The sequence below is a fragment of the Etheostoma spectabile genome, chromosome 8, assembly GCF_008692095.1.
Source record: "Etheostoma spectabile isolate EspeVRDwgs_2016 chromosome 8, UIUC_Espe_1.0, whole genome shotgun sequence".
Lineage (NCBI taxonomy): Eukaryota > Metazoa > Chordata > Actinopteri > Perciformes > Percidae > Etheostoma > Etheostoma spectabile.
The window spans coordinates 34,697,718-34,940,913 of record NC_045740.1 but is presented as its reverse complement, the minus strand read 5'-3'; the positions used below and the strand labels follow the sequence as shown (position 1 = coordinate 34,940,913).

At 42.4% G+C, this 243,196-nt stretch overlaps 3 protein-coding genes, 1 long non-coding RNA gene and 11 other non-coding genes across 16 annotated transcripts; 2 read left to right on the top strand and 13 right to left on the bottom strand.

The window, feature by feature from the left end:
• Window positions 1–21,535: 21,535 nt before the first annotated feature.
• Window positions 21,536–94,716, bottom strand: LOC116694542 (uncharacterized). The gene is made up of 29 exons (XM_032524290.1): window positions 94,493–94,716; window positions 71,011–71,054; window positions 67,606–67,780; window positions 67,401–67,498; window positions 66,926–67,003; window positions 66,464–66,683; window positions 63,632–63,824; window positions 61,145–61,355; window positions 58,855–59,521; window positions 54,331–56,752; window positions 54,242–54,274; window positions 53,484–53,962; window positions 48,707–48,780; window positions 36,835–36,892; window positions 35,424–35,512; window positions 34,080–34,230; window positions 33,172–33,334; window positions 32,031–32,090; window positions 30,436–30,495; window positions 30,205–30,343; window positions 29,800–29,908; window positions 28,338–28,380; window positions 27,490–27,601; window positions 24,525–24,690; window positions 23,479–23,546; window positions 22,576–22,633; window positions 22,150–22,325; window positions 21,843–21,949; window positions 21,536–21,651 (listed from the first exon to the last, which is right to left on the bottom strand). Exons 2-28 carry the CDS (start codon window positions 71,041–71,043, stop codon window positions 21,941–21,943), a joined length of 6,144 nt encoding a protein of 2,047 aa, XP_032380181.1. The 5' UTR covers window positions 71,044–71,054; window positions 94,493–94,716; the 3' UTR covers window positions 21,536–21,651; window positions 21,843–21,940.
• On the top strand, window positions 70,172–76,321 carry LOC116694616 (uncharacterized). Its single transcript, XR_004333226.1, has 3 exons — window positions 70,172–70,248; window positions 73,144–73,146; window positions 76,310–76,321. It is a non-coding gene; the product is annotated as an uncharacterized LOC116694616 (long non-coding RNA).
• A 1,500-nt stretch (window positions 94,717–96,216) lies between the features above and the next one.
• Window positions 96,217–96,288, bottom strand: trnaq-uug (transfer RNA glutamine (anticodon UUG)). The gene has a single exon. It is a non-coding gene; the product is annotated as a tRNA-Gln (tRNA).
• Window positions 96,289–97,149: 861 nt separating this feature from the next.
• trnaq-uug (transfer RNA glutamine (anticodon UUG)) lies at window positions 97,150–97,221 on the bottom strand. The gene has a single exon. It is a non-coding gene; the product is annotated as a tRNA-Gln (tRNA).
• Window positions 97,222–97,624: 403 nt separating this feature from the next.
• Window positions 97,625–97,696, bottom strand: trnaq-uug (transfer RNA glutamine (anticodon UUG)). Its single transcript has one exon. It is a non-coding gene; the product is annotated as a tRNA-Gln (tRNA).
• A 342-nt stretch (window positions 97,697–98,038) lies between these two features.
• Window positions 98,039–98,110, bottom strand: trnaq-uug (transfer RNA glutamine (anticodon UUG)). The gene has a single exon. It is a non-coding gene; the product is annotated as a tRNA-Gln (tRNA).
• A 403-nt stretch (window positions 98,111–98,513) lies between these two features.
• trnaq-uug (transfer RNA glutamine (anticodon UUG)) lies at window positions 98,514–98,585 on the bottom strand. The gene has a single exon. It is a non-coding gene; the product is annotated as a tRNA-Gln (tRNA).
• A 739-nt stretch (window positions 98,586–99,324) lies between these two features.
• trnaq-uug (transfer RNA glutamine (anticodon UUG)) lies at window positions 99,325–99,396 on the bottom strand. The gene has a single exon. It is a non-coding gene; the product is annotated as a tRNA-Gln (tRNA).
• Window positions 99,397–100,086: 690 nt separating this feature from the next.
• trnaq-uug (transfer RNA glutamine (anticodon UUG)) lies at window positions 100,087–100,158 on the bottom strand. The gene has a single exon. It is a non-coding gene; the product is annotated as a tRNA-Gln (tRNA).
• A 1,330-nt stretch (window positions 100,159–101,488) lies between these two features.
• trnaq-uug (transfer RNA glutamine (anticodon UUG)) lies at window positions 101,489–101,560 on the bottom strand. Its single transcript has one exon. It is a non-coding gene; the product is annotated as a tRNA-Gln (tRNA).
• Window positions 101,561–102,253: 693 nt separating this feature from the next.
• trnaq-uug (transfer RNA glutamine (anticodon UUG)) lies at window positions 102,254–102,325 on the bottom strand. Its single transcript has one exon. It is a non-coding gene; the product is annotated as a tRNA-Gln (tRNA).
• Window positions 102,326–102,728: 403 nt separating this feature from the next.
• Window positions 102,729–102,799, bottom strand: trnaq-uug (transfer RNA glutamine (anticodon UUG)). Its single transcript has one exon. It is a non-coding gene; the product is annotated as a tRNA-Gln (tRNA).
• A 196-nt stretch (window positions 102,800–102,995) lies between these two features.
• Window positions 102,996–103,067, bottom strand: trnaq-uug (transfer RNA glutamine (anticodon UUG)). The gene has a single exon. It is a non-coding gene; the product is annotated as a tRNA-Gln (tRNA).
• Window positions 103,068–103,245: 178 nt separating this feature from the next.
• Window positions 103,246–115,655, bottom strand: ska1 (spindle and kinetochore associated complex subunit 1). 2 transcript variants are annotated; one of them, XM_032524377.1, is made up of 7 exons: window positions 115,651–115,655; window positions 107,739–107,824; window positions 107,513–107,628; window positions 106,959–107,053; window positions 105,865–106,002; window positions 105,380–105,549; window positions 103,246–103,729 (listed from the first exon to the last, which is right to left on the bottom strand). In XM_032524377.1, the coding sequence occupies exons 2-7, from the start codon at window positions 107,818–107,820 to the stop codon at window positions 103,581–103,583; spliced, it is 750 nt and encodes a 249-aa protein (XP_032380268.1). In that variant the 5' UTR covers window positions 107,821–107,824; window positions 115,651–115,655; the 3' UTR covers window positions 103,246–103,580. The 2 variants fall into 2 exon arrangements, with proteins under 2 accessions (XP_032380268.1, XP_032380269.1); XM_032524378.1 differs by lacking the exon at window positions 115,651–115,655 and adding an exon at window positions 109,043–109,215.
• Window positions 115,656–116,930: 1,275 nt separating this feature from the next.
• On the top strand, window positions 116,931–236,134 carry agbl1 (AGBL carboxypeptidase 1). Its single transcript, XM_032523385.1, has 28 exons — window positions 116,931–117,159; window positions 138,924–138,997; window positions 145,641–145,704; window positions 147,278–147,424; window positions 150,599–150,730; window positions 152,371–152,464; window positions 160,621–160,658; window positions 163,949–164,151; window positions 165,405–165,570; window positions 166,965–167,017; window positions 172,912–173,028; window positions 179,784–179,958; window positions 180,906–180,996; window positions 182,063–182,329; window positions 188,262–188,345; window positions 188,468–188,548; window positions 188,706–188,854; window positions 192,087–192,174; window positions 192,581–192,713; window positions 194,671–194,824; window positions 200,823–201,005; window positions 211,659–212,603; window positions 219,960–220,081; window positions 224,703–224,834; window positions 224,985–225,047; window positions 225,156–225,269; window positions 228,563–228,702; window positions 235,345–236,134. Exons 1-28 carry the CDS (start codon window positions 117,090–117,092, stop codon window positions 235,598–235,600), a joined length of 4,335 nt encoding a protein of 1,444 aa, XP_032379276.1. The 5' UTR covers window positions 116,931–117,089; the 3' UTR covers window positions 235,601–236,134.
• The last annotated feature ends 7,062 nt before the right edge of the window (window positions 236,135–243,196 follow it).

Below are 243,196 nucleotides of genomic sequence, written 5' to 3'. Positions count from 1 at the left end.
AGATTCACTGAAAGGCGGTCTTTCTTTTGCAGGGACACCCTGATCACATTCACACAGTTACACACATTCACACCTGGAAGCTGCCCAGTACAACCACAGCGGTTGGAGGTTAAGGGCCTTGCTCAAGGGCACCTCAGTGGTGGTTCACCTTCTCCATCCAGATTTTATCCTGTTGGTCTGGGGATTGATCTGAAGACCTTCCGGCCATGAGCTCTTTTCTATAACCCTGCCACCACTGCCTAAAGGGGCATATGCGATAGCTTGAATAAGTTTTCATACCCATGCTAAAGTTGATTCAAAAGAGGAATAAACAAACGTCTTTTGGAAATTGATCTTAATGCCTTAATTTAAAAAGAATTAGGAAAACCCAACTTTTTAAGGACCCCAATTTTCTTTGTGAATGAATAATGTATTGTACATAAATAAATGTTCTTCCGTAAAACACAGGGGCATAAGTATACACCCGCCTATGTTAAATTCCCATAGAGATATGGATATGGATCATGGATCAGGATACTATGCATCCTGATAAGGTTCCCTTGGCCTTTGCAAGTAAAATGCCCCCCATCATCACATACCGTTCACCATACATAGAGATAGGCACGGGGAACTTTCCATGAGCTTCTGCAACCCTGGCCTCGAGAGGAGACAAGGAAACATCAGTGACTGTACTCTGTTTCAGTAGAAGTCTGCTCCTCTCTGCAGCAAGGCTGGAAATGACCCTGTGGGGTGAAATATTATTTTTCAGAAGGCTGCTTCTGTGCAGAGAATACGAGGAGAAAATCAATGCGGTGCAGATCTAATGTGAGGATGTGTAAGAGGGGATGAATCAGAGCTTCAGGTCATCCATTGTGTGTTGGTGTGTTACAGCAGCGGGGCCGGAGAGGGGACGAGAACACGGAAAGGGAATCGGTTGGGTTTTAACAGATGCTGAGTTTTTTTTTTTTTTTTAAAGATTATTTTTTGGGCATTTTTGGCCTTTACCCTGATGGGACAGCCGAAGACATGAAAGGGGAGAGAGAGGTGGGAGGACACGCAGCAAAGGGCCGCAGGTCGGAGCCGAACCTGGGCCCATTGCGGCCATGTGTGCAGTCTATCAGGACCAAAACATCCGCCATAAACCGCCATCCTCCCCCCCCCCCCCAGTCACTATACTAACCTCCATCATGGACTATACATCTACCCACTGCACACATATTCATCCTCCTTTTTTTCGACATAATATACCGTGACTTTTTATGACTTTCTGTGTGTGAAATGGAAACATCCTAGTGATGTTCAAGAAAAAAAAAAATACTACTTCCTTTTTACTTGTTGCCATTAAAACTGACTTACTTAAAACTGCTATGATGGACCAGGCGTCCATGCTCGCTCGAGGTAACGGAACCGGATTTGTTCAGGTCCCCCTAACCCAGTGACTGTCTAACTACTCAAGGTCAATGCCATCCTGACGGGTTTCATTTTTCAACATAATACTCTGGTTTTTTTTTTATACTACTATGACTTCTTTAAACATACTGTGACTTTTTCTTTTTTATTATTATTTTTTCATCACTACACTACAACATTTTTCCATATGCTATACTATACTTGTCTGCAGCCCTTGTCCAAATGGGAAACCCAATAACCCCATTTAAGGGGAAACTAAATGGACAAATGCTCTTCTCTCTCATTTCACACATCTCTCTAATTTTCAATTTTCATTTGCAGTTGATTCTTCCTGCCCCCCCCCCCCTCCATTAAAGGAACCACAGACATGAGTTGCATGACAAACAGCATGGTTATTTATTGAAGTAAGGAAATGACTTTACATTTAGAGGACAGATAAATAAAACTTTGTTATTTATTTAAAAAACAAAACAATCATCTGACTAAACAAAATCCACAATTATCAGTACTTTGGAAGTTCAGATTTGTACATAAAACATATTTACAAAATGTATTGTGTTGCCCTTTTTTCTTTGTACACAAAATGAAAAACTTTGTACCTTTTGGTTACAGTACAAATACATTTAAAAAAAAAAAAGCTCTAATGGTCTAATGTGAGTTGGTAAAAGTCCTTATGAATGGTTTTAGTAGCAGTCTGGTTCACGCTGAGCGGGAACACTGTGGAGCCCCAAACCAGCGCCATGTTCTACGATCAAATGCCGACGTTGTGCTTATTTATGATTCAGACATCCAAACGCTGCAGGTTGTCTGAGGGTATGGGTGAAGAGAGAACAGCCCGACACACACGCCTCCTCTAACCCCGTGTCGTCTTCCTGTCAACCATTACATTATTGTCCTTCCGGCTCAAAATGGAAAATTAACTTTCGTTTTGGCGTTTTTACCGGCGTGTTTGGACATTTTTACAAGGTTTTTGTCACAAAAGCCTTCAAAGCTTTCTTCATTCATGGTCAATAAACCAAATGTATACAACATTATACCTCATTTTAGAGGTAAACAGCAGAAATTATGAATGTATGGATGTTGAGTGGATCACAGACATCAAAGTTTAGTCAGGATACTGTCCTTAAACCTTTTTCTCTTTTTTTTCTCCTCTCAAATGCTAAAAATTGAATGAAAAAACCCACAATTTGATGTAAACTAATCTCCCTCTTCACAGCTGGACTCTCCCATGTGGCAGTGCTGCTGGGACTACTCTGAAAACAGACCTCAACCCTAGTGCCTTTAGCTTGAAATGCAGAACAGCGTTCACAAATATACATTATTATACATGTATATGATATATATTATATCTATTTCACAACATGTTATCTACTGCTCACACATGCCGGGCTCAATCTTCACTCCAACTGGACTCGCAATCGGCACATCAGAGTGATTTTTACATGTATTCTTAATATTTGCATCACTAAAAGGAAGACGTCGCCATATACAGCTTCTAACTGCTGCTAAATGGAGCTTAATGCTAAGGACAGACAGTGTTTTGTTAGCAGTGGTGTTTAAGAATAAGGACTACATGATGTTGCATGTGGACTGAGTAAAACTGATCAGCTCTCTAGTCTCTCCAGCCCTGTTTTCAATGGTGGCTGCTTGTGAGACATAAGACATGTCCGTAGAGGAGAGACGTTAGCTAGGAAGCTAAAGTCAGTCTGAGGCTCGCGCTGCGTTGTACCAGCTAGTGACAGACCAATGATAGTTATTGCAAATACAGTAATAAATGAAGTTTTTTTTAGACTGATGTCACTTTGACTGGTTAACACAGGGGGCGCTATCTTCAAACCAAAACTATAAAATACATTTCTGACCCTTTTGTATGTTGTGTACAAAAAAAACAACAACGTTAAGGCATACCACGTTTCTCCAATACATTAGATCAACGTTGTGTGATACTGTAGAAACATATTGCACTTATTTTGAAATATATTGCCTTTTAACATGTGAATCTGCCGGAAAATTCAGGATTTTCTTCTGGAGTATGAACAACTCTCCAGAGGAACCTGGAAGACCACTTTGGAATCAGAACTGAGGAAGACTAACCACTGCTAATGATCACACACAGCAGTGGGCGAGAGAGAGAGAGAGAGAGAGAGAGAGGAGAGAAGGAAACATCAGTGACTGTACTCTGTTTCAGTAGAAGTCTGCTCCTCTCTGCAGCAAGGCGGGAAATGACCCTGTGGGGTGAAATATTATTTTTCAGAAGGCTGCTTCTCTGCAGAGAATACGAGGAGAAAATCAATGCGGTGCAGATCTAATGTGAGGATGTGTAAGAGGGGATGAATCAGAGCTTCAGGTCATCCATTGTGTGTTGGTGTGTTACAGCAGCGGGGCCGGAGAGGGGACGAGAACACGGAAAGAAACAATATTTGGATGAAGGGGTACGGTTGGGTTTTAACAGATACTGAGTTTTGGAAGGATTTCTTCTCGTTAGATGTATTCAGTGGACAGTACATGGCAGAGGAGGTATGAAGGGATTTAAAGTATCTGACAAGTTCTCGGAAGAGTTTAATGTAGATGTCATCCTGTGTCCACTCACGATCCAAAGCACTTATTGTCTATCCAATCAAAATGTACATGTCAATGTATTGTCAAAATCAAAATGACACTTCCTTGATTCAGGATTCTTCTTCTATCATCTATAAGTCTGACTCGAGATCAAACTGGGCTGGGTTACGCTGTACATTCTCAAGTAATAAAAATCACAGCAAACACTGAATAAATAACCAGTAAACATACTACTGACGTACAGGGTAACTTCAATCTAATGTGTGCTTGCAAACAATTATTCCATGGGTACTCTTCTATCAGAATCATTTACTTTGATTGATTCTATATTTCAAAATAAAAGACCTTCAGGGAAGGGAATGAATGAGGGAATATGAATGTAAAACAGACGGAGGAAGTTTTGAACAACAGCACGGTGGCTCAGTGGTGAGAACTTCTGTTGGCACTGCAGAGTAGGATCACTGGTCTGGGCAGAGTGGGATCACTGGTCTGGGCAGAGTGGGATCACTGGTCTGGGCAGAGTCGGAGCACTGGTCTGGGCAGAGTGGGATCACTGGTCGGGGCAGAGTCGGTCTGGGCAGAGTCGGAGCACTGGTCTGGGCAGAGTCGGAGCACTGGTCTGGGCAGAGTCGGAGCACTGGTCTGGGCAGAGTGGGATTACTGGTCTGAGCAGAGTGGGATCACTGGTCTGGGCAGAGTCGGAGCACTGGTCTGGGCAGAGTCGGAGCACTGGTCTGGGCAGAGTCGGAGCACTGGTCTGGGCAGAGTGGGATCACTGGTCTGGGCAGAGTGGGATCACTGGTCTGGGCAGAGTCGGAGCACTGGTCTGGGCAGAGTTGGATCACTGGTCTGGGCAGAGTCGGAGCACTGGTCTGGGCAGAGTCGGAGCACTGGTCTGGGCAGAGACGGAGCACTGGTCTGGGCAGAGTGGGATCACTGGTCTGGGCAGAGACGGAGCACTGGTCTGGGCAGAGTGGGATCACTGGTCTGGGCAGAGTGGGATCACTGGTTTGGGCAGAGTCGGAGCACTGGTCTGGGCAGAGTCGGAGCACTGGTCTGGGCAGAGTGGGATCACTGGTCTGGGCAGAGTGGGATCACTGGTCTGGGCAGAGTGGGATCACTGGTCTGGGCAGAGTGGGATCACTGGTCTGGGCAGAGTCAGAGTCGGTCTGTGTGGGGTTTGCATATTCTTCCCACCATAAATAAATGCATGCTGGGTAACTAGAACTACAGTTAACAATTAGCCGACTGGCTAACACTGGCGCATTTACAGAAATGTTGATTAATGTGCATTGGCAACGGGGGAGGGAGGGGGGGGGGGGGAATAAAGGCCTGTCCCTCTTCCACTGAGCTGAATTTGTACTATCTGAATAACTTCAGTGTTTTTATTATTAATATTATTATTATTATCACTATTATTATCAACTGTTCATGACTCGGTTTCTGTCTGCTATGATTGGTATTGATTGATGTGACTAGCAGCACTTTGCAAACCCAACAAGTTAACAGGGGTTTTTCTTCCAAGACATGATTGTCTCATTTAAAAGACCGTGGGTAAAATATGTTTTTGCTCAAGCAGTATCAACATTTGTCACAACGAGGCAAATATATGTTAAATAATCCAAATTGATTGACATCGCGCCATCCTGTTTTTTTTATTTGTATGTTTTGCTAGCCGGCTTGTTTTTACTCCACTTCATCTGTAGTCCTGGTCAATTTTTATTTTTTTTATAATTGTCATCCCTACCCAAGAACTACAGGTGGAAACTTGCTTTAACCTGGCTCAAGACACATTCTGTTGTACTACAAGTTTAATGTTGATCTGTGCATTGTCACTGCTTCAAATAAATTCGTTTCTATTTCTATTTCTATCAACATGGATGTTAAGCCAAGAAGTGCTCAGAATGATGGCGAGTCGGAACCTGTGAGGTTCCACGGTATTCCACGGAATTTCAGTCTGCTGATGATGCAATGTGGTCAAAAGGTGAACTACTAAAGGGATCCTGGGGGGGGGGGGGGGGGGGGGGTATTGCAGAAGCAACACCATGACATGATTATATCATCTCTATATAATTCCGGTAACAGTAATAATACTGAATTGTGACCCAGCCCCCACTGCAACATAACTATGGTGTACTGCTGCTCTCATTGGGTAAGGTTTTCTGTCATTTCCAAATCCTTTACGAATTTCCTAAAACTTAACTACAAAGAAAGTGACATGCTAATTTAGTTCAATTGGTACACTTCGATTTGTAAAAATGGGAAAATATGTGAAATGTTGAAGCAAGCATACATAGGGAGCCCCCCCAATGTCCTGACACACTCATTTTGAGCATTTGATATTTAAAAAAAATGACATATTTCAGGACCTTGGGGGCTCGGTATGTAACAGTTCAACATATATTAAGTAATAATAGTTTGCACTAATAAATGGAGATATACTTGGGTTTCAATGGAGCGTATCTTCAAGAATTTACCTATTTACCTGTAATCAGTACCAAATTATAGGGGTGGGGGAAATATCGATACAGCATAGTATCGCGATATTTTCAGTGGCAATACTGTATCGATACACAGATGCCAAGTATGGATCTTTTATTATATTTGTGTTGGTCAGTTTGTCCCATTTTGCAGCAATAAAATGGAAGTGATATGAACAAACAGAGAAATTTATCATTTTAGATAAAACAGATGTTGACAAAGTTTCCTTTTGGGGACATCTTTTCAAATTGGGAAAAATTAGAAGTTGGAAAAAAGGTTATAAATTGCAATATATATTGCAATATGTTTAAAATCACAATAAAATCGTATTGTGGTTTAAGTATCGTGATGCTATCGTATCGGGAGGCGTCTGGTGATTCCCCCCCCCCCCCCCCCCCCCCCCCCCCCCCCCCCCCCCCCCCCCCTACCAAATTACTAAACGAAGTATGATTAGGAAATGACAGAGCCTTTATAAGAAGCATCAGTCTCTCGGGAACATAAAGTGCAGGTTGATTGTTCCACTGAACGACGATTAAAGATGACCATAGATTCTTCTCCAGAGCTCGATACTGACTGAGATGAACCCTCAACCAAAAACTAATGACTTTCTCAAGAGAAAGACATCATCTATGACCACCTTCGTTCCATTCAGCAGAGGCTGTCTCAGAGACTTGACCACTCTACAGATTCAGACATGTCTCTGGGGACTGATTGGTTGAGTCTGGAGCTCTGTGGCCGACCTCAGCACACAGTGTGGACACTGAGACGTGGTGGTTACTAACTGTTACACACACCATGTGGTGTGCCGTCTGTTACGCCCTCGTGTCTTGTTTGACAGCTTGACTGATTTAAATAAAAAAAAAAGTTAAAGCAAACATCACACGTCAAATTAAAAATCTCCTCGAGTTGTAACTGAAAGTGAGGAGTCACCAGCACCACAAGCATTCAACGTTAGCGTCAGCACAACTAGAAGGAAAAGGCACTCGTTATTGGTTGGTGTTAAAGCTACAGTGTAAAGTCTTGAGGAGGTTTGACTTGACACGTGATCTGACACACAGCTCATCTGAGTCTGCTTCATGTCTACCAGATGGAAGCTTGTAGGGAAAGTCTTCTCCTGAGCCTTCACCCGGTGCCTCTGGGACGAGGACCCCGGTCCATTCTGTCTGGCAGGAAGGCAAAGACAGTGTCCAGAGGCCGGACAGTCAGCAGAGACACGTGGGCATTTCATATCCGAATAGAGAGTTAGGGGGTCCTGTTTGCTGCTCGGCCAGTCGTCTGCTTCCTCGGGAAAGTTACAAGTGCACATGCGCATCGTCCAGGTCCTCAGCAGAAGAAGATGTCTCCATCGTTGTGGGGATCCGACATCACTACAGAGACATGAAGACACAAGGAACAATCAGGCCAGGAAATAGTCAGGCACATTATCTGCTGTAAACTAATGAATGGTTGTTTTTTTTTAAGATTTCTTCGTGGCATTTATGGCATTTATTTTTATAGGAGAACTTTACCACAGAATAGTAGGGATGACACGCAACGAAGGTTGAAATTGGAACCCGGGCCGCTGGCAAGGACTCCACCTACATGGGGTGCACACTCTATTGGCTGAGCTAGAGGCCACCCCACCTACTTACTGGTTGGTTTTTACACTACCACGTGTCACAAATGAGATAAAGCATGGGAGTTGAAGAGGAGCGGTGGGTGGCGCCGGAGACAGGCTAGTTGTCGTCACAAAAACATGGCCTCAGCCTGACTAACTCACCGCAGGAAGACACGTCACAAAAGACTTAGACTTCTCTTTATTAATTGTTTCGGGATGACTCTCGCGAGGAAATTGAAATTTCCAACAGCAGTTTTCAACAAGAAAAATTACAACATAGAGAGAAAAAAAGACAAAGATAACAATACTACTACTACTACTACTACTAATAATAATAATAAAAACCTTTGGCTATAACAAAATGATAAAAGTAACCCTTATGTAACACTGAGGGCAAAGTAAGCATAGATGATTTCCAAGGGAAGCTGTCACATATCAAATTCTATACTCCGAAAAATGATTTAGATTCTTGATATTATCAGTAAATCTGGCATTGTGCATATTTATTATAAAAATATATAAATATATTTACTTCCATGCTAAAAAAAGGACTCACGAAAGCTCAACAAGCAAAGGGAGTCTTTCTCTAATGTACAGATACAGTATATTCCAGGGAAACATGACAAAGAGCCCATTTCAGGATAGTTTGGCTCATCCTACCTGTCTGTGTCTGCTCTCCTTTGCCCTTCTTCTTCCTCTTGTCTTTCTTCTCCTTGGTTTTAGCCAGCTGGAGCAGTTTGCTGGGGAGCTGGGACTCCTTCTCTGCTCCCTGGGGCTTGGAGGACGAGGTAGAGGAGAAGGGGTTAAAGCTTTTGCCCATCCTCTTGGATCCGATGCGGAGGAAGGGTTCTCTGCTCGGGGCCGAGGACGAGACCTCCACCTGCATTACATCCAGAAAAAAAAAAAAGAGACTTCTTTTAGGTGTTTTAGGACTCATGTAGCGGCCATCTAAACTAAAACTAACACTCTGCTCTGTTCTCTTTTCTGGGAATAATTTTGGAACGAGGACTTTGTTTTACCACTTTCGGCTGTTCTGCTGCTTCTTTTGAATCTAGATCCAGAGAGCCGGAGCTGTGGAACCTTAAGGACTCTTCAGAGGTAGTGGAGGGGGTGCGCTGGTACCGCTGAAGCTGCTCTGACTGTAAATGATGCATAGAGACACCAGAGACATGAGCTCAATCAGTCTGCAGATGAGGAGTCACTCCCATGGAGCCCACAACCCAAACTATTTTACTTTATTAACGCTCATGGAAAAAACAGAGGCTGTTTGGATTGGGTAAGCACGTCACATAAATTATATTTCAATTTTGAAACATAACATCACATAACATCTTGTATGTGGACAGTTGCTTGCCCTCAGGTGGACAAAGGTTCAGTTTGGGTGGTGTAACGTTAGAGGATAGTTCAGGCCAGGAGCTAACATTATGTCTGTCTATCATACAGTATGTCTATCTATCGTTGTCTGCACACACACACACACACACACACACACACACACACACACACACACCACACACACACACACACCACACACACACACACACACGCACACACACGCCCCGTCTATATACACACACACACCCCGCTCTCACTCACACACACACACAGACACACACACACACACACACACACACACACCGTCTATATACACACACACACCCCGCTCTCTCACACACACACACACACACACCCCGCTCTCTCTCCACACACACACACACACACACACACACACACACACACACACGTGCACACACATAGTTCATACATACACTCACACACACATCCTGCCTTTTTTACTGATTTTGAATTGGAGATATTTTAATTGCTATTTCTGATTTAAAAGCTTATTCTGTACAAACCACATGTGTGTCTGATAGTGACGTTAAGAAGTCAGAGAGACTAAATCTGTTCAGGTCACGAATCAAATACAGTCTGTTGTTAATTAAAATCAGCAGCACATCGCATGTAGATAATTTTAACAGCTACTCCGTCATAATAAAAACAACTGGAGACTGTGTGCCAGCTGATATATGGATTTTTATTAAATTGGAATTGAACCGAACAGGATGTGAGTGTTTCTTTGACTTTCTGTTGAGCCTGAAGGCTGCAGGAAACGGCGGTGATCTGTCCGCCTGCTCTCGTCCACTTTACAGCGGAGGGGGGGCAGCATATCTGGAACGAGCCAAGCGTCTCTAACTTCAGGTCTGCTCACCTTGTTCCCACATCTCAAACCAACCATCGCATGAGTTATTATTATGGAGTACCTCACCATATCATTGTATCCATCCCTCAACACCTATACTTTTTTATGACATGGCATGTGACCATTCTACTAATGGATTCTCACAATCATCAGTTCTATGAAACCTCCAACTGGGGACAAAGAACTGGAAGTAACACTTTATGTTTTATATGAGTTGGCACTACGGTTAACCCATATACTGTATGATTAGACTCAATATCATCTATATTATGGTTACTTACTTTTGCTATAATATTTAATTACATATTATTCTATTTATTTTTACGTAACTTATTCACTTACATTGCAATGTTTTTTGTACTATGGCTATGCATAAAGTATTATCTAATCTAATCTACACTGGTCAGAGCTCCTGTCTGCTCTTTAAGCTACGTGGCGTGTGACTGCAGCACAGGGCTAACCTGCCTGCAGAGTCTTTTATTAACTCCTACATTAGGCATTACAATAGGTGAGATCATGGGAGAACTTGCTCGGACGCGTGTTCTGCGTGCCAATAATTAATGTCCACAATTCTTTTTCCCTTTCGTCGCTGTGACCCATTTACGGCCTGCTCGCCGTCGCGCAATCTTATTCCACTTTATTTCCTTTCTGCTTTAGTTCCATTCATTTTCCTTGTCAGACGGTTGAAACCATGACTTACTGACACAATGCTTCCCCGTTCCTCCACACACCTGTGTACCTGTGCCTTATCAACCTTATGCTCTCACAGGCAACACTCCACCCAGTGTTCAAACATAAAAACTGCAGATTAATTAACAACTCCAACGTGGCATATGAAGATAAACAAAATGTTGTAATGGCTCCAACACTGCCTGCATTATCAGCGGCCTCTGACCTGGTCTGTGCTCATGGCCTCCAGTCTCTGGGTGTCTCTTCTCAGAGTCTCCTGCTCCCTCTCAAGCCTCATCTGGGCCTCCTTCAGCCTCTCCAGCTCTGCCTGGTACTCCTCTTTCTTCCTGTGCAGCAGCTCTCCCTCCTCGGCCAGGTGGCGACGCCTCTCCTTGGTCTGCTCCTCCTCCAGCCTCAGCCTCTCCTCCCGCTCGGCCAGACTCCTCTCCTTCAACTCCCACACCTTCTCCCTCCTCCTCTTCTCCTCCTGATGAGCAGCCTGCTGTTTCTGAAACAAACCACATGTACTGAGTGTGGGTTCAAACAAAGAAATGTAATAAAAAGGGCTCAGAGCATTATGGGAAGTGAACCTGCAGAGTGGCCGCCTCCTGGCGCTGTCTCTCTAGACTTCGGTGCTTCTCCTGCTCGATGAGCGAGGAGGGGCGGGACGAGGACGAGGACGACAGCGAGGAAGAGGACGAGTGTCTGGACGTGGCGGCGAGCCGGTCGCTGAGGGTCTGCCTCTGGTCCTCGATGAACGAGTCCTGCTGGAGCACCACGGCCTAGAGGCAGAGAGGGGGGTGTGTGATTACAGTGGAAAGACGCTCTGCGTGGATGGACTCCCTCTTCTGAGGGGGGGGGGGGGGTCACTGTACCTGCAGTGCAATCAGCAGCTCGTGAAGATGTGTCACACTGTGCAGCACCTGCTGGAGTTTCACAGGATCACATTACAGTCAGGTGTCAGCAACCAATCACATTACAGTATGGTAGCAGTAACCAATCACATTACAATTAGGTGTCAGTAACCAATCACATTACAGTCAAGTGTCAGTAACCAATAACATTAAAGTATGGTGTCAGTAACCAATCACACTACAGTCAGGTGTCAGTAACCAATCACATTACAGTATGGTGTCAGTAACCAATAACATTACAGTCAGGTGTCAGTAACCAATCACATTACAGTATGGTAGCAGTAACCAATCACATTACAGTATGGTATCAGTAACAAATAACATGACAGTTGGGTGTCAGTAACCAATCACATTACAATTAGGTGTCAGTGACCAATCACATTACAGTCAGGTGTCAGTAACCAATCATATTCCAGACAGTTAAGACATTCAAACATCAGTTAAACATCTGATGTGGACAGGTTGGTCAAACTGCTGTGGATCAACACATTTTCCCACTATGATATCATGTCTCAGACAAGATATGCTTGGTAACACACACATGCTCACAGGGCATTTAGTCAGAGTCCTGATGCTGTAGCAGAGGCGGTGTTTGGTGTTTAAGCCCCCAACGTCGGCTTCCAGGCAACGCTGCCTCGAAGGCACTCTGATTAGGCAATGGTTAGGGTCGGGTGCCTGGAAGTCGACGTTGGGGGCTTAAAACACCGTTGAGCGTCAGAGATACTCACCTCCGTATTTCTCTTCAGCAACATCTGTAGGCTGGCAGTGGCTCCCTGACACACACACACACACACACCACACACACACACACACACACACACACACACACACACACACACACACACACACACACACACACACACACACACACACACATTGCCATTTATTTCTACAGGAAGCATTTACAATACTACAACAGTTCCTAACAGCAGGCGTAATGGCACAGCACAGTACATTCTGTAGTGTCCATCTTTACTCTCTAACTCTCTGCACTGAGTCTCAACAATGCATTTCTGCTTTACAACAGTGCCACCTAGTGGTAGAATACAGAAGACATTTTAGAGGTAGAACACAGCCCTTTGTCTCTGTTTCTCTGTGTCAGTTTGCTTCATTGGCATGAATGTCAGAAATAACAAAATTGCCAAAGCATCAATGATAATTATGAGAGAAGAAATACATACATAGAATTCCTTGAGTAACTTAAACATATACATTTAAAAAAAATAACATGAAAGCAACAGTACATCAATGTACAGTAAAACCACTAGTGTCAAACACAGAGGCAACTGAGCCTCTGTAAGAGTAAACTGAGGAGATATTATGTGTTGTTGTGTCTCTCAGGCTGTGACATGAACTCACATATATCTCTGCTTCTATAGCGCTCACACTATTTTCTCCAAGTAGATGTTTTTCAGGTCAGAGAGTATCAAAATCTGGGAGTGTATATTTAACTTTGGTTGATTTTGTCTGATGTCAGCATATGTGCTACATTGAAGCAGGAAGTGTTGTCCGTCTCCACCTGTCTCTGTGGACAGAGCTCTGTGGCCGGTTTCCACACCCAGGCTGTGTCCACTCTGCCTGTAACTGATAAGTCTTTCTGAGTCTGTTTGCATGTATGGTGCTCAAGTATTCAGCTACCGTGTACTCTCCATTTAGGGCTAAGTAACAATCATTTTGCTTTGATGTTTAGTAGTGTCTTTCCAATAGGTCATGTACAGTACGTCTAATTTGTCTGCAGATGTGAAGTGAAGGAGCTGTCTCTATCTGTCTCTGTTTCTCTGTAGTATATACAAGTATAAAGAAGCAGAACATGGAAATACTCAAGAAAAATACAAGTACCTCAAAAGTGTTCTTAGGTACAGTACTAAAGTGTACCTGAATGAATTATTTATCTCATATTACTTTAACTAGTCTTTAGTGCTAAATATCTGCACTGTGTCACCACTGCAAGTGTATACATATGTCACACACACACACACACACCTTTTTTAAAACGCTGTCTGACTCCGTCCTGCGGAGGTCCAGCGATTCATCCCCCTCTTCCTTCTCTCCGTCTGAGGACAGGGAATAAAAGATATGGGTCATTACTACAGAAGGGAAGAGAGAATTTTGAGTGAAGAGGACATGTTGATCATGTTGGGACAGGGGGAAGAGGACATGTTGATCATTTTGGGCTAGAGGGAAGAGGACATGTTGATCATGTTGGGACAGAAGGAAGAGAACATGTGAAGCATGTCGGGACAGAGGGAAGAAGACATGTTGATTATGTCGGGACAGAGGGAAGAGGACATGTTGATCATGTCGGGACAGAGGGAAGAGGACATGTTGATCATGGTGGGACAGAAGGAGGAGAACGTGTCGATCATGTCGGGACAAAGGGAAGAATACATGTGAAGCATGTCGGGACAGAGGGAAGAAGACATGTTGATTATGTCGGGACAGAGGGAAGAGGACATGTTGATCATGTCGGGACAGAGGGAAGAAGACATGTCGATCATGTCAGGACAGAGGTAGGAGAACATGTCAATCATGTCGGCACAGATAGAAGAGGACATGTTGATCATGTTGGGACAGAAGGAAGAGAACATGTGAAGCATGTCGGGACAGAGGGAAGAAGACATGTTGATTATGTCGGGACAGAGGGAAGAGGACATGTTGATCATGGTGGGACAGAAGGAGGAGAACGTGTCGATCATGTCGGGACAAAGGGAAGAGAACATGTGAAGCATGTCGGGACAGAGGGAAGAAGACATGTCGATTATGTAGGGACAGAGGGAAGAGGACATGTTGATCATGTCGGGACAGAGGGAAGAAGACATGTCGATTATGTCAGGACAGAGGTAGGAGAACATGTCAATCATGTCGGCACAGATAGAAGAGGACATGTTGATCATGTTGGGACAGAAGGAAGAGAACATGTGAAGCATGTCGGGACAGAGGGAAGAAGACATGTTGATTATGTCGGGACAGAGGGAAGAGGACATGTTGATCATGGTGGGACAGAAGGAGGAGAACGTGTCGATCATGTCGGGACAAAGGGAAGAGAACATGTGAAGCATGTCGGGACAGAGGGAAGAAGACATGTCGATTATGTAGGGACAGAGGGAAGAGGACATGTTGATCATGTCGGGACAGAGGGAAGAAGACATGTCGATTATGTCAGGACAGAGGTAGGAGAACATGTCAATCATGTCGGCACAGATAGAAGAGGACATGTTGATCATGTTGGGACAGAAGGAAGAGAACATGTCGATCACGTCGGGACAGAGGGAAGAAGACATGTTGATTATGTCGGGACAGAGGGAAGAAGACATGTCGATTATGTCAGGACAGAGGGAGGACACCATGTCAATCATGTCGGGACAGAGGGAAGAGAACGTGTCAATCATGTCGGGACAGAGGTAGGGGAACATGTTGATCATGTCGGGAAAGAGGGAAGAGGACATGTTGATCATGTTGGGACAAAGGGAAGAGGACATGTCCATCAGTGAGGACTGTGAGCTGACTGTGGCGCCGCTGCTGTCAGATCTGAGGAGACAATGACACCTTGATCGAGTGTTTCTCTGTGTCTTACTCTTGCTGCTGTTCATCTGATGGCTGTCGAAGCCTCCGAATGTCTCGGCTCTCCTGGGCAGACAGACGGGCCCCACACTGCCCCCCCCTTCCAGGCCGGCTGGAACACCAACACTGCTGCTGACGTAGCCCTGCAGGTTCTCCACTGGAGGGGACAGAAACACTGTTAACCTATCATCTGGGGGACACAGAAAGCAGGAATCACCTCCGAACCCTACTCACCTTCTCTCAGTGCATCCTTTATGATTGGCTCCCCCTTCGTGACATCATCAGGTGTGGCCATGAACAACATGCGCTCCCTGACTGGTGGATTGGGATCATCAGGGGCGGGGCTCCAGTCGCTGAGCTCTCGGAAGATGTGGACCTTCTCCTCCAGTAAAGACAGGATCTGCTCGTCTTTCCTCCGCAGCAGCTCTGGAACCAAACACCACCACTGCATTAAAGACATTACTGAGAGGACAGAAGACAGAAGACCAGCATGGCCGGCTACTCACCACGGATCTCCTTGGCTCTGTTCTCCTGCTGCCTCCTGTCTTCTTCCGTCTCACTGGGAACGCCCTCGTCCTCGTCCTTCTCCCTGTCAGCACAGAGACACAGAGTCAGATATCATCCGACACCTTTCATTCTCCATCCAGACACACCCAAGACCTGGTCCAGAAACTTAACTCTAGACCTGTGACATGGTGAAAGAACGTTTGTCCACCATGTCTGAGCTGCCTGGGGGACTCGGGAGCTTTCTGTCCACTTCGGTTTGTCCTTCAGTCCATGTTTCAGGTAAACGCTAAAACTAATAACTATTGTCTGGATGTGTTGGGCTTTATAAATGAGATGGACGTGACATGGGAGATGGTGACGAATGATGTCACCACCCCTCTGACAACCTGTTGGAATGAAGAGGTTAAAATCACTAAGCCGCCCCCCCCCCCTTCTCTTCTGTCACAGACAAGTTTGGCTGCTGTCCCACAGTCCCTGGAAAAGATATGCACTCATTATGGACATGAGGACATGTCTTCATCCTCGGAGCAGTGTGGGGAGCATGAAACACAACACTGCTGACACTGTGTGTGTGTGTGTGTGTGTGTGTGTGTGTGTGCGCGCTCACATGCAGTGCATGGCGTCCTGTATGATGGCCCTCCACGTGTTGCGTTCCTCCTTGCTGCTGGCCAACACCTGCACCATCTCGGGACTGTCTGTCCCAGCCGTGATGAGGAAGAGCCCTGCAGCACACACACAACCTGATCATTGTTTCATATTCTCCGCTTCTTCATTTAGACACGTTTGGCTCATACTAAGTTAAAACCCAGCCTTAAGAAATGAATGGACTGCAGTTAATAGAAGGAAAAGAAGAAGGCTGACCTCGCTCCTCATTAGCCACTTCTCTGACTATCAGATTCTGTAAAGAGATGACAGTCGAGCGCTGGTCCTGAGGACAAACACATCCAGATGAGGCTCAATCTTCTATGATACTGCATTTCTACATGAAATGTGAAAACGTGCTTCTTACCAATGAGGCAAAGACATATTTCTGGTCTTTTTCTTGAAGAAAGACCAACACGTCAGACAGAAGCATGGCCTGGACATCTGCAGCACAAAGAGGGAGATGAGTGAGTCTCTGCAGAGCTAAGCAATCAACGTGTGTGTGTGTGTGTGTGTGTGTGTGTGTGTGTGTGTGTGCGTGTGCGCGCACCTTTGAGCCGTCCGGCAGAGTTTTTTAACTGCAGCGCTCCGTCATGCAGCATCTTCCTCCCTCTGATCAGGTCCTCCTTAGCAAACATCTGCCCACTCTTCATCCTCATGATGGACTTACTGTCAGTGCGACTGGAGACAGAGACAAGCACTCGTCATACAGTTACAAAGAAGACATGTCCCAGCTGATTGTCTTCCCTCTGTCCAGTAACTCTTGCTCTTAGAACACATTGATGTCCACATGGAGAGGAGAACCTGTCCCTACAATATGGAACTGATACAAGGCAGCTCACTGCTATAAGAAGCCGCCTAGACCAAAATAATATAATAACACATATTGAAAACCTAATTTGCACATACATATTTACAGTACGTCACTTGCAAAACACTTACACATACAAGCAAACTTCATTTGCACATACATGGGTACTTCACATGGAGATTAGAGCTTGACCGATATATCTGATATAGCTGACATTATCGGCCGATATTAGGCATTTATAATGTCCGATTAAAAAAAAACAATGATTTAAATATTCATTCATCAGAATCATTTATAATGACAAATAAATGACACAGATAAATGAATATTTAAAAAATAAAAACGGACGGTCAACTATGTTATGAGCGTTGCCGTTGTATAGTCTGTCCACCAGAGGACGCTCTACAGCGTCTCTGTTGGCTCTGTTATGGATATGCGTGCTGTAAGAGATGTGGCTTATTCTCAGTTTGTGTTACTGAGCAATATGTTACATTTATGTTAATTATTACAGAGAAATCAATGTAATTCTTAGTATTGTTTCTTGTTATATGCTGGTGGCTATAACATTTAGTTTTTGGTAAATAATGTTCATAGTAAGTCAAATTCTTCTCTGCTTATATGTCAGAACCACATCCAACTTCACATGTAACGTCAAATACATCTTCATAGTTAACTTTAATGTTGGAGTTGTAAATAAATCTTCCTGGATCTCAAAGTCCGACATCAGACCGGACCCCCTACAGCGGGCCGGTGTTTCAGCAGCCAGTTTTCAATCGTTTTTACAAGCCTAATGTCTGAGCAAACTTTTTCAAACAATTTCAGCTTATTAAGGCCTATCAGTGCTTTTTGAACATATTGAACTTTTAAAAATACTGTGATAATACCAAAAAACGGGACCGTTTTGGTCACTATATTTAAATACATTTTCATCCCTTGTGTGTTGTGAACTTGTGAGTGCCATAAACCTTTCTGTCTCGGACAGCGTCGGTGTGTGTCTTACCTGTAGACCTCTCTCAGCCTCTGCTTCTTCTCCTGCTCGTTGACTTTGCTGTCCACGGCCGTGATCAGCTGCTTCACGCAGCGCAGAGCGTCGCACACGCAGCCGTGGTCTGGATCCGACTCTGTTTGGAGCACAGAGACACGTTCAGACAGGAGAACGCGCCTCACCGCAGTCTATAATTTCCATGTTCCCCCCTGGCTGAATAAAGCTCTTATGACCGTCTTCAATCACTGCGCAGACAAACAACACAACGTGCACACGCTGCACTGGCGCAGGCTGTCTCCTGACCTTTAGTGTGCTGGAGGATCCTCTGGATGAGAACGGGATATTTGGTGATCCTCTGAGTGACCAACAGAATACACTCGGGAATACTGAGCCTGCGCACAATGCTGCTGCTCATCGTTCTCTGCACACACACAAGCAGCACTTCACAATCACATATGTGCCATATGAAATATAGAAAATATACAGCACATACATATTTTAGGGTTGGGGGGAGCGATACAGCGTAGTATCGTGATATTTTCTGTGGCAATACTGTATCGATGCATAGGCGCCAAGTATGGCTCTTTTATTGTGTATGTGTTGGTCAGTTTGTCCCATTTTGCAGCAATAAAATTGAAGTGATATGAACAAACAAAAATGAGACATGACAAACAAAAATGTAGAAATGTAGAAATGTATATTTTTTGACAAAGTTTCCTTTTGGGGACGTAATTTGAAATTGGAAAAAATTAGACGTTGGAAAAATAAATTGCAATATATCGCAGGATATTGCAATATGTTTAAAATCACAATAATATCGTATCGTGGCATAAGTATCGTGATGATATCGTATCGGGAGGTATATATATATATATATATATTATATTAGATACTCGATAATATATATATATATATATATATATATATATATATAGATCCACAGACGCCAAGTATTGATCTATTATTATATATGTGGTGGTCAGTTTGTCCCATTTTGCAATAAAATTAAAGTGAGATGAACAAACAGAGAAATCTATCTTTTTAGTTCATCATTTGAAATTGGGAAAAATTTGAAGTTAAAAAAATTGCAATATATTGTAGGATAGTGCAATATGTCGCAATAATATTGTACTGTGGCATAAGTCATCGTGATGATATTGTATCGTGAGGCCTCTGGTGATTCCCACCCCTAATATATATATATATATATATATATCCATCTGCTGTAAAGGAGCTGGTGAGAGAGGAGTGCTGACCTTGATGAAAGCCTGAAAGCGTTTATCTTTGGCGTGCAGGTCTTTGTACAGGTTGACCGCTTCGTTGTGGCGACTGCAGAACTTCCCGTAAACCTTCTTCATCCGATCAGCACTGCAGCCTGAAAACTGAATTCAAACACACAATATATATATATATATTACTACTTCTATTCTATTTGAACTCTTTGATGTGCACATTCACATTAACTGATTACATGTGACAAATTAAATTGATTGTCAGGTCAATTTATTCATTTGCTTTATGTGCTTAAGTTGGCTAGACGGACATTCAAAGAGTTCTTTTTTTTTTTTTTTAAACCCTTGTGTTGTCCTCGGGTCAAATTGACCCGTTTCAAAGTGTTTTATATCAGAAATATGGATTTTTTTCAACCAAATTGTCCAATAATAACATGGCTGATTTCATACAACATTCTTAAAATTAATGATTACTTTCATTGAATTTTTTGGGTGTTTTATTTAATCCTATAGAATTTGAATTTTTTTTTTTTATGGTTTCAAAACAGTATCCGGACTAAACTTTGACATAACATCAACATCCTCTGATCTTAACTATAAGTTAAAATAATTCCTAATTTCTGCCTTTTTAACTAAAAACGTATGTCTAATTTAATACAAATGAGGTTTGTTGACCATGAAGTTCAAGAATAAGTGTAAAACCTTTTATTGAATCAGCTCAGGTTTTTAAAAACAGCGCCAAAAGTTTGAAAAAGTGACAAGTAAGTCAGAAAAAGCGGCGAAAACATCGGAAAAGCACAACAACAAAAAAATTGACCTGGAAGGTCAAGTTTATGGTTAACGGGAAGACAACACGAGGGTTAAACAGATACACCGGTCTCTTTGGATCCGTCTCCGAACCCTAGGACCTTAACCCTCGTGTTGTCCTCTGGTCAAATTGACCCGTTTCTAAGTGTTTTACATCAGAAATATGGATTTCTTTCATTAAAATTGCCCAAAAATAACATGTATGATTCCATGCAACGTTCTTTGGGTAATTTTAATGATTACTTTCATTTAATTTTTTAGGTGTTTTATTTAATCTTATACTATTTGAATTCTTTTTTTTTTTTTTTAATAGTTTCAAAACAGTATCCGGACTAAACTTTGACATCTTCCCATCTGAGATCCACTCAACATCCTCTGATCTGAACCATTAGTCAAAATGATTCATAATTTCTGCCTTTTACCTAAAAAACGTATGTCTAATTTGATATAAATGAGGTTTGTTGACCATGAATTCCAAAAATGAGTGTAAAACCTTTTATTGAATCAGCTCAGGTTTTTAAAAACAGCGCCAAAAGTTTGAAAAAGTGACAAATTAATCAGAAAAGGCGACAAAAATATCGGATAAGCACAATTTTTTTTCTTCAATTTTTACCAGGGAGGACAAATTCATGGTTAATGGGAAGACAACACAAGGGTTAAACTCATCAAACGCTGCGCCCAGAGGACACCCTTCTCTTCTTCTGGCTCACCTGGCTGAGCAGGACGTCCCCGATGCTGCAGATCAGGAAGCTGCTGTCCTTCGGCCCCTCAGTGGAAGACGCTCTCTTCCTCTCCAGGAGCAGCGTGAGGAAATGTGTGTGCGTGTCCAACAGGTCGTCCATAACTGGGAAAATCTACAGAGAATGATCAACAGACGGGCCCTCAATGTGCGTATTTCAAAGCTGAATATTGTTATTGTGTGTACGTCCAGAGGTTAGCTCACCTTGTCCAGAGTGCAAGAGTCCAGCTGCAGCTCCTTCTGAAGGCCTTTATAGTACACGTCAGACATGATCTTCAGAGTCCTGACATGGTGGAACTCTGTCTGGTACAGCTCTGTGGAGACACACACCTCTTATGTCCACCTGTACGCACACCGCAGTGGCAATGACACATCAAGTATCATATTATTCATAGATTTATATCCTACCATAGATGACGTCTTGTTTCTTGATCTCATCTTTTTTCAACGTTTTCAAGAACTTCTTATCTACCGTGCCGCTCCAGGAATCAGCTTCCAGATCTTTAACGTCCCACTCAAACTCTCCCATCAGCTGACTGTCCATCATCTCAGTACCTACACACACAGACACACACCGACACACACACACACACACACACACACAACACAGACACACACAAAATTAGGAGGTCAAATGCAGTAATCTGTACAATCAGAGACAACTTTCTGCTGATCAGCTTTGTCAGATACTCGTTTTCTTCTCAGCGTGTGTGTGTGTGTGTGTGTGTGTGTGTGTGTGTGTGTACCTTCATCAGTGAGTGACTCGGTGGAGGCGTTGACTTTGCTCCCCTGATGGAGAGAGTCGGTGGACTGGGACAGAAACTTCAGGCCTTTGAGTGGAACATCATCTAACCTGGAAGGAACAAACCATGAATACGGATAAGTTTTAAAAAGTTCAACAAATAATCACAACCTAAGTTATGTAGCACATATTCAGGAAACAAAGAAAGATGTACTGAGACAATAGAATCAGACTGGCTGTGATGGCAAATGTGCATGCGTGTCTGTGTCTGTGTGTGTGTGTGTGTGTGTGTGTGTGTGTGTGTCCCTCACCCTGCTATGTTGCTGGTGGAGATGCTCTTGGCCAAGGTTGCTGTGTGTGTTGAATATGCTGGGGTGTCTCCGTGGAAACAGGACAGGGAACTGGTCGTCGGGGCTGGTTATTGAGGTCCAGCGTTCCCGGGAGGACGAGGACGATGTGGAGGACACAGAAGATGCTGAAGATGTAGCTGCGTGCACACATCACAATAACACTTCATTGTTAGATAAATACAGTACCCTTCCCTCAGCAACAATCCGTTGTGTGTAGAGTGTGTGTGTGTAGTGTGTGCCAAAGTCTAATCAATGGTTGTGACCCAGGTCTGTCCAGACAGTGTTTACTGTCCTGCTGGGTGGACAGTGTCCTCTGGCTTTTGGACTCTTTGTCTCGTTACATCGCATATTCAGCAAGAGTGTGCTGGTTTGGATTTGGGTTCTTACATTTACTCCTCATGTTCACAGCTGACCCAGGAACAGCTTCTGGCACCGGCGTCACCTGCTGGAAACAAACACAGCACATCATGAGCTAGAAGCTAAAACTCAAAGTCTCAGAGTCCGATTGATCACAAGTCATAGAAACATGTATGTATGCTTTCCTGCTGCTTATATCTATATACCTATACACACATATACATATATATATATATACATATATACACATATATACATATACACACATATTTATATATATATATACATATATACATACATATACATATATATATACATACATATACATATATATATACACACACATATATATATACACACACACAATATATATACACACACATATATATATATATATACACACACATATATATATATATATATATATACACACACATATATATATATATATACACACACATATATATATATATACACACACACACACACACACATAATATACATACATGTATATACACACACACACACACACAACACACCACATATATATATATACATACATACATAAATAAATACAGTATACACACACATATATATTTATACATGCATATCCATATATACACCTATATATATATATATAAAAAAGTGCTATGCTCTGCAGTGCCCTGCTATTTCCTATGACCCCCCCCCCCCCCCCCCTAACCAACATCATCAGACACCTCCTACCAAGAGCCTGGGTCTGTCCAAGGTTTCCTCGCCACTGTCACACTGGTTGCTTGCACTTTGGGGGAATTACTAGAATTGTTGGGTCTTTGTGAATTATAGAGTGGTCTAGGCCGACTCTATCTGTAAAGTGCTTGATTTGATACTATAAATAAAACTGAATTAAAAGATCTTTTAGAGAAATAAAGTGTGTGTCATAATGGGACCTACCTTTGTCTTGCTCTTCGTGCAGACAGCCAGACTCTCTCTGCAGCTCTTATGGACATTGGCTCCACAGTCTGCAAGCAACACACAATGATGATCAGAGACCAGCATATCCTACACCCCCGCTGTGACGATGGAGAGGACCGTCAGGTCAAAGAGGCCGAGCGATTTACTTCTCACTTTAGCAGCAGATGACAGTCAAAGTTCCATTTCTGCTGGTGTTAGCCTTCCTGACCCAAAATCTGAGAGAACTGACACACACGCACGCACACAGGGGACTACAGGAAGTGCAAAGTGACTGAAATCATTCATAAGCCTACATAAGCCTATGGAGGCCGACTTCTACACTTGTACAGCAATAATTGTATTCAGATGGACTCACTTTATTCATTGTTTAAAATAATAATTTTCCTACAGGTAGACTAAGACAGGGGTTCCCGAATCTTTCAGCCCACGACCCCCAAAGTAACGGTGCAAGTGACTTGCGACCCCCCCACTATAAACGTATATAAACATTGCGCACAACAGCGCACGCACTATAGGCGTGAAAATCAAAAGAGCTGTTCTCTGTTTATTTATTTGCTTGGTTTTATTTTAAATTTAGCCACTAGTTTTATCTTGTGTTAAAATCATGGCTAACATATGCTATTTCTAATCGTTTTTAAATTTTTGTTTTACTTCTGGAAATCAACTTGCGACCCCCCCTCTCTGGCTCGCGACCCCCCTGTGGGTCCCGACCCCCACTTTGGGAATCACTGGACTAAGAGAGCAAATCAGAGGGATTCACGAAGGTTTGGCTTCTTTCGTGCCAGGTTTGGAAATGAATGTGGTCTTTTTTTTTAAACGGATATGACTGGAGTGTTGAAACTCTGTGTGAGAAACAGAGTTAAGCGTTAAAGGGAAATAAGACAAGTTACGTCACAGTGAAACTACTAAAGACTACAAGAGGAAGAGGTGGCCACAGACGAGGAGGAATACAAAGAGGAAGGAAGGAGGTGGTGGGAACAGTGAGATGAGACAGAGAAGAAGAGAAAGAAAGGAGAGAGTCTTACTGCTGCAGAGGAAGCTTTCCTTGCAGGGCAGAGCTTTGCTGCAGTGCTGACAGCCCGCTGTGGAAGGAGGTGAACTGACCAAGATGAAGAGATGACCGTTGGCACTCTTCTTTTCTCTCTCTTTACTCTCTCGTGCCTTCTCTCCTTTCCTCTCCTTCTCCTTCTCCTGGAAGCAATAAAGTAGATAAATGGAGAGAAAATAATCAGGGACATTGGATGTTGTTTATGGATGACATATTTGGATTGTTGATGCTGTAATTCCATTGGCTGGTCAAAGTCTGCAACGCTGCCCACACGGTCCTAATGTAGCGCTAGCGTTAGCGTTAACTATTAACTTGGTATAACATGCAAGTACTTTCAAGGCGTGGATGGAGTAAGAGCAAGGAGACAGCTTTCACTGTAGAACTTGGTCCACTTTTTATTCACACTTCTTCTGGCGCAGAACAACTCAAAACTCATAACAAAACATGCATCATCTCATCATCATATCCCTCCGCCAACCTAACTGTTACTGAATTACGGGCAAGGTGCAACATGTTAGATAGTTCCCTTGTTAACTCCATGAACAGAATACACTATGAAGCTACAATTAATGGAAAAATGTGACTTATTTCATTTCTGTTAACTAAATATTCACAAAATAAATCATCTTACACTAATATACCCGGAGAGATATGATTTCTGGGATGGCATAACTCATATGTTCTTTTAAATCTATCTGTATTCATCTGAATATGTCTGCTTATAAAGATTATCTGACATGTTGTCTTATAAACTACTTCTCATAGAAGAATGTGTGGTGTGACTTCAGGCACAGCTACAGCTACTGGAGCTGTGGGTAAATGATCACATGAGGCTGAATATAATAATGTTGCTTTAGATATTATTTTTGCCATCGAGACAACGTGCAGTGATGAAATTAATTTAATATATTTATGAGTGAAGTTTTGAATTGGCACTCTGGATGGATATTGAGCTGCTCACAGTGTCACATGAAGCCCCTCCTGAACAGCTGGGAAAGTTTTACACCTCCAGACAGAGAAACCGTGGTGACCAGACAGAACTTTACACCTCCACACTGACAAAACATGGTGACCAGACAGAACTTTACACCTCCACACTGACAAAACATGGTGACCAGACAGAACTTTACACCTCCAGACAAAGAAAACATGGTGACCAGACAGAATATTACACCCCCAGACAAAGAAAACATGGTAACCAGGCAGAATATTACACCTCCACACAGATAAAACATGGTGACCAGACAGAACTTTACACCTCCACACAGAGAAAACATGGGGACTAGACAGAACTTTACACCTCCACAAAGAGAAAACATGGGGACTAGACAGAACTTTACACCTCCACACAGAGAAAACATGGGACTAGACAGAACTTTACACCTCCACAAAGAGGAAACATGGTAACCAGACAGAACTTTACACCTCCAGACAGAGAAAACATGGTGACCAGACAGAACTTTACACCTCCACACAAAGAAAATATGGTAACCAGACAGAACTTTACACCTCCACACAAAGAAAATATGGTAACCAGATAGAATATTACACCTCCACACAGAGAAAATGTGGTGACCAGACAGAACTTTACACCTCCACACACAGAAAACGTGCCGAGCAGCTCCTCTTATGCCTACCGTGAGCTGCACACACAAAGAAGTGATTGGTGGTTTTCTACATTCCTTCCATTCAAATTGTACCTTTGACTTTTTTTAATCAAAGAAGCCAATCTTTTCTAACACAGCTGTTGATCATTGTACTGACGATTGGACCAGGAGAGTTCTTGGAGAGACTCACACCTCACACGTCTGAAAGTTTGTGTAACTTTTTGCAAGAGACAATCACAGACTTTACTGTTTGACTAAAGTGATCTCTCCCATCAGCTGTGCTGTTTGTTTTGATGAGGAGGAAGGCAAGAGGAACGTGATCTCATGAAACCATCACATTACATGTACTCTTTCTTTATTCACCGTGTTACTAAGTGAGCAACAAACCTCTGGTCACCCTCTGATACTCAAAAACGCACACGCACACACACACACACTCTTCTTACCTCATCCGATCTCCACCTCACAGAGAGACTGAACCCACTCAGCATGGCTGTAATGGTTCTTGTTTGTCTGTCTGTCTGTCTGTCTGTCTGTCTGTCTGTCTGTCTGCCTGGCTGGCTGTCTGCCGTCTTCTAATCCTCAGTGTAAATCCTGTCTGTCTGCATTGCGTGTTGTCGTCTTTTAGATTCTGTCATTGTGGACAAGCTGCTGCTGCTGCTTGTCCTCTCTGTGTTCAAATCAGGAAGTGAGCTAGCATCTAACATCTAGACACACACACACACACACACACAAACACACACACACACACACACACACACACACCACCACACACAAACACACACACACACACACACTCACTGAGTTCCCCTTCTACTTTTGTATGCAGACTTTTGCAGAACTCCCATCATCTTCACAGAGCCACCACCTCAGCACACACCCTCAGTAAGTTAGAACCTAATGACTTCCAAGATGCCATTTTAAATGTCGGATTGATATTTCTATTATGCTTCCATGTTTTGTTCTTGATGTGGTTCATGGACCTTTTATCTTGGTAAATATGTTTGTCTCATTCACTTATTTGAATATTTAGTTTCACTTCAATGTGGACCTAGTTTCAGTTCTAATTTGCTGGGTTACGGTCATATTCTTCTAAAGATAATGATGAAAATATAAATAGATGTAAAACTTGAGTTTAAAGTGAATTAGTTCCTCCAGTAGATGACAGCACTAACATATCACTGGCCTGGCTGGACCAGGGCTCTTCATGCATGAGACTGACACAGCCTGGGACTCTCTGGCTGCAAGTTTACAGTCAGGAGAAAATAAATAACGACCGTCATAGCCCGTGTGTGAATTTTGGACGTAACAGTAACTTGATGCTGGCGTTCTCACCTTGCCTTTCTTGCTCATCTTGTTGCGGAGGTAGCTGAACGTCCGACTGATTTTAGGCCCTCCTTTCCCCTCAGTGTCGCTCCGCAGAGGGCCCGGCTCCTCCTCCGAAATACTGACACACACACACACACACACACACACACACACACACACACACACACACACACACACACACACACACACACACACACACACACACACACACACACACACACACACACACCACACACCACACACACACACACACACACACACAAGCGCTTCAGAGACTTCAGATACAGTATTAGGGACCACTAAGGTCTATAGAAAAGAGACTTTGGCTACAGTATTAGGGGACCACTAAGAGCTACATAAAAGAGACTTCAGATACAGTATTAGGGGACCACTATGGTCTATATAAAAGAGACTTCAGATACAGTATTAGGGGACCACTAAGGTCTATAAAAAAGAGACTTCAGATACAGTATTAGGGACCACTAAGGTCTATATAAAAGAGACTTCAGATACAGTATTAGGGACCACTAAGGTCTACATAAAAGAGACTTCAGATACAGTATTAGGGGACCACTGAGGTCTATATAAAAGAGACTTCAGATACAGTATTAGGGGACCACTAAGTTCTAGTTAAAAGCATCCATAGAGCACCATGTCATGGGATCTTTAAGTGTCAAATCTTTTTCGGCCTGCTGGATATTGCATCACTGCACTCAAAGTAACATTCATAGAACTACAGCCTCGGTCAATTCCTGGAAAGGGATGGTGCTCAGCTGTGAGCGTGCCGTTTAAGAAGTAAAAGCATGACTACATCTAACACCAGAGTGAAATCCGTGATCAGTTCCCCTTCTTACCTGTATTCCAGGGAGCCCGAGTTACTGGAGAATGAGCTGGCCACTACAGGAAGCAAAGAGGACAGACATCATGTGACAGCTACGCTGCATTGCAACACTGTTTATACCATGACTGCAATAAAGGGCTCAAAGACATGTACTGATTACCTCTGGGCCACAGACAGTAAATGACAGTTCAGGTTTTGGAGATTTGAATTTACTGAAAGGACACCACACTCATCACCTCTCCACCAAGCACTCCTATGACCTGAACATCCTTCTACCTGATGGATGTTTATGTTGCTATGGTTAGGGGTTTTGACAAATTTTCTCGGGAGCACTGAACATCACTTTTTGGCCGGTGCTCGCTGCATTGCACAGACATGAAACAGATCGTCTCATCTGCAGGAGCTCTTGCTAACACAGCAATATACCCATTGTAAGTTAATGAGAACTCTAGGTGTGTTTAATTTACTGTAGGGCCAAAGACGGACTTTTATTTTAGTAAACCTAGCGTTTTGATAGCAGCCATCTGTTTCAAAGGAGACCCATCGTGTTTTTCCTTATTATTAAAAGGATAACAGTTAGATAACATAGTAGTCTTCTAATGTAAATATTACATTTTCAATGAAAATAGATAGATAGATAGATAGATAGATAGATGTTTATTGATCCCAAGAAAAATGGGAAATTCTGGTGTTACAGCAGCAAAATTAGTCACAAAGCACAGAATATAAATATAAACGAAATACTAGGGAAAAAAATGCAATATACATGAAATAATAATATGAATAAAATAAAAGAACAAATATTTGAATATGTAGAGGATGGGAAAACAAAAATGTGCAACTGCTTAAATAATATGCTAAAATGTATGTCAAATGTAAATAAACCAATTGCAGTACACACTACTATTGGACACCCCACTACTGCACTATTGCAGTAGTGGGGTGTCCAAAAGTCTCATCTAGCACCCAGTGACGACATGTTAAAAAGTGTTATTGCCTGTGGTAGGAATGATTTCCTGTAGCGGTCCGTGCGACATCAAAGCTGTCAGAGCCTCTTAGAGAAGCTGGTCCTCTGTTGGACCAGTGGGGGGTGGAGTGGGTGGTCGGGGTCTATCTAGTTGTTTATCGTTAATATACACTATGCTGTATAGGGGTGTCCAACCTGCACAACGCTATATAAAGTTGGCAGGCGTTCAGGACAGGGACCGGGCTGAATACTGGACAAAGTCAAAAGGACAGAGGAGACGCTCCTGTACAGTCCTCTTAATGTCCCAAGCATCGGCCGCTTTTCAGCACGGGACCATAAGCTAACAGAGGAGAAGGGTTTATGTTTGGGAAGGAGCAGGGAGGTACTGAGAGAACAGCTGACTCAGCGCTTTAATTGAGGAAATCCATTGGCTAAAGGGCATCACCGTTCTGAGTGTGTGTGTGGGGGTGTGGGGGAGGAAACAAAAGAAATAAACACAGAAACTCACCATCTATATCTCGGTGACTGATGGCAACCATGGAGATGGATTTGGTGAGGGTTTGGTGATGGAACATGGCAGGATAGCGGTTTGTCACCGACAGTACCTGATGGGACGTCTGAACACACACACGAGAGGATATAATGATGATATTATTATAGCATTATAGACTTTCTATTTCTCTATCTATGTGACTAGATATGTTAATAAATTAAATGAGGGTGAGGTATTTCCATTATCATTTACTTTTTTTTTTTATTCCATTCGGAAAACAATCTGTGAACATCTAGTGAAAACAGAAGCCCGTCACACAACTGTTGTCCACTTATTGTAGATATGGGTGACTTTGGTATTGGTATATTGGTATTGGTATTTCAGTGAATGTGACACACACACACACACACTCACACACACCTGGCCGTCTCCATCCTGCTCCTCCTCGGTGAGGGACACCAAGGAGCCACTGTGCTGGCCGTCCAGCCCTGCAGTCCTGTCCTGGTGGTCAGCAGGGTGGGCTCCCCCCCTCTCCCCCCGCAGCGCCTCCAGGCTGTAGCTGCGTGCACACACACACACAAACACAACACTAGCTAATAACCATCCTTTTACCATTCACAGTCCAGTTAATGCATGGACCTGTACTGATACCTTCTGTTGTCTGCCTGCTCCTGGTCTGGATGACACAGGGTGGATGGGCACCAGCTCATACTGGAGAGAATGGAAGGATGAAGGGTGGATGTTGGAGATTGTGAGATGATGTAAAAGAAACAGGAGAGATGATTAGACGTCTGATGAAAGGATGTTTAAAATGTGGAGTGAGACGGAGAGGATGGATTCATGATGACAGAGATGTGTCTAACAATCCGGAACAGACTCACACACTCAGCACGGTGGAACGAGCTTGGGCCCAACTTTATTTCAGTCTGTTAACCCAAACGCAGAAATTGAAAATCCTCAGCTACAAGCAGATGCCAGACACCACTGGTATCTGGTTGTAGCTGATGAGGGCCGGGTGTTTCAGAACCAACCTGGTCTCAGTCAGAAAACGAGCAACAGTGCAAAGCTACAGGCCTCTGTTGTTATTTGTGCCAAAATCAGGATGGGATTATGTAATGTTTTTGTTCAAAGGACTTTAAGCTTCATATCTTAAGTTTGTATTTTTATACATTTTATTTATCAGACCTTATTATATTTTGATGTTCTGTTGTGACAATAAAACAAATTATTATCATATTGTTTTAGTGAGAACTCATAAATAACTACAAATAGCTAATGTTAGGGAAATCTATTTTTGTTTTAACGCGTTATCGGCATATCACATTTATAAATAACCAAATATTCGTATCGTATCGGCCTTAAAAATCCTTTATCGTTCGGGCTCTAGTCAGGATCAATGCTCCTGCTCTCACCCTGGATTTCCACCAACTGCAGACCAGCTTCACCGTGGGTCGGCTCCGTGCTCCGCTGTCCTTCAGTACCCCCAAGGTCCGGATTTCTCACAAGGACCCACGAGATCTCACAAATTCACGTATGATCGCGATATGACAGGATGTAGTTTCTATAAACAGAACCACAAACCTCTGACCTGTTGACTTCAGGCTTGTCTCATGACATATTCAAGGTGTAGTGCAGGGAGATATGATCCACCGTGAGCACGGCGTATTTTATTTTGAAAATGAATCCGATTTTTTATTTTGTGTCTGCACTCAACTTCCTGTCCCGCATCTGCCGTGTGCTGAATTGCCACGGATGGGACGGAGCTGGGACGGAGCTGGGACGGAGATGGGACGGAGCTGGGACGGAGCTGGGACGGAGCTGGGACGGAGATTGGACGGAGATTGGACGGAGATGGGACGGAGATGGGACGGAGATGGGACGGAGCTGGGACGCAGCCGTTCCACAGCCCACTTTGACTTTAATGGAAACCTAATGACTCGTTCCGCAGTTGGTAGAACTCAGGGGTCACGGAACGCTCAAGTCTGTTACTGAGCTATACGGAGGACAGTAAAGATATAAATAGATGATCATCATCACCGACTGATACTGTTGTCTCACTTTACTAGCCGGTGTGGTACAAATAAAACACAGGCAGAAAGTCTGCGGAAGTCTCGTCTCAGACAGTGTGTCTAGCGTGAGCCAGTGACATTTCAGAGTCCTCTGCCCAGCACATTATATAGAGCAGTACAAGAAGAATGTGGAGACACATGGAGAAACAGAGGGATGAAGGTGTGATGTGGGTGTACCTTCTTCTGTGGAGGGGGGGCTTGGCTCTCCGCATTTCTCCTGGCAGACTCTTCATCGAGCTGAAAGAAGAGAAAGATGGACTGTTACCGACGGAGGTAAAGGACAGGGAGGCACAGACTGAAAGAGTATAGAGTCACACTGATCTGCTGGATTCATTCCCGTTTCTGCTCTTATTCAGAAAAAGACAATAGCTGTGTTTCCATCCACACGTTTTTATCCGGATTAAGTGATGTTGAATGAAAAATGCCTTATGGAAACAGTAAAAATTGATGGAATTTCATGAATACTGACTCAAAGGAAATACGTTCAGATTTTCTCTTGATTGATATACGTCTTATGCGATAAACGCTGATGGAAATGTTATTTGTAGAATAAATAATAAACTGCAATTAAGTTTTAGGTCATTTTATGGTTGCAACCAGCCACAAAACGAAGAAGAAGTTTTAGTTAATTTCGAACAAAGACGGATGGAAGTGGACAGACGAGGAGACGAGAGACTTTGTGAATTTAATTTATCAGGAACTCGTGAAGGAAATGGCCGACAAAGGTTGGGACAAGCCGAAGGGACGTCCTCCGGAGTCAATGGAAGGCGCTCAAACAGCGAGACATGTCTCAAAATAAGAGTCGCGCAGCGGTGCCGGAGGGACAATAAGAGACAAGTTGCATCTGCATCGTCATAGCATCGTTGTTTTCTTCTTATAGCTTGATATGTTGCTATTAGCTGGAACATGAGCTCTATTACAACAAAACCTTTTTGCAGGAATGTTGCGTAATTCCGTGCAAAAATAAATAGAAACACCTTAAATGTCTAAAATGAATCAGATATACCAATTTGATTGCAAAACAGCATGTGACGTCATCACCACAGGTCTTTTTACGCTTTAAAGCCTTTTCACCAGCTTTGTTTGCATGAGTTTTTTCACCGAACTTCACAAAATTTGATTGACAAGTGGATGGAAATTTAGCTAATTTCTTCTTAACTGTTTCCATACTTAATGAAAGAGAATATTCTACTAATATTGACGTCGACACGCAGCCGTGTCAAACAGGTGCTCCAGCGGTGGTGGACATGTACAGTCCTTCCTTTGGACTTGAAGTGCTAAATCCTAGATAGCCTTTCATGACGCGTGCAGGCGGTACCTGCGCTGGGTGATGTCACCATCTGCCGCGCTGCTGTTCCTGCGCGGCTCCCAGCTGTGGCGACGGAACGGGGACAGGGAGCGGATGGAGGCTCGCGAGACTGAAGAGGAGCCGGGACTTTCTGAAAGCTGGTCTTTGTTCTCGTCCACGTCTTCTCCTCCTCCTGGCATTCGTCACAGAGAAACAAAACTGTTATCCACTTTAAAAAACTTTAAATGTGCTCCGAGCAATGTTGGGTGATGTCACTTCTTGTTGACGTTCGAAGTATTGTCAAACAAAATGGAGGCTAGCAGACCCTCCCTCAACCTAAACTCCCAACCCCCACCCCCAAAATCCTTCTTGTTGGTATTTTATCCTATTATTATTTTATGTATATTGTATGTATGTACAGTGTATTGCATCCTAGTATTTCATGACGGATATGTTGCTGCTGTGACACCATAATTTCCCATTTTGTTGGGATCAATATCTATCTATCTATCTATCTATCTATCTATCTATCTATCTATCTATCAGGAGAATTAAACGTGCAGGTTCCCAGACCAAGCTGTAGGGTGAAATCAAATCGCCGGCGGAGTGGGCGGGGCTTACCCAGTCTATATTTTAATCTCATTTCGTAGAAACTATGGAGGGTGTTCAGCTTTTACACATTTGAACTGAAACATCAAGGTGTGTTAAAAATACAAATACATCACTTTACGAAATGCTCAAATGGAATCAATGTTTTCACTCGTTCACATGTTTCTGCTTTGGTTTATTTTACAGTAACCTGGTGAGGAAAGCTCAGAATATTAGATATCATTTCACAAGCAAAACAAGAACATGCTAAATAACTGGGGATTTAGCGTTGTTTGTGAAGCAATCTGTATTTCAATATGTTTCCATGTTGAAGAAAGTGTGTGCTTCACCTCTGTCCTCTGTTTGGGACTTCCAGGCCAGCCTGGAGCTCCGAGGGGCCACAGCATCAAGTGATCCCACTGACAGAGCGCCCTCGCTGGGACTGGGGGAGACACCCACCCCTCGGTCCCTGTGTCCAGCACAGGGGGGGGGAGCTTTAGGCTACAGAGGAAGACAGAAGAGATTAAGGCTCTATTATCATCAAAATGGATTGTTTCAAACAATCAGCAGGAAATATCACGACGTTACTGGGAAATAGGGGTGTGCAAAAAATCGTTTTGTGTTCGAATTACGAGTCAATTTCTACCAATTCCTAATCAATCAGAGAATTCCAAATATTGATTCATAATTATTATTTTTTATAATTTAAAAACAATTAACAAATACATATACTTTTTTATTGTATGTCTACTGCAATCTCATGAAAGATAGATATTTACTTTATTGATCCCCAAGGGGAAATTTAAGGTCCCAGTAGCTTACAGACATCACACACAACATACAAATAACAAATATATACAAAATATGGATATGATTATATTTACAGTATATATATATATATACACACACACACACACACACACACACACACACACACACACACACACACACACACACACACAGTATATACATGGGAGAAGTAATAACATTTACATACTTAGAATAATTGTTTTGAATCAAGAATTATTTTTGAATCAAAAATCAATATTGAATCAAATCGTGAGCCTAATAATCGGAATCAAGTCGTGACATTTTCTGATTCGTACATCGCTACTGGGAAACCCTCTCATGCTCTGCGTTTCACCAAACACAGACGCCCTCATCCTAAACCCTGGGACGAAGTCGCAATCAGAGTCCTTCACCGTTTGATCCGTCTGTCCCTGTGAGGACATATGGCTGTCACAGGACACAGGTCCCACCCCTACAGTCCCTCCTTCTGTTGTCCAAACCCTGTCAATCCTTTTAAAAGGCGAGTGTTGGGGGTCAGATTAGAGTCAGTTAAAGGTTATACAATTATGAGTTTACTAAGTGGGAAAGATCTCTTCCAGAACAAGTGAGTCACGCTCTAAACAAACACAGCAAATACACCCATGTTTCACAGCTTCCATGTGTCAGAATGTTCTAAATAGTACTACTTACAACGGGTCTGTCCTGTACATAGATGTATAAAAAAATTGCTCACGACAGGACAGGACTTGGGGGACCAAACAGATCTGAATCCGTTCATACGGGGCCAACTCTAGCCCAACTCAACTCAACTTCTGCAATGCTGACACCAGCATTGGTGTCCAGGAGTGTGTCCAGGACTGTGTGTGTGTGTGTGTGTGTGTGTGTGTGTGGGGGGGGGGGATTACCTTTTTAAAGACACTGTCATCCAGTTGCACACTGTCTTCTTTGTGCAACAAACACACCGAAACACACTCCTCTGAGTCTGGATGGACGCCTGAAAAGAAAAAGAAAGAGGAGATGGGACAGAGACGGACAGAGACAAAGACACCGGGCTGGGTTAGTGATCCGGGCTTTGTGTGCTTGCTGAGAAATTTACAACATCCTGTTCTTCAGTAGAAAGTGTCTGAGCACGGAGCTTATTGCAGTGGTGGGTGCAATCCAGCGAGACAGGAAGTTGAGGTCAGAGAAGCAGCCTGTGTGTGTGTGTGTCATCAGTCCCTGGGTTATGTTAAAATATTAATAATAGCTTTTATTTATAAACCACCTTTCACATAACCCAGGGACTCTTTATAGAACTGCTGGGGCTAAGCTAAGGGAGGATATCTGCAGGGACGGTGTTCCAGAGGGACAAGGCTGCAAGTTACAGAGTCTGGTGTGGGGAATGGAGGTTTCGGGGTGGGGGGTGTGGATGGAGGAGGTCGGAGAGGTACTGTGGGGCCAGGGCATGGAGGGAAGTCTAGGTGAGAAGGAGGATTTAATATGTGATGCAGGACTTGATTGGGAGCCAGTGAAGGTGGATGAGGGTGGGGGTGATGCAGAGGGGACCCTGGATGCAGAGGTTTGGACATTCTGGAGCCTGTCTATGAGATTGTAACATCAGTTTATTTCCATGCAGGGTCAACCTTTCATTAACCCTTCCCATGTCTTCCCATTGACCACGCAACTTTTGTTTTTATGGGTAGGAATTTAAAATTAAAACGATTTGGTTGTCTTTTCTTGACACTTTTTTGTTGTTTTTTAATTTATTAGAATCAGTTATTTGTCATATATACTGTATATATATCTATATATATATAGATATATATAAATGCCTATACAGAAAGGTAGGGAAATGCCTAATATTAACCGATAATATCGGGCTGCTGACATATCGGTCGGGTTCTAATAAAGTACAGATTTATGAGACTAACATATTGCACAGCATGGCACTGATTAGGTGTGAGACTGTTGATAATCTAAATTAAGCACTTACTGAACACAGGGACATACAGAACGTTGGTCTATTGCGTTATCTTCCACATCCAATCATGTTACAAAGTCACCAGCATGTTTGATGATGCATATATTTTTCTCATGGCCTCTTGTCGGTTCACATTTATTCAAAAACTAATTTGGTGAAAAGTTTAGTTTTAATGAAAATGTTGAGTGAAGCACCGAGGGTGAAGTCTAATATTGTTCCCAGACTAATCACATCTATCTGTTTCTAACACACTCCTCACATACTGAGACTAACAGCATTAACAAACTGCTCCAGAGTTGGAGTGTGTGTGTGTGTGTATGTGTGTGTGTTTCCCAGACAGTGTAGTAAGCGTTTACCTGAACATGTTGGTCCTGTGTTGCCTTTAGGACAGAAATCATCCCTCTCCCTCTGGATCTAAGAGAGAAAAGGAAATAGAGGAAGCATCATTTCTCTGATCAACAGTTCTGGTACATGGACATTGAGCTCATTTCTCTGCTGTAACCCAAACAACCATCTGCTGCTTCGCTCCAGAGCATCCCAATAATATGAAAATACAATGTCGTCACACCCACTGGCTTCACCCCCCCCCAAACCCCTCCACCACCACCACCACCACCACCCCCCCAACGCGTGCAGCGTTCCATGTGTGTGTCTAACTTGACTGAGCTATAGCATATCAACATGACAGAGAGACAGAGACACACACACACACACACACAGACGGACACACGCATGCACAGACACACAGACAGACGGACACACGCACAAGTTTGATCTCATCTTGTATTTTTATATAATTTTCACTGATTTTTACATTTCATTATGTACTCATATACGGTTACATATGTGTTGCGCTTTATGAATGTCGGAAGTCTCTTTTGTCAGAGAGTGACGTGGCAACAAAGTAACATGCGTGTACACAGCTATCTACTATGGTGCAACGACACTGCTACAAGAGGCGCTTAGAGCAACCCAGGACAGCTGTGATTGGTTTGAAGAAATCCAAACAAGTCAGAACACAGCGCTGTGGGAGTCTGGCAATGAGAGACTTATGACATACAGGATGATTTCATCAAGAAATAGACATTGCAATGTGCAGTTGTAAAATAAATAATGATGTAAAACGTAAATAAGCTGACAATGCCACCCACGACACGACAGCTGTATTGGGAGCAGCTCTAAACCCTGAAAGGATTTTCGTAGAAGAGTTGATCAGGGAAATTAGCTCAAAAATCACCTCGCAAATCCAGAGCACAAGAATTCAGAGAGTGAACGTTTTCATTGCTACGTTTTGGTTTAAAAAAATATATCTTTGGCTACGTTTCCCCCTCTCATTCCCCCTGCTCTGGCATTCCCCCTGATCAAGCGTTTCCCCTCTCATTCCCCCTGCTCAAGCGTTTCTCCCTCTCATTCCCCTTGCTCTAGCGTTTCCCCCTCTCATTCTCCCTTGCTCTGGCGTATCCCCTCTCATTCCCCCTGTTCTAGCGTTTCTCCCTCTCATTCCCCCTGCTCTGGCATTTCCCCCTCTCATTCCCCTTTGCTCTGGCGAAGTCCCCTCTCATTCCCCCTGTTCTAGCGTTTTCTCCTGCTCATTCCCCCTGCTTAGCGTTTCTCTCTCTCATTCCCCTGCTCTGGCGTTTCCCCCTCTCATTCCCCCTGCTCTGGCGTTTCCCCCTCTCATTCCCCCTTGCTCTGGCATATCCCCCTCTCATTCCCCTGCTCTAGCGTTTCTCCTCTCATTCCCCCTTGCTCTGGCGTTTCCCCCTCTCATTCCCCTTGCTCTGCGTTTCCCCCTCTCATTCCCCCTGCTATGGCATTTCCCCTCTCATTCCCCCTGCTCTGGCATTTCTCCCTCTCATTCCCCCTGCTCTGGCGTTTCTCCCTCTCATTGCCCCTTGCTCTGGCATGTCCCCGTCTCATTCCCCCTGCTCTGGCGTTTCCCCCTCTATTCCCCCTTGCTCTGGCATTTCCCCCTCTCATTCCCCTGCTCTGGCATGTCCCCGTGTCATTCCCCCTGCTCTGGCGTTTCCCCCTCTCATTCCCCCTTGCTCTGGCATGTCCCCTCTCATTCCCCCTGCTCTAGCGTTTCTCCCTCTCATTCCCCCTTGCTCTGGCATGTCCCCCTCTCATTCCCCCTGCTCTAGCGTTTCTCCCCTCTCATTCCCCCTTGCTCTGGCGTTTCCCCCTCTCATTCCCCCTTGCTCTGGCGTATCCCCTCTCATTCCCCCTGCTATGGCATTTCCCCCTCTCATTCCCCTGCTCTGGCATTTCTCCCTCTCATTCCCCCTGCTCTGGCGTTTCCCCCTCTCATTCCCCCTTGCTCTGGCATGTCCCCCTCTCATTCCCCCTGCTCTAGCGTTTCTCCCTCTCATTCCCCCTTGCTCTGGCATGTCCCCGTCTCATTCCCCCTTGCTCTGGCATGTCCCCGTCTCATTCCCCCTGCTCTGGCGTTTCCCCCTCTCATTCCCCCTTGCTCTGGCGTTTCCCCCTCTCATTCCCCCTTGCTCTGGCATGTCCCCCTCTCATTCCCCCTTGCTCTGGCATGTACCCCTCTCATTCCCCCTGCTCTAGCGTTTCTCCCTCTCATTCCCCTTGCTCTGGCATGTCCCCTCTCATTCCCCCTGCTCTAGCGTTTCTCCCTCTCATTCCCCCTTGCTCTGGCGTTTCCCCCTCTCATTCCCCCTTGCTCTGGCGTATCCCCCTCTCATTCCCCCTGCTATGGCATTTCCCCCTCTCATTCCCCCTGCTCTGGCATTTCTCCCTCTCATTCCCCCTGCTCTGGCGTTTCCCCCTCTCATTCCCCCTTGCTCTGGCATGTCCCCCTCTCATTCCCCCTGCTCTAGCGTTTCTCCCTCTCATTCCCCCTTGCTCTGGCATGTCCCCGTCTCATCCCCTGTCTCTGGCGTTTCCCCCTCTCATTCCCCCTTGCTCTGGCGTTTCCCCCTCTCATTACCCCTTGCTTTGGCGTATCCCCCTCTCATTCCTCCTGCTCTGGCATTTCCGAGCCTCTAAACCGGAGACATTAGGAAACACTTCTGACCTGTTTTGAAATTTGTGGGGTTGTGTTGCAGTCTCAACGGCTGCAAACGGAGACCTTTGGCAATTCCGCCGCCAACATTTCTCCTCCTGTCTGGGTCTTATCAGTCAACGTTACCATGACCACTACCAGCAGCAGGCGGAGTCTCCACACTGCCGCCTGTTTATACCCAGTAAACCAGAATATTGGTTTGGGCGTGTTAGTTTAAACAGAGATTAGTTCTTCTACTGGAGATAAAAACACTCGCTAAAAACACTGAGATCACTTTTGGCACAAAAATCCAACTCTTAAAAACGAAAACGTAACGCTATAGATGTAGCCTGAGATAAGACACGTCTGTTAACATGAAGACTGTGGAACACCTACAAGAACACACACAAGCTCTGTCCTTGTGTTTGTATTAATGTGAGTGGTTTACAGATTAGATGGAAAGAGACTGATTATAATGTGCATGTGTAGGATATTAACAACCTGACATTGTTTGGAAGCAGTGGATTTTAAAGCGGTCTGTTGTGTAGGCCGAGGCATCAGAATGAGCTCATATTTAGTGCGATTGTTAATCAGCGAAGCCAATGAGTCCTTTGTCCCCTCGTCCACTTGTCTCAATGGGTCTGTTGTCCTAGCTCCATGCTGCCTGCTCTGTCTATTATCAACATCCTGCACCATAGAGCCCCCCCCCCCCCTCCAACACGTAGGAGACAACAGACAGCATTTGTCAATTACACCCAGCTGCACATGTTAAATGTCTGTGTAAAGCTCTGCTGAACTCTTATGAATTATTATTTTATTCCTCAATGTGCACATCTTTCCCAAATATCCTGCAAAATGTAGTATATATTTTCTCCAGTGAATTTAAGGGGTTTGCTTTGAAAGATTTATTTCTGACATGTATTATCAAATCCAAGATGGCCTTGAAAACCCAAAGGAAGAAATCAACATGACATTGATATTTGGATAATATTTTGGTACATATACATACATATATCTCATGTCATATCATATTTAAACCATTTAACCTAAATAAATAAAATATGATTTGCAACTGATTCTAATTAAAAGCTGTGTAACTGTAAATGGTTGAGGTGGAAGTCAATAGTGAAAATAGAACGGGACTTCAGAATCGTTCAAAATCGTTTAATACACAAAGTTGTGCGTTCAGATCATGGGCCCTATTTTAACAATCTAAGTGCACGGCGTGGAGCGCATGGCACAGGTGCATTAAGGCCGTGTCCAAATCCACTTTTGCTAGTTTGACGGCAGAAAAAAGGGTCCGTGCACCATGCGCATGGTTCAAAAGGGTTATACTTTGAGTCTTCATTAATTCATAGGTGTGTTTTGGGAACCAATGCAATAAACCAATCAGAGTGTCCTCTCCCATTCCCTTTAACAGCCAGGCGCATTTGGACCTTGGCGCATTTGGACCTTGGTGCCTTGTTATTATGATGGCATATTTGCACCGTAATATTTTTACACTGTATGTAGAGTCATCTTTTGCATGTGTGTGTGCTGCTGTGCGTCCCTGTGTGTGCAACAAGCGCAGTGTGCGTGTGCTGTGCATGAGCCTAGGCACATTTTACTAATGTGCTGTTAAAATAACAACAAAAGGCTGTGTTATTGACTTTAGACAGGTTGTTGTTGGTCAATGGTGAGATCACTTCCCGCTACCTCAAGATAGCCAGGTGCATTTCTTATTATACGACATGTGCGTTGGAAGGGAAATTAAAAACGGTCTTAAAATAGCAAAGACACTTGTGTCGGGCTTTGCGCTGTTCTGGGTGCCAGATAGGGTCCTACATGTTAATGAAAAAAGTAATTGAGTAGAATTTTAAAAGTTCCATCACACTTCAGAGACAAGCCCTGAGTTCTGCGTCAGGTCATACGCTGACAACGACCCCTATGGAACATCACTCAGCTTTATTCTGAGCTAAACATGCTGCATATGTATTCAGTTATTACATATCCGAGCCTTGCTGAACGGACACACAGCAGATCTTTGACATGGCACACACAGCACACCGAGTTCAGCCACCAGCTTTAAATCCAAGGAGAACCTGAGGGAAGTCCACATGTAGAGGAGGACAGAGACACAGGTGGGCCGGGACATTTCTTAATGACTCGCTCATAACAGTCTGTGTGTAGTAAAATGTCCATATTGAGGGAACAGAAGTAAAAATCAATAAAATAACAGCTGGAATCACAAGACTCCATATGGACACCTGATTCACAAGCGCAGCCCGAATATTTCCTTTGATCCTATCACTATCCCAGTAGCAGCTAAAGCAGCAAACTACCCCCCCCCCCCCCCCCCCCAAAACAAAATCTATTACTAATATTTTAACATAACCGCATCAAGTAACCATAGACAGACATCATGTTTAGTAAGCCTGATGACACACACACTCAGGCTGCTTCTCTGACCTCAACTTCCTGTCTCGCTGGATTGCACCCAGCACTGCAATAAGCTCCGTGCTCAGACACTTTCTACTGAAGAACAGGCTGTTACGTCTTCCACTTAGTCAGCAAGCAAACAAAGCCTGCACTTGCCCAGATCACTAACCCAGCCCGGTGTCCTTGTCTCTGTCTGTCTTTGTCTCATCTCCTCTTTCTTTTTCTTTTCAGACGTCCATCTAGACTCAGAGTGTGTTTGTTGCACAAAGAAGACAGTGTGCAACTGGATGACAGTGTCTTTAAAAAGGTACCCCCCCCCCCCCCCCCCCCCCCCCCATGTCCACAACTAACACACAGTCACCCTGCTTACACTGATCTGCAGTGGGTTTCAGGATCTCTTATGCTATAATTTACTTTTCATTGGACTGCAGCCACACAGGCTTATTCCAGGATGCTCTTCCACACTCTTAACTAAACGTGCCTAGACTGGTATTCAGGAGTGAGTTACACTTATGAACAGAGGAGACTGGATGTGCAGAAAGAAGAAGAGTGTCAGAGTCTGACGATATTCAGGAAGATAAAACTTTACATATATGTGATGTGTTTTTAAAGATTCTTTTATCTTTAGTAGGAGCCAATGGGCTTGGAGCTGAGAGACACAGATAGTAGTCAGGAGATATTAGACGATGCACTAACTAGTGCGCGTTTTTTTATTGCAAGATTAACGTTCTTCTTGGCCTAGCAAACTTTTTGGCTTTTCTCACATGCTGTTGCAACAACTAGTGACGTTAGAAAAATTAAAACACCACACCGGATCTAGTTAGACCTGAAATACACCAACAGGCACGCCGCGCACACGCCGTTTGGGCTCGCGAGCCGGCCAAAGAGTAGTAACGTTACGTTTTAAGTGAATGGCGAGCGCGAGATAAAACGTTTATATTAATATTATGTTTATATTTTATAGTCATAGTTAATATTTAATCATGATCTGCTGCCCTACTGCAGGCTAAAGCTAATATAGTTAGCCTAAAGAAACAAGCAGAAAGCTGCGACCAGCCAGGCTAAAGCTAATGTAGTTAGCCTAAAGAACCAAACAGAATGCTGCTACCCGCCAGGTTAAGCTAATATGTAGCCTAAAAAAACAAGCAAAAAGCTGTTTCCAGCTAGGCTAAAGCTAATATATTAGCCTAAGAACCAAGCAGAATGCGCTAACGCCAGGCTAAAGCTAATGTAGTAGCCTAAAGAACCAAGCAGAATGCGGGTTACCACCAGGTTAAAGCTAATAGAGTAGCCTAAAAAACAAGCAAAAAGCTGCTACCACTAGGGTAAAGCTAATATAGTTAGCCTAAAGAACCAAGCAGATCTGCTAACACCAGCTAAAGCTAATTTAGTTAGCCAAAAAAACAAGCAGAATTTCTGCTACCAGTCAGGCTAAAGCTAATATAGTTAGCCTAAAGAACCATGCAGAATGCTGCTACCAGCTAGGCTAAAGCTAATGTAGTTAGCCTAAAGAACCAAGCAGAAAGCTGCTACCAGCCAGGCTAAAGCTAATATAGTTAGCCTAAAGAAACAAGGGGCCCGTCTGTCCCAACTAACGTTACAGTTCGGAGCCATGACGCATGGAAACGTAACACTAATCTACTACAGAGTAGAGTCCTGTGTCAGATCTACATCATTTCCACTAATTTAATTGTTCTCGGATACACAGAGTGTGTAGCTAGTGTGCGTGACATGCAGGTTGATCAATTTATCAAACGAACGAGCTGGCCCCGCTAGTTGACCACAACCTAAAATTTAGAGGAAGCAACATGCAGTCATTGGCATACACTTCTGCCTGGATTTATTATTATATGAATACAATGGTGTCATGCTTGTCAACCAGCGTATTTCTACTTAATTTCCCTCTCCAAAACCACTTCAGAAGAGTAACGTTAGTCACAAGGCTTAGCTTACTTGCTTTGGTGTTTGTAAAGCATTAAAGTTGAACAAAGAATGGTTAACATTAGAAATGACCTTTTTTAATTTTTATCTTTTATGTAGATGCACTCCCCTACAAAATCCCCGCAGTAGTTGAGAATGATTTATTATTTCCAAATAGAGCTATTTATGTGATCTTTTAAAAATGACTTTCTTTTTTCATATTGCAATATATATCTAAATATATAGGGGGAAAAATATTGCAATGTCAGATTTTTTTCCAATATTGTGCAGGTCTACTAAATATCAAATCTGTGTGAAAACAATTTTAGGAAATTGACCAATTTTCTTTGTGAATGATATACATAGAGATAGGCATGGGGAACTCTCCATAAAATCATCTCTTAACGCAAATCCAACCAGCTATTAAGCTAACTGAAATAACACCATGTCAATCTCTAGGTATGGTGAAGGGTATGTGATGATGGGGGGTTATTTTAATTCCAAAGGCCAAGGGAACTTTATCAGGATGCATAGTATTGTGGATTTATGAAATAACTGGCCTTTAAAAATAAAAATGTGGCAGTCTCTATGGAAATGTCATACTTATCTTACCCCCTGTATTTTAACATAGGGGGTGTATACTTATGCCCCCTGTATTTTAACATAGGGGGTGTATACTTATGCCCCTGTATTTTACATAGGGGGGTGTATACTTATGCCCCCTGTATTTTAACATAGGGGTGGTATACTTATGCCCCTGTATTTAACATAGGGGGTGTATACTATGCCCCCTGTATTTAACATAGGGGGGTGTATACTTATGCCCCCTGTATTTAACATAGGGATACATTATCTGTATTTTACATTCATTATTCACTTACCCGAGAACTGGTGTCTTAAAAGGTTGGTATTTAACTAGTATTTGTGTTTTGAAATAGGCTTAAGATCATTTCCAAAAGTGGTGTTTTATCCCCTGCTTTTAAGAAACTTTAGCATGGTGTGTTAAACTTATTACTACGAACTCATTCTAATGTTACAATCCCTCGTTGGAGCATACAGTCAATTAAATCCTCCAAGATGTATTCCATGTGAATCATGAGTGAACACCAACTATGAAACCGTTCTGCTGAGACACAACACAAGATGTCCTAATATCGATCACTGACCTTCGCTAGGCAAAACATCGTCACAATGATCCCATGCAGAACATGACAGAGACGTCCTCCCAATGACTCCCCAGTGCGATAAATGACACGCCATCTTAAACCTTTAAGCCTTCTTCTCTGTTCTGTGTGAACACAGACTTAATTACCGCATTTGCATAATATTCATATCCTCACATTTTTGACAGGGCTGTCGACAGCTAGACACTACCTGTACAAACAGGAATACAAGTATGAATTCATCATATTCTATAGAACGTGTGTTGCTGGTGTCTTGGCTCCCTTTTGTCCGGGCTGTTCTTCCAGTAAGAAACATGTATGAGTTGTCTATGTGTTACATTGTGCGACAGTCTTCAGCTTTTGTGTGTTCATCATGACACATGTGACAGTTAGACCAAACACTAACCCTGCTAGTTCTCATCTCCTTAAATGAAGGGTGTAATACATCTCCTCCATCCCTCTCTAGGATGGGAGGAGCCACACTAGCCAAAGGGAAAGCAGTCTCCATGGCAACATTCTACTTCCTGTTCGCATCACCCGGAGCGTTATGGAAAGTGTAGTTCCAAAACTCAGAAAAGGTTTATGCAAAAATTGAGAATGAAAATATCAGGAGACCTCTATCCATCCAGATATCTGAACGTATCCGCAACATAAACCTTGTTTTAAACTGAGCTTTTCTCAGTAGCTAAACCTGTTCTGAAAATAACGGCATGGAGAGATAAAAGCTTGAATATTCCATAGAGGGAAGCAGAACTGGGTTAATGAATGCAAACTTTTAAAATATGTGTAATAACATGCCAAACTCTAGCAAGACATCACCATCATACGTGACCTGAGGGACTGCAGATACAATGACTTCTTAGAAATATCACAGGCTAAAACTACTGCAAAAACAACTTATAATTGATTAATTGTCTAAAACGGCATTGCATTAGGCAAATATTCAGACGCAAAACACACACACACGTACCTTGATCAGCAGCACATCAACAGCCCTCTCTCCTTTGGTACAGAAGCTGTACTTGCGCCTGTGTCTCTCATACATGCTGGCAGATCCATGTGTTAACACGCAAGCTGCTGTGGGGGAAATTCGCGGCTTGAATCCTAAAAACGACCACACCTCTCTTTACTGTCTCTCCTTTCGGTCTAAACTCAACTAAAATCTTACGTATGAGAGCGGCTGAGGGTGTTCCCAGGGTAAAAAAAAGATCCAACTGGCAGTTTCCAGAGCTGCAGGCTGTTGATTTTCTTCACACCATAAGAGAGGAAAAAAAAAAACCCCGGCACAAATCAACTGGAACGAAACACCTAACCACTAATTAGCTTCAGAAAAGAGAAATGCGCCGACAAACAAAGCTTATGTGTAACTTAACTCCGGTGTAATAGATTCCAAAACCAAACCAAGATGAAGACCGAAACGTTCAAACCAAAAGAAGTCCACGGGCTGATGTGTAATCCAGTAGAGTCCACGTATCGGCTGTCCCCTCTCGTTGCACTCTGGGGCGGAAAATGAGCCTCTCTGCCCACATCTGTTCAAACCAGCGGCCCCTCCCTCCATCCCTCCTTCCCACTCTCTTCCTTTTTTCCTTCAGGCCCTCCATTCCTCTCTCTCTCTCTCACATCTGTCCTTTGCTGTGAAACTAACGGCCTCTCATCTGTTTGCTGGCTCTGTGCATTGGAACAATGGAGCTCTATCTGATAAGTGCCTCTGCAGTGTGAGAGAACAGTAAGTGAAGGAGTGACTCTGTTGCTGATGTTCTTTAGTCTGTTACACCCAGACGCCCCCCCAAAGCAAAGTCAACCCTCTCATTTATCTGAGCTGCCGTCTGTTTCCTCCTCTGTTCAGTGAGTGAGTGAGTAATTCTGTGTGTGTGTGTGTGTGTGTGTGTTGGTATACGTGGTTTACATGGACAACACGCCTGACGTTTCACCTGGGCTCCGCGGACCTAAGGGGAATACGGGGACTATGCTGTGTGTGTGTGTGTGTGTGGGTGTGTGTGTGTGTGTGTGTGTGTGTGTGTGTGTGTTAGTAAACCCTAAGCGTACGGTCCGTTACCAACTGGAACAGAACTTATGGCTGACAAGTGGAAAACATTCAGCTTCATCTGTAACCAATCAGCTCACACAAACACAGCAATAACCATGGTAACCATCCAGTTGTGACGCAGACAGAGAGAGAGAGAGAGCGAGAGAGATACAAGTTTATATCGATTTTAAACATATTGCAATATTCTGCGATATATTGCAATTTATAAACTTTTTTCCAAATTCTAATTTTTCTCAAATTCAAATGACAACTTTGTCAACATCTGTTTTATCTAAAAAGATACATTTCTCTGTTTGTTCATATCACTTCAATTTTATTGCTGCAAAATGGGATTGTCAAGCAGACAAACTGACCAACACATATATAATAAAAGATCCATACTTGGCGCCTGTGTATCGATACAGTATTGCCACAGAAAATATCACGATACTATGCTGTATCGATATTTTCCCCCCACCCCTAGTATTACCTAGGCCTAAAAAGAGATTTTTCTAGATCTTTCCACTGTCACAGAGAAAATGCCGAGATCTCAACCAGGTACAAGCTCAGCGATCCCAAACTGGCAACCCAAACAGGAAGACAACTAAGCGAAGTAATAACGTGTGGTCTGTGATGGATAGGTGAGACAGAGATGCACTTTCTCTGAATAACCTCTCAAAATTAAATATTATCCTGGGAGAAGGAGACAGGGTTAATCTTACGGCGCACACGCACACACACACACACACACACACACACACACACACACACACACACACACACTAAGGTTCCCATTTTTCCATCTTGAATCTTGCATCTTGAATTTCTCCCTATGACCCGCTGCTCAGAACTACTGCGTCATTAGGAGACATTGGAAAATGATTTATATGGTTTCAGAGGTGACCCTGGCCTTCCCTGGCCTGGCCTGGCCCGGCCCGGCCCGGCCCGGCCCGGCCCGGCTCTGACCTCACAGGCTTGTAGAGCAGTGAGGATGTGAGTACAGCTAACTGAATGCTGGGAGCTGGGGGTTTGGAGTCCAGTTCCCACAGCGTGCACTACCTGCCTCTCCTGCTCTCTGAACGCTATCTTTATCCAAAAAACAAAGGGGGGGGGGGCTCTCTGAAATTAGTCCAGGCCTCCGTAAACAGCATTATATAATGTTTCAAACTTCTCAGGACTTCATACAAACTTCTTCTACTTCTGCTAGTGCTGGTGTAGTCGGGCTACACCACATTTCTAATCTGGCTTGTTTGTGTTTGTTTAAACCAATCACAGCGGTCCTGGGCGGCGCTACGCCCCGGATGCACCGATGGTGCCCTCGCAGAATCGAGAGCCGAAAGCGATGGAGATTTTTGTCCCAGCACGATACATACGTAGAGACACACTACTTGAAGTGAAACACCAGGAAAGAGACTTCAGACGCGCTCCATTGACAACTTTGGTGTAAAAAGCAGATAGCTTGAAGGAGACGGATGCCTTCACTTACAGATAATATCATGCAACTTGTTGTATTTATTTTATTGTACCTTATATTTTTATTGTGCTTTTAATGTGTCGGCTCAGAACAGCAGTGGTCAGACTGAAGGCAGTCCGGCTCTGGATGATCCAGTGTGCGTCTAGGATTGGACCCCCTGTGTCTATGTGTCTCTGTTGGAACTGTGCAGCTGTATGCAGTATGCATTGTTTAAACTCACATGCAGAGGGTGTGTTCCGTCTGGGAGTCTCCTGGTCAGCTGATGCTCTGCTGCTTCTTCTTCTTCTTCTTCTGCTGAGGAAAAGGACAGACAAGATTAGTTCATCGTTACAAGACGTCATTCATGTCATGACTCAAAGATGTGCTAGGAAGGCTGGTCCTTTCCTCAGCTGCAGCCCAGCTGGAGCTGACTTGGTATTATATGTGTGTGTGTGTGTGTGTGTGTGTGTGTGTGTGTGGTGTGTGTGTGTGTGTGTGTGTGGTGTGTGTGTGTGTGTGTGTGTGTGTGTGGTTAGGGAGATGAACTCAGGCCACAAAGCTCATTAAAGATGGTTGATGAGTTCTGAGTTTTGCTTAAAGGTCCTATGACACGCTGCTTTTTGAATGCTTTTATATAGACCTTAGTGGTCCCCTAATACTGTATCTGAAGTCTCTTTTATATAACCTTAGTGGTCCCCTAATACTGTATCTGAAGTCTCTTTTATATAGACCTTAGTGGTCCCCTAATACTGTATCTGAAGTCTCTTTTATATAGACCTTAGTGGTCCCTAATACTGTATCTGAAGTCTCTTTTAAAATAGACCTTAGTGGTCCTAATACTGTATCTGAAGTCTCTTTTATATAGACCTTAGTGGTCCCCTAATACTGTATCTGAAGTCTCTTTATATAGACCTTAGTGGTCCCCTAATACTGTATCTGAAGTCTCTTTATATAGACCTTAGTGGTCCCTAATACTGTATCTGAAGTCTCTTTTCTATAGACCTTAGTGGTCCCCTAATACTGTATCTGAAGTCTCTTTTATATAGACCTTAGTGGTCCCCTAATACTGTATCTGAAGTATCTTTTATATAGACCTTAGTGGTCCCCTAATACTGTATCTGAAGTCTTTTTTTATATAGACCTTAGTGGTCCCCTAACACTGTATCTGAAGTCTCTTTTATATAGACCTTAGTGGTCCCCTAATACTGTATCTGAAGTCTCTTTTATATAGACCTTAGTGGTCCCCTAATACTGTATCTGAAGTCTATTTTATATAGACCTTAGTGGTCCCTAATACTGTATCTGAAGTCTCTTTTATATAGACCTTAGTGGTCCCTAATACTGTATCTGAAGTCTCTTTATATAGACCTTAGTGGTCCCCTAAGACTGTATCTGAAGTCTCTTTTATATAGACCTTAGTGGTCCCCTAATACTGTATCTGAAGTCTCTTTTATATAGACCTTAGTGGTCCCCTAATACTGTATCTGAAGTCTCTTTTATATAGACCTTAGTGGTCCCCTAATACTGTATCTGAAGTATCTTTTATATAGACCTTAGTGGTCCCCTAATACTGTATCTGAAGTCTTTTTTATATAGACCTTAGTGGTCCCCTAACACTGTATCTGAAGTCTCTTTTATATAGACCTTAGTGGTCCCCTAATACTGTATCTGAAGTCTCTTTTATATAGACCTTAGTGGTCCCCTAATACTGTATCTGAAGTCTCTTTTATATAGACCTTAGTGGTCCCCTAACACTGTATCCGAAGTCTCTTTTATATAGACCTTAGTGGTCCCTAATACTGTATCTGAAGTCTCTTTTATATAGACCTTAGTGGTCCCTAATACTGTATCTGAAGTCTCTTTATATAGACCTTAGTGGTCCCCTAAGACTGTATCTGAAGTCTCTTTTATATAGACCTTAGTGGTCCCCTAATACTGTATCTGAAGTCTCTTTTATATAGACCTTAGTGGTCCCCTAATACTGTATCTGAAGTCTCTTTTATATAGACCTTAGTGGTCCCTAATACTGTATCTGAAGTCTCTTTTATTAGACTGGGCATTAGACTCGCTCGTCCCAGAGTGACAACCCTAAAGTTTTTTGTTTTTTTTAACACAACCAGGTAAAGCATCAGCCTCACCTGTCTCATTTCCTGTCGTTTCTGTAACGTCTGCTGCAGTGTCATGCAAACCGGCAGTATAGCTTAAGGGCAGATTTACCAAAAAACTGAACTGAGTGTACTTTAAATTTGCATGCATTTCATGTATCTACTCTAGTGATTGACATTTGTGAATTTCAAGTTTGCGCAGAGAATGACCGCAAAGCAACTGTGTTGCTGTTCCTAGGCAACTCTCAACACAGACGGGGTGAATTTGTCAGAGACAAACGTGCGTTACTTTGTAACACCTTATAATGCTCACCTAGCTGCTAGCGTAGCACGCCCTCATACTCTGCTTCTGACTGGCTAGTAGTCCTTACCTAGGTACTGTCAGGGCCTCATACTCTGCTTCTGACTGGCTAGTAGTCCTTACCTAGGTACTGTCAGGGCACGCCCTCATACTCTGCTTCTGACTGGCTAGTAGTCCTTACCTAGGTACTGTCAGGGCCCTCATACTCTGCTTCTGACTGGCTGGTAGTCCTTACCTAGGTACTGTCAGGGCCCTCATACTCTGCTTCTGACTGGCTAGTAGTCCTTACCTAGGTACTGTCAGGGCCCTCATACTCTGCTTCTGACTGGCTAGTAGTCCTTACCTAGGTACTGTCAGGGCACGCCCTCATACTCTGCTTCTGACTGGCTAGTAGTCCTTACCTAGGTACTGTCAGGGCACGCCCTCATACTCTGCTTCTGACTGGCTAGTAGTCCTTACCTAGGTACTGTCAGGACACACCCTCATACTCTGCTTCTGACTGGCTAGTAGTCCTTACCTAGGTACTGTCAGGGCCTCATACTCTGCTTCTGACTGGCTAGTAGTCCTTACCTAGGTACTGTCAGGACACGCCCTCAAACTCGGCTTCTGACTGGCTAGTAGTCCTTACCTAGTTACTATTAGGGCACGCCCTGATACTCTGCTTCTGACTGGCTAGTAGTTTTTAGGCTAGGTACTGTGCATGTGTGACTCCCAACAAAGATGAAACAGAAGTGCGATGTCTCACTCTGTAGCTAAAAACTGACAACACCTCAACACACAGGGTGAAAAGAGGATCTGCAGCAGTGTGCAGTATTACAAAAATATGGTGTTTTTGTTTTTTAGTTAAACCATGTAAATCTATTCTGATATAACAATTATGAACCTGAGAATGAGCATAATATGAGCCCTTTAACAGCAGCAGGACCCTGAAGCAGCCGGCATTCATTTCTTTATTTACACCTGTGCTATCCTTTGTCACGTGCCCAAATGTCTGATTCCCATGGTGTTGTTCATCCCATCTGTCAGTCAGGGTAACCCAGTCCTCACCAGGTCACTGCTCAGCCCTAGGAACACGCCCGCATTATCTTAACCACACAAGTTGCTAAGAGTCATCGTCTATGGGAGTGTTCACGTTTAATAAGTCATAAGGAACTTCCTCTGAAAACCTTTACACGCCTTTATATTCAGCCTCTCTCTTTCAACTCACACACACACACACACACACACACACACACACACACACACACACACACACATATATACACACACACGCACAAACTATTCTCAGCCTAGCTCTAGTTTCACTGTGCACTGTTAAGTCTTGATGACATCATCAGGTTGCTGGGATACCGTGGCCCATACAAACAGTGGCACCAGATCAACAGCCGTCTCTCACTCACACACACACACACACACACACACACACACACACGTACACACAGTCCCTCCCTGTCATTGACATCACTCCGCTGCGTCTCTCAGCTTCCCCCTAGTCTAAAAATCCCTGACTGTGAATTAACAGTCCCGCAGAGCCCCGAGACAAGGAAACCCCTGACCTCGGACCCCTGACCCCCCCTGCGGTGGGAAAGAAGAGCACTTGTGAAGTGTGACTTCAATGAGCCGTTTCATCACAAGAGCAGCAATCTGAATGTAAACTTCCATCATGAGCGTTGGGACAGGCCGTACTGAAAGTGTCCGTCAGTGACTGCTCTGAAGCCCTCCTTCCTGCTACAATGTGCAGACATAGCAGCTGTTCCTACCACCAGCCTGCTCATCACCTTCATGTTCTACTTAGGAAGGTTACAATGCACCACTAGTGTAAAACACTACAGCTGCTGAAGACGTTAGCGCCTGACTTAGTTACTGAGCACTTTAAATGGAGCACCCAGACAGGACCTTCATAGAGCCCAACCGATAAGGGATTTATAAGGCCGAAACCAATACGAATATTTGGTCATTTTAAAAATATATCAAAAAATTAAAAAAATCAATGTTAAGGAAAAGAATTGTCCCTAAAATTAGTTATTGGTAGTTATTTATGAGTTCTCACTATAATAATATGATAATAATTTGTTTTATTGTCACAACAGAACATCAAAATATATTATAGTTCTGATAAGTAAAATGTATAAAAATACAAACTTATGATAAGACAATTAGTGTGTTGTCAACAGGGACGCTGTAGAGCGTCCTCTGGTGGACAGACTACGCAACGCCAACACTCATGACATGGTTGACAGTCCGTTTTTATTTTTTAAATTTTTTAAATGATTTATCAGAATATTATTTTTATCAATACAAATGATTCTGATAAATGAATATTTAAAAAATTAAAATAAAATCAGCCATTATAAATGCAGATACCGATATATCAGGAAATGCCTAAAATCGAGCGATAATATCGGCCTGCCAATATATATCGGTCGGGCTCTAGACTTTAACAAGCAAACTGCTGATTTATTCCATGTATGTTTGGCACAAACATATCTTGTACAGACCATAAAGCTGCAAATTGTTTAGCCCAGGTAAAGAGGTGACGAGACAGAAGATGGATGGAGAATAGAAATGAAAGAGTGTTCAGACTCAGACATATGGACATGTAGAGTATTTACCTGTCTGGGATGTGACGTCCACTGTGACCTCCTCTTCACTTTTCATCTTATTCCGTTCTCTGTCCTTCCATCCATCCACTGTATCCAGAGCGTCTTCAGTATCCATAGCAACAGACTCTGGACCTTTGCAACAGCCAGCAGGGACAAGATTCCTGTCTGCTAATGCCTGGGATGACTGGTATTCTCCTGTTTCCACATTCACAGGGGCAGGCCGTTCCTCTGGACTGGGATGGGCCGCAAGAGTTGAGTCACACAGGGGAACAGGAAGTGTTGGGCAGCTAGGAAGGGACAAAGTGGGAAAGTCCCCTTCAACGGATGTTTTAAGGTGAGTCTCCAGCTGTGGGTCTCTGTCCTGCTCTTTTTCCTGACAGTCTGGCACACGCTGCTGAATCTCAGAGCTGTGTGGACTGTCCTGCTGACTCTCGGAGCTGTGCGGACTGTCCTGCTGACTCTCGGAGCTGTGTGGACTGTCCTGCTGACTCTCAAAGCTGTGTGGACTGTCCTGCTGACACTCTGAGCTGTGTGGACTGACCTGTTGACACTGTGAGCTGGGTGGACTGTCCTCCTGCTGACACGTGGAGCTGTGTGGACACTCAGAGCTGTGTGGACTGTCCTGCTGACTCTCAGAGGTGTGTGGACTGTCCTGCTGACTCTCGGAGCGGTGTAGACTGTCCTGCTGACTCTCGGAGCGGTGTAGACTGTCCTGCTGCTGACACGTGGAGCTGTGTGGACACTCTGAGCTGTGTGGACTGTCCTGCTGACTCTCAGAGCTGTGTGGACTGTCCTGCTGACTCTCAGAGCTGGTGGACTGTCCTGTTGACAATTTGAGCTGTGTGGACTGTCCTGCTGACTCTTGGAGCTGTGTGGACTGTCCTGCTGAGTCTCAGAGGTGTGTGGACTGTCCTGCTGACTCTCAGAGCTGGGTGGACTGTCCTGCTGAGACTCTGAGCTGGGTGGCCTGTCCTGCTCATGCGGCTGTCCTCCTACGTCCCCCTCATCATGTCTGTGCTGTTTCCCCGTTTCTTCCTGACAGACAGACTGATCCTGCGGGCCTCTATTCTCTCCCAGTGTGGGATTGTCCTCAGAAGCCTCTGGATGTTGCAGCTGGATGTCCACCTGCATGTGGCCCTGACTGTCTACCTCGGTTGAATTTCTTTGGTTTGCTTTTGGCAAAGGTGTCCTATTAACTCGGAGAAGGCTGTCTTCTTCTTCTGTAAAGAATTTGTTTTGTGTACTTTCTGTTTGGATGTCCCCTTTCTGGAGTTGTGGTGAGCTAGGAGCGTCTGCAGGTGCAACCAGGTCCAGGTTAGCTGATTGGATCTCAACATTAGCTTCTTGTTGAGAGGGGGACTGATCAGTAGGTTGTGAATGCTCTACAGGTTGCTTTTCTGTCTCACATTGTACCAGAGGACAATTGTCCATCAGCTCTAGGCTAGCCGCGGCTGATGCTACTGCTACAGCGACAACTGCTACCGCTGTGGCAACTAGGTTTCCATTGTAGTCCTGCTCCTGTTCTCTGTCTATGGACGACAACTCCCTGCAATGCATCCCACTGCCATTTTCTTCACTCTTCCGTCTTTTTTTAGCCGCTTCCTCTTCAACCACCCACAACTCATTTCTCTTTTCGTCTGTGTGCTCCTGATCTCTCAGCATCTCAGAGACCAAACAATGCTCCGAATATCCCCTCACGCTTGTCTCAGTGCTTCCTTCCCGTATTTGAAGTGGTAAAACATCCGCTGTACCGTCTAATGGCAGAGCCCCAGCTTCTGTAGGACGCGCAGGTCCCATAAACCCTACATGTCTTCCCTTGGGAGCAACAGGTTGCTCTGTCTCGTTTGACTCCACACACTGTACATGTGCATCCTGTTCAGGAAGATCCACAAGAAACGAGTTCTTTGTGAACTTTGTAGGATCTGAAAGTTTGACAGGAAGTTCTTTTGGACAGTTATTAGAGTCCACCAAACCTGTCTGATCCACAGACGTTTTACCATCAACCGTCAAATCCTCATTTTCTGACAATGGATTTGACGCCACATTATCCACTGTTTGTTGGACCGGACTGACAAGCCCCTTTAATTCCAGCTTTGTAGGGTAAAGTACTTCCTTTTTTACTGGCTGCACAGTTATGTCCTCTGTAATGTCCTCTACGTCTGCCTTTCTGATGTCCATCTGACAAAGTTCTGAAGCAGTGGCGCTAGAATCCGGGTTAAAGTGATCAGGTCCATGAAAGTGCATGCTGTCCTCTGATAATTCCTTTGTTTCTGGTGTCTGCAAAGCTGTACTTTCAGTCAGGTCTGCCGGACTCAAGTCTGGAGTGGTATTACTAGGACAGTCCGGTCCATGAGTGTCCCTTGTCCGGCCCTCTGTCCGGCTGGGTAGAAGCATGGCGTCCTTGTCAGTTTCCTCTCTCTGGGTTGGAGACTTGCCGTCTGCCCTTCCTGTTGTGTCCCTGGCTTCTGACTCGGTCTCTGACTGAGTCTTTAGGTCTGTCTTTAACACTATGTGACTCTGAGACTCAATGCTGGAGCTGGAGCTAAGCTTGCCCTCCGCGCCTCCTCTCTTCCCCCTCTTATTCCGCCTTTTTTTTCTGCCCTTTGCTCCTTTCTCTTGGCTCCCTTGCTTCTCTTCTCCACCCTCTTCGATGTCAGCTCTTTCAGAACTCTGTCTGCTGTAACTGGTCTCTCTGTTAGTGACCTCCTCTCGGTCTCCCTCCACTCCTCCCTCCTTCCAATCTAGCCATACTTCCTCCTCTGGCTGTGATCCGTGCACTTCCCGTCTTTGTGCACCCGGCCCTTGTGACAGTGCTGGCTGTGTTCCAGCAGCATGAGGCTGACTAAGAGCTGCAGACACTTGAGAGCTAAGACCAGAAGCTTGGGCTGAGCTCCAGTCACATTCTTTCTGCTTTGTCACTCCCTGCTCCAGCTGTCCATGTGTTCTCTGATCTGTTGTGTCACCATCATACCAAACTGACTGGGAGTTCACCGCCTCTCTCTTCCAGGCTTCATTGGCACCCTGGTCCAGGTTTTCACCCTGATACCACACTGTTTTTGCTACGGTTTCTGGCCCCTGCGGGATCGATCCCATTCGGCTTCCAATCCAGCCTCCATCCCGCCACAGGCCTCTGCAGGGTTTTCTGTCCCTTTCTGTGGACTTGGGGCTGGCCCTCCTGCCAGACTGAGGACTGTTGTCCATGGTGTCAGGTTGGCTCAGCTCCTCTGAGTCCGACTGACCTTCCCGGGGATCCTGGGATTGTTCCTGACCCATGGTTACTGAAAGGACACAGAGTTAGATTAAAGACTGAGAAAAATCTTAGAGGATCAAACTTTGCTTAGTTTCATAGTTTTGGTCACAATTTCTATCAATAAGTATACTAGAGATGTGGTAATACCGTTATATTGCTTTAAAAAAAGTCAAGATGGGTCACGAGCAGTCAGAAGATCAAACCAACAGTTAATAATCACCCATTGCACAGGTGAGCTGCGTGGAGAAAAGTCAAAGCTGAACCAGGGAGTGTGCACAGACTGTGACGGAAAATAACTTTACCTCATCAACCTTCATTTTTCTCTCGACTGGTGTTTCTTTTTTCCCTAATTGCTGATTTCTTTTGGCAGTTTAAATTTTTTTTGGGGGGGGGGCATTTGCTGCCTTTATTTTGACAGGACAGCTGAAGAAATGAAAGGGGAGAGAGAGAAGGCAATGACATGCAGCAAAGGGCCGCAAGTTGGAATGGAACCCGGGACCACTGTGTCGGGGAGCAAACCTCTAGACAGTGGCTAGAATAAGTTTACACACCCATGCCAAAGTTGATTAAAAAGAAGAATAAAAAAACATCTTTCGGAAATTGATCTTAATGCCTTACTTCAAAAACTTTAGGAAAATCCAACCTTTTAAGGACACCAATTTTCTTTGTGAATGAATAATGTATTGTAAATAAATAAATGTTCTTTCTTAAAATACAGGGGGCATAAGTATACACACCCCTATGTTAAAATACAGGGGGCATAAGTATACACCCCCTATGTTAAAATACAGGGGGTAAAAGTATACACACCCCTATGTTAAAATACAGGGGGTAAAAGTATACACACCCCTATGTTAAAATACAGGGGGTAAAAGTATACACCCTCCTATGTTAAAATACAGGGGCATAAGTATACACCCCCCTATGTTAAAATACAGGGGCATAAGTATACACCCCCCTATGTTAAAATACAGGGGCATAAGTATACACCCCCTATGTTAAAATACAGGGGCATAAGTATACACACCCCTATGTTAAAATACAGGGGCATAAGTATACACCCTCCTATGTTAAAATACAGGGGTAAAGTATACACACCCCTATGTTAAAATACAGGGGTAAAAGTATACACCCCCCTATGTTAAAATACAGGGGGCATAAGTATACACCCCCCTATGTTAAAATACAGGGGCATAAGTATACACCCCCCTATGTTAAAATACAGGGGCATAAGTATACACCCCCCTATGTTAAAATACAGGGGCATAAGTATACACCCCCCTATGTTAAAATACAGGGGCATAAGTATACACCCCCCTATGTTAAAATACAGGGGGCATAAGTATACACCCCTCTATATTAACTTCCCAAAGAAATAGGCACATTTGTATTTTTAAAAGCCAGTTATTTCATGGATTAGGATAATATGCATCCTGATGAAGTTCCCTTGGCCTTTGGAATTAAACTACCCCCCCCCATTATCACATACCCTTCCTATACAAAGAGATTTGGAACTTTTCCATAAAAATCTCTCAATGCAAATCTAACCAGCTATTAAGCTAACTGAAATAAACCATGCCAATCTCTAGGTATGGTGAAGGGTATGTGATGATGTGGGGGGGGGGGGGGGGATTATTATTTTAATTCCAAGGCCAAGGGAACTTCATCAGGATGCACAGTATCCTGATCCATGAAATAACTGGCCTTTAAAAATAAAAAAATATAAACCATAATAAAAAAAAAATATTGTATATATATATACACAGTATATCAGATTTTTAATTAACCAAATATTCGTATCAGTATCAGCCTTAAAAATCCTTTATCGGTCAGGCTCTAGAACACAGATTACAGATGTGAGAACAGTGAGAACGGAGGCTCTGACTTTTGTTTCTTTTGTTTCCGTAGTGCACACCAGCTTCCCCTTTGGGTGTAAAATCTCCTCGATAACCAACCGTGACACAGTGTGACTCGGCGGTCCTGTCTGTCTCTCAAGCTGTTCCCAAATCCTATGTTTATTAGTTAAATAATCTGTGTGGTAGAATCTCAAATCAGCAAAGCAACTTTTTTTTCTTTCACATACTTCCCGATCCCCATGCACGAGTGAGTCGGACCCACTTGGGGACGTACCTGTCCTCTCCGCGGCTGATTCCACAGCGAACTCGACGTCAGCGTGTCCCGCTGGGAGACGTCCAGAGTCTCCCTGCTCTGTCCGTGTCGCTGCGTCTGTCTCGGCGACTCGCTCACATATCAGCAGCTCAGCGTCCTGTTTTTCTACGATGATGGCGACAGACCCAGCTGCTGCCTTCCTGCCAGCGCACTTCCCATCAGCGCCTGGTGCAGACCCTGGCTTTCTGGGTAGTGGAGTCTCTGCTGTTGCAGGACCACGCTGAGCTGTCACTGAAGCTTTAGGTGAAGTCTCTGTCTCTCGTCTACTTCTTGTTGCCTTTGCGGGCGTGAGTGCTATCCCTCCACCTGCCTCTCGGGTGCCTTTGTTACTTCCTGAAGATTCTGCTGCGTGTCTCGTCGCATTTCTACTTCTTCTTTTGTTTTTGCGGTTGCGGCCAGCAGGAGAGTTGGCAGCTTCCTGGCTCTGAAAAAGACTTGCACTGCTACAGGATGTCTGAGTGACAGCAGAGTCCTCCCCTTGGCCTCTCTCCTCCAATGACAGAGGACTTCCCTGTTCCTCTTTTGTTGTGCTACAGGTCTCTATGGTTACCAGAGACGGCCCTGCATTCTGCTTGCAGGGCTGCAGCCTACAGGCAGGGCTGAGAGCCGCAGCACCACAGGAGTTTACCTGCAACAAGGAAGACAATCCAAATGAAGTCTTCAACAGACATTTCAATGAAAAACTTAACATATAACTGGTGCATGGACAGGCTGGGAGGAGGTAAGCTATGGGACCTGTCAAAAAGCGTAAGTATTAGGGTACAGCCCATATTTATGAAGGATTGGATAACCATGGTAACATGATGCCGGGTGATGTTTCCTGTGAACGTGTGACAGAAGAGACCACAACCGGCAGGTTCCCATGAATCAACAACTTAAAGAACACAAACTCTATCTTAGTAATGTCCGTACACTGTCTGCATGTCAGTGAACCCCTGCAGGGACCCTGCTAAACCCAGCGTTACAATGAGACTTGCATGTGTGTACGGCGGACGTTACAGCCAGTACAAAGTCTCCACGGCCAGGCTGGCAGAGAGATGCCACATGGAGACAACAGGAGCTGTGATTGGCCTGCTCCTGTTTCCTCCTCCAAGCTTCTGATAGCGCTGGAGATTGTTTGGAGCGATGACAACATGAAGCAATAATGAACAAGGGGAGCTTCTGGGTTACTGCGGGGAGTCCTGTCTGCTGTGGTGATGATCTGAACTATGAATGTCACCCCGGAGCCATCTACAGCAACATCTAGTGTTGCGAAACAAAGCACATATTTGAAAAAATACCCCAAATAAGTATTTTTTTTTTGTTGATTCATTACTAAATATTAATCTTAAAAACTGTGGTGACATGCATGTGAGACTCTAGCTATGTTTCCCTGCGAGTTAAGTGATATCAAATGTAAAATGTCTTATGGAAACAGTAAAATTTGATCGAATTTCATGAATATGGACTCAAAGGAAATACGTACGTCAGATTTTCTCTTGATGGATATTAGGCTTATGCGATAAGCGCTGATGGAAATGTTATTTGCAGAATAAATGATAAACTGCAATTAAGTTTTGGGCCATTTTATGGTGGACGAAGACGAAGTTTTAGTTAATTTCTGCCCAGTATTTTCTCTCTGTCTGCACACATGGAGGGGGAGGGGGGCAACAAAGACAGATGGAAGTGGAAGGACAAGGAGACGAGAGACTTTCTGAATTTAATTTTTCAGGAACTCGTGAAGGAAATGGCCGACAAAGGTTAGGACAAGCCGTGTGACGTCCTGTGTAGTCAATGGAAGACGCTCAGACATTGAGACATGTTTTAAAAAATAATCTCGCAGCGGTCTCGGCGGGACAATAAGAGACAAGTTGCATCTGCATCATCATAGCGATGTGTTGATAGTGTCGTTGATTTCTTATTATAGCTTGATATGTCGCTATCAGCTGGAACATAAGCACTATTACAACTTGTGCAATATTGAAAATGAGTTGGTAGACGGCACGATCCATTTTGTCTAGAAAAAGGTTTGTTGAATGTTTCAGTGTGAATATGAATGGAAACACCTTAAAATGTCTAAAATCAATTTGATATACCAATTTGATCGCAAAACAGCATGTGACGTCATCACCACAGGTCTTTATGCGCTTTAAAGCCGTTGGATGGAAACGCACTTTCGCCAGCTTTATTCACATGAGTTTTTTACTGAACTTCAGATGATTCTATTGACAAGTGAATGGAAACTTAGCTTCTGTCTCTGCTGTCAGCTCACCTGTGTGTCCCTGTGAAGACCAATGCGTGTCCTCAGCTCCTTCAGCTCCTCTTGGATGCAGCGGTCTTCACCGCCCCCACCTCTCTGCCCCAGAACCGGGAACGTCAGGGTGTAGGTGCCAAGAGCGGCGTGGTGCTGAAACACTCGGCCTTCTGGGTAGACAGGGAGCTGCTCCTTTGGTTCCACTTGGACGTTTGAGGACGTCTCATACCTACAGGGACACAAAGTCGTATGTGTGTGTGTGAGACAGCTGCTCCAATTTAAATTGAGTCTGCTGTCCCGCACGACTGAGACACCAAGGACCAGGAGTCTCTGAGGCGTACCTGTGTGGTTAATATATTAAATAAAAGATCCAGGAAAAAAAACTAACTAACACACAACTTAAGGACAACTCCCGACAGGCAGCCTATGTGACTCACACTTTAGAACCACACCCCCCAAGCTCCACCCCCAACCCCCCCCCACCCAGAGCCCAAATCAGCTGAGCTCTGACAATCCCAGTTCAGCCTGGGCCACGGGAGAGGTGCAGTTATACACGCACACGCGCACAACGCCACCACACACACACACACACACACACACACACACACACACACACACACACACACACACTGAAAGCAGCATTAATACAGCAGGCTTGTTTTTCCTGTCAGCCAACTCAATCCTTACCGCCTGAACATTATAATTACTTTAAACACTTTACACTGTATTCTCTCTCTTTAAGCCGTTTTGGTGTCTGCCAACAGCCGCTCGTCATCTAACAGGAAAAAGAAAGCGTGATCTCATCCCTTGTAAGTTTCAGGGTTGACTGAACATTGTGTTTCTTGTTTTCAAGGTTACATGTGGGCTGGTGCCACTTTATCTAGCAGAACTCCAGATTGGACCAATCAGACGCTCCCGATGCTCCCAGAGCCAGACACAGGAACACCCACGGTGTGGAACAGCTGATTGTTATAAACCTGCTCACACTCACAAGCCTCACCGCCCTCTTCGGTTGAGTTGAGCTCGGCTTCATCTTTTCTTTTGCTGAAAGTCGTTTAACCTTATTATCTTTATTGCTTAACTTCTACTAGCTTTGCTTTTGTATTCATTTCTTCTGGTACTTTGTGCCTGTCAAGCACTCTGTGCTCTATGAATAAAGAATACATGCCAGAGTCTGACATAAGCGTGTACCACTTATGCCTTCCAATGAGTCAGCTGCATGTGGAATATCTGAGAGCAGAGACACACAGCAGCTGTGTAATCAAGTGACGAGGAGGAATCCCTGCAGTCAATTTAAGATTTTATTAGGACACTGCACATTAAATAACATTTCTGTAAATGTGCCAGTGTTAGCCAGCCAGCTTATTTTCAACTGTAGTCCTAGTTACCTAGCATGGATGTCTATAGCGTGAGAGGAAACCCACACAAACACGAGAAGAACATGCAGGCTTCACACAGAAAGGCCCTCCCCAGCCTAGGGATCAAACTGTGCAGTGAGGGAAACAGCAGTTTCTACAGTATGTTCCACAGAGACGTTAGCAGGAACACTGTCTGTCTCTGTCTGTCTGTCTGTCTGTCTGTCTGTCTGTCTGTCTGTCTGTCTCTGTCCGTCTGACTGTCTGTCTGTCTGTCTGTCTGAGCGTGTTGTGACATAGATGCTCTGACATACAGGACAAATGCCTCCTGTACATGCATGCTGTATACAATGTGCTACTCTTTCACATGCAGTTCTATTTCTGTTCGTTTTGCACTTCTCATGTTTTTTCTGTATTGACTTTTTGTCTTTTAAAAATTGAGCTTATAGAAAAACACTGATGTGGAATAAGTCACAGCTCCTGCTGATGATGATTTAAAGTGGTGTTCATCCATTTATGAACACATACTAAAAAAGAGGAATAAAAAAAAACTTTTGGAAATTGATCATAATGCCTTAATTAAAAAAATCCAACCTTTAAAGGACACCAATTTTCTTTGTGAATAATGTATCATAAATAAGTAAATAATAATAATAATAATACATTTTATTTATAATGCCCTTTACATTTCACAAGGAAATCTCAAAGGGCTAAATGTTCTTCCTTAAAACACAGGGGGCACTCTCTCAATGCAAATCAAACAATTTGATGACCTTATGGATCAGTGAAGGGTATGGATGATGGGGGGGGGGGGGGGGGGGGCAAGGGAACTTCATCAGGATGCGTAGTATCCTGATCCATGAAGTAACTGGCCTTTAATAATAAATATCTGCCTGCCTCTATGGAAATTTAACATAAGGGGGTGTATACTTATGCCCCCTGTATTTTAAGTAAGAACATTTATTTATTTATAATACATTGTTCATTCACAAAGAAAAATTAGTGTCCTTAAAGGTTAGATTTTTTTTTTTTTTAATTAAGGCATTCATTTCCAATGATTTTTTAATTCCTCTTTGTAGTCAACTTTAGCATGGGTTCATAAACGTATGAGCATCACTGTCTCTCTATCTCTCTCTCTACGTGTACTCACTGTGTGAAGAGCTGCTGCAGCTGCTGGTGCCCTCTGCTCTGTGCCACGGCGTCCGCAGTCTGTCCCTGGGCGTTGGGCGTCCTCAGCGCCTCCCGGGCCCCCGGCTGCTGCAGGACCAACGCCGCCACTCTCCTCAGACCGTGACTGGCTGCCACGTGCAGCAGGCTGGACAGCTGCTGGCACTGAGACCGGCCTGAGGACAGAGATGGGACACGGTGAGGGGGAGGTGGACAAGTGGGGACACGGGAGAGAATACAGTGGGTCGCGCTGTATTCAACCGTGGCTATCAGCCGGTCCTGGGTCAGGGTTTCAGAGAAAATCATACACTGATGATGAACTACATGGGACACACTTCAGCCAACTGGAAAAAAGTTGATGAGTCCAGTCTGCCCGGCACGTCTTATTGGCTGATAGGATGTGATGATGATGATGATGATAATGATGATGATGATGATGTGGACTGGTACTGCTAAAGGTCAACACGCTGCACACAGATCCAGCTGATCCCACACCATCACTGACTGCATGAGCCTCACAATAAATGCATTTATTATGAAGCCTGTTACTGTGAAAGCATCAGTGTTGGCATTGACAGTCAGAGTTATCCCAAAAAGTGATTCCATCACATATGTAACAACTGGATAAAGGACTGAATGAATTCTCCTTTAAGTGTAACGATTGCGCGAGAGCTTAATGGCTGTATTTTCAGATTTTGACATTTGATCATACGTGCACAGACATTTAGTTATTCCCACTGTGTTCTGCCTTTATCTAATGGTAGGGTATTTGATGCTGTTGTACATGGAGTCGGGCCATGTCGTCCTCCTGCGCTCTGTAGCGGACAATGTGATGGTGAGACAGCGCTTATAATAGATTCAATATTAAAGCGCCCATATTCTGCTCATTTTCAGGGTCATAATTGTATTTTGAGGTTGTACCAGAATAGGTTTCCATGATTTCATTTTCAAAAAACACCATATTTTTGTTGTACTGCACATTGCTGCAGATCCTGTTTTCACCCTGTGTGTTTAGGTCTCTGTTTCAGCTCCAGAGTGAGACATCTCACTTCTTTACTATCTTTGTTGGGAGTCGCACATGCTCAGTAGCTCGGTAAGATCTCATCATCTAGATGACTCTTTCTCCAGCTCTGGTCAGTCCAAGGCAGGATTAGCTGGGAGACTTCTTCTAGACAAGGGACACTTGTGGAATACAGGCAGAACAGGGACAGGAAGTAGTTCTTTTGGAGATTATGGTGGAGATTATAACTAGTGGCTGTAGAAGTGTTTTGCCATTGAGAACGAGTTAGCATGCTACGGTTAGCCACATCATCTCGGCTAGTGAACCGGATCTTACTCAAAACAGCATGGATATTATGCATGCATGTGGAAGCACTAGAGATACAAATTAACACCCCAAAACCCAGAAAAAAAGTGTTTTTTTTTCATAATTTGGGCCCTCAACATTTGAGTTGGATTTTAAAAGGTGTTTATAGAACAATTATCACTCAGTACAAGCACAAAAAACGCCGCTGGATTATCTTCATGATAGCGTGGATGACATGGAGAGAAAAAATGTGCAAGGTATCTTGAAAATATTAAGAGTAATCATTATTCCCACATTATTTACTTTCTCCAGTCTGACATCAGTTCACCATCTCGCCATCTGCGTCGCCAAATCCCTTTTGTCTCCAAAATGTGTGTACGCACGGGTCACAGTTTGTGGAGGACCACACATTCTCCTGTCAAGTTTGTTTTTGATAAATCACAACTTTTGGGAACGTGGGGAGTGGCGTCCGCACGTTTTCAGCCCCGTTTTGTGAGTACGCCACGTTTATAAATGAGACCCCGGGGCATGTCTAATGTCAACCAGAGGACTGCATCATGCAGAACCATGGAATCCCATCCCCAGAAGAAGAAGAAGAAGAAGAAGAAGAAAGTGATTTAAGAGGATGGCAGAGACAGAGGTGGGTAGTAACGAGTTACATTTACTCCGTTACATTTACTTGAGTAAGTTTTTGAAAAAAATGGTACTTCTAGGAGTAGTTTTAATTCACTATACTTTTACTTTTACTTGAGTAGATTAATGAAGAAGAAACTGTACTCTTACTCCGCTACATTAGGCTACAAGGAGCTTGTTACTCGTTACTACGCGTCATTGTTTTCACCTCAGCCTACGTCTCATTTTAATGTTTTATTTTGACAGAGAGAGAGTCTTCCGCTGAAGGCTCTACCGCGTGACTGTGCTTAACCGATCACACGTCGTTGTGCAGTCACGTGACCATACTCGCTTCAGCAGCGCGACAGGTTAGCTTTACAGTCGTAGCAAAGCAAAGACGTCAGAATCAAACGTCGCCAAGGCAACGCAGACCAGAAACCCCCCCCCCGACCTCATAGTGAAAGCATGGTTATCTTTTAGGAGAAGTGAGAAACAGCAGCTACATTGTGCGGCGTCTTCAGTGTCGACCAAAACAAACGGACATGTGAGCGTTCAACAACTCAACATTTAACCATCTAATCTTGTGTTGAGAAATAAATCAGACGTTACTCAACAGTTACTCACTACTTGAGTAGTTTTTTCATCAAGTAGTTTTTTACTCTTACTCAAGTAATTATTTGGATGACTACTTTTACTTTTACTTGAGTCATATTATTCTGAAGTAACAATACTTTTACTTGAGTACAATTTTTGGCTACTCTACCCACATCTGGGCAGAGATAATGTCTAACTGAAGAGACAAGATTCAGGAACTTCTGTTGGTAAGAGTCAACGCCAAAATCTGTGTGTGTGTGTGTGTGTGTGTGTGTGTGTGTGTGTGTGTGTGTGGTTGCTCACCGGTGCAGCTGTGCAGGGTTGTGGAGACATCCGTAGACGTAGTTTCCTGCTGTGTCTCTGTGTCGTCCCTGTCTGTGCCACTGTGTGCAGGTGTGTGTGTAGTCTGTGTGTGTGTCTTCTGTGTGTCCAAAGCGGGTCCAGTCTTCTGGGGGGGCATGATGAGGTGTTTCAGGGCCAGGGCCAGGCTCTGGTCCAACCGCTCACACTCTTTCAACCCAATCTGAGACACAGATCAAATGAATGTTAAAGCTGTTCCAGCGACGCCATAGGTTAGTATAGGGCCATGTACGTCCATTAATGTGGCTAAAATCCTAGCTGTAGGCACACACACACACACACACACACACACACACACACACACACAGCTCGTTGAGTTATGTGAAATGTCTTGCTAGTATAGTATCGACAATATCCAAAATAGAATCTTAAGATAACGAATGAAAAAAAAGACGTGAACCTTACCCGCTCATCATCCAATAGGAATGCTTCCTGTGGAGGTATGTTGTCGAGCAGAAAGTGGGCCATGTCCAGAGCCATGTCCTACACACACAGACACGCACACGTAAAAATACACACACACACACACACACACACACACAGACGCACAAGCACACACACACAGATGTCTTATGCCATCCAACCTTTCTACTTTTCAAATTGTTTCATTTTTTACAACTCACGCGCCATTTTTTTACTTGCAATAACAACAGAGTAAATTGTGATTTCCTCTTGCGGGATCTTATAGAGGGGAGAACAACTACGCCTCCAACCTGCTTTTCTTCTTCTTTGTTTTATCACTGCGAAATCAGCGTCGGGTAGGCTGTGCAGCTTCTGCCTTTGTTACAAATCGTTTGTTTCTCTGGCCGGCGCCATGTCACAGCAACATGCAGCATGCTGGGACATGTTGCAGCCAATAGAAAGCTGACAGAGCGGTTACCTGTACGAAGCAGAAGGTCTCCTGCGAGTGTGTGTCCACTGGTGCACCAGGCCGAGCCAAACACAGCGTCACCAAGACCTGCTCACACACATTATGGGCTACACAACACACACATACACACAGACACACATACTTATGAGTGCACTTGTGTTTATCATTCATCTGTGGAAGAATGTGTGTATTTGTGTGTGTGTGTGTGTGTTACCTGGACACACAGCCTGCAGTGTGACGTGGCTGACTCGCAGTGTGCTGCTCAGGTGTCTCTGTGTGGATCCTGAGAATAAAAGATAAAACTCCGCCTCCTCCTCTTCCTCGCGCTCTCCCTCAGTCCGACACACATCATCATCATCATCGAGCTGAATGGTCAACACACACTCTCCCTGAGAGGACACACACACACACGCACACACACACACACACACAGGGAAGTCAACTTTAATTACAAAACCTCACTTAACGGACAGATCCTTGTCCAAAAGCACTGGTCCAACAATTACTTCTTTGAAAACATCTTAAATTGACATCCACACAATTTCCAAAAAAGCATTATTAAAAATGTTGTCTTCAGAAGACGTCTTCTGGATGTCCTTGAATTACGTCTTTTAGACTTGTTCCAGACGACTTTCTGCTCACTGGGAGTAAAAACCCCGATTGAGACGCAGATTCTGAATGTGCAGTATACATGTCCAAAGAAGGCTTCTAAAAGCTGAATAATACCGACATATCATATCACACATGTCTTCATGTAAAAATACCATCTTCAAAAAAAGGCCTTAATGGGAGTATTCAAACAGAACATGCTATGAACATGACGCAAATCAAATTCTATGACTATTGTCATAAACGAATTAGGGGTGCATGATACTGTATATCGACTCAACATCGCTATCGGGATATCATGTCAAGCAATATTATATCAAAAGTATCGCGATAAGTATGCAATATTTTCATTATAATGAGTCAATATAATATTTTCAATATTATATTGACTCAATATTGCTATTGGGATAACACGTTGAGCAATATTATATTGAAAGTGTCGCTATAAGCATGCAATATTTTGTGATGGTCTTTATTTATATATTTTGTACCAGTCCAATATGACCATCAGTTGAAATAAACCTTGTGTTTTTGTGAAAACTTGTTTCATTTGTTATGAATCTATATATAATATATAATCTAATAAATATTATATATATATGTGTTTTCCCATAACTTTTGTAATTATACATAGATTCTCATTTGTTTCACTTGTGTTTTATATAGACATTTATAAAAGAGCCACACGCTGAGTAACATGCTATGTTATTGATTACATTTGAACTATTTCCGTAATCATCAGGGTTCATACGCATTTTAATCAATACTTTTCTATGATGTTTTGGCAAATTTCATGACTATGTATTCAGTCGACATCATACAATAAGAATAAAAATCTGTTAACGTTTACCCTCAGAGGTTTAACAATAAAAATGGATGCCAATGTATGTGGTTCATGGTGGAATTGGTAATATCGCGCCCGTATAGAACGTTACGGTTAAGACAACGTGAAATACATTCATTCATTTTATTTATCAATCACATATTATTAAGCTTTGTTAAAAAAGAAAACAATCCATGACTTTTCCTAAACTTATTGAGTCTTTTTTACCTTTTCCAGGTTTTTCAAAATGTGTGAACCCCGAATCTCCTTGAGCAGAAATAGAGAAGGAAAAGGTTCTTGGAATGGCGAGTTGAGTTCTGCATGTACTGCAGATGTGAAGAACCAGTCTCAAACGCCGCTGGAGCATTACAACTTGAAAAACGTTGCTTTAAAGTACATTTAGAACAGATACAAAAATGTGAGATTAATTTACGATCACTCACGAGTTAACCATAATCGTGACGCAATATTGGACTGGATCGACAGCCCTAGTTTGAAGATATGGAATAGAGACTTCAGACTTGGATTTTGCTCCTTTATCAATGCTGTGAAACATGACACAGCACACACACACACACACACACGGCTGCTGAACATGCAATTAAAAGTCTGTTAGCAGCCACACCCACACAGGCACAGGCTAACAATAGACACACAGGAATGTTTTCTCAACCACACACACACACACACCCCACACACACACACACACACACACACACACACACACCACACACACACACACACACACACACACACACACACACACACACACACACCACACACACACACACACACACCACACACCACACACACACACACACACACACACACAGATTCCTGCTGTTGATCTGACTGCAGTGATCCAGAGACAGGCAGGGGGCTACACTCAGGCTACGCTGACATACTTGTATTGTTGTTGATCTAAAGGTCTCTGCAGGGAAGATGAAGACACTTCAGCAGTGCACATTACTGAGAGAAAAGTGGGTTTGCTTGGCCTGAGGTGCTGCTGCTCTCAGAACGTGACAATCAGGGTAAACACTCTGGTTCACTTGAAAATACACCAGGAGCAACATTTTTTCTCAGGAGAGGTAGGCAGCCGCCTGGGCCGAGGTGAAAGGCCTCAAACACCTTTAAAATGATTGGGCCATATTTTAACGATCTAAGCGCGCGGCCCGAAGCGCATGGCGCAGGGGCGTTTAGGGTGTGTACAAATCCACTTTTGCTAGTTTGACAGCGCATGGTTCAAAAGGGTTGTACTTAGTGTCTTCTTTTATTCATAGGTGTGTTTTGGGCATAACATGCAATCAACCAATCAGTGTCCTCTCCCATTCCCTTCAAAAGCCAGGCACATTGCTATTATGATGGCGGATTGCACCGTCATAGTTTTATTTGTAACCTTTTGCTTGTGTGTGCGCTGATGCACTTGTGTAACAAGCATAGAGTGCGCGCTGGGCATAAGCCTAGGCACATTTTACTAATGTGCTGTTAAAATAACAACGAAATGCTGCGTTATGGACTTTAGATCAGGTTTTTGTTGGTCAACCGAGCAATCACTTTCAGCTGCCTCAAGATAGCAATACGCCCAGAATGCACCTGAACACACCTCCCTGTAAGACCAGCACCTGCATGGGTGCAGGTGCATTTGTTATTTCAACAACGTGAGCGCAGGATGGTCTCGAAATAGCAAAGACACTTGCATTGGACACTTGCCACGGCAGGTGAAAAATAGGGCCCATTATGTTTCTATATCATGTTATGAAAAATATTGAATATGTTACTATTCTAACTCATTGTACCCTGAAAATACACACAGAAGGCCCCCAAAGCACTTACAAAACTGTGTACTACTGACTTACTGTGTACTTCAGAGGTAAACATTGTAAAAAAATATCACAATCGCAATTTAATGCTTTTTTTATACAATAAAGTGTTGATAATTAGAGATGAAATCCAAGTAGACTGTGCTGATATGATGCCTCTCTTTTCACTTCGACTAAAACAGGCTGAGGGGATAGTTGCATCTTTTGGTCATTAACCAAAGTATTGGTCAGCGTAAAACGTTAACCTGATGCTGGCGCTAGTTAATAGCATTCATCCTGAGGGAAACGTGAATGTCTTAACCAACGCCAATCCATCTGATAGTTGTTGGGACAAAGACAAACGGAGAGACGTCAAAATGACACTTACATAGAGTGGAGCTTGTTGGGGATTCAGTTTCATGGCGCTGGACTCTAGAAGAGAAGAAGAGAAGACAGAGACGTGTTAGCTGGGATCCAATCAATGCTCTCCAATGCTTGTGCGGGAAGACAAACCACAAGATCATAAAAAGACCTCCCAATCCACTCTATCACACACCTTTGTTGAATTCAAGATTCTGATTAAAAAAAAAGAAGAAACTTAACATATTCATCACATAGAAGCGTACTGTACAATGTAGTGAAAGTCAATCTCTCCATTTGACCCATCCTAAGCATTGGGACCAGTGGACAGCCACACACACAGCGTCCAGGGAGCAGCTGGGGGTTTACTGTCCAGATCATGGACACTTTGACATGCAGCCTAACGCTAACCCTAGCAATGATTGGTCAATTCTGTCTTTGGTTTCTGAATAACAGACAAAGAAGAAGATGAAGATATGCCTTTATTAATCCCACAAGGGGAAAAATCCCATTTACACTGCTGGTACAATTTTTAAACAACCCCCCCCCACCCATGCACTAAGTGGACTTAATACATGTCTGAGTGAGGGGGCTGCCCATTAACAACACCCTGAGCAGTTGGGGGTTTGGTGTCTTGAGGTGAACTGGCACCTCTCCAGCTACATTGGTCCGTATGGGGACTTGGACCGGCGACCCTCCAGTTCCCAACCGAACTCCCCAACCATGACCGTTGCTATGGAAGCAGTTCTTTTCATAGACTGCAGGACTCATTTTTATTTACCATCATTTTTAAATCAATATATTGTGTCAAACTATGGTTTTCCTGAGTGAGTAGCCATGTAATAAGCAGGGGATTATCACACAGGCTTGGCATCCTACTTTGGGGGGGGTCAGCCCCCCCCCCCCCCAATTAACCCTCCCCCACCTCCATCAACCCCCCCATCCCCTGCTCTACATTATCCCTGAGTTATAGAGCCAAAAAGACTCATTTGAAAATAATCGTCAGCCATTTTGATTATCCAATAATTGTTTGGAGTCATTTTAAATTTTCATTATTAAAACAGGTAAACTGGTGTGATGTCAGCTTGTTCACTGTGAATATGTTCTAGTTTCTTCTCTCCTCTGTGACAGTAAACGGAATATCTTTGAGTTGTGGACAAAACGAGACATTGGAGGACGTCATTTGTGGCTTTGGGAAACACGGATCCACATTTTTCACAATTTCATAGACCAAATAACTAGTCCATTCATTCAGAAAACAATCCACACATTAAAATAACTAGCGCAAATAATCGCTTATTGCAGCTCAGTATTCACTTTTGAAGACAGAAAATGGTACAGTGGACTTGAAGCTGGCCTGCACGACTCAGGGGGAAAAAAATAAATCACGACTTTTTAGCTTAGAATTGATATCACGATTCTTTGCCACGATTTTTTTCTCATGAGGTGTAATGCTTATTGCACACATGAACCATGACAAAACAACGCAAATGGGCAGTACCAAACAGATTTCTTTTGGCACTTACAGCACACTGCCACAAGCCCGTACACACAGAGGCTTCAATGAAAAGAAAGGAGAGCATTAAAACCTATTTTATACAGTCTACAGTTTGTGATGCAGTTGGCTCTTAAAATTAAATGAGAATCAGTCATTAAAAAATGTAATTAAATTAAAAACTCAAACGATATGATGAACAGGGTGAATCAAGATCGTGATTTTATAATGATTAATCATGGAGGCCTACTCCGAAGGGTTAACACACACATGCTCGTAGACAAAACAAGAGATGATGCAGACAAGGTGTTCATCAAGGCGACAACACGGTCTCAGCGTTTAGACGTTAACAGAGAAAACCCAACTGAACACAGAGGAGGTCCATTATTCAAACGATGCTTCATAACATCTGAATGAGTCAATCACGTCATTTGTAGCTGTTTTCTCTCTTTGCGGCCTTCTTTTTCAAACGGCACATGGATGCAGATGTTTTCTTCAGTCGCATGTTTCATGTGTGTGCGTGTGTTTTGTGCAGGGCAGCGTGGGGGCCTTCAGGGCCACTGGACTGACAAGACCTCTTTTGCGTCACATTTAACAGGTTCACGCAAGCACACGCGCACGCACACGCACCCCTCTCCATAGAAACACTGGAACCATCCCAGGGAGCCTGTAATACAGGTTAGCTATTCAGCCACATGTCTTACTGCAGTCTGTGGTGCCACACCTGTTCAGGTGTGGTCTGTTATGTTCACACAAAACACGGATTTAAAGTTCATCACATGGGGTTCACTTAGTCTGGCTAACTAGACCCGAGTACAGGTCCACCTGCAGGTATACACAGCATTTCATCAAAAGAGAACCAGGTGAACACAGGAACCATGGAGATAATAGGGGTGGGGGGGAAAAATCGATACAGCATAGTATGGCAATATTTTTAGTGCTAATACTGTATCGATACACAGGCGCCAAGTACGGATCTTTTATTATATATGTGTTGGTCAATTTGTCCCATTTTGCAACACTACAATTAAAGTGGTATGAACAAACAGAGAAATGTATCTTTTTAGATGAAACAGATGGGGACATCATTTGAAATTTGGAAAAAGTTGAAAAAACTGTTATAAATATAAATTGCAATATATCGAAGAATATTGCAATATGTTTCAAATTGCAATAATATTGTATCGTGGCATAAGTATCGTGATGATATCGTATCGGGGGACGTCTGTTGATTCCCCCACTAGAGATAACCGGAACTACCTTCCATGACCTTCCAGGTAGTGGGGGGGGGGGTGACGAGGGGGCTGATAACAGGGGCCAAGGAAGGAGAGGTGACACAGCGGACCTGAGTCCCACTTTGTGTCTTTATCTGCAAGATGCATCTCCCTCCTCGTGCTGTATGTATTTAAGAGAGGACCACACATGTTAGCCGAGGCTGTCAGTGTATGGGGGGGGGGGGGGGATTTCCTGAGGTCACACTAACTGTTAGTGGACAGCAGGAGGAAACACAGCGCGCCTGCTGAGATGAAAGGCTGCAGACACACGGCCAGCTGGACCGCTGAGTCATATTAGTAGGGCTGTCCTCGACTAAAGAAATTCTTAGTTGACTACAAAACAAGACTGTCGTAAATTTTAAATCGATTACTTAAGCCGACTTACATTTATGGGCCTCTCTGGTCGATCTGGCAGCCATTGCTGCTTGTTGCGCAATGTGTATAAATCCTCGGTTACAAGTGAGGTTGCGTCCTCCCTAGTTTTTTTTCCATTCACTGTCTATGGTTTTCAAGGGCCATACACCACTACCCCTCGATCAAAAAGAGTATTGGGACAGCACTTAGTCTCACCTGCACGTGCAAAACCTAGGGAAAGGGGGTAAGGGGAAGGGGTGAGATAGAGAAATGAGCACTAACACTTTGATTAGTTGATTTATTCGACAGAGCAGTGCACTTTGAGAGGTGGTTGAGACTAGAAAGGCACAATATAAATGTAGTTAATTAACCATCTGTAAAACTGAGTTTCTGCACAATTAATCCTGCAAATGCACCACTTTAAATCTTGTGCTCAACAGAAAAGTGCTCTTAAAAAGTTCTTGGAAATGAGTAAATAAGCATGAATAAGCATATGAAAGGCCTTATCAACTAAAGAGGGGATAGTCCTAAATATTAGCTGCCTTCTGTTGTTGCACTTTCTGCATATCTGGTTGTGTTGGCAAAGTTGTCGACCAGTCTTCTATCATGAATAATGGAATCATCGTGCACACACACAGACACACACACACAGACACACACACTCCCTGCTCTGCGGTCACACTGATACAACCATCCTGCTCTTGCGGCTCATGGTCAACAAATATTAGAAATTAATAATTGATAATAAAATGCAAAGGGTTGATGCTGGTCCCATCACACCAGGACAGGTAGAGTGGTGAGATGTCACAGAAGCAAACCCAGCGATGAAGCGCTCCCCAGCGATGAAGCGCTCCCCAGCGATGAAGCGCTCCCCAGCGCTGCCAGAGAACACCGTAATAAACGGCAATTACAAATAACATCATTTTTAAATTGCCTTGTCGTATTTCATTGGTTATTTTGGTGGAAGCAATGCACAAGTAGAGTAACGCATGACTCTACAGACAGCAATATTGTAGATTGACTCATTACGGGGTGTGTGCCCCCCCCCCCCCCCCCACACACACACACACCCCTCCCATTTCTTCAGCTGGCCTTTCAATAAATGCCCCAAAACATTATCTTTAAGAAAAAAAGTGGCCAGGTTGGGTCAGTGGTAGAACGGGCGCACATGTACTGAGAGGTTTATGCCTTGACTCAGAGGTCCAGGGTTTGAATCCGGCCTGTGACTATTTCCTGCATGTCTCTCCCCTTTCTCACCTAACTGTCCTGTCAAAAATGAAAGGCGGAAAAGCCCCCCAAAAAACAAAAAAAAACGTGACTCATGAGTTTCAAATGAGTAAGTCATAAGTTAGATTTAAAACAGAGACGTTGGGTCAGTGCAGTACGTGAAGACGTTGACTGATGTCAGCGAAGACACTGGCTCTCTGTTCAAACCTCAGACACCCCCGGGGTCAGCACGTAGGAAACAGAAAGTCACACACACACACACCCACACACTTTGCATTATGTCACAATGTGAACTTTGTAGCCGTGACGGGCTCAGAAACAGACTTCCGTTCAGTTTTTTTATCAACTGTACTGTGGGTTCTGATGCATGGCACACACGTGCACACACTGAAGGAGTCAACAGAGGTTTAATATTCCCCCGGTGTGTTCGAGTGTGCCGCCTACGTCAGGAAACAGCCGACCACTGTGGCTCAGTGGCTGTTTCTGAGGCTCCACACAGGTAGGAAGGCTGCTTCGGTTGGCCTGCTCTTCCTGTTGGTGCAGGAGTTAACTCTTTATCCATGTTTTTGTCTTCATATTTGATGCCTGTATTCACCTTTCCACTGTCATCCTTATCATTCCTTACTTTGCGGTGAACTGTCCTCATTGGACCACCGTGTATAAACAAACGGTGATCACGGGTCAGGGTCCAATAGGAACACAGTGTTACTGAGGACGCTTAGCATCAGATCCTCTGTTCTTCTGTCCGTCTGGCTGCTACAGATAATCCCCCCCCCCCCCGAGGAATGCATCTGTGTGTGTGTGTGTGTGTGTGTGTGTGTGTGTGTGTGTGTGTGTGTGTGTGTGTTGTGTGTGTGTGTGTGTGTGTGTGCGCCCCCCGTCCCCAATCCCACAGCAGGGTTCATTTGGATCAATCTCTTTTCAAAGCACACTTTTAGAGAACACAGAGTCACGCACAGAGCAGTCACAGCTGACAGTGTGTGTGTGTGGTGTGTGTGTGTGTGTGTGTGTGTGTGTGCGCGTGTGTGTGCGTGTGCATGTGCATGTGCAGCATGTTTGGCCCCGTCATGTTGATCCTGATGCATTAAGGTCTGTTAATACATAATTAAAGTGCCCATGTGAGGGAAAAAAAAAAATCACTTTTTTCTGGAATTTGGGGTGTTATTTTGTGTCTCTGGTGCTTGCACGTGCATACAAACTTGGGAAATAAAAACTATCCATGCTGTTTTGAGTGAGATCCGGTTTCTGAATGTCCTCTGCCTTAAGTCTCCGGCTGAGCTGGTCGTTAGGGTGAACGTGCGTGTGTTGTAGCAGTGTTTTGCCATTGAGAACAAGGTGGCTAACCGCTAGCAACGCTAGCTTCTGGCTAGTAGCTACTACATGTGCGACTCCCAACAAAGATAGTATAGAAGTGAGATGCCTCACTCTGTAGCTAAAACAGAGAGCTCAACACACAGGGTGAAAAGAGGAGCTGCAGCAATGTGTGGTAAAATACGGTGTTTTTTAAAAATGAAACCATGTAAACCTGTTCTGAAATAACCTCAAAATACAATTATGAATGGAGCCCGAGCCACTAAAGGATTTCTAAGGCTGATACTGATACGAATATTAGGTTATTTAAAAATACGATATGCCGATATATCAGATGATATATGTTTTGTTTTTTTTTATATCCCAAAACACGTTACAAAACATAAAAAGATTTCCATTAGTTAGTTATTAGTTATTTGTAGTTACTTAGGAGTCCTCACTAAAATAATACGATAGCAATTTGTTTTATCGTCACAACAGAACAGCAAAACATCAATATATTAAAGTTCTGATAAAAAAAAAAGTATAAAAATACAAACTTAAGAAAAGAAACTTAAAGTCCTTTGAAGAAAAAAACACTGACAAAAAAAAATCTGTGTTGCCAACAGGGACGTTGTAGAGCGTCCTCTGGTGGACAGACTATGCAACGCCATCACTAACAGGGACGTTGTAGAGCGTCCTCTGGTGGACAGACTATGCAACACCATCACTAACAGGGACGTTGTAGAGCGTCCTCTGGTGGACAGACTATGCAACGCCACCACTAACAGGGACGTTGTAGAGCGTCCTCTGGTGGACAGACTATGCAACGCCACCACTAACAGGGACGTTGTAGAGCGTCCTCTGGTGGACAGACTATGCAACGCCATCACTAACAGGGACGTTGTAGAGCGTCCTCTGGTGGACAGACTATGCAACGCCATCACTAACAGGGACGTTGTAGAGCGTCCTCTGGTGGACAGACTATGCAACGCCAACACTCATAACGTGTTGACCGTCCGTTTTTTTTTTTGTGTGTTAAAAATGTTAAAATTAGACATTATGAATGAGAATACCAATAGTTCAGGAAATGCCTAATATCGGCCGATAATAATTCATGAGAGAAAAAAAACATCTTTGAGAGAAAAGAATGTCATACGCAAAAAAATAATATTTGAGACTAATGAAAGTATAAATACTAAGATTTGAGACTAAAAAAAAGTATATATATATAAATTTGAAATTTTTAAAATTATTTCTGAGAAAATAATGTCTCAAAATATACTTTTTTAACCTCAAAAATACATGTTGGGAAAAGAAATTCTCTCTCTATGCGATTTCTTGCTCTCGTGGTATGAAAACTTTTTCTCTCAAATATTTTTTTCTCTCGTAAAATGCTCAGACCATTCCTTTTCTTGCATGTATTAAAGAAACAAATCTATCTTAATAATCTAAGAGATTCAAACGACAACCATCAGAGGCCGCAGTCCAGACGTGTACGAACGCAGCTCATTCGAAACGTTTTCCAGAGAAAAGCCAAACGCCTTCACCAGAACTCTCCCGACCTTTCAGTCTCTTGGGATCCGGACACTTAGGAAGTTGAGAAGAGCGAGAGAAGGACAGGAAGCGATACAAGAGAAAGAGGAGAGGTGTCAGATTGTATCTTCACAAACATGAGCTCACGCTGGGCCAGAGGAGCCACAGCATTCAGATGCTGTTCCTGGGGGGGGGGGGTCATATATGGAAACATAACACAGTCTTTTTATTTAACCCTCATGTTGTCCTCGGGTCAAATTCACCCGTTTTCCTATATCAATGTTCTTTTTAATTCCCCCAAATACCATGATTGGTTCCACCCAACGCTCTTTGGCAGGAACAAATCTCTACTTTCGTTCATTTTGGGGCGTCTTATTCAATTCTATAGCATTTGAAAAACAATTGAAGTGTTTTTGAAATAGTATTGAGTAAAAGTTGACATATTCCAGTCTGTGATTATCCATCAACATCCATCCTTTAATTTTAGTCTGAATAATTCCTCATTTTGCCTTTTTCTAACTCAAACATTAGGTTTAATTTCTGAAATGAGGTTCATTGACCATAAATTCCAAAAAAAAACTGTGAAACTAAAGTTAAGGTTATTTCAGTAGAGAAAAAAGGTCAAAAAAAGTGACAAACATTAAAAAAAATGTAAAAAAAGTGTTGAAAAAGGGACAAAAAATTTAAAAAAAGTTAAAAACATCATAAATCACAAAAAAAAGTGTTACATTTAAAATTTTGACGAAAGACAAGGGAAAAGGGGTTAAGGGGGGGAAAATTTTTTAGGCAGTGGGGCTTTTGGAAACAGAGATCCCCCGGTTCAGGCCACAGAAAAGAGCGGAAAATCCCCCCCCCCCCCCTTGACAAACATTGAAAACAAGTGTCAAAAGTGTTGAAAAAAAAAGGGACAAAAATGTCGATGAAATCGATTAAAAAAGCATCACAAATTGTTGACACAAGGGTTATAGTCATTTCCATGACATGTATTCTGGAGTATGTGTATCAGCCCAGCAGTGATCTGGCTCTGCGTGACATTACAGCGAGGGGAGAGTGGCAGAGAGCACCCAGAGGTGACGGCCCCCAGCATTCAGCCTTCCTACCGTCTGCTAGGGCTGTTTGAACAGAGACACTCCAGATGCATTCTGAGCCGGAATGCTATAAATAGACCGGAGCTCTGTCTCAACTGTTCCGTCATGACGGAGTGACCCCAGAACTGAACTCTGCCCCCCCCGACAGGAAGCTGCTGGGAGCTTTACCACACATGGGCACAGACCAACTCTCTGTCTGTGTGTGTGTGTGTGTATGCGTGTGTATGTGTGTGTGTGTGTGTTGGCATCTGGAAGCTAAGCAGACTCCAGGGCAGCCAGCGTGTCATGATAAGAGGCCGACCACTTAAGATGGCCGAGTCCATCGCCGTCAACATGTTGCAGCTGAGAGGCAGAGCCCAACGCAGGTCTACTTCTGGCCGCCGGCATTCCGAAGCTCAGCGGCCACGGGGTCAAAGTTGAAATCATTTGAACTTGGACACAGAGGAGGGGGTGCACCACGCCGAGGGTAGCACTCTGATTTGTCACCACGGAGGAAAACTACAGCACAGCCCGCACTGACCATGTGTTAACCCTCATGTTGTCCTCGGGTCAAATTAGCCTGTTTTCCTATGTTAATGTTCTTTTTCACTACCCAAAATAACATGATTGATTCCACACAACGCTCTTTGGCAAATACAAATCTCTACTTTCATTAATTTTGGGGTGTCTTATTCAATTTTATAGCATTTGAAAAACAAATTGAAGTGATTTTGAAATAGTATTGAGTAAAAGTTGACATATTCCAGTCTGTGATTATCCATCAACATCCATTCCTTTCATTTTAGTCTCAATAATTCCTAATTTCTGCTTTTCTAACTCAAACATTAGGTTTAATTTCCAATAAATGAGGTTCATTGACCATGAATTCCAAAATTAACTGTGAAACTAAAGTTAATTGGTTAGTGTTACGTAGTGTTGAAAAACAAAAGTGACAAATATTGAAAAAAAGCGTCAAAAGTGTTGAAAACAAAAAAAGGGACAAAAACATAAGACGAGGGTTAATGGAGGGGCAAAGTTTTAGGCAGTGGCAGGCATTTGGAGAACAGAGATGCCAGGTGTCAGATCCACAGAAAAGAGACCCCCCCCCCCCCCCCCCCCCCCCAACCTGGCTCCACCAAAAACATAAATGTACAATTAGCCGAGAATATTTTACGTCTTGGTTCTGATTTTGCAACAAGCTCCCTTCAAATCATGTCTATATCTTACATTATACATTGGTTGTTTGTTGGTTTGCTGTTGTTTTTTTACTGTAAAACATGCTCCTGTAACAAGGGAATTTCCCCATTGTGGGACGAATAAAGTATTATCTAATCTAATCTATACACATATGTGATCCACTCGCTAATCGCCACAAGCCTAACACATTTCTATGCTCGGACTGGCCTGCCCGGAGGATAGGCTCCGGCCCACTCCGGTACAGGTACACCATGGCACGTACCAATCACATCACTGACGGTTCTGTTGGATTTTACGGGATCTACTATCTTAAAGTGCTCATATTTTGAAAAAAAAAACACACTTTTTATTTTGTGTCTCTGATGATTCTACACACATACACAAAAAAAAACTATCCATGCTGTTTTGAGTGCAATCCGGTTTCTGAATGTCCTCTGCCTTCAGACTCCGGGTGAGCTGGTCAACATCTGCACGGCTTTCTACGTCACTAGCCGAGACGAGGTGGCTCAACGTAGCATGCTAGCTCGTTCTCAATGGCAAAACACTGCTCCGACACACACTAGTTGACCATAATCTGTCCCTGTTTTACAGGTATTTCACAAGTGTCCCTTGTCTAGAAGAGGTCTCCCAGCTAATCCTGCCTTGGACTGACCAAAGCTGGAGAAAGAGTTATCTAGCTACTTACCTAGCTACTGAGCATGTGCAGCGGATGGCTCAATCTGGAGCTAAAACAGAGACCCAAACACACAGGGTGAAAACAGGATCTGCAGCAATGTGCATTACAACAAATATATATATATATATATATATATATATATATATATATATAATATATATATTTTTTTTTTTGTAATGAAACCATGTAAACCTATTCTGGTACAACCTCAAAATGTAATCATGAACCTGAACATGAGCATAACATGGGCACTTTAAGTTCTCAAATAGTGTCCGGAGCTTTATTTAGCTCAACTGCAGAGGGAGCAAGCTTTATCTGAAGACAGGCCTTCATTTCTACCCCTGTTGATGAGTGCGTGTGCTCATATCGTGCGTATGAAGATGGATTCTAAAGCCGAGCCATGTGTCACTGGACTAGTTTGTACTGTAGTGAATGTTTGTAGCAGGAGAGCAAGATAGCGCGCGCGCGCGCAAGCACACACACACACACACACACCACACACCACACACACACAACACACACACACACACACACACACCACACACACACACACACACACACACACACACACACACAACACACACACACACACACACACCACACACACCACACACACACACACACACACAACACACACACACACACACACACACGGTTGTGGTGAGAGGAGCAGAAAGGGGCTGTGTTTCCACAACTGTGTTGTAATTATGTGTTATACAACTGAATGCTGACTCTGGCTGTTCTTTTCAGAGAGTACAGCAAGAGGCTGCAGACTAACTCAGCTGGCCAGAAGTTATGTCTGGTATGGAAGGAATGAGCCGGGGAAGGAGACAGAGAGAGAGAGGGAGAGAGAGAGAGAGAGAGAGAGATGCAGAGGGAGGCCGTAGCTGCTAATCCAAACCAACCGCCACAGAGCTGCAGGCTCGCTCACATCCCCAGACTGCTCGCATCCCAAGGCAGCCGGCTGCACCTTATCACAACACGCCATGCTGCTGCGCCATGCGGCCTCTGCTACTGCTGGGGGAGAGCCGGGACAGTTGTATAATAAATACGTAATTTACAAAGCGATCGTATCGCACTGAAAGCGAATATTTTGTCACTAGCAACCTAAACGTGTCATCTGTCAAATACAGCTGCATTTTCAGCTTGGAACAAAACCGTTCAGGAGTTATTACAGCAAAAGTGGGACGTGTGTAATGTTTCCCACAACTTTAATATTTTACTATATATACTGTAATGAATGGTACTTCCAAAAGGTGTTATTTGAGATTACAGGGCTATACGTCTTTGTGAATGTCTGTTAACAACTAATGGCCGTCATTGTAAAGCGTGTATGAAGCGGTTATTGAAATGTCATGTATGGTGGATATGGTGGAACAGTAGGTTTTTCCATTTACATCATGTTTCTGTTGTGGAATATGTCGTTTCACTAGGTTTTTATGTGGGTTAGACTACTGGGCCTCCAAATAACCCCCCCCCCAGCCCGTCAGTATCTATAGGATAACATGTGAAAACTCAACCCCCCCACCCCCCACCCCCCTCCTTCCCTGGCGGGCCCAAATATATTTTCATCTATCTAAAACGGCTTTTCCATGTCTCACCTCCAGAAATTATTGTAGTAACACAGATATTTGTGCATTTACTTAAAATCCATGGAGTTACAGCCAGGTCGGGGACAGTTGAAACAGCCACTACTACTACTACTACTACTACTACTACTACGCCATGCGGCCTCTACTACTTCTACTACTACTACTACTACTACTACTACTGCGCCATGCGGCCTCTACTACTTCTACTACTACTACTACTACTACTACTACTACTACTACTACTACTACTACTACTACTGCTGCTGTTGCTGCCTCTACTACTACTACTACTACTACTGCTGTGCCATGCGGTCTCTACTACTACTACTACTACTACTACTACTACTGCAACTGCTGCCTCTACTACTACTACTACTACTACTACTACTGCTGCCTCTACTACTATTACTACTGCTGCACCATGCGGACTCTACTACTACTACTACTACTACTACTACTACTACTACTACTACTACTACTACTACCTCTATTGCTGCGCCATGCTGTCTCTGCTGCTCTGGCTGCAGCTGTAGCTGACAAAGGAGACATCATCTCTCTCCGTCTCTCGGGTTTTGTCTGCAGGGGGTACATGAAAGTTTTGCAAAAATACTAATTTAAAAATATGTCATGCATAATTACTAAAATAATTATACTTTAATATTGAATAAACTAGGTGATAGATTCTAAACACTTGAAATGTATCATTTAAAGGTCCCATGGTGCTTTTGGATGCTTTTATATAGACCTTAGTGGTCCCCTAATACTGTATCTGAAGTCTCTTGGTCCCCTAATACTGTATCTGAAGTCTCTTTTATATAGACCTTAGTGGTCCCTAATACTGTATCTGAAGTCTCTTTTATATAGACCTTAGTGGTCCCCTAATACTGTATCTGAAGTCTCTTTTATATAGACCTTAGTGGTCCCTAATACTGTATCTGAAGTCTCTTTTATATAGACCTTAGTGGTCCCTAATACTGTATCTGAAGTCTCTTTTATATAGACCTTAGTGGTCCCTAATACTGTATCTGAAGTCTCTTTTATATAGACCTTAGTGGTCCCTAATACTGTATCTGAAGTCTCTTGTATATAGACCTTAGTGGTTCCCTAATACTGCATCTGAAGTATATTTTATATAGGCCTTAGTGGTCCCCTAAGAGAGGAGACTGGGGGTGTGGCCTTGACCAACTAGCATTTGCTCGTTTGAAAGCCATGATGTCTCTCTTTCATGGGTGGGCCAAATTCTCTGGGCGGGCAAAGCAAAGAAAGGGGAGGTAACCTTGCCCCTTGTGACCTCATAAGGGGCAATATTCCAGCTCGGCCCATCTGAGCTTTAATTTTCTCAAAGGCAGAGCAGGATACCCAGGGCTCGGTTTACACCTATCGCCATTTCTAGCCACTGGGGGACCATAGGCAGGCTGGGGGGACTCATATTAATGTTAAAAAACCTCATAAAAGTGAAGTTTTTATCCCATTAGACATTTAAATGTTTTTGTTTAAAAAAGTTTTTTTTCCGCTGGTTAGGGGGTACTTGGCTTTAAAAAGCAATTCAAAGGGGATACAATACTGAAAAAGAATTTTGAAACCCTGACCTATACTAAATTCTTAAAACTTAGTGTTTGAAAAGTGCAAGTACGCGGTTTGAGACACAGCCCTGGCCTTTTTTTCTGCAGAAATGAATACATTAAGATGAAATCAGTTGTTATGTGTGTATGTTGTAGGCTGCATTGGTATGTTGCCATAGTGCAGGATCCAGTTTTCAATCAAACCTTAAATACACTACAGTTGTAGCAGAGTGTGATTAGAGTGCACCGTTGCTTTCAACTCAGGAGGTGTTGATCATGCTCAGTGTTTACCTTGGATACGTCTGGTTACCATGGCGCGGGCGGAGTATCTTCACAGATTATTGAATAAAAAGCGTGGGAGCCGCCGCTCCGGTCGGCTGAAAGCTGCCAATCAAGCGCAACAGCCTTCACACCGACAGAAAGAGTGTTTACAGTAGGTGCCAGGCAATTACTGTTGCACACATGCATGCACGCACACGCACACACCAAATTCCACAGGGGTGTGATTAGTGGTAGTGCTGTAGGATACGACTCATCAGATCTCCCAGCAGCCCTGCGAGGCCACGCAGTTATCCCTGTGATTAAAGATAGCTGCTGACGGTGCTAACTCTTCTCCTTCACAAAGAAGGCTTCGATGGAAAACTTTCAACAGCACTAAAATGGTGAGACACCATGAAAAAGTCCAGTTCTTTTGCACTGTGGAATTCGACAAGAGGTTTTCATCTTAAGTGGATTTTTGATACCTCTCTCTCTCTCTCTCTCTCTCTCTCTCTCTCTCTCTCTCTCTGCCCTTTTTAAACCAACATTAGCGTGTATGTGCAGATTTGATGTGCATGGAAATGGGACACAGCTTCACAAAAGCTGCATTGGATTAAAACTAGTGTTGTCAGTTAAATGCGTTAACAGCGTTAACGCAAACCCATTTTAACGCCGTCAATTGTTTTATCGTGAGCTTAACGTTCGTTTCGGCCTAGCATACTTTGTAGTTTTTTTCACATGCTGTTGCAACAACTAGTCCCGTTAGAAAAACTACAACACCACACCGGACCCAGCTAGACCGGATACAAAACAACAGGCACGCCGCTTTTTTTTTTTAGTCACTGTTCCATTATCTTTTACTGGGACTGTTATTGCCACTCTTCATCTCAACCCCAACCGGCCCCGTCAGACTAGGGTGACCAGACGTCCCCGGTTTCCGGGGACAGTCCCCGGTTTTGGTGACCTGTCCCCGGCCGGATCTGTCCCCGGAAATGTCCCCGGATTTCACTGTGACTGACAGACCCGATATTGGAATGAAAGAGAGAAAGTACCGACCAAATGGAGCCGATGGTCTCCAGACAGCCGGAGCCAGCGCTGCTCAGAGCTCAGAGAGGTTTTAGAAGCCGTATTTTACGATGCTAAAATGACTGATTATTTACATGGAGTCTGGTGGGTTTCGCGAACGCAAATTTGCGGACATTTATGTTTTAAAAAAGGATCTTAATCTTTAACAGAAAGGTCGACCTCCTTAGAAATCATTTCCATAATGTTTTCAGAGACTTCGAATATTAATCTGAGTCTGTCAGTAGCAAAACAAGCACTTTTATGAACATAAATACAAGCTGGACTATTATCCTATTAATTTCCATTGTAGCTTGTTTCCCTCAGCCCCTAATGAGAACAGCTCTAGGTCTAGTGTCCCCGTTTTAAGTTTTACAGAAATAAAAACATGACGTATTTTGGAGGTATATACGCTTCTGAGCTGAAAATGTCCCCAGATTTTGTCTGAGAAATCTGGTCCCCTTACATCAGACACCGCCTACCAAGAGTCTGTCCCAGGTTTCTTCCTAAAAGGAGTTTTTCCTCGCCACTGTTGCTCGCTCCGGAGGGAACTACTAAAACTGTTGGGTCCTTGTTAATTATAGAGTGGTCTATGTGTCTTGAGATAACTCTTGTTATGAACTGATACTATAAATAAAACTGAATTGAAAATTGAATGAAAGCCTAACATACACTTATAGACTTAGAAAAGACTTTGGAAAGACTAAAGTCTGACACCATCTGACATCTAAAGACAAGTTATATATTATTGAAAGACTTGAGATCTTGCAGGGTCACAATTTGCAAGACTACAACTAGATCTGTTTTGAAAAATGTAACCGAGTTAGCCGGCTGGCGCTAGCGTTTCAGGGCAAACAGATTACACAACGGTTACGTTACCGCCCCCACTGTCTTTTTGCTTCTTTTTTATAGAAATAAACCCTGTTTTGTTCATTTTGGCGTGGCAGAATAAGGAGGCTACACTTCTAATTCACACACACACACATGCACACAATTGAGGAATATCTCTTCTCATAAATGTGTAATCTGTAACAAATCATTTATTTATTAACCAGTGCGAAGATGTCCTCACCAAGGCATCCCCACCATGAACTACCTGTCCCCTAAAGTAGCGTTAAGTTTCCATTTAAACACGGCAAGACTGAAAGTTGTGGTTTTGGTCCACAGATGTTATTCATTCAAACTCAAATTATACGGCCCAGTCCGACCTGCCGATACGAGACCCTGCAAAAGTTGTCTTTGATTTGGATTTGAGGGTCAAGGAGCAGGTTGACTAACAGTTCCAATCGTGTTTCTCTCAACTGAAAAGCCCCGAACCTCAGTGAGTGACCCACCACTGATAATCTGATTATCTCCTCATGACTACTGTAAATCTCTCTATTCCTCTAACACTGACGGGCACATTACTCCTACTTTATCTTCTTTGTCTGCCACTGAGTCTTAGTATTAATGTACTATTGCTCATTAACTGCAGTGCTGCCCGGCTCCTAATATTATACGGCCCTCAAAGCTGGAGCCCAGACTGAGACCGTGGGGGGACAACCTCCTGACTGGAGAAAAAAAAGCTAATAATAAGCTAATGCCCCAGACTTTGGAATGCCCCGTACATAAAGTCATTTCTTCCAATTACCCAGTCTTCAATCAGCAAACTGCTTTGACATGGCTTCTCTGGATTTATGTAAAATAATGTGCATTGATTTCCAACATTAACACCATATACACTAGGGGTGGGGGAAAAAAATCGATTCTTAGATGCATCGTGATTCTCTCTAGAACGAGTCGATGCTCAGTTCTGATGAACTTTTATTTAAAAGTTCCTGTCTCCGGACATTTTCAAATCAGAAAACAGAGTGACTGAAAGAGGACGGGATAATGGACGACGACCTCGAGTTTAGGCAAGAGTGCAGAAAGAAATGCACAAAAATGGCCAAAAGTAAAAAATATTAAGTTTTGTATATATATATATACACACACATGATCTAATAAGACATACATAAAATAATGACATACATAAACACATATAGGCTGTTCATCTACTTTATCACATTACATCTGACCACCTCATGTTCTCCACCTTTATATCACAGAATATTGCAATGTACTTAAAATCACAATAATATTGTATTGTGGCATAAGAATCGTGATGATATATTGGGAGGTGTCTGGTGATTCCCACCCCTACTGTATACTCGGACAGTTTTCTTAAAACTATTTTTTTTTTTTAAATCCATATATATTGCTGTGCTCATCATGATACGTACAGTCTAGTCAGATTGTTGCCGACACACAGCTCTAATATGAGTGAAGTCATGTAGACTCCTGTTGTGAGTGCATAACAACTTCAAGAAGATCAACAAGTTCCAAAGAGAGAAGCAGGGCTCAGAGGACAGGGTTGCAGAGCGAGAGACAGAGTATGACTCAACAGTAAAACATCCAGCTCTGGTTAGCCCCCGCATACCACTGCGTGTCACGCAGACAACTCCAGGCCAGAGAAACACAGGAGAAACCAGGGTGTGTACTTTCACTGGGTTGTGTATATTTCGGCTTTTTCAAGAGCCTGGGAGATGATAGGAGAGCTAAAAATAGTGTTAGACAGCCAACATGTTCTCACTAACGGTCTTCTACACAATTGTCTCTCTGTTGGAGCTGACCGGGGACCCACAGACGGCTCCTCCGGCTCCGCCGTTTTCATCTGCGTTGCCAATCTGCGTGTTGTGCTAACCTCAGCACATGTTGCTAACAAAGCTAAAAGTTTACGGGCGCACTTGTTAAATGTGCTTCCATGTTACGTGCATCAATCTACATACCGTGGACTCTGCGTGCGGCAGCGTGCATCGGACCGTGACCCCCGTACCGTGACCCCCGTACCGTGACGGATACACAAACCTGCTACAGCCATAATTCATAATGTTTATCCCTTGGTATTCGGGTCAAATTGATCCATTTCAAATTTGTACAAGACGAAAAATGGTACAAAATATACATTTGTACTACCTGAAAATCACCGGCATTACCTTTAATAGTATTCATCTCTATGTTTATTCAGTACATATCCATGTCTTGCACTTATGAAACCAGTGTATATCCTGCACTTACTGCTATTTCACTTCTGGTTAGACCTAAACTGCATTTCGTTGCCTTGTACCTGTACCTGTTTAATGACAATAAAGTTGAATCTAATCTGAATCTAATCTTATATTTTCTGTGATAAACACATATTCCTGACTCAATTCAGAAAATTATTCTAGATACGACCACTTTTGTTTCTTCCATAGCGGATTTTTAACATGAATTATAACCATATGACAAAAAATGAACCCCACTTCCACTTTTAATTATGTTCTAGTAGAGACTGATTGCATTCCCTAAACATATATGTTATCTTAATTGTTTGAAATTGAGATAAAGACAAGATTTGTTAATAGATTATGAAGTAAAATTTTATTTCAGAATTATTTAAAAAAACAAACAAATAAGTCACGGGTCACTTTGACCTGAGGGACACGAGAGGGTCCCTTGTCCGCACAACGGAAACCCATGTTCTCGGTTTAAATGTCCCGGTGGTCATGAGGATTCTTTACAGGAAATGTCTTCTGTCCTCACCACAGCACTCGTTCCTCTCTCTCTCTCTCTCTCTCAACATACCTACCCATTTTTCGCATTCCCAGATTTCCACACTTGATGTGAAACAGTCCGAAAACCCAGCCAGCCTCTGAGAAACTGCTTTTAGTCAGCAGAGGGGAGACCGTGCAACATGGACGCCAAGAAAACACTCGCAGTCCCTTCTGTTGACTTGCAATGGGAAACTGAAGAGCTGAGGATATCAAGGTTTCTACTGCAAACTGCTCAGATGGTTTTCCCGGGTCGCCCTTCCTCTCCTCGTGTTAACCAGTGGGAGCTCTGTAAAGACAGCTAAACGTTGGGGGGGAATTTGGCAGGGAGGACATTTTCTGCCTGAACACCGGTAGCGCTAACGGAGACGTAGCTAACGCTATGGATAGACGCTGTTCTGATTTGGGTGCCTGGGTCGGATGTGGTCCGTCTCCCGACACTTCATTGAACTGCCGTTAGCGTCGTTAGCACCCAGCGCCGGAGTTAAGTTCTGTCCGGGGTTCGGGTTGCTGTAATGATAGCGCTGGCTGCTAGCTGGCTGGGGGCTAACGGTAACTGCATGTCTCGGGCTGTTGTCAGCTACGTGCAAATATCTTGTGAAAGCACCAATAGTCAACTCGACAATATTGTTGCCGTGTTGATATTCAGGTATTTGGTCAAATATGTTGTGATATTTGATTTTCTCCATATCGCCCAGCTCTACTTTAACATAATGAGATTTTATACCAGGAAAAGACAACACTTCCAATGTCATTCATTAGGCAATATCATTAAACATTCAATATCTAAGACGATATCTACTCTCATATATTGATATAACAGCGATATATTGCCAAGCCTTAATGAAAACACTATATTTTATAATGACATTGGCCCAAAAATGTCTTTAATATCTTACTTAAATATTAATGTTTTTTACAGGCCTTTTTTTTTTAAGTAGGAAAGGGAGCCAAACTACTATAAAAAATATTAAACAAGACTAATAAGCAGACATTCAATGCCTTGTTTTGGTTCTTAACATTCACTACAGACATTTAGGTTGTTACCAAATATTGATTTGATGTGTAGTCATAATCTCAACAGTTACAGGTTTATTACACCTCAAAGATAAACACAATGTGGATGTAAAATCCACAGAGCACTTATCAATACGGTAATAATAATTAATAATAGACCGTTTCTGTCTGTCTGGAGGAGATGCTGGTTGGCTGGATTGCTGGCTGTCTTGATATTAATAACCAATCCCTTCTCTTTGCCTCTGGATCAGGAAAAGCTGGTATGAATGGAATTGGGACCATGCTGACCAAGCAGCCAAACTGTACAGAGAGACAGAAAAGGAAACAGCTGGAGTGAGAAGGAACAGATGTGCAACTCCTCTCTGTCACCAGGCTGAGAGAACTGTCTGTGATTTGCCGATATATCACGCCTTGCCCGTTTCCTTTTCTGGATTTACGGCTTTGTTTTCAGCCCTGGCGAACATCTCTAGATCAGATCTTTAAAATATAGATGTGTAGGCTTGTTAAAAAACTTGTTTTGCCAATCAAATTCATTTTAATGTGTTGCTCTTTAATCCCAGCCATTGTTAAGCTGGGACTTCTTGCCCCAAACCTTTCCATCTGGGTTTTTACATTGCTATTCCCCACTAGGAGGCCTTTGAAAATGACATGGACGTTTCTTTGTTATGATCCCCTTCTTTGCATAAACATATTATTCCCATGTTAATCATACATATATCATATGATTAACACATTTGTATTCCCTGGCTTTTAATCCAGCATGAGAACTGTATGTTGTATTTGTCTGGTGTTGTATTCTGTCTATTTAATGTTCCATGTCTATGTAAAGCACTTTGGTCAACCTGGTTGTTTTTAAATGTGCTTTAGAAATAAAGTTTGATTGATTGATATCACACCTCTAAATCTGAGGCCATGATTCTCAGTAGGAAACCGATGGAGTGCCTTCTTCAGGTAGGGAATGACCCCAAATGAAGGACTTAAAATCCCTTGGGGTCTGGTTTGCAAGTGAAGGGACAGCGGAGCGGGAGATTGGTCGGAGAATCGGCGCAGCGGGGGGGGGGGGGGGGGTAATACATTCAATTTACGCTCCGATGTGATGAAAAGAGAGCTGAGGAAGAAGGCAAAGCTCTGGATCTACCGGTCAGGGTTTGTTCCTACCCTCACCTACGGTCATGAAGGGTCATGACCCAAAGAACCAGATCCAGGGTACAAGCGGCCAAATTCATTTCCTTGTTTCTGATATTAAGACGAGACGCGCGTGACTTGAATATCTCACATTCACCAACAAAAAGTACAGCAAAACATGTCAAACCGTCCTGCCAACCTGTGTTCATTTTAACATCAAGGTACACTGTAACGATTTTTCACTGTAACAATTTTTTCACTCTGATCTTGCTTAAATCTTGTCAGCTCTCTGCAGCGGCACCCCCCCCCCCCCCCCCCCCAGAGAAAAACCAGAGATGAGACGTACAGGATGAGTTAACTTGAGGACAGCTACCCTCGTTATTGTAAGTGCAATGATAAGATAAAGTCCAATAAGAACGTTATCAAACTGTATGTGTCCCAGGCCAGGATAGGAAACTAACTAACAAGGTAAAGAAGCTACTGACACTTATGTTCAAATTTGATTCATTCAATAAATTATTATTTTTTTGGCTTAAATCCACCAGCCATTTGGAGCATCCTCAGCCTTATTGGTAAGGTGCTAGGAAAACTCAGCCTAGAGTCATTTTTATTCTCCTCCATTTTTAAGAACTAGACAAAAAAAAAACGCAGTTTTTTGCAACTTTCTCTGTCTCCCGCAACTTCATTGCAACAAACATACAAAAAACATTGCAACTTTTATTGCAATTTTTGACAAAAGCTCCTGCAACATCAGGCATTTTGGGGACGTCTCAAAAAAAGGCCCCAAAAATCTGTTGTACAAATTAAATATGAACTTTCAAAAAGAAGAATTGTAATCATCTTTTCTCTCTCTTTCCCTCATTTTATTGGATTTTACAAATCTCGCCATAGAAAAAAAAAAAATATATATATATATATAAAAGGACTTCCATTAGAGAACATATTTTCAGCCATATTTGATGTTCCCATGCACCCAAAGGTTACATTATCTTAAGAGAACTGTTTTAGCTCGTCATAACTCAAAGTCAGCATTGACTTTAATAGTAAGCTGCGATTTTGGCCGGTGACCTGTAGAGCAGAGGACCATAGACGAAATCTGTTTCTGCCATACTGAACCACATGGTAGTGGGTGTTGGAAGGCACACATTGTTCTGTTGTCTCCAGCTGGACTCCTATGGGACAGGGTGTCCTCAGCCTGATATCAGAATTAAGAAGAGGTGCAACATGCCTAGTGGGTAGAGTGGGCTCTGCAGTTCGATCCCCTATGTTCTTAAGCAACAATGTGCCCTGTGTATCTAAAATAATCTCACTACTGTGGACTTCCTGATCCACGCACTCTGTATGTTTTATTTTGTAGGTACAGTACGTAATCAGTCTGTGTGTGTGTGTGTGTGTGTGTGTGTGTTGAATGGTGGCCAACGCCGACACTAAATTGACCCGTTTTCCTATATCAATGTTCTTTTTAACTACCCAAAATAACATGACTGATTCCACCCAACGCTTTTTGGCAAGTACAAATCTCTACTTTCATTAATTTCGGGGCGTCCTATTCAATTTTATAGCATTTGGAAAAAAATTGAGGTGGTTTTGAAATAGTATTGAGTAAAAGTTGACATATTCCAGTCTGTGATTATCATCAACATCCATTTCTTTAAGTTTAGCCTAAATAATTCCTAATTTCTGCTTTTCTAACTCAAACATTAGGTATAATTTCCTAAAAATGAGGTTCATTGAACATAAATTCAAAAAATAACTGTAAAACTAAAGTAATACGTTGTTGAAGATGTCAAAAAAAAGGGACAAACATTGGAAAAAAAAGCAACAAAAGGTGTTGAAAAAAGGGACAAAAACATAAGAAAAAGTTAAAAACATTGATAAAAGTATCAACAAAAGTGTTGATTTTCGATTGTGACGGGCAGACAACACAGGGGTTAAACACGATTTCCTACAGTACGTCTCTGCTCACATTCAGCCAGACTCCTTCAAACTCTCCCATTCAGAGGACTGTCCCCACAGTCTGGGACAGAGCAGAGAGCTGAGACACCACTGATGAAGACATATGTCCTCGAGTCAGACGAGGAGACCCATGTAAGCAGCTGAGAGCAGCCTGGCTCACACTGCTGGAATATAGCTGCATCTGCTTTATCATTATCATTATGGGGGGGGGGGCAGTAGCTCTGTTAGTAGGGAGTTGGGTTATGGGAACCGGGGGGTTAAAGTCCCCATACGGACCAAAGTATGGAGGTGGACTGGTAGCTGGAGAGTTCACCTCCTGGGCACTGCCACGGTGCTCTTGAGCAAGGCACTGAACTCTCAACTGCTCGGGGCGCCTTTCCATGGCCCCCGACCCCCCCCCCCTCACTCTGACATCTCTCCATTTAGTGCATGTACAGGTACTGAGCATGTGTGTGTAGTTCAACAACAGAGAGTAAAATTGTAATTTCCCCTTGCTGGATTAATAAAGTCTACATTATTATTATCCTCCTCCACAACATCTTATCCACCACTAAAAAAAAAATCACAAAGAAAGGCAACTTTCCATGGGCAGCCCCCCCATTATGACATCTCTCCATTAGTGCATGTATAAGTACTGAGCGTGTGTGTGTAATTCAGCAACAACAGAGTGTAAAATTGTAATTTCCCCTTGCGGGATAAATAAAATATGCATTATTATTATCATCCCCCTCCTCCTCCTCCTCCTCTCCTCCTCCTCCACATCAGCTTATCCACCACTAAAAAAATCACAAAGAAAAGAGACTTTCTTGCAACTGTTCACTTGAAAATCATTCTCAAGTAATAAAATAATAAAAAGATCAAATGAATGTTAAAGCTGTTCCAGTGACGCCATAGGTTAGTATAGGGCCATGTACGTCCATTAATGTGGCTAAAATCCTAGCTGTAGGCACAACACACACACACACACACCACACACACACACACCACACACACACACACACCAACACACACACACACACACACACACATACACACACACACACACACACACACAAAACACACATTAACACACATTAACACACACTTGGAGCTGCAGCGGTGCAGAATGAAGAACTGTGCCCGGAGAAGGAACGCTCCACCGGGCTGCCTCGTTGGAGAAACTTCCCAACAACACGAAGCCGAGAGCAGGCAGCAAACGCTGCTTTTCTTACCTTGTTGCCCCGAGGTCAGACCCCAGATCTTTTGTCTTCTAACTCCGCTCGGATAAGTCCCGGGACTCTCTGACGCATCTCGGTCCTCTCTCTACATGACCGGCGCCCGCAGCAGCGGTCCCATCCCGTCCGGATCCGTGTTCGTGGTCAGGCTGCTGGGCGCTGGTTGGGAACACACTGCGCTGGGTCCATGCTGAGAACGAGACTGTCCCCGTCAAGCTCAACAACAGTACACTGCTCACATCCGGTGATGTTTTTCAAAATAAAACCAGCTTGAGTGACTGACCTGTTGTACACATAAACTGTTCATATTAATCAATATATATATATACATATATATATATATAAAACATGAAACCCCCATTTAATTTTTGATACTTTACGTTTTAAGAGACAGGTTTATGACTGAAGGGTTAGGGTTAATTAAAATGAATACATAATTAAAGTTAGATAACCCTTGTGTTGTCTCCCCTTTGTGTTTTTCTGGGTCGACATTTTGACATTTTAGTGTTTTTTTTTCAACACTTTTGTGTCACTTTTGTTATGTTTTTGTCGATTTTTAACAAGTTTTTTGTCACTTTTTCCAATTATTTTTTTCTCACATTTTTCCAAATATTTTTGTCACTTTTTTTTAACAAGTTTTTGTCACCTTTGGCGATTTTTTGGACACTTTTTTCAGTGTTTAAAAAAAAAAAAGTTTTGTTGATTTCTTTCTTTTCCTGCGTTTTTGAAGCTTTTTCCAACATTTGTCACTTTTTACACGTTCTTTGCTCCTGGTTCTAACAGGAAGGTTAAGTTTCAGGTTTTTATTGTGTTACTTCCCCTCGCTTTATTTCCGTCAGTTGGTTACATTGGGTAGGTGAAATATCGTTTTACAACAAATGTAGTTTATCAAAAGGTTTTACAATAAAGGTTCCCCAGACCACATGGTACCACCGGAGCCAGCGCATGCGTACTGCAGACGTTCTGTGAGTCCACTGTAGAACTGTGTCGGGACTACTTTAACTGTCTATGGTTGGGACCATAGACGAAATCTGTTTCTGCCATACTGAACCACATGGTAGTGGGTGTTGGAAGGCACACATTGTTCTGTCGTCTCCAGCTGGACTCCTGTGGGACAGGGTGTCCTCTGCTGGTACAAGAGGAAAATACACCTTGAAGCAGAGAAGCGCTCATTGGAGCCCTTGTGTTGTCTTCCTTCCCTTTGACCATGCCACTTTTGGTTTTTCTGGGTCAAAATTTGAACTTAAAACTTTAACCCCCAACATTTTGGTCATCTTTTTTGACATTCTTGTCACTTTCCCGATGTTTTGGAAACTTTCCAGACGTTTTTGTCACTTTTTTTCCCCATATGATTTTGTCACTTATTTGAAGTTTTCGTTGTTTTTTTCCCCACATTTTTAAAGCGTTTCCATTATTTTCGTCAGTTTTTTTCAATGTTCTTGTATCAGATCTTTTTTAGATGTTACATAACAAAAATAATCATTTGTTTTACCTTTGGAGAGCGTGATATGGAACCATCCATTTTATTTATTTTTTTGACAATTTGTGCTGTGTGAGAACACAGGTAAAGTTGTCGATATTTAACAAATTATTGGCCTAAGTCTCCTCTTATGTGCCATGCAGTATTTACAGGTAGAATGGCAAATCACACAATTGCATAGCTGATCTGAAATATCCTAAGCATTGTTCCAGGGAAGTCTTCTGTCTTTGATACAGAAGAAAAGTTCCACCGAGACTTGAACTCAGATCACTGGATTCAAAGTCCAGAGTGCTGACCATTACACCATGGAACCTGGAGGAAGCTGGTGTACTGGGTGAAAACACAGGTAAAGTTGTCAATATTTAACAAATTATTGGGCTAAGTCTCCTCTTAGGTGCCGTGCAGTATTTACAGGTAGCATGGCAAATCACACAATCCACAATACCATTGTATTGTGCTGACCATTACACCATGGAACCTGGAGGGGTCAGGGGAACTGGGTGAGAACACAGGTAAAGTTGTTAGATATACGTAGGTATCTGAAATTGATAATGTGCTCGTAGGGCAAGTTCTTGCTTTTCCTTTTTGCAAATCTTTTCCCGTGGCAAAAATGATTGGCTTAAGTCTCCTCTAATGCACCAGGCAGGTAAAGTCAATATTCGACGTCTCCTAGAAGCAGTGAGCTAAAATAAATATCAATTGCAAAGTCACACAATGTTTCAACCTTATGTGAAATTTAAACTAATATGCTTAGTTTACAGGTTAGAAGAATCCCACTTTTTGTGCATTCTGTTAAAAACTAATGATTCAAGTGGCCGGTTTAATCACATCTTTTAGAGGATTTGCTTGAAACAGCCTTCATTTCCAAAAAATGGAAAATGACTCGTAGTGTGATTTTTGCGAGGATCAGTACTAAACAAAGATGTTTTCTTTAGTCTGTAGGATACAATTTGTAGGCCGGGACGCCTCTGCAGCACCACAATACTTTATTCAGAAAGATTTGACATATATTTTGCCTGTAACAGAAGTAAGTCCCACCAGCAATATTGCCCCCCCCCCCCCACATGATTTGAATATCATATTGCAATCACAATATTGCAATCAATTGTGCAACCCTATTCTAAACTACCAAGTATTTTTTCCCAAAAAGTCTTCTGTCTTTGATGCAGAAATAAGGTTCCACCAAGACTTGAACTCAGATCACTGGATTCAAAGTCCAGAGTGCTGACCATTACACCATGGAACCTGGAGGGGTCAGGGGAACTGGGTGAGAACACAGGTAAAGTCAATATTTGAAGTCTCCTAGAAGCAGTGAGCTAAAATAAATCTCAATTGCAAAGTCACACAATGCTTCAACCTTATGTTAAATTTAAACTAATATGCTTAGTTTACAGGTTAGAAGAATCCCACTTTTTGTGCATTCTGTTAAAAACTAATGATTCAAGTGGCCGGTTTAATCACATCTTTTAGAAGATTTGCTTGAAACAGCCTTCATTTTATCAACAAAAGCAAAGCTGCAGAAGGTGTCCCTCAATTAAATCAATGTAAATATGTGCAAGAATTTTATAATCCAATCACACAATGCTCAGCCAAATCGGAATTTTGTAGGTATTGTGCTAGGAAAGTCTTCTGTCTACGATGCAGAAACAAGGTTCCACCGAGACTCGAACTCGGATCACTGGATTCAAAGTCCAGAGTGCTGACCATTACACCATGGAACCTGGAGGGGTCAGGGGAACTGGTTGGAAACACAGGTAAAGTTGTCAATATGTGAAGTCTCCCAGACGCAGGTAGCTCAATTCTATCATGTTCTATCATGCCAAGTTCTTGCTTGTGGTTGTCACAAATTATTGGCTTAAGTCTCCTCTTATGTGCCAGGCAGTATTCACATGGAAAATATATTCACAGAAAAAAACTGCAGACGGTAGCCCTCAGACAAATCGATGCAAAAGAGGGTGTGGACTTTTCTAATTCAATCACACAAAGAAACTGCATTTCAATTTCTGATATGGAAAGTTCCAAGTATTGTGCCAGGGAAGTCTTCCGTCTTTGATGCAGAACTAAGGTTCCACCGAGACTTGAACTCGGATCACTGGATTCAAAGTCCAGAGTGCTGACCATTACACCATGGAACCTGGAGGGGTCAGGGGAACTGGGTGAGAACACAGGTAAAGTCAATATTTGAAGTCTCCTAGAAGCAGTGAGCTAAAATAAATCTCAATTGCAAAGTCACACAATGCTTCAACCTTATGTTAAATTTAAACTAATATGCTTAGTTTATAATTTAGAAGAATCACACTTTTTACTTATTCTGTTAAGAACTAATGATTCAAGTGGCCGGTTTAATCACATCTTTTAGAGGATTTGCTTGAAACAGCCTTCATTTTATCAACAAAAGACAAGCTGCAGAAGGTATCCCTCACTTAAATAAATGTAAATATGTGTAAGAAGTTTATGATCCAATCACAAAACGCTCATCCGAACTGGGATATCCTAGGTATTGCACCAGGGAAGTCTTCCATCTTCGATGCATAATTAAGGTTCCACCGAGACTTGAACTCGGATCACTGGATTCAAAGTCCAGAGTGCTGACCATTACACCATGGAACCTGGAGGAAGCTGGTGTACTGGGTGAAAACACAGGTAAAGTTGTCAATATTTAACAAATTATTGGCCTAAGTCTCCTCTTATGTGCCATGCAGTATTTACAGGTAGCACGGCAAATCACACAATCCACATTTACTTTGCTGATCTGGAATATACTAGGAATTGTACCAGGGAAGTCTTCTGTCTTTGGTGCAGAATTAAAGTTCCACCGAGACTTGAACTCAGATCACTGGATTCAAAGTCCAAAGTCCTGACCATTACACCATGGAACCTGAACAATGGGCAAGGATGTTTACAAGCAGAAAATGTATCCCAGCTGCAGCACATCTTGCTATGCTACAGGTAAATATAGGATTAAGTTCTGGTTGACAAAAACCCAAATTTCTGATATAGAAACTTTTTGAAAATGGGTCCAATTTGACCCGCAGACAACAGGAGGGTTAAAGGCTGCATCCATTGTGATGATGATCAGCGTGTGATTGGTGCTTTCATCCACTTTACACAGACTGAAAGCAGCTGAAGTGACTTTTCTTAGCTATGTCAGCCCTACATACCTGCTTAGTGCTGCTGGCTTGGATTTTGCTAACAGAAAAACTGCAGAAGGCAGCCCTCAGTCAAATAGATGAAAAAAAGTGAGGGGATTTTTCTAATTCAATCATACAAAGAAATTGTATTTCCATTTCTGATATGGAAGATTGCAAGTATTGTGCCAGGGAAGTCTTCCTTATTTGATGCAGAATTAAGGTTCCACCGAGACTTGAACTCGGATCACTGGATTCAAAGTCCAGAGTGCTGACCATTACACCATGGAACCTGGAGGAAGCTGGTGTACTGGGTGAAAACACAGGTAAAGTTGTCAATATTTAACAAATGATTGGTCTTAGTCTCCTCTTATGTGCCATGCAGTATTTACAGCTAGCATGGCAAATCACATAATCCGCATTTCCTTTGCTGATCTGGAATAGCCTAGGTAATGTACCAGGGAAGAGTTCTGTGTTTGTCGCAGAATTAAGGTTCCACCAAGACTTGAACTCAAATCACTGGATTCAAAGTCCAGAGTGCGGACCATTACACCATGGAACCTGGATTTGACAGGGGAATTAGTTGTAAACACAGGTAAAGTTCTTAATATGTGAAGTCTCCAAGACACAGGCAGCTCAATTCTACCATGTTCTCACAAATTATTTGTTTAAGTCTCCTCTTATGGGCCAGGCAGTACTCACATGGATTCAGCACTCCCATTGAGTAAGATGTTTACAGGTAGCATGGCAAATGAAGCAGAAAATGGATCCTAGCTGCAGCACATCTTGCTATTCTACAGGTCAATGTAGGATTCACTTCTCTGGTTTTGTATTAGACTAGACTTGTTGACAGTGCATGTGTCATGACATACATGTTCCATCTCATGAACATGTTATAAGTCAGGTGTCTCTGAAGGATGAAGCTTCAATAGATCCATTACCACTGGAATGCTTACTCCAGTTTAGACTTAGATGAGGAACTAAGGTTCCACCGAGACTTGAACTCGGATCACTGGATTCAAAGTCCAGAGTGCTGACCATTACACCATGGAACCTGCAGTGACCAGGTGAACTGGTTGTAAACACACGTAAACTTCTTAATATGTGAAGTTTCCTAGACACAGGTAACTCAGTTCTATCATGTTCTCTCATGTCAAGTTCTCGCTTTTGGTTGGTACAAATTATTTGCTTAAGTCTCCTCTTATTTGCCAGGCAATATTCACATGGATTCATTACTCCCGTTGAGAAAGATGTTTACAGGTAGCATGGCAAATGAAGCAGAAGATGTATCCTAGCTGCAGCACATCTTGCTGTTCTACAGGTCAATGTAGCATTCAGTTTTCTGATTTTGTATTAGACTAGATTTGTTGACAGTGCATGTGTCATTGCATACATGTTCCATCTCATAAATGTGTTAGTAGTCAGGTGTCTTTGAAGCATAAAGCCTCAATAGATCCATTACCACAGGAATGCTTACACAAGTTTAGACTTAGATGAGGAACTAAGGTTCCACCGAGACTTGAACTCGGAGCACTGGATTTAAAGTCCAGAGTGCTAACCATTACACCATGGAACTTGAACAATGGACAAGGATATTTATAAGCTGAAAATGTATCCCAGCTGCAGCACATCTTGCTATGCTACAGGTAAATATAGGATTCAGTTCTGGTTACCAAAAACCCAAATGTCTGATATAGAACATTTTTTAAAAAGGATCCAATTTGACCCGAAGACAGCAGGAGGGTTAAAGGCTGCATCCATTGTGATGAGGAACAGCGTGCGATTGGTGCTTTCATCCACTTTACACAGACTGAAAGCAGCTGAAGTGACTTTGCTTAGCTGTGTCAGCCCTACATACCTGCTTAATGCTGCTGGCTTGGATTTTGCTAACAGAAAAAAACTGCAGAAGGTAGCCCTCAGTCAAATTGATGCAAAAGAGTGGGTGGATTTTTCTAATTCAATTAAACAAAGAAACTGTTTTTTAATTTCTAATATGGAAGATCCCAAGTATTGTTCCTGAGGGGTCAGTGGAACTGGGTGAGAACACAGGTAAAGTCAATATTTGAAGTCTCCTAGAAGCAGTGAGCTAAAATAATTCTCAATTGCCAAGTCACACAATGTTTCAAGCTTACGTTAAAGTTAAACTAATATGCTTAGTTTATAATTTAGAAGAATTACGCTTTTTGTGTATTCTGTTAAGAACTAATGATTCAAGTGGCCGGTTAAATCCCATCTTTTAGAGGATTTGCTTGACACAGCCTTCATATTGTCAACAAAAGCAAAGCTGCAGAAGGTATCCCTCACTTTAATCAATGTAAATATGTGCAAGAATTTATAATCCTAGGTATTATGCCAGGGAATTCTTCTGTCTTTGATGTAGAACTAAGGTTCCACCGAGACTTGAACTCGGATCACTGGATTCAAAGGCCAGAGTGCTGACCATTACACCATGGAACCTGGAGGAAGCTGGTGTACTGGGTGAAAACACAGGTAAAGTTGTCAATATTTAACAAATTATGGGCCTAAGTCTCCTCTTAAGTGCCATGCAGTACTTACAAAAAGATGTGTACAGGTAGCATGGCAAATGAAGCAGAAGATGTATCCTAGCTGCAGCACATCTTGCTGTTCTACAGGTCAATGTAGGATTCAGTTCTCTGGTTTTGTGTTAGACTGGACTTGTTGACAGTGCATGTGTCATTGCATACATGGGGTGCACAATACGAGGAACTGATCTAATTGCGATTATTTTGACTAATATTGTGACTGGGTAAGGATTCGCAATATTTGAGAAAATTATCATTTTTGTATCATTATTCTCATTTTTATTGAAAAATATTAAAATCTAAAAAATGGAAAATGACTCGTAGTGTGATTTTTGCGAGGATCAGTACTAAACAAAGATGTTTTCTTTAGTCTGTAGGATACAATTTGTAGGCCGGGACGCCTCTGCAGCACCACAATACTTTATTCAGAAAGATTTGACATATATTTTGCCTGTAACAGAAGTAAGTCCCACCAGCAATATTGCCCGCCCCCCCACATGATTTGAATATCATATTGCAATCACAATATTGCAATCAATTGTGCAACCCTATTCTAAACTACCAAGTATTTTTTCCCAGAAAGTCTTCTGTCTTTGATGCAGAAATAAGGTTCCACCGAGACTTGAACTCAGATCACTGGATTCAAAGTCCAGAGTGCTGACCATTACACCATGGAACCTGGAGGGGTCAGGGGAACTGGGTGAGAACACAGGTAAAGTCAATATTTGAAGTCTCCTAGAAGCAGTGAGCTAAAATAAATCTCAATTGCAAAGTCACACAATGCTTCAACCTTATGTTAAATTTAAACTAATATGCTTAGTTTATAATTTAGAAGAATCACACTTTTTACTTATTCTGTTAAGAACTAATGATTCAAGTGGCCGGTTTAATCACATCTTTTAGAGGATTTGCTTGAAACAGCCTTCATTTTATCAACAAAAGACAAGCTGCAGAAGGTATCCCTCACTTAAATAAATGTAAATATGTGTAAGAAGTTTATGATCCAATCACAAAACGCTCATCCGAACTGGGATATCCTAGGTATTGCACCAGGGAAGTCTTCCATCTTCGATGCATAATTAAGGTTCCACCGAGACTTGAACTCGGATCACTGGATTCAAAGTCCAGAGTGCTGACCATTACACCATGAACCTGGAGGAAGCTGGTGTACTGGGTGAAAGCACAGGTAAAGTTGTCAATATTTAACAAAAGATTGGCCTTAGTCTCCTCTTATGTGCCATGCAGTATTTACAGGTAGCACGGCAAATCACACAACCCAAATTCCTTTGCTGATCTGGATTATACTAGGTATCGTACCATGGAAGTCTTCTGTCTTTGATGCTGAACTAAGGTTCCACCGAGACTTGAACTCGGATCACTGGATTCAAAGTCCAGAGTGCTGACCATTACACCATGGAACCTGAATAATGGCGAAAGATGTTTATAAGCTGAAAATGTATCCCAGCTGAAGCACATCTTGCTATGCTACAGGTAAATATAGGATTCAGTTCAGTCACCCTCATTCACACCATGGAACCTGGAGTCCCATTGAGAAAAATGTTTACAGGTAGCATGGAAAATGAAGCAGAAAATACATATCCAGGTGGCACATTAAAACATATCCATGGGTAAATCTTTAAATGTGTACATTAAGATGACAATTTGAGTGGGCTCACATTCTGTGACGGACACAATGCCCCTTATTGATCAGAGAGATGTGCTGAATATAGAATATAATTTAAGCAATGAGGCCAAATATCTGTCAAATCAAAAACAGCATGTGGTGTTTGACAGGGTGCAGAAATAGGCAACAACCACTGGGACAACAATTAACCAGGACATATTTTATTCTCACAAACTCTGTTGGCCTACACCGTAATAAAAACAAGAAGAAAAAAAACGATCACAAATTCATGGGATGAAGTCGTGTTGGTTCATAACAACATGTATCGGACGACGCCCCCCCCTCGAAGCTCCCGAAGCCGCTGGCAGTGCCGCAGCATGTTCAGAATCCCTTGAAATCGTTTGTCCACCTTCATCTGAGTAAATTCACGAATGTCATCCTCCACCACAAAATAGTGACCTGAAAGACATTTCAACACAACAGAGAGACCAGTGAGCCACGTCGATGCACTCATGAGTTGTTTTTTCAACACCACTTTATATAATTGTATGTTTCAGATATGAAAAGGTTTTATTCAGCTAAGGTAAACAGACCCTCAGAGTCCTACTGATCCATGGTTTTAAAAGGCCATGTTTCTGTATTTGCAGGCGTTTTCTTTATTAACAGCAAGTTTCTTTCTCTATATGTTGTCAAAAGTAGTGTTTTATCCATTTGTTTGTGATATATGTGTTGTCAAAGTGAACATCAGTATATCAGCTTGGGTTTTCTCAAGTTGCAGTATATTGAGTTTTATTAGAAGCACTTTTATTTCCTTCTCCTTTTTGCTGCGCCACGCTCCACCCTGTAACACCCTGCAGTGCCCTGCTATGACATGAACTACTATGACTACCATTTGTAGCCACAGTTCCAGTTTCCATCTTTGTGTATTTTTGTTAACCCTAACCCTTCACCCATTTTTTTTTTTTTTATCTCTGAGTTGTGCTCAAAACTACTTTAAGTATAAAAGTAATTTTATACCAAGAGACTGGATCACATCACTCCAGTTCTGAAGTCTTTACACTGGCTTCCTGTGTCTCAAAGAATTGATTTCAAAGTACTCTTGCTTAGTACTTAGTTTATAAATCACTTAACGGTTTAGGTCCAAAATACATTTCTGATCTGCTACTACACTATGACCCCCCCAGACCTCTCAGGTCATCTGGGACAGGTCTACTTTCTGTCCCCAGAGTCAGAACTAAACAGGGTGAAGCAGCGTTCAGTTTCTGTGCTCCTCATATCTGGAATAAACTCCCAGAAACCTGCAGATCCGCTGCTACTCTCAGTTCTTTGAAATCAAGGCTGAAGACCTTTCTTTTTGATGCTGCCTTTCTTTAAATGACTGCTCATTTCTTTAACGAACAGACACGGGTGAGTGACGCACTGTTGGAAAAGTGCACGAAAAATCTGCTGCCAGGGGCCAGATAAAAGCTAAAAGTAAAAATATCATTGATATTTTCCTTCCGTCAGGGACAGAACTGAGTGACATAATTTCCCCAAGCGGGGAACAGTAGATGTATTTTGAAACAATTACATTTCTTATGCTGCACTGTAACTTTTATTCTTGTGTTTTATGTGTCCTAATGTTTCTATTTTGTTTTGAACTGTCTATTCATGTGTTTTATTGGTTTTTAATGCTTATAATTTTTAACTGTTTTTACTTGTGTTTTATCTGTTTAACTGATTTTGTGTAAAGCACTTTGAATTGCCCTGTTGCTGAAATGTGCTCTACAGATAAAGCTGCCTTGCCTTGCCTTGCCTGGAAGTAAAAAGTCTGCTGTAAAATAATTACTCCAGTAAAGTATATATATCCAAAATTTCTAATTAAGTAAGGTAACAAAGTATTTTTACGCTGTTACTTGATACCTCTGCTGGGGACACATTTGGCAGAAGGCCATGCTGGATTGACTACTTCACTCTGTGGTTTCAACAAAAAGGACAGGACCTAACTTGTGTGGTCGCTACATCTGGTTAGATCCACTCTGGTCATTTCAGTAACGGCTGGTTTCCAGGGAAACGCTTCTTCAGTGACGTCCCTATCTGTGATCAGGGTGGGTGTCCCTGGCGGTGTACCTTTTGTCTCTTTTGTCTCCTGGTCCTTGAAGCGCTGGTGCAGCTTGCGTGTGTGATTGTTGAGAGTTTTCAGCGGCTGACGGAGGATCTTGTACTTGGCTGCTGTCGCTGTGTTGATGCTCTGCACCGCGGCATTAAGTTGGTCATATGATGCGCGTCCTTTCATGTACCTGAGAGGGACACAGCGCTCAGCTTTAGACAACACCAGGCTTTAAAATTAAAAAAAAAAAAAAGACAGACAGACATTAACATGCAATATCAACATGTAGAGCCGGGGAATATAGTAAAAATACATCACAATAAAAAAGAAGAGTCTAAACTAATCAAACCACAGAAATACCAGTACACACACACACACACACACACACACCAAGATACACTACCAAGATTCAATGTTCCCCAGTGTATCATCTCCCACAAACGTTATGAACAATATCAACATCACGTTGATATCATGCTGGATATTAGTGAGGGGCAGAACTTACTGAGGGATGCTCTGAAACTCTGGCATAGTGATGAGCTCCAGCTCTCTGATGACGCTCCTGTTGGTCTTCTTGACATTTTCCGACTGGGCTGGCTGAACATCTGCACCTTCTCTCTGGTTCTTTACAGGCTGACTTCCACTGAGCCGTGAGAGGAACAGTAAACACCAGACATCAGTCAAGTCAGCAGAGCTAAAGCTTTGGCTGTCTTTTAAGATTAGTTTTTGGGGGGTTGTTATGTCCTTTAATTGAGAGGACATCTGAAGACAGAAGGGGGGGGGAGAGCGGGGGAATGCGCAACGGACTGAGCCTTGGTACATGGGGAGCAACCCCAACCCGCTGAGCCACCAGGGTGCACCAGCTGAAGGTTCTCTATTAGTACGGTATTGTATGTTTGGATAACTGGACAGCCAAAAAAACTAAGAAAATAAAACTGGATTACACTTAAAATAATTTTTCAGTTTCATTAACATGCGGGTTAGGTCATTTGTGCTGCCTTCATGTGCCGTTGGAATAATCAGGAAAAAGTAGTTTCCAGCGGGAAAAACTACATTAACAGTGTGAAAGGTGATATGGCTTGGCAGAGGTCTGTGTTCTCATTTGTTGTTGTGTTAACCTGTACAATTATATTTGTAATTTAATTACAGTTCTTTATTACAATAATGAATTAAATAAATACAAGCATGCAGTTTGTGCACATTGACTGATCTACTTAATTTTATAATTTTTGTTATTGATTGAAATTACAATTTACACTGTTAGAAATCGTTACACAGAAGCCACAAGCTGGGAGGTTGGGGGGACTTGGGAGTGCCCAGGTATCTTTTCAGCTACCAAACCACATGCTGTACTACTTCATACTAAGTTAGGCTGGATCCCTACATACTTAGCTGTTGTCACCCAAGATGTGCCGATGCATCCACTGAGCTTTGAACTCACAATCTTCGGGTCCAAGAGTCACTGATCTCAGTGAGCTGTTGCCCAGGTAGCCTTACAGACTGTTAGTACATGCTTGGGCAGCTTTGTGTTTTGTTCATAATAAACATCGTCCAGTGTTATACTGAAAAGCAAAGAAATCATCATATAACAGAACTCACTTTGCTGGCTCTTTCTTCCGGGGCATGTGTGCAGGTACGTTGTCCTTTATGTGTTGGACGTCCTCCAAATCCTTCTGGAGAGACTTCTCAAGTTCCTGAAACACAACCAAAACGGGATGGTCACGGACAAACCCCAATTCCAATGAAGTTTGGACATTGTGTGAAAACGTAAATAAAAACAGAATACAATGATTTGCAAATCCTTTTCAACCTATATTCAATTGAATACACTTTAAAGATATTTTATGTTAAAACTGATCAACTTTACAGTGTGTTTTTGTTGTTGCAAATATTCACTCCTTTTGAATTTGATGCCTGCAACATGTTACTAAAAAGCTGGGACAGGAGCAACAAAAGAGAGAAAGAGAAAAGTTGAGGAATGCTCAAAAAACACCTGTTTGTCACATTGCACAGGTGAACAGGTTAACTGGTCATGATTGGGTATAAAAAGGAGCACCCCCCAAAATGCTCAGTCGTTCACAAGCAAGGAGGTTCACCACGGTACACAGCTGCATGAAAGCTGATTCCACCTCTACTGCAGGCCTCCACTCTACCTTCAGATGCTTCAGCTGCTCTCTCTGTTGACCAACACACTTCTCAAACTCCTCCAGAAGTCCCTCCAGTACAAAGAGTTCTTGTCCAAGCTTCTTCATCTTATTTTGAGGCAATTCTAAATGTGGAGAAAAAAAAAGAAACACAATGACATGTTTTATTACACAGTACTTAACCTCTGAATTGTAATAAATGGAATGATAGTGTGATTAAATCACTGTGTCCTACCAACAGAAGACAGATCCAGCATGCGATGTAAGGTGGAGATCCTGTCCTGGATGTGATGGCTGACATCTTCCAGCTCATTCATTGTTCTGTGAAATGGACACGCTCAGATCACTACAGGCAGAGGCTAGACTATATTAAGGGCCACCAGAAATTCGGGATTTTAGTAGGATGTCCAGCTAGCTAGCTCTGTCCAATCTGAGTTTTCTCTCGCACGACTAAAACAACTTTTTAACGTACACAAGTTCCACCAAAACAAGTTCCTTCCCGAGGCTATTTTGCAGCGGCACCGTTGATCCGTCCGGCACATAGCGCCGCCCAAGACGATTGTGATTGGTTTAAAGAAATGACAATAATCCACACGACGTTTTTCTCCCATCCAGGAATACTGTGTGGACTAGCCAGACCTTCTTGTGCAGCACTGTGGAGTAAGGTCTGGATATGTGAGACTAGTACAGGCACAGGTCACTACGGGTCATTGCACGGAACACATGACAACTTTAACATTAGTTAATATAACAGGGGCCAAAGGTACATATGGTGTGTAATATAAAGTGCGAGTGTAACGTAAAACACAAGCATTAGTTTTAATTTCACACAGATAGCTTTAGCTTTAATGTTAATAACAGACAGATAGCTTTAGCTTTAATTTTAACAATAGACAGCATTAGCTTTAATAATAGGCAGGCAGCAGGCAGCATTAGCTTTATTAATGACAGACAGCTTTAGCTTTAATAACAGACAGAATTATCTTTAGCTTTAATAACAGACAGACAGCATTAGCTTTAATAACAGACAAACAGCATTGGCTTTAGCTTTAATAACAGACAGCATTAGCTTTAACAACTGACAGATAGCTTTAGCTTTAATAACTGACAGATAGCATTAGCTTTAATAACAGACAGACAGCATTAGCTTTAATAACAGACAGATAGCTTTAGCTTTAATAACTGACAGACAGCTTTAGCTTTAATAACTGACAGATAGCATTAGCTTTAATAACAGACAGACAGCATTAGCTTTAATAGCACATGTTTGAGCATTGGCTTTAATAAACACAGACAGCCTTAGCTTTAATAACAGACAGACAGCATTAGCTTTAATAACAGACAGACAGCATTAGCTTTAATAACAGACAGATAGCATTAGCTTTAATAACAGACTAGCTTTAATAGCACACAGACAGCATTAGCCAGCGCTAATAACAGACGGAGAGAATTAGCTTTACACCAAGCTGAACTGTCTCTGCGAGGAACGTTGCGTGTAACCGATGACCTTTCAACACATTTATTAAATAAAATACTCACACCAAGCTGTGTTCCTCTCTGTTGATACCTTCTTCTTCCCGGTTTAATTTTAAACTACTGGAGACGTCACGGCGGCCAGCGCCATAGGCCAGCGCGGTCTCTTCTTCTCTTCTTCTCCTTCTGTTTCTTTTCTTTCTTCTTCTCCTCCGTTGGCAAAAAGTTGTTATGTGCATTACCGCCCCCGCTGGCTGCAAAGTGCTACAAGCAGGAAAAGTAATTAATCAGATGAGGATTTATTGCCAATTAAGTAACACTTAAAATGAATTTGTAAGGAATGCATGTTAAAGAAAGGATAACATGAATGACTTAAAACTATGTACAAAATAAGTAAAAATAATGTATGTATGCATGTATGTATGTACAGTATGTATGCATGCATGTATGTTTCCCATACATCAAGGGTTAAGCCCACTGTCCACCTAGTGATGATAGGCTGTCAGTGGAAAGTCATCAGTGGTTCACCGGGTTACGAAGGTCCTGTCTCTCCTCCTTTAGCTGACATCCACCTTGCATCATTTTCTTTTTCACCTTTCACACCTTTACAGTACACATACCACACACCCATGCATTGCTTTCATTGCTAACATTGCTGGTTTCCACACCATGTCCTGTGTTAGTTAATACATTACAATCGGTGTGAGTGCATCCCTTGTGTGTGTCTCTGTTACATTCCCCGAGCCATTTTGGGACAGATGGCTAAACCAAATCTGCCTGCAAGCCTTCACAGCTCCCTGGCCGAAATTACAAAGCAAAAGCCTTCTTTCTGACATTAGCAAATGTGTTGCATAGATGTTAGCCCAGTCATCATGCATAAACCCCACTACTTTACCCTGCACTGCAGCTCTGCTGACCAGACCTACAAATGTCAAAAAGCACCGCAGGGGGCTTCTAATGTTACACATGTGCTTTTCCTGCTTTGAAAAGCCTGTTTGTTTTTGAAATGTGTCTGCTGTGAAAAAGGTCTATTGCTGAATGAATGAATGAAATGTACATGAAAAGGTGTGCATACAGTGGCTTGAGAAAGTTTACCCCCCCCAGGCTAAAGTTGATTGAAAAGAAGAATAAAAAAACTTCTTTTGGAAATTGATCTTAAGGCCTTAATTCAAACGAATAAAGAAAATGCGACCTTTAAGGACACAAATTTTCTTTGTGAATGAATTATGTATTATTCTTATTATGTAAATAAATAAACGTTCTGCCTCAAAACACAGGTGGCATAAGTATACACCCCCCTATGTTTCTGGGAACTTTCCATGAGATGCTAATCAAACAAGCTATTAAGCTAACTCAAAAATAACACTATGCAAATCTCTATGTATGGTGAATAATATGTGAAGATGTGTTTTTTTTAATCTATTCTATTTATTTATTTTTATTTATTTTATTTTGCCAAGGGAACTTCATCAGGATGCATAGTATCCTGATCCATGAAGTAACTGGCCTTTACAATTATAAATGCGCCTGCCTCTATGGGAATTTAACATGGAGGTGTGTGTACTTTCTCAAGCCACTGTTTGTGAGACTAAAATTACAAGTCCCATTTGGGGCAATTTTTATTCACACAAATGTCACCCAGGAGTAAAAAGAAGAATCTGACACCACAGCGCCTAAAGAGCTGCTGTCAGAAAGCAGCAGACAAAAACAGAACAAGAAGAGCAGTGTCATGTGACTACAGCTGAGACCATGTCAGCATGGCCAGGTTGGTTCAGTGGTAGAGCAGGCGCACATGTCTGGGGTCTGGGGTACAAATCTGAGCTGTGACGATTTCCTGCATGTCTTCCCCCCTTTCTAGCAAATGAAGGCAGAAAAGCCCAAAGCTGTGACCAAGTCAGAAGCTGAGAGTGAAAGCTTTGAGGTGCAGTTGGCTACAAAGAAACATCTTGCAAAAGTGAAGCGGTCATGACAAAAACTTTGAGATTGTGAAGGTGACATGGGCAGCAGCTGATTTTCCAAATTCATTGAGCTTTGGAGAAAGGATGACAATGTGTATGTAACTCTTTCAACAGGCCGAATGATAGAAAATCCTTAAGTGAATGTGACAAATTCTATTGCATTAATTGTACATGCCACTTTAAAGAAAAAACCTGGTCCTTTGTCTTGCTGTGCATGTGCAGACAGCCACGCTGTGGACCAGAGTACGGCTGATAGTTAGCGACTGTGTGGATTAGAGATGGGCAGCGTGCCCGGAGACCAGCTTGGGTTTCAGACCTTTTGGAAAGTGCTATTTCAGCCACGTACGGCATGCCAAGTACAGAGGCTTTCAATGCGAGCTCATGTTCCACACTCAGCGTTGATGGATAGCTGCACACGTCAGAAGAGCTGCTCTCCAGCCAGCACCGGGGTCAAAGGCTAGGGTCCGTCTTTTTCAAACCTGGACGTTATTTCCCATGCATTGGTGTCCAAGTGACTGAGGGGAGCAAGAATCTTTCAAAATTGGTCCAACAAATGTTACCGTCAGCGTCAGTTAGTGTCCTTTTTTGCCACTGACTGGCTCAGATTATTATTTCAAGTGTCTGACATTACGGATATATGCATTTGATGCAGTCTCAAAATAAATACTCACTATTTCTTCCATTTTTAGACAACAGCAGAAATATTTGTGTGAGCATAGAAAATATGTTTGTGACCTTATTTTCTATAATGGGGATTTATTTCACATTATAGAATGATAAGGACTATTATTTTTGCATAGTGAAACAATTTAGGTGGAGAGATCCATACATCCTGAAATGCATTTGTGAATCATTAAACAGGTATGTTTGTATCGTCCTTCCACACTGCTCTAATTGGTGCCATACAACAAGATGATCTTGAATACACATCCCGAACCTGGTTTTAGGGTGTGGGAATGAGTAATCCCCCTGATAATTATATTGCTTAAACATGAACAATGTTTTAAAATTGCATAACCTGGTGTTTGTATTCCATTTGTATTGGATTCTGTTAATGATGTGTTGTTGTGTCCACCTGCCCAGGGACTGCTGGTGGAAAACACCTTGTTTTCATACAAGGCTATTGGGTAGTTATTAGGGGTGTGACGAGACGCTTACTCCACGAGACGAGACACATCACGAGATTGGGTTCACGAGAACGAGACAAGACGAGAGTTTTAAAAAAAATGTAAAGAAATCCTCGATGAAATGTATGAATGGAAAATAGTTTTTTAATTCAACTGAAAAATCACAAAATGCAAAACAATTTAGGTGCATTTTGAAATCAACTATTAATGATGAATGTTATGTAACTTTTTTTTTTTTACTATTTTAATGAATTATATGCGGTAAAGGACGTGCAAACACTGCAAAATGTTTTGTATAAACTCTACCAACCGGCTTCAATGCCCTGTAACAATTTCACACGAGAAATCTAACTCCTTTCCACAAACCGAACATAAAAAAATAAACAGTATAAATAAAATAAATGTGTGAACAACAGAAAAATAACACTTTAAATGCAAACAGTAAGTGTATCAATAACCAAAGTGCAAACAGAAACAATTTTTTTCTTCAAGCATGAAAAAGAGAGAAACTAGACAGAACAGCCTGAGATATGGTCATGTTCTTTTTCAAGAATATAAGAGTGTCGGCTGTTTCTGGCAGTTTTAAAAGTGGCAGGGGGATCTTCAATAGTAATTTCACGCTCCATCACGCTGACATCACATCGCCTCACGAGACAACTTTTCACCTCGACGAGAAATCTCGTCACACCCTTAGTAATTGTGTACTGTCCCTCTTTAAATACAATTCCTGTTACTTGGGTCTAAAACATAGAAAGTTAGAAAGTGGGAACTCAGCCGAACTTAGCCCCGCCCACAGCACTTGAAGTCTGGAAGTTGGGTCTGGACTTGATCCGTTGTGGAGAACTAGTCTGCTGTGGAGACTGTGCTCGACCAACAGCTGTTCGCACCACTGAAATTGTCAATTTAAATAACGCACGGTACTGCACTACATATGTGAATCTTAGCAGTCCTGATTATACAGCTACTATGCATGTTCCGGCTACAGATACACACTCTTGTTTAAGCCTGGGTTGTTGTCCCTGACTCTGTCTTCAGAGTTGGCACACGCACAATTTGATCTGATCCACTTCAAAAGGATCCAATTCAAGTGATGAAGCAGGGGTATTTTCACTCAGGACTGAGTTACACCAAAGACTATTTCAGGCAGTATCAACCGTGTCCTCTTGGCAGTGACGGGTGCAAATGGAAGAGGGCAAGTAAACACTAAAGTTTTATGAAGGGCCATGAATTACTTTTGCTTTTTTTAATCTGCTTTATCTATCAGCCTTCCCAATCCTTAGATAACTTAACATGTCCATTAATATGTCATGATTAAGAATGCTTAGAATGAAAAATAAGGAAATCCGAGTGAATCAATAAACAATCAACTGACATGTTAAATTCTTATTATTCAGTGACCCATTTTACTCTCACTATGCTTCCAATGTGAAACGAAATGGTAGCACTAGAAAATGTCTCCATCTTTTTAAAAACCATGATTGATGCACGGTACCCGTTTAGTAAGGTACATTGTTGCTAAGCAACCTTGTAAACCACACCTTGGTTCACTGGAAAGAATTAGTTTTTGCTGCTGAGTAACTTTAAACTACTGAGATGTATCAAGCCCGATTGGAAACCACCGGGACAAGAATCTTTCAGATGTTGTAGTTTCGGGACGATATTGTGCCAAAAAAATCCTTTGAACCCTGCACTAATCATCTCTGGATTCATCTCCAGATTTACCCCTCATTATTCTTAATTTAAGACTGAAATTTAGAACCCGGCCTGTACCTGTTACCTGTTCCACTGTGAGCTGCTGGCAATGTGAGCCAGAACCAGAGCATGGCTCACATACCAAGATGATGTTCTGTTAAGCTTCAGAGATGACAAGTATGTCTCAGTATGACTCTGTTCCCCCCCCCACCCCCCCACCCACCCACTGGGTTGGGCTTCTGTGTTCAGGTCTGTCACTGCCAGTGTTGGGCAAGTTACATTTAAAAAGTAATAAGTTACAGTTACTTCTTCCAAAAAGTAACTAAATCAGATTCTCAGTTACAAATTATAAAAGTACTTCAAAAGTAACCGTTGCGTTGTTTTCAAGTACATTTTTAATTTTTCAAATGTGACCCCACTTCCACCCCTCTTTAATGGAACTTAAAATACATGTGCATGTCCAATTGTTTATGATAAATCCGAATATTATAATAAAATGGACACTTAATACAATACATCATTAAAAGAAACTATGTACCACATCTATTTTAATGTTGCTGTGGGACAAAGTGAGACTAGCCTCCAATCAGATGCCTTGTATGTAGATATAATGTCTAGTAGAACAATGCAAATAACAACATAGATGTTTTGGAACTTTTGATATTTATTGCCCCTCAACAGGCCACAACTGGGGAAAATTAAATTATACTTGTTAAGCACTATAGCAAAAATTAATAACAAATATGTACAGTCTTTGTAGTGGAAATAACGTAAGTGGCCTGATGTTTATACAGTACATGTGCGCTGGTGTGTGAGTTGAGCTGGGTAGTGTGTATGTGTGTGTGTGTGTATGTGTCTGTGTGTGGGTGGGTGGGTGGGGGGAGACGGCGATTATCTTCAGAGCAAGTCGTCCCTCTAGAGTCATAGTGAGAGAAAGAAAGTGTCCCCCCCGCCCCCCCCCCCCATGTTTTCTGACCACGGTGGTAAATCTTCAGCAGTAAAAGTTATCCCCCCCCCCCATTTCATAATGCCATACCTGTCTCTTGTTGACTGACTCCTTGTGTTGTTTGTTGTGTGTCCAAGCATGCGTGCCTGATGACACCCGCCCAACTCTACCTCTGATTGGCTTACCATGAAATTTGACTCAACCTCAGCCAATCGTCAGCCTTCATGCGCTTGGCTCGTGCACGGCCCGTTAACCGAGGAAGAAAAAAAGTCTTTGCTTTTCGAATCAGAGATCGAGTTGGTCTGATTGAAAAAATAGCTTCAATTATATTGAAGCTGTTTTTTGGCATTATTAAGATGGGAAGAGTAATCAATTAGATTACTCGTTACTAAATAAAGTAATGCCGATATTCACAACGCTATTATTCCCATCACTGGTCACTGCTTCTAGTTATTTGGCTGAAGTTGAGTGTCATCAGCATAGCAATGAAACATATTTTTCAGTGATAAGGCCTGCAGGGAGCAATGGAATGGATGGCATTTTTGGACATTAAAGGGAACTTTGGAGGACCCCACATAACAAGATAAGATTTCATAAGATTTAATTTCTGATGCAGATTAAGTAACTATACCATATCTGAGCCAGAAGTTTGGCCTCTAGATGAGAATGCTTTGGTCTACATTCTGTACTGAGTTCTAAAAGAAAGAGGATAAGAAATTCCTTCATCAGCTGCCAGTGGCCCACTCGCTATCTTTGTGATGTTGATATGTGTGTGTGCAACGCTTCCAAAGCTCCCGGGTGTCAGGGAGGAGAAAACATCTCAGGTAACCTTCCAACCCCCCCCGGGGTTCTGCAGTGACATATGCCAGTGGAGGGCAGGAAATACATCTGTGTGCTACACTGATACAAAGAACATGGTATTATGATCTTTTACTCAGACTTGCACTGTACACACAGCTGAGGATCTTTGTTGTGTCTCGTCCCCTTCTCTCTCTGGATTGGCTGTCTGTGTCTTTGTCTGTTTAAATAAAGGCAAAAGGCCAATAAAATACATGTTAATGATTCATTGCTTCATATTTTCCAATGTGGTGTTGCTCTTGTATAACATCTGCCAGATGATAGCAAGTCCTCAGCCCGAGGAAGAATTCAACTACCCCACTGGTGCTCTTGCTCTCTCTCTCTCTCTCTAGCGCTCTATATATACATATATATATATATATATATATATATATATATATATATATATATATATATATATATGTATCTGCTTCTGATCTATACTGTAGCCTAAACTATGCTAAAAAGATCACAAGCTGCAAATTAGCGGAATATTGTTATGTCACTGCAGCTTTCTCTGCTGAGAGTGTGTGTGTGTGTGTGTGTGTGTGTGTGTGTGTGCGTGTGTGTGTGTGTGTGTGTGTGTGTTTGCATGTGTGTGTGTGTGTGTGTGTGTGTATGCAAAGCCCTGCCCTTGGTGAAACACTGAGATCAAAGAGAGTTGCAGCTCAGTAAGCTGCAACCCGTGTCCTTCAGTTATATTAAAGCCGTTCATTTGGAAGAATTCTGTCATTCTACAGTGTTGAGAGAAAACGTTCATAGTGATATTAAATATTTTGGCATTTTGGCTTTATGAAAGACCTAATCGCCAGGCTCTGTTCTTCCCCTCTTTAGCACCAACACACACTGTGCAGAATCTGTCCTAATGTCAGCAAGAAGACGTGAGTCAGCTGCTTGGTAAGTCTGTCCGACATGTTGGTCCCCGAGTTAAGACAAAAGGAAATATTATGTTGGTGGAACTTATTTACTATTTATGTAGCGCTGCAGGGGCGCAACATTAGACCCCTGGAATCCCTTCAAGAGACAAATGAACACACTCACACACTCTCACACACACACACACACACACACACACACACACACACACACACACACACACACACACACACACAGTTTGTTTCACACCAGGATGGAAACTGTGGAGCCTCAGTCCCTCACTGTTGACAGGGGTGATTTACATGCACACAGTGCTCGCTCTGTTAATCTTATACCACACACACACACACACACACACACACACCACACACACACACACACACACACACACACACACACACACACACACACACACACACACACACACACACACACACTGTTGTCTGACATTTGGGCTGGCAACCAATGGCACAGGGTCATGTTTAGCGCTCGGCCAGGTGCTATAAGTGCTGCCTGCACACTGGCTCTCCCTGCAGTCACTCACAGCAGCCGGGGTTCCCTCACATTGGCTCCCGGTGAAAGGGGAAGACAACGAATTAGTGCCTCCCCCATGCTTTTTAGAATCCTCTGCATCTGACACAGACACACCTGCAGAGAAACAAGAGGAAAGAGTCAGAATGTTTGCTTACGGAAGAAGTAATTTCACCTGGAATGGAACTCTGAGAGAGCTGCAGGGCAGCTGGACAGGTAGGCTGAGTCTGAGGGTTTGGGTGTTTGGGTCTATGTGTCTATATATAGATATTATAAAATGAAAAAACTTACATGGTATTAATCTGAGGTTCTGTTCCAAATGTTTTCACCTGACATAATCCAAAAGGGATTTTCATCATTACAATGCTCTTTATCATTGAAATGCACAGCCAAAGTGACACAATGTTGCCGAGTGACAAAGAAAGAATGCAAAGAATCACAAACAGAAATGCGGCGCAGCTTCTGGCTGTTTCTGTCACAGAGAAGCAGAGAGGTGGCTAACTGCACTGCCATCCCTGCTATGTGACTGCGTTATGTCCTGAATGTGAGGGGGCATTCTGTGTCCCCTCACAGTGATGGGATGTCACATCAGATCAGAGGCATAGCAGAGAGCAGCATCCAACCGTCTAATGACACATACATGCATGCATGAATACTAAAACATTTAAATGAGTGTGACATTTAGGATGTATGCAGTGTGTATATGTATAGAATAATAACATCCATGACATGTAGACTACTTTGTACTAGCATTCCCACAATGCAATGTGTTGCCATAGTTGTGCAGCACTACAGCTGTCTTTGATGATGTTTAGTGTCCGAAATCTCAACGTTCGGCTCACTATCGAGTACCAACACAGAGCGAAGTGAAGTTCCAAAATTTTAAAACAATATGTCCGCATATCGCATATAACGCATTCCTGTCACGGTGAGCCGATGCTTTGAAATGTTTTAAAAAGGAAAATAAGACACGGTCCAGCCATGAGAAGCCACCCAGGCTGCGTTGGAAAACTTGAATTGCACATACACATACGCATATACTGTAAACCATTACTAAGCATTGCAGATACAGTGCGTTCATGTGCGTATGCATGAGAGCGTCACACATACATACATGCATGTACATACAGTTCATGCACATGCACATGCACGTACTGTACATGCATAGACATGCATACACATGCACTTGCATGTGGGATTCAGTGGCTGCATATTTAATTATTAAGGCATTAGTTTGGATCCATACACAGCCCCACATCTCAAGAGTACAACGTGTGTGTGTGTGTGTGTGTGTGTGTGTGTGTGTGTGTGTGTGTGTGTGAGTGTGGGGGGGCTGTATCATGTTAAGTTGCTATAAGCAGAGCTCCGGGAAGTCGTAGCTCAGATCCTCCTCTAGTTCTTTTCCACTTCAGCCCTGCGAGACAGACAGACAGACACATGTTAACAGCTGTTTTCTAATGGCCAGCTGTGCTGTTACTCAACATTTCTAAATACCCTTTTCAAAAGTATGTATTCTATGCTATATACTGTGCTAATACTATGACATTGCACTGTACAGCAGCGAATGTGTGTCATGGTATTAATTGCACAAAAGTCTGCTAAATGTAAATAAAACTAACTGATGTGAATAAGAATGAAACTACTGCCAGTTTTTACATTTCACAGATAGCATTCACAGAGAACATATTTTCTTATGACTTTCTATATTCTGGAGTTGTCTCTGAAGTTTTTTTCCCCCATACACACATGCAGGAATGACATGTAACAGGTCACCTCCGCTCTGTGTGGAGCAGGACAGTCAAGGGACAAAACATGGTGACACAGAGGAAAGAAACAGAGAAAGAATCCTGTCCCCAGCAGGGCCCTGGGTTCTGTCTGGGAAAGATACAAACAACCCTTTATATGTAGAAACATGATGAGAAACCATTAGTTTTCGTTACTTTGATTGACTGTAACAGCTGGCAGACATAAAACAGAACACCCATGCAGAGCTAGACACACTGGACGCGTTGCATGAGCGTGTCAGCTGCGGGGTGTGTCCAATTTAATTCCAAATCCCATGTTAACAGGTTAGAGCTTACACACTGCTAATGCACCGAAAACGGATGCATGCTGGAAATAGAACAGAACCTATTTTTCATGCAACACACAAACGTTTTAAAAGCGTTTCCAGGCGAAATAGAATAAGAACAGATGTTTACATGTCATTTTGAAACAAATACATATTAAGAAATGATATGTTGATGTTTGAAAGTCTCTAGGTTTCAACGTCAATGCAGATATGAATGTGATGGTCCAACATCAGCTAGGCTTACAATATATAGGCTCTTTGCAGCTACACAAAGTTGTTAATGTTATTGAAATAAATAACCCATTTTTCAGAGTCTGAATCAGTCAGCCCTATGGTCCGAGATAATAATGTACCACAGGACAATGTGACAATAAATGACAAATGATCATGATAGGGTAATCTAATGGAAATATAGAATATAATGCAGTTAAACAGTATAATATATATTAGACTATAGTTTCAGTACAGTATAATGTAGCATGGGATATAAGATATATTTAAAGGTGAAATGTAGTAGTAAAATATGTAGTTGAATACACTGAGTACATTCAGGCTACTCAAGTAGGCTACTGCACTTAGGTACAAACAGGAAAATTCTATCTTCATGGGTGTCATTACATGAGACAAGTACCCTTGTGCATGCTGGCTTACTGTCAAGTGCTAACTTAATTAAATCAAACCATTATCTTTACGTTTGTTATTGGAATTCATTAGTTCCACATTTACACTGCATTTGTTGGTGGTGGTATAGTAACAATCGGGTAATTTAACGATATTCAATTCAATTCAATTCAATTCAATTCAATTCAATTTTATTTATAGTATCAATTCATAACAAGAGTTATCTCAAGACACTTTACAGATAGACCACACTCCAGAATTTACAAGGACCCAACAGTTCTAATAGTTTCCTCCAGAGCAAGCAACAGTGCGACAGTGGCGAGGAAAAACTTCCTTTTAGGCAGAAACCTCGGTCAGACCCAGGCTCTTGGTAGGCGGTGTCTGACGGGCCGGTTGGGGTTAGAATGAAGAGTGGCAATAAAAATAGAAAAAATTAGTAGTTTGTAGAAGTTCTTTGTAGTAGTTCATGGCATAGCAGGACGCTGTGCGGCATTACAAGGCACAGCAGGACGTAGCAGGACGTAGCAGGACGTAGCAGGACGTAGCAGGACGTTGCAGGACGTAGCAGGGCACCGCAGTGTAGCAGTTGAACATGGCATCACAGAACGTGTAGCGGGACCATGGCAATAGCTGCTACCCTGATTTCGGAGCCTCTCTGATCCAAGGGAACATGCTGGTGAAAAAAGAACATAAGGACTCCGGGGAATGACTCCCCAGAAATAGGTTAGTAACACGCATTTCTGGGACATGGATGCACATAAATGAAAAGATGGAAAGATAGAGGAGAGAGGAGCTCAGTGTATCAAAATAAGTCCCCAGCTGTCTAAAACTATTACAGCAAAACCAAGAGAGACGAGGTAAAGAGAGCTCCAGCCCGGCCGGGCTAGAACTCTCCCCAACCGGATCGGGCTGTATGCCAAGTCTCCCTTTAGTTCTATTATATTCTTGATTATATGATAGATAAATCTGAAAACTATGTGACTAACTACTACTCCCTAACAATATTCGATTCTATGCCCTAACTAGTGTATCAAAATAAGTCCCCAGCTGTCTAAAACTATTACAACAAAACCAAGAGAGACAAGGTAAAGAGAGCTCCAGCCCGGTCGGCCAGAACTCCCCCCAACCGGATCGGGCTGTATGCCAAGTCTCCCTTTAGTTATATTATATGAAACTATGTGACTAACTACTACTCCCTAACAATATTCGATTCTATGCCCTAACTATAAGCTTTATCAAAAAGGAAAGTCTTAAGCCTACTCTTAAATGTGGAGACGGTGTCTGCCTCCCGGACCCAAACTGGAACCTGGTTCCACAGGAGAGGAGCCTGATAGCTGAACGCTCTGGCTCCCGTTCTACTTTTAGAGACTCTAGGAACCACCAGTAACCCTGCATTCTGGGAGCGTAGTTCTCTCCCAGGGTTGTAAGGTACTATAAGCTCCTTAAGATAAGATGGAGCCTGACCATGAAGAGCTTTGTAGGTGAGAAGAAGGATTTTAAATTCTATTCTAAATTTTACAGGAAGCCAATGCAGAGAAGCTAAAACAGGAGAAACGTGATCTCTTTTCCTGGTTCCCGTCAGAACACGTGCCACAGCATTCTGGATCAGCTGTAGAGTCTTTATGGATTTTTTCGAGCAGCCTGATAGTAAAGAATTGCAGTAATCCAACCTAGAAGTAACAAATGCATGGACTAATTTTTCTGCATCATTTTTAGACAGGATATTCCTAATTTTTGCAATATTACGTAGGTGAAAAAAGGCGATCCTTGAAATTTGCTTTAAGTGGGAATTAAAGGACATGTCCTGATCAAAGATGACTCCAAGATTCTTCACAGTGGTGCTGGAGGCCAGGGTGATGCCATCCAGAGTAACTATATCTTTGGATAGTGCGTCACGGAGGTGCTTGGGTCCGAGAGCAATAACTTCAGTTTTATCTGAGTTTAACATTAGAAAATTACAGGTCATCCAGGTTTTAATATCCTGAAGGCACGTTTGAAGTTTAGCTAACTGATTAGTTTCATCCGGCTTGATTGATAGATATAACTGAGTATCATCTGCATAACAATGAAAGTTTATGGAGTGTTTCCTAATAATACTGCCTAAAGGAAGCATATATAAAGTGAACAGGATTGGACCGAGCACAGATCCTTGTGGGACTCCATGACTAACCTTGGCGTGCACAGAGGATTCATCGTTAACATTAACAAACTGAGATCGATCTGATAAATAAGACTTAAACCAGCTTAGAGCAGTCCCTTTAATGCCAATTAAATGTTCTAATCTCTGTAATAAGATATAATGGTCAATGGTATCAAATGCAGCGCTAAGATCTAATAACACAAGTACAGAGATAAGTCCTTTGTCTGAAGCAATTAGGAGGTCATTAGTAATTTTCACAAGTGCTGTCTCTGTGCTATGATGAACTCTAAATCCTGACTGAAAATCCTCAAATAAGCTGTTGCTATGCAAAAAGTCGCACAGCTGTTTGGCGACTGCTTTCTCAAGAATCTTAGAGAGAAATGGAAGGTTGGATATAGGTCTATAGTAGGCTAAAACATCTGGATCAAGGTTTGGCTTTTTCAGAAGAGGTTTAATTACAGCTACTTTAAAGTACTGTGGTACATAGCCTGTTAATAAAGACAAATTGGTTATATTCAGTAGTGAAGTGTTGACTAATGGTAAAACTTCTTTAAGTAGCCTAGTCGGGATGGGATCTAAGAGGCAGGTTGATGGCTTAGATGAAGAAATAATTGAATTAAATTGATAAAGATCAAGTGAAGCAAAGCAGTCAAAACATGTATCTGGTTTTACAGCTGTTTCTAACGTTCCTGAGTTTAGAGATAAGCCAGTTAAAGGCAGGTCTTGGTGAATTTTGCTTCTAATAGTTATAATTTTATCATTGAAGAACCTCATAAAGTCGTTACTACTAAGAGCTATGGGAATACTTGGCTCAGTAGAGCTGTGACCTTCTGTTAGCCTGGCTACAGTACTGAAAAGAAACCTGGGGTTGTTCCTATTTTCCTCTATCAATGACGAGTAGTACGCTGCTCTGGCATTACGGAGGGCCTTCCTATACGTTTTAAGACTATCTTGCCAGGTTAAACGAGAATTTTCCAGTTTGGTGGAGCGCCAGATCTTCTCAAGTTTCCGCGATATTTGCTTTAATTTGCGAGTTTCAGTGTTATACCATGGAGCTAACCTTCTTTGTTTTATTATCTTCTTTTTTAGAGGGGCAACAGAGTCTAGAGTCATTCGTAGCGAGCCTGCTGCACTATCAACAAAATGATCGATTTGGGAGGGACTAATAGCATAGGAGTCCTCCGTTACTTTGGGACTTGGTAATGAATTAAATGCTAACGGAATCGTATCCTTAAATTTAGCTACAGCACTATCAGATAGACATCTTGTATAGGATGTTTTGCCTAACGGCGTGTAGTTCAGCAGTATAAACTCAAAAGTTATCAAACAGTGGTCAGATAGGAAGGGATTCTGTGGGAACACTATTAAATGTTCAATTTCAACACCATATACCAGAACAAGATCGAGGGTGTGGTTAAAACGGTGAGTCGGTTTATGTACACTTTGAGAGAAGCCAATGGAATCTAATAGAGAGATAAACGCAGTGCTAAGGCTATCATTCTCATCGTCCACATGAATATTAAAATCCCCTACAATAATAACTTTGTCCGTTTTTAGCACTAAGTTCGATAGAAACTCTGCAAATTCGGATAAAAATTCAGAGTATGGACCAGGTGCTCGGTACACTATAACAAATAGAACTGGTTGCATTGATTTCCAACTTGGGTGTGAAAGACTAAGAACAAGACTTTCAAATGAGTTATAATTTAGTTTAGGTTTAGAGCTAATTAGTAGACTGGAATCAAAGATAGCTGCAACTCCACCTCCTCGGCCTGCGCCTCGAGGAATGTGAGTATTAATATGACTGGGGGGGGTGGACTCATTTAGACTAACATATTCTCCATTACTCAGCCAGGTTTCAGTAAGACAAAATAAATCAATATTACAATCTGATATCAATTCATTTACTAGTACACCTTTAGAAGAGAGAGATCTGATGTTTAAGAGTCCACATTTAATTCTCCTATTCTTTTGAACTATTGCACTTGTGGTTTTAATTTTTATGAGGTTTTCATGCACGGCTCCTCTTCTGTTTACCTTTGATTTAAATAATTTTAATGGTCGGGGGGCGGACACCGTCACTATGGGATTTTTACTAGGTAACACCTGAGGAGCAGAGAAGTGTGTTAGACTGGGACTCTGCCTCCTGGTCCCAACTATGGATGGATATGGATATGAGGGGCCGGTAAGCATACAGCCTACAGGTTAACCCATACGGCCGTGGGACATAAGAAACTAATTTGTAATTTTGACAATGGTTATCATTGGAGCATTTAATCCGCAAAACTCTCTTGGATAACCACTAATATATTTAACTGTTGTCCAAGCACTATTTAATCCCCATGTTTACTTTTTATACCTCAGTCATGGTTATCCTTCACATTCATCTCTCCTGACAAGTTACTGATGTTGGTGTAGCCTCTCCCATCAATCTGGCTATCTTAGTTCAATTATTCTTATTCAGGTGTTACAGAAATTTCATGGTCACAAATAAAGATAAAACAATTCAATTTGTTAGTTTTTCTTACATTGACGTAGAATGGAGCAAAGCCTCATGGGAATTAAGAATGTGTTTATCCAATGAACCGATTGCAGGTCAAGTTTATTCACAAAAATGGGGGATAAATCAGCCCCCCTTCGTCTAATGGGATGACCCAAAGACCTACGTGAGACAGAGAGAAAGCAGCAAAGTTCGAGGAAAAGTAGCGGTTAGCTTGGTTTCTTGCTGTTTTAATGTTACCCATGGAAGGCAAGAAAAGAACGGAGAAAGGAGGGGCCGAAAAGGCCAGAAGGAAGAAGGAGCGGAGGCTGGAGGAGGATGTATCAAAGTGCTCAAGATGACGGATTTATTCCGAGACCAGGCTTCAACGAGGGCTGCAGGTGAATTGACTGGAAAACGGGTTAGACTCTCCTCATAGCAAGTAGCTTAACAGCATCTCGAATGAGCTCCATTTTAAGTAACCAGTCTTTGGTTTGAAATACCTTGTCCATAAACAAAACATTTATGACCAGTTTTATTAGATTAGATCAGATTAGATTCAACTTTATTGTCATTACACAGGTACAGGTACAAGGCAACGAAATGCAGTTTAGGTCTAACCAGAAGTGAATAGCAGTAAGTGCAGGATATACACTGGTTCCGTAAGTGTAGGACATGGATATGTACTGAATAAACATAGAAATGAATACTATTATAAACAGAATTTTACAGATGGGTTTGTCCTATGAATATAAAATATAGATAACAAGTATTGTGAGCAAGATTTACAGCTAGAAATGTACTGAATATACCGGTGGATATCTGATATCTAAATGAGTACGCAGTAGTGCTATGTGTAATGTCCTCCATTTGTCATTTTGCTATTTGCAATGCTAAAACTGAACTGAACGCAGATAAAACCTCATTCTGAAGTAGCGAAATGTTGGAATGGTAATGACTAATTGCTGGGTATATTTTGTTGGGAGGTGGGGTGCATTGTATACCCCCTTCCACGCACCCCACTAACACAGAACGTTTAGGTAACGTTAGGGGAACGTTATCTAAAGGTTGCAACGTAAAGATAACGTTAGGGGAACGTTGAATAAAGGTTGCAACGTTAGGCTAACGTTAGGGGAACGTTCGCTGGAGGTTGTAACGTTAGGATAACCCATTATACAGTTATAAACCTACACTTTATTGTCAATAATGTCCATTTGTCTAGTGCCATCTAGTGGTCAGGTTTTATATTTCCGTTAAGTCCTTCCCAAATGCGTAGACTTGGCTGGCACAGAAACATAGCATAATTTGGGTTTTAAAAAAATCGATTTTGTTTGTGTTATTGATAAATGGGAGGTTATTGGGCCGGTGCCGTAAGAATCTTCCCAGTTGGTTTTAGTGCCCCACTTCGCCCCTGCATGTTGGCGTGTTACGCCACTGGTTGATCAGTGAAACCATTGGGAGGACTGTGTATTTCAAATTTTATAACACCAATGTACCACAGGACAGTGTGACAATTAATGACAAATGATCAGAGTGATGATCCCTCAGAGAATCATCACCTGACGTAGGGGTTTAAGATAAGAAAAGCCTTTATTGGAGAGATCACAGGTCCATCCATCAAACCTCATCCTCTTATCCGGTATCGAGTTGCCGGGGAAGCAGCTCCAGCAGGGAACCCCAAACTTCCCTTTCCCGAGCCACATCAACCAGCTCCGACTGGGGGATCCCGAGGCGTTCCCAGGCCAGGTTGGAGATATAATCTCTCCACCTAGTCCTGGGTCTTCCCTGAGGCCTCCTCCCAGCTGGACGTGCCTGGACCACCTCCCTAGGGAGGCGCCCAGGAGGCATCCTTACCAGATGCCCAAACCACCTCAGCTGGCTCCTTTCGACGTGAAGGAGCAGCGGCTCTACTCCGAGCTCCTAAACGGATGACTGAGCTTCTCACCCTATCTCTAAGAGAGACCAGCCCCCCTCCTGAGGAAACCCATTTCGGCCGCTTGTACCCTGATCACAGGTGACCGCACAAATCCACATTTACTGAGCTTTGTTGTTTCAGCTCATTGTTCGTCCATCTGTCACTTTACTGTTCTGCTTCACTCTCACATATCCTTATAGTGTAGCAGCAGCTGGTTCCAGTTAGAAAGCTCCGATCAACTCAGCGGACAGACAGTCAGAGACTAGCTGGTGAACATAGAGGAGTAGTTAGCAGCTACAGAGACAACTGTTTCCCTCAGGAGACTAAAAACCGCCGAACGTGAGAGAATATCGGACAGACATTCATCAGGTGGACACAGACGGACTCCTGATGAATGATCATGTTGCTCTGGAACTGCATCCTGTGGAAACAGGCAGCTGTTTGTGTTCAACATGTCACCTGAAAAGGTGGTGATGTGTTAGTGTTTGTGCTGAAAAGCAGAAAACAAAAAGATCAGTAATTGAAGTGGTCCAAGGGAAAAGTAACACAATTTTAAGATCTGTCCAGCGACAATGGATGAAAAATAACCTTTTGACTAATTCTGGTGCATTTACAGCAATGTTAATTAAATACACTGCCCCTTTCAAAAAAATTTTTAAAATAAAAAAAAATAGCGAAAACATGTCGCCAAATGTCGAAAGGAAAGGAAAGGGAAAGGCATTTATTTGTATAGCCATTTCGCACAGGCATTAAAAGTGCTTTACCAAATCATTAAAAAACAGTAAACAAAATAAAAACCTTTAAAAGTCAAAAGCTTAAAAATCATAGACCATAAATAGACATTAAAAACAAAATAAAAACTTGGCACTAAACACAAAAAAATTACGTGCAGAAAGAAAGAAAGGTTTAATTTAAAAAAAGGCACCAAAAGGAAAGGTCTTCCCCCCTTGTTTAAAAGAGGAAGTACGCGATTACGGTTTCTGGGAGTTTATTCCAGTATGGGGAGCTAAAACGAAACTCTTCACCCTGTTTTTTCTATTCGGGGACAAAAAAGTAGACCTTTCCCGATGACCTGAAGGCCCTGGGGGGTCAAGGGTGTACAATCAAAATTTTATTTTGGCCCAAAACCTTTAAAGGGATTTTAAACAGCAAGAGTCTTTAAAATCAATTTTGAGACACGGGCCCCATGAAAGGATTTTCAAACTGGAGTGATGTGACCCAGTTCTTGGTCTTAGTGAGGACTCGACAGCGCTTCTAAACAGCTCAGCTCTGTTTGATTTTTTAGGGAGACCTGTAAACCCCCTTTAAGAGCAGTCTACTAAAAGATAAAAGCAGGACCTTTTTTTCCAATCCTTTGAACAAAACCCTTTAAAAACCCTTATAGTTCTTTGGTGATGACGACTTGTAATTTCTTATGGGCTTTTAAGTTGGTCTGAGTCCGACACACCAAGATTTCTGGTTTTGTCTGTTTTTTTAACATTTTTGTTTAAAGCTGACGCAGTTTTTTTAATCTTCCTTTTTTTTTCCCCAAAACACTACCTATTTTTCCTTCTTTTAAATTTCAGAAGCTGGCACATCCATTGTTAATTTTTTGATGCAGTTATCATTTTTTTTTTTTGACTATAGCCCCGGGCGAAAATTTTTTAAAAATTTTTGTGGCATCCGTAACATGGAACTTTTTTGTTTTTCCCATAATCAGCCAGGGGAAGCATGAATTTTAACCAAAAGGGGCCCCAAATGGGCCTTGGGGACTCCGCACGCAATTTTAGCTCAGATCTATTACCTTTTGACCCAATACCCCATTTTTTGGGAGGTTTCAAACCTTTAGACGAGCCAGAAGCCCCTCCCCTTTTTTTCCCAAATGGGTTGTATAGTTGGTCGACCGTGAAATGCAGCCTGAGATCAAGAAATACTAATTGAAATTTTGCCATTCTTGTTAAGGGGATTCTTTAAAAACTTTGACAAGACCCTTTCAGTTGGGGTGTGGTGGGAAACCCCCCTAAGGGTATCAAACTTTGCTTATGACAAAAATGGTTGATTTTTGAAGACAAATTTTTTAAATGATTTATTTAAAAAAGGGAAGGTTTGTTTTGGGCCCATTTTGCCATTGTGCTTGTCTGGTTTTTTTTTTTAAAAGGGGTTTGTTTACTGCAGTTTCAGGCCTGGAAGATACCTGAAAAAAAGGAGGGTTCACAATCTGTAGAGATCGAAGTCAAAAAATTTGGGAAAACATTTTAAAAAAGCCCTTGGAAATTCAAGGGAACAGGTCGATTTTTCAGATGTTGAATATTTCCCCCGGGGTTTTTAGGTTTCGTTAAAATTTTGTCATATGGTTTTGCTTTAAACGGCAACACTATCCTACTTGTTGACACTGCTGTTGTCTAATCTTCTAATTTTTCTTTGAGAAGGGGTGCAAAATCTTGCAGGCCTTTGGGAATAAAAGTTCAGATGCACGGACTGGGTTTTTTAACCTATCAACATAGCAAACAAGCACGGGAATTATTTGTTTTCTAGAGTAAAATTAAGAAAAGGACCTTCTTGCTTTCCCCATTCCAATTATAAAAACGAAATCCTCTTTATAGGGGTTTTTAATGGGCCAGAGTTTGTTTTTTTGCCACCCCTTTGTTTGCTTTCCCACACCTCTTTTTTTTGTTCCAAACCCTAGGGGCATTTCCCATGGAGACTTTTCTTACCCAAAACAACTTTGACCTTTTGGGAGCAAGGGATCAAAAACATTTTTAATTTTTCCCGTGAAATTATCTACAAGCTCACTGCTGGGGCCCAGAGGGCGGGTTGGAGGGGAAAAAACTAATAAAAGTTTCACGGGGTTTTCATGATAAACCTTTTCCCATTATTTGTTTGGACCTTTTTTGGGACAAAATGTGCCCTTAAGAAAACACAGAAGATCGAGAGGCACGTCATCCCCACAACCCTTTGGAAATGTTCAGACCCTTTTTGGGCAAACAGTCCGAGGTGTCCCTTATTTGGGTGGGCTCTGCACATGCTGAGTCAGTCCTAGTTTTTCAAAACACACCAGTTTTGGTCCCCCTTCCTGGGGGCTGTCAAAATGAAAGTTAAAATCACCCCAATGATTACCTCAAAGTTTACCGACTATAGACCAGTTTAGTGAAGCCCAAAGAAGGTTCACAATATTTTTGTGGCCTGTAAATTTTTGAAACATCGCTTTAGGAAATCTTTTTGAAAAGGGCCCTATTCAAAAAAATAAAATTTCCCTACAATTTGCTACAGTGGGAAAGGTCTTTAACAAAATGGCGACTCCCCCCCTTTCTTATTCACTCTATTCCGCTCATAAACTGAATTAGGGGACTGCTCGTGAAACGCACGTTTGTTTGGTCTAAACCCGTTTCGTTAAAAAAAAAATCTAGATTTTGTTTGATAAAAAATCATTGATTAAAAAAGGGTTTTCCTGCCAAAAACCTACTTTAGTAAGGGTATGTTAGGTTTTTCATTTTTTGGGAAGGCTGAGCGAAGGAAAGGGGCTAAATTTGCTAATTTGCAGTTAAGGCTTTTTCCCATTCTTTTCCCATTACCTTCACAAAAAAATTGGGAAAGTTTAATCCCAGGGCCCGGGGTTTCCCTTTAAAAATCAGAGTTCTTACACCCAAAGGGCCCGGGCCCTTCGGTCAGCTTCTGGATTTTGCACCAAAGCCCTTATCATCTGAGTGGGGAAAATTTGGTTTTCTTCCGGCAGAGGACCCGGGGTTTTACTATTAACCGGGTTTAACCCGGCGTTTTATTTTTGCCAGGGTTAAGTGGGGGAAAGGAAAGGGGTGTAAAATTTTGGTTTCCCCATCACCGGTTCTGTGGTCAGTGAATCCAACCTGGGGTAGGGGAAAAAGGGGGAAGGGTGAGTGGAGACAGCGATGGCTCCTCAGAGGATTCGGGTTGGTAAGATGTTAGAGGGTGCTGGATGGGTGAAAGAGGAGTTGAGGTTTTGTATCTGTGCTCTGTGGTGTCCCAGGGTCAAATCTTTGCTCAGGTGGGGGCTGTGGTGGATCACTGCCACACTTTGTTGTGTCTTCCTTTTGTTTTGATTCGTCTTGTCTCTTGTCCTTGGCAGATGTGTAGCGCAGAAAGTAAAGCAGATTTGAGGTGAACAGCTTTACTCCTGGCTTGTTAAGGGAAAGTCTATCTGCTTTAAAAAGATGTCTGCGCTCCCAGAAAATGTTTAAATTGTCAATGAACTGCAGAGAGTGGACGGTACATTCAGTTGAAAGCCATTTGTTTAGTGCCAACAGTCGGCTGAATCTCTCATCTCCTCTTCTGACTGACGGTATAGGGCCACTGATAAACACATTTGCGTTTAGAGAGCTGACGGTGTCCAGCAGTTCCTTAAAGTCCAGTTTCAGCAATTCAGACTGTTGCTTTACAACATCATTTGACCCTATATGCAGAATAATGTTCTTCACAGTTGGGTGTTCTGCTATGATAGCTGGGATTTTTTGGGTAAAGTCAGACACCATGTCTTTGGGAAAACATAGTATTTTGGTGTTTTTACTGTTTTTTAAATCTTTTACAGCAGAGTCACCCACAATCAGGGTTTGAGGCCCAGTTGTTAGCTTTGTACTTTTTGAATTGCTCTCAGTCCTTACCCTGCTGTGTGGCGATGAAACGCAGTCCCGGTCATCAGATGACTGTCCAGCGTCTTGCAGCAGAGGAGCAAATCTGTTATCCAGTTGCACACCAGGTTGTTGGGGGGGCATTTTGTTGCTTATTTTCCCTTTTGCAGCTGTCCACGGCTGTGTCCTACTAGTACAGGGTTTGAAGAGGCGCTCTGCCCGGAAGATAATGCAGGCCAGCCGTCATATCACAAATCTCAGGCGCTGTGCCCTGCTCGTTAGTCTCCTCCCATTTCCCAGGAAATGATTTAGTCTTAGGTTTCGCACCACAAGAGTTCCAGGGAGGACTGCCACTTGTTGATTTGTTACCCGTTCTACAGCCCTCCTGTTTCTTTGTACTTTGTTGGTGCTAATTAGCCGTGTGTTAGCATGCTTTTGTCCATTGTTATGGGTCCATGGTAAGTGGTGTCATTTCCACAAGATCCGTTAACTTCCACGTTCACTTCTAGTAGGTGAACCTTGGTTTCCAGAAGTGCAATCTTCTGAAGGAGTTTTGTAGTAGTCATCCACGGAGAAAGGAGGCATCTTGCTGCTAATTAGCTTTAGCTACAGTCACTGTAGGACAGGCTTGAGCTATTGGTAGCCACGCTCACGCAGGAAAATGTTAAAATATGGCAATAGCCTACTGTGTCTACAAAAAATGTAAAGTCCAGTGATTTATAAGTATCCAAGAGCCGCTGCTCATAGTTTCTCTCAGAGGAAAAGCAAGATTATCAGCAAAAATATGCAAGCAGAGGCAGGAGCAAGCAGCAAAAGCGTCTGCACTGTAAGAAGCAGGAAGCACATTTACTAATTCCTCAATGCATGGCCCATTGCTTTCAACAAAATATCTATAATTGAATATGAATACTGAATTGCCTGGGGCATATCTGGTTCTTTTCTGGCCACAAAATGCTTTCCTGCAGTCTGAAAATGTTCGAGACTATATGAGCAGGATGAGATGGATCTATGTTTGGGATGGAACTGTTAATGCTCTCAGACTGAGTCAGCGCTTTAGGATCACAGGGAAAATGTGTGCGACACTGACTTTTGCTCGTCGAGCATTCCTTTGCTGCACTGGCATGTAAAGTGGTTTGACCCTCAGGTCACCAGTCACTACCATGACACTGCTCAAACATCACACACCATGTTACTATGGCAACGTCACGGAGAAGTCTAACACCAAAAATAGGTTTGATTGTGCAAGTATTGCTGCATCCCAGGCAACCCGTACTCTGTGCTTTCACAATCTTCTACCCGTGAAAGGGCCCTGGAACGACAGTCAAACCCTTAACTTACTACCCTGGATTGTTGTAGTCCTAGTTACAGTGTTTGATATCACACACACACACACACACACACACACACACACACACACACACACACACACACACACACACACACACACACACACACACATAAACAACAATGGCGACCCCTGTTGATGCTGTACAGACGACAGAGAAATAGAAATAAATATGAATCGGCAACGTAAAGTAATTCTGCATATTGTAATTCAAACAATACACATATGATTGTGTACTACTACAGGTTATGTTAATAAAGTGAAGCCAAAAAAATGTTACGACTAGATATTGGTAGTATCAGCTTACGTCTAACGCTTGTCGTGACTTTGCTTGGTATGCTACCTTGGTCGGTACTTGAAGTCGTAACTTACAGGCTAAACACTATATGGAACACAACATATGGTGTGTGTGTGTGTGTGTATGTGTGAGACATAGGTGGACATGATAACTCTGACCTTGTGCACACACACGCTCCTTGCTGTCCTCATGGAGCACTCACACACTCTGTATTATTAGCACACAGACGGCAGGTTCAAAGGCAGCTCTGAGAGGAACCTGCTGTTGGCCGATAGTTAACAACCAGGAACACGTTGAGACACCAATCACCCTTTTATAATAATGAGAATATTGCAGTAGTTATTAGTTGTAGGGGCGGCTGTGGCTCTGTGGTAGATCGGTTGCCTGCCAGTCGGTGGTTCCATCCCTGGCCCTGCAGTCCCCAAGTGTCCTTGGGCAAGACAGTGAACCCCAAGTAGGGTAAATGTAATTGAGGCCGCGAGCCTATGGTACCATTAATGACCAGAAGGTGGAATGATTGTGCTGCAACAATGAAACTAAGCATCAAAGAAGCAGATGTGAAGCCTGAAGTGTTACAGCTGCAGGTGTGGGAACGGTGACAGTAAAAAAAAAAAAATCAGCTGTGCAAGAAAAGTGTAGCAGTTTGAAGAAAAGTCTTTATAGTTGTGGCCCGTGATGGTTCAGATTGTGGTTTGAGGTGGGTTTGAAGTTGTGGATGAGTAGACTGGTTTACATCTCTGTATGCATGTAGAAAATTACAGAGTTCATCATGAGTAGCCCTTGTGTGTGTGTGTGTGTGTGTGTGTGTGTGTGTGTGTGTGTGTGGGTGTGTGTGTGTGTGTGTGTGTGTTTTTTCTTCTGGCATGATAATACGGTAAATAGTTCTTTATTTAGTTGTTTTGCATATGTAAAAGAGAGAGAGAGAGAGAGAGAGCATTTTTCCCTCAGCAGTGCCTGCAGGCTGCATTTAGACATCTAGGTGGCAATATTCACTTGGTGATACGGATATGTTATGTTATTAGTTGGTGACCACGTCTGGCTGAGAGGTGTTTCCAGCATCACAATCCCTGATGGAAATCGAAAAGACAACACTTTAGAAAAAATGCCCTGAAATTGAATCACAATAAGCAATATGAACATGAAGTGAGTAGTAGTTATATCCACCTGGCAACTGAGTGTATGTTTTAGGCTTACCAGTTGGCATCATAGAAGACGTCTGGAGGGCGGGGGGGGAGAGATATGGCAGGCTCTGTATTATTACTCAACCAACCAGAAAAAGGTGTCTTTCTCTCCAACTCGTTTTCTCTGTTTGTCTGATTTACAGCTACATGTCATCACAGAGGGCTTCATGTTTTTAATGGCAGTGTGAGATCCCTCCCATAATGCTCCAGGATCAGTGCACCAGAAATAGCCTCTAGAGGCTGCAGCGTGCATCGCAACACTATCAAAGAGTTGGACAGAAACAACATACTGATCACTTTTCTATTCTTAGAGCCCTGATGAGCATGGAACAGAAAGGTCATGGAACCCCTGCCCCCCCCACAGCCCTGTGGGGTCAATCAACCTACAGTATGTTACAAATGTACAACGCTATTCATTAGATAAAAGGGGAAATTGTATCTAATAAATTTATACAACTAAAGAGGCAACATTAATGTTGGTTTGGTCAGCCTTCTGGGCAACTGGGTGAATGTTTCAGAAGTTTGTCCATTAACCCTCATGTTTTCCTTTATCAATGTCTTAATAAAGGACAGTTATCTAAATAATTCCTCATTTCTGCTTTTCTTACTCAAACATTACGTATAATTTCCTTTTAAATTAGGTTTAAATTCCAAAGATAACTGTAAAACTGAAGTTAATAAGTTAGTGTACGGGGGGGGGGGGGGGGGGGGGGGGGGCGGGTTGGGGTACGGGTAGGCAGAGGTGAAGAGATGGGTCTCGAGGCTGGACTGGAAGATGATGAGCAATTCAGAGTTGCGGATCTCTTGGGGGAGGGAGTTCCAGAGCCTGGGAGCTGCCCTGGAGAAGGCTCTGTCCCTGAAACTGCGGAGGTTGGACCTGTGGATGGAGAGGAGACCGGCTGAGGTGGATCTGAGGGACCGTGAGGGTTTGTAGAGGGAGAGTAGGTCAGTGGGGCATGAGGGGGCCAGATGGTGGAGGGCTTTGTAGGTGAGGACCAGGATTTTGTAGGATACCCGGTGGGAGATGGGGAGCCAGTGGAGTTGTTTTAGGACTGGAGTGATGTGGTACCAGGATTTGGTGCAGGTGATAAGTCCGGCGCCTGCGTTCTGGACCAGTTGGAGTTGCTTGATGGGGGTAGAGCTGATGCAGAGGAGAAGTGAGTTGCAGTAGTCTTTCAGCAGCGGGGGTGTGTGAGAGAGGGTCTGATTTTGGCCATGTTGCGGGGGTGAAAGAAGGTTTTAATCACATGATGGATGTGAGGCTCAAGGGAGAGGGTGGAGTCATAAATCACGCCAAGGTTGCGGGCCTGGGGAGATCGGGAGACAATGGTGCGAGTGGAGAGTGGGGTTATTGATTTTGCTGAGTGGGGATTTGGAGCCTCGGAGGAGGAATTCTATTTTATTGCTGTTGAGTTTTAGGAAGTTGTGTTGCATCTAGGTTTTAATAACTGACAGACAGGAGCTGATGTGGGGGAGGGGAGGACTATGGCTGTGGAGCTAGATTTGTTTCTTTATTACATGTGAGAAAATAATGATCTGAGAGAAGAAAAAAAATGTTTGAGAGAAAATGTTATCACACTGATAGCAAAAAAGCATTTTATGAGAGAAAAAAAAATATTTGAGAGAAACAGTTTTCATACCAATAGCAAAAGAAATCTTTCTCAAAATACTTTTTTAAACTCTCAAATATATAAATATAAAATTCTCTCAAAAAAAGTGTTTCTCTCGACACGTTTTTCTTCTCGCTCTCAAAACCACATTACATAAACAGTAGCTGCTTTGTCTTATGAATAAAGGAACAAATATACCAGTGTAATGTTCAGGTGTCATGGTTTACGTCATACTAATATGTGGATATATTGTTTGAATCAAATCATAATTTCAATTTTTTTAGCTAGGTGAGTAGTCTAGATCAACGGCAGTTCATTTTGAGGATAATCGCTGGGTGTTCCTCTCTCTGTGTGTTGCGTCTGTCTAACTCCGTTCTCTTCGGCAAACAACAAACTTTGCGCTAGCGAGGTACGCGCTGATAATGTCAAGTTGGTCCACTGACCAGCCTTCTAGAGTCTCCGCTGCCCGGCCCCCAGAGGGCGTCAGACTTTTGCCGTCCTGCTCGGTTTCCGGAGGGTCTTCGGCGTCCTGCTCAGCCTCCGTAGGGTCTTTAGCGTCCTGCTCGGTTTCTGGAGGGTCTTCGGCGTCCTGCTCAGCCTCCGGAGGGTCTTCAGCGTCCTGCTCGGCCTCCACTGGGTCTTCGGTGTCCAGAGGGACTCTACCTTTGCCGTCCTGCTCAGCCTCCAGAAGGTCTTCTTCGTCCTACCTGGCCTCCACTGGGTCTTCTCCGTCCAGAGGGGCTCTGCCTTTGACGTCCTGCTCGGCCTCCAGAAGGTCTTCTTCGTCCTGCCTGGCCTCCACTGGGTCTTTGCCGTCCTGCTCGGCCTCCGGAGGGTCTTCAGCGTCCTGCTCGGCCTCCACTGGGTCTTCGGCGTCCAGAGGGACTCTACCTTCAACGTCCTGCTTGGCCGGCAGATACGTTCCGCCTTCGCCGTCCTGCTCGGCCTCCAGAAGGTCTTCTTCGTCCTGCCTGGCCTCCACTGGTTCTTCGCCGTCCAGAGGGACTCTACCTTTGCCGTCCTACTCAGCCTCCAGAAGGTCTTCTTCGTCCTGCCTGGCCTCCACTGGGTCTTCGCCGTCCTGCCTGGCCTCCACTGGGTCTTCGCCGTCCAGAAGGGCTCTGCCTTCGCGGTCTTGCTCGGCCTCCAGAAGGTCTTCTTCGTCCTGCCTGGCCTCCACTGGGTCTTCGCCGTCCAGAGGGGCTCTGCCTTCAACGTCCTGCTCGGCCGCCAGACGGATTCTGCCTTCGCCGCCGCCTGCCAGATTGTTCCGACTTCATTTCCGGCCGCTAGAGGGATTCTGCTTTTGGCGCTGCCCTCTGCCCCCGTTTCCCTATAACAAGCTAGAGTGCACATTCTTACACCCTGACTCCCTGAAAGGACAAACTGGGTTTGGCTTTAAAATAGCAGTTGCCCTTACTGATGTCTGCAATGAAATAACCAGGCAGCTGAAGCAGCAAACAGGGTCTTCCCTTATTATTTAGGAAATTAAAATGTGTGTGTGTGTGTGTGTGTGTGTGTGTGTGTGTGTGTGTGTGTGTGTGTGTGTGTGTGTGTGTGTTGAGCCAGGGGAGTCTTGTCTGTCAGAAGTATGTGTGTGTGATTTCAGCTGTGGATTAACATTCTGTCCCCAAAGGGAATAACAAGGCCTATTAACCGGTTCCATCTCTGAGTGTGTGTGTGTGTGTGTGTGTGTGTGTGAGGAGAGAGCGCTGTAAAGTTCATGTGGGTTGGAAAGCTGGCTGTGAGCTCACTGACTAAAAGTTAGGATTAAGGAAAGGCTCAGTGTGTCCTTCAACTTGACCCAGTCTGTCTCCATTACACACACAAACACACACACACGCGCTGCTCATCATTTCTACTAAAAAGGCCTGCGCTGTGTAGTTTCAGAGCTGATCAGGATCAGGGCTTCACATGGACTTGATGCCTTTAGCGAGCAACGAACACTCTAAAGTGATGAGAGTTGGCTGCCATCACCTTTTAATGAGAAAAACTGAAATGAACTGAACTGAACTGAACTGAACTACACACACATCAGATACACAACACAGACACAGCAAGGCGTCCAAATTAATATTTGTAATTCCCTTTTTTGATTGGCGGATTAGCTGTTACTCATGATAAACACAACAAAACAGTGACAAATGTCCTGACAAAACTTTTTTCTGTAAAAAACTGTTAAAGTGTGACATATTTTACATATATTTCAAATGTCTCTGGTGATTATAATTAACTATGCAGCTGCTTGTCTGCAGTCCCTGCTCTGACTCACTCAATGTCCCGCCCACAGCACTATCTGATTGGTGAGTTAGATATATATATATATATATTGTGTGTGTGTATAAAAAGATCATTATTATAACAGAAAATTTGGAAAAAATGCGTTACGTTTTTTTTCTCCTCTCCTTACAAGCCAGCAGACAAAGACAGTCCTTAGAGATGCGTCCTTTCAGGAAACTTGTCCCAGAGTACAGGCGAGTTGTGGAAGAGTCTTGGAGTTCAGTGAAAGGGCAGACAGGCAGCTGTATAGTTAATTTTAATCACAAAAGACATTTCAATTATATATAAAATATATCAGACTTGAACAGTTTTTTTTACAGAAAAAAGGGACGTTTGTCACTGTTTCGTTGTATTAATTGATATCCAATGATAAAATACTTACATTTGTACAAAGCAAGCATATTTTACCACTGCCATGTTCATAAGAGTAATTAAATACTTGTGAAATATCCCTTTTGAACAGAAGAAGAAATAGTGTTTAATCGTGATTAACTATCAGTAGATTGGCAGCCTAATTTGTGATGATGTTATTAAAGAAGAAGAATTATAAGCTTGGCTGGTTTTGTTACTAATTGCCCTTGTGTTAGTGGTTGATATAAATGGAGTTGGTACATGGAGCAGTGGGGGGTGGGGGAGGTTGGGGGGGGGTGGAAGTGTTTCTGTCTAAGAACTGTTGTGGTACAGTAACATGTTGGTTTCTTTGTCTGTGGTTGCGGAAGCTTGGCTCACTGAATAGAGTTTGGAGATTGTAATAAAAAGGAGCTGTTTAAAGGCTTGTTTTATAGCAGCCACACAAAGCATTATTGGTTGACGTCTCCACTGGATGTATTGTGTGTCCTGCAGCTGCCCAGCTGGCCTTGTCAGGACCTTTTTATAGCGGCAGCCTTCTCAACACTGTAGCACAAATGTTTTCTGGAGCGCTTCATCCTGCACGGATAGGGTTACACACGCTTGGACACACAAGCAGCCACACTTTTAACCACTTTCATTTATCTTCATGTATTTAATATTTTTACAACGTGAACCAAGCCCCATGCAAAACTGCATGGAGACACCTTTACTATTATTTTTCTATGACAATGTGTTGCAAAGTAATATAAAACACACACACACACACACATGCTCACACGCACGCACACACACAGAGTTTGACCCTGGTAGTTAAGCCGGGGGGAGTCTCCGGTTCGCTCTCTCCTTACACACAGCAGCAGCGCTGCATGTGCGCGTCTGGCTTGCTGTGGGAGAGAAAACGAGAGAGACAGATGATTTAAGTGAGACGCTGGGTGCTCAGTGGTGAGGACGCACTTTGGATTTCCTCCGTCTGCTTCCCCCCCTCGATCTTTCCCTGTCTAAGTGCTCCTGTCCTGTCTTTTTTCTGTTTGTCTATTGGTTAGTTCATCTGTCCACCTGTCTGTCTGACAGTGTGTTTATCCCTGTGTCTGTCCGTCTGTCCATCACAGAACGACGTGGCCCAGCTATGACAGCGTCGGCGAGCTGCTCCAGCGGTTTAGAGGTCCTCCTCTCGACCCTGCAGGTAGGGATCCACACTGCATTGCTTAGTATTGTTCAGGCTATTTTAAATACAATGTTGCAAATCTAACCACATTGAGCTGTCAAAGTGGGCTTATTATTTTTTGACTTAGCAGTTTTTTTTGCACACACTGAACATTGTTGAACACTTGTTGCAGTTATTGACATTTTCAACCAAGTTCTTTACAGTAACACACGTCCGAAAACGTCCATTATGTCTTTGATTTAACGCTGTGCACACTATGTGAAGTTGTCACATGAGCCGGCAGAGGCATTACATGATAAGACCAGAGACACCAGAATTAGTCATGTATCCCCAGGAGATTTGGGGCTCTGTTGCTGCGTGCTGACATTTCAGACTCGGTTGACCTCTATCACGATCAAAAGCAGGAGGGTTACATTAATAATATAATGACAATACGTTTATTTGACCTAGCACCTTTTACAGACAAAGTCACGAAGTGCTTCACATGACATGACATTTGTAAAAATACAGTAAGATCCAACGGAAAATAAGCAAGGAAAAAAATTATTAAAAGACCAATGAAAATCAATTAAATGATGATGACCTAAAACCCAAAGTTACCAACATGAGTCAAAAGCGAATTTAAACATGAGTCTCTTCAGCTGCTTTAAAAAAAGGTTCAACAGGGACTGCAGTACGCAAGACGGTAAGAATGGTGTTCCAGGTCCAAGATTGAAGATTGAAGATTATTTTTATTGTCATTCCAAAAACACTTTGAGAAGTGCAGTGTAGAACGAAATTACATTGCATCGGACCACCTTAAAAACAGACATAGAAACCGATCAGCAGCCAAAAAAGTCAATTATAAATAATGTTAAAATATGAAATATAAATGAGATAGCTAGCAATTTAATAATATGAGAAATGCTAAAGAGATACACATGTATAGTCACATATCCCACACACACCCATACATATACATGATATGCACACATACTGTATATTCCATCTTGTCAGTGTGATTGCAGTTGGGGAAAACCTGTTTGGGAACCACACAGACCTGCTCCTCAGGCTGCGATCAGGCTGATATAAATATGTGCCTGACCATGCAAAGCTTTATAAGTCAGAACAAGAACTGTAAATCAGATCCTGAACTTGATCAGAAGCCAATGTAATGAGTGTGAAAGTGGAGTGACGTGCGACATCCTGCTGGACCTGGTCAACAGCCTTGCAGCAGAGTTCGGGACCAGTTGTAGTCGGTCCTGGGACATTACTGTAATGGTGATATTCTATTACATGGTACCTGCTCGATTCTACACGGCCGCGGTGCCCCGTTCCTTTTCATCATTGTAGATTAGTACCGCCTCATGAGTGAGGCGAAGCGTGGCTGGACGTCCTAGCAGGAAACTGCCATGACCTAACGCAACAAACACAAAGAACAGAAAAAACTCGTAACTGAGAAGAATTCTTTGGTGCCAACACAGAAACTAGACTCATTTAATACTCTCTAGCACTCCGAAATATAATGCAATTGATTTGGGTTGGGTGTGTGTGACTCTGGTAGCTGCAGCATCAAGGTCAGCTGGACAGAGATTGGTGGATGAAAGAGTGATAGGTGAGAGGGAACATGTTGCAGGTGTGTTGAATGAGTGGTTTATCAAGGGGTGTGAAACTGAAAACATGAACATAACTGATGCAAACCCACAGGTGTGCACACAAGATGTGATAGAAACAGGGACGAACAACATGCCGAATGTGTTCCTGTTCTGTGTATGATATGTGAGAGAAAGTGTATAGCCCTGTAGATATAGCAATATCTATAAACAGATGAACGGAAAATCTACATGACTGAAAGAATATCACTGTATGCCCTGATATTGTATTACAGCGATATGTCTATAACTGAGAGTACACTCGGCTAACACATCAGAGATAGATACTGTCAAAGCTTTGTGACATTAAATGGGATTATGAATGGAGTTTGTAATGGCGTCTCAATGTGAACATTCATTTTTATACTAAGAGCCAGACTCATCCTAGAGAAAACAAGAATGGGCAGGAGAGGAACACCTCTTACTATGTATGACCTTTTTATTTCAGTGCTACTGTCTCATGCAGAAGTACATCTAGGTCTCATATTCCCTTCAAGTCCGATCCAAGTTTATGGTCTAATCCCAGAGTGAGCCCTGAGGACTAAAGACTCCCAGACTGATTGATCTCAGGTGCTGAGTGCGTGAGTGGGTGAGGCCACATGGGCTTAGATAGATCTAAATGGGATTGGGACAGCACTTCACCAGATCACATGTCACCTTGGCGACATTGAATAACAAAGATGTTGCTGACACTTTGGGAATTTTCATTTTAAGGTTGTTGCTTTCCACACGGCCAAGGCCCAGGAGACGGCCGGCTGATTCCAGTTTTTTTTTCAAACTCTTGTTTTACAAGCTGGACAACAGCTCCGTTCCAGTCCATTGTTGTGTGTCGTGCTGCTGTTAACCTTTGTAATTTCCAAAATTTCACCATGGTCTCCGCAGTAAACGTCACAACGCTTTGAACTGTGGGTAGTTCCCTTTGGTGAAGTCTGCATCGATGCAGACTCACAAAAAGGGCTCTGTAAGTGTGTTCTCAAACCCTCTCGCCCTTTGAAATTCGACATTTGGACAACCCTAAGCCCTTACTGTACGTACACACCGCCACCAACATGAGCTTCTAAAGTTACCGGAAGTCATTCATTCTCAATGGAAGCTTCTCTCAGCTGCAAGGAGCGGCAAATCGCGTTTTGGGAGTTTTGAGAGACCAGAGCGTCAATCAGGAAGTTGACATTTTTCAACTTCATGGTAATGAGCTATGACGTGGTTCAGTGGCATGCAGCGGCTAACGCCAGCAACCAATCAGAAAATAGACGTCCGTTGCGCTGGCTGATCCCGGAGAAACATACGATGTAAACTTTGTTCCTACCAAAACATTGATTCTGAGAACAAGCTCATAATTGCCGTTGTTGGGTTACCTTTCATTTATGATATAACGTTGTTTGTGTACAGGGACCAGTTAACGTTACCTGCCGGTCCCATGGTCTCTACGGTCCCTCACAGTGACGTCCTGCACGGATCACTAGGTTAGTCTGGCGGCTGCTAGCTCTGCCTGCACGTCGCTACGGCTCAGCGGCTAACGAGCGAGCTAAGTGCAAACAGACTGCGACCAATTAATAATACACATTTTGTCATTATATACAGTATGTCATTTATAAAAGGTTTCTAGTGTCAGTGTCTTGGCCGTGCAGTGGCTGCATGAGCTTCTCCTGGTCAAACATAGAACGCCTCCACGTCAGAGCGGCCAAAGCGTCAAAAAGTCGTTGGCGGTGTGTACGTACGGTTACGAATTTCGGAAGAACACGCAACACAGTCCATGAATCTGTGAGTCCGGACTTTAAGATTGGGCATATAACTTTTTCTAAAAGTCTGAACTCACTTGTCACTTGGTTTGGATGAGACCACATTACTGTTCCTCACCTTCGGAATGCTCTGACTTGACAAGGCATTCGTCTCAAGTAGCACACCACATATTTCTGGGACATTATTCATTTTTAAAGTATTGCCATTGTCAGCAGTAAACAGCAGAGTTCTGCTTTCAGCCAGGCGCTGACAGAGTCTTCTGTTAGTAGGCTCCTGTATGTTAGCTCCACGTGAGGTATGATGTTGCTAGAGTGGGTATGTCATTGATATCCCAGGGATTCCCTCTGACATGTTCACTACCACGTGTGACAGCCAACAGGCACACAACTCCTTTTCCTGTTATTCAGACCATTCTAAGCCAGCAGAACAAGTGAAAGAGTCGTTCAGGACCAGTACAGGACTACTGTGTAGTCCTGTACAGGACTACCGTGTAGTCCTGTACTGTGGGCTACCGCCCACACATCTTGTGTCCTTGGTGGTAAATAATGACGTGATGACAGTCACTCATTCTGTTTTAGCGTCCCTGCAGCAGGTGTCTTCAATTCCCTGTCACTGTTCAAAGGCAAGAGACATCAACAGTAGAGAAAAGGGCCGATTCTATTCCACTTAACAACTGACACGCGTCCAATAGTCTACAGGCGATTGAGACGATTTAAGATAAATGTCAGTGGGCTTGCATAACAACAATGTGCTTAAAACATATGTTTCTCTGTGTTCTCCACCTACTATTGGCACATATTGTCCTGATATTATTGTGCATTATTACTTAAACTGGAAATACTCACATTATTGAGGGGGTAGCTTTTTCTTCAGATCAATTTTACACACTAAGATGAACTAAATACTACAAAAACTAACTAAAAACTACATACAAATTTGACAAGAGTTGTATGTTTTATTAAATCTTTCAAATTTGTAAACATTGTCTAATTCCAAGACCAACCAATCTAAATTTGCACCATTCAGTATAATTTTATGGTGTTAGCTCTGAAACCTGAGATGTGCTTGGTTCTAATACTCGTTCACGTTTCATGTGTTTGTGTCATGTTAACTTTTTTGTCTCAGTGTGTGTGCTGCATTTGGATTGGCTTGTAGAAGTGTGTGTGAAACCTGTGTGGATGAAAGCTGGGAGTGAATCCAAGATCTGTGTTTAAGTGGGTTTACACTGTATGAGGGGTAATTCCTGACAATCAGGAACTAATTGTCAGAGATGTGGCTTGGATCCAAGTGCAGAAATGCGTGGAGGAAGTAGCAGTTATAACATCTATCCATCCATCATTTACAACGGCAGTCTGCTTCATCTCAGGGTCCGATTCACAAAAGATATTTCAGTTATGATATTTCAGCGCAATTTATGTGGACAGGCCCTGTCAGAGACATGCTACCAAAGTGTTGTATTTGGCTGCAGCAGTAGAAGGCCAGACAGGTACCAGTTAGGGTGACCATATGTTGATTTCAAAAAGAGAGGACACTCGGTCCGGCCTCGAAACACAAATTCAAACAGGCTTCTCAGAGGTTAATGAACATGCTTTATTATGCCTCAATTGTATAAAAATAACTTCTGTAATAAAATAAAATATGTAACAACCTTTAACAAAAAATAGTTCTTTTCAATTAAATAAATATGAAATAATGTTCTAAATATGACCTATTCTGTGTCAGCTTCAAAATCCAGATTCAACTAGATATCCACTGTCTGATCTGCTCTCTGTATGTGCTCCGATGTCTGATCTGCCCCCTGTATGTGCTGCCTGTCTGATCTGCTCCCTGTATGTGCTGCCTGTCTGATCTGCTCCCTGTATGTGCTGCCTGTCTGATCTGCTCCCTGTATGTGCTGCCTGTCTGATCTGCTCCCTGTATGTGCTGCCTGTCTGATCTGCCCCCTGTATGTGCTGCCTGTCTGATCTGCTCCCTGTATGTGCTGCCTGTCTGATCTGCTCCCTGTATGTGCTGCCTGTCTGATCTGCCCCCTGTATGTGCTGCCTGTCTGATCTGCTCCCTGTATGTGCTGCCTGTCTGATCTGCTCCCTGTATGTGCTGCCTGTCTGATCTGCTCCCTGTATGTGCTGCCTGTCTGATCTGCTCCCTGTATGTGCTGCCTGTCTGATCTGCTCCCTGTATGTGCTGCCTGTCTGATCTGCTCCCTGTATGTGCTCCGATGTCTGATCTGCTCCCTGTATGTGCTCCCTGTCTGATCTGCTCCCTGTATGTGCTCCCTGTCTGATCTGCTCCCTGTATGTGCTCCGATGTCTGATCTGCCCCCTGTATGTGCTCCAATGTCTGATCTGCCCTCTGTATGTGCTCCCTGTCTGATCTGCTCCCTGTCTGATCTGGTCCCTGTATGTGCTCCCTGTCTGATCCCCCCCAACGTTTGGTCACCCTAGTACCGATTGACATAACTATCATAACCCATAATCAGGGAGGTTGTTACCTCTGTGTGTAGCAACAGTCTCTCATTACAGTAACTTAACACAACTCTGCACTATTTGTCCCTATTTAAACTGGCAGATAGTTGGCCACAGGAGGAGACCTCTTCATACAACACACATTTTAATGAGGGTGGTGTTTGGCCACTCCAAAAGATTTCTGTCGGAGTAGCAGAATTGAATCAGCCATCATACGCTTTCAGTCATGTTGAGACAATTTCAAACCTTCAGGATGAGAAACTCTTCTGGGGAGATTGGCGTTACGTCAACATGTAGAGTAAACGAGACATCAGATAGGCTTGTGTAAACCTAGATCTCCACAGCTTCTTAAAGTGCTCATATGCTCATTTTAAGGTTCATAATTGTAATTTGAGGTCGAACCAGAATAGGTTTACATCCTTATATGAATCATTTACAATAATTTTTAAAGATATGTTGGTTTGCATGTTGTTTCTTACTTACTGTCTTTTTTTTTTTTTTTTTTACGTGATTTTGAAATAAACTCAATCAATGGAGGATGGCTGGGCTCATACAGACCTGAGCATATCCAACCTGCGTAGTCGTTGTGTTCAGAGTACAATATTAACCTGTTTAGCAGCTCTTCATCAGTGTGCATAGTAAAACTAGAACAAAAAAATAATTGTATGTACGTAGTTGTATGTACGTAGGTGAATATGAAACCAACGAGTTTGTTTCAGTATTAATTTTATATGGCCACAGAGATTCTGATTGAGGGAAGGCAATCATTTCAGATAGAATAAGCTTTTGATTCATTGTGTCTTTTCTGTCTTTTTGTCTGTGCAGAATGGAGGGGATGTGGAGAGCACCTTAAATATCCTCAATGTCCTGGATGAACTTCTGTCTGCTGGTAAGCTCACATACTGTAAGCTCTTGACCACTTTACTACATTTGACAAGGCAATATCGTGTAGGGGACTAAAGTTTTCTCTTTGGGATAAACTCAGCCTGAGCATGAAAAAAGAACAGAGGAGGGAAGCAGTTTGATAGCCTGGTCCTACCAGACTATTTTCCATGATGTACCAATGTTTGTGTAGAAACATTTTAATCACATACAAATGTTCATGATACAGCGCTAATAACCTCCGCCATCTTGGTCAGAATTTCTTTTGTAACTCCCGCCCCCAAACACAAACATGCGGACCTGATTGGTTCTCCAGTGGTCTGCATTTGAATAAAGTTAAACTTTTGTCAGCTTTGTTTTGCTCCCCTCTGCGATTCGCTCTCATCTTGCCCAATCGGCCAAAATCAACCAATTTCATCTCCATTCAATCTCAATGAGAGCGGACCAAAATGTCATTGTGTGACCGTTGGTCAACTCCTTCACCACTAACAGATGAAGCTGGAGGATCAAACTTTTCCCGATACCCCGTGGGGAGGTACAACATCATGGCCACCAACAAAACTCAGCAAAGATTGTTCTTTCTCGGGTTGTAACAGACCAAATGGCTCCGCATTTTTCTCTGCCGCTAAAAGCATGACTGGACACAATTAAGCTTAGTGACAGCAGATTACTAACTTTTGAATACAAGTGGAAGATGAATTGGTTGATGGAGATAAACAGTTGGTGCGCTGATTTAGAGTTCCAGTCAAAGCTCAAACAATGTGGAAACCATGTGGAAAAGATGATGGAAGTATGACATATCTCATGTTTCAGCTCTTGTTTCATGCTTCGTGGAAGGTGGGTGGAATACACTTAGTGACAGAATTAGTGTAATGTTGACTTTGGACCTCAGCTCATTGGGGTATGAGGTGGTGATTGTTAAGATAAGATAGTGTTAAAGGGTGTGTACTCTCCAATATTGAACAGTGCAGAGTTATTCCTACACTCTCCATCAACGCCTTTAAAGTAAGGTAGAAAGTGTAAGGTTTCTGAAGAACCCTGCAGAAAAGAACACAGGACACTGAGACAGACAATATGAGAAAAGTTCAATTTTCTAGGCAATGGAGACAAAGGTCAGTTACCAGGAAGTCACATAGAAACAAGCTGACGTCAGGCAAACAAGAGCCAACACAACAGTAGGACCGCTGGAAAGCTTGGCCCAAACACTAGACAACCTAGCAAATGACTAGAGAAACAAGACTGGTAGAAATGCTGAGGGGCTAAAAGGGGAATGAGCTGCGGGGCGGGAAAGGGGCGGAAGGATCTGAGGACTGAAGTTGTTGGAGATGGGGCTGGAGGGAGAGGTGGAATCTGAAATCAAAGGAGAGACAGAAGAGATAACCTGGTTAGTTGTTGGTGGGTACAACCCTTACACAGTGGAATTCCTGTTTTTTGTTTTAAATTTTGGATCATGCCACCACCTTAACACCACAGAAAACACCAGACATCCATCAGACTCCCACTGTTTCCCCTCCATGGTTATTTTGTATTGGATTAGTTTCTTGCAGAGGAACCAGCTGCATCTCTCTGTCTCTGTGCAGGTACAGATCGTCGTATCCACTACATGATCAGTAAAGGTGGCAGCGAGGCTTTGCTCATCGCACTGGTCAAAGCCGGCCGCAGCTTCAGTCCCAACTACACCATCCTGCTGCCACTGCTGCACCTGCTGGCTAAAGTGGGACACAGAGGTGAGGATGGATGAGAAATGTCATGGTGATGGATGAAAAGACAAATGTTTGACTGTTGAACCAAAGATGGTGAGTTGTTCAGCAGGAACAAGACATGTTGTAACCACCAGCATCTTTTTGGTAATGCTACTAATAGTGATGATATGTATAATGCCACACATATCATCACCATTGCACTATATCTGGCCAACAGAAGATCGCAGAGCCCACCACTCAAAAACCTGGCCCTGCAACATCTGACAAAACTCAAAGGCTACTTTTTATTCCGAAACGCCAACGACAATATCCAACAACTAGATATGAGAAATAAAAAACGCCAGCCCTGCAATCATGTCTTTACTATAAACAGGAAATCCAATAGGACAAAAACAGCTGTCATGTTTTTAATAGTCTCACGTTACCGTTGTTGTGTGCTTTGTTTGTCAGTTAGGCGACTGTTTTTAATCAGAAAATGGTAAGATCAGTTTGACTATGATTTCTAAATGATTGGTTTGGGTGGGACTAGATCAGCTGAAATGTTCAATATGATAAGGATTTGGGGAAACAGCTTCTAGATTAGATTAGATTATACTTTATTTATCCCACGACGGGGAAATTCTGTCGTTACAAGTAGCAGCATAGCAGCAACAGCAAAAAACAGAAAAACAAAACAATAACACACAAACAAGTAAGCACGAAAGAAATACAAGGCAAGAAATACAAGGCAAGAAATACAAGGCAAGAAATACAGGCAAGAAATAGACAATGAAAATATGGTAGACTGAGTAAGTAAAATGCCGTCAAACAAAAGGAATTTTAAAGTGCGGTTGCCATGATAAGAGAAACAATATTGCGGTGTAAGTGACGTTAAAAATTAAGTTAAGTTGAATGTGTAATTAGAGCAAAGAAGCAAGAGTCGGTAGCATAATTTAAATTATATTAACCTGAGACCATAAATATTGAAAAGTAAGTACTTGTTATAAAATAATATAAATACCAATATTAAAGATAAGCAGAAAGTGTGTGATGTAGATGGGAGAAAAACAGGAACAGAAACTACAACACTATCAGGTAGAGCAGGTGTTGTAGAGTCTGACAGCGGCCGGGATGAAGGACCTGCGGTACCTCTCCTTCTTACACCGTGGGTGTATCAGTCTGCTGCTGAAGGAGCTGCTCAGGGACCCCACAGTGTCATGTAGGGGGTGAGAGGTGTTGTCCATGATGGATGTCAGCTTGGCTAACATCCTCCTCTCCCCTACTTCCTCTATGGGGTCCAGAGGACAGTCCAGGACAGAGCTCGCTCTCCGGATCAGTCTATTGAGTCTGCTCCTGTCCCGGTCCGAGCTGCCCCCCCTCCAGCAGACCACAGCGTAGAGGATGGCAGAGGCCACCACAGAGTCATAGAAGGTCCTGAGGAGAGTCCTACACACTCCAAAGGACCTGAGTCTCCTCAGCAGATGGAGGCGACTCTGGCCCTTCTTGTAGAGTGCTTGGGTGTTATCAGTCCAGTTCAGTTTATTGTTTAGGTGAACACCCAGGAATTTGTAGCTCTCCACTACATCAATGTCCAATCGCTGGATGCTCACCGGTGAGAAGGGGGATGTTTTCCTCCTGAAGTCGACTATCATCTCCTTTGTCTTGCTGGTGTTAAGCTGAAGCTGGTTGAGCTCACACCAGCTGACAAAGTCCTTGATAACCGACCTGTATTCCAGATCGTTCCCCTCAGAGACACAACCAACAACGGCTGTGTCATCAGAGAACTTCTGCTTCTGCTTTACTTCTGCTTTACTTTTCACCATTTCTCTAAATGGAAATGTTGGTATTGGCAGCGGTAACACACCACCAACAAATTGGTTGAGAACAATTTCATTGCTTAAAAATTGGAGAGTGTCAAATAAAATCCCGTAAGATTGTCAGGAAAAGTAATTTCTAAAAGTGTCACTGAAAAGGCCGGAGTGACACAGTTGTTATAAATGTCACAATCTCAAGAGATTTTATTTGACACTGGCCACTAAAATGCCTAAACTTTACATTGGTTGGGCCTCAAATGCACAAAAAATAATCTTTGAAAAAAGAAAGATTATTTTGGGGGAATTTTAGGCCTTTATTTCTATAGGACAGCTTAGACTTGAAAGGGGAGAGAGAGGGGGAATGACATGCAGCAATTGGTCTCTGCACATTGGTGCCCGGTCTACCAGGTGAGCTAAACGGGCACCCCACCGTCCTCTTTTCAAGTGATGAAATTGTTCTCAATCTATCTGTGTGCTGCTAAGATGTTTGATGCCTTTGAACTCTGAAGAACTCCAAAAAAAATTCTGCAGTAAACTATTTACTATTAATAGTAAAACTACGAATACTGCACAGCACAAGTCCTGCATTCAAGTGCAAGTGAAGAGTAAAAGAGAGAAATTATCAGCACAGTGTTCTTCGAATTACTTAACATCTGTTCAAGGTGCAGCTTTCAACTCCAATATAATGCTGGATAGTTTAATGAATAATACTGCATCACATTTCAAGTGTTGTATTTTTTGGAGAAGAATCTGAATCTGCGACGTAACATTCATCTTACAGGTAAATGTGGTAGTACAAAGTTTAACCCTCATGTTGTCCTCAGGTCAAATTGACCTGTTTTAATTTTGGGGGTGTCTTATTTAATTTTAAAGCATTCAAAAAAGAAAAAAATTGAAGTGTTTTTGAAATAGTATTGAGTAAAATTTGACATATCCCAGTCTGTGATTATCCATCAACATCCATTCCTCTAATTTTAGAAAAAGTTAATAAGTTAGTGTTATGTAGTGTTAAAAAAAAGGGACATAAACATAAGAAAAAGTTAAAAACATTGATAAAAAGCGTCAACAAAAGTGTTGATTTTTAATTTTGACGGGAAGACACAAGGGTTAACTCTAAGTATAAGTACACAGGAAGTCAGTGGTACCCAGTTGAGTTGTGTAGTAGGGTGCTTTGGGGTCCTTATGCAAATTATTTTGGAGTGCAATGGTTCTGGAGAACAACACAGGAGGCCTAATAAAGATGAAAAATATTTTTAATAAATGCTATGATCAGCTGATTCAACGCTTTTCACCTTGACATTACTCTGATGACACATTCATGAACACGTTCCGTGTGTGTGTGTGTGTGTGTGTGTGTGTGTGTGTGTGTGTGTGTGTGTGTGTGTGTGTGTGTGTGTGTGTGTAGACCGGCGTATAGGTGTGAAGGCAGAGGAGGCTGGAGCTGTGCTGCTCACTCTCAATCTGCTCCGACAGAACGCCCAGCACGGCAGCAGGGCCGCAGCCTGTCTCTGGGCCATCCAAGTCTTCTGTTCATCAGGTACACACACACTCACTCACTCATGCATGTGCAAACACTGATCAATAATGAATTCATTTTGTCGACATTTTTGAATCAGCTATTTATTTGCCATTCTCCTAGCAACATGTCCTGTTACCTGTGCTGAGTATGTGACAAAGGATAACAAAGCCTGGTTGGTATGTGATACCTCAGCAGCTACTCCATTGGGTGCTAAGCACTTGGAGACCTGAGTCAGAGCAGGGTTCACCCACTAGGTGTCAGTGAAGTAGCAAAAAAGAAAAAAAAAGAAAAAACTGGATGGATCCCCTCTGCTCCAATCTTCATCATTTCTATTAATATGTGATTTGAATCTCCTTCAACATGATATCATATCATTTGTAAGCAACAAGGAAAGTCAGAAACGTGGTAAAAATACAATCTGTTCGAGAAGAAACAGTGTGATAAGCGTACACAGTGTACTAACCTAGGAGAACTCAATGGTTCCCAGCCTCAAGGGTTAAAAGTTCCACAGTTGTGACACGCTTATTGACTCATCCACAGCTGGAGTGTTTGTGTCATTTAGAGCAGCTGCAGTCAGCCAGGTGTTTAAAGGTCATGGCCATGGCATGAAAAGGTGACTTTATGAGGTTTTTTAACATTAATATGAGTCCCCCCAGCCTGCCTATGGCCCCCCCAGTGGCTAGAAATGGTGATAGGTGTAAACCGAGCCCTGGGTATCCTGCTCTGCCTTTTGAGAAAATGAAAGCTCAGAGGGGCCGATCTGGAATCTTGAAAGGCGAGGTAACCTTGCCCCTTATGACCTCATAAGGGGGCAAGGTTACCCCCCACCAAAGTTACCCCCCCTTTCTCTGCTTTGCCCAACCAGAGAATTTGTCCCACCGATGAGAGAGAGAGAGACATCATGGCTTTCAAATGAGCAAAGTGGCAGTTGGTCAAGCCCACACACCCAGCCTCCACCTTGCCCCCTCAAAAGCTACAGACTCAGAAAGGGCACATACTAAGGAACGCTCATTGTGGGACTGGCTCTAGTGGCTGTAGTGCTGCACCAAGGTTGAATTTTGGGAAAGAGACTTCAGATACAGTATTAGGGGACCACTAAGGTCTATATAAAAGAAACTTCAGATACAGTATTAGGGGACCACTACAGCCTATAAATAAAAGCCTCCAAAGAGCACTATGACATGGGACCTTTAAGGGAACTGACCTGTGTCTGTGTGTCTTGAAGAGAGCTACGTGCAGTGGGACATGATGCAACGAATATTTAGCAGATCTGCCAAGCTCATAACACATTGTCAGCATCACAACTAAGTAACAGTGATTACTGAGCCCAGAAGTGCTGAACCGCTACATTACACACAAGTGGATCAACTTGGACATTGCAACTGAGGACTCAGCTCTATTAACTTTGTATACTGTGCTGAGCCTACACGTCACTTTAAAGGGGAACTTACATGTAACTCCAAAAGCAAGTGAACACATATTGAGTAAAGAACTGGTAATAGAAAAAAAACAGGAAGATTATTCACAAGTGGATACTGAAGAGTCAGGAAACGGATCATTCAATGTAATGGAATTTAAATTACACACATTACACTACACCTTTTACTTCTCATGAACATGAATTCCTGTTTTCAGTTGGTCATGTGTTCTCCCCACAGTTTCTACAGCCAACCTTATTGGAGCAAACCATGGACTGGATGTCATCTACTGCCTCATCCCTCAGTGTAGCCCCAAACATCTGCCCACCATCAAGTAGGTTCGCCCAGGCTTCTGCATCTCACACTGACACTAATTCCCACTCAAAGACTGGAGGACTGGACGGGACAATGCCTACATAACACTGACTGAACACTCACCATACCATATTATCCCGATACTTATGTCACGATACAATATAATTGTAAACCTATTGCAATATTCTGCAATATATTGCAATTTTATTATTTATTTCAAATGATGTCCCAAAAGGAAACTTTGTCAACATCTGTTTCATCTAAAAAGAAACATTTCTCTATATCACTTCAATTTTATTGCAGCAAAATGGGACAAACTGACCAACACATATATAATAAAAGATCCATACTTTTGTGTATTAATACAGTATTGCCACAGAAAATATCGTATATGCTGTATCGATTTCCCCCCCCCAACCCTAGAGCCCAGTATCTGTGTCAGTATTTGTTCAGACATCAATTTAATTTATTTGTATATTTGAATAAGAGTAGAACGAAACGTAACAATCCTGGTATTCTTTTAATTACACTTCTAATTTTAAGATATTTATGTGCCAATATAGGTGTTCTTTAGTAAGCTATCATAATAATTACGAATGCATAAATGTAATACTGGTTTATGGTTTTCATAAATATGAATGAGACATGTATGACCATACACATAATTAAAATCACTTTAAACTTACATTCAGTGCCTGTTGCATTCAAACCAATAAACTAAACTGTAAACTAATAAATAATAATAATGTGTAACTTTATTAATCCGGCAAGGGGAAATTAGAATGTTCACTTTGTTGTTATTACGCACAGACCTGAACTACACACACGCTCAGTACCTATACACACTTATGGAGAGATGTCGGAGTGGGGGGGGGCTGCCCGTGGAAAGGCACCGCAAGCAAGGGTTCGGTGCCTTGCTCAAGAGCACTTTGGCAGTACCCAGGAGGTGAACTGGCACCTCTCCAGCTACCAGTCCACCACCATAGTTTGGTCTGTAAGGGGACTTGAACCAGTGACCCTCTGGTTCCCAACCCAAATCCCTACTGACAGAGCTGGCGCCACCCCTATAAATAGTGCTAATTCACCAATGTGATAGCCATGTGACACAGGCTGACTGAGCACTGAGCACAAAGTGTCAACTAGCTGCTAACTCCACCGCCAGAGCTAACGTACGCTAATCTCCTCGCCCTCCTGTTGGACCTATTGCAGGACAGTCCGTAGGAAGTTGGGTTGGGAACCGGAGGGTCACTGGTTCAAGTCCCGTATGGACCAAAAAGTAGGGAGTGTGGATTGGTGGCTGGAGAGATGCCACTTCACCTCCTGGGCACTGCCAGGTGCTCTTGGGGCAAGGCACCGTACCCCCTCCCAACTGCTCAGGGCGCTGGTTTGGCTGGCAGCCCACTCACTCTGACATCTCTCCATTAGTGCATGTACAGATCGTGTGTGTGTGTGTGTGTGTGGTTCAGGACTGTGTGTGATAACTAACAAAGTGTGGACACAGAGTGTAAATTGTAATTTCCCCATTGGGGATCAATAAACAGATTAAAAAAAAAAAAAAAAAATTAACGTTATAATAAACTACCTCAGCCAACCAAAAACATGAATCAATTTGAAATAAATCAAATGAAATAGTGACGTAATGTTCTCCGTTTTGCCCGACCAGGCGGCACTGCTCTTAATGTCTTAACCCTTGTTTTGTCTTCCCAACAAAATTGAAAATCAACACTTTTTATCAATGTTTTTAACTTTTTCTCATGTTTGCGGCCCTTGTGAGGCTTTTTTTCAACGTTTGTCACTTTTTTGACGTTTTTAACACTACGTAACACTAACTTATTAACTTTAGTTTTACAGTTATTTTTGGAATTTATGGTCAATTTATTCGCCCAGTATCTTAGTTCAAGAGGTGAACTATGCTACTGCCGCCCCCAAAGCAACAGACCAGTACATAATCTAATAGTATCGAGATCTCACCTCGTGTGTAAATGAATGATGATGGAGGTCCTGGCCCCTGGCTGACCGTCAACATTAAACTAAATCCTTCTCTCAGAGCCAGAGCACAGTTCTGTGACATTCAATGCCTTGTTGATGACGATGATTGGTTGGACGTTTAACATCATTGTCCTAATGATTTTGGGTGACCGCCTTAGCTTTTCTCCTGAACCTTGTGAGGACATAATTTCATCCCAACAAAACCTGAGCTGAGTTTTGAATATTTGCTGAGGATACATCTATCTTTGGAACAGGCTGACATCTCGCATCGATCCAAATTTCCACTCTTGTGCAAAAAACATTAAAATTCTGGCTGTTGTAAAATTTGCTGGCTTATTTATTATTCCAATTGCACCATGCCAAGGACAAACCTACCTGCTGCTTAATGGCTCAACGAATAATAAAACCCTAAATCCGTAAACTAGCTTGAAATACATCAGGCGCTATGGAAATCTGGGTCACCGTATGCTTTATTAAAGTCTGATCTGTGAAATGTGCACTGGATCGACGCACCAACTGCATGGTAGTGTTACAGATACAGGGAAACATTATCATTATATCAACATATTCCTGGTCTAAACACATCTTGATTTCTCCTGAACGTATGCTCTCTAAGCCACCATCCGGCTCCTCTTGGATCCGGTTTCCTCTTCCCATCTGTCTCTGTCAGAACTCATGGCATTTGGCTCAAATAGCCATCTTCCTCCAGTATACCCAGCGGAGCATGCCATGAGCACCAGGAGTACCTCTTCGTCCCTCTGTGGCTGGCTCGAGGCCATGCATACCTGCCACTAGTGAACATGAGACTCCCCTGGGGTGTGAGGGGAATCGGATGCTCAGGCATCACATATTTACAGCCCCCAGGGCCACTTTTCTGTATGGTTTCCATGCAGAAACCAGCTGTTATTTGTTATAACACAATTAGAAGACTCTGGGATTCCAGATTTCAAAGCCAGTTGCTACTTTGGGTAATTTGTTAGAATTGGCAGCCGAGAATTCCTGTGATGTAATAAGACCAACGAGGCAGGAGATATGCCATTTCCCTCAAGTGTGAGAGGCAGTTAGACATGTCTATCACAGTGATTTATTCAATTATAGCTATGATATGGCGACCGTTAGATATGCCAGTTAGCTGCTGTGCACACTTTTAAAGCAGTAAAGTCAGTCACTCAGCTGTACAACTAAATCTGTCCATCTCTGCTCAACTGTCAACGGCACTTAATCCTTCACTCCCGTCTGCTAGCCGGCGAGGCTCTCCATCTCTTCTTACTATCCTCTTTAAATTGTTGCAGGTTTGAGCTACTGTGGACTGCCATGGAGGCGTTTTACTTTGATTGACAGGTTTGAATTCATTTGTAATTCAAGGACGCTCAATCTCTTACTGACTCATAATATACTACCCATAATGCACCCTAGACTCTTTGATTTACCTCCCAGTTCCCCAGTTGCACTTTAACAGCACAGGTCAACATGCACACCCTCGACACTTACTAAACGGCAGAGTAAATCACATCTTGGACAATTCCTTGTGGGTCTATACTTTTTCGTTTCCATTATACATTCTGTTTCCCTGTTGATGCTGGTGAGTAGAGGCCAGTCCGTCTGTGAGGGTAAAACTGGCCTGTTAACCACAGTCCAGCACCATGTTCACACATCACTGCGTCCAGCTTTGGTTATGGGGCAACCACTGTTATGGTTTGGAGTTTTGTTATATGGTGCGTCCTATTTTTTGGTCTTGTATATATTTTAGTCCTTGGTTGCTCCCTTGTCTTGTCTAGTTGTGGTTTCTGTCTTGTGGTCTCTTGTGAATCGTCTGTATGTTCTGTTTCCTGTTTTATTTTGATAGTCTGGTTTTCTGTGTTGTCTTGTCTTCAGTTTTACTTCCTATGTTTTCCCGCCCTTGTGATTACCTGATGGCTTCCACCTGTTTCCCAGCCCTTGTGTCAGCTGCCTCTTGTTACCTCGTTACCCTCTGGATTTGGTGTTCCCCTTGTCCATGGTCAGATCATTGTAGTGTTACTCCGTACTGTTTTGTTGGTCTTCCCGGGTCAGGTTAGTGTACCTGTGTTTTCTGTTTTTATTTGGACTTTATTCTTGGTTCCTGTTTTTTCCTGCTTGTTTCCAGGACTCTTTTTGTTTTTGTGCATTTCTGGATTCATGAAATCATCAGAACTACCTTCTCTGCATGTTGGGTCCACCATTCACCAACCTTCCTTAACAACCACTCTACCTCCAAGCTACCCCAACCCCTTAGCCGTCATTCTTACAGTGCAGATCCACTTTTGTGACACGACTGAAGCGTGATGTCGTGACTAATGCATCCTTGATGGGCAGCTGAATGGCCGTACGCGTCACCTGAGTCTGGCTACTCCCAAATTTCAAAACGACAGTAATGGCGGCTCTTTCCGACTACAATCTCATATTTTCCGAAAATAACATTTTTACCTTTGTGTCTTCCCATCAATAAATCAACGCTGTTGTTGATGCTTTTTAGCGATGTTTTTAACTTTTCTTACATTTTTGTCCAATTTTGTTCAACACTTGATGCTTTTTCTACACTACGTAACACTAACTTATTAACTTTAGTTTTACAGTTTTTTTGGAAGTCATGGTCAATAAACCTCATTTATAGGAAATTATTCCTAATGTTTGAGTTAGAAAAGCAGAAATTAGGAATTATTTAGACTAAAATTAAAGGAATGGATGTTGATGGAAAATCAGACTGGAATACTTCAACTTTTACTCAATACTATTTCAAATCCACTTCAATTTGTTTTTCAAATGCTATAAAATTAAATAAGACACCCCAAAATTAATGAAAGTAGAGATTTGTACTTGCCAAAGAGTGTTGTGTGGAACCGGTCACGTTATTTTGGGGAATTAAAAAGAACATTGATATAGAAAAGTGGGTCAGTTTGACCTGAGGACAATCTGAGGGTTAAGTGAGAAATAGGCCATGCAGTTGCTGAATCTGTCTTCATCTCAGATCAACAAAGGTCAGTTTGAAAGATTTTTCATAAAGATGGGCATTGGCCAGCTGTCTGAGCGCTGCCTTCCTGAGACGTTTGACGTCACCCATAGGAATAAAATGGACAATAATATGCGACAGAAGCGTCACACAGACATATGGATCAAGTGACGCAGATGAAGATCAGGTAGAGGGACAACGGAGTGAACACCAGGCTGTGTTTTGAGTTGGTTTTTGTGCTGCTCTCTTACATGAAGGTTCACACTTTCATTTACCAAACGAGCTGGTTGATTAGTTACTACTGGTGGGGAAGAAAGTTCTCTGTTTTTCTGTTTCGGTCTACTGTTTCTTACTGTTTGAACAACTGCCTTGTCACATTGGGGGTGGCAGTAGCTCAATCCGTAGGGAGTTGGGTTGGCCAGTTTACCTCCTGCCAAGGGGATCTTGAGCAAGGCACCAAACCCCGCTCAACCGCTTAGGGCGAGTGTTCAGCAGTCACAGCCCACTCACTCTAACATCTCTCCATTAGTGCATGTTCAAGACCTGAGAATGTGTGTGTGTGTGTAGTTCATGCCTGTGTGTAAAAATGTAAATTGTAATTTCCCCATAGGGCGTCAATAAAGAGTATAAATAAATTACAGTGCAGTGTGATAACAGTATCAGACTCAATATATCATTATATCATATCAATTATCCCTCTGCTAATTCTCAGGACTCTGCCTGAGGAAGACCCGGCTGGGTCGAAACGTCACAGCACAATACAACGTATTAACAACGTAGAGTGTGGGCAGCTCATTCTTATCAGTTGTATCCAGCTCTTTTTTGCCCTGCACCTCACCGAAGGGGGGGGGGGGGGGGGTGTGCACACCACTGCTACTGCGCTACACCGTAAAACCTGGCCTGCTCTGCACAAGTAAAGTCATAATAAGAAACTGTTTTTTGACTGCACTTATCTCAAGTGGTTAAATGATGAGTATACTCCATATATTTTGCTGTCTAGATGGGTAACTGGCAACAGTGCCTGAAGGATTCTGAAACACTGGTTTACTATAATCGCGCAAGGACAACGTGAAGTCTTGTTCTTCTCTGTTAAATACATTGGCTGAATGCTGGTTATTTTGAAGGAGGTGGAGGACAAAGTGATGGGGCAGAAAACAAGTCTGAGGATGCTGTCTCAGTTGAAGGGGGTCTATGAGGTTGTCCTGGAGGAGGACAGCAGACAGGTGATGTGTTGTTTCAAACGCACCTGCTCCGTGCTGTGTCCCCACGCGGCTGCTCATCCACTCAACCAGCAACAACACGTCATGTCCTTCGTGCTGACGCAACCCTTTCCAAAATAAGCTTGATTGGTACATGGTGTGCATCTTACCTCAGGGAGTCCAGCTCAGCCCAGTCATGGGGCTGAGCTGTCAGCCATGACGAGTCAACAAATACATGAGATATTTATTGATCCCAAAAAAATGGGAAATTATAGTGTTACAGCAGCAAAATCAGTCACACAGCACAGAATATAAATGAAATACTAGGATACAATATGAATACAGTATACATGAAATAATAGGATAAAATACAAGAACAAATATTTCAATAGATATTAGGGAATATAAAAATGTGCAACTGCTTAAAGAGTATGATAAATATGTAGATAAAGCTATTGTGCAGATGCATTAGTGGAGTATTGTGGTCTCTGAGTCCTATCAGCACCCAGTGATGACGTGTTGAAGAGTTTTATTGCCTGTGGGAGGAATGATTTCCGGTAGCGGTCCATGCAACATCGAAGCTGTCGGAGCCTCTTAGAGAAGCTGCTCCTCTGTTGGACCGGTGGGGGGTGGAGAGGGGGGTCGGGGTTATCCGTGATAGATAACCATTTGTTCAGAGACCTCCTCTCCACCACAGCTTCAAACGTGTGCTGTTTGCAGCCAATCACGGAGCCAACTGATCAAATAACCTTCTGGGCCCATAGAAGGAAATTCAAATCTGACCTAATGAAGACTAAATCTGACCTTCAAACTTCATTTAATGCAGCATTATTACCAACTGTATTGTTACAATATCCTTGTCATCTGTCATGTGTCTTGTAGAAAGTAAGTATGGCAAAGAAATGCTTCATAACTGAATTTTCACAATTTATTATTTGCAAAGGTTTTTGTTTTTCCCTGTGTTCATTTATGTTCTGGTTTGTTCTGTATTAACTGTTTGTAATTTGCATATTCAGGAGATAGAAAAAAGGACATTTGATTGCAGACATCACAGTTTCTTCTTGAATGCGTCCCGAAGAGGTGTGGAGTTGAATTTATTTCAGCATGTCTCAGCAGGGAGCTGCTGATGAATTGATCTGCTGTCAGACTGGATCTATACGCTCTGCTCTGATCAATAGCAACAGCAACACCGCTTCTCTGTCTCCCAACGCACCAGCACACACATGGAAGGCAACCTCACAGCATGGGCCATGTGACCATGGAGGGGTGGAATCACTGAGGAAATGCATGGAGGAAAGAAAGGATGACATAAAATAAGGGAAAGGGGAAGACGACAGGGTGGAGAGGGTGGAAAGAGAGATTAAGTGAACTTTATTATCCTGTGGGCAATTCATTTTACAGTCAGCTGAAGAAAAAAGGCAGTAGTTCATACACAGGATGCACAACATGGGATGGAAAAAGAGAATGTAAATGTGCTGTATTTATGTAGCGCTTTTCTAGTCTTAACGACTACTCAAAGCGCTTTTACATCATGCAGGAAACATTCACCATTCACACACATTCATACACTGTGGCCGGGGCTGCCGTACAAGTTGCCACCTGCTCATCAGATAAACACTCACACACACTCACACTCCGAATGTGATAGAGAAGAGGAGAAGAGGAAGAATGGCACAAAAGTGAAGTACAGAAGGACAAAAGAAGGGAAGATCACTGCACTGAACTCTAATCTGAACCTTTTTTTTTAAAATTTCATCTCATCTTACTTTTCATGTCAGCTGTCTAACTCTTAATAACTCGGAGAAGATGTTGCAGCGTTTCATATTGATGTGCTGTATATGGCAACTCCACAAGAGATACAGCAGAAATAGACACATACCAACTCTATGACAATGTATTTGGTGTGTATGTGTGTTTCTAATGTTCACAGATTGGGTTCACAGTCACACCAGTGTATGACATATGATCTGCATAATGAAGTGTGTGAGAGACTAACTGCTCCCTCTCTGTATATTCCAGGGCAGCCATTGATGCCTTTGCTGCTCTGCTTTGCACAAGTAAGTTTTTCACAACCTTCATTGTTCATGAATATGATGGTTTCCATGAAGGGTGTACTTCCTCATCATCATCCTCATCACTACCCAAACCCTTTCTCCAGGGGCTCTCTGGCCATGCCTGTGTTTTCTGAGGCCAGTGTCTTGTTTAACGATGCATTTCTCTTCAGCCATGGATAGCTGTTCATGCCATGAAAGCGTGGCATCTCACTGATGTACATACTGTACCTAGTGCAGCTAGAGTAGCTTGAATAGCAAAAACATTTTCCTCTAAAACTTAACAACTAAGGAGGTATGTTGTCTTTGTAATAGCAGACACAAATTGCTGGGTCCAGCGGAGGAAATAAGAAATAAAAAGGAAATGCATTTACAAGACCTGTGTGCAGGTTTTAGACAGACATGTTGACAGGTTGGAGGCCTGAGCAGCGTGTCCGGGCTGCGTGTGGGCTGCAGGACGTCTAGAGACTCTTTTTTTCATGTGTAAAACGTACCCAGTTCACAGCAAAAAAAAGAAGCATGAAAGGATCTTTTGACAGTCATACTATTGTCAAAACATCAGTTTCACTCCATTTTCAGTCTATCCATCCATCTTCCATCCATCTTCATCCGCTTAGCCGGTATCGGGTCGCGGGGACAGCAGCTCCCGTAGGGGACCCCAAACTTCCCTTTCCCGAGCCACATCAGCCAGCTCCGACTTGATTGATTTTCAGTCATGTGTAGAATATGTTACAGAGTCAACACTTTCTGTTTCGTTCAAATTGGGTTTGATTGGGTCTCTCCTCTCCTTGTCTCCTCTCCTTGTCTCCTCTCCTTGTCTCCTCTCCTCCACTAGTGGCAGAACTCTGTGTTGTAATGTGAAGTTGTTCCTGCAGGGGTCATGGTTGCACTTTGTTTCCTGTGTGTGGGGTGTGTGTGTGTGTGTGTGTGTGTGTGTGTGTGTGTGTGTGTGTGTGTGTGTGTGTGTGCGCGCGCGCGCATTTGTTTATGTAAGTAGTTATATGGTACATGTATGGGTATGTAAACGTGTGTGTGTGTGTGTGTGTTTTACTTGCGTGATGCTTCCTTCTTCTCTTTCTGTCTAAACGGTTTTCTTTTCTTGTCGTGTGCACTTTTTCTTTCTAATCCTGTTGTCAGACCTCGTGGACACATTTGTGCGGTGGCGGTTTACAGAGTCTCTACTCCAGAGGCAGCGAGAGATTTGGAGGGCTCAGAGCTCTTTCATGATTTATGCAATATCGGGCTGCGCTTCATGTCAAAGTGCCAATTTGCACAGAACATCAAGGAGACTGCGTCGCTCATAAACCAGAACATCGAAATGAGCCTGCTCTCAGTGTTTCACTTTGATCTTTAATGCAATGTTTTGGTGTGAACATAAAGGCAACAATTACGCTAATATCGAGTCCTATTTGTAGATTTGAAGTATTTTTTCTTTCTGGAGACCATTCAATTGAATGCAGTTTCCCCCCTGAACCCAAACAGTTCTGGGAGCATATTTAATCTAACAACACTTATTCTGTGTTTAGCTTCTCGCCCAGCGTGCGTGCGTGCGTGCGTGCGCGTGCGTGCGTGTGTGTGTGTGTGTGTGTGTGTGTGCGCGTGCGTGCGTCTCTGCTTTCAAGGAGCAGATGAAGACCTCATAACAATAGCTAAACATTCCTCCACTCTACTACCCTTAAATCAAAAGCTTTGAGAAGCATTAGAAATGTGTGAAGCAGTGTTTACATGTCTTTATTTTTAGCAAATTTAGAAGTATTTCAGCATATCTGCTGTATTTGTTGAGGTTATCCTTTCCTACAAAATAAGCAAGCTCCACAAGTGTTGCTGGTGGTTTTTGGACTCACAGATAAAGAATTCCTCTGTTAGAACCTTTAGACACTCTATGAGTCTGGATTTCTAGTTGATTTATGTTAAGTGCTATAATACCTTCATTTTTTTCTATAGCTCCCTTACAGCAAATGTGTCTTTGTGTATGTGTGTGGCCCAGTGATTTTTTTTTTGGCTTTTCTGTAAAACATCAATATAGATAGAATATACAGTATGAACAGAAATAGTTCCCTCTATATCTATGAAGGCATGAGGATGTTCTATTCTGTGCAACAGAAGGTTGACGTGGTGTCATACAACATTGTCTATCAGACCACCTCTAACACTTAGGCACTCGAGAGATGTGCAATATCCCTTTTAGTTTGTTGGAAGTTGGACGTAGATCATTGAAATATAAAGCTCCCTCTGATTGGAATAATCTTCCTGTTTTTTTCTATTACCAGTTCTTTACTCAATATGTGTTCACTTGCTTTTGGAGTTACATGTAAGTTCCCCTTTAAAGTGACCTGTAGGCTAAGCACAGTGTACAAAGTTAATAGAGCTGAGGTTCCCACTGCACGTAGCTCTCTTCAAGACACACAGACACAGGTCAGTTCCCTTAAAGGTTCCATGACATGGTCTCTTTGGATGCTTTTATATAGGCCTTAGTGGTTTCCTAATACTGTATCTGAAGTCTCTTTTATATAGACCTTAGTGGTCCCCTAATACTGTATCTGAAGACTCTTTTATATAGACCTTAGTGGTCCCCTAATACTGTATCTGAAGTCTCTTTTATATAGACCTTAGTGGTCCCCTAATACTGTATCTGAAGTCTCTCTTATATAGACCTTAGTGGTCCCTAATACTGTATCTGAAGTCTCTTTTATATAGACCTTAGTGGTCCCTAATACTGTAACTGAAGTCTCTTTTATATAGACCTTAGTGGTCCCCTAATACTGAATCTGAAGTCTCTTTCCCAAAATCCAGCCTTGGTGCAGAATTCCAGCCACTAGAGCCAGTCCCACAATGAGCTTTCCTTAGTATGTGCCATTTTTGAGTCTGTAGCTTTTGAGGAGGAGGTGGGGGCAAGGTGGAGGCTGGGGGTGTGGCCTTGACCAACTGCCACTTTGCTCGTTTGAAAGCCATGATATCTCTCTCTCATGGGGGGGCCAAATTCTCTGGGTAGGCAAAGCAGAGAAAGGGGAGGTAACCTTGCTCCTTATGACCTCATTGTTGTCACAGTTGTCATCAACTGTGTTAAACGTGTGTGTGTGCGTGTGTGTGCGTGTGCGCTGCTTTGTGTGGACCATAGCGGCTGAGTGACACTACGAGGCCAAATGCACAGACGCAGTTTGGAATCTCCGATCTTTAGTCAATCTTGAGTTCACATTGCTGGATTTGATGTGGATTTGCTGCGTCCTCGTGTACAGTAGATGTGAACAGAAGTAGAGGACTGATGTCCTGTGTTTGTCTGTGTCTCTCCCTCACAGAGGCTAATGTTAGCTCCGTGGTGTCCAAGGGCTACGTCTCCGGCCTCTTGCGGCTTTATGAGGACTGGCACAGCAAAGGAAGTGAACACGTAGCAATCCGCCACGCACTGCTGCGCTGCCTCCATAAGGTCACTCACAGTACTGCAGGCAGGCAGGCCGTCCTGTGCCAGGGAGGCATCAGACTGCTGTATGAAACCTCACAGGTAACGTTCAAATCATCCCCTCTCTGTTTTGTTGTCCTGATTCATTTCTGTATTTTTCATTCTGTTGTTGGGTTAGACTGATGCTGTGATGAAGCATTTTTTTCTTATGTCCCACAACAACCCTATGTCCTCTAGGGGGAAACTAGTTTTATTTTGAGCTTATCTGTCCTGTCGTGTTTTCTATTTTGGAGGTGTTTTGTAGAAGTGTGTATGTAGTGTAGCTGGTAACACTTAAGCAACAACAACTTGACTTGTCAGTGTTGTCTATTTCTAGTCTCTTCTCCTTTCTTCTCCTCTCGTCTCCTCTCTTCTCCTCTCTGATCCTATCTTCTGACTGCACTGATCTATTCAGTAATGGCCTGTGTGTCAAGTCCAGTAAGGTTAAGCTTTTCCTCTACATCATCAAGAGGAAGTCGTACTGTAAACAGCTACTCTGATGTCGAGGTCTTCACCGATGGATGGGTTCACTTGGTTAAGTGAAGGGGGACAGTTAAATATTTGTGCTCTGCAATCTGAAGATAATGGGGAGCTTACTGCTCCTCAAATAGAGATAAGAGACACTGAAAGCCTTCTGTCCTTTAGAAAGAGAAGGGGTTGTTCAGAAATGAAAGCCCTTTTTCAGTACTGAAATGGGCCAAAATTAGTCTCTGTCGTCAGTTTCAGAGACATGATGTCACGTTGCCTCCAGTCCATTATAACTGTTCAGAAAGATCAGAAAGTTAGACTTTTCCTCCCTTGCTAACTCACAAGCGGTGAGGATAACACACTAAGAAGACTGATTTACAGAAGGAAAACACACTTTGACAGTGGATTTGTGGAAACAAATTGACGATCAGTTGGAATCAAAGAACACAGTCCCAAAGCCTCCCAATCCAACAAGGAGGCATGATACATGCGCTCATTAAAAGCCTTTGGTCATAATAGATAAAGATATACAAATCAACATTTTTATTTATTTATTTATTTATTTTTCAAAGATCAAATGATTCCATCACTCTCAGCTGGACAATCATAAAAATTATACTTGGCTTTAGATCTCATAGCTCCTACATGAAATACTGAATGCTTAGTAAAATCAGCAAGCTTTTTGAGAAATTTTAAATTTAAATAAAAAGGATTAGCAGTACAACTGTCTTCCTAAGACGCGGTTTGACTCATGTCTTTTGGCCCATGTGTTCCTGTTAGTGCAGTCCATTGATTTCCTGCAGACTGACCTATTAATGGAGGTTTAATGGCTGTCTGATTCTCTGCAGACGTGTTTGCTGAGTAGAGGTCTGGAGTCTCTGGTGGAGCTCTCTGTGCAGCTGATGAGGAAGTGTCTTCCTAAAACTCCTCTTCCTCTGACATCAGATCAGTCTGCGTACACCTTCCCCCTGCCTGGAGGACCACATGCTGTCCCTGAGATGGACGCAGAGCCAGGTACAGTCTCCCATTCAGTACTTACCTCCTGCCGACATTCAGCTTAAGCACCTTTTAAAGGGGCTACTGGCTGGGATTTTTTGTTTAGTAATATACACATCCTAAATAAAACCAACAATGCAGAATTTTCAATTTGGGAATATTTTAAATTAAGCTGGCCAATATGCGAACCAGACAGGCTGACCGATTAACAAATACATTCTAAGATGAAATAGTGTAGTCTATGTTTCCATGCATTGGTGTCTAAGTGACTGATGTCAACAAGAATATTTGACATTTTTCCAGTTTTGAACAAGAACACTTAGAGGCAGGCACCAACCGAGGTGCAGTGCAACCACACAGGGCAATATATATATAATAAAATTAAAATAACAGATTAGCAACAACACTTTACTTATTTATACATGTTTACATACACATACATGTACCGTATAACTACCTACACTTACATACACATGCATATATGTAGACACAGATGCATACATACATGCATACACACACACACACACACACACACACACACACACACACACACACACACACAATTCTTTTTTCTTTTGCGTCTATCTTCTTCGTTTTTATCTATATCAGACCAAATAATAATCCATCAGAACTAGATTTAGTATATTAGCCCGGTATACATTACTATCTGTGTATTAACCGGAGTATTAGGATCCATTTCTGACTGGAGCCGGTCTGTATCCAAAGGTAACTTCTATTAAAGCTGTGGAAATATTTTAACCACAAAGCTGCGCTGTCTGTACTCCAGAGTTGGCACTGCTCGCTCTAACTCTCACTAACGTTTCCACCGTTGTCTTTTAGCAGCGAGTTCTCCATTATGTAGTCAGATACTGAGAGTACCAATCTGAGCCTGTCAGTGGCAGAAACAGCTCTGTTAGTGGACGTCCATTGATCGGCTGCAGTTTCTCTTGCTATATATATAAATATATATATATATATATATATATATATATATATATACTGGCCCGATTTCAGACGTTGTTTCTATTAGTCACTCAGACATAAGGTTACAAAAAATTGAAGACAAAAACAGAATTCCCCTTTTAATGAAGTGCATTGCATTTCTTGTTTAGTGTTGTTGTGCTTGATCATTCATATTTTTAATGTACTGTTAAATGTATTTTGGATTTGTCGTCCATATTCCCAGTGGCAGAAAACAATCAACCTTCATTTTCAAGACATTTTAGTTTGAAAACTGTAATTCCATTTCTCCCCTTTAGTTTTAAATCTTTTTCATTATTATTTGTTGTTATGCAGTTTTACTGAATGTTAGAAGTTACACACTGCATGACGGTTTGGATATCCTCCCCATCAGAGTTACACTTCAACACACACACACAGAACTCTGCCTCTGTTGTCTCTGTTGTGTCCAGATGAGAGCAGTGACGAGAGTGACGATGATGAAGATAAGCCAGAGGCAGACTATGTAAGTGTGTGTGAGGGAAATGTGACTTAAGGTTTGTGTCATATTATTAACTTATTATATTATTAACCTCCTATCACATTAGTTTTTTCATAACAAAGATTCTTCTCAGAGTAGATACATTTTTAGCAGTTAAAGTACTATAATACTTTAAGATTTTCACCCACATTGTTTCTTCAAACATCCAAAATGGGTTCATGTGACTCCTTCAAGATCTTTCGCTGCGGTAACAAAAGCGCTCGCTGCCTTATGATCCTAGAGGACAGATGAGTTGCTAAAGTTGTTACTCAATTTTATTTACAGTATCAAATCATAACAAGAGTTATCTCACACTTTAGTGCGACAGTGGTGAGGAAAACCTCCTTTTAGGCAGAAACCTCGGACAGACCCAGGCTCTTTGTGAGCGGCATCTGTCGCTGGCGGTTTGGACACAGAGACTGATACAGATAACAGATACAGTATATGATTGAAATATGATTCATAATAATTATAGCAAATGGATTGATGAACCGTGGCAGTGACAAAATAACGGAACTGTCACTAGAAATAATAGTGGTAGCAGTTCAGGGGTGTAGCGGGACATAGCGAGGCCTTGTGGAGCATAGGGCACAGCAGGGCGTACTAGGGCTAGTTCAGTAGGGTGTAGAGGGGCGTTGAGCAAGGCAGCTGCAACCATGATTTAGGTGTCACCTATGCAAGGAAAACTGCGAGGCAAGAAAACAAAGACTCCAGGGAATAAACTCCCTGGAGATAAGTTAGTAACGAGCATTTCTGGAACATGAAACTCTACCACCACCAGTCTCGGTGATGCACGGCAGCCTTACGACGCCAGATGCTCACTACCCATGAGCTGGTTAGCGATGAGGAAACCTGGTTTTATTGGTGGGGGGGGAAACCCACGCACACACAGGGAGACAACACAGCAAACTCCCCACTAAAAGGCCCGACCAGAGTCCCTGTACCTTGTTGCTGTGAGGCCGCAGTGCTAAGCATTGGGCCACTCGGCTGCCAAATGAAAGTGAATGAATGAAATTAGTTTGGAGGAATATAATTAACATGCGTTACCATTTTGCTAATTGTGTTGCTCTGCTCTCAGGAGATTAGACAAAATGTCAGTCATGTTTGCAGACTGGTGGCGGGATCCATCACCAATTCTCTGTTATCTTTTAGAAATGATACAGCTTTGTTATTCTGTCCAAAGACAACTCAATTAGAAATGAATTGAACAGTTTGCATTCCCTGTATGTGAGTATGAGTGTCCGTCTACAAACTAATATGGGTACAGGTGAAACCATCATTGGCATCTCATCTGCATACGTTATAACATTTTTTGGGAACCATTGCTGCTATGGGTCTTTTTGAGCATTGGCAGCTTGTGGTTAAGGTCAGGGAAGCACGGTGGTCTTGCGTTAACATTGGAAAGTCCACTGCAGTGACTTTAACGAAGAGACGGAACATGTTTACTTTATTAATATTTAACTGAAACCAACATTTTTCGCTGACCTTTATCTTCATTGTTCTATAACTGAACCCTGCTCTCTTTAGTCCATACTCCCCTCAACATTATAGGAACGGCAATTATGTAGCAAAATAAAGTATATAAATGTAACTTCTAAGTGACATAGTAGTCATACTGCTCTAGTAATGTATGTAAAGGTTTTCACTTTTTAGCAGATTATGTACAACTTTTGCTCAGGCATATGACAGAAGAGCCTGCAGAAGCCGCTACAGTACATGTTACTGAGACTAATTACCAAAAGATGGGTAAATACTAGGAGTGGGAATCACCAGACGCCTCCCGATACAATAGCATCACAATACCTATGCCACCATACGATATTATTGCGATTTTAAACATATTGCAATTTATAACATATTTTCTCAACTTCTAATCTTTCCCAATTTTAAATGACGTCCCCAAAAGGAAACTTTGTCAACATCTGTTTCATCTAAAAAGAAACATTTCTCTGTTTGTTCATATCACTTCAATTTTATTGCTGCAAAATGGGACAATCTGACCAACACATACACAATAAAAGATCCATACTTGGCGTCTGTGTAACGATACAGTATTGCCACTGAAAATACTGCGATACTATGCTGTATGGATTTTTTTTCTTCTTTTTTTTCCCCATCCTTTGTAAATACTAGGTAAATACTGTCCAACTCTATATCAAACAAAGGGGTTTTACCGACTAAAAAAGCACTAAAAACATTTCTTTTTAGCAGAACTTATGAGTTTTAACCTTGCACAATAATATACACAATGTTAGTTTTGCCGCCCACATGTAAACATAGTCTGAGAAGGACGAGACTGACATGTTCAGCCATCACGGGTTAGACAAGATAATCTAAACTCAAGGTCTACCTACCTTTTTTTTCTCAGAGATTTCAAAACCAAATTTCACATTTTTCTTTCCATAATCAATCAGTCATCACTCACTGACAGCTCCAGAAAAACAAATAGTAATTCATACTGTATCAATTAAATTTGCTTTGTCAAAAACCAGACTCTCCACACAGCAAAGAATAGACTTCCACTTTTAAAATCTAAGGTATGATTGTTATTAAATTATAATGGTTATCTAATTGCAATGGAAAAGTAAAACCAATCCTGGATTGCAAGAATCAATGTCATAACCAATTTCAGATGAGTGCTCTGAGAGTGTATGAAACATCAGCACCACGTGTATCAGCTGGGAAGTTTGAGAGCAGAGATCATGACTGGGCCTTGTACACTGCACCTTATTGGAGCAGGTGCACATGCAAATCCCAGAAATCCTTGAGATTTTCACTGCTCCACAATCACTACTGACAAACAAGCTGCAGCGCCTCCACATCTACCTCAGTGTTCAGCTGAGGGGAATACTGCTGCTGGCCTGCTGGCCTGCCATCAGTGTTGCTGGTTTCTCACTGTGGAACAAAACCTCTTCACCCATATTACACTGAAAACACTTCAGATGTCAAGACCACATTTACAGTGAAGCCCTTATTTGAAGGGGCATTTTTTACCTTAAATTTACAGTGAAGGCCTTATTTAAAGGGGCCATTTTTACCTTAAATTTACAGTGAAGGCCTTATTTAAAGGGGCAGTTTTTTTTAGCTTAAATTTACAGTGAAGGCCTTCTTTAAAGGGGCATTTTTTACCTTAAATTTACAGTGAAGGCCTTATTTAAAGGGGCATTTTTTACCTTAAATTTACAGTGAATGCCTTATTTAAAGGGGCATTTTTTACCTTAAATTTACAGTGAAAGCCTTATTTGAAGGGGCAGTTTTTACCTTAAATTTACAGTGAATGCCTTATTTAAAGGGGCATTTTTTACCTTAAATTTAAAGTGAAGGCCTTATTTAAAGGGGCATTTTTTTTAGCTTATCTTTACCTTAACTGAACAGCTTCAGAATCATTGGAATGATTATAGAACTTTGAGTGGAATGGTGGTTGTCTCGCTCCCCCCTTGAGCCTGTAAGCAGAAAAACCACCCTTGCAACTTTCAGCCGGCGAGCCATCGGGAGGAATCGCGTGATATCAGGTCTCGCAATGTAACGAATTGCTCCACGCCACTGCACACATAGATGTGTGATAGATGAGGCTAATGAAAGGGAGAATAGAGTGTGGGTGGGCCCAGTCTGGAGAGAGTGTCTTGGGAGAAATGGAGGGAGAGGAGCTTTGGGGCAGTGGATGAAAGAAGAGGTATGGCAGATGGAAAAGCAAAGAGAACGGAGGAGGATTTAAAATGAGAAAGCAGAATGTGATGAGGCAGCAACAGCCAGAGCTGAAAGTGGAGAGATAAGCAAGGAATGATGGAGTGTGAGACACGAGAGAGATGGATGGAACACAGGAGGAAAGGAAAAACAGATGAGGTGTTAGAGGTTAAAAAGACTGTAGTGGAACATGCCTGCAACGTTTTGGTCAAATTTACTGTTTGAGTGAAAGATATGGTACCTGTGGGAGATAGCAACTCCCAATACGACCATATGAGTCGTCTATTACAACCCACAGCAGCGTTGACCGTCCTGATATGAACATAACATTCACGGTTTTAAACACGTCGTTAATGTTGTGAAATGGTTACAGGTTGGTTAGGTTTAGGCACAAAATAAAAAACGGATCCCGGTCTCCTGGGTGAAAGTCCTATGTTGGTTAGGGTTCGCCATCCACCCCCCTCCAACCTGCCTCCTTATGCAGAATTTAGCACTCCTATAAAGAACCTAAAGCCTAAAAAGAAAGACAACAGTGACTTTTAAGTTTGAGGGGAAAAAACAAGCAGTGCACAGCCCTGGGTCATCAGAACTTCATCAGTGTCTTCAGTATCAGGAACCTTCCTTTTTCCCCTCTACGCTAAATGGGAAGATAATCACATCTTCTAAGTTTTGCCCTCCGTCCAGCACAGGAAACTGCCCACAGCTGCTGCACCACGCTGTTGTTCAAAGATCCTTGTGGTTTAGATGCACATGGTTCTTGTGATTGCTTTCCACATTATAAACAAAAAACCATCCATCCATCTTTGTCCGCTTATCCGGTATTGGGTTGCAGCTCCAGCGGGGGACCCCAAACTTCCCTTTCCCGAGCCACATCCACCAGCTCCGACTGAGGGATCCCGAGGCGTCCCCAGGCCAGGTTGGAGATATCATCCCTCCACCTAGTCCTGGCTCTTCCCCGAGGCCTCCTCCCAGCTGGGCGTGCCCGGAACACCTCCCTAGCGAGGCGTCCAGGAGGCATCCTTACTAGATGCCCAAAATAACAAAAACATCAAAAGTAAAAAGATTATCTTTTTTTGTGCCTATTGTTGGGAATTTAAGTGCTTTTATTCACTCTGGAGTCATATATAATCAAAATGTCATGGAGTGGGGGGCACTGCCAGAGGGCCCCAACAATAGCATGCTGCTGACATGACAGAGTGCCGGATATTTATGGAGTAAAATGCACATGTGCATGAAGCTCTATACACGTTTGTCTGCCTCTGATTAAGCAGACATGATTTAAAGACAATGATTTGTTATTGCACACTGTGACTCAGTCACTGAGTAATGCTGCATTCCCAGTGTGGCAGCATGTGGTAGACAGGAAAGACAGATGTCCTTTGTTTTCAAACAGGGGACTGACAATACCGATGCCAGCGGCGGTTTTAAGTGCCACCCACAACGCCCACAGATACAACTTGTCAAAAGTTCCATTTGGATTCTGTAAAAACATTTTTGACTCATTGATTGTACTGTGAGGAATGACAGGATCCCTGGCAGATTCTATGAATTTTATGTGTTGGACTGTGGTTTCATAATGTTGCTGTGTGCAGCGTTGAAGTTCCAGATCCACCATCTTGGTGAAGTAACATGGATGCATCTACAAACTCTTTGTCTAAATGCTTTCATTGTCACAGCTCACAGCAAAAATGTAATTGTACCTTTTCTAGCTTGGCCTGAGGGAAACGAGATCATCACTTTACTCTCCATGGTTACCCATGAGCTCTACTGTTTGGGATTATATTGAATATATCTTCAAAAACACATCAGATATTTTCATATCAAGTAAAATGCGGACCTTGACCAATAACACAATAGGTCTGACAATGCAAGACTAGATTTTCTCTGTAAAGACTTAAATGTATGTGAAGATTGGTGTTATATTTTATTTGGAGCATGGATGATGACACTACATCAAAGGCATGCGATTGCCTGAAAATAATGCATGACATGATTGTGGTTTGGGTTAAAATACATTTTTGGCGTTTTTTTAAGGGACTTTACGCACAAAAGGTTGACTTACATAACTTTAAAAAAAGGTTGATGTCAACGTTGATATCTGGTTTCACATGGGACACCAACTCTGATCTCCTGGGTGAAGTCCCGTCTTTGTTTTCCCTTTATCTTTTCTGACGTCCGTGTGTGTCTCTGTCCAGGATGACGATTTGGAGACAGACCTGAACAAGCTTCGTCTTCGTCCTGAATTGGACAGACCCAAAGAGCTGCTGCCCCAGTACAGCCGCCTCTGTCCTGAACTCTCACATGACTTCCAGGTACGTGTGTGTGTGTGTGTGTGTTGTGTGTGTGTGTGTGTGTGGTGTGTGTGTGTGTGTGTGTGTGTGTGTGTGTGTGTGTGTGTGGTGTGTGTGGTGTGTGTGTGTGTGGGGAGCGAGCGAGCGAGCGAGCTCGTGTGTCCATTTTCGGAGCCCCTAGATGACGCCATTGGTTTAACCCTTGTGTTGTCTTCCAATCAAAATTGAAAATTAACACTTTTGGTTTTTAAAATTATTACGGGGTCGTGACGGTTTGTTAAAATACAAGAAATAGGAGGACCTGGTAGAAATTAGTTGTTAGTTGATAATTTAACCCTTGTGTCTTCCCGTCAAAATTCGAAATCAACGCTGACGTTGACGCTTTTTATCAATGATTTAATCTTTTTCTTACCTTTTTGTCCATTTTTTCAACACTTTTGACGCTTTAAAAAAAAAATGGTTGTCACTCTTTTTAACGTTTTCCACTCTACGCAACACTAGTTTATTAACTTTAGTTTTACAGTTACAGAATTTTTGTTCAATAAACCTCATTTATAGAAAATTATACTTAATGTTTCAGTTAGAAAAGCAGAAATTAGGAAATATTTAGACTCAAATTAAAAGAGAGTGTGTTGATGGATGATCACAGACTGGAATATGTCAACTTTTACTCAATACTATTTCAAAACCACCTCAGTTTTTTTTTCAAATGCTATAAGATTTAATAAGACACCCCAAAATGAATGAAAGTAGAGATTTGTACTTGCCAAAGAGCGCTGTGTGGAATCAATCATGTTATTTTGGGTTATTAAAAAGAATATTGATATAGGAAAACGGGTCAATTTGACCTGAGGACAACATGAGGGTTGAAGAAAAAGATTCAAGTAATGACAACCCTTTGTTGAATGGAAAGCCCCATCTGGTGGGCTTTATGAAGTTTCATGAACCGTTGAACATTTTCCAGCTGGTCTGGGATCACATTATCAAAAAAATATTAAAATGATTGTGTAACCGGTACAGCAGAGGGTTTGTTCAGATTTTATGTACTGCTTTCATCATCAACTCTCTGTGCACACACACATTTAATATTATATTATATTGATGCATATATATGCATAATCATGTTTTTCAGATTTTCTGTCAGAATTACCAGAAGTATCAATACTTGTACTGAAAAAAAATATTCATAAGGAAATCGAAAGGATTAGTTATTTTTTTAAATATATAAATACTATGAATGTAACTGTGGATTTATGGTCTACATATCACATTCAAAATAACATATCAAATATTGATATATTATACTCCATGATCATTATTCTTGATAATAAACAGTATTGTAATTTTGACATGACATCTGCAACACACTACATGTAGTGATAATGTACATGAATCCTATTAGGGTGTTGCACAGGGAGGAATTATGCAAAAATGTATGCGAGTCAGTTTGGTGAAACTACAAATACACTACATGAGTTCCTTTGCTGAGCTTGAGCAGGAATAATAAACCCTTGGATGAATGGAAACTGCTGAAGGGTTACCGTGCACGGCAGCTGGAGTCTCGCGATATCTCGAGATCACGCAGGAGTCCCAGCATCCCACATCACATGTAACTCCATTTTGTCAGGCTTCAGGTTGTCTCGCATTGCCAGACCTACCTCCAACAGTGCTCCACCACACATACATGCGTAGCGTTAGCTCAATTTTTTTTTTTGATTTGGGGCTGATGGGATCTTTCCCTCCATCCCAATATCCCTGTGAAACAGTTTAGATCCGACTAGACTAGACCACGCATCACTAGAGATCACGGTGCTTGAAATGGAACAAGATTGAGCGAGGAGACAGAAGAGACTTTCTTCTGAAAATTGAGTGACACTCAAATTGTACTGTCAGCTTCAGGTCAATGCTTGGAGAAAGTCTGGTCTTCAGTCCATGTTTGAGCTGGAACTCCTTGGGCAGACTGTTATGACTGTTATAATGATTCCACATCCTCTCTTAAACTAGTTATAGACTACCCATAGTTGATCAGTTCTTTTAGGAACTACTTCAGTTGAGTAAATTAATACAAATTTCCGCCACGGGTGCATTTCACTTCTCATAACTACCTCCTTGTTTCCCCAACTTGTGTCTTTTCCTTTCGCTCCCACTGACGAAGCCAGGAGAAAAGCTAAAATATTACAATACTACGGCGGCCCTTACCCTAACCCTGCGGGGACTATATTTTGATTTCCAAAAAAGAGAACACTCGGTTGACTCCACAGGCTTCTCAGAGGTTAGTGAGCATGCTTTATTATGTCTCAATGGTACAAAATAACTTATGTAATAAAATCAAATCTGTAGCAACCTGAAACAAAATAATAGCTCTCTTTTCAAATAAATAAATAAAAATGAAACAATGTACATGAGCTATTCTGTGTCGGCTTCAAAATCCAGCTTCATCTAAATATCTCTTAAAACCTTTTCAATATAGTCATATGAGGTTTTTCGGTGTCCATGTGAGCTTTGAGATCTCCAGCACCTTTTATTAGACACTGAAACAAATGTGCAAGCATAATATACAATAAAAAATAATATATATAAGGCAGCCTCTCTACAATTACGTCACGCAACGAAGTACCGTAGTATTGTGTGCAAAGCGCCAGTCAATTTAAGAACACGCTTAATGCTAATGGTCCCATTAAAAACTGGACATTTTCATGAATTTACTGTACTGTCCAACGTCCAGGACAGTACGTAAAAAAGTGGACATGTCCGGGCAAAAGAGGACGTTTGGTCACCCTACCCAACCCTGCTCGACACGTTGCTCATACAGAAAACAACTAACCCTTGTGTTGTCTTCCCGTCAAACTGCAACTTGGTGTATTTCTGGGTTGAAATTTCAACATTTTGTTCTTTTTTTACACGTTTTTTTTGTCAATTGTTATTCCTAATTTTTGTCACTTCCTTGACGTTTTTTAAAATTATGTTTTAGTCCATTTTTTTTAACAATTTCTTTGTCCCTTTTTCCAATGATTTTGTTGTTTTTGCTCACTTTTTCAGCGCTTAAAAAGAGGACTTTTTTTGTAGTTTTTTTTCCAGCCTTCTTTTGTCATAGTTCAGATATAGAAGGTTTTTGTGAATGGGTCCAGTTTGACCCGAGGACAACAGGTCAAATTCAGAAACACAACTATGTACAAAAACCCTAAAGCGTCATCTAGTGGGCTCAACAAATAAAACTGATGGTTTATAAAGCTTTATTTGGACATCACTAACAGTACTTGCTGTACCATTAAGGTTTTACTTCAGAGTATCTCGTCTTAGTCCAACATGTGTTTCCTGCCACCTTGTGGTCATGAAAGTAATTACTGTCCTTTGCACAAAGAAAAGATGGAGGTGGGGTGTGACTTTGAGACTGCAGTTTATGCCCTGTCTCTTTTTAACCACGACCACAAGCTGTTTATTTTTTCCCAAATGGAGCCGACTTTGAAATTAGAAGGGTCAGATCCTCAACACTCGAACAGATTTTAGTTATGAAACTGGTAAACGATGATTATTTAGTTGCTTAGGTCTGAGGACTTGTTGAATTATGACATAATAGTGGGCAGTAAGATAAAAACCAGCATAGGGAGAGGGAGGGAATGTTCAGACACAGTATGAAATATGCACATTATCATCATGACTTACACGGCTGTTACTGCAGGAGGACATGACAGATTAGGGACAGAGACAGGAAATGACAGAGAGAAAGAGAGAGAGAGAGAGACTGGCACTGTGTGCGTGGGTGCGTGTGCTAATTTCAAACACGGTCATGATCAGCCTGACTCCCATGGCTATTAGCAGAGGTAGACATGTCTAATTATAGAGAGAGAGGAGAGAGATGGTGTCTTGTCTCCTCTCTTGTCCTTTGGAGACATACGTTTGATCATTACAGCCTCTCAGTTAAAGATTCTGCTCTAACCTGGGCTGCATCTGGCTTTATTGAAGGTTTAAATTATAATTAATATGATGTATTATATCCTCCTTCTCTAGTAGTGTAATGCTGCATAAAGTATAATGGGAAATAATATCTTATCTGAGCTGTCTATGTACACATCCAGCACACAGAGCAACGTGAGGAGTGGTGTTTGTGTCCAGCTGATGAATGAAAGTCTGCGTTTCTCTCTTTTAGCTCTACATTTGGTCTCCACCAGCTCCTGAGGGAAACATTTAGAGCGAGTGACAGTGAGGGAGAAAGAGTCAGCGAGTATGCACAATACTTTTTACAGTAATCAAGAGTCGAATGTAACAAAGTATTGTCAAGTACTTTACTTACGTAAGTACAACTTTGAGCTACAGTGCTTTGATTATTACGTATTTTAATTTCTACTCTATATTTATAACATAGAAAATAGGATATTAGGGTGTAACCCACCCTCCAGAATTGTTCGCTCCTGTGTTTGTAGGATTGAGGAATCCCACGTTTTCGTACTTGAAAGCGTGGGTTGCTAAATAGCATAAGAAAATTCCCATATGAGGACGTGACACTTCAGAGCTGTGTGTAAGAATAGTTGGACAAAGTCCAAAAGACCCGCAGACGGTGGTGGTCCACCAATCACCAAACGACATAAGAACTTCAGTTTCGAGCTTCAACAATAAGTAACGTCACCCAATATCAAATAGAGTACCTTTCATATTCAGAAAGCTGTGGGCGACATCACAGAGGGCCATGTGCTCTACAGTCTGTGCACATGCTCTGTATGAATACTTACATGAATAAATACTGTAGGTGTATACTTACTGTGACCGACCCATCGTGTGTGTGTGTGTGTGTGTAAGACAGAAATAGAGCGTTTCAGAGACAGATGGGAGATAATGGATGAGTATCCCAGTCCATGATAATGTTTCATGTCGTAAAACGCAGGACACGATGTGACTTGACTTGTAATAAATGTGCTCATATCTGACTAATAGGAAGCACGCTGCTATGTCAGAATATGTTATGAGGATTAAAAAGTGTTTTATCCTGAGATTTTCTCTGCATTACAAAGCATAGACTGATTATTATTACATCCTTCACCCTTGACCCTATGTGATATTACATGTCCCACAGAGAAGGCGTGTTAGCTTCTATCCTAATGCGTTGGGATGAAACCTTGCGTCACCATTTGCTGAAAGTCTTTGTCGTGTGCAAAACATGATTGTCCTCTGGCTGAAATAAAATGCACAGATAATGAGTAGTAAAATGCAAAATGACAGCATGGCCTCATTGACTCCAGCTCCTCAAACAGCTGCAGAATCAGAGCCTCACATTAAAATATAAATGTGTTTGGATATCTTAATAAGTCAGGTCCATTAAGTCGAGAACAACGCACACTGTAAATAATGGCTGTGACATCTCCAGTTATTTCCCTTAAATTTCACAGTAACACTACTGTATATGATTATTACAGTAGAATGCTGTAAAGTTACACTACAACCTTGTCAACATGATGAAATCAGAGTAGTGTAAGTATTACAGTTGAAATCACAGTACTCAAAGCATTACTGTTAAAAAACAAATCACAATACAGCCACTATAGTATTGTATATAGTAAACTACTGTGTTTTTACTTTTTTTTTAATCTTATGTTGTGTTTAATTGTTCTGTATTTTCCAATAAATTACATAAAATACTGTAAATGAAAGTGCGGTACCTTTACTGTAAAATGAATTCACAGGAACTTGCTGGACAATTGTTGCTAGTCAGTTACTGTAAATTTTATGTTAAATTTGTTACAGTGCAGACAATAAAAATGGTTCGAGAAATTTTTAAATGTTCTTTTTTTGGGATATTTAACCTATAATTGATAGGACAGCTGGCGAGACATGGGAAAACATGCAGGAAATTGCCACAGGTTGGATTTGAACCCTGGACCTTTGCATTGAGGCATAAACCTCTCAGTATCCAGTGCGTGTGCCTGTTCTACCCGCTCTCCCAACCCGGCCACACGCTTTAATCCTTGTGTTGTCCTCAGGTCAAATTGACCCGTTTCAAAGTGTTTTATATCAGAAAGATGGATTTCTTTCAACCAAATTGCCCAAAAATAACATTGATGATTCCATACAACATTCTTCTGGTAAAATTAATGATTACTTTCATTGAATTTTTGGGGTGTTTCATTTAAGCTTATAGCATTTGAATTCTTTTCTTTTTTTTTTATGGTTTTGAAAAACCGCATCGGGACTTAACTTTGACATATACCCATCTGTGATCCTTACTAGTCAAAATAGTTCATCATTTCTGCTTTTTAACTAAAAACGTAAGTATAATTTGATATAAATGAGGTTTGTTGACCATGAATTCCAAGAATAAGTGTAAAACCTATTATTAAACCAGCTCAGGTTTTAAAAAAAGTGCCAAAAGCTGGAAAAAGGGACAAATAAATCAGAAAAAGCGACAAAAACATCCGAAAACCACAAAAAAAATGTATTTTCAATTTGTACCTGGAAAGACAAGTTTGTGGTTTACAGGAAGACAACACAAGGGTTAAGAAGTTTTGTTGAATAAATTACAAATTGAATTTGGTTGTATGGCTCTGGTCAGGGGAGACAGCAGCAGCATTAGGGGACGCTCGCCCAGTTTAAGACTGGGAGAGCTGGACTATCCCCCATATGAACAGAGCAGCAACGATGACATAGAAGTGTATGCCTCGTTATACACGATAAGGTGGAGCTGGGGAGGAGGTGGGTTGCATCAGATATTACCCTCTGGTGTAATATCTATAATATCTATAATATGTGACACCTCACATAACTGTAAACCCATTTGCGTCTCACAGGAGCTGGATTTGAGCTCCGAGCCAGACGAGAGTTCAACAGCATCATCGTCGTCGTCTTCTTCAGATGAGGAAGCTGCGCGGCTCAACAGTTTCCCTTTCCGCTGCTCCAGGCGGGACAGAAGGAGGAGCACTGCGCGCAGTGACTCCGAGACAGAAGCAAAGGGACACACTGCAGGTCAGAGACGGAGACATCAATTCAAATGCATTTATAGATGTTTTGGGAACAGAACACATACAGTATTATCACCTAAGAGCTTGTGATGGAAAACAAAAGCTTATATCCACATTCATTAGGAGTCTTTGTGCCTGTGTCCACCTGATGAATGTCCGTCCAATAATCTCCCTCTTTCAGCTGTTTTTAGTCTCTTCTGGGAAACACCTGTTTCTGAATACTCCTCTATGTCCACCAGCTAGTCTGTTGCTGTCTGTCCGTTGTTCGCTCTGAGTACGGAGAGTTTATCTTTGGTTGAGAGAGGAGTTTGTGAAAAACCAAAAGAAGGAGCTAACAGAAGGAAAAACTAGATGTGTGCAAAAAAATCAATTCACGTTCATGAATCGATTCATAAAATTCAATTTTTTTCATTTTGTAATGGCATGTATACTGTCACATGGGAAAAGTAACTACTGTTACATACTGTGAATTGTTTTGAATCGAAAATCCATTTTGAGTCGAATCTTGAGCCTAAAAATCAATATCGAATCGAATCGTGACATTTCTGAATCGTGCACCCCTAGCAAAAACTGCCTGACAATCTGAGGGGAACTATAGACTCTGTGTCAATTTCACAGTTGTTTGAGCCATTGTTAATGTAAAAAGAAGGATTCTTTAATAAATGTTTGATTATTTTGGAATCAGACGCAGAGCCACGCTGCGGTCCCCTTGGCGACCTTGAGTGACCACGAATGAACTATATGAAAATATCACCCATCGCCCAAGTCTAAAATGTATATTTATTTCAGATAACACTACTTATACAGGAAACACTGCATACAAATAAGCAAACCCATGGCCCTTGTTTTCATTCACCAGTTATTGTTATGCCACAGCATTGCTGTTCCTGTGTCTGTTTTTTTTTTAAAGTGGAAATTCAGATGACATTTTCTGTGTCTCTCTCTGTGCAGCTGTTGGCCAGTTAGAGGCCCGTGACTTCCACAGTCACAGCAGCATCCTCAGCACCAGCCCCCGCTTCAGGACCATGGTTAGAGAGGCCAGGTACGCTGAAACTCCATTTCCTTTGCATGGATGGTTGGACAGGGCATTTGTCAACCTTTGATAAGGATGAAAGGACAGAAATTAGGTATCTGAAAGAGTTCAAGGACACTAATCTCAGTTAGAAAAAAAACAACAGTGGCAGCATCATCTTCACATTATCCTTGTATTATACATATCAAAATAGTTCATGCTGTGCAGCCCAGAGAGACCTTTCTTTGGTTTCTGATGAGCATGAGGAGTTGAGATTTCTTTGGAACATAACGACTGGCTTCCACTATCATTTAAATGTTTTAGTCTCAACCGTTTTAAGGATTTAATACATGGATGAAATATGACAGAATGGGCCCCAGGGCACATCAGACCCAGACTGAAAGCCATGCACAACTCTCTGTAGTCATTTTAAGAGCTCTATTCTGAGCGCACGGCATGAAGTGCATCACGCAGGAGCATACGCCTTGCTATTCACTACCGGTCAAATGTTCGGGGTCCCTTAGAAATTTCCATTGCACTCCTTTATAGACAGATTACCAGACAGATCAGTTGCATTGTTTTTTTAACCAGGGCAACAGTTTTCAGATTACATTATGTGCTTACATAATTGCAAAAGGGTTCTCCAATGTTTCCTCAGTTAGTTTTTTAAAACTATGTCAGATTAGGGAACAGAATGTGCCTTTCGAAGACTGGATAAAAATTGTTGCTGATAATGGGCAATTTAGATATTGCATTAAAGATCAGCCACCCACCCAAATCAGCTGGTATTCTGTCTTTAATGGAGTGGAATGGAAATTTGGAAGTGACCCAAAACGTTTGACCGGTAGTGTATAGTGCTTATCTCTCGCAAGAAACACAGCAGCCTGTCTTAATCCTCCCTCGCTCTGGGTTCCAGCAGTGATGTCACACTGAGTCCATCATACTGACCATTGCTTGTTTCTGATGTTAGATGATGACCCCCCTTGTATATCATGCAATCAATCTAAGAGTTTCACCTCTCTTTCTTCAAATCTTTCTTTTTGCCTTTGCATTCCAATCCTAGCAATCTGAACTCATGATAATTTTCTCCTCCTAGGCTAAAAGCCCCCCCAGGTCTGAGAGGAGATGAGCAGGATGATGAGGAGGTGGATGCAGAAGAATCCCAGCATCGTACCATGATAGACAGGTTATTGGAGAGACATGGAGCCTGTATCCCCCACCATGACCCCAGGCTGTACCGCGCTGCAGCCGCCAAAACCACATCCATTCCTGGGTTCAGCATCCTGGCTTTCCCTGATTTCTGGGGACACCTCCCACCGCTGGGACAAGAACCCATGGCCCCACGCAAACCCAACATACAGAGGTACTCCACGGTCATTACAGCATAGAGCATTTAGATGCATGAAACTTACCTGGAAACAAGAGCAAATCATAGTCCTCCAAAGTATCCCATTGTATCACTACCTGTTTACAATATAATTTTTCCGGAGTTAGACTTAGACTTCTCGTTATTAATCCTTTTCGGATGACTCCCGTAAGGAAATCGAAATTTCCAGCATCCGTTTTTAGCAAAAGGAATACAGTATAGAGAGACAAAAATATGAAGACAGAATGAAGATAAAAACAATACCAGTAATAAAATTAACAATAAAAACCTTTGGCTATAAAAAGAACAGATTTACCATTAATTATCATAAAGTGTCAGTGTCGAGTCAAGTGTTCGAGTGTCCAGGTATTTATGTGAGTCCAGGTGTGTGTGGGTATGTACTGTCCTCTCTGCCCTATTTCCTCCTCCCCCCCCCCCCCGAGTGAGAATTTGTACAGTCTGATGGCATGAGGGACAAAGAAGTCCTTGAGTCTGTTGGTCTTACACTTAGGAAGGAGCAGCCTTCCACTGAACAGGCTCCTCTGGGTGCTGATGACGGTGTGCAGGGGGGGTGGCTGGCATTGCCAATATTGTCCAGCAGTTTGTCCAGTTCTGTTCCGTGGCAGTTCTGAGCCAATATTAAATTGCAGCTGGTTCCATTGTGTCAGAATGGCTTTAAAAGGCCCTATGTTATTGTTTGTAGCTTTCTGTTTTTGTGAAGCATGTGCATATTTGTCAAAGGGTCTGAGACACCCCCCTTATAGGCAGATTGGGGACAGGGACTGCAGAAGGAATTGGCAATCCAAAACAACGCTGGGGAGAGGGAAACTTATACCGTCTCCCGGGATGGATGGAAAATGGTGGGAACTGATCGCTGCTGCCATTGAGCATGAAGCTGCAAATAAACATAATCAACAATGATCTGTGCAACCCACCAATCAGACAGTAGTCTTAGGTTGGTGGAAGTCACAAATTGGAACTGTAACAAAGTTGTTTTTTCCCGTACTAGTTCTACTACTAAGAACAATTTTTATTTTTGTGTGGACCCCTAAAAGGCTTCACAGTTACACCTGCCTGCTGTCCCACAACAGCTCTGATTAATGTTTTACTATTCGGAAGTAGGCGTGGGGGCTGCGGACGCACATGCAGTAATTTCCCATGCCCTGTAGCTAGGTTAGCTGGTTGTCGGCTTGCTATCGTGACGCCGACGTCTGGCCATAGAATGGCAGAATTGACGCAAGGTTGAGTGCTGCCTTGTGATTGCAGGCATCGGCCGATGATGATTATCTCAAAATGGCGTTAATCGGCCTGATTAATCCGCCAAATGATTGTCTCTCACTAGTGGTTCTACTATGCATTGAGAATAAATGAGCAGTTAAATGGAATGTGGAGCATATTGTGGAGGAATTCCTGGTGCCCAAGGCTTACAGCATGTTGTTCAACAAACTGATTGGACTACTGATGGGTGTATCCCACTCTCTAGAGGAGGACGTCGACAACCTTGTGTAGCCTAGAAATGTGTGTGTTCTACGTGGTGGGTAAAACCTGTGCAGCCCTCTTTAATGTGTGTGTCTGTGGTTACTGTCAAATATATATTGTCTGTATGTCTCTGGCTGCCTTGATTATGCTTTAAAGTAAAATATTCTAGTACTCCTCCCATGCCCGGTAGTTAGTACAAACAGAGAGCACATCAAGTACAATATACTGGATGTAGCCTATCTAGACAGGGACATATTTGACATGTCCTGGCCTGCAGTGGTTTGGCTTTTGGGTCACTCACAGTGTGCCACAGAGGGAGCAGACGCTAATTAGGAACATTGTTACTGACAATGGGCTTCTCCTGAGCCTGTATGGAGACAGAGCCTGAGGATCAGTTTCCCCGTGATCCCTACATTTGATCTCTCCCCTCACATTCTACGTTTTTCTTCTTTAGCTCTCCTGCTCTGTTTCTTACACAACCACCTGTGTTTTTTTGTATTTTCCTCCCACTCATTACTCTCTTCCCACACTCCTGCAGTCTTTCTCAGTCCCCCTGTCACATTCCATTATTTCCCAATGTGTTCTTTTATTACACCATCTCCCCTATATCCAACAGATGTGACAGCCATGATAGTCTTATTCTGACGCTGCTTCTTCTTCAAATTGCTCTCTGTGAGTCAATTTCTTCCCTTCTTTTTTTCTTTGTGTCTTCCAGATCTTTTGTCCTTTATATTTCTTTTTTCACCCCCTGTGTGTCTCTTTGATGTGGTATCTGTCTTCATGTAACCATCCATGGCAGCACTGGGAGCCTTATAGCTCTCCGACAATGAAATAGTAAAGGTCAATTGGATCTATAAATAATAGATTGTTCTGAGACATGTTTAGAGGCACTATCTGTTTGGACTGTTATCCCACATATAGCATGTATGTATGATGCAGTAATTATACATGAGGCAAACAAAAGACTTTGTCCTTTGTGTAGGTGTGTACCACAGACTAAATGGGCTGATGACACACAGGAGAAGAGACAGAGCTGTGAGCAGAGAGACGTGTTTGTGTGCCTTGCATTTCAATGCAGCGCTCTTCATTTCTATGCTGATTGCTGCTGATAGAGAGTGCCATTGTTTTTTTGGCATCCGAGTCAACTTCAGGTTTTTATATTTCAGTTGTCAAGTACCAGTAGGTCAACATTACCTCAGCTCTCTCAGAGCACGCTTCACGTTGGATTCATCAGAATCATTCTGAGTATACACAGACAATTCAATGTTGTTCAAGAGGCTTTTCCACCCTGTCAGTAATCTCTGAAAACATATTTGCAAATGAATGCAGAATCTGTAGGCAATAGGACAAGATTTTGGTAGTGTTAGGGTTTACATTTTTCTTTTTCTTCCCAAGAAAACCCTTGTGATCTTAGGCAGAAAATATGTTAGGCTTTGATACACACACAAAATACTTGTTAATAGACACACTCACTGTTGGTTTGGGTCAGATATGCTGAAAAATGAAAATATAGAATATAGTTTATTCTTTGACTGAACATCAGCTGTGTTAGGGTTGTGTATGTTTTTGTTCCATGTTTTATTTTGGTAGTCTGGTTTTCTGACTTTTCTTGTTTTACTTCCTGTCTTTTGGTTTTCCCGCCCTTTTGATTGTCTAATGTCTGTCACCTTTTTTAGCCCTCGTGTCGCCTCGTTACCCGGTGTATTTAGTCTTTCGTGTTTCCCTTGTCTTGTGTCAGATCATTGTTCTGTTTTTCAGTTTGGATTGCGTGTGTTAGTCTACCCTGTTTATGTCTCGGTGTTCCTTGTTGCTGTCATTTCTAGTTGTGTTTGGACTTATATTTTATTTTTGGAATACATTTTCATGTTTTTATTATTAAACCCCTCACTTTGGAACCAAGCTTCTCTTCAGTTGGATTATCATGATATACATTACATATATCACTAGAATCCATCTTGTCAGGATTCCAGTAATGTATATATGTATATACAGAAGTGAACCAAACCATCTGACATCATAGACAGATGTTTCAACCAATCAGATGCCGGGTATTTTTTTTGAAAGTGCCTGCCTTTTTTCCAGTTTCCAGTGACGGTGTCTTAGATGAAACCATTCATTCCTAGATCCTATTTCTCTGGCCGCACTCAGTTCATCCAACTCAGACCACACCAAACTCAAATCACACCCATCTTATGTCTCCACCGGAGTTCCCCAAGGCGCTGTCCTGGGGCCCCTCCTGTTTATCATCTATCTACTTCCTCTTGGTCAAATCCTTCATTAATTCAATATCCATTTTCACTGCAATGCAGATGGCACCTATGCTATGTCAACCACATTGATTGGTCATTTCTTAGTCACTCCTGTTCTTCAGCAGCTTCTTTAGATCCCAGTAAAACGCTGCTTTGGTTTTATGATTATTCGTCTCACCTACAAGTTTGTTCACACGTCTCTTCTCTGTATCTCACTGGCCTCCTTCAAATCAACCCACTGGTTCTCTGAGGTCTTCTTCATCTATTCACCTCACTACACCCCCTGCCCGTTTGACCACCAGGAGGTTTGGAGCCTCTGGAATTCCCTTCCACCAGACATTCGCAACATTAACTCGTTTTCCCTTTTCAAAACCGGCTTGTAAACAGATTTTTTCACACTGCCATACCAAACGTGATCACCACTCATCTATTAATGTTATTTTTTATTATTATCATTATTACTATTTTATTGTTTTTTGTATTGTACTGAAAGCCGCCCATAAATTAAATTTATTATTATTATTATTATTATTACTATTATTATTATACATTTTCGCTTCCCTGACTAATGTGAGGAACCCTCAGTAACTCAGCCCTAGTGTCTTGTTTAAGAATGCTGAAAGTCAGCGCATTGACTTCACCTTTTATTGACTTTCTGTATTTTGATTTATTTATTTCACCTTTTAAGTGTCTTTTATTTGAGCTGTGTGTGTATGTGAGTTATGTCTAACGTAAATCTGCACCTACGTCGTTATGGTTTAGTTTGTTTATGCGGAAGTGCTTATGCACGTACAGCACATTTTAATGGCACTCCCCCGAGACATTTTCTCATCACTCTGAAGAGGCCAACGGACGCTGACATTTAAAAATGTTAAAGATGCAATTTCCCTGTGAACTTAATCTAATTCTGTTGGCGCGCACATGCAAAAAGAAAGATTTTGAGTTCATAGTCCCTTAACAGAACTAATGTCAATGCTGTTTTTGTTCGGGCTGCTTTGTGAGTAAATTGTCTTGGGTGTAGCATAAGATTAGGCCTAATGCGAGGGACCTTTCAAGTCTTATTTCAAATCAGAATGTCCACTCTGCTTGTCCGCTCTGGGACTACTTTGGTCTTATTAAATGCATTTAAAGAGGTTAGTTAATGCTGTGTATTTGGTCATACATTTGTTGTGGGAAATCAACAAAGAAGGCAATGACAAGAAATAGGAAGGAAGGAAATAACAACATTTGTCTTGTTTTCAAAATGCCTAAGATGACCCATGCGTAGGTTTTCTTGACTTTTTTCCGTTTCCTTCTGACAAACATTGTTGGTTTCCTTTTCTTTTGCTAGTTTTCAGCCAAACTAATGCACCAAAGCCTATTGTGTGTGTGTGTGTGTGTGTGTGTGTGTGTGTGGTGTGTGTGTGGTGTGTGTGTGTGTGTGTGTATATGTATTGCCTTTGCTATGGCTTTAATACTTTCTGAATGTGTCTTGACCCAAGTGATAACTAATATTTTCCTTTGATCTTTTACTGTGTGTAAGCTAAATGTTGCAGCCACTGAGGGCCACCCTAGAATTAAGGGCCCTATTTCAATAATCTATTAATTCTAGGTTATTTTGGGCATAACATGCAATCATGCAAACATCCCATTCCCTTTAACAGCCAGGTGCGTTTGGACCTTGGCGCATTACTATTATGATGGAGGATCTTCACCAACAACAATAACGTGCATGTGCTGTGCATAACCCTAGGCATATTTTGCTAATGTGCTGTTAAAATAACAATGAAATGCTGTGTTACTGACTTTAGACCAGGTTTTTGTTGGCCAATGGTGCGATCAATTTCTGCTGCCGCAAGATAGCAATACGCCCAGAATGCACCTGAACACACCTCCCTGTAAGACCAGCACGCCCATGGGCGGAAAGATGGGTGCAGGTGCATTTGTTATTTCAACGACGTGGGCGCTGGACGGAAAAGAAACAACCGCGTCGGTCTTAAAATAGCAAAGACACTTGCGTCGGGCTACAAGATAGGGCCCTGTTAGGCCTCCAGTTTCACAGTGGTGGGGTTGGTTGTTGGTGGAATGTGGTTAGAAAGTTGCTGAAGTGAACTGAAATTTCCGTAACAAAAGTAATCTCTGTAAATGTCACACACACGTTTTTAAAGCGGGTTTGAGGGTTATTAACATGTTTCTGGCTGTATGTGCTTGTCTTTATCAAGGCAGAAAGTGTTTGAAGATGTCCGGCGTTTCGTGAATGCCGATGACATCATCAACCAGGTAGTGTTTGACCTGGAAGACAGCAGGTAGGTAAACAACACAAACGTGTATTAGGCTAGGATTTTTTTACAGGTGTGGATTTAGATTGCAAACATTTCCTTTCCTTCACTTACTAAAATTAAATAACACGTCTATCTCTGTCTGTCAGTCTCCAGTGTCCGTCTGATTCCTTGAGGTTTTTCTCAAAGTTCGAGTGTGGGAACTTAAGGAAGGCTGTTCAGGTCCGACGGTATGGATACACACACACACACACACACACACAACACACACACACACACACACACACACACACACACACACACACACACACACACACACACACACACTCATCATTAACTTGGTAAGCCAACACACAGAAGCAGTTTTTTTCTTCTTCTCCTGTGTAGATATGAATATGACCTGATATTGAATGCAGATGCGAACTGTAACCAGCATGCCCAGTGGTTCTACTTTGAAGTCAGTAACATGGTGGCAGACGTCCCCTACCGTTTTAATGTCATCAACTGTGAGAAGAGCAACAGCCAGTTCAACTATGGTGAGAGGTTTTGTGTGTGTGTGTGTGTGTGTGTGTGTGTGTGTGTGTGGGGCTCTCTGTTCAACAAAGCATTGAAAGCACACTGAGTTGCCTCAGGGTTCCTTGAGCCTTTTTCTTTTAAACCAAGAGCGCCATCTTGTGGACTCAGATGATAAAGAGAATTGTTCACGAAGCTTTATTTGGCAATTTACTTCCCATAGCACATCTGGTGAGCTTTTACAGGATCTTACTCGCCTCATGGCTTTTTTTTCTGTCATAGTATGGGTTCCCAAAAGGGCCTACGCATTGTTTTAAGCATCTATCAGATGAGCAAAAACATTTTGGACTTGCTCCATTTTCACACCAAAGTCAAATTTCAAACCGAGCTGATGTAAAAAAAGAAAAATGTAAAAAGAAAAGCAGCTCTTCACGTGAAAAAAAATTGAGACTACAGGAAGACCGGCTAGTTCACAGACAAACAGGAGCTCAGTTTAGGGGTGGGGGGGGGAATGGCCTACATTTACACGTAACTAATGTGTTATGCTTTGACCCACTAACAAAGCCCATTCTGTCTCAAGCTTCATTTCTCGATTAAATCTATGCCATAGGTACATTCATATGTACGCGCATATACTGACCCTAGGCTGTAGCCTAACATGCCCCTCCCCAGAAATGTAACTATGCACAATGCGGACAACTGTGATTGGTCCGATTGGCTGCGGCTTGGGAACATAGCATTTTTTCTTATGATTTCCCCCTTTTTGATTCCCTACTTGCTCTGAAGCTAACCCCCATCACTCTCTCACTCACTCTTTCACACGCCACACACTCCCCACGCACTCAAACTACGTACCAGCTACTTTCTTAAGAGATACGCTAGACTGATGTAGACACATCAGCGCGCAAGCATAAATCCTCACTACGGTGTAGGACAAAAACACATACACACACACACACACACACACACACACACAGAGTGTGGTGGCTAAAGGAGCATGCTTCTCGCTGTGTTTTCTCTCTTCTCCACAGTTGGTCCGTCCAAAATAGACCATCCACTACAGCTAAATACACAGACACACACACACACACACACACACACACACACACACACACACACACACACACACACACACACACACACACACACACACAGACAAAAGAATTGCAAAAGACACTCAGTATCTCCAGTAGCAATTTCAGTTCTTTCATACACACTTACCACACACTGATTCGTACACTGGCCTTCGTACCGGAAAATAGCTCTTTTTAACGTATTTCTGGAAATTGCTTTCATCTCAGAAAGAACTGAATGAGTAGAAGAAAGTGGGGCTCTTCCAAAGCAGTCTGTATCTCATTGTACAGAAAATGGCTTTTCTTCTGAAAGATTGTAATGTGCTGACAGGCTACAAAAGCATCCAACTCTCTATGTTCAACCCCTGGAGATTTGATGCTTTCAGTTCAACAAGAACAGTGGCTATTTACCTTTTTCAGCACCAGGGCTAAAACCCAGAATAAAAAAAAAAAACATGGTTACTGAAGTGGAGAGTTTGGCTCACCATTCTTCATGGAGTTTCTGCCAGTCAGGGATATGTGGAGGACTAATGTGACTCAGGACTCAGGCAATGCAAGACTACTTTACAAGGATGACCTATCAGGAACTAAAGTATGAGTAATCAACAGGAAGAAAAAACCTCGTCTTTATTGGATTCATATATTTTATTTGCCCCACTCATCATAGCTTGTGTCCATAAAGAGGAGAAATCCTGAGGGGAGAGGGAGGCCATCACCCTCACCAGAGCTCTCACCTGATTATTAATTACACACAATGCAAACAACAAAGGCAGTTACACAGTGTTCACAGCAAAGTGATCGTTTTAGCCTTTTCTGAATGATGTAACTATTAGCCTGTGAACCACATGTCTTGCGTCTGGAATCCTGCTGTGATACAACAAACACTTTCAAAACCTTCCAGTGAAAACAGGAGTCCATCTGGAACCAAACAACTCGGCAACAATCAGAACAGCTGGACGACGAGACACATCACCCCTTCGCTCCTCTCTTGTACACTTGTCTGTCTGTGTGTCTGCCTGCCTGTCTGTCTGTGTATCTGTCTGTGTGTGACTGCCTGCCTGCCTGTCTGTGTGTCTGTGTGTCTGTTTGTACTTGATATATCTGGAGAACAGTTCATCCAATGTAATTCACACCTGGCGGGTGTAATTCTGCAGACCCAGTTGCATGCAGTGTGGAATTTGGTGCAATGTGGACATGTAACACATTCAATATTAATAAACCTCGAATAACCAAAGGAACAGTTCTGTGCAGCAGCGGGGGTGGGGGGTGGGGGGGGCTTCAGTGCAGGCTGACTCCAGCATGTCTTTACCTGGCTGAGACGGCATGCATCGGGTGCTTTCAATTCCAATACAGGCTCCTAATGCTGCATGGATAGCATGGATAATCATGCATCATATGGTAATGTGAAACAACAACGTAACAAGTATCATATTTTGTATAGATAAATGTAGTAGTTGCCTACAATGTTTTCCTATGAAGTACAAGTGCAAAGTTCGTCAGTAGTACACAGATTTTAAGTACTCTGGGCGCCTTTTGTATTTTGGAGTACAATGATTTATAATAGTAACCTATAATATCATAATGAATGTAAAGCAACATTAGGCAAGTCTATGCAGTGGTGTGAGGTGGCAGCCATTTTGAAAGGGGGTGATCTGTTGCTCTATTTTTTAATGGTCATTTTATTGTTTGTTTGTAATGTTTATGTATTTTTTTTATTAGTTTTTATATATTTGTATTAAAGTCTATCTGGGGACATGCTGATGTTCTACTGTGCAGTACTTTGCTATGTGACATTGGTCGGTGCAATGAACTTCTCTAGGAAATAAATATAGAAGTAATAAATACATACATTCCTTTATGGACTGTATAGTCCTAAATCAGACAATAACCTTTTATTATAAAACATAAATAATATTATTGAGACAGTCACAGCCAGCACGGTCCACAGCGTCAGAAGCCACCAGCTTTAAGTGTGTGTGTGTGTGTGTGTGTGTGTGTGTGTGTGTGTGTGTGTGTGTGTGTGTGTGTGTGTGTGTGTGTGTGTGTGTGTGTGTGTGTGTGTGTGTGTGTGTGTGTGTGTGTTTGTGTGTGTGTGTGTGTGTGTGTGTCTGTGTCTGTGTGTGTGTGTGTGTGTGTGTGTCTGTGTGTCTGTGTGTCTGTGTGTGTCTATGTGTGTTTGCAGGAATGCAGCCGGTGCTGTACTCAGTAAGGGAAGCTCTGGAAGGTAGACCTCACTGGCTCAGGACCGGGACTGAAATATGTTACTTCAGGTATGAATGAAAGCAGATTCAGTGTGTTCTTCCTTTAGTAGCAGAACCAATAGCTGTACTTGCTCGGAGTCCAATCACATGCCGCAGATTATGACATCATCAGACCACAGAGGGCGCTCAGACCTGGGAAATATATGATTTTCTAGAAATTACTTTTATTGTGCTATCATGTTTCTGGAAGCTGTCTCTTCAGAAGAGTCTGAATGACTTGGATGAATTAGTCATAACTCAACGATAAACCATATGATACAGCGGCTCAAACACATAAGAAAGTGGTGTGTGGAGAGCAGAACAGTCCAGCGATTGCTCAGTGCTGAAGATCTTACATACACTACTTGAGAAGGATCTTTTATCTACACATAACACAACTTATTGTATGTTACTCTCTCTCTATTTTATCCTCCAGAAACCACTTTTGTCCAGCTCGGGGCAGAAAGAGAACGACATTTTATACTCTAACCTTCACCATCACCTTCAAACACAATGAGGACGTCTGCTACATGGCCTACCATTATCCCCACACATACTCTGCTCTGAAGGTACACATCCATCCATCCACCCATCCATCCAAGAATGACAACTCAGTGTGCTTTCAAGCCTTTGTGAACAGGGAGCGCCAAATAGTAGCTCAGAAAATAAAGAGAAGGCCTCATTAAAGGTCCAGTGCGTAACGTGTATAGTTGTTCATTATCAAGATCTGTGTTTCCCGTTCACAAACTTGTCCTTTTTCGTGAATATTTACCACCAACATCAATTCCAAGTATTCCTTTTGGCTTGGAATTTTCCATTTTCACTTGCATGAAATGCGCCATCTTGAAATACGTTAGCCGGTGAGGAACATACAGGAGCTACTGCTCCGCCTTTCACTTTTTCAGTGTCACATGATAAACTCCCAGGTGCTGCTAATGGGTATCGCCGCTTACCGGCCCCGGCAAGTTTGAAGAAGGAAACATGGAGTCTTCTTCTTCACCCCAAAAAAGAAAGGAGGGTAATAAGAGTTAGAGGCCGTCTTTTTGAAGCGTGAAGGCTACCGTAGCTGTAATACATACTTTGAACTGCGTGGCGCAAGAGAGTTGATGGCGATATACGATCTCAACACTAGATCGGAGAGATTCTTACACATTGGACCTTTAAGCTTCATTTGGACATTACGACTATTTTGCCATAACAATACATGTAATGTGGTCAGTTTTACCAAAAACTCTGCTCCAACTCCCCCTTAACCCAACAGAAGAATAGCAACCAATACAGCTGAACAGACAATACATATATGTATACCCTTAACACCCATATTCTAAGGCTCCTACCAGTCTCGAAGCTCCTGTTGTTCTTGGGTCAAGTTTGACCCCTTTAAAAAATGTCTATATCTGAAATATGGTTTTCTTTTTAACCAAATTACCACAAAAAAATGGATTGGATTCCTTCCAACGCTCTTGGCAAATACAATTGATCACTTTCATTCCTCTGACCTTAACTACTAGTCAAAATAATTCATAGTTTTTGCTTTTTAAACTCAAACATTAGGTATAATTCTACATAAATGGTGGTTATTGACCATGAATTCCAAAAAGTAGTAAAACTAGTAAGGTGGTGTCATTGAAAACTAAAAAAAAAAGTCTGAAAAAGGGACAAAAATGTCTTTTTAATCAGCATTTTAACCCGGGATGACAACTCAAGGGTTAAACAACTCCGATGCACCTCACCACGTCCCTGCATCTGCACACTATAAACAGTACTATCAGACGTTCATACACTTCATCCGTAGACCACAATAACCACAGCTACGGAGCTGCAGCGCCTTCAATTTGTCTAAAACATTGTTTAATCCAAAAGATTTTTCCAAACTCTATTTGACGCAGTATTAACCCTCGTGTTGTCTTCCTGTTGACTTGCAACTTTGTGGTTTTTTTTCTAGGTTAAAATTTCAACACTTTGTTCTTTTTCTACACTTTTCTCCCCGTTTTTGTCCATTTTATTCCTATTTTTTGACGCTTTTTTAATTATGTTTTTGTCAAGTTTCGAACAATATATTTGTCGCTTTTTCCAATGTTTTATGTCACTTTTTCCCATTTTTTTGGTCACTTTTTCAGCATATCATGTCAATGTCATATTTATTTGTATAGCACATTTCCAAGGCCGAGGCCTACCAAAGTACTTCACAGTAAAAAGCACAAAAAAAATAAATATGAAACAGATACAATAGAAGACATAATAAAATAACAAATACTAAGAAAATAGAATACAACATTCATCAAGGCGGCTCCCCTGATCATGTCAGTCTTCATGTCAATGTTGACTTTTTTTAATGTTTATTGAGTCCTATTTTTCTATGTGCTTTACATTGTCCGTTTTAAATTCCCTAAAATACATTCCTCACCAAATATCTTTAGTTTTCAAGACAGAACCATGAATGCCAGAATCATGCTTTAGTTGCCACAAATGGATAATGTAGGAAAACTAATTAAATATGTTGGCTTACACACTTGTGTCTGTCAGGCTCATCTGAGGGTGCTGCAGAAATCCGTGGACCCTGCCAAGGTGTTTTTCCAGCAGCAGAATCTTTGTGGCACTTTGGCTGGAAACTGGTGTCCAGTAGTCACCATCACAGCCTGTCCTGCCAGCAGGGGCTGGAGAGACATGCACCAGCTCCGTGAGTAATGCTGTGTGTGTCTGTCTGTGTGTGTGTGTGTGTGTGTGTGTGTGTGTTTGAGCAGACAAACAGACAGCCCTCCCGACAGAGACAGATATCCCATGCTTTGTTTGTTTTTCACGGCTTAATTGAAAGCCAGTGATCCTTAGCAGTTGGAAATATGAAGAAATAATTTGTTTAAGAGAAAACCATGTGAGATTCATCATTCATCAACATTAGCATACTATTATACTGTAGCTTCTATCCCACAATGGGCATTTGTGCATAACAATTATGCCATTTCATCTTGTCATTTCCCCCAAATGCTCCAACACATTCAGCGCTTCAGGAATTGAAAAGAACTGCTTGACTTCACTATTGATACTGATGCATTTTAATATGTAACAAACTAGTTGGAATGGTTTACTATGAAATGCGCTCTCCTGTACCTCCAGTAAACACTGGTGTTTCCAACTACACAGACAGAATTTGTACAAGACGATGGGTTCATCATTCATGACCCAGCTGGGTGTTCTGCCACGAGCAATTCAACTTCCATCCCTCAGTGTTTGTTTTCCTTGTATTTGCACTCTACATTGATTTGTTCAGGTCGCCAAATCCCATCGTCACCGAAGGTGTTACTGTTGATCTGTAGCACGTCCCAAAGGTTGCCGGTCGCCTTCAGGTGCAGCAGGGAGGAGATCTCCCTCCATGTGAGGGCAGCTGATGTTCACTTGAACAAGGCAATTAACCTTAACACCTTAAAAATGTGACTTTCCACTCTGAAGCTGTTTCCATCCACACGTTTATTTCTGAATTAAGTGATATTGAATGAGAAATGCCTTATGGAAACAGTAAAATTCGATTGAATTTCATGAATATGGACTCAAAGGAAATACGTTTGGTCTCATCGGATTTTATCTAGATCGATATGTTATTTGCTAAATAAATAATGAATTTCCATTAAGTTTCAGGTAATTTTATGGTTGCAACCTGCCACAAAACGAAGAAGAAGAAGTTTTGGTTCATTTCTGCCCAGTATTTCCGCTCTATCCGCACACAAAGACAGATGGAAGTGGACGGACGAGGGGACAAGAGACTTTCTGAATTTAATTGATCAGGAACTCACGAAGGAAATGGCCAACAGAGGTTAGGACAAGCCGTGGGACGTCCTGCAGAGTCAATGGAAGACGGTCAGACAGAGAGACATGTCTAAAAAAAGAGTCTCGCAGCGGTGCCGGAGGGACAATAAATGTAGTGTTGGTAGATGGCGCGAACCATTTTGTCTAGAAAAACTTTGTTCCCAAATGTTAGCTTGAATGTTGTGTGGTTCAGTGTGAATATGAATGGAAACACCTTACAGTGTCTCAAATCAATTCAATATACCAATGTGATCGCAAAACAGCTTGTGACGTCATTACGCACAGGTTTTTATTGGCTTTAAAGACGTTGGATGGAAACATTCTTTGACCAGCTTTATTCGCATGAGTTTTTTCACCGAACTTCAAATAATTCGATTGACAAGTGGATGATACTTGGCTTGTGACTGACGGAGCACAGAGGCTCCTACGAATGCTGGACTGTTTTATTCCTGAGGGGAACCGTGGTATGTGTGAGTATGGGAGTGTGTCTTTGTTGGACAAAGAACCCAAACTTGAGGACAGACAAGGCCTGGAAAAACAGCCAATCAGATGCAGTCTTCTGCCTGAATGTGGAAATGAGTATGCTAATCAGGTCTAATTACAAGCTGTGGGTGTAGTTTAATGGCACATGTAGCCATTTGTTTCACCAGTGTGTTCAGAAAATCATCGTGATGATGCCTAAATGAAGTTCTGCTCTTTTGGCGTCGTTCTTAGACATTCTGGCTTTTCTTCGGAGGGGAAGGATTAGACAAAGCAGCCCTCGTCCTGCCTCACTCCTCTAGTCTCTAATTAAAAAGGCTTCCAGTGCAATCACAGCTCATCTGTGAAAGCCGTTAATTATCAAACATAATCTCATTTAGCAGAACCGTCATAGCCTCCAGGTAGATGGAGCCGGATGAGGACAGTTTCTCTGTCACACTTTATGCTCCAACTCTTTCTTCCATTTCTCTAGTTTCTGTCTCTCACTCTATCTGTCCCCATCTGTATCCGTCTTATTTTGCTTGTTGTTCTGTGATAAGTCAAAAATCAACTGAAAGATGCAGCCAGTGCCAACTAAGACTAGTTATATGTTTGAATGAAATGATTGTGATTCTACGAGCTGAAAGCACCGATAAGTAATCAGTGTGAGAAAATAGAGACAATAACACAAGATGTGTCCTCGCCTGTGTGTTGCACAATGCAGAGTGACACTGAGTGCAGAGCATAAATGAGATAGTGTGAGAGTACTATTTGACTGGTAATGCATCATTTATTTGTGAGGACACAATCCTTAACACAACCAATACCACATGCACACACATAGACACACACACTTACACATCTGTCCCACCGTATATAAGTTAAAGGTGTAGGACAGTCTGTCTACTGTCCACTGTCCCCATCAGGGCACAGAACACACAATCCAAACTTTGTTATTGTGATTCATAATACACTTTTAGTATACCGTCATGAGGGGATTACCCCCCCCCGTACCTCCTGTTGTTGCTGGATCTTCATCCGACTGCTCTAATGTCATCTCTGGCCTGTGCCACACAGGTGGGGCACACCTTCCTGGTATATCAGTCATCAGAAGATGTGCCTGTAGGGTCTGTCCTGATAGGCCAAGTGATTGATGGGCTCTCTCTCGTCCAAATGTTCACACAGACTGGCTCACAGTCTCACAGCACAGACACACACCAGCCAGATCCCATTCACACTGCTGCAGGAAAGATTTCTGCTGAAAAAGTTGTATATCATTGTGTGCAACAGTAGTTGTTGACATGTCACAAGACGATCACACAACTAAACCTCTGGACACATGTATTTAGAATATTAGTACTTAGAACCAAATTCTGCTGCTACTGTGCTTACAGTTTTCAAGAGTTATTTATTGCAACGTGTCATGTGCATAACTTTAAAAGAACATAAAGTATAAGAATATTTAAAAATCTGACAAAACAAGGTGTTTACAAGACTTCATAGCCACAAAGGCCATGACAAAGTGTCTGTTTTGAATGTGTACAGTTTATAGTATAGTAAGGATGTGCAGGTAAGAAGTGGATCAGAAGTGGATCAAGCCCATGTCATTAGAGGTCCCCGGGTCTTGTTGAGGCCCATTGCATTTGGGACAAAACTGTTCTCATGGCTTGAGGTTTTGGTCCTAACGGACCACAGTCTCCTGCCAAGTGGGAGTGTGTCAATGACGTTGGTGTGAGGGGTGGAAAGGATTGGCCACAATCTTTCCGGCCTGCATTAGGACCCTAGAGACATACAGGTCCTAGAGGGTCCTTAGCAGTGGCAGTAGCGTACCATGGAGATGGACCCACAATCACCCACAATCACCCACCTGTAGGCAGATTAATCTCCTTCCTCAGCCCAAAGAGTGGTGTCGTCGACAAACTTCAGGAGCTTGACAGACTGGTGACTGGAGGTGTAGCTGATGTTCACTTGAACACCTTAAACATGTGACTTTCCACTCTGAAGCTGTTTCTATCCACACATTTCTATCTGAATTAAGTGATATTGACTGAAAAATGCCTTATGGGAACATTAAAATTTGATGGAATTTCATGAATATCGACTCAAACGAAATACATTCGGTCTCATTGGATTTTATCTTGATTGATATACGTCTTATGCGATAAACACTGATTGAAACGTTATTTGCTGAATAAATAATGAATTGCGATTAAGTTTCAGGTCATTTTATGGTTGCAACCCGCCACACAATGAAGAAGAAGAAGTTTTAGTTAATTTCCGCCCAGTGTTTCCTCTCTGCCTGCACACATGACGAATGTCAACAAAGACAGATTGAAGTGGACGGACGAGGAGACGAAAGACTTTCTGAATTTAATTTACTAGCAAATTATAACTGCTATTTTAGAAAGCAAAAATCTAAGAAATGCAATAATTTATCAAGAACTCGCAAAGCTAATGGGCTACAAAGGTTACGACAAGCCGTGGGACGTCGTCCGGAGTAAATGGGCGCTCAAACAACGAGACATGTCTCACAAAAGAGAGTTGTCTCAAAGTTGTGTCATTTGTCAGATGGCGCAATCCGCAATAGTTGTGTGATTCAGTGCAAAAATGAATGGAAACACCTTACAGAAAGAAGAGCAGAAGGGAGAGGACACAGCTTTGGTGGTCAGAGAGTCAGAGACACGTTTCCCCAACGTCACACGCTCCTTCTTGTCAGATAGGAAAAGTCTGATCTACCTCCAGGTGGAGTCAGGCACATGCAGCTGGGACTAATGTCCTGCAGCAGAGAGGGGAGGATTGAGCTGAAATCCACCAGCAGGCTCCTGGCATAGGTTCCTGAGGAGTCCAGGTGCCGGAGGATGAAGTGAAAAGCCATGTTGACTGCATCCTCTCAAGATTTCTTTATTGTCATTCCACTGTACACTGTAGTACGAAATTACATGCAACGTTCACAGCTTTAAAAAATATAACACAGAAACAATTAAAAACACCATAGAAAAATCAATATTAGCTATCTAAATGAAAATAAATAAATGCATGTATGGATGTGCTGTGTCTACAGATCTGTTCGCTCTGTCGGCAAACTGCAGGGGTCCGGGACTGGGTCGGTAAGGGATTTGAGGTGTAACAAAACTAGGTGTTTAAAACACTTCATAACCACAAAGGTCAGAGCGACGGGTCTGAAGTCATTCAGTCCTGTGATCTTTGATTTTTAGGGACGGCTGGTACGTGGCATGTCTCCAGTGAGGTGCTAAAGATGTCAGTGAACACCAGAGATGGGCACACTAGTTAAGGGTTGAAGGAGAGAGGGAAGGCCCTTTTTAAACAGTCATTTGTGCGTTTAGGGCGTGTACAAATCTAACAGAAAACAACCAGTCAGATAGAGATACAGGTTGAAAACAGATCATCTGCGTGCACAGACTTACAGTCGGTCAGAGTTGAAGCATCAAGCAAGTCTGTCTCTTTAAACTGGTTTATTAAAGCTGGAGCTCTGCTCACGTGATTGCACTGTCTACAGCTGTCAGACATCCTTGTAGTGATGTCATGTTGTTGTCAGATCTCAGAAATTAACATTGTGAGTACAGTTTTATTATATCTCATAGAAATGATGGACAAAGCGGTGGAAATTAGGGTAAATCATTAGTGTCCCTAATGTTGTTTTGCTGGCTTCTTACATTCTGGTGAACAAGAGAAAATATTTCTGCAATTATCAGTCTGAGGTTTTTATGTTATTAGACTCCAAAGTCCATATTAGTTTAATGCTGATGAAGCCCACAGTAAAATAATGCAAAATCTTAATCTATTTTAATTGATTTCCTACAAATCCAGTGTATACACTTGTGTATTATTGTCTCAAACACGTCTGAGGCGTTCTAACACCTCCCTACCTATAATAGCAAAAGCAAGCTGTAAACGGACCAGTGAAAAATAATAACCTTTTTAATGACTAAGGACAGAGCATTCTCTATCCACGTGTTGCTCGTTCTGGATATCTGTTCGACAGCAGACTGTCATTGAGCTCAAACAACCCTGACTGATCACACACTCTGCCATCTGTTGGCACACTATCACAAACCAATCACTGACACTCAGAAATGTTAAGTATGACCCTTGCACAACCTGACAATTATCACTCATGACTTCTGCTAGCCGACATAATTGGCCAGCTGTCACTATTGTTTTGATGTGTGTAGAGGAAACACCATCAGCACTGCTTTAATTAAAGACCTGATCTGGGTAATTGATTGATGCCCGGCACTCTAAGAACACAGATGATAACACAGAGGCAGTTCTGCGGTGAAAGACGGTGCCACTGAGTTTACATAACGTCTGGTTACTTGAGTTTCACAGATGACTGTTACTGTGCCAGATGATTCTGGAGCATGCTGTATGTAATGTCTCTGTCTGTCTCTGTCCAGGGAATCGTCCCTGTATTGTGCTAACAGGCCGCGTCCATCCCGGTGAGTCCAATGCCAGCTGGATGATGAAGGGCACCCTGGAGTTCCTGTGCAGCAGTGACCCGGTGGCCCAGAGTCTGAGGGAGGCCTTTGTCTTCAAGCTCATCCCCATGCTCAACCCAGATGGAGTCATCAATGGCACGTAGGTGGGAGGCATGAACCGTGCAGGATGCAGGACTCCACACCACGCATTGTGACTCACTCATTTAGATGTTGATATGACAAACTGCAAACAGCAGATATTGATAGGACAGAATAATAATTGTGCCATCTCTTTTTCTCTTTCCTTATAAAATCAAACTGTACTTAGTACAGTAAGCAGTTAACCTGACACCCTAGATGGTTTGTTACACAGAATAGTCTAAGAAGCCGTCACTGGTTTGGTAATGGGCAGGCACTTAAAAATACATGGCAGCTGATTGGTTGAACCATCTGTCTATTACGTGCATCATAGTTTTTTAAATGAAGAGTCGGCCGTCACACGCTCCTAAACCACGCTGTGGCTGCCAGGAGCTCCGCAGTGGATGCTGTTTGACTCGGTCTGCTGCTGATCAGACACACACAGACGTTACTGGCAGCCTGACAAGATGGATTCTAGTCCGATATGTAATCCCACGATCCTCTTGTGCTTGCTGCTTTTCCCCAGTCCAATGCTATGTAAGCAAAAAGTAGTAGTTTAGTCCAAATGTAATAAGACTGAAGACTCGCTGAGGGGTTTTAGATCTATCTGGCCAAGCTGTTTCCTTTCAAAGACTTTGCTCTTTTAATGAGCGCTTGAAGTGCCAGTGCCTTTACTGAGTCGAAAAGAAACTCATGCGGAATATATTGTTATGTAAATGTAGAAAAGGTACATAATTTATGTTTAGTGTCTAGGATTTGAACTCGTCACTCCTCATGAGGAAACATCAAGCTCAGACCAGTGGGGAGTGATGATTGGGTTAGTCCAGGGTTAGTCTACTCAGAGTTCAGGGTTAGTCTACTCAGACTTTAGGGAATTCAGGGTTAGTCTACTCTGAGTTCAGGGTCAGTCCACTCAGACTTTAGGGTTAGTCCACTCAGAGTTCAGGTTTAGTCTACTCAGACTTTAGGGAATTCAGGGTTAGTCTACTCAGAGTTCAGGGTTAGTCCACTCAGACTTTAGGGTTAGTCCACTCAGAGTTTAGGGTTAGATTAAATGTTTGTTAAACCAGCCTTTTCTCTTTCTGTTTTAAGCAACATTCCTGAGACATTGTGCTCCATGTTGGCATGATAGTATCTCATTAATCTTTAAAGTCTGAACTGCTGTCATCAGGCAGAATGGATCCATAGATTCATGTTGTGTGCACCAGAGTCTGACCTCACCATCTGAATGTGGCAGCAGAAATCCATAATATTCTGCTGTCCAGGTGTGCAGCCTCAGCTTCCTGTTGTAGGAGATGCTCTTTGGTAGACCTTGGCTGTAATGCCTGCGTGTTTGACTTCTTCTTCTGGCCATTCCCTTCTGACCTCTCATGAACAAGGTGTTTTCATCCAGGGAATAGATGCTCACCTTTCTCTGTAAACTCTAAATACTGCTGTGGGGAACATCAGGAGATGTTAATCTTAATGTATCCTTAATTAGTCCCACAAGGGGAAATAACATCAATTTATCAGAGTCAGATTAACTCAGATCACATGAGCAACAACAACACGTGGTCACCTAAATGCTTTGAGCTGCTGCCACACATCAGCTGATTAGACATTTGCATTAAGGAGCAGGTGTACAAGTGTACCTCGTAAAGTGGCCGCTAAGTGGACATCCAAATGCTCTGTAGAACCTGATTTTCCTCAGTCTGTCTCTATCCCCAAACAGTCCTTTAGTCTGCTGTGTGTGTGTGTGTGTGTGTGTGTGTGTGTGTGTGTGTGTGTGTGTGTGTGTGTGTGTGTGTGTGTGTGTGTGTGTGTGTGTGTGTGTGTGTGTGTGTGTGTGATGTAAGACTTGCTACACAACTCTGACATTTCACAGGAATTAAGTTGGACACCGCAGGGATTTACTCATCGTGCTGTCAGCCCTCTTCCCGTCTCTCTTTTCTCCTCAGACTTTCTTTTCTTTTCTTTCTTTCTCGTGCCAATATTCTGAGTTTGAAATTGGTGTGAAATACTGAAAGCACCACATAGCTCTTTACCATTCTCTGTTGGTTTGTGTGTGGATTTGGACTCCTTAAAGACATTTGAACCATTAGACAAGCAGGACCAGTAGGGTTCTCTCATCAGTATTAGAAAAGGTTAGGTTTTTCTCATGTTGTGTGCTAAATAGCTTTGATTAGCAGGGACATCCTCTCATTTTTTGTGTGTCTTTTACGTCCTGTTTACTCGCACATGGTTATTTGGACAAACAAAGACATGTCCCTTGGTTTGTGCCCTTTGTTTAACGGAGAATTCGCCTCTGAAAACGAGTCTTTCTAAAAACTCAGATCAGAAATCTTTGTTGTAAACTGAGACAACCGAAAGGTTTAGGCAGCCGAGGAGGTGAGGAAGATAAGAGAGAGGAAGTGATTCCTTGCTGCTGTTGCTATTTTCTGGATTCTCATTGGCTAACGTGGGCTTGAGCCTCTCATTACACACCACCTACAGGTTTGGCGTGCTCTTGATGGAATATACAGTAGCTTGAGAAAGTTTACACCCCCACTCTAAAGTCGATTAAAAAGAGGAATAAAAAAAACATATTTTGGAAATTGATCTTAATGCCTTAATTAAAAAAAAAGGAAAACCCAACCTTTTAAGGACACCCTTTTTCTTTGTGAATGAATAATGTATTGTAAATAAATAAATGCTCTTCCTTAAAATACAGGGGGCGTAAGTATACACCCCCGATGTTGAATTACAGGGGGCATTAATATACACCCCCCTATGTTAAATTCCCATAGAGGCCAGTTATTTCATGGATCAGGATACTATGCATCCTGATGAAGTTCCCTTGGACTTTGGAATTAAAATAGCCCCCCACGGTGTTATTTCAGTTAGCTTAATAGCTGGTTTGATTTGCATTGAGAGATGATTTTATAGAAAGTTCCCCATGCCTATCTCAAGGTATGGTGAAGGGTATGTAAAGATGTGCCTGCCTCTATGGGAATTTAACATTGAGGGGGGGTGTAGTTATGCCCCCTGTATTTTAAGGAAGAACATTTATTTATTTACAAAACATTATTCATTCACAAAGAAAATTGGTTGGAGTTTCCTAATGTTTTTGAATTAAGGCATTAAGATCAATTTCAAAAATAAGTTCTTTTAGCCCTCTTTTTAATCAGCTTTAGCGTGGGTGTGTAAACTTTCTCAAGCTACTGTATACATGGGTACGTGTAAATGAACACTTTTCTGAAAACTGACACGTGTGCACAATGTTATTTTTGAAAGCGGATAAGGAAATGTCCGTTTATGAAAATAGCGGCCCACGTGTAAACTTAGTCTAAGACCACATTAATGTCTCCTGGAAAAATATGAAAAAAGAATGAAGTGCCATCATGGAACCCTGCAAACTCACTCAAAGCTGCACTAACTTATTTGTGTTCCACCTTTTCATTAGTACCTTAACTAAAGGTGACATGTTGAACCCTATGAGCAGCTGCCTGTTTCCACATGCAGCAGTTACAGAGCCACATGATTATTCATCAGGAGTCTTTGTGTCTGTGTCCACCTGATGAATGTCAGTCCAATATTTTCTCACTTTCTGCTGTTTTTAGTCTCCTGAGGGAAACATGTGTCCCTGTAGCTGCTCCTCTATGTTGCTCTCTGACTGTCTGCCTGCTGCTGAGCAGGTAGAGTACAGAGAGTTGTTGAGAGCTTTGTGTCTGGAACCAGCTGCTGCTACAGAGCAGCTTGAAAGGAGCAGTCATTCTCTGTAGGTTTGTACTGCGAGCGACAACTTTCACATTTCACATATCATTTCCATTTTGATTAGTGCAGCCAATGTTTTAGCTCCGGATAGAGCTCAATGATTTTGATTGGCATGACTATCACTATCAAGTGTAATTTGTGAGTCACACGGTGTGTAATGTCTGAAAATCATAAGCATGCTCAACCAAAGAGTGACTTTCTTCCTTCAACTTTTAAAAAAAAATATCTTGAAGAAGCTATAGCCACAAGAGATCCAAATATCTAAGATCGTATCTCCAGGAAACAGTGTCTAAAAGTTTAAAACAACCTTTTTCATGTTTTGCTTGTGGTCATGTAATAATCTAGGAAATATCTGAAGAAAAGTCAGATATAGTGGGATTTTACAGTATTGAGGGTCAGATGTGTGCTAGACTTACAAAGTGTCTGATCTTTTGGAGATGATGATGCCTGGGATAATTGCGTTTGGAGTCTTTGGAAGTATGACATTTATTTAGTTGCTTTAAAAAGAGACCATGAAGGAGAGGAGAGCTGTGAAATGAGCAAGCAGAGAAAAGACCGTGTGTGTGTGGTGTGTGTGTGTGTGTGTGTGTGGTGTGTGTGTGTGGTGTGTGTGTGTGTGTGTGTGTGTGTGTGTGTGTGTGTGTGTGTGTGTGTGTGTGTGTGTGTGGTGTGGTGTGTGTGTGTGTGTGTGTGCTCAGCTCTCCTTGTGAGTCACCAAAGCTGTGAGAATCAGGGATACTCTCATTCTAATGAAACTAAATGAATGCCACATGTGCCAGCTGTGTGCTCCTGATTAGTGATAATCGGGCTGCAAAACACGATAAAGAACTGTTAATCAACAACCGAACCCAACCTGTTTTATTTTTTGTGAATTTTTTTCACACATTTCACCCTCTTCACCCTCATCTGGCTCCAAAATACCAAGATGTCAACAGCCAAAATGCCAATGTCAAGGTTTTAAAGGTGCCATGCTACGTGTATTTCATGACTTTGTGGTAATGTCTGAAGATCAACCATGGACTCTGTAATATTCTTTGTGTGAAAAAAATGCCTTGGTTACCTTGTTTCAAGCCATATAGTCAACGAGCTAAGCTGCTTGACTCTGATTGGCTCACAGCTAGCCAATGAAAGCCTGGCTATCAGAACCCTTTACCCAGCCCAACTGAGCGAGCCCATGAATATTAATGAGCTCAGGCAACGTGACGTCACACTGACCAGCTGTTGTGATTGGTCTGATTTCTCCTCTTATTTCTTTTCAGTGGCTAGAGCTGACAGAGGAGTTAGCAGTTCATCTTCACATTCACCACATAACACACACACACACATGGATCTAAAATATTTCAAAAAATGCAAGTAAAAACGGTTTTGTGTGGCAGGGGGCCTTTTTAAAACAATAGCCCACAAACCAATGGCTGATGTCATGGTGTAAAGATCCACTTCTCTGTCACAGTTAATGGGACTGAGACAAGGACTCCAAGGTTCAGCTACAGCTGTCAGAGTGCTCTCTTTCTCCTCCGGCCACAGTAGTAGAACGATCTAGGATAATTAAACACACACATTGCTCCAAACGGTTCTTTAATGTTGAATAGCAGCACAACAAGTAGCCCCTTGTTACAAGCTAGCAATGAAACACAACAAAGCCTGTCACTGGAAAGGTGTTTTGACTTAACGTTAGCAATCCAACAATCATAGGTAGCTACAACGTTTTTGAAATGATTCCCATCCTCTGAGAAAAGTTTATTTCATGGATTTCACAAATTTCAGTATGACACGTTATGCCGTAAACCGTTATAATCTGAGCGTGCACGACTCAAATCTGCACTCAACTCACATCGGGGAGTGACACTTTCAACGCTTTGCTAAGCAGGGAGTGCCGTCTAGTGGGCTCAGAGAGTAAAGGAAATGTGGACGTCACTAGTTTCCCCCAAAACTTATTTGGCAAATGAATGAATATTATTTCGTGGTTTAGGAAATTTTCTGTAATCATCCATCCATCCATCCATCCATCCATCTATCTTCATCTGCTTATCCGGTATCGGGTCGCGGTGGCAGCAGCTCCAATAGGGGACCCTTCCCCTTCCCGAGCCACATCAACCAGCTCCGACTGGGGGATCCCGAGGCGTTCCCAGGCCAGGTTAGAGATATAATCTCTCCACCTAGTCCTGGGTCTTCCCCGAGGCCTCCTCCCAGCTGGACGTGCCTGGACCACCTCCCTAGGGAGGCGCCCAGGAGGCATCCTTACCAGATGCCCGAACCACCTCAACTGGCTCCTTTTGACGCGAAGGAGCAGCGGCTCTACTCCGAGCTCCTCTCGGATGACTGACCTTCTCACCCTATCTCTAAGGGAGAAGCCAGCCCCCCTCCTGAGGAAACCCATTTCGGCCGCTTGTACCCTGGATCTCGTTCTTTCGGTCATGACCAAGCCTTCATGACCATAGGTGAGGGTAGGAACGAAAATTGCCCGGTAGATCGAGAGCTTTGCCTTCTGGCTCAGCTCCCTTTTCGTCACAACGGTGCGATAAACAGAATGTAATACCTCACCCGCTGCTCCGATTCTCCGACCAATCTCACGCTCCATGGTCCCCTCACTCACGAACAAGACCCCAAAGTACTTAAACTCCTTCACTTGGGGTAAGGACTCATTCCCTACCTGAAGAAAGCCATCCATCGGTTTCCTGCTGAGAACCATGGCCTCAGATTTAGAGGTGCTGATCCTCATCCCAGCCGCTTCACACTCGGCTGCAAACCGATCCAGTGAGTGCTGAAGGTCACAGACCGATGAGCCCATCAGGACCACATCACCTGCAAAAAGCAGCGATGAGATCCTGAGCCCACTGAACTGCAACCCCTCCCCGCCCCGACTACGCCTTGATATCCTGTCCATAAATATTATAAACAGGATTAGTGACAAAGCGCAGCCCTGGCGGAGGCCAACCCTCACCTGGAACGAGTCCGACTTACTGCCGAAAACCCGGACACAACTCTCGCTTCGGTCATACAGAGATTGGATAGCCATGAGAAGGGACCCCCTCACCCCATACTTCCGCAGCACCTCCCACAATTTCTCCCGGGGGACCCGGTCATACGCCTTCTCCAGATCCACAAAACACATGTAGACTGGTTGGGCATACTCCCAAGCCCCCTCCAAGATCCTTGCGAGAGTAAAGATCTGGTCCGTTGTTCCACAGCCAGGACGGAATCCGCATTGTTCCTCTTCAATCCGAGGTTCGACCATCGGCCGAACCCTTCTTTCCAGCACCTTGGAGTAGACTTTACCAGGGAGGCTGAGAAGTGTGATACCCCTGTAATTGGCACACACCCTCTGGTCCCCCTTTTTGAAGAGGGGAACCACCACCCCGGTCTGCCACTCCTTAGGCACCGTCCCAGACTTCCCTCCACACCCAGAGCTTTCAGCATTTCTGGACGGATCTCATCAATCCCTGGGGCTTTGCCGCTGTGGAGTTGTTTGACTACCTCAGCGACTTCCACCAAGGAAATTTACGACAATCCATCATCCTCCAGCTCTGCCTCTACCACAGAGGGTGTGTCAGCTGGATTTAGGAGTTCCTCAAAGTGTTCCTTCCACCGCTCTATTACCTCCCCAGTTGAGGTCAACAAAGTCCCACCCTTACTGTAAAAAGCTTGGATGATTCCTCGCTTCCCACTCCTGAGGTGGCGAACGGTTTTCCAGAAGCACCTTGGTGCCAACCGAAAGTCCTTCTCCATGTCTTCTCCGAACTTCTCCCACACCCGCTGCTTTGCCTCTGTCACGGCAGAGGCTGCCGCCCTTCGGGCCCGTCTGTACCTTGCGACTTCCTCCGGAGTCCTCCGGGATAACATATCCCGGAAGGACTCCTTCTTCAGTTGGACGGCTTCCCTTACCCCCGGTGTCCACCAGGGTGTTCATGGGTTACCCCTTGAGGCACCTAAGACCCTAAGACCACAGCTCGCCGCCGCAGCTTCAGCAATGGAAACTTTGAACATTGTCCACTCAGGTCCAATGCCCCCAGCCTCCACAGGGATGCCCGAAAAGCTCCGCCGGAGGTGTGAATTGAAAGTCTGTTGGACAGGGGCCTCCTCCAGACGTTCCCAATTTACCCGCACTACGCGTTTGGGCTTACCAGGTCTGTCCAGAGTCCTCCCCTATCCCCTGACCCAACTCACCACCAGATGGTGATCAGTTGACAGCTCTGCCCCTTTCTTCACCCGAGTGTCCAAAACATACGGCCTCAGATCAGATGAAACGATTATAAAATCGATCATGGACCTTTGGCCTAGGGTGCTCTGGTACCATGTACACTTATGAGCATCCCTATGTTCGAACATGGTGTTTGTGATGGACAATCCATGACTAGCACAGAAGTCCAACAACAGACAACCACTCTGGTTCAGATCAGGGAGGCCGTTCCTCCCAATCACGCCTCTCCAAGTATCTCCATCATCACCCACGTGTGCGTTGAAGTCCCCCAGCAGAACTATGGAGTCTCCTACTGGAGCCCCATACAGGACTCCATTCAGGGTCTCCAAGAAGGCCGAATACTCCGAACTCTTGTTTGGTGCATATGCACAAACAGTCAACAGAGTTTTCCCCCCCATCACCCGCAGGCGTAGGAAGGCGACCCTCTCGTCCACCGGGGTAAACTCCAACGCAGCGGCGCTCAGCCGGGGGCTTGTGAGTATCCCCACACCCGCCCGGCGCCTCACACCCTGGGCTACTCCGGAGTAGGACAGAGTCCAACCCCTATCCAGGAGTATGGTTCCAGAACCGAGACTGTGCGTAGACGTAAGCCCCACCAGATCTAACTGGTAGCGCTCCACCTCTCGCACAAGTTCCGGCTCCTTCCCCCACAGAGAGGTGACATTCCACGTCCCCAGAGCAAGCCTCTGCCGCCCGGGTCTGGTCCGTCGAAGCCCCTGACCTTTGCCGCCACCCATGTGGCAGCGCACCCGACCCCACTGGTTCCTCCCACAGGTTGTGGGCCCATGAGACGGAGAGAGAGGTGCCACGTAGCTTTTTCGGGCTGTGCCCGACCGGGCTCCGTGGCAAACCCGGCCACCAGGCGCTCGCTGACGAGCCCGCCGTCTGGGCCTGGCTCCAGACGGGGGCCCCGGGCTTCCTCCGGGCGGGGTCACTCGATCTCTTCCTCATTTTTCCATAGGATTTTTTTCTGTAATCATTTATCCATCAATATCCTCAATAAGCATGTGCTTGTGAGCAGGCACTCTCTCTGGTTCAGTGGGTGAATTTATAGTCACTCACAGGAGCACAGATAGACTTTATGATTACTACATTGCTCCACAGTAGGTCAGTGGTTGAATTAGTTAACATGGCATTAATCTTCCGCTCTATTCTTATTTCTGTCAGCATAATTCAAACTCAAACCCTACCATAACTATAATGCATCATACGTCAACACACGGCTGGTATATATAGTATATGCTGCATGTCTATATATTTATTCAAGTCTATGCTGGTTGATGATTTGGTCCAAGTTCATTTTGATACTAATGAGCCCACACAAACACTTAAAGGCTGATAAACATACAGGGATTTAAACAAAGCTGTGGGCTGTGGTAGAATCAAATAGTTTCATGCAGCAAATTAACTGCCAGGCTGCCAGATAAAACAAACACACAAAAACACACACACACACACACACACACACACACACACACACACACACACACACACGCCTGAGGGCATGCTGCTAAGGAAAATAAGTTGACAAAGACTTTTAACAGTGTTAGATCCCTGTGTTTCTGTGTGTCTGCAGCCCCGGGACAGAGCTGAGGATGGGAGGCACGTCACAGGGCGAGAGACCTAGAGAGAGAGAGAGAGAGAGAGAGGGTGAAAAAGATTAGTGCAAGACAGAGAGGGAAACAGTGTTAAAAAAAGAAAGATGGAAAGGAGGCAGACACAGATAAGACTGAAGAAAGTGCTCGAAACTTGGTATCAGGAGAAATCAATAAAGCCTTAAAGGAGTACACCAAGTTTTGGGGAAAATTTCCCATTGGACAAGTTGTCCATGAAGCTAGTGGTTACCGGTGGTTTAGCTTGAGTCCACGTCAGGAAATGAGAACAAAAATAAAAAAAAGTGCAGTCAAGGCGGCTGAAAACCCAAATGCATTACTAGAGCCGTGGAACAATAACAGTAATACGCAGACAACAACGGGACGGTTGTGGTTAGGAAGAGAATAACGCGGAAAGGAACTGCAACACGCGGGACGCTATCCCTGGTCTCCGAGCTTCAGCTTTTCAATACTACTCGCTACCGTAATGGTTCTGTTATCATGAAATAGGCTTCCTATTAAAATACATTAGGTCCATAGTCAACACACGAAAATAAGGACATTAACGTGACCTGTACATGAATCAATAGATAAAATAACGTGACCATTTCACCAGACTGGAATCTGTATCCAGAACCCCATACACTTAGCTACCAGCGGAGCTAACTAATTGAACTGTCGTCATCTGTTCAGCTCGCCTCTGGCCCCGCCTATATCAGAAGTGTAAATGTATGTGAGTGTTTATCCGCCTTGTACGGCAGCCTCTGCCACAGTGTATGAGAGTGTGTGAATAGTGAAAGTAGTGTGAATAGTTCTATTGGTTCTACTATGTAAAAATGTTTTGAGTAGTCCTTAAGACTAGAAAAGCGTTGTATCCCGAGAAATCTGGATTTCCAGGGTACAAAGCTGCTGGAACACATCCTGGTCCTGAACATGGTGTGCATTAAAGACAGAAGGCACAGGACTTCCGGAAGCAAATGGAGTAGACAGGTGCGTCAGAGCTTCTCTCCCACTTTAATTTCAAAATACTCCGTTCAAAACTCGTCATTCTGCTCACTATCTGGATAAAACAATTTATGAACGGAGGGAGAAACATGGCGAGCCATAAAAAATCGACAAGAATGCTCAAAGCTCAGGATAAAAGTGCCCAAGTAGCTCAGGCTAACACGTTTCTGGAGCAAGCTAACGACAACGTGGCTAGTTCGGAAGCTGAGAGCCCTGGAACGAACATGGACTCGGAGGGAATACTTAAGGCCATCGATGGTTTGAAGACTGCTTTAAAGGATGATAATGCGAAGCTACAAGAAAATATTGACCATCTGGGACATGAGATCAACGGTAAGCTGGACAATATTGCTACTGAGGTCCAGGGCCTGGCAGAGCGGGTTGACGAGGCGGAGGCCCGCGTTCATCAAGTGGAGACCTGGGCAAAGGAGGCAACCGAGGCGCTGTGCTTCTGCATCGAACAACAGCGGAAAACACAGCTTAAGGTGCTTGATTTAGAGTCTCGCTCCAGAAGAAACAACGTCCGTGTATTTGGGGTACCAGAGGGAAAGGAGGGGAACTCAACTATACAGTATATCGAGACGTTTCTGAGAAGCCAGCTACAACTACCGGAGGACCTGGATTTGAACATACAGCGCGCACATCGCACTCTGGCAACTAAACCCCCACCCGACTCACCACCGAGAGCGATTATTGTCAATTTTCTGGAATTTTCCACAAAGGAAAAGATCTTAAGAGAAGTGTGGAAAAAAGGCAAGATCCAGGTGGGCCCTTCTATTATTCACTTTGATCACGATTATGCACCTGAGATAGTGAAGAAGCGCAGAGAATATAACGTTATCAAGAAAGCGCTCAAAGTGAAAGGCATCCGCTTTCAAACACCGTTTACCAACATGAGGATCCACTGGGAATCAGGAACCCGCACATATTCCAGCGCTCGGGAAGCCTATAACGAGCTGAAGAGACACGGAATTCAGTCGGAGGAACCGGTGACAGCCGACGGTGGCTCCAGAGCGGAGTGGAGTCTCCGGGAGCTGCTGGGCTGGCAACCGGCGGATAACAGCGGCGCGCGGTTGGTGGACCCAGAACAAACGGGTTTTCCCAGCAAGCTTAGCAAAGTGAAAATGGGCAGAATTCTAAATAAGCAGCATTTTTTGTCTGGGCTCTGTTTAATTTGGTGGGAGGGCATGGTTTTTTTTTTTTTTTTCCTCTCCGTGGTAATGGTGGATTTTCTTTCTCAAAGGGTTTACTGTCTTTTGGGCCTCTCGTTTGAGAGGTTTAACCCTCGATTTAAGGGGTCACATTTTCAAACCTTTTTTTAACCAGGAAAAAAAAAACCCCTGAGATAAAAATCTCTTTTTACAAGAGTGCCCTGGAAAGTGCAGGCACTTTTTAGACAGAGACATTTAAAATGTAAATACATAAACACACTTTCATATTTTCAAAAAACAATGTATATAAAAACCGGGGTCCTAATCAATTTAAAAAAGGACAACGACTGCCCTTTCCGGCCCCTTTAACAACCCTTTTAAAAAAAAAATGAGACCAACCCTTCAAATGGATTTTCTTTTTGAAGCGTTTCCATGCAGGGGGGGCTGCAAAATTAAAAGCCCTTTTTGCCAAAGTCAGTGCGGGCTTGGGGGACTGTCAACAAAACCGACCTGTGACGCAGGTGTTTTGGCCCTGCAACCGGGGCGTGTAGGTGTTCAAAAAGGAGGAAGAATCCTAAACTCCCTTTAAAAAAAAAGGGGCCATGACCAACGCCGAATGGAGTAAAACCACCGACCGAATACAACAAACAGGGAGAGTGAGAGATTTTAAGTTTGGATGAATCTAAAGGGCCCTGAAACAGTGCCAAAGCGAAGCCTGGAGGTTAAAGCATTTTAAAAAAAAAATACCGTAGTCCAACACGACAAGATTTTGCATTTACTATTTGTTTTTTGATTCAAATGAAAACAAGATTTGGATTCAAAAGAAAAACCTATTAAATTTTCAGTTTTTTAAAAATCTTGGTATGCTTTAAAAAGACAATGTTTGGCGAGGTAAACCCCAAAATTTTGAAATGTGCACTTCAATTTTCGGTCCCCAAAAAGTGAAAAAGGGTTGGGGACATATTCTTAGTTTTTTTTCCCCAGAGTGAAAGTCATGACTTTAGTTTTTTAGAGTTAAGAACCAAATTTAAAAAACCCAGTTATTTTTCAAGATAAAAAAGGGACGAAAAGTTTGTGATGCTTGACAAATGGGCCCCAAAAAACAATAGAAACAGGTACCCGGGGAGTAATGAATTTTGTTTTTTTATATTATTGCAGAGGTTGTTTAAAATGTAAAAAGAAAGGGCCCAAGGATTGAGCCCTGAGGCCCCCCTTTTGAAATTTTTTAAGGGGGCGAAGAACCACTATTGCCCCATGTGTTCTCCTGTAGGAAAATTTTAAACCTCCCATGTTGTTCGATAGTCCATAAGGGAGTTTTGAAGGAAATTTTATGGTCACTTTTTCAAAATTTTTGACAAACAAAAAATAGGTGCACAGGGGTTTTTAGTAAAATTTTGTTGGGCATTAAAACTTCAAACAGTGTTATTGACTGGGGGTTTTCCCAAAACCCCGGATTGAAATCAGTCAGAATTTTTTTAAATTAGAAGTTTTTAATTGCTCAAATGATGTTTCCCATAATTAGCAAATACTGCCCAATTTAGAAATGGGCTATTTTTTATTTTGTTTGAGGTCACCCCCTTTGGAAGGGGGGAACTTTGGGAAATTTTTCCAGATGGCGGTACCTGATTTGTGGCAAAAGAAAGGTTAATTAGATATTAATGGATGGCTATCAGATCTGCAGATTTTTAAAAAAAGGTTCTTTGGGTCTGGGACCCGGATTTTTTTGGATCTAATCCTTTAAGGGCCCTTCCCTTTATTCTTGGGGTATGTTTGAAATGAAATGGTTGGTTTTGGGGAGAAACGACAAAAAAAACGTGGGGAGTGGAGATTGAATTTTTAGTTTTCATAAAGGGAGTGCGTAATAAAATGTTTATTAAAACATTGAGAATTTGTCTTTGAATGATTTTTTGTCATCAACAACAATAAAAGATGGATTTTGTCTTGTTTTTTCTTAATATTTGATGTTTTTTCCAAATTGAGGGGTTTTTTAAATTTTGGATGTTTCAGAAAAAAAATAAGCGTTTTGGGCCCTTAGAATTTTGAAGACAAGTTTGCGTAACCGCCGAATTAACCAACAGCTAAAGCTTTGACTTCCTATTTTGGCCCAGGCCCTGTTTTTGCCAGAAGAAGGGTCGACAGTTCATTTTAAACCAAAAAATTTTTTCGCCCTTCACCTTTGTCTTTTGAGGGGGGGGTTATTTCCAGGCCGTGAAACCCTTTATAAAAAGCCAAAACTTTTTAAAAACCTCACAACAAGAAAAACTTCCCCCAAAAAAATCATACAATCAGAAAAAAGCCTTGCACGGGAAAAACTGCTCTTCCCTTTAAAGATTAAGGAGAAGAGGGAGCCCCCTCCCCTTGGAAGTCTTTTTGCTTCTTTTTTGTTTGTTGTCGTTTGTTTGGTTTTCAGGGGCCAAATCAGTCAAGGTATTTCTATACTTTTACTGTCAAAAATTTAAAAAAAATTGCTTCCTTGAATGAAAAACGGTCTGAATAGCCCATGAAAAAAAAAGGGGGGTTTAGAAATGAAAAAAGGGGGGAACAAATCGCTCTTTTAAAAAGAGACACCATTCTAAACAAAACAGGAAGTTTAAGTCATTTGGTACTGAACCTTTTTATGCTGTAAAAATAGAAAAAAAAGGGGGGGGGGGAGGTCCCCCCCCTAATTCTATCTTAAATTTTGAATGATTTTGAGAAGGGAGATAAAGACGGCAATTTTTTAAATAAGGGGGAAAATTAGGTTTGTGGTCCGATTGCAATATATAGTACCCCCCCCCGAGAGCGACAGGTTTTCTTGAAAAGTTTTTTGTTTACCTTATTTTAGTGAAGGGTTTTTTTGTGCTGGGACGGAAACAAATCCCTATTTTTCCAGATACAACAAGCCAAAAGAAAAAAAAAAAAGGGCCGGTAAAAAATCTAAAACTAGAGGGAGGGGGCCCTGTTTGAGTTTGGGGGGACCTTCATATTAAAAAAAGAGAATTTACTCTTTCTCTCTCCCCATAAAGCCCACCCCAGGATTGCCCCTGTTTCTGAGAACACCTTATAATCTAAAGTGGAAAAGTTAATTTGGGAAAACATCGGATTTTTTCGACCAAAACATTATTTTCTGCCATGGGGTTTCAAAAAAGGCCTAAAACAACTTTTATGGGCCTAAAATGGGGCTTTTAATAAAAAATACAAAAAGGAGATTAGAAAGGAAAAACGGGGTAAAAAGACAATAAAATGGGCAGGGTAAACCCCACCTTAGCGGGGGGCACTGTCGGCAGTAATGAAGGGAGACAAATTTTTCTGAAGTTTATCTTAAAAAAAAAGGGGTTTTAAATCAAAATTTGGGAAAAAAAAATTTGAGGGAAATTAAAATTAAAACGCAAGGGATAAGATGGAGGATTTCAGAAAAAATAACAAAAATAAAAACAAAAAATGAATGTACTTGGGGAATTGAAAAAAAATTCGATTCTGCAACAATTTTTACAAATACCCCAAAAAGCCAGGGTCTTAGTAGACAATTCGAAAACCCCCTTTAAAGCATTCGATTACCAAAATTGGAACCTGACTGGTGACAAACCCATGAAGGTTTTAAAAAACCAAAGACCTTTGAAAACTACTTTAAAACCTAATTTGCTCCAGGACCAGTTAAGTAACTGCTTTTTGGGGATTTTTTTGGCACCTGGCCCACCTCCTTGGGTCTAACCAAAAAAACCTTCGCCCCCCCTTACGGAGAAAAATGATACGTTTTTGGACAATTGAAAAAAATAGTCCCAGTAGCGAAAAATTTCCCAAAATGAAGGTACAAGCTTTCGGGAAGGGTTTTTCCCCCTGTCGCCGATTTTTTGAAGACTTGAGCAGAGCGAGACCCCACCACTTGGAGGAGTTATACTTCCCCCCCAAAAAGGGGGAAAAAATGTTGAAACGGAATCATATCCCCAATACAATTTGAAGTCGTTTAAAAAATTTTACATCAAAAATTTTCTCGGGGGGAAATGGAGTATTTTGTTGCCCAAAATACACAAAGCCCAGAGGGGATTCATCAAAGGCCGAAAAAATCAGACAGCATAAGACGAACATTAATATCACCCCAAAAACCAAAAAGCAGGGCTAAAAACCCCGTTTAATTAGTCTAGAGAAAAAAAAGGCCTTGATCGGGTCAACGGGGCCCTTTCTTTAAGGTTCAGAACGCCTGGGCTTTAAAAAAACATTTATTGGGGCCCGGGGGCACTTTTGATAAACCAGGGGGGGGTTTAAAAAAAAAGGGGGCCCAAACAGACGTTCCAACTACACAGAGGCCCCCGTCAGGGATTTTGTCAAAGTCCTGCTTTTTGCAATATTTTTGAACCCTTGGGACAGGCCCCCTTAGAGAGGATAATGGAAAAAAATTAGTTTTTTCAAATTTAACACAAAATTTTCCTTTTTTTTTTCGATGATGTAACGCATACCCAAAAAACCCATTAAGTCCCCAAGGTTATGTCAGCCCAAAAAGTTTGGTAACTTTTGGGTCAGTTAAAATACAAAAAAAACCGGTCCCGGCAAATTTAAATCCCCCAGGAAAATTTTTAAGAAAACTATGCTTAAGTGGGTGCCCCAAAAAATAAAAACCTGGGGGTTTTTATTTTTCAAAATTTTGGGGGGGTTATTTTGTTGAATTTTGATAACTTTTGAAAAATACAAAGGACTTGAGCCGGGGGAAGGTTATTGTGGACTTTACAGTAGAAGGAAAAATTTAGGGAAATTTTCCTAGATTTTTTATATCTTTCATTCTTGCCATTTGAATTTAGCACAAGTTCCAGCTTGGGAAAATTTTATCTCCAATTTTTTGGTCCGGGGGCCGACCAGAAAAAAATTAAAAAAACTCCCAAAAAATAGGGACCCGGGGGGTTTGGCCCCTTCCAAATTTAGGAATATATTATGATTCGATGGATTTAGGTCTGTGGTGCCCCCCCGAAATGGGGGGACTGGGTGGGAAACAAATAGAACAGGCGGGGGGGCCCAACCCCCAAAAACTTGGGAGGAAATAATTTCAGACAAAAAAGGGAATGGGAAATCGAAGGCACATTTTAATTGGAAGAAAGGGGGGGTACAGATTTTCGGAGTCATTTGGGTTTATGTGGCCCTCCTTTCTAAACTTTCGGCCAGGGAATTAGATCTCATTTCAGGTGGAAAGATGGGGACTTGTGGCTTTGTGCCCCTTTTTAAAATAAAACTTTAAACCTTTTGGGAAGAAAAGGGCATAATCTTTAGAAAAAGCTTTTTTAAATATTTCCCGGGGAAAAAATTTTTTCAAAAGAAAATAAAAAAAGGTGTTTCCCCCCGAAGGTAATACTATTTGGGCATTTTTCGAAGCTTATAACCACCCCCTGTAAAAAAGTTTCCAAAAAAATAAAAGGGTTTCGAAAATAAAGGAAATAAACCCCTTTATATAAGTCTAAATGGGAAAAAGGAAATTGGGGAGTAATAATTACGGGATGATTTGGGTTGATGTGTGGACCAACGAAAACTATAGTCCAAAAAAAGGGGGGAATTCGGGTTTGGAAATGCTTTAAAAGAATTTCACACCTAAATTTCTAGAATTAGAGGAGAAAAAAACAGCAGTTGGAGACAGTGTGGCATCAAAAGCCAATCCTTATGTATTTGGTCCTGCCCAAAGTTTCAACTTTTGGGAGGGGAATTCAGCTACTGGGACAATTTGGGGTATGTCTCCCCAAGGACCCCGATTTTTTGTGGGGTTTAAAGTCTGGGAAAAATTTTTTAAAAAAAAGATCTCCTTTTTTAAAATTTGTCATTGTAGCAAAAAAGCAATACACGGTTTTGGCCCAAAGAACTCCTCCCCCAAAGGGGCCCCTGGGGGACGTCGTGGAGGGGAAATTAAAACCTATGGAAAAACGGGGATACTTTTCGTTGAAAAGGCCTTTTACAACAAAAGCTGGGAAAAAGGGTTTACCTACAAAAAACAAAGGAAGCATAACTGGTGTATCCGTAAAGTTTATTCTTATCGATGTATCAGTGCCCCAAATTTTGTGTTGTTTTTTTTTATTTTAATGAAAAATTTAAAAAAAGGTTAAAAAAAAAAAAAAAAAAAGCAGAAGGCCCAAAAAAGTAGAGTTTTGGTTTTTTCACAGCACTGACCCCCAGGGGCATTGTAAAATTTCAATTAAAAAAAAATTGTTTCCGTTTAGGATCTTTAGCTTGGTTTTTATTTCTTGTGGGGAGTCATTCATTAAAATCATCATTGGTTTTAATAGTTTTAAAAGTTATTTGTTTGATTGATTTAAATTCACATCAGCTTATAACTAAAAACACATACACTGTAAATTATCATTTTCAGTCACTATCACAGTTTTGTTTTACATATCCTTTTCACACTCACTTTTTTTTGTTGTTGGGGTATTTTTCGGGTGTTAAAAAACCCGCAGTGAGCAATAGGCCCAGATTTAGTTGAGAAATGAGAAATTTTTTTTTGGAAGTGACCCCAAAAAACCCAAGTGAAGATAGCTTGGAGGCCCAACGTTAGACCAAAAACACGCAGAGAAAAAAACAACCCCCACAAAGCACAGCGACGAAAAATATCACTATCTTTTTGGGGGCCCTAATTACATAAGCTTTCCCCGCCCCCTTTTCCCTAACCTTAACCTTGGGTTAACCAACCTTAACCCCACCCCCACCAAACCCTAATAAGCTTAACCTAACCACCCTTTAAAATTTTGGGGTCCCCTTTTGGCCCCAAAAAGCTGCCCGGGCCCCCAAAAAAATGTACCCCCGGTTTTTTTATTCCACATTATTTAACGGAACAACAAACACACCCCACAACACACACACACAAAAACACAACCCCACACACACACACTTGTTATTACCGGGGGAGCTCGGTCTTGCCCACATTGGGCTACAACCCCGTTCCCCCTCAGTCCCCCCTACTGGGTTCGTGTTTTAACACCAAACCCGCCCCCCCAACCACAAAGTGTCAGTCATTTTTTCCCCCCCTCTAATAGACCCACAGGAGCGTTTTCTGTCCTCATGTCAAAACCAGAATAGGTAATGGTCGCAATTTGAAAAACATTTGTATCGTTGAAAACCTGTCACAGTTTGGTTAAGAACCACTTAGTTAAGTTTAGAAAAAAATATGGGTTAAACTGCAGAACATAACGTCGCTCCGTTTGTTATTAATGGACATTACACGGTAAAAATAACTATTAACTTAAATTTAATGAAATATCAATGTACCATTTATTAGTGATGGTTTTTGGGAAGGGTATAACAACCAAACCAAGGGTTTTACAAGAAGAGTCCAGCCCATGCTGTGCTCCAGGGGAACCTGTGATCTCAAGGGGGGTTGAAGCCCGTGGGGAAAAAAGACCCGTCCTCAGTCCCACCATCTACCATGCCAAGGGCTTCCTCTACTACCTCAACAGTATCGGTCGGACCCCACTGGTGAGCTTTGTCGCTCTTTGTTTTTCTTGATTTATGTTTAAATGTTGTATCTCTTTATGAGCCTACAGGAAATTTTGGGAAAGTCTCCAGAATCACTCTGCCCCCTTTCAGACTTTATCATCAAAAATTACACTGACTCATTTTAAAAATTACCCCTACCAGTGAGTCCCCTTTTTTGGAAGGTCAGGGGGTACTAAAAGGTAAAATCACAGCAAATTTGTCCTCCTGTGTTTTTGGATGGGAGTCGACAGGTAAGCCTAGCTTGCATAAAGACTAAAAGAGGTTTGGAAAAAAGCGAGGGGACAAGGTTGCATATTTGACTATATACGCTTTTGTTTTAGTCTCCACTTCCTGAAGTCTCGTCATCATAGTGAGGTTTGGTACCATCATGAATTACGAACCAAATTTTGTACCGTAGACGTGGCGACACGCAAACATTTATAAAAAGGTTTTTTTGGGAGTCCCAAAGGTAGGCACAAAAAAATCGTATGAAATTTTCAAATTACAGCCAGCCGGGCAATGCAGTAAAAATTCAGCGGAGAAAAAGTGATGTGGCCGGATAAAGAGCACCTAGAGGGGATGGCCTTTCAGAGGTTTTTGTTGGTTTAGAGACAAAGGGGATATTTTTGGGCGCGTAGAAAAAAGATGGGCTTTTTTTAAAAAGGGCCCCCCCCAAAATAGTTCTCCCGGGCAAAACACTTTTGTTGGTGAAAAATTAGGGTTTTTTCCTTTAATTTCCAGGGCATGAAACCTTTTTTGGGGAAATCTTGTGGTTTTCTCCTTAAATTTCCCGAAAAAACACCTGTTTCTGGGGAAAAATTTTTGTTTTCTCTTTTTCTCCCGCATGAACACCGTTTTTTGGGGGAAAGTTTGTTTTTTTCCCCTTTCTTCCCGGGACGAACTCTGTCCGCGGCTTGAAAGCCGGGGTTTTAGCAGCCCAAACAACCCCCCCCTCCTAAATTATGAGGCCCTTTTCGTTTGAGGTGGCTTTAATGTTGGCATGTTATTTTGGGTTGGTAAGCGAACAAAAGACAGTTGAAGTTTTTCCATTGTCATGCCACCTCCATCCCTCCCTCTTCGAACCGTTTCCCTGTGGTGGGGGGGCAGCGTCCAGTAGGGGACCCCCAAACTTCCCCTTTCCCGGCCACATCAACCCCGCTGCTGGGGGGCGAGGCGTTCCCCGGAAGGTTGGAGTATTAATTCCCACTGCCTAGGCTTTCCCCGGGGGCCCCCTCCAGCGGGGGTGCCCGGAACACCTCCCTAGGGAGGCGCCCAGGAGGCATCCTTACCAGATGCCCGAACCACCTCAACTGGCTCCTTTCGACGCGAAGGAGCAGCGGCTCTACTCCGAGCTCCTCTCGGATGACTGTGCTTCTCACCCTATCTCTAAGGGAGACGCCAGCCACCCTCCTGAGGAAACCCATTTCGGCCGCTTGTACCCTGGATCTCGTTCTTTCGGTCATGACCCAGCCTTCATGACCATAGGTGAGGGTAGGAACGAAAATTGCCCGGTAGATCGAGAGCTTTGCCTTCTGGCTCAGCTCTCTTTTCGTCACAACGGTGCGATAAACAGAATGTAATACCGCACCAGCTGCTCCGATTCTCCGACCAATCTCACGCTCCATAGTCCCCTCACTCGCAAACAAGACCCCAAGGTACTTAAACTCCTTCACTTGGGGTAAGGACTCACTCCCTACCCGAAGAAAGCACTCCATCGGTTTCCTGCTGAGAACCATGGCCTCAGATTTAGAGGTGCTGATCCTCATCCCAGCCGCTTCACACTCGGCTGCAAACCGATCCAGAGAGTGCTGAAGGTCACAGACCGATGACGCCATCAGGACCACATCATCTGCAAAAAGCAGCGATGAGATCCTAAGCCCACCGAACTGCAACCCCTCCCCGCCCCGACTACGCCTCGATATCCTGTCCAGAAATATTACAAACGGGATTGGTGACAAAGCGCAGCCCTGGCGGAGGCCAACCCTCACCTGGAACGAGTCCGACTTACTGCCGAGAACCCGGACACAGCTCTCGCTTTGGTCATACAGAGATTGGATGGCCCTAAGAAGGGACCCCCTCACTCCATACTCCCGCAGCACCTCCCACAGTTTCTCCCGGGGGACCCGGTCATACGCCTTCTCCAGATCCACAAAACACATGTAGACTGGTTGGGCATACTCCCAGGCTCCCTCCAGGATCCTTGCGAGAGTAAAGATCTGGTCCGTTGTTCCACGACCAGGACGGAATCCGCATTGTTCCTTTTCAATCAGAGGTTCGACTATCGGCCGAACCCTCCTTTCCAGCACCTTGGAGTAGACTTTACCAGGGAGGCTGAGAAGTGTGATACCCCTGTAATTGGCACACACCCTCTGGTCCCCCTTTTTGAAGAGGGGAACCACCACCCCAGTCTGCCACTCCTTCGGCACTGTCCCAGACTTCCACGCAATGTTAAAGAGGCGTGTCAACCAAGACAGCCCCTCCACACCCAGAGCCTTCAGGCATTTCTGGACGGATCTCATCAATCCCTGGGGCTTTGCCGCTGTGGAGTTGTTTGACTACCTCAGCGACCTCCACCAGGGAAATTGACGATAATCCCCCATCATCCTCCAGCTCTGCCTCCACCACAGAGGACGTGTCAGCTGGATTTAGGATCATGCCACTATTATTCTAAAATCCCTTTAACCATGAAGACAATACTCCCTTAATATTACTCCATCAGTTGATCCAGCTGAAGCATAGAAGAAGAAACAGGTCATAAGTGAGTAGAAATAAACTTCCATCTAATTCTCATCTGAGCTAATCATTGTGATGCTGCTTGCTGATTTGTTTCTGTCATTCACAGAAGAAATTATATAAATGAATGCCTGTTTATTTCAGTTTTCCCTCAAAGAACCAGAAACTAAACACAAAGCTGGGAAGTGTGTGTGTGTGTGTGTGTGTGTGTGTGGTGTGTGTGTGTGTGTGTGTGTGTGTGTGTGTGTGTGTGGCGTCAGCAGGGTGTTTGCACGTGTCTTCCTGAAACTGAAATGTGATGTGATGAGGCTTTAATGAGAAAGACCTATAATGAATTGACCTTGATTGGCTTATTTAATTGCTCCAAATTTGGGGTGGGGAGGTTGTTTTCCAGCCTAATTTACGTAATTAACTGCAACTGAAGCTGCCGACTGGCATAGAGCGAAAGGCACACGTGCACCCTAAAATGGACTTGTTAACCTTTTCACAGCCAGGTGCTTGGCACTTTTAAAATAAATCAACGTGATGCTGAGATCTGCATGGATTTAAGTACAAATACATGGACACTGTTTATTAACTTATGCACTTTGAAATGATGTGATCTAGTTGATCTTAAAACACAAATCCAGATAAAATACAAATCACAAAATAATGTGCTTCCAAACGGTATCCAGAGGATGTTTGAAATGAGAGAGAGCCAGTATGTTAGACTGGATGTATAACATACATGACCAAGGGGTTGTAGAATGGTTACGAGGAATTATAAATGCGTAGCTCACTTTGTCAATTTAAAAAAAGAGGTTTCAAAATAAGATGGTTAACAGAAACTGTATAAAACAACCTGATCTCACAGAATTTTGTGAAATGAAGACGACCCCTTAACTCAAAATCTGTGGCAGTTTCACGGAATCGCCAACAATTCCGTGATGAGCCGACCGAATAATTCCGGGGAATGAACACGGCCCCATATGTAATCATATCACATAACCCTCATGTTGTCCTCGGGTCAAATTGACCCGTTTTCCTATATCAATGTTCTTTTTAACTACCCAAAATAACATGATTGATTCCACACAACACTCTTTGCCAAGTACAAATCTCTACTTTCATTAATTTTGGGTTGTCCTATTTAATTTTATAGCATTTGAAAAAAAAAGTGATTTTGAAAGAGTAAAAGTTGACATATTACCCATCAACATCCATTCCTTTCATTTCAGTCTAAATAATTCCTAATTTCTGCTTTTCTAACTCAAACATTAGGTATAATTTCCTATAAATGAGGTTTATTGACCATAAATTCCAAAAATAACTGTGCAACTAAAGTTAATAAGTTAGTGTCGAGTAGTGTTGAAAAAAAGCGTCAAAAGTGGACAAAAAAGGGACAAAAACGTAAGACACTTAACACTACGTCATCTTCTCATTGACTTTACTTTGGCATTGTTTTCCGTGGTGGCCAAACTAAATTTTCACACATTAACCACGTAATGCGCTGGTAACAGTTTGATCATTTCATGGAATTCTGTGAGACCAGGCTGGTATAAAACTAGGGAGATAGATGGATGGATGGATGGATGGATGGATGGATGGATGGATGGGTGGATGGATGGATGGATGGGTGGGTGGGTGGGTGTGTGAGTGGGTGGATAGATGGATGGACAGATAAAGTGAGTGAGATAAACGTTATTAAAAAGTACAGAACAGAGTATTTTTTATTGTTCATCGAGATAGGTTCCAGATTCAAAAAATGATGTACAGCTTTCCAAGAGCATATTATTTCCACATGGCTGATTCATTCCTGACAACATATTCTGTCAGATCATGTGACACTTTAAATCTTTATGATCAGTGATGATGAATGCAGCCCTACAAAGCTCCGTTTCTCTCGCAGGTGTTCTGCGACTACCACGGCCACTCGAGGAAGAAGAACGTCTTCCTGTACGGCTGCAGTGTGAAGGAGACGCTGTGGCAGTCTGGCTCTGTTGTAAACACTGCGGGGCTGAAGGAGGACCCTGGATACAGGGTAACACACACACACACACACACACACACATACACACATACACGTTCCTCTCCTAATGTCCTAGCAGTGGAGTGCAGTTAAATCTCTGCAACACAGAAAATGCTAAGAGACTCTTTCTCTCTCTGTCTCTCTCTCTTTCTCTCTCTCTAGACCATTCCAAAGACGTTGGATCGTCTCGCTCCCGCCTTTTCTTTCAATAGCTGCAACTATTTGGTAATAACAACGACAATTACAATGATTCTCTGTTTTTCTCCAGTGTTTTACATATCATTGATATAATCTAGGCTTAATTTCACTGTAATTCTATTGTGATTTGAACAGGTGGAGAAGTCTCGCTCTGCCACAGCCAGGGTGGTGGTGTGGAGGGAAATGGGCGTGCTGAGAAGTTATACCATGGAGAGTACTCACAATGGCTGCGACCAGGGAATATACAAGGTGTGTGCATGTGTGAAATAGCTCTTTTATTAAACTCCAGCCGGTGGCTTGAGAGAATCCCCACACACCCTGGGCAACTCCAGAGAAGAATAGAGCCCAATCCAGCAGAATGGTCCCAGAACCCAGACTATGCATAGAGGAAAGCCCGACCAGGTCTAAACCGGTAGCTCACAAGTTCCAGCTCCTTCCCCCACAGAGAGGTTACGTTTCATATCCCCAGAGCCAGCCTCTGCTCCCCGAGTCTGGTCTGTCAAAGCCCCTGACCTTCACGAGTGGAAGCGCGGCCAACCCCAACGGTTCCACCCACAAGTGGTGGGCCATGGGATGAAGACTATAGATGTAAATGAGCACAGTTCATGTGATTTGCAAAGAGTGCCACTAAATGAGTCCTGAGGTCCTGGCTCTTATGACGTTTGGTGCTCAAAGTGTTTCTGCTCCTGAACCGTGCCTTTGGGACTGCAAGCGTGTATTCATCCCGCTGCACATATTTAAAGGTTAATAGCCTGATGGTCTTAGCTTTAGATAAAGATTAGTGATTAAATGAGATTAAAAATCAACGTAAGACATTTTAGTAAAACCTTCCAACTCCTTTGACTGGATTTCTCTTTAATAAATGAGGACGAACACTTTGAGAATGAGACGCAAATCCTATGTAAGTCTCTTGCTATGTGTCCCACATCGACCTCTATTTTTCTGCAACATTTTCTGTGTGGGTTAAACACCAAACATCATTCTCTCTTTTATGTCCCAGGTTGATCACTCAGCCTCCAGTCAACAGTTTTCTAACCTTTATTTATGGAGCTAATAAACCCGGGCTATAAAGAGCTTTTAGCACTTTATGGTGGAAGTGCAAAAGCACAGAATAATTATGGCCCAGCTGCTAATAACAGTATGATCATAGTTATGAGTGAAAAAGAGCAACATGAATGTCAGTCTTGATAATGCTTTACAGCATTTAGACACATCAGAATATATATATATATATATATATATATATATATATATATATATATATATATATATATATATAGATGTGTTAAAACAGCATGGTGGACAAATGTTTAAGAGAGCTGTTGGATTATCCGGTCAGCACTCACTGTCAAGGTTGGAGGCTCAGATGGTGGGAGAGGCAGTAGTGTGAGTGTGGAGCCCAATTGTAAGATAATTCTGGTTTCATAAAGCTTGGGGGGGTCTGGTTCAGGCCATAATTCCAAATTAACGTTTATTAATTGTGCGGATCAAAAGACAGGAGCAGTCAGACGATCACACAAGCTGGAAACATACCTCTGGGTTACACAAACTTGTTCTGATTAAAGTGTTGGATGGATGGACAGACTGACGGACAGACTGATATAATAATAATAAGTAGTCCCTGTAGCTAGCAGGCCAGACAGGAATGTGTGATGCTAGACAATATATGCTGGCATTGTGAGCTGACCTTTGAAGACACTGTTGAAATTTTCTTTCCATCCCATTTTTCCATTAACACATTTTGCACGCTTTGCATCCCTCCAGTGAGGACACACCAAATTGTGAGCCGCTTGCTGAATATCACTTTAAATGTGTCAAAACGAGGACACAAAGTGGCATAATTGCTTGAAATTTTACTGGCGAGAATGATTGGTCATTTTCATGTCAGGAAGAGAATTTTGGGGAGGGAAGGAGAAGTGGAAGGCTGAGGGATATGCATCACAAGAGCATCCTTACCTACTGTTTATTCAGTAAATACAGATTATGTATTTATACATGTGTCCTCTGTGAAGTGGTGGTTAATACAAAGAACTCACACACTTTTTGGTGGAATACAATGAGAGGGAATTGATTTCATCTCCTCTCTATCATTGAGAGTGAAATGGCACACAAGAGAAATAATAGTAAGATGAACTAAAACTTAAAGGAGCACTCCTGCATGGTTTCAGTGCAATTTCATTTTTGTCTCAAATCGTATGCCTCTCTCCTTGATCCCCTAGTTCACTGCCCCCTGAATACAATCTGAAAAAGACCGGTCTCGAGAGACAACACAGGGGCTGGAATGTGGTTTGTTGTATTTTGGTGCACAGCCTGTGCCTTTAGTATTTGTTTGACGTTTACAACCCCTGTGTTGTCTCCCGAGACCGGGCTTTTTCATAGCGTATTCAGGGGACATGCAGTGTTTTACTATATTGACATTACAGAAGTCTACAGTTAGCATCTTGTATGCTACTCGTCGCAAAGTGACGCATGCGCGACTCAAATCTGCACTCGACTTACACCGGGGAGTGACACTTGGATAAATTCCACATTGAATTGCAGGCCTATTATGGTGTGTTCTTCTGTTCCAACTGGCTGAATGTGTACATGAACAAGCAGATAGATTTTTGTATTTGTAGTCCCGAAATGCGAATAGCCTACTACAAAAATCTAACTGCTGTCTTGCTACCACAAGCTAATTTTAGCTAACGTTAGCTAGTGTGTCAAACGAGGCTAGTCAGTCTTTCAACGGCTCTGGGGCTCATAAATCAGCACATAGGGGAATATAAAATAGCAAGGTGACCTTTGAAACTACAGTAGACGACTACCCTTAGCTAACAAAAAAAACCAACTTACATTAAGATGCTTCAGGTTGGAGGTCGAGTCATTTGGATGCTGAAAGGAGGTTGGTTGCTGGAAAGCAAACGTTGCACTGCACAGTTATATTTTTTTCTCCCTGTTCTTTCTTTAATGTGAAATGCTGTTTGAATTTCCAAGACAGAAACCCATTCCTGTTGTTCCGGCTCCATCTCTACCTCTATCAGTGATTGTGCACAAAGCTATTTTTTTCCTTTTTAATATTGAGGCTTCTGGGAAATGAGTTGCCTTAATTCATTTATTTAGATTTAGTGAGTCAACTTGTGAAACAGAAGTATCGTTATGTAATGCATTGATTTTAACTATGTAACTGTATTCTAAATACCACCTGTTTAAATTGTAACTGTAAAGAAATACAGTACACATAATTTGTATTCTGAACACCTAACGCCGGTACATGTATTCTGTTACTCCCCAACACTGGGTGACAGTTACGGTTGTTGGTTAAAGAACCATCTGCAGGCATACCACCCGCTCTTTCTTATCTTATTTCTAAGTTACACACACCTTACTGTATACACAGTTTGCCAAGTCTAGCATTAACATTACGTTAATGTAACATTGCCTGAAAAGCAAATCATATATCCGAGCCTGCTGCAATCTAGACCAGAAACAAGTGTGTGTGTGTGTGTGTGTGTGTGTGTGTGTGTGTGTGTGTGTGTGTGTGTGTGTGTGTGTGTGTGCAGGGCCTGCAGATAGGAACCAGAGAGCTGGAGGAGATGGGTGTAAAGTTCTGCCACAGTCTGCTGTCTCTAACCAAAGACATGAAGGCTCTCTACAGCAGAAGAATCAGCCACATCAACGTGTTGGACCACAAGTCCCACAAGTAAGACACATCTTTATTAGGCCTGTGACATGTCAATTTTTTCACAAAAGGGGTAAAACGTGAGGACAATGTCTTCCTGGTTAGACTTCGACAGGGGCAAAGGGGCACGTCAGGACTGGATGTGCAAAACCCACACGCCTTATTAGTAGGATATGTGTTTCTGTCCATCTCTTGCTGTCTGCAGACATTGTGCGAGTGGTTTTGAGTTTTGCAAGTCTTCATGTCTAAAAGTATATAAGTTTACAGTATTTAAGCATGCATACGTTAGAGCCCAGTGACAGGTCCAGTGTGTAGCATGTGTTGGTATAGTGACACTGCGAGCTGAGTAATCTCATCCTTGAGGTTTCAGCTTGTCAATGAAGGGTGAAACAGCTGCAAGGATGAAATCACTCACACAGTGCCAGGTTCTCCACAGAGCCCACAATGCATTGCAGCTTTCAAACGAGATCTGAGTCCCAATCAGATCATATAATCAATCATTTCATTACAAGGCCAGATTTAGGAACTCTATTAGAGGATCTCTATCAGGCAAATCGGGCTCATACCTTTCAATGCTTTGAAAACAACGGCAAAATCTTAAACTGACGTATGTATCCGCTGAAGGGCAGAGAGGTTTAGTGTGATGTGTTCATGTCTCTTTTGACGTGTTACTGTAAAAACAGCTACTGTTACTGTACGTACTGTAGAAGCACATGCATACGTCAGTCATTTCTGGCTAATTACGAACATCGTTAGATTCTGATGGCCTTCACTATTTCATGTAAGTTGGCAGTTTTCCGTACTGTAACACAGGTTCACCCACGCACAGTGGGGGCAATGTCACGGCTTATCAACGCTCTTTTAAGAAGCAGAGAGTACAGCGTCTCACAAGCACAGAAACCATCGTTGGGCCCACCAGTACGGGTAAACCTGAGTTTTTTAACCAAAAAAACACAGCAGTAAGTTTAAATACATTTAAACTGATCTCCAAGGGACATAGGAACTCATGGGGCCACAGACAAAGCGATCTGGGCCTACTTCCACAGCCTGTCCCCCAAACTCCTACAGGCTACCACAAGAGATAACCATCACAAAATGTCAGAATGACCAGGAGGGAGTGGTCAAAGTAGCCAAAAGCCATATCACTTAATTCAGATAAAAACATGTGGATGGAAACAGAGCTACTGTTTCTGGGCAGAGACATACACTAGGTGTGTTTATTGATGTTGATAATTGTGTTATGACATTAATGTAATTTTGATTAATACTTGTGCTATTGTTGCACACGTGAGATCTGATTGGACCGCCGATTCCAATCTGTTTTGCTGGGAAGGTATCATTTGATACATGTTGTGTTGGAAACTGTAGCTTGGAGAAAACTGTAAATTCTACATTGCTTTTCCAACTGCGGATATATATATATAGAGAGAGAGAAAGAGAGAGAGATAATAAATTAACATCTAAATAAATAAATAAACATCTTTGACAATTTGCCAATAATTGAATCTGTACCCCTACTGATACCCAACACCATGCTCTGAAAGAAGAATCATTTTCACACAGTGAAAATGATTCATTTTGTGTCATTGTTTCATTGTTTGTGTGTGTGTGTGTGTGTGTGTGTGTGTGTGTGTGTGTGTGTGTGTGTTCCATTGATTCTCACACAGTCGCTCAGTCGCCCCAGAGAGCTGTGACAGCTCAACACACACTATCTGTCGTGTGTTTCTTGTTTAATTTCGTCTATAGATTGGAGTATGTTTTTTTGTTTTGTCTTTTTAAATCTTTCTCTCTTTATCCTTTCACTCGCCTCGAATGTCATTCTGTCTTGTATTCTATGGATCCATTCTGACATATTACTAGTTCCTGTGTTTGTCTTTTGTAGTCTTTTGTTTACATGACATTTTTCTCATATCATGTCTATGCTTCATTCATGTTCTCCTGTCTGGTTGACTCTATTCTTCCTCCTCTATCCCTCGTGTAACATGACCTGGTCTAGGTGTGATGCATGCTGTCAAAACTGCTAAGCAATATTGTTCATAAAATGTCATCTTGAATGTGAATGAAAGGTGATCCAACATTGATTTCTTGTTGTGTGCGGCTGTTTAAATGCTATGCTTGCAGCACTCATGACTTCAATGGCAGTCTCTCTTTCTGTCTTCTGTGATAAAAAGCTCTTCCCTTTCATAGTTCCCATTTTTTTGTCATCACACACAACCTATAATCTGAATGAGCTGACGCTTTTTGTTTTGTTTTAAAGATATCTGTGTTTACAAAGATTAAATAATTGCCTCTGAATGGAAATGGGATCATGGTCCTCCTGTGACACTAGTGCTGCAGACTCCTCTCTCCTGCTGGAGGCTTCATCAATACTCTGTCCATTTATGTAATATGTTTTTTTTTTTTTTTAGGTTTAATCATCTCAAGCAACTTCATTAACTTATTAATAGCAATAGAGGTTGAAGTTCACTGTTGAGTTTTTATGAACTGAATACCATTTACTCTATCATCAAATAATCCCATGGAACATATTTTCGACAGATTTAAGTCAATATATATTTCACGATCAGAATAAAAATGTGTTTGCTTTGAGCAGAGTAGATCCTAAAGACATCCCCAAATGACAGCTATTCAAAGAGTCCTAATATTATTATAATGATTGATTACTTTGCAATAGTATGTGGTAAAACTATAGATCAGATACTGCTTTTATTACATTTCTAAGTATGGCGTGTCATACTGTGACTGACTGGTGTGTGTTTGGAGGTGCCGGACTCCTGCACCTATAGTGTGTGTTAGATAACCACTGCAGTGATGAAGGTGACAGAACGTGTTGTGTGTGTGTGTGTGTGTGTGTGTGTGTGTGTGTGTGTGTGTGTGTGTGTGTGTGTGTGTGTGTGCGTGTGCGTGCACACAGACAGACAGACAACCAAAACACTCCAAGCACACATCATATCCATATTTATCAAGAACAATTTCTTTAATAGCATAGTAAATATTAGAAGAAACCACAAAGGTCACATCATACTTATAACACTCTCTTTGCTTTCTGTCTGCTGCTTTTAGTTTTCATGCCATCATCTGTTTAGAGTCTGTTCCCATACCTCTGGATGGATATTACACACATCTTATGATAGAACTATATTCTGTCATTTGTAGCAGAGGAACTCTGGAGAGTTGAGCTCTGGTCTTAAAAGAGATCTTTGTGAAAGGAAGAGATATTCAGTGAGTCCTATAGCTGGGAGTGTGGAGTCAAGGTTCTCTCGTGCTCTCTCTCTGGGTTTCTGTCTATCTCACACACACTCTCTGTCTACACCACATACTGTCTGCCCTTATCTCTTTTTCTTTTCTCACCCCATCTGTCTTGCTTTCTCTCTGTCTCTCTGTCTCTCTCACTGCACCCACAGGATCTTCTCCCTGTCTTTGAGCAAACACTGTTAGCTCAGCACTATGATCCACAGACTGCCAGGGCCAGAGGCCTGACGCCTGCTGGGCTCCGTGGAAAACAGTCAGCTGTGCCCTCATAGTCTCTTTCAGCTAGTGAAATATACTCAAACTGACACTGTATTATGATCGGATTCACACTGTGATTGCTATAATTCCTGGAACCTTCTCACAATATTCATAGACAAAGCAGCAGCTTTTATATTCATGTTTCTCTCTAAAACACTGTGATGGTCATGCAATCCTCCACGACCTCTCTGAGCGTAAAGGTCCCATTGCATGCAAATGTCACTTTATGAGTTTTTTTACCACTAATATGTGTTCCCTCAGCCTGCCTATGGCCCCCCAGTGGCTAGAAATGGTGATAGGTGTAAACCGAGCCCTGGGTATCCTGCACTGCCTTTTGAGAAAATGAAAGCTCAGATGGGCCGAGCTGGAATATTGACCCTTATGAGGTCATAGGGGCAAGGTTACCTTCCCTTTTCTCTCTCTCTATATATATAAAAGAGACTTCAGATACAGTATTAGGGGACCACTAAGGTCTATATAAAAGAGACTTCAGATACAGTATTAGGGGACCACTAAGGTCTATATAAAAGAGACTTCAGATACAGGATAGGGGACCACTAAGGTCTATATAAAAGAGACTTCAGATACAGTATTAGGGACCACTAAGGTCTATATAAAAGAGACTTCAGATACAGTATTGGGGACCACTAAGGCCTATATAAAAGAACTTCAGATACAGTTTTAGGGACCACTAGGCCTATATAAAGACACTTCAGATACAGTATTAGGGAACCACTAAGGCCTATATAAAAGAGTCTTCAGATACAGTATTAGGGGACCCCTAAGGTCTGTATAAAAGCATCCAAAGAGCACCATGTCAAGGGACCTTTAAGATGATACCGTCCAGAGGACAGCTTATTCCTTGCGTGTAGGTGGCAATACAGGAGAGGTCATCATTACCTCAGATGTGGAGACACACACATTACTTGGTGGCGCCTAAACATGCTCTTAAAGTTCCCAAGATGTGGGTATTAGGATAGGCGCATGGTTGTTAAAGCTGCAGTAAGTAGAATGCAAAAAAAGGGATTTTATTTGAAGTAGAGGGAGACCTCTTCCTGCAGCTCTCCCCTCTTTATCACAAGGCCAATGCAATTGCAGTTCAGCAGTTTGCTCTTTCTCCCTGAAATGTGATAACCAGTGGGAAATGTGTGACCAGTGGTTGGCCAGAGTCTCCTGGGACGGCTAGCTTTTCTAAAGCCCGAAAACAGAGCCAGGACTAGGTGCAGATGCCTAGGTTTCTCTCAGACCACTTGAATTACAATATCCTGAAAGAATTGTATGGAATCTTGGCCCAACAACGCCAAAAATAAAGTGCCTACCCAGCATTGAGATTGTTAATACTGCTTGGAAATTGTGTCCTGAGATCACTTCTGTTCTGACACTATAAATAACCATGGAATTGAATTGTGGTCAACAAAGCTGTCTGTCTGTAGAATGTGTCATCTCTAAGGCCATCTCTATGCTGCTTTTTTTGTTTTAGGGTGAGGGGTGTGCTTTTCTCTTGGTTTGATAGCTGATTTCTCTGAAATATGCTGTGGATATTCATGCTCCCCATAGGATGAGACACAATGTGACCCCGGACTTTCCTGCAGTGTTCCATTAGGCCCAGACGCTGTCGAAGCGTGACACCCACCTGAAGACAAACTAAATAAACTAACAATTTAGCCAGAGCCTGTTTCTTAAAGATGCACATCTCAAACAACCAACATCTAATTAGGACTTATTTATTGACACAAAGGAAAGTTTTCTGGAAAACTCTTCTCCATGTAACTTCATTTCCAGCTAAGGCACAGCGTTTACACTCTGCTGGCTCTGATATCACAGCTCAGAGGAAGAATTAATAATGGGAAAAAAAATATCAATCCAATCCAATAAATCAGAGTGTAAACAAAGCTGCCTTCAGAGAATCACCATTTGCATTGTACTGACTCATTCTGTACACAAGCTTCATTGCCATTCACAGCACACACACACACAATGAGTTGCAGTCATCAGTATGCTAGACATACACACTCTGTCCTTTCTGTCTCTTTCACTCCTGCTCAGTCAGTCCCTCTCTTCTCTTCCTTTCTCTCTTCCCCCCCTCTTTCTGCCTCCCTCTTTCCTTCCACTCTGTTGTCTCCCTTGCTCTCAGTGTCCCAGTGTGTCTCTACATGCTCTCCCAGCATCCGTGTGTGTGTAATCAGATTACTTTTACCGCGGCTTTCTGTCAGCGTTATTACAGATGCAGCTTTGTTCAGACCCACATAATTAGTTTTAAAATTCTAACAGAGGTCCCAAAAGTGCCCAAAGGTAAAGGCAGATAGATAGGCAGGTTGAGTTCCTATGAGGCAACATTCACAGTCCAACTGCAGTTGAACTGGATGTTTGTCTTCTGCTAGACCATGAAGATTTGTTGCTTTCCTCTGGGAAATAACAAGTACCCAGAAGGGATGTTTGCTATGGCTGTTTGCCAGAGCTGCCGGGGCTCAGCAGGCAATGTACACCTACAGCCCCCTGCAGGAAGTTGTCTTTTCTTAGCAGGAACATGTCCCAGTAGGTCATGACAGTGTGACAGCCAACCACCATAAACACCAGGAGCCTGAAACTCAAGCAGATAAATGGATTTCAGCCATCATTCCTTTTATTATGTCCATATGTTTACACACGTTGACCCTTTTTCTACTGTTGCATGTCAAGAGCATCATATAAGGGGGACAGTTAAAAACTCAGGTAAAAGAGTTTTCACCTCTGAGGACTCGTTGGAGATTTGAACCCTTGTCCAAAACCAGAATCGTACCCCTAGACCAGTGAGCCAATAGCATGTGTGCTATCTCACTTCAACATGCGTGTCATAGTTATTATCTTACACATTCCAGACTATTAACACTATACGTGAAATGTCTTTGCTCTTCTTTTCAATTCTTTGTTTTCAAAGTGGGAGCCATGAAACTCAAAGAATACAAACAGGAGAAACACGATGTAGAGTGTCAGAAAGTGTTGTCTGACGTCCGTGCGACACGCCAAGAAAGAACAGGGCAACTGCTAACAGATGTCATCATGGAATAAATAACATCACAACATTATTGCTAATGCTTTCTGAGGAAGGAAGAGTATTCACACAGCAGGTTTTAGTGACATAACGTAACACAAGTCTCCTCTTCTCCCATGTAGCTGTTTTGAAGACGATGAGCCTCCATGTGTCGAGGAGATTGAGTATTCCACAGACTGCCCCGCACTCAAAGCCACTGATCTGGATTCAGATGTCAACAGCAATATGGCCGGTAGTGACGAAGAGGACGAGGGGGATGAAGGACACAGGAGAGCAAGACGTGGACGTGGCAGCGTGGGCCAGTCGCAGCAGTCGAGCATGAAGAGCCGTCTCTTCCCTCACCTGATGAGACAGGCCTCCAACGAGGCCCTCAGCTAGAAGAGAAACACTGTGAGCGTCACTGGACAAATTATAAGTTAAAGGAATATTTCAACATTTCTCTACAGTTATTCTCTAAAACGTCTTCTATCATTGTAAGCTTTTCTCCTAAACTCCTTAGCAAATACAAGCTGTTCAAGATGAAATACACATGTTGGGAGTGGATGAACAGCATTCTCTCCTTAACCCCTAGAAGGGTTTCTGTAGGAGGGTTTTACTCTGCAGCGGTAAGGAGGGCGCATTAATTAAAATGAATAATCCCGGCCAAACACTATTCCTTGGTAAATGATCCTGTAAGGGCATTTCTACTTTATGATAGCTGGATTTGTGCATGACGTATGTAGATCAGAGTGTAGGGTGGTGCTGTGATCTTTGGTTTGTGTAACAGTTAAATGTATGCGTTATGATCTAGATTTGATAAGGTATTTGTAATTTCCATTGGTACTTATGGAAGATGTGAGGCTCTTAGAGTAAATGGTTTTGTTTTGTGGATCAGATGTGAAGTTTGTTTTCAGTAAAACTTTGAACACGTTTGTTGATTTTGTCGTCACTGCTCGGAAAAACACCAACTTCATTACTCGTGTTCATTTTGTTCATTTCATTCAGAAATTATGAATATATCATATTCAAAGTTGTTAAATAAATACATGCAATAATGTTTTTTTAATGAGGAATACGAGATATTGATGAGACAAAATACACTATAAAAGAGATAGATAGATAGATAGATAGATAGATAGATAGATAGATAATAGATAGATAGATAGATATTAATCCCAATAAAATGGGAAATTACAGTGTTGCTCCAGCAAAATATCAGTCACACAGCACAGAATATAAATGAAATACTAGGATACAATATACATAAAATAATAATAGGAATAAAATACAAGAACAAATATTTGAATATATACAAGTTGAGAATACAAAAACTGCTTATGATAGTATGATCAAATGTAAATAAACCTATTGTGCAGGTTGCATTAGTGCAGTTTTGTGGTGTCAGTGATGACCCAGTGAGGACGTGTAAATGCAGTTTCTGAGGTCAAGAATAATCATCAAACATACTTTTTGTAAGAAGTACAGTTTATGGAAAAAAAGGCCCAGTGCATGTTGTTTTAATGTGTCTGATTAGTCATACTTGATAATATAGCCAATGCTGGTTTTGTTTCAAAATTACATTTGCAAATCCAGTTTCATGTCAGGATGCAGCACTTCAGATCTCTGGACAAAAGCTCACTTAACCCTCGTGTTGTCGTCCCATCAAAATTAAAAAGTCACTCTTTCTTATGTTTTTGTCCTTTTTTTCCAATGCTTTTTTGAAAGTTTGTCACTTTTTTTGACGTTTTCAACACTACTTAACTAACTTATTAACTTTGGTTTTACAGTTATTTTTTGGAATTTATGGTCAATAGACCTCATTTATAGGAAATTATACCCAATGGTTAAAGGAATGTATGTTGATGGATATTTACAGACTGTTACTCAATACTACTTCAAAACCACTTTAATTTTTTAATTTTCCAAATGCAATAAAATTGAATAAGAAAGCCCAAAATTAATTAAAATAGAGATTTGTATTTGGCAATGAGCGTTGAATCAATCATGTTATTTTGGGTAATTCCAATTAGGTAGTTAAAAAGAACATCGATATAGGAAAACAACCAGAAGACAACATAAGGGTTAAAAAAAACAGCATTAGGTATGAATGCGTCAGTTTGTGGCCAATTTTGGGTCAAGAGGTTCTGAAATAAGTTTTCTTAACCCTTGTGTCGTCTTCCCGTCAAAATTGAAAATCAACAATATTGTTGGCACTTTTTTTCCGATGTTTTTCACTTTTTTTTTACGTCGTTGTCCCTTTTTCCAACACTTTTGACGCTTAAAAAAAAAATGTGTGTCACTTTTTTGACATTTTCAGCATAACACTAACTCCTTAACTTTAGTTATTTTTGGAATTGATGGTAAACAAATAAGTTATTATACCTAATTATACCTAGAAGTTAGAAAAGCAGAAATTAGGATTTATTTAGATCAACATTTTAAGAATGTAATATATGTTGATGGAATATGTCAACTTTTACTTAATACTATTTCGAAAAAACTTCAATTTTTTTTCTTCAAATGCTATAAATTGAATAAGACACACCATAATTACCCATAAAAATCCCCCCAAAGAACATTCTGTGGAATCAATCATGTTAATTTGGGTAATTACAAAAGGGTAGTTTAAAAACAACATTGATTTAGGAAAACGGGTCAATTTGACCCGAGGACAACATGGGGGTTAAAGGACATCTCCGGTAGCATATTGAGAGTCCCTACATGTAAATGGAAGCATTGAAAACTTAGTGTACACACAGTATAACAGAACGCAGTACTTCTGTTACTGGTTTCTGGTCACACAGCGATTGTCGTTCGACTGGTCGTGACTGTTCTCCCAAGATGGCGCCTGCCTGTATACCAATATATATAATAACATAATAATATATCTTCTGTATCTTTTTAATAAACTGTCCGTACGCTTACAAAGTTCTCACTGCTTCCATTATCATGTAGGGACCCTCATTATGCCACCGTGGAAGTGTGGTGTTATTTTTAGCCTTGGTAATGGTATAGAGATGTCTTTTCACTTTGCCGCGCCGACAACTAGCATCATAAGCTAATTAGGGGTTAGCACTAAAACATGAAAGCATGAAACATATCCCGGAGACCCGGTACCCATGTGTTAATAACCCCTAGGTTCATTTTGCAGGATTTTCTCAATTAAACTGCTCAAACTTGACTGTGACTTCCCGTACTGTGTGTGCATTTCAAGATTCAAGATCTCAAGATTTCTTTATTTGTCATTCCACAGAACACTGTGATATTTAATACTTCATCTTAATTGCCTGTCCTTGATTGCAGTCGGCAGCCAGATTTGGAGACCTGGACCGAGAGTAAAGGCCCCGGTTCCAGTCTTTATCTCTCTCTTTCTGCAAGCGCCTGCAACCCTTTTCTTTGGTTAAGAGATAATTTCTTACGTATCTTTGTGTTTTCTTTGATTTGCAATCTTTTTGTCATAAGAATTAACTTTTTGTTTGACATGTTGGCTCCGCTCACATTTTCGTCATGGCCAACGAGCCAATTCATAACGAGGCTACGTGTCTCATCTTCTTCTAAAATGACTTTTAGAGTTTTAGTTGTTTAAAAATGGACAAAGAATGATTAAGCTGAATACGACTAAACCTCAAATGGACTTTTGATCTCTGGACTAACTGACTCTAAAAATAGCCGAACAAAGCATTGAGCACACAGCATGGAGGGTGAGTCACACCATCCAGTGTGCAGTGTGGTATTTTTAGATGCAAAAGCCCCTCCTGAGTTTAAACCTCCACCCACTCCGGCTGGAAATGATCCACGAGGGGGGGGTGTTCCACCTCGGTCAGAGCACCAGCCTGCAGAGCATTGCCTTCCACGAGCAGAGAAACCACCAGCTGCTAACTCATCACATGCTACGCCTGTACCACCTGACAGCTACAATCAAATAATACATGATAAAGGAGCATCATTCTTTCACAGAAATCTCTTATGGATACACACTGATTATTAATATACAATTCAGCTTCTCCTGTTGTCTTCGGGTCAAATTTGATCCCCTTTTCAAAAGGTTTCTATCTCAGAAATTTGGGTTCATTTCAAACAAATTGTCTTATAAAGTAACGTGGATGTTTCCCTACAACGTTCTTCACAAGTTAACCCTTGTGTTGTCTTCCGTCAACCATGAAAAAAACATTTTTCAACATTATAATCGCGTTTTCCCACATTATTGTCACTTTTTCAATGTTATGGGTGAGTTTTTTTTATATTTTTAATGTTGACATTTTCAGCGCTTATTTCTTAAACAAACTGAAAACGGTTCAGTTTGACCCAAGGACAACATGAGGGTTAAATAAATAATCAGTTCATTACTTCCATTGAATTTGGGTGGTTTTTTTTGTTAGTTTTACAGCATTTGGAGAAAAACATAATAAAGAATGTGTTTGTTTGACAAATGTAAAAAAAAAGAAAAATGTCAAAAAAGACAAATGTCAATGAAAGGACTAAAATGTGAACAAATGTAAAAAAAAAAAAAAAAGAAAGAAAAAGTGACAAAAATGACAAAAAAGTGACCAAAATGTTAAAAAAAAAGTGACAAAAATTTGGAAAAAAACACAAAAATGTCAAAAGACTCCGAAAAAGTCCACAAACGTGACAAAAAAACATTGGGGGGAAAGAGACAAAAAGGTTGAAAAAGACAACCAAAACATTTGCTGACTTTTTGACAAAAATGCGCAGGTCGGCGGGAAGAAAACACGAGGATAAAATATCATCTTAAATGTATCATTTTTCTTCCCATCATGCACATAATATGAACGAGGCATAAAATAACGTTTGACGATAAAGTTAGTACTGAACTTTCATGAAGCTGATGGACTTCCAACAGAACATTTAAAGGTACAGTAGATAGTCAGGCCAGGATTTATGGCTGGGCCATGATGATGATCCGGACCATTGAACAAGTAGATTGGCTCATTGATTTTTTTGATTTTTTCATTGACATTGAGCTGGCCCAATCACATCTTTAAGCCCCTCCCTCTGTGGGCTCAGTGCCTTTATTAAAGGGGGAGTATGAGGAAGATACCCTGTGTTAACGCCGTATTCCTCTGTCGCCCCACATGCGCCTCGTGGCTTCTGCAAGTGGAGCCGGAGCCGAGCTCCGCTGACTGGCCAACAGTCAAATATGAATATGAATCTTGATTCATGTGCGATCAATCAATCAATTATATTTTTCATTCATAATCCTATCATCAGCTTGTGCACTATCCATCATAAAGCAAAATGTGGCCGTCAGATTGGCTCACATAAGATGTACAAGCTCCGGATAAGAAACTCTTAGATTTTTAGCTTTCACCAAGCCTCATTTGAATTTTTCTCAAATACCATCCTTAATACATGATATTTCATGGTCATGGTTGCCTATGTACTTCCTTTCTGTGTCCACATTTGGATATCCTTTTACTGTTTGGCAGCAGTAACCCAATAGAATTTGTTTAAGCTCCGTCCTATCTCATCTCGGTGGTCCTATCGTGAAACGCAAACAGGCCGTGGACTCCAAGTAGGACAAACACTCTGTGTCTTCATCTGCCAAGACACGACATGGAGCTGGGAAAACACACAGATAAGGACTCACTGGGTATTGTCCCAAGAAGATTTCCCCCAGAATTGGCTGACCCCATGTTCTCACTGCAGTGATGTATTAGTGTAATAGCCCTTTAATCCCAGCCAATACCAGGGTGGCTCTCTAAGGCTTAGCATAGCAATACATCAACCTACACACACTATAACAGCAGGGATATGGATGATGTGTGTGTGTGTGTGTGTGTATGTGTGTGTGTGTGTGTGTGTGTGTGTGTGTGTGTGTGTGTTAATTAAAAGAGCACCTCTCTCTCTCTCTCTCTCTCTCTCTTTCCTTCTTCTCTGCCTGTTTGCCACTCACATTGATAGGCTGGACTCCATTTTTCAACATCTTTAATAATCTATAATTTGGATGTAGGGACTTTGTATTTTTCAGTTTTGGGGACTGACTAGTTACATGTAATGGCGTTACGTAATTTACATAAAATTATAAATGACCTAAAAAAGGTTACTGTATTATGCTACAGTTGTTGGGGAAAAAACTGTGTCATTAAATTAGAGTTCATTATGAAAATGTTCACATGACATCGGGGGTTACGTATGAATATTTTCTCTTCGATGCAAACAGATTCAGTTGTTTCAGGGCGACCGATGCCGGGCTCAGTGCAGGGAGTTGTGCTCACAGGTTAGAGTTTATGACCAGGGATAAAACCCTTCAGTAGTGCTCGGTCTGTCGTCTGGCTGCAGATATAACGGAAGTGAGACTGAAGTTGGGCTGTAAGTCTAACACAGTACTGGTGTGCACAGATGGCAGGATTTGGACCAGCTGACACTGATAGTAACTCAATCGCCCAACTGCTTACAAGATGTCGGCTGGGATCCGAACTTCTGTTATTTGAAAGGGATTTAACTGTTTTTAAATTTATTTTGCCATTTTCAAGTCGACACAGTTGTAATAAACTGATGGGGCCCGACCCTTTTTTTTCCCTGTGTATTTTTGTTTTTTCCCTGTAGGGTTTTTTATTTTAAATGGTGTTGCATGCTTTTAACGTACGGGGGTGTAAAAAAGTGTTTGCCCCCTTCCTCTTCCGTCCTTTGATGTTGACATTTAAAGGTTCGGAACAAAAAACCAAATTTTAAAAATAGTAAGGACAACACAGTAAACACAAAATGCAATTTGTAAATGAAGGGTGTTTATTTTTAAAGGTGGAAAAAAATCCCAAACCTCATGGCCCTGTGTGAAAAAGTGATTGCCCCTAAACCTAATAAACGGGTTTGGGCCCAAACCCCTTAGCAGCAAACTGCAACCAAGCGTTTGCGATAACGTGCAATGAGGCTTTTACAGCGCCCTGGAGGAATTTTGGCCCATCTCTTTGCAGAATTGTCCTAATTCAGTTACATTGAGGGTTTTTGAGCATGAACGGCCTTTTTAAGGCCCTACCAAAACATCTCAATAGGATTCAGTCAGGACTTGGCTAGGCCACTCCAAAGTCTTCATTTTGTTTTTTTTCAGCCATTCGGTGGTGGACGTGCTGGTGTGTTTAGGTCATTGTCCTGCTGCAGAACCCAAGTTCGTTTCAGCTTGAGTACACAAACAGATGGTGGAATTCCCTTCAGGATCTCTTGGTAGACAGCAGAATTCATAGTTCCTTTTATCACGGCAAGTCTTCCAGGTCCTGAAACAGCAAAAACCCCCAACCATACACTACCACCACCATATTTACTGTTGGTATAAGTTCTTTTTATGAAATGCGTGTTCCTTCTACGCAGATATACTTGGACACACCCCTTTCCCAAAAGAGTTCCACTTTTGTCTCAGGGGTCCACAAAATTTTGCCCCCAAAAGTCTTGGGATCATCAGATGTGTTGTGGGAAATTGAGACGAGTTTTGATGTCTTTTTGCTCAGCAGTGTTTTCCTTGGAACTCTGCCATGCAGGCCATTTTGCCCAGTCTTTTCCCCGATGGTGGAGGCAGAACGCTGCCCTTAACTGGGGCAAGTGAGGCCTGCAGTTTTTTGGGATGGTTTGTGGGGTCTTTGTGACCTCTTGGATGAGTCGTCGCTGCGCTCTTGGGGTAATTTTGGGCGGCGGCCCGCTCTTGGGAAGGTTCACCACATTCCATGTCTTCGCCATTTGGGATAATGGCTCTCACTGTGGTTCGCTGGATTCCCAAAGCTTTGGAAATGGCTTCATAACCCTTTCCAGATGATAGATCTCAATTATTTTCTTTCTCAATTGTTCCTGAATTTCTTTGGGTCTCGGCATGATGGTGGCTTTTAGGATCTTCTGGTGGACCTACTGTGTCAAGCAGCTCCTATTTAAATGAGCCTTGATTTTGAAAGGTGTGGCAATAACCGCCTGGGTTTTTGGCTAGAGAAATTGAACTCAGTGTGGACAACCACAGTTTTAGTATGTTTTAACAAGGGGGGCAATCACTTTTCA

Excerpts from the sequence above, each read along its gene's own strand:
- ska1 (XM_032524378.1), bottom strand. The coding sequence starts at position 109,215 with ATGCACATAACAACTTTTTGCCAACGGAGGAGAAGAAGAAAGAAAAGA. Across the intron at positions 107,825-109,042 it reads AGAGAGGAACACAGCTTGGT|AACAATGAATGAGCTGGAAG; the intron begins GTGAGTATTTTA and ends TCCATTTCACAG. Across the intron at positions 103,730-105,379 it reads GGAGACAAAAGAGACAAAAG|GTCACTATTTTGTGGTGGAG; the intron begins GTACACCGCCAG and ends AATGTCTTTCAG.
- agbl1 (XM_032523385.1), top strand. The coding sequence starts at position 117,090 with ATGTTTGCTTACGGAAGAAGTAATTTCACCTGGAATGGAACTCTGAGA. Across the intron at positions 179,959-180,905 it reads AGCAAAGGGACACACTGCAG|CTGTTGGCCAGTTAGAGGCC; the intron begins GTCAGAGACGGA and ends CTCTCTGTGCAG. Across the intron at positions 182,330-188,261 it reads CGCAAACCCAACATACAGAG|GCAGAAAGTGTTTGAAGATG; the intron begins GTACTCCACGGT and ends GTCTTTATCAAG.
- LOC116694542 (XM_032524290.1), bottom strand. The coding sequence starts at position 71,043 with ATGAAACTGAATCCCCAACAAGCTCCACTCTAT. Across the intron at positions 30,344-30,435 it reads GAGCAGGCAGACAACAGAAG|CTACAGCCTGGAGGCGCTGC; the intron begins GTATCAGTACAG and ends GTGTGCACGCAG. Across the intron at positions 28,381-29,799 it reads CAGTCACCGAGATATAGATG|TGGCCAGCTCATTCTCCAGT; the intron begins GTGAGTTTCTGT and ends TGCTTCCTGTAG.